The following is a 202,166-nucleotide window of genomic DNA, read 5'->3' as shown; positions in this document are numbered from 1 at the left end:
AGAAATAGGGTCGCATCCCCTGAGACGTTTCAAAGGCAAGCCAAAGTCACGAATGTATAACACACAATTCGGTGTTAAGTTGGGTGAGGTCCCTAAGTAATGAAGGACATCGAGGCTGGAATAATTGGCCAAGGAAAGCGGCGCGTGAGATGTTGGGAATGGAACCAGGTCTTCCGGAAGGGGTGGAATTTCTACAGGCAGCAGGGAAGACAAGAGTTGAGCCCTGAGCAGGGAGGATTCGAGGCACTATCCCCCAGCTGAGAATTAGCGGGGGACTGGTCCAAGTAAAGCTCTGAATGCCACATACAGGAATTTGGACTCTCCCTAACAATCAGAGAACTATTGAAAGTTCTAACAAAGGGAGGTAACAGATTGGAAGAGGTATGGTAAATAATAGATTGATCATTAATTTGGCACTTGGTTGAAAATAGATAAAGGAAGGTCATCAGGGATCTGTTGATGGGGGGAAAACCAGGGTGAGAAAGGAAGAAGTGGGAATTGAGAAGAAACGCATCTAAGAGACATTGCAATGAAAGAAGGAACAAAATCTGGTTGTAAGTTTGATATTGAGAAGGAGGAGAAAAGAAGTTAGATTTGGGTGCAAGATTTCGAGCCTTGAGCATGTTGCCTTGTGAGGGGAGCAGGAGTTGAGGAATGTGTTTGGTGCCAGAACCTGTTTCCTGTCAGCAGCTAAAACTAAGGACTCAGAGCCTAGTGTGGAATAATTCTGCCAGAAAACAGAAAATTCTATACAATATTTATGGGCTGTGAGTACTGCACCAGCAGAAAACATGAAGAAAAAGCAAATGAAACACACCTTCTAAGTAGAAACTCTTTGGCACACTCATGACATCTTTTTTTCTTTTAAATTCATTAGTCATCAGAGACATTTATCAAGCGCTTACTAGTGACATGTATTCTACAAGTAGTAATTCAATTCATGCTCACAATAACTCTAGGACCCATAACCCATTGCCATCGAGTCCATTCCAAGTCATAGTGACCCTAAAGGACAGGGTAGAACTGCCCCATAGGGTTTCCAAGGAGCACGTGGTAGATTCAAACTGCCAACATTTTAGTTGCGATTGTAGCTCTTAACCAGTACCCACCAGGGACAGAGGTTATTATCTTTCCCTATTTTACAAATGGCGCAGATAGAGACCCAGGGTGGTTTAATCACTTTGCTAAGGTCACACAGCTAGGAGCCTGCATGTGACCCAAGGTGATTCAGTCCCAGAGACCCCACTCTTTTTTTTTTTTTTTAATGGTATTTTATTGTGTTTTCAGTGAAGGTTTACACAGCAGTTTAGTTCTCCATTCAACAATTTCTACACAGATTTTTCAGTGAAATTGGATGAACATTCTCATTATTTCTGTTCTGGTTGTTTTGTTTCCATTAATCTAGTTTCTGTCCCCTTACATTCTTTGTCTTAAAGTAATTGTTGACTGTTTGGTCTCACATAGATGACTTTTTAAAAGAGCATAATACTTAAGGGTGATATTCATTATTTTGTGAGCCAGTCTGTAATTTAGCTAAGAGGTAACTTCAGGGGTTAGTTTCCGTTCAAGGTTTGAAGAATATCTCAGGGCAGTAGTCTCAGGTCTCCAGTCTCAATCAGTAGGTCTGGTTTTTTTTTTAGGAATTTGAGTTTCTGTTCCACATTTTTTCTTCCGTTCTATCAGGGTCCCTCTATTATGGCCCTGATTAGAATGGTCGGTATTTGTAGCCTGGCACCCTCTAGTTCTTCTGGCCAGAGGCCCCATTCTTACCCACTAGCTACATTAAGTGGCCTCTTTATTGCTACATTTTTTCTCTTGTTAAAGAGTAACTAATGCTATCTACAGTCTGTTGCTGAATCTGATGTCCCTTCCTTCAGTTCTTTCCTAGAATTGCAGAGTTCTGAGTCCCCCCACCCCTCCAAAAAGCTCTTCCTGACTCTGCCTCATGCTCTCCCTAGCCTCAACTCCTGCACCATCCATGGCTGGGCTTCTGGGCTTCAGCGCTGCCTTTCAGCTGCTGAGCGCTCCACATTCAGGCTCTGGGCTCCCCTGCCCCCGGTCCAGTGCTCTGTGGATTAGGGAGAACCTGAGCTCGACATGGCCTTTCTCTGCCTAGGCCTTAGACCCTCCTGATTCAGAATCCCCCATCCCTTCCTCTGTAACACATCAGAGCTGTCTCTGAAGCTATTCCTTAGGCTGGAATGCTCGCTCCTCTCAAAATCCTCTCCCTTTTTGGTACTCAGACAGCTTCTGAAACTCCTATTGGTCCGTGGAAATTTCCTCAGCTAATACAAAAGCGAGAGGGAGTGAGAACTGGTTGAGTGTAGTTCCTGGAGCCTGACAGCCCAGCTGAGGCCCGGACTCCGCTATTCACTAGTTAGCCATGTAAGCCTGGGTCGGTTTCTAAGCCTCAATATCTTCTTCATTTATATGGGATGCTCAGACCTACAATCAAAGGATTGTTGTGAGGATTAAATACGGTGATCCATGAAATGCCTCTAGCACAGAGACTGGCACAAAGTAAGTGCTCAGTTAAATTAAGCCCCTATGATTATCTAAATTTACAGTTTTCATGATTCTTATTATTTCAACACTTATTGGGAATCTACATGGGTCAGATACTGTATTTGGCACTTGAAATACCAAGACGATTAAGACACAATCCCTTTTGTGAGAAGCTTCATGGCCTACTGGGGGAGACAGACAGAAACAGCAATCGCCCAGTGCAGTGTTCGAACAGATGCACGAAGAGCAACAACACTTGTTGAATACCTACTTCTGCTAGATGCTTCACATAGCATCAAATTTCATACTAATAACAATTGCACAAGCTAATAGCCCATAGCAGATGTGGGGAAAATGAGGCATGCAGAGGTTAGATACCCAAACCAAAAAACCAAACCCTTTGCAGCGGAGTCAATTCCGACTCACTGCAACCCTGTAGGACAGACTAGCCCTGTAGGACAGAGAAGAACTGCCCTGTAGAGTTTCCAAGAAGTGGCTGGTGGATTTGAACTGCTGACTTCTTGTTAGCAGCCAAGGTCTTAGCCACTGCACCACCAGGGCTCCAGAGATTAGATAGTGTGCCCTGTTTCATGTAGTAAGTGAAAGAGCTAGCATTTGAATTCCAGTGGTCTGAGATGGCACTGGGTTTTTCTGGGGCCTGAAAGCAAAGCTTATATTCTTTTTACCACATCATCCTGCCTCTCTAGGGAAGGAGTGACTTCTCCCTCAATTCCATCCCCCCGCCAAGATGTATTTGCTTCTCTGTTTACGCATATTGTCCGTGATCTATTTATATATGTTTGTGTTCCCTTATTCCACCAGTAATGTCTTGCTCAAGTGAAGTCCCATATATACTGTAAACTATCTGTCATTAACTATTTATAGCTCTGCCCTCACTACACAGGCCTGGTGCTCCTGGAACGTGATATTGATGTTACAACTCCTACTAGGACAGTGTGGGCCAGGTCCCTGCTACTCCTTTAGGATTCACCTTTTCAAATGCATTTTGCTTGTACCCAAAATCTCCTTCATAGAATAATTGTACCCTGGTCATTTTTCTACATGCACATGATAATTTTCTAGAGCATTTTATTCTAGCTGTTTCACGTGTTTTTCCCAGATATAAGCTCTTCCGGGCAAGGACCACACATTCAAATTTTTTTTTTTCTAAAGTTCTCAGAGCCTAGCCCAATAAAAGTTAACAGTTTAAGAAAGTCAATAATGCTTTTAAGAATCATTTGATATCTGCAGTAGCAAAAACAACCCTGCCCATCATTATATAATAAAACCAAAATCAAACCTGTTGCTGTCGAGTAGATTCCGACTCATAGTGACCCTATGTATAATTTGCCAGTTTAAAAGGAAAAGTTCAACATTTCACTTTCAAGACCTGTGCTCTTTCCTAGTCTGTTGTCGTCTTCATGAGGCAGCAAGACAAAATCTAGGAAGCAGGTCTCTGGCTGCATCTGTGAGAAGCCAATGTAGCTTTTCTATTTGATTTTTTCAGACAAAAGTCCAGGCAACTGAGTGGAAAAAAAAAAAAAAAAAACATTAGTACGATTGGCTGTTTCACAGAGGAAGCGCCAATTATAACCTTGTGCTCCTGTGAGGTTTGTCACTGACCACATATAGCCACAGAAGAATTTTTTTATTATTATTTCTTTATTTACCAGATGTCATATAGAGTTAAACATGTTACAGTTTCAATTCCAGGAGAATTTAAGCAACTTAAACTCCTTTATTTATTTATTTATTTTAAACTCCTTTCTTATCCCAGATAAGGTTGATCATAAGTGCAACCACCATTCCTGTAAAGGACAAGAATTAGGCAGGATTGGGTACTCAATTTATTGTGCTTTCAAAGGGGATTTGAATACAAGGTACTTTGGGAAGCACAGTTCTGTCCATCTATGTGTTTGGTTTGGAAGATGGCAAGGTTTTCAAGATAAAGTTTAATCCCTCTGTTTCTACATCCTGTTTTCCACTGGACCTTTGTTGTTCATTATCATCAGGCCTCCAGGAGAAACTGCTGAGTTTCCACTTGTCTCTTGTTATGTTGTTATTTTAACCTTTTCTCTTGACATATGTAATTTCGGACTTATGTAAATTTTCAATAATATAAAATTTCCATATACCCTTTAACCCACATTCCCTAAATGTTAACATTTTACCACATTTGCTTTCTCTCTGTCTCTCCAATACATATACATACATACATACATACATACATATACAAGTACTTACATATATACATATATATGTATGTGTATATATGTATATATACACACACACACACTCATTGTCATCTGAACTATTTGGGGATAAGTTGTGAAGATACCTCTTTACCTCTAAATACTTTCAGTATATATTTCCTAAAAACAGGAACATTCCCTTACAAAGCCACAATACCATTACCAAAATCAGGAAATTAACATTGATATAATACTATTATCTAATTTAAAAATCTTATTAAGAATTCGCCAAGTGTCAAAATAATGTCCCTTGTCCCTTGATAGCAAAAGAAAATTCGAGATTACAAATTGCATTCAGTTGTCATGTCTCTTTAATCTTCTTTAATTTGCAAGAGTTCTTTGGTCATTCTTTGGAGTGGGGGGGGGGTTCTTTTTTTTTTTTTTTAATTGCACTTCAGATGAAGGTTTACAGAGCTAGTCTGTCATCAAACAATTAGTACATGTATGGTTTTATGACATTGGTTGCCAACCCCACAACATGTCAACACTCTCCCTTCTTGACCCTCAGTTCCCTGTTACCAGCTTTTCTGTCTTTTCCTGCCTTCTTGTCCTTGTCCCTGGGCTGGTGTGCCCCTTTAGTCTCATTTTATTTTATGGGCCTGCCTCATCTTTGGCTGAAGGGTGAACCTCAGGAGTGACTTCCTTACTGAGCTAAAAGGGTGTCCAGGAGCCATACTTTCAGGGTTCCTCCAGTCTCTGTCAGACCAGTAATCTGATCTTTATTTTTTTTTCTTGTGAGTTAGAATTTTGTTCTACATCTTTCTCCAGCTCTGTCCATTGTGATGCCTGTCAGAGCAGTCAGTGGTGGTAGCTGGGCACCATCTAGTTGTGCTGGACTCAGTCTGGTGGAGGCTGTAGTACTTGTGGTCCATTAGTCATTCGGACTAATCTTTCCCTTGTGTCTTTGGTTTTTCCGTTCTCCCTTGCTCCAGATGGGGTCAATCTTTAGTCATTCTTTGTCTTTCATGACCTTGACATTTTTGAAGAGTACAGACCAATAGTTTTGCAGACCGCCCCTCAATTTGGGTTTGTCTGATGGTTCTCTTATAATTAGATTGGAGTTTTGCATATATTTTGTCAGGAATCCCACAGAAGTGTGTTGTATCCTTCTTGGAGCATCATATCAGGAGGCACATGGTGTCAATTCGTCCTAACTGGTGATGTTAACTTTGATCACTTGGTACATTCACGTCTCCTAGATTTCTCCACTATAAAGTTACTGTGTTTTCTTTTATAATTAATGAATATGTAGTGGGGAGATAATTTGAGACTACGTAAATATTCTATTCTTCATTAAACTTTTACCCCTTACCTTTTATTTTGTTTCATATTATTTCTTTGTTCTTGTCTTTCTGTCCAAGTGATGGCTACACAGGTGTATACATCAGTCAAAACTCATCAAGCTACATCTAAGATTTGTGCATTTTTATCAAATCCAAATTATACCTTAATACAGAATTGGGAAGAAAAAAATGAACCATTGTATGCTGTACAGTGTTTTCTCTGTTATGTAAAAGTAATCTCATCCTATTTTCTTGCAGAGGTGGCAAAACGGGTGTGATGAAGACAGGGGCCTATCTACGGAAAAAAACACCTAAGGCAATTAGTATTAAATTGCTGAATGACTCTTACAGCTGGCTATGGAAAGTGGGATAGCCAATAACAAAATGCTCATTGGCGCCTTGCCTTGAGCAGCGCCCAGGGCATGCATGCAGCACCTGGGCCATGTGCCCTACCTGCTGTACCTTAGCTATACCTATTCTAGATAGTTCATATAAATGGGATCATATAATATTGTTCTTTGTGTCTGTCTTATTTCACTTAACATAATATTCTCGAGGTTCATCTACACTGTAGCATGTATCAGAACTTCATTTCTCTTTAGGCTGAATAATATTTCATTGTAGATATATACCACATTTTGTTTATCTAGTCTTCAGTTAATGGACATTTAGGTTGTTTCCACTTTTGACTATTGTGAATAGTGCCGCAGTGGACATTGATATACATGTGTCTGTTTGAGACACTGCTTTCAAGTCTCCTGGGTACTTACCTGGGGAAGTGGAATTGCTGGGTCATATAGAGGTTATAGAGGTTAAAGTGATTGACTACTAACCAAAAGCCCGGTGGTTCAAAGCCACCAGCAGTTCTGTAGGGGAAAGTTGTGACAGCCTGCTTCCATAGAGATTTACAGCCTTGGAAACCCTATGCGGTTGCTACAAGTCAGAATCAACTTGACAGCAGTGGGTTTGGTTTTTTGGTATGGTGATTCTATGTTTAGCTTTTTGAGGAACCTTCAAACTGTTTTCCAGAGCGGACTCACCATTCTACATCCCCACCAGCAATGTATGTGTTCCAATTTCTCCATACTCTCATCAACACCTTGTTGTTTGATAATAGCCACCCTAGTGAAAGGGAATTCTAGAACACTTAATTATAGTCATGAGGAACCTGTACGTAGGCCATTAGGTGGTCATTTGAACAGAACAAGGGGATACTGTGTGGTTTAAAATTAGTAAAGGTATGTCTCAGGGTGGTATCCTTTCAACATACTGATGCAATCTGTATGCTGAGCAAATAATCCGAGAAACTAGACTATATGAAGAAGAATGTGACATCAGGATTGGAGGAAGACTCATTAACAATCTGAGATATACAGATGACACAGCCTTGCTTCATGAAAGTGAAGAGGACTTGACACACTGATGAAGATCAAGGATCACAGCTGGACCCATAAGCAACATCATGATAAATGGAGAAAATGTTGAAGTTGTCAAGGATTTCATTAGTTTACTTGGATCCACAATCAATGCCCATGGAAGCAGCAGTCAAGAAATGAAATGACACCTTACGTTGGGCAAATCTGCTGCAAAAGACCTCTTTAAAGTGTTGAAAAGCAAAGATGTCACTTTGAGGACTAAGATACACCTGACTCAAGCCATGGTATTTTCAATCTCCTCATATGCATGCGAAAGCTGGGCAATGAGTAAAGAAGACCGAAGAATTGATGCGTTTGAACTATGGTGTTGGTGAAGAATATTGAATATACCATAGACTGCCAAAAGAATGAACAAGTCTGCCTTGGAACAAGTATAGCCAGAATGCTCCTTAGAAGCAAGGATGGCAAGACTTCGTGTCACATACTTTGAACATGTTATCGGCAGGGATCAGTCCCTGGAGAAGAACATCATGCTTTGTAAAGTAGAGGGTCAGTGAAAAAGAGGAAGACCCTCAAGGAGATGGATTGACTGCAGAGGGCTGTAACAATGAGCTCAGGCATAACAACGATTGTGAGATGGCACAGGACTGGGCAGTGTTTCCTTCTGTTGTACATAGGGTCCCTATGAGTTGGAACCAACTCATTGGCAACAACAACAGTGGGTATAAAGTGGTATCTCTTTGTAGTTTTGATTGGCATCTCCTTAATGGGGAATAAGTAGAAACCCTGGTGGCGTAGTGGTTAAGAGCTACGGCTGCTAACCAAAAGGTTTGCAGTTTGAGTCCACTAGGCGCTCCTTGGAAACCCTACAGGGCAGTTCTACTCTGTCCTTTAGGGTCGCTATGAGTTGGAATCCACTCGATGGCAACTGGTTTGGTTGGTTTTTTTTTTTTTTAATGGGTACTAAGTTTGGGTTTAAAGTTGAGCATCTTTTCATGTGCTTGATGGTCATTATTACCCCACAGTGTCAACTCCATTGATTACTCTTCCCAGAATCAACTATTATAGTGTTGGTCATTTCTAAAAGTTCTTTGTTTTGGCAAATTTCAAAGCTTGAGAATATTTGGTTAAGAATGGTAAAATGAGCTCCTATAAACCCTCCATTGAAATGCACTAGCTATTAACATTTGGCTACATTTGCTTTGTCTCTCTCAATTTCTCTAGTATTGTTATTATTTGCTTAAACCATTTGAGAGTAAGTGGCAGATATCATGCCTAAGTTTTTCAGCATACATCTCCTAACAACAAAGACATTCTCTGTATAACCACAGTATAATAATTGTAGCTGTTGTTAGGTGCTGTCGAGTTGGTTTCAACTCATAGTGGCTCTTTGTACAACAATGCAGCTTTTTCATGCATATGAGGTGATTGAAAATACCATGGCTTGGGTCAGTGTCACCTTAGTCCTCAAAGTGACATCTTTCCTTTTTTAACACTTCAAAAAGGTCTTTTGCAGCAGATTTGCCCAATGCAATGTGTCATTTCGTTTCCTGACTGCTGCTTCCATGGGTGTTGATTGTGAATCCAAGTAAACTAATGAAATCCTCAACAACTTCAATATTTTCTCTGTTTATCAAGATGTTGCTTATGGGTCCAGTTGTGAGGATTTTTGTTTTCTTTATGTTAAGGTGTAGTCCATACTGAAGGCTATAGTCTTTGATCTTCATCCGTAAGTGCTTCAAGTCAATTTCAGCAAGCAAGGTTGTGTCATCTGCATATCTCAGGTTGTTAATGAGTCTTCTCAAATCCTGATGTCACATTCTTCTTCATATAGTCCAGCTTCTCAGATTAATTGCTCAGCAGATTGAATGAGTATGGTGAAAGCATACATGAAACATGTCAATTGGTATTCCATCAGTTCTTCAGTGCATCTTGGACTTTTCCCCTCAATACCATCAGTTGTTGATCATACGCTACCTTCTGAAGTGGTTGAACGTAGATCAATTCTTTTTGGTACAGTGACTCTGTGTATTCCTACCATCTTCTTTTGATGCTTCCATCACTCAATATTTTGCCCAGAGAGTCCTTTAATATCACTACTCAAGGTTCAAGTTTTTTCTTCAGTTCTTTCAGCTTGATAAATGCTAGCTGTGTTCTTCCCTTTTGGTATTCTAACTCCAGGTCTTTGCACATTTCTTTATAATACTTAAATTTGTCTTCTTGAGCTACCCTTTGAAATTTTCTGTTCAGCTCTTGTACTTCATTATTTCTTCCATTTACTTTAGCTACTCAACATTCAAAAGCAAGTTTCGGAGTTTCTTTTGACATCAGTTTTGGTTGTACATACATGCATGTATTAAAATATATCTGTAAATTTATACACAATGTTTTGAACCCTCAAAGGCAAATAAAGATTGGATTTATAAAGATACTGATAATATAAGGCAGTAATAATGCAAACTAAAAAAAAAAAGGGAGATATTCAACTTATGTCAGAACCAACTTATGACGGAGTCATCAGAGTAGAACTCTGTAAGTTGGAGACTACCTGTGTGTTTTGTGTATGGAGTGTGTGTATGTGTGTGTAGAGTATTATATGTGTGTGTGGTGTATGTACTGTATTTGTGTGTATGGGTGTGTGTGTGTGTGTGTGTGTGTGTGTGTGTTTAGGGGTAGGGAGAGGAGCAGCTGTTGAAAGGAGATTGTCCTGGGCACCTCCTGGTCCCTGAACTCTCTCTCCCATATCCTGAGCCTAATGCCACCCTGCTCAGCCCAATTTAACCAGAAAGGATCTCATATCCTTCTCCAGGATTACTCTGCCTGATTCTCTCAGATCTTTGCCTGACTGGACCCAGGCATTGCACTAAGGTAGGAATACAGGCTGATTAGAGGGGTCTCAGCTTTCAGTGAGAGTGTAAAGCTCCATTAGAACATTCAGGTAATCTCTCAAATTTGAAATAAGGGGGGAAATAAAAGATTTCCTATTAGACATAGAAGGTTCTGGCTTTGAAAGAACCAAGTGGAGAAGGGATTGGTGTTTTAGGTGGTTGTTTTTCAGCATCTTTAATAGAGAAGGGAAGTTTAACAACTTCCTTGGAAATAAAAGACCCCTGCCCCCTCCACACACACACACACCCATCCATGTATATCGAGAGGAAGAGGATGCAGGCATTTCCTCTGTTTCAGGATCTCCCCAGTGCTGTATCCAGGCCTGCTATGACTTGGGTAGCTTGCATTCAGGCTTAAAAGGGTGGGTCATATGCTGCAAATATAAACAGAAATGAGCCTTGGGAATGTGGGCCCTCATTCATGCCTGATGATTGCAACAGCAACTGAGATCCTGTCCAGTATGCCACCTACATCCATTCTCCTCACCACTGCAGGACTGAGCTCACGGAAATGAAAGTCTGATCCTGTCAGCCCCACCCCACACCACCCTTCCGTGTCCCTTATCGTCTATTTTAGTAATTCCTAGAATTTTGCAATCCCTGGCCTGAGGAAATTTTAGGCAAAAATTGAGGAGATCAGCATTGGATTACCAACTTCTTTTATTGTCACCATCATTTGATAAAGTCAGGACATTTAAACACCAAAATACAGAGAAGACATCATGTCAGAATAAGACAGTTCTTTTCATTAGAAGTGGTTAACTCTATAAAAAATTCAATATATATATATACAAGATATATATATATATATATTGAATTGTTTATAGAGTTAACCACTTCTAATGAAAAGAACTCTCTTTTATGTATGTATATATACATATACGGAAACCCTGGTGGCTTAGTGTTTAAGTGCTACGGCCACTAACCAAAGCGCCTACAGTTCAAATCCGCCAGGCACTCCTTAGAAATTCTATGTGGCAGTGCTACTCTGTCCTATAGAGCCGCTATGAGTTGGAATCAACTCGATGGCAACGGGTTTATATACATATATATACACATACACACACACACATATTGTTGTTTTTAGGTGCCATCCAGTCAGTCCCAACTCATAGCAACCGTATGTACAAGAGAAGGAAACACTGCCCGATCCTGCACCATCCTCACAATCATTGTTATGCTTGAGCCCACTGTTGCAGCCAAGTGGTTAAGAGCTTGGTTGCCAACCAAAATGTCGCATGTTCAGATCCACCAGTCGCTCCTTGGAAACCCTATGGGACAGTTCTATTGTGTCCTATAGGGTTGCTATGAGTGTGAATGGACTCCACGGCAATGAGTTTGTTTCCTTTGGAGTACATATTTGTGGAATCCCTGAGCAGTGCAAATGGTTAAGCACTCAGCCATTAACTGAAAGGTTGGAGGTTCAAGTCCATTCCGAGGTGCCTTGGAAGAAAGGCCTGATGAACTACTGAAAAGTCAGCCATTGAAAACCCTACAAAGCACAGTTCTACTCTGACAGTCATGGAATTGCCATATGTCAGAATCGGCTCTATGGCAACTAGTAGGAGTCCCTTGGTGGCACAAGTGGTTAAACACTTGGTTACTAACTGGAAGGTTAGTGGTTCAAAGCCACCCAGAGGTGCCTCAGAAGAAAGGCTTGCTGGTCTGCTTCCAAAAGGTCATAGCCATGGAAACCCTATGGAGCACCATTCTACTCTGAAACACATGGAATGCCATGAGTTGGAATTGAATCAACGGCAACTGGTCTGTTTTTTGTACACATGTGGGTGTGGGTATAGTTATATAATATGTAATTATGTGTGTATGTAATTACATATAAAATACATAATTACATGTCTATATTAGAACTCAGCTGCTAACCAAAAGGTTGGCAGTTTGGGTAATAGGGAAACCAAGGTTGAGAAGGTAGAGAGTTGACATGCCGTGGGGTTGTTAACCAATGTCATAAAACAATATGTATACTAACTAATGAGAAACCAGTTTGTTCTGTAAACCTTCAACGAAAGTACAATTAAACAAAAAAAAAAAAAGGTCACCAGCCACTCCTTGTAAACCCTATGGGGCAGTTCTACTCTGTCCTATAGGGTTGCTACGAGTTGGAATCAACTTGATAGCAACGGGATGTATACGTACACATACATATTGTTGTTGTTAGGTGTCACGGAGTTGGTTCCGACACACAGAGACCCTATGTACAACAGAACAAAACAGTGCCTGGTCCTGCTCCATTCTTACAATCGTTGCTGTATTTGAGCTTATTATTGCAGCCACTGTGTCAATCCATTTTGTTGAGGGTCTTCCTCTTTTTCACTGACCCTCTACTTTCGTACTTTGAGTGCCTTCCAACTTGAGGGGCTCATCTTCTGGGACTGTTATCAGACGATGTTCTACTGCTATTTGTAAGGTTTTCCCTGGCCAGTTTTTTCAGAAGTAGATCACCAGGTCCTTCTTCCTTGTCTGTCTTAGTCTGGAAGCTCTACTAAAACCTGTCCACAATGGGTGACCCTGCTGGTATTTAAAACACCAGTGGTGTAGCTTCCGGCATCATATATATATAAGTGAAGTTTTAAAAAATGTTACCACAGACTAATGAAAGGTTTGTCACAGACCAAAACGGGCCCAAGGACTGTGCTTTAGAACCAGTGGCCCATTGATGGAATCCCAGCATAGTAATGGGGCACATGAGGCCCTCCCCAATGGGCCCTGCCTCCTCTCCAGTCCTCCTCCGCTTACTTCCTCTTCACGCTTTATGCTCTAGCCGTTCTGCACCACCCAGAGTTTCCTGAGCCCCCCATGTTGTTTCATGTCTCCTTGTCTTTGCCTGTCCCCTCTGCTTGGAATGCCCTTCTCCTTCCTGTGTCCTTTGTGATCTATTCTCTCAAAACCCTAATCAGTTGTTCTCTCCTCTCTCCAGCTTTCTTTGTCCTTCCCTTATCCCAAGAAGATAGACTTGATCACTCACTCCTTAGCATGGTATTACTTTTATTTTCCTGTCTTTGTATTCATAAGCTATCTTTCTCACTGGATTCTGAGTTCCTTATTTATCTCTAGCTCCTACCACAGAAATAAGCACATAATAGGTACTCATGAAAGGTTTACCAAACTGAACTGACTTTGAGCAGAAACTATCCTGTTCAAAGGAAAGTTTACTTAATAAGAATTCCTCAGACATGAACCAATGACGTAATGGTCTCCTTGCTGTTGATGTGGAATACCACACAGGGAGCAAAGTAATTGGTTCAGTGTTCAGAAAGGCCCTAGGAGAGAAATGATATAACTTGGGGGGGGGCATTTAATGTCTTTTTTTTTTTTTAATTTTTATTGTGCTTTAAGTGAAAGTTTACAAATCAAGTCATTCTCTCACACAAAAATTTGTATACACCTTGCTATATACTCCTAGTTGCTCTCCCCCTAATGAGACAGCATGCTCCTTCTCTCCACCCTCTATTTTCATGTCCATTTGGCTAGCTTCTGACCCACTGTGCCCTCTCATCTCCCCTCCAGACAGGAGCTGCCCACATAGTGTCAAGTGTCTACTTGAGCCAAGATGCTCACTCCTTACCAGTATCATTTTCTACCCCGTAGTCCAGTCCAATCCCTGTCTGAAGAGTTGGCTTTGGGAATGGTTCCTGCCTTGGGCTAACAGAAGGCCTGGGGTCCATGACCCCCGGCGTCCTTCTAGTCTCAGTCAGGCCATTAAGCCTGGTCTTTATACAAGAATTTGAGGTCTGCATCCCACTGCTCTCCTGCTCTCTCAGGGGTTCCCCGTTGTGTTTCCTGTCAGGGCAGTCATTGGTTGTCGCCATCTAGTTCTTCTGGTCTCAGGCTGATGTTGTCTCTGGTTTATGTGGCCCTTAAAACAATATAATTAAAAAATTATCACACACAAATGGAGTCTTCATTTGTCCAGATAACATTATTCCGCAGATAATTTTAAGGAGAAAACACAACTGATTATTATATTGTTAAAAAAAAAAAAAAGCAAATGAATAAAACAATGATGCTATTGTTGTTAGCTGCTATCAAGTCTTCCCCTGACTCATGATGACCCCATTGACAATGGATGGAAAGGCTGCCAGGTCCTGTACCATCCCTGTGATTGGCTGGAGATGAGACCATGGTGATCCAGAAGAATTTCCAGAAATAGATCACCAGGCCTTCCTTCCTAGTCTGTCTTAGTCTGGAAGCTCCAGCGTCATAGCAACATGAAAGCCACCACATGAGGCACATTAGCCAGGACTTGATCCCAGTCTCCTGCATGGAAGGTGAGAAGTCCACCACTGAATTACCAATGCGGTCAACATGCTGTTACTAGCATTATCTGCAAGGAAAAAAAAAATTGTGGGTGGATTTTTTCTAACTGAAATTTGTTCGAACATTATTTTTTCTGACAGTTTCCTAACAGCCTAACTGATGTGCAAAATGCACTTTTCACTCAAACACACGCATTGGTGCTTATTTGCAGTTTTGTGTCATGTGCACGCGTTCCCTCTTGCCGTGAAGCTCTGCAGATACATAAATGGCTAGAAACCCCTGAATCTCTAGTTTTGCTGACTCAGTAACTCGACTGACCTAACGCCCTTCATACCAGCTAGAAGCTCTGAAACTAAAACAAACATCGGCCCGCTCGTTTCAGTCCAAATATGGTGCTTCATTTTGACTTTGAACACACACCAACAGGGTTGTCACACAGCACAAGATGCTTTATGGGCTGTAGGCTCGGTCGAAGGGAAGACAAGGACTTATCTACTTCCAGGAAACAGAGTGCTAAATATTTACAAATGCCAAGGGAGACAATGTGCGGAGGCTCACTCAGCTGAGGAGCAGTTGCCTGAGAGGTTTTTTTTTTTCCCTTTTTCTGAGTTTACACTGAAGCTACACTGCAGCAAAACAAATGAAAAACGAGAAATGTGTTCAGTGGTCATTTGACCAACGCAGCCTCAGCTGACTCCTTTGACCCATTAGTGAAGCATTTTCAGTCCCATTCTTCTCTTCTCGGCATCAATTCCACATTGCAGGGCTGTGGTGCTAGACACCAGGGCTCACCAAAGCAGGGCTTTCCTGCGTGTGCTCTCTCTCTGAGGCTCTGAGGGAGTGACTAAGTCTGAGAAGCGGATTTTTTTTTTTTAATTGTGTTTTTTTAAGCTAAAGTTACCACTCCCCTGTTAACGTTTGTTTTTCACTAAAACACCTAGCCTTAAAGAAAAACTTTGTTTTCTTAAATTATAAAAATAATGAATGACAAAACATTCCAGCATTCAGAAATAGAGCAAGTAAAGAGTAAAGTTTCTCTTTCCCCTCCCTCCATGCCACACTTCAGAGGTAGTTTAGGATTTATCCCCCCAGAATTGTTTTCTGTATGTCAAGTGGTTAAGAATGGGAGAATAGTGTGGTAGTCTGCTTCCGTAAAGATTTACAGCCTTGGAAACCCTATAGGGCAGTTCTACTCTGTCCTATAGGGTCGCTGTGAGTGGGAATCTACCTGGCGGCAATAGGTTCGGGTTTTTTTTTTTTGGTTTGGTGGTTAAAAACACAGACCCTGGAGTTGGCCCAGTGCCCTTCCTAGCTGTGTGACTCTGAGCAAGTTACCTGACCTCCCTGTGCTTCAGTTTTCTCGTCTGTCGCCAGCATAAGTTGCTATCAAGTCATCTCTGACTCATTGCAACCCCATGTGTGTCAGAATAGTACTGGACTCCATAGGGTTTTCAGTAGCTGACTTTTTGGCAGGAGATACCAGGCCTGTCTTCTGAGGTGGCTCTGGGTGAACTTGAACTTCCAAACTTTGTGCAACCATTACCCATTTGCACCACTTGGCCTCCTTTCTCATCTGTAAAATGGGGATAATTATGGTACTTAGTTCACCAGGTTGTTATGAGGAGTAAATGAGTTATTACATGTAATGTGCTGAGAACATGCTTGGTACATAATAAACACTATATAAATGTGGTTATTATCATTATGGTAATACTATAGACACACACCATATTTATTACTTAGGCCATAGGATTAGCTGCAGTAACAGGCACCCCAAACAACAGCCGCTCAAACAAGATTAAGTTTATTTCTCTTTCTAGAAGTGGTTGGAGGAATGGTACAGGGTGGGTTGGTTACCTCTGTTCTGTGAGGTTTCATTCCCTAGCATGGTAACCTTGTCTGCATCAAAGCGTTACTTCTGGGTACCAGCCTGCAGGAAGGGGAGAGAGGAAGTGAATGACAACTGGCTTCCTCTTTAAGGATGTGACCCTGTTATCGCATTTATCACTAGTGGCCAGAATTTAGACCTTTTGCCAAACCTAGTTAAAAGGGAGCTGCCCACTTAAAGGTAAAAAACAAACAAACAAAAAAAAACAGTGGCCGTCAAATCAATTGCGACTCATACCATAGCAGAGTAGAACTGCCCTGTAGGGTTCCCAAGGAGCACCTGGTGGATTCAAACTGCTAACCTTTTGGTTAGCAGCCTCAGCTCTTAATCACTGCACCACCAGTGTTTCCTTAAACGTAGGTATGGGCTAATGTGGTCTTTAGCAGCCCACTTAAAAGGGGTGGGGTGGGGTCCAAGTTTCTATTATTAAATGAAAGAAAGAAAGGATACTGAGGGACAATTAGCGATCTCTGCCTCACGTTTTTTAAAAAAGGGATCATTTTATGCATATTGTTCTACAAATTGATTTTCATTTAGCAATGTATTGGATACATCTCCCTATGTCAGTATATACAGAGCCCTCTTACACTGTCTGTGCGTGGAATGGTGTCCCTTGATTTACTTAACCAATCCTTACTGATGGACCTTGAAGTTGTTTTCAATTTTCTCTACCACAACAAAACAGCAATGTACATACTTTCTTCTACATATGTTTTTTTGAAAAAAAAAAATTTTTTTTTTTTTTTTGCCAGGACTTCTATAACTGTTTTATAGAAATGGGTTGTTGGGGAAAGGGGTATGTGCATTTAAAATTTTGATAGTTACTGTGAAATTCCATTCTGAAAATATTGTATGAGTTTGTGCCTCCACACAGCATATTAGAGTCTTCGTGCCTTCTCATCCACAGATAAGAGACTACCTTTAGAGACTACCATTCCCATGTGAAGACCTTGGGGAGAGGGGCTGTGGCAATAATTCCCATCCCTGCCCACAAATGACATCCTTGATTTAGAGCTGGCCCAGACTGATGGTGAGGCAGGGAGGAAGAAAGAAAGAAAGGCAGAAACCTGACAGTTATTGAGAGCTCGGGTTATTATCCTTACCATATAAGTGTGGAAATGGAGGCACCAAACAGTTAAATGATTTTCCCAGTTCACGCGGCTGGTAAGTGACAGATTTGAATCCAAGTCTGTTTGGCTTCAAAGTTGCACAATGTATGGCTCTTTGGTTGTAGGTGACAGAAACTCATTCAAACTAGCTTGAGTCAAACAAATTGACCATGATGCAAGGGTGTCCGTGTAACTGGTCATTTGGAAAGGCCTAAAACTGGGGTCTGGGAAACCCTGGAGGCCTGGCTTCCCTGTCTTTTCTGCTTCTTTTTGGAAGCCTTTCTTGTTTTCTCTTTTCCTAAATCAGCTCTGGAAACCCTGGTGGCATACTGGTTAAGAGTTCAGCTGCTAACCAAAAGGCTGGCAGTTTGAATCCACCAGGCGCTCGTTGGAAACCCTATGGGGCAGTTCTTTGTCCTATAGGGTCACTATGAGTCAGAATTGACTCAACGGCAACCAGTTTGGTTTTTTTTGTTTTTTTGGGTTTTTTGGCGGGGGGAATCAGCTTTAGAGTTAAAATTTACATATAATGAAATTTATCAACTTTAAGTATGTAACCTGGTGAGTTTTAGCAAATGTACACAGTCTTGTAACCAACATCACAATCATAGTACAGAACACTTTCATCACTTCGAAAATACCCCTCGTCAATCCTCCCTACCCCCTGCCACCACCGCCAGCCCTGAGAACCACTGACCTGCTTTTCATCACCACAATTTTGTTTCTAGAATTTTATAAAAATGAAGTCATAGAGTATGTAGTCTTTTGTGTCTGGATTCTTTCACTTAGCACACTGCTTTTGGAATTCATTGGTGTCGTTGCGTATATCCGAAGTTCATTCTTTTCTCTTTTTTTATTGATGAATAGTATTTTATTGTACAGAAATGTCAAAGTTTGTTTATTCACTCACAACTTGATGGATATTTAGTTTGTTTCCAGTTTTCAGTTATTACAAATAAAGCTGCTGTGAACATTCGAGTAGAAGTTTTTGTGTGAACGTAGGTCTTAATTTCTCTTGGGCAAATACCTAGCAACAGGATTGCTGGGTTGTTTGCTATGTGCTATAAAGTATGATTAACTTTATAGGACGTTGCCAAACTATTTTCTAAAGTGGGCGTATCATTGTGCATTTCCATCAGCAGCGTAGGAGAGCTTCAGCTGTTCCACATCCTTGCCAACCCTGGATATTATCAGTTCTTTGAATTTTACCATTCTAGTGAGTATGCGGAGAGTTGGTGGTGCAGTGGAAGAGCGGAGGCAAGCTACAGCTGCTAACCAAAAGGTTGGCAGTTCGAATGCACCCAGCCAATCCTTGGAAACCCTGTGGGTCACTATGAGTTGGAACTGACTTGATGGCAATGGGTTTGGTTTTGGGTTTAGCGAGTGTGTAGGATCCCTGGTGGGGCAGTTGCTAAGCGCTCTGCTGCCAACTGAAAGGTTAGCCATTGGAACCCCCTAGCTGCTCCTTGGGAGAAAAGATCTGTCAATCTAATTCCATAAAGATTACAGCCTCAGAAACCCTATTGGGCAGTTCTACTCCATCCTTTAGGGTCGATGTGAGTTGGAATCGAGTCTTTTTTTTTTGCTTTAGTGAGTATGTAGCATTATCTCATTATAGTTTTAATTTGCATTTGCTTATTGATTATTGTAGTTGAGCATATTTTCTTCTATTCAATAACTATCTGAATATTTTCTTTGGTGAAGTGTCAATTCAAATTTTTCCTCCGCTCTTCTTTTTAAAAATCAGGTCATTTGTCATCTTATTGAGTTGTAAGAGTTCTCTATATATTCTGCATACAAGTCCTTTAACAGGTGTCTATTTTGCAAATATTTTCTACCAGCCGTGTTTTTTTTTTAAATCTTTTTAACAGTGTAATTTGAAGATCGAAAGTTTTCAATTTTGAAGAAGTTAAAATTTATCCATTTTTTCTTTTGTAGATAATGCTTTTGGCGTCATACCTAGGAAATCTTTGCCTAACCAAAGTCACAAAAATTTTCTTTTACGTTTTCTTCTAGAACATCGGTCAGCAAACTAAAGCCTGTGGTCCAGTTGCTTGTTTTTCTAAATAAAATTCTACTGGAATACAGTCATGCCTACTCATTTATGTATTGTCTGTGGATGTTTCTGTGCTACAGTGACAGAACTGAGTAGTTACAACGGGGACCACGTAGCACACAAAACTTAGTCTCTACCTGGCCCTTTAAGAAAAAGTTTAATGAATCCTGTTCCAGAAGTTTTAGAGTTTTAGCTCTTACATATACATCTAAAAACCAAAAAAAAAAAAACCAAACCCGTTGCCGTCGAGTCGATTCCGACTCATAATGACCCTATAGGACAGAGTAGAACTGCCCCAGAGTTTCCAAGGAGCCCCTGGTGGATTCGAACTGCCAATCTTTTGGTTAGCAGCACAGCTCTTAACTACTACATCACCAGGGTTTCCTGTACATCTAAGCCCCTTTTTATTTTTATTTTATTGTGCCTTAGATGAAGGTTTACAGAGCAAATTAGTCTCTCATTAAACAATTAATACCCATACTGTTTTGTGACATCGGTTGCCAACTCCGCAACGTGTCAACACTCTCCCCTTCTTGACCTTGGGTTCCCCGTTTCCATTTGTCCAGCTTTCCTGTCCCCTCCTACCCTCTAGTCCTTGCCCCTGGGCTAGTGCAAGGCCCATTTTAAGTCATTTTTTTTTTTTAATCAAGTGAAGTAAAGGCTGAGGTTATTTTTGCATATGAATGTTCACTTGTTTCAGCATCTTCTATTTTTTTTTAATAAGATTATCCTTTCCTCATTGAATTATCTTGTATCCACCAAAACTTAATCAACCGTATGTGTAGGTCTATTTCTCACCTCTTTATTCTGTTCCATTAACCTATATGTCTATTCTTGTGCCAATACCACATCCTCTTATCAATTGTAGATTTATAATAAATCTTGAAACAGGTAATGTAAGTCCTCCAACTTTGTTTTTTTTTTTTCTGAAATTGTTTTGGCTATCCCAAATCTTTGAATTCCAGTGATTTTTTGAAATCAGCTTGCCAATTTCTACAGAAAAGGCTACTGAGATTTTGTGTGGGACTGCTTTAAATCTATAGGTTAATTTAGAAAGAATTGACTACTTAACAATATTGAGTTTTCTGACCCATGGTATGAATATTTAATCTATATTTCTAAATTTGTCTGAACAATGTTTTATAGTTTTTAGTGTATAGATTTTACACATAATTTGCTAAATTTATCCCTGCATATTTCACATTTTTAATGTGAAAATTGTATTTTTTTAATTTTTAACTATTCTAGAATATACAATTGATTTTTGTATATTGACCTTTGTATCCTGTGACTTTGTTCAAACTCCCTAGTTCTGTTAACTTCTTTGTAGATTCCTTAGGATTTTCTATATGTACAACCATGGTGTATGTGAAAAAGGCAGTTTTTATTTCTTTGAATAACTTTTATTTCTTTTTCCCACCTGATACACTCACTAAAACTTCCAGTACAATGCTGAAGAAAACTGGTAAGACTAGACATCCTTGCCTTGGTCCCAACTGTAGGCAGAAGCATTCAGTTCTCCATTAGCGATAGTGATGTTAGCCATACATCTTTTGTTTGCATTGGACTACTAACCTAAAGGTTGGTGGTTTGAACTCATCCATCAGCTAGATGGAAGAAAGGCCTGAAGATATACTCCCAAAAAGATTATAGCCACAAAAATTCTGTGGAGTAGTTCTACTCTGTAACACATGAGGTCACCACGAGTTGGAATTGACTCAACAGCAATGGGTTTGCTTTTGGTTTTCACCTTTACACACGGAAGAAGTTCCTTCCTCTTCCTAATTTGCTGAAAGGTTTTATCTTTAATGAGTGTTAAATTTCATCAAATGCTTTCCCTGCATTTATTAAGATGGTTATATGATTTCTCCTTTTTAGATTGTACATATGGTGTTATGGATTGAATTGTGTCCCCCTAAAATGTGCGTCAAATTGATTAGGCCGTGATTCTAAGTATGGTATGGTTGTCCGCCATCTTGTGATCTGATGTGATTACCCGATGTGTTATAAATCCTGACCTCTATGATGTTAATGTTAACGAGGCAAGATTAGAGGTAGTTATGGAAATGAGGCAGGATTCAATCTATAGGATTAGGTTGTATTTTGAGTCAATCTCTTTTGAGATATAAAAGAGAGAATCAGAGGGGAGAGGGGCCTCATGCCACCAAGATGAAGAACCAGGAGGGGAACTCGTCCTTTGGACTCAGGGTCCCTGTGCTGAGAAGCTCCTAGACCAGGAGAAGACTGATGGCAAGGAACTTCCCCCAGAGCCAACAAAGACAGAAAGACTTCTCCTGGACCTGGTGCCCTGAATTCACACTTCTAGCCTCCTAAACTGTGAGAGAATAAATTTCTGTTTATTAAAGCCATCTATTTGCAGTATTTCTGTTATAGCAACACTAGTTAACAAAGAGAGTTACATTGTTTTTTAAAAAAATGTAATCTGACTTTATATTCCTCTGATAAACTTCACTTGCTCATGATGTATGATCTTTTTCACAAATTGCTAAATTCAATTTACTAAAACTTTGTTAAGGAGTTTTTGTGACTATATTCACAAGGGGTATTGGTTTGTCAGATCTTGTTGGTTATTTTTGTTTCATTATTGTAATGTCTTTGTCTGTTTTTGGCAGCAGGGTAATATTGGCGTCATAAAATGAGTTGTGGGAGACATTCTTCCTCTTCTATTTTCTGGAAGAGTTTGGGTAGAATTGTTATTAGTTCTTTTTTTAAATGTTTGATAAAATGCACCATTGAAGCCATCTGGTCCTGGAGCTTTCTTTGTGGAGGGTTTTGAACTACAAAGTCAATTTTAAATATATACATGACAACTCTTATTATTTATTTCCTCTCAAGTCTGTTTGTGTCTTTCAAGGAATTTGTCTGTTCATCTAAGTTGTCTAATGTATTGGCATAAAGATGTTCATAATATTCCCTTATTATTATTATTTTAATATCTGTAATGTCCACAGTGATGTCCCCTCTTTCTTCCTAATATTGGCACCTTACGTTTCCTCTCTCTCTCTTTTTTTTCCCTGATCAATTTGACTATAGGTTCCTCAATTTTATTGATCTTCTCAAGGAACAACTTTTTGATTTTATCAATTTTTTCTCTATTGTTTTTCTGTTTTCTATTTCATTGATTTCTGCTCTTTATTATTTTCTTCCTCTCTTTGTACTTTGGGTTTAGTGTACACTTCTGTCTTTATTCTAGTTTCTTAAGGGGGAAACTTAGAGAATTGATACAAGACTTTTTTTTATAAGTATTTATTGCTCTATTCACTTCAAGCACTGCTTTAGCTGCATTTCACAAAACTTGTTATGCTGTGTTCTCATTTTTCAATCAGTCCAAAATATTTTCTACTGTCCTTTGTGATTTCTTTTTGGCACATGGCTTATTTAGAAGTATGATGTTTAATTTCCAAATATTTGAGTTGTTTTAAAGCATGTTGTTTAATTCCCAAATACTTTCCAGATGTCTTTCTACTATTGATGTCTAGTTTAATTCTATTGTGGTCAGCAAACATCCTTTGTATGATTTTAATTCTTTTAAATTCATCGAGGCTTGATTTATGACCCAGAATATGGTCTGTTGCTTTGTGGGTGCCTAAAAAATATGTGTATTCTACTGTAGTTCAGTGGGATGTTCTATAAAAAGATGTTGATTAATAGTGTCGTTCAACTGTCCCATATCCTAACTGATTTTCAGCCTACTTATTCTTTCTACTCCTGAGAGAGGACTATGATTGTGAATTTCTTTATTGCTTTCTTCAGTTCTGTCAGTTTTTACTTTATATTTTGAAACTCTGTCATTAGCTGCATAATGTTTACAGTTTGCCTCATTCTTTCTTTCTGTAAAGAGATTCCACTTCTCCAGTCAAATGTAGGTAGAAGATGGGCCCCTTTATCTCCTGGCCTATGAACCACAGAAAGTTCAATGCCCTTTGGTTAGGGATTAGAAAGGTGGAGAAGCTATGATGAACTAGGTCTGGAGGAAGAGAGAGGGTAATAAACCTTAAAGAAAATCAATAACACTAAGAAAGAACAGGAAATGATGAAGCTTGAAGGCTGGGAGGCAGCCTCTGACCCAGGCTGTCCCCCAAGCTGACTACTGGCCTATTACAAATAGTCCTTTCATTCCTACATCATCCATTAATGCCCAAACCAAACTACAGGTCCGGACCAATTTTAATGGCTCCCCAGCCTGTCCTTGGTCTCTCTGACTCCCTTCCTGCTCACTGTCTTTCCTCAGACCCAGGAAACATGGCTTCTCTGGCCTTTCCTCCTGAGGGATGGTCTTGGACATAACCCACCTCACACTGACGGAGATGGAAAGAACAGCCACATGAAGTGAGTGCCAGGTTACAGCTGGAAGAGAGAACTTATGAGAGATGGGGACAGGCAGACCTGAAGGTAGAATTTTTGTGAAATTACAAGGGTAGGAGCTAGAGAAGGAGCTAATTATCAGTAAGAAGTGAAAGTAGGAATAAGGACAAGATAGGAGAGATATCAATTTAAAAAAATAAAAAAAGCCGTGCAAAGCTAAATGAGTGACATGAGATTATGCAGAACTGCAGCAAACCATAGCATCTAAGAGCATGGTCTGTGAGGCAGCTGGTCTGGGTTTAAATCTTGGCTCTATCACTTACTAGCTGTGCAATTTTGGGCAAGTTACTTAACCTCTCTGTGTCTCAGTTTCCTCGTTTGTCGAATTCACTAACAATAGCGCCTGCTCCACCTGGTGGTTGTAAGGATAATTATTGCATGTGAAGTGCTGAAAACAATGACTGGCCCATTAAGCACTAGAGGCCTGTTTGCTGTTATTCTTTTATCGTCATCATCATTATGTGCCTATAAATTAACTAAACTGGACTTCATTGGCATCTGAAGATTCCCTTGCACAATATTAAAATAACTGTTCAGTTTATATTCACAGTCTGTGCACGCTCTGCAGAATGGGGTTAAGAACCATCATAGGGATGGGGGGCCCAGGTTGCAGCACCGCAGTCTTGGATTTGGGGATGGAGACGGATCTATAGGGAGTGCCTTTTGCAGATTGCCCTAGGGTGCCCTTTCACCGTGGTGGGGGGCATAATTTGACCGGCCAAATGGAGCGGGTGCGGTACAGCTGGCACTAACCGGCTAAGGATGGAAGCAAAGACCGAGGGCTCCCATTCAGTGGTTCTCAGCCAGGCTCCTTCTAACATGCAGTTAAAAACATAACCATTCCAACTGCACAGATATAGCCTCTTGCCCGCTCTAGACATGTAGGCAGTGTAAAACCAGAGTTGCTTTAAAGTTAATAGGAAATGCATGTATCTGTGGCAAATGCTAAGGCTGCAAAGCAGCTGCACTGCATTCCAAGAGACCCCCAACACTTCCTTCCTTCCGGGCCAGAGGATTTAACTCGCTTCTGAAAGTGCTGCTGGTCAGGGGCGGAGCGTTCAGCCCGCGCGTGGAGGCTGCTCTGCGGGGAGGGAAGGCCTTGTGGAGGCATCTGGCCTGGCCAGCCCACCAGGCCACCACGTAAGGCGCCTGCAGACCGGCACCCCTCCCGCCCCCACCCACACACTCCCCGCCAGTGCTGAGCCTCCGGGCTTGCATGCAGCCTCTCTCCTATAAGCAAAGACAGAGCCTGGCAGAGAACTTGCAAGTGAAGATTATTTATTCCTAAGGAAGTGGGAGGGAAGAAAAGAGGCAATTCAAACAGAATCTCACCCTTTTGAAATGAGGTTTTTGGAGCTCCTGGAGTCTTACTGTGAGCTTCTTGAAGGCCTTTCCTTGTGGCTGCTCAGTAGACATCAAGGCGCATGGAGGGATGGGGTGAGGGGTAGAAAGGCAGAGGGGTTACGGGTGGTGGCGTGAGTGTGGTCTCTTCTTCCTCAGCAGCATCCTTTCCGGGTGACCACCCCCTCGGCCTGCGACAGTCCCAGCACCCTTGTTGGGCTTCCCTCCTTCCGGCCACCTTGCACGCTGGAGTCCTCCGAGCTCGCTCCTCTCCCTACTCCACGGTCCCTTTCCAAACGATTGCCTCTCCTCCCCTGGTTTACGCTGCCTTTCACGTGCTGTGCCTGGGGCCCTCTGCTGAATGCCCCATGGACCTGTCTGCTGGTTGTCCGTGGGCATCCAAAAATCGACATTTAAGAGCAACGGTTGGCAGTTCGAATCTACCAGCCGCTCCTTGGAAACCCTATGGGGCAGTTCTACTCTGTCCTATAGGGTTGCTATGAGTCCGAACCGACTCGACGGTAATGGGTCTCACCCTGCGGGCTCTTGCACCTGGAGTCCTCCTTGAGGTCCGACACCAGCTCTCTCCTAGTTGCGCTGTCTAGAGGCCTGAGTCTTCTTTGACTTCTGCCTTTTCTCTCTCCCTCATGTTTCATCAGTACTAATTCTTAATAGCTAAAATAATTGAGTGCCTCCTGTGTGCCAGATAGGACACTAATCCCTAACATCCTCACTTGATAAACCAATTGTACTGGGCAGGTAGGGCCAGTGGTGGGTCAGTGGTAGAGTTCTCACTTGGTTCAGGAGACCTGGGTTCGATTCCCAGCCAATGCACCTCATGTGCAGCCACCACTTGTCTGTATTGTAGACTTGCGTGTTACTATGATGCTGAACAGGTTTCTGCAGCACTTCCGGATTAAGAAGACTAGGAAGAAAGGCCTGCTGATCTACTTCTGAAAATTGTTGTTCTCGTTAGATGCCGTTGATTCGGCTCTGACTCATAGCTACCCTATGTATAACAGAACGAAACACTGCCCAGTCCTGCACCATCCTCACAATCGTTGCTATGTTTGAGCTCATTGTTGCTAAAAATTAGCAGATGAAAACCTGGTGGATCACAATGGTCTGGCCACCAAACCGATCACAAGCATGGCACAGGACCATGCAGCGTTTTGTTACATTGTGCATGGGTCACCATGAGTCAGGGGCTGACTCCATGGCAGCTAACAACTGTTATAGAAACATTTTATAGGTGAGGAAGATGCAGCACAGAGAGCTTGCTCAGGGTCACAGAGCTAATGAATAGATAGCTAGACTGAAACTCTGATCTGTTGGACTCTAGAGCTTGAGCTCTTTCCCACCACACCGTACTCCCTCTTCCGCAGGTCAGAGTGCACCTTGGTCACACATCTAGACATCTCTTGCCTCTGCCTCTTTTTCTCCATCTCCCAGGCCAGCCTTTTTAGTAGTCACATCATTTCTCACATAAACCTATTAATGTCTCCTTTCAACCTTCCCTCCTCCAAATATTTCCATATTGCTAGCAGAGTGAGTTCTAAAACCCTTCTGAACTTCTAACCATGGCAAAAAGAAAGCAAATCTCTTTGCCCAGATTTTCTGCATCATTTCCCTGTGTCTCTGTCCATTACACTATGGTCAAGGTCTTTCACTTCTTAGTGCCTTTGGCCATGTTGTTCCCTTGGTGGGACCGGCCTCTCTATCCATCTGTGAATTCCACTTGTCCCTTGAAACTATGCTTGAGTGGCTCCTTCTCTGTGAAGACTTCCCTGTTCTGATGTTGTTGCTAGTAGCTATGTAGTCAACCACAGTGACCTTGTGTTATATGGTAGAACTGCTCCATAGGGTTTTCTTAGCTGTACTCTTTACGAAAGTGGATCATCAGGCTTTTCTTCCTTGGACATTGGGTGGGTTCTTGCAAACCATTTTACCACTAAGGATCTTCCAGCTCTCCTAGGCAGAATTAACTCTTCTTTCCTGTAAAAACAGCATAGGGGCAGTGTCTGACCTCCTCTAACTTTATAAGGGAGAAGGAGGATCAAGATCAATGGTGAACCATGGTCTCAGGGGACATCTAGGTCAATTGGCATAACAAGAGTACTAAGAAAACGTTCTGCATTCCACTTCGGGGAGTGGCATCGGTGAGTGGCATCTGGGGTCTGAAAAGCTAGAAGGTGGCCATCTAAGATGCATCAATTGGTCTCAACCTACCTGGAGCAAAAGAGATGAGGAACACCAAAGACACAAGGAATATATGAGCCCAAGAGTCAGAAAGGGCCACATAAGCCAGAGACTCCACCAGCCTGAGATCGGAAGAACTAGATGGTTCCCGGCTACACCAATGACTGCCCTGACAGGCAACACAACAGGAAAACCCTGATGGAGCAGGAGAAAAGTGGGATGCAGACCTCAAATTCTAGTAAAAAGACCAGACTTAATGGTCTGACTGAGACTGGAGGGACCCCTGAGGTCACGGCCCCTGGACTCTCTGTTAGCCCAAAACTAAAACTATTCCCAAAGTCAACTCTTCAAAGATTAGACTGGACTATAAGCCGTGAAGTGATACTGGTGAGCAGTGTGTATCTTAGCTCAAGTAGACAAATGAGACTGTGGGCAGCTCCTGACTAGAGGCGAGATGAGAAAGCAGAGGGCAATATAAGCTGGTTGAATGGACACAGGAAATACAGGGTGGAGAGAAGGAGTGTGCTGTCACATTGTAGGGAGAGCAACTCGGGTCATATAACAATGTGTGTATAAGTTTGTGTTTGAGAAACTGACTGGAATTGTAAACTCTCACTTAAAGTACATACACACACAAAAACAAAGGTATGAGATATGTATAACTCACCTCTTCCTAAAAATTTTACTACATGTTGCTTTTATATAAGTTCTTGAGGTTATTTACATTTATTTTATCGGTATTGGTAGAAAGGTCCTTAGGTGGTACAAATGGTTTACGCTTGACTACTGGAAGCTGATGATTAATGATGCCAATTCATTCACATTTTTTGCAGTTTGAAATTCCAAAAGACTTTAGAAGTAGGCTTCTACCCACTCTTTCATACCACCTCCCAAGTCCCCTTGAGACACATGAAAACCAAGAAATTTCTACTCTGTGTCGAACTCTTTACAGAGAAGTTAGAAAAGCCAGTTGAAAGGCAAATAAAAATGCGTATGTATAACTTCATAACGTTCATTAGCCTTCACTAAAGGTTTCTGTCATTTAGTAACTGACTTGAGTTTCTTTAATAGAATTTTCACACTGTTTTGTAGTGTCCACGTGGGCCATTCTTTATTTAATCAACACAAACTTTGGCATGCTTTAGAGGATCAGTAGTAAATGCAGCTATGCTGGAATTTCTTTAGAAAAGGGATGACATTTTCCGTTACTCAGAAGGGTGTACAATTAATGAGAGCAAATGCCATTGGAATAAAATTATGATGAGGCTAAAAAAAAAAAATCAACAGCGAAAGGCTGATTCTTATGAGGCAGAGGTCAGACTGGTATGATCTCAGCTGATACGTTGATAACATTATATTAAATTGCATCATAGATGGTGATTACATCATGTTAAATTACATTATGGAACGTGATTGCATTAAATTACATGTAAAGTAATTACACTACATTATATTAGATCACATCCACAGATATGGGGATTAAGATTCCAACACATATTTTGAAGGGACACAATTTAATCCCTAAAAGATCCTACACCGCACCTCAGAGCGACTGAAAGCCTGGCCTGAGAGTGGAGGAGCTGGCTCTGTGATTAACTGAATGACTCACTGCCCTCTCTGAGCCTCAGTTTTCTCATTTGTGGCTCAAGTAGCAGCTGCCTCCGCTCACCTCCCAGGGTGGTTGTGAGGTGATAGCTATGAGAATCTTTGAAAAGCATTGAATGATCTACCAGTGGTATTTTAAATGGCCTGCAAGTACCAAGTAATATCTCTGTAAAAATTAGGCCCAGTCTTTATGGTGAGAGAAAAAATTATACATCAGTGTCCTACAAATGAGTTGCTAAAAATGAATTTGAATGAAATAAAACTCAAAAAAGGAAGAAAAAGAAGTACATCCTGAGGCAGTGGTTGATTTCCTCTTTGATTTGGAGATGAAGCTGCGGGCCTCGGTACCTGCAGACCAAGCTCCACAGGTGTAACTGGCCCAGTGCAAACGGGAAGGCGTTTGCCCAGGTGGCCGGGTGTCCTCAACTGTGGCCCCAGACTGCAGGCAGCCAGGAGGAGCTCCCCAGCGGATAGTGCTGCTAAGCGAGCAGCTGGCTGGTGCATGCAGTTACCTGATTTTAAGAAGTTGCTGGAAGTCCATCTCCACCTCCTCCTCACCTGCCTTTCCTCTTCCGAGAAGGGACTGTGTTGCTTTTGCAAATAGGATCGTTTCCCAGTTTCTCAGGCCTGATTTTTCAGGCCACTGGACTTCCACCCAGGAGGCATAGTGGTTAAGTGCTACACAGCTAACATAAAGGTTGGCAGTTCAAATCCAGGCTGTCCTTGGAAACCCTATGGGGCAGTTCTGCTCTGTCCTGTAGGGTCACTATGAGTCAGAATTGACTCAATGGCAATGAGTTTTTTATTTTTTTGGACTTCCACAGCCTTTGATTTTTGCCTGTTGCCCCTTCTCTACTCTTTGGCCATATTACTGGATATTAGTATTTGCAAGGGAGGGTGGGAGTCCTGGGGTAGTGCAAACGGTTAATGTGCTCAGCTGCTAACTGAAAGGTTGGAAGTTCAAGTCCATCCAGGTGCTTCTAGGAAGAAAGGTCTGGCGATCGACTTCCAAAAATCTGGAAGCCCTTGAAAACCTTATGAGCGCAATTCTATTCTGGTACACACGAGGTTGCCAGGAGTCGGAGTTGACATCAAATGGCGGTGGCAGTGGAAGGGAAGGTGGGTTGGAGGGGAGAAGGAAGTGGAACTAAAATTCAACCTTTTCCTTCTTGATAGCAGATTTGATAAAAATTTTAATAGGGAAGAATTAGTTTTTAATTAATGCTTTATTAAATGTATGTTTTCCATATTTCTTCTCGTAAGAGATTTTCAAAATCGACCGTGTACCAAAGAACAAAATACAAAATTTCTGTTTTTGTCAATTTTATCAAATTCATTCCCGTCATGCAAGAACAGTAACTTCCAGAAGGTGGCACCAAAGTCTGTCTTTTCTCCACCTTCCTGATGCTGCTTTACTACTCCACAGTCAAGGCATTTTGCCCTCAAAAAAATGTTTCTTTTTTGACATTTTTTTAAAATTGTACTTTAGATGACGGTTTACATAACAAACTAGCTTCTCATTAAACAGTGAGTACATATATTGTTTCATGACATTGGTTAACAGCCCCACAACAGGTCAGCACTCCCTTCTTGACCTTGGGTTCCCTATTACCAGGTTTCCTGTCCCCACCTGCCTTCTAGTCCTTGCCCCTGCGCTGGTGTGCCCCTTTAGTCTCACTTTGTTTTATGGGCGGAAGGGTGAACCTCAGGAGTAATTTCATTACTGAGCTAAAAATGCATCTGGGGGCCATACTCTTGGAATTTCTCCAGTCTCTTAAAATGATGTTTCTTGATCAGTACAAACACTGGTTAAGAGCCACAGCAAAAAATTTCCAGTAAGATGTTTGGGGGCGGGGGGGCGGGGGGGAACAACTCCCAAGGGTTGTGGTCCCGGTTAATATAACAAACAGCCAGGTTTCCAGGTTTCCAGATTGATTCTTACTGATTCTGCCCTAGTTCTGTTTTTTAAGATTAGCCCCGCCTCCCATCTGCCACCTCCATCCATCACACAGACTGGACTCCAGCGGAAACAACACCACAGACCTTTTGGGAATCAGTGAGGTGCTGGAAACCCTGAGGCCCCTGAAACCTCCCCTTGTCTGTTAGACCTGGGCCTCTGCCCCCAGGCAGGGAGCAGGACACAAAGGAGGAGAAGGAAAGGGAAATGGTGGAGGCATTGTATTATCTCTAAGCACTCCCCCAGGAGAGGGAACCAGAGAGAATGAGAACATAAATAACAAATCCAGGCTAGACATTTATGTCAAGCCAAAACGTCTGTTTATTAGTTACTACCAAAAGGTTGGCAGTTCGAATAGACCCAGGGGTACCAGGAAAAAAAGACCTGGACCTGATGATCTGCTTCCCTTAAGATCACAGCCAAGAACACTCTATGGAGCAGCTCTACTTTGTAATACATAGGGTCACCATGAGTTGGAATTGACTCCATGGCGATGGGTTTGGTTTTTGGTTTTCTATGTGCCTGACATTGTGGAAGATAGAAAATTCCTGTCCTTTGTGAACTAATAATCAGGTGGAAAGTGTATCCCACCTGGTGGTGTGCTGGGGTCAGCCAGTGCACTAATTGCATGCTCCTCTTCCCATCTTTGTGTTCAATGACGACACCTCAGTAGCTTCAAATTGTCCAGAGTAGTAGCATTTACACCAGAGAAATCGGCAAACAATGCAATCAGGGATCCACCTCCCCCGGCCCCCGAGCTGAATGTTAAGCATTTTCCAGCACAACATCGATTCCCTCCCAACACAGGACAAACTACTACTTAAATAAACATGAGCAGGACCCCTTTCACAGCTGGGAAGCAATGGGAAGTCTCCTGAGTTTGGATTCAAATTCAAGCTCTCCTATTTAGTGTCTATTTGAGGCTCAGTTTCCATCTCTCTTTAATGTGCCTGATGCTATCTATCTACCCTACTCAGTTAGTGTGGTCAAGTGAGACAGGTTTGTGTGAAAAACCAAACCCATTTCCATTGAGTCAGTTCTGACTGGTAGTGGCCCTATAGGACAGAGCAGAACTGCCTCATAGGGTTTCCAAGGAGCAGCTGGTAGATTGGAACTGCCGACCTTTTGGTTAGCAGCTGAGCTCTTAACCACTACACCACCATGGCTCCAGGGTTTGTGTGAAGTACTGCATAAATTGTAATGGATTTTTACCAAAGTAACAAAGGCAGCCTGTAAAATCTGGAAAATGATGATGCCTATCAAATCTCAGTTTTATGAGGAGTAAATAAGATAAAGGGGGCAGTGATGGTCCAGTGGTAGAGTTCTCTCCTTCCATTCAGGAGACCTGGGTTCGATTCCCAGCCAGTACACCTAATGTGCAGCCATCACTTGTCTGTCACTGGAGGCTTGCTTGTTGCTATGGTGCTGAACAAGTTTTAGCGGAGCTGCTAGACTAAGAGAGACTAGGAAGAAAGGCCTGGTGATCTACCTCCAATCAGTCAATAAAAACCCATTGCACATGGGTTCACCCATGCCAATTTGAGGGCAGCTAACAACCGCCACAAACAAGATGATGTATCTTTACTTTTTCATGCATCCAATAATATTTGTTGATGTTTTGTATATGCTAGGCAGTGTGCTAGTTGAACAGTCATAACAGAAAACCAAAAAACCGAACCCATTGCCATGGAGTCGATGGGAAAACTTTGTAGATTACAAAACTTTATGTGTAAAGTCCTATGTGCAAGTGCCGTATAGAAAAGGGCATTTTTCTGGCTACAACCCATGACTTCCCTGACAGGGAACACAACAGAGAACCCCTGAGGGAGCAGGAGAGCAGAGCGATGCAGACCCCAAATTCTCATTAAAAAAAACCAGGCCTAATGGTCTGACTGAGACTAGAAGGACCCCGGTGGTCATGGCCCCCAGACCTTCTGTTAGCCCAAGACAGGAACCATTTCCAACGCCAACTCTTCAGACAGGGATTGGACTGGACTATGAGATAGAAAATGATACTGGTGAGGAGTGAGCCTCTTGGATCAAGTAGACACATGAGACTATGTTGGCATCTTCTGCCTGGAGGGGAGATGAGAGGGCAGAGGGGGTCAGAAGCTGGTGGGATGGACAAGAAAAAAGAGAGTGGAGGGAAGGAGCGGGCTGTCTCATTAGGGGGAGAGCAATGGGGAGTATATAGCAAGGCGTATGTAAATTTTTGTATGAGAGACTGACTTGATTTGTAAACTTTCACTTAAAGCACAATAAAAAAAAAGAGCATTGTTATTTTTCTCAATTTCCTTCATATTTTCCAATCTGGACATACTTACATTTATACTAAAATCAGTACGATTAATATTATACTCTGATGCCTTCATTTAAACTGTGATACACGGCAGCCATCACCCAAAATGGTGTGGAAATAAAGCTATGACAAGAAAAATATCCTTGCAATATTTTATTAAACAAAAAAGTTTGCAAAACATCATCTATGTTTATTGATCTATGAATCTGGGAGAATATACATCAAAATATTCCCAGGGACCACCTCTGGGTGGTAAGATTATTGATGGTTTTAATTTTTTGTTTTTGCTCATATGTAATTAAACATTTTTTTCTAGAAAAATTACCTATGTAAATTTTGTGTTACAAATAAAGACATAAAAGATTTGCATTTAAATATTTATTTTATAGAATCATAAGTTTGCGTCTGAAAGAGGCCATAGAATCATCTGGTTTCATAGATGAGAACCGAGGCCCCAGGATAGAAGGAACTCAACCAGTCGGACTTCTTTCTTTAAATTTGCCATCATCTTTCCAAATGCGTTGGCAGAGCATTTGATTAGTACTCTAAACTGAATGCTCTGTGATTAGATTCTTGTCTCTAATGATCTTTCTGACTTTTTGATGTACCTACTTACTCTAGGGAAACCCTGGTGGTGTAGTGGTTAAGTGCTATGGCTGCTAACCAAAGGGTGGGCAGTTCAAATCCACCAGGCTCTCCTTGGAAACTCTGTGGGGCAGTTCTACTCTGTCCTATAGGGTTGATATGACTCGGAGTCGAGTCCACAGCACTGAGTTTCTGGGTTTACTTATTCTAGTATGCTAATTTTTCTTTGGCTTGTTTCTAATATTTTTCTTTTCCTTTTTTTGGTATTACTCTTTGAAAAGCTCTTGAGATAAGTGTTTTTATCCCAGTCAGTGGCCTCTTTAATTATATTCTTCTCACAATTGCCTTTTGGTCTCTACCAACTAATTTTCTCAGAAACTTCCAAGGGTGAATCAGCAGCCCTTAAAGCCCTTATTCATCATCCCTGGAATCAGAAATTAGTTGTTCCTTACCTCACGTAGGATGGAGCAGGAGTTTTTGTACACCTAGTGTTATTATTTAATACCAAAGGCTGGGATTCCAAACCACAGGGCTTTCACCGCTGGGCCTCAGTGTATCTGTCTGCCCTGTGGGTGTTTTCCCAACTCACAGGATAACTGTCTCCTTACTGATAACATCATTGGGAATCAGAAGCCCTCTCAGCCCCGAGCTGCACGGACACGTGACCACTTACATTGAACGTGAATGAATGGGCCTGAGGTCAGAGTAGGTGATAGAAGCCAAGCCTCCAAGCTGTTGCCATGGTGAGGAGCCTCGAGCAGCACCCATTCACTGAGCCCAGAGGGGCAGAGCAAACCTCAGAACAAGTGAATGTGACTCCTCTCTTGGACAAAGCCTCCTCGGTAACTGATACCCCACACCCAGGTACTCTGCTCTGGGTGCTGTGGGTGCAGCTTGATTGGCTCCTTATCTGTAACCCCAAGAATAGTGACAGTCACCAGGCTTCAAACACACACACACGTACAATGCATGAATCAGTGTAAATATCCAAGTTCTGAGAGTCTAATAGAAATATAATGCAAGCCGCAAAGGTGAGCCTCGGACATAATATAAAAATTTTTAGCAGCCTCATTTAAAAAAAAACTAAAAAGAAATGGGAAGGTAATTTTAATAATATATTTTATTTCATCCAATCTACCTTTAAAAAAAATTATTATTATTATTTTTACCTTTAATACTGTGGTTTTCACGTGTAATCAATTTTAAAAGTTCTTATGGAGATGTTTTGCATTCTTTGGTTTCCTAAGTCTTGGAAATCCAATGTGCATGTTACACTGAGGATACATCTCAGTCCGACTGAAGGCACTTTAGGTGCTCCCCGGCCAAGGTGGCTAGCGGCTACCGTACAGGACAGTGCAGGCCTAGGTGCAGCCACACAACTTGCCAAGGTTTATAGAATGGAGAAGAGAATAAAACCATGCCTGGAACTTCTCTGTGAACTTCAATCTGTTGGTTAAAGATGTCCATTACAAGGAATTGGATGAAGGGGATGAAAATTCACTATGTGCCTGGCATTATCAATATATGCCATTATTTTTGCATATGATTTAGTACTCTGTGGGTGGTACAAGTGGTTAATGTGATCTGTTGCCAAGCAAAAGTTTCAGATCCACCAGAGGTGCCTTGGAAGAAAGGCCTGGTGATTTACTTCTGAGAAATCAGCCATTGAAAATCCTATAGAGCACAGTCCTACTCTGACACACATGGGGTCACTATGAGTCAGAGTCAGGGCCAGATTACCCAATAAGCAAGCTACCATGGGCTCAATTGTGCCTTCCTACCAATCTGCAGTGCACAATTTTCACCTGTCTTTCACCACATCAAAGAAACCCATGGAAAATTGCTCACCACAAATTAGCAAGTAAGTACAATTAAGTCCGTATGTATCTTGCTCAATGCAAGTAGATGGGTACCACACTTGCTGGTTAATCCACCCCTGCAGAGTCAACTCAATGGCAACTGTTATGAGTACTCATGAGATTAGTGAGAGTATCCCCATTTTACAAATGAGGAAGATGAAACTCAGGTAGCATAGGTGGCTGGCCAAACACTTCTAGCTAGCAAGCGGAGCAGTCATGATTTGAACCCAGACCTGTCTGATGCCAGAGCCCAAAGGCTTCCCCTCCCTAATACCCTCAAGTTTCCCCCATTTTCCAACCTCACAGATGTCCTGGGTCTCTCCTGGAAGACAAGCAACAAAAGTCCAGGTGATAAGGTTGCTCAGGCTGATGTGAGAACCCAGAAAAAGGACAGGGTTCCCTGGAGTAGGTGCCTCCCACACTTGAGCCTGGAGACCGAGGAGTAGAGAGCTACTGAGGGGAGGTGTGACATGTGGGCCTTGGGGGACCTGCAAATAGTTCCATGTGGCTAGAATAGGGCCCAGGGCGAACTGTGGTAGATGCGTGGAAGCAAAGGGTTGACATGAAGGGACTTATTGTTTCAGTGGATACGCACCCTGCATGCGGAGTAGAGGGCACCTAAGTGACCCTGTCCGGGAATGATTCCATGTGCACTTTCCTTAATAAGTTTCAATTACTCAATTAACCAAACATGAGAACCCCAATACCTTAGGCCCTGGTCTGGTCAACAGAGCTGTAGCCAGAGCTCTGACAGGCTTAGGGGTCAGGCCTAAATGCAAGTTCTGGCTGTCTTATTTTCCAGCTGTGTGACCTTGGCCAAGTCTTGATTCCTGCATCTGTAATGTAGAGATCCACCACTCATGTGTCAGTTTGCCAAACTCTGGTGGCTTGTGTGTTACTATGACGTGGAAACTATGCTGCTGGTATTTCAAATACCAGCAGGGTCACCAATGGTGAACAGGTTTCAGCAGAGCTTCCAGATTAAGACGGACTAGGCCTGGTGATCTATTTCTAAAAATTAACCAAGGAAAACCCTACGGATCACAAAGAATATTGTCCAACTCACTTGCTTTAGACATGTCATCAAGAAGGATCAATCGTTGGAGAAGGGCGCCATGTTTGGTGAAGTACAGGGTCAGTGAGGGTGAGGGAAACCCTTGGTGAGATGGATTGGCACAGTAGCTGCAGTGATGGACTCAAACACACTGACGTTTGTGAGGATGATGCAGGACCAGGCAGTGTTTCGTTCTGTTGTATGTAAGGTTGCCATGAGTTGAAGTCAACTTGACAGCAGCTATCATCTCTCTCTATCTACCATCTATCAATCAATCAATCTGTCTGTCTATCTATCTATGCATCCGCCCATTCGTCCACCCGCCCACCCACCCGCCCACCTACCTACCTACCTACCTACCTATCATCTATTGTTCATAGGGATAATACAGGGATCAACCCGATAAGATTGCTGTGAGGATTACATGAAACAATGAATGCCAAGTGCTCAGCACAGTGTCTGGTCCATGCCCCATGGTGAATAAACTGTTCCCATAATGTTATTGCCACCAAGACAGCCTCATGGCAGTTTTCAGGATGCTGATAGATATTGGCACACAAGGCCTTCTATGTCACCTGCACTTCAGCATGTGGCCAGGCCCAGGATGACTGCTCTAACACTCAGTGATTCATTCCTAAACTATTTTAATGGTACGACCTGGCACTGTGCTAGGCTGGGGAGGGGAAGATGTTCCTCTCCTCACGGAGCTTACGGCCCAGTGGGGGAGACAGGTGCTAATTAAATAACACAATAATATATAAGGGTAGCATGACAAGAGCTTCAGAGGAGAGCTCCGTGCCCAGCACATAACAGGTCTAGTCAGAAAGAAAAGAGAATGACTTGCTTGGGAAGTGATGTTTGAGCTGAGACCTGAAGCTTGAGTCAAAGAGGAGAGGAAGTGTGTTCTGGGTGGGACAATGGGCTAGGAAAAGGCCCTGTGACAGAGGGCCTGGAAGAATGTCAGTGTGACTAGGGGGAAAAGGGGAGTAGGCAGGGGAGAACATTGGGTCCCAGAGTCCATCATGAGGTCTTTAGCCTTAAAAAGTGGGAGGTGAGTATTGTAGGCAGGGATGGCATGATGAGATATTTCTGTTTATTTTTATTTATTTATTGCTGGGTTAAAAACCATTCTGATTGCTGACCACCAGGGAGTGAGAACAGAAGCGGGAGAACCATCTGGAAGCTGTGGCTCCTGGGTCGGGAGGGGAGAGAGAAGAGACCATGAATAGTGCTGCATTGTTAGTGGTGAACATGGCGCGATGGGGGTGGGGAGGGACTTGAGAGGCATATGAGGGAGGAATGGATGGAAGTTGGGGATGGGTTGCCTGTAGGAGTGAGGAGACTGTTAGCTCTTAGTATTTTTTTTTTTAATTAATGTTTTATTGTGTTTAAGGTGAAAGTTTACACAGCCAATTAGATTCCCATTTAACAATTTCTGCACAAATTACTCAGCGATACTGGTTACATTTTTCACAATGTGTCATTCTCATTCATTCTGTTCTGGTTGTAGCATTTCTAGTACTCTAGTTTCTCTGCCCCCTCACCTTCTTACCTTTGCTCTAGAGTAAGTTTTGATCATTTGAACGCATATAGAGGATTTTTTAAATGAGCTCTTTACCCACAGGCGATATTATTTAATTTATGAGCCAACCAGTTATTTGGCTAAAAGGTGACCTCAGGGGATACTTTTGGTTTAAGATTTAAAAAGTCTCTCAGCATGATAGTCTTGAGACATCCTCTAGTCTCAATTGTTTCAATAAGTCTGGACTTCTTAAGAATTTGAATTGTTTCATGTTTTTCTCCCATTCTATTAGGATCCGCCTGTTGTGGCCTTCATCAGACTGGCTGGTAATGGTAGCCAGGCACCACCTAGTTCTTCTGGTCTCAGGGTAGATGAGGCTATGGTTCGTGTAGACTACTAGTCCTGTAGAACAGTTTCTTCTCTGAATCTTTGGGTTCCTTTTTTCTCTTTTGTTCCAGATGAGTAGAGATCAATAGTTGCACCTTAGATGGTTGCTCACAAGCTTTTAAGACCCCAAACACTACTCACCACAATGGGACATAGAATATACACTTTATGAATTATATTATGCCAATTAACTGAGTTCTCCCATGAGGCTGTGGTCCTAAGCCTTCAAGCTCAGACAACCAATCTCTCGAGGCATTTGGTTATGTCTAAAAAGTGTCCCCTTGTGGTTTATTGGAAGCCCTGGGGCATAGCAGTTAATAGTTCAGCTGCTAACCAATGTCGGCAATTTGAGTCCACCAGGTGCTCCTTGGAAATGCTATGAGGCAGTTCTGCTCTGTCCTATAGGGTCGCTGAGTCGGAATTGACTTGATGGCAGTGGTTTTGGGTATGTGGTTTATTATATATATGGATATACATGCATGTACACAATTACCTGTAGGTACATGTGCCTATAGATGCATCTATCTGTGCGCACGTATGTACCCACATATTCATACCAGTACACATATATGCCTATATATGTATTTGTGTAACCGCACACATAATTTTTGATTGTTGGTGGTGTCACAAAATTATATTTGTCGTATCCTTTACCAAAAACATCATTTTCTCTTGTGTACTTCTTATGACGTCATTTACCTTGATCAAGCTGTGTGCACTCCACCCACATTCAATACTGCTTTTCCCATTACCAAAAATAACAATTGTCTACTATCTCTATAGTGCATCCCCTATTCCTCCCCCACCCCCATCCCTGGTAACCACAATGATCATTTTATATATACATATATATTCTTGTCTTCTTATAAAAGTGCAGTCATACAATATTTGTCATTTTTTGGTTGACTTATTTCACTCAGCATAACGTCCTCCAGATTCATCTACATTATAAGATGTTTCAAGGACTCATCATTATTCTTTCTGGTTGTGTAGTATTCCACTGTGTGTATGTACAACATTTTGTCTACCCATTCATCTGTTAATAGGCATACAGATTGTTTCTATCTTTTTCTTAATATGAATAAATACTACAATGAACATAGGTGTGCATGTCTGTCTATGTCTCTTTTATTAGATCTCTAAGGTATATACCTAGGAGTGGGATTGCTGGATTTTCGTAATTGTTATAGCATTTTAGAATCCCACCAGCAGTGGATAAGGGTTCCAGCAACCCCACACCCTTGCCAGCATTTGTTGTTTTCTGGGTTTTTTTTTTTTTTTTTTAATCTATGCCATTGTTCCAGGGGTGAATGGTGAATGTAGTTTTGCTTTGCACCTCTCTGATCCTGAGCATCTTTTCATGTGTTTGTTGGCCACTTGAATATCTTTTTTGGTGAAATATCTGTTCATGTCCTTTGTCCATTTTTTAATTGGATTGTTTGTTTATTTGTTGCTGAGTTGATGAAGTTTTCTACATATTCTAGAGATTAAACCCTTATCAGATATGTCATCCCTGAAGATTTTTTCCCCGTCTGTAGGTTGTCTTTTTACTCTTTTGATAAAGTCTTTTGATGAGCGTAAGTATTATTTCTATATGAAGACTCACACAGGACAGGTCACAGTGCCCTGCTACAGTAGGCTTGCGTCATTCAAGTAATCTGAACTGCTGAATTTCATACACTCAGTTTTTTTTTTTACCCCATCACATTTAGATCAGAACAATATGTGCATTAAATGTTTCCACAAGGGTGAAACTTGGGCCAGTGGTACAGCCTACCACTAATGTGATCCACAGAAAATTATGTCCCAACTCTCTGTTCAGGTGTCTGCATTCCCCATTGGGCTGTATACTGCTCGAGGACGGAGATCATGTCATGTTAATATTAATATTTGTATGCCCAACATTCAGTGAAATGTTAGGCACATAGGAAAGCTTTCATAAACGTTTGCTGAAGGTTTGTTGAAGTGGATAATTTCAGGGTTGTGCTCATTTCATCCAAAAGGGATTATTTCCCTTGTCATTAAATGCAACATAACCAAAGAACCAGTTGCTAGCGAGTGGATTCCAGGTTTTGGTGACCCCATGTGTGTCAGAGTAGAACCGCGCTTCTTTTATTCAATGATGGGAGAGGGGAGCAGGCTTGTCAGAATATCGGAGATGAAACGGCATCACCTCCAGCCTCTCCCTCCCATTTAACAGATGAGGGCACTGAGCTACAGACAGGTGGGGGATTCTCCTGCTCCAGTTGTGCCCCTACCCCAGTGTCCATTTTCACATGGTCTGCCTTCTCTCCTTCTTTAATATCAGTTAACGTAGAGTCAAAATCTATTTTAAAATATTTTTGTACTTGTGGAATAAATCATCTTATCCTCTTCTCTGTTTAACAATTTGGCGAATTAAAATTTTATTTTCACTCCTCCATCCCCTGTTGAGCTTTCAGAATACACATTATTTATCTCTCTGCAGTTCGGCAATTGATACTGAGAAGCTCTAAAAGGTTGCTGCTCCCAGATGCAGTAATTCCACTTCCGGGAACCTGAGAACACACAGAGATCCGTTAAGATGCGCATCACACCCATATGACAATTTTTTTTTAAAAACAAGAAGTGTATTTTATTTTACTTCACTTTTTGAACAGTCTTATTAAGTCGTAATTGTCATGAAATAAACTTCACACTTTTAAAGTGTACAATCTGGTAAGTTTTTACATGTGCATATACTTGCCATCATGGCGGTATCACTTTGTAGCCTGTTCTTTCCCCCTTTACAAGGGAGCGTGACTATTTTCTCAAGTTATGAAATGTTACTTTAGAACATTATTTAAGTGGGTGTCCCATCATATGGTGTATAATTTCTAATACTGAAAAATGAAAGATGATTGAAACATGGAACATCAGGGCTGGTTGAGTGAACCGTGGTTTGTTCCTAACATGAGCATTGTGCAGCCAGGAGCCTTCGAAAATCGTCTTGTAGAATATTTATTGATTTGGGAAAATACTCAGGATAGATTTCTAAGTTAAAAAAAACATATACACATGTGTATTTAGAAAAAGAGTCCAGGTCAAAATGCTCACAGTGGTTAGCTGTAGGCGGTGGCATTATAAGTGACTTTTTCTCTGTTTCCGTGTTTTTCTCTTTGCTGCATGGAATTATCATAATTAATTAAAAATTTTTTTTTTCCTGAAAATCAGAGACAACCTAATCGTCCCAAATGGGAATTTTACATTCATATGATGAATGTAAAACACTGTTTTAGAATAATGTTTCAAAATATGACAAAATGTTCATGCTATAGTTAGTGGAAGGAACAGTTTACAAAATAATATAGCTTAATTTTTTCAGGGCATTGAAAAAAGCTATCAACAAATACACTGAAGTATGTTTTGACTCTGGGATTACAGGTGATTTATAGTTACTTCCTTATATTTTCTGTATTTTCCAGGTTTTCAACATGAATATGAATATTAATAAACCAAACCTACTGCCACCAAGTCAGATCTAACTCATCTTCGCCCCATGTGTGTCAGAGTAGAACTGTGCCCCATAGGCTTTTCAATGGCTGACCTTTCAGAAGCAGATCGTCAGGGCTTTCTTCTGAGGTGACTTTGAGGGGACTCAAACCTCCAATCTTTCAATTAGCAGCTGAGTGAGTTAATGGTTTGCACTACCCAGGGACTCCGTCAAATATAATAAGAGGAGTTATTAAAAATCAGGTTATAAAATTCTGCATTCAGTATGTTCAGATTGTAAGCCAACCGTTACTTTTCATTTTACTTTATAGTTTTCCAAAATTTTCTCAGTAGAAATTGTTTTTAATTATATTAAGTCCTACAATATAAAAATCTTAAGATCATGGAGTAATAATAATAGACTTTGTGATTATTTAATGTGAGGCACTTCCCTCAAAACACTGCGTACTTTCTCATTTGATCTTCAAAAGGACCCTATGGACAGGTGAAGACATTGGGCCCTTTCTGAGAAGATGCTGCCTTCCCCCTTCAAAGGCAGATGGTACAACCACCTTTCCGGTTCTCACTTCTTTACAGGATTTAGGGATGTGTGGGCTGAGAGGGGAGTCACTGCCTTCCCTCGGAGCTTTCTAAACTTTTCAGATGCCTGGCCATTCAGCCCTTCTCCTTTCCACATCTTTAGCTGAAGGTCAGCGCATGCTTCTCCAGCTAAGCCTTCCAAATAAATAAACAAAACGTGCACAGAATGCTGTGGTTTTCAATGAACTTTAAAAAAATTTTTTCAGAGGGGAAGACACACACCACATGAAGATTGCCAAGAAGCTGAGGAACAGAAGCTGAAAAGAGACAAGAACCTTCCCCGAGAGCCAACACAGGGAAAGAGAGCCTTTCGTTAGAGCTGGCACCCTGAATTTGGACTTCTAGCTTCCTAAACTGTGAGAAAATAAATTTCTGTTTGTTACCCTAAAAAAAAAAAAAAATTGTTGTGGTGAAATAGATGTAAAAGAACAGTTGCCATTTCAACCATTTTTATGGGTGCGATCCAGTGACATCAGTTACGTTTACCATGTTGTACAACCGTCACCACTATACATTTCTAACGAGTCAGTAGTCCCACAAGACATTTTATGACTGTCCTCAAGGTCAGGTGAGGAAACTGAGGCTGTCTCCCTCTTCCCTCACCTCTTTTCCTATTTTCTCCTCAATACTCAGCAGTCTGGCTTCTGCCCCATGAGCCCTGGAACTGGTTCTCTCAGGCTGGCAGCCACCTCCTGGATGCTGATTCCCATGGCTGCTTCCTGGTCTGCATCTTGCCTCCGGTCTGCAACATTTGACAATTTTCTTTTCCATCACTTTTTGTAATTTTCTCCTCTGGCAGTTTCCGTGACAGCCTGAGTTTCCTCCTACCTGTCAGGTCTTTTCTTCAGGCTTCTTTCCCTAGGTCAGGAATCCATCCCCACCCTCGGACTTTTGCAAGAACCATCTGACTGGTTTCCCCGCCTCTGGCCTCCCTAACTCAACCAGTGTGCCTTTCTACAGGGAAGTCTGATCCTGCCCCAAAGTCTACAAGTGTGGCCTGAACTCACAGGATAAAGTCTAAGCTCCTCTGTGAGAGAATACTCCTTGTGATGTGGCCCCCAGCAACCTCTAACATTATTCTAACCATCACCCCTTTACGGACCAACTGTATAGAACCATTCATAGTTTCAGTATTGGAAAACCAGGCTGTCTTGTGCCTCAGTATCTCTACACAGGCTATTTGTTCATCCAGCAGAGCAAATCCGATTCTGCTCTTCTGTGAAGCTGCCTGACTCCTCTAGAAAACATTCCCTGTGGTGTTTCTTTTCTAGAACTTACTTTATTATAACTACTTGTGTGCCTGTCTGTCAGTTAAGTTCCTTGAGGGCAGGGATCTTGTTTGTCCTCTTTATATTTCAGTGCCTTGTATAATACCTTATAGTTGGACAATAAATATGTGTTGAGTGACTCTAGGAAGGTGATCAACGTTTTCATTGAGATTTCAGTATCAGTAAGGAGTAGCTGGGAACAGAAAACAGATCTTGAGAAGTCCTGTCCCTATTCCCACTATGTCAGGCAGCGTCTGTGAAATGTAAACATGTACTATGGAGGGACCTCCCAGGGATGAGGAAATGGGTGCAGTCACTGCTTATGATCCATGTTGTGTTGTTAGGTGCTGACAAGTCAGTTCTGATTCACAGTGACCCTATATACAACAGAACAAAACACTGCCTAGTCCTGTGCCATCCTCATAATCATTGCTATGTTTCAACCCATTGTTGCAGCCACTGGGTCAATCCATCTCTTCGAGGGTCTTCCTCTTTTTCGATAACCAAGCATGATGTCCTTCTCCAGGGACTGGTCCCTCCTGAAAACATGTATGTGAGACAAAGTCTTGCCATCCTTGCTCCCAAGACAGACTTGTTAGTTTTTCTGAAAGTCTATGGTATAGTCAATATTCTTCTCTAATACTCATAACTCAAAGGCATCAATTCTTCTTTATCTTCCTTTTCATCATCCAGCGTTTGCGTGCACATGAGGTAATTGAATAAACCATGGCTTGGGTCAGACGTACCTTAGTTCTTGAAGTGAAATCTTTGCTTTTCAACACTTTAAAGAGGTCTTTTGCAGCAGATTTGCCCAATGCAACATGTCATTTGATTCCTCGACTGCTGCTTCCATGAGTGTTGATTATGGACCCAAGTAAAATGAAATCCTTGACAGTGTCAATCTTTTCTCCATTTATCATGATGTTGCTTATTAGTCCAGTTGTGAGATTTCTTTTGTTTTCTTTATGTTGAGGTATAATGCATACTGAACGCTATAGTTTTTTTAATCTTCATCAGTAAGTGCTTCAAGTCCTCTTCACTTTCAACAAGCAAAATTGTGTCCTTTGCATATCGCAGGTTGTTAATGAGTCTTCAATCCTGATGCCACATTCTTTTTCATATAATTCAGCTTCTGGGATTATTTGCACAGCATACAGATTGAATAAGTATGGTGAAAGGATACAACCCTGATACACACCTTTCCTGATTTTACACTACACAATACCCCCTCGTTCTGTTTGACTCCCTCTTGGTCTACATACAAGTTCCACATGAACACAGTTAAGTGTTCTGGAATTCCCATTCTTCATAATATTATCCATAATTTGTTATGACCCACACAGCTGAATGCCTTTACATGGTCAATAAAACGCAGGTAAACATCTTTCTGGTATTCTCTGCTTTCAGCCAAGATCCATCTGACATCAGCAATGATATCCCTCATTCCACATCCTCTTCTGAATCTGGCTTGACTTTCTGGCAGTTCCCGGTCCATGTACTGCTGCAAATGCTTTCGAACGATCTTCAGCAAGATTTTACTTGCATATGATCTTATTGATATTGTTCTATAATTTCCACATTCTGTTGGATCACCTTTGGAATGGGTATGGATATTGATTTCTTCCAGTCGGTTGGCCAGGAAGCTGTCTTCCGCATTTCTTGGCACAGACCCGTGAGCACCTCCAGGACTGTGTCTGTTTGTTGAAACATCTCAGTTGGTATTCTGTCAATTCCTGGAGCATTGTTTTTGGAAGATGGCTTTAGTGCAGCTTGGACTTCTTCCTTCAGTACCATCGGTTCCTGATCATATGCTACCTCTTGAAATGGTGGAACACTGACTCATTCTTTCTGGTATAATGACTGTGTGGATTCCTTCCATCTTCTTTTGATGCTTCCTGCGTCGTTTAATATTTTCCCCATAGAATCCTTCAGTATTGCAACTTGAGGCTTGAACTTTTTTTTCAGTTCTTTCAGCCTGAGAAATGCTGAGTGTATTCTTCCCTTTTGGTTTTCCATCTCCAGGTCTTTCCACATTTCATTATAATACCTTGCTTTGTCTTCTTGGGGCCGACTTTTGAAATCTGTTCAGCTCTCCTGCTTCATTACTTCTTCCATTTGCTTTAGCTACTCTACGTTCAAAAGCAAGTTTCAAAGTCTCTTCTGATAACCATTTTGGCCTTTTTTTTTCTTTCCTGTCTTTTTAATGACCTTTTGGTTTCTTCATGTATGATGTCCTTGATGTCATGCCACAATTCGTCTGGTCTTTGGTCATTACTGTTCAATGCATCAAATCTATTCTACAGATGGTCTCCAAATTCAAGTGGGATATACTCAAGGTCATATTTTGGCTCTCATGAACATATTCTAATTTTCTTCAGCTTCAGCTTGCATATGAGCAATTGATGTTCTGTTCTGTAGTCAGTCCCTGGCCTTGTTCTGACTGATGATATTGAGCTTGTCCATTGTCTCTTTCCACGGATGTAGTCTATTTGATTCCTCCATATTCCATCTGGTGAGGTCCACGTGTAGAGTCACCATTTATGTTGTTGAAAAAATGTACTTGCAATGAAGAAGCCCTTGGTCTTGCAGAATTCTATCATGTGATCTCTGGTATCGTTTCTATGACCAAGTCCATATTTTCCAACTACTGATCCTTCTTTGTTTCCAACTTTCGCATTCCAATCACCAGTAATCATCAAGGCATCTTGATTACAAGTGTGATCAATTTCAGACTGCAGAAGCTGGGTAGGTAGGTAGACAGGCAGGCAGGCAGATAGATAAGCAGATAGACAGATTAAAAAAAAAAAAAAGATATTCCCTTTTACAAAGTCTGGGAGTCCCTGGGTAGCGCAAATGGTAAAGCACTCTAAACAAACAAAAAAAACACCCCACTGCCATCGAGTCGATTCTGACTCGTAGAGATCCTACAGAAGAGTAGAACTGCCCCATAGGGTTTCCTAGGCTGTAATCTTTACTGGAGCAGATCACCAGGCCTCCAGGCCTCTCTTCCCATCCCCTCTCCCACCGAGCCGATGGTGCGTTTGAACCTCTAACCTTTTGATTAGCAGCCAAGTGCTTTAACCACTGTGCCACCAGGACTCCTAAAGCACTCTGCTACTAACTGAAAGGTTGCTAGTTCAAGTCTACCCAGAAGTGCCTAGGAAGAGAGACCTAGCGATCTGTTTCTGAAAAGTTTACAGCCATGAAAACCCTGCAGAGGGCAGTTCAATTCTGCAACACATGGGGTAGCCATGAGTCAGAATCCATTCAACTGCAAACAAACACTTGTTTGTTTTTACAGACTCTAGAGGGCTTCCTTAGTGGTTGTATGTGGTTTCCACAAAACCCACCTATCATTTAGTTAAGACTGTTAATTAGTGGCAGAAATTTGGACTGCAGTCTGTAGCGCCAAGCTGGTTATTAACCAGGAAGAAGCTGGTGAGGCTGAGCTGGGGGCTGTAGCAGATGCTGGAAAAGTGCCATGGCTGCCCCGAGAGAGGGGCCACCTCCCATGTCCTAGATTGCTGTGGGTCACAGGAGTTTCATTCTTCCAAGTTCTCCTATACCTTACTTCATTTAATATTCACAATCACATACCAAAATAAAAAAACCAAAAACATAAGCCTTCATTTCCAGGTTAGGAAACTGAGGGTGAGAGAGAAAAAATAGCACGCCCAATGTCACACTGGCCCAAGATGTATGGAGCCAGAATTCAAACCTCACTGACCCCAAGGACCACACTCTTTCCTCCCCATACACCACCTCCCCATCTGTCCACCTCAATTTTCTGCCCCATCAGGCCTCTCATTTCAAATCTTTGAAACAAATCACACCCTTTTCCAATTCTCATTCTTTCTCTTCTGATCCCATAACTCTCTGGATTACTTTCATCCCTCCAACTAGGTGGTAAACTTCCTGGGGCCAAGAAACATGTTTCCCACTTGAATTTCATCCCCAAATCTTCATGGGAGTTAACGGCCTCATCTTTCTCCTGAGAAACGGCTGATGGTTTTGAACCACTGACCTTTCAGTTAGCAGCCAAGCAATTAACCACTGTGCTACCCGGGCTCCACTCAGAGGGTCATGACTAATCCAGTCTGTAGAGAATAAAACCCTGACTTCCAGCACCTCCTGGTCAACTGCTCCTGTCTGAGTTCCAGCCTTCCTCTCACTACGCCCCAGGAGTGAGGGAGTGCTGCAAGGTAGGGGTCCCATTCCCAATGGGCCTCTGTACACGCCTGTAACCAGAATGGCCTCCCCTCCACTGTGAAGGCTGCTGTGATTCCCCAGGGAGAGTCTGATACTTCCCCTGCTATGTTTTTTTTTTAAGTTCCAGTCCACAGGTATGTGTACATGTGTCTGTCTGTCTGTCTGTCTGCCTCAGGCTCCAGGTGGCCAAGGCCTGTGTTGTAACCAACATCTCAGAACTCGTCTCAGTGTCTGACCCGGCTGCTGCGCTTGTCAGCTGATTGCGTGTGCACTTAGCCTGTGGTGGTCTGGCCCTGGTTCTTAGGGGTCCCACAGTGTTCACAGAGGTGGGCAGCCATAGTCTACCACTGACTCTTTCACAGCTTGAGACTACCGGTCAGGAGAGATCCAGACAAAGACCAGGCCCACACAAAGGCTCAGAATAAATTACCACAGCCAAGCAGTCACTTGTAGCAGCTATCATTGGAGCAGAGCAGAACTGACTGCCCTCCGGCCCCTTGGGGCTCGCTGCATATTGCAGGAAGCAGGCCCGACTGGGGGAGGGCAATTTGTAAAGTCATCCAGCTCCAGCGTATCCACGTGGCCACGCCGCCTAGGGCAGGGTCACCACTGTGCGCTCTTTACCACTGCAGCCTCTGGGCACTTTGTACAGTAGCTTCAGTTAGCTGTGTGCCGTAGGGTGACCTCTAACCTCTGTGAACCTCCTTTTACCATCTGTTAATCAGAGAGAACAGTGTCATAAATTCATTGGGACACAGGAAGAGATGAATAAAACACTGTGCACGAAATGTGTCATTTGTTGCTTGTTTGTCTGGTTTTCCTCAAGCCTATTTAATTCTAAAGGAGCCCTGGTGGTGCAGCATTTAAGCGCTAGGCTGTCAACTGAAAAGGTTGGTGATTTGAACCCACCCAGCAGCTCCATTGGAGAAAAGACCTGGCAATTTGTTCCTGTAAAAATTATGGCCTAGAAAACCCTATGGGCTGTTCTACCCTGCCATATAGGGTCTCCATGAGTCAGAATCTACTTGACAGCACATAACAACAACACTTGATTCTAATTCCTGGCTCCCCTCACCCCCTGCCTTCTCACGTTCTGACCTCCTTAGGGTTATCCCAAACTTGCTTGCTGGCCCTCCTCACAGCTCGCACGGCCTGTGGGACCTGACCCTTCTACTTTTCCACTTACTAAGCCTTTTTTTTCCCTTCCTTTTATACTTCTAGTTCCTACTTGTCCATTAGCCTCCCCTCAGTCTGCAATTCCTTCTTTCTAGGTCTCAATCCTGTGACCCTCAGGCTTGGCCTGGGGAATTACATAACCACCCAGTGACTGGTCGGCTCCAGGCTCATGCGGCTGAGTCACTTTACCACTATGGGGAAGAGATTAAAGAAGACAGACAATCAGTGCACACCTGTCACCACTCACATAAAGACAGCTCAAACTCTTCATTGCTAGTTGCCCCGGATTCCAGCACCAAAAAACAAGAGCAAAAAGTCAGCATGGCCATCATTGAATCGTCATTGTCATCATCAGCATTATCTTTGTCACCACCAACTAATGGAGTCTTAGTTCCAGAGGAGTCCCTGGGTGGTGCAAACGGTTAAGCACTGGACTGTAACCCAAAGGTTGGAGGTTCAAGTCCACCCAGAGACACCTGGGGCCTTCCAAAAAATCAGCCACTGAAAACCCTATGGCGCAGCTCTATTCTGACACACATGGCAGCTTTTTTTTTTTTTTTTAATGTTCCAGACACAGGGCTAAGCACTGAATATATTACTTTATCTAATTCTCATAGCTCTAGGAGGTCAGTTGCCTAGTCTGGACAGGAAGCTTGGTGGTTTTCAGCAAGGCTGTGTTTAAAGTAAATCAACGAAGCACAGCATCTGTCCATCCCAGAAAGAGCACAGAGGGACTATCTCTGACCTTGCACTTGATATGCCAGAGGCCTGCCTACTTCCCCAGGGCCCCAGCCTGCGGCAGAACACGTCCAGCTTAGCACATCCCCTCAGCTCCCTGAGAGGAGACAGTTCAGTCTCCCTGCCTTTAGCTGGGGTGGCTCACTCGAATTGCCACAGATGACTGCTTTAAAGTGTGGTTGCGTTGGGTTTCAGAGCATAGGCGTGGCAGCAACCTCACAACCCAGACGTGTGCAGGCTGCCATAGCCATGGTGTGGCTTTATGCCTTCAGTGTAGGCAAAGGTGCAACTGATCACCCACCCACCGACTCGCCACACTGCTCTCAAAGCTTATATAGCCACTTCTCCCCAACTTTCCTGAGTCTTGGGATTCCCCTGGGACTTCCCCTTCCCCCTTTGCTAACTCCTTTCAGTTACATTCCCTGTTCCCTGTCCAAGACAGAGATCAAACATTATTACTGCTGGAATTATCATCCTTGGTGCTGTTTTCACATCTTGAAAGCACAACTAGCAAGCACTTACATTGTTGGGCCAGGATTAAATTCCCTGTCTGTCTAGAACAGTCCATCAGGTCCCAAGGGATCTGTTCAAATTGGGGTCTGTGCGTAAATCTAGGAGTCTGTGGGTGGAGCAAACAGTTAGCACAGTCAACGACTAACTGAAAGGCTGCTGGTTTGAACCCACCCAAAGGTGCTTTGGGAGAAAGACCTGGAGATCTACTTCTGAAAAACCCGCTATTGAAAACCTACTGACACACATGGGGTCGCCATGAGTCAAAACTGACCCAATGGCAACTGGTTTGGTTTTTTGATGTGTAAATCCTGCCAGCCCAGGCCTCTAGCAAATGACCCTCAGGAGCCTAGAAACTTCCACCCGAAGTGGCCAAAGGTCACTTGGCTCGCCTTCCTTGCCTCTCCTCTCTCCCCCTTTCCCTGGTCTCAGATGAGAGGGCGGGAATGGTTTTTGTCCAGGAGGCATCTCACTGGCACCGTGGGCAGAGTTCATTCTTTCCTTCCCAAACACAAAGTGGCCAGTGTGACAGAAAATGCAAATGAGCCTCTGTGGGGAGGAGAACTTGCTCCTCTGTGGCCCCAAGTTCTGGCTTGCATTTTTTGTTGGGGGCTTTGTTTTTCTTTTCAGCAGGCTAGGCCTGAAATATGGAGCTAACTTAAAGCTTATCGTTTGTGGTTGTTGTTGGGTACTGCCAAGTCAGTTCTGACAAAACACTGCCCAGTCCTGCGCCACCCTACACCATTACACAGCACAACAAATCGGGTAACGGGGGTCATTATTCCCGAGGAGATCTCGGATGACTCACAGCACAGGGAAACTGGAGGAGCCTGAAAGCCTTGGATCATAAATGAAAGAAAATCTGATGAAGGTTTTCCCAAAATTGACAACAACCCTAAAAATTTCCATGACATAAAAAATGAGTTGTGAAGCTGAAAGAAATTCTCCTGAACTCCAATAATAAAAAGAAAATTTGATCAATCATGTCAGAGAAAAAAGAAATTATCTTTCTATTCTTGCTAAAATTATAGAAAATTATATCGCAGAGTCATCCTTATGTGAAGAAGAAGATCAAAGAGTATGCAGCCAAAAAATATAGGGAAAAGGGTCTTTAACTGGGCTTCTGGCAGTTAATAAGTAAAAGTATAGAGGTATTCTGCTGGATTTTGTCATGTTCGTAATATTGATCAGCTTCTGAAAATTTGTAATTTTAAATGAATTTCTTGTTCTAAACAAATATTTGTGTTAGTACTAATTTTGCATTTGTAATTTTGCTTTTTCTTTCCTTAAAGAGGGTCTCCAACATTAGATGAGCTTCAGGCCCACCAACACTGGACCTGCCTGGCTTCTTGACCCGCTTTCTCAGAACATGACCCTCACCTGGCTCCCTTCTGCCCTGCGCTGCAGCTGTTTGTTGGCAAGGCTTTCGGGCACAATTCACTGAAGCCTAGAGATTTCAACTCTAGGCCGAAATAGGTTTATCAGTGGCTAAGCTTGTTGTGTGCATGGGAGATCTGTGGTGCGCTTGTAATTGCTAATTTTCCCTGAGTTTTGTGGTCTCCCTCAGGTACATGAATCTTATACCACGAGAAATCAGACGTGGTCAGTTACAAGGCCCTTGGATGTCATGAAGTTCTCTGGATGGAGCTTCCAGCATGTGCTACTCCAAACGCTACCTTTCCTGGAGATGAAAATGGGAACCAATGAAGAAGAATGTTGAACAATAGTAAAACCAAAACCAAACCAGTTGCCGACTCATAGTGACCCCATGTGTGTCAGAGTAGAGCTGAGCTCCACAGGGTTTTCAGTGGCTGATTTTTCGGGAGTAGAGACTGCCAGGTCTTTCTTCCCAGGAGCCTCTGGGCGGACTTAAACTGCCAATCTTTCATTTAGTAGCCAAGTGCTTAGCCACGTATGCCACCCAGGTGGCCTTTGCCTTTGAACAATAGTAGGCAGCTAAAATTCCTTTCCAAGAACTCATGGTAAGAACTGAATTTCGTTTTCCCTGAAACGAGAGCAAACCATTCAAAAAAACATCTCTGGAACAAAGAGTGATGTCAGTCAGTCAGTTGCTTCTTGGGATTCATTTGTAGTAAAATTTTATTCTCTTTTGAGGCAAGTATGAAACATTCCATGCCCCTGACCCTTGTGGGTCCCAATTTATACAATAAGTTCCCCTTTCACCCTAAACCAAAAATCAAACCCGTTGCTGTCGAGTCAATTCCGATTCATAGTGACCCTATAGGACAGAGTAGAGCTGCACCATAGGGTTTCCGAGGGTGTAATCTTTATGGAAGCTGGCTGCTACATCTTTCTCCTGTGGAGCAGCTGGTGGGTTCAAATTGTCCACCTTTTGGTAAGGAGCCAAGTGCTTAACCATCGCACCACCATGGCTTCTCCTTTTTAACCTAGATTCACCTAATGCCAAAGTTTTAATGAGATGATTGAATCATTAAAGAGAACATCTGAGCCACCCTATGAGTGTGCACCATCTGCCCCCATCTCCTGGGTCTCCCAACACACGGGCAGGGGGTGTTCTTAGGTGGAGTTTGTGATGCAGAATACCATTGAGACTCCTGGTTGAATTACGTTGGACATATTTACCATTAGGGGAATGAAAACATTCTTTCCTCCCCAAACACATAGTGGCCACAGATGTATAGTGATGGTTGCACTGCTTGGTGAAGTTAGTAAATATCATTGAATTGTACACTTGAAGTGGGTGAACTTTACAAGTCAATAAAGTTGTTTTAAAAATCTGATATGTTTAATGGTCTTTAAATTTAGGGAATTACAAGCATGAGAGCAACAATTAGGTATGAAAACCACTCATAGTTCATAAAAAATAAGATCTATTGGTTCAAGTAGGACTTTTTAAAACAAAAGAACTTCTTGTCTTTACCCCAAATAATCTTAGCTGGCAAAATCCTTAACACTTATGTTATCTCACCTACTCCTCCTAATAAATTTGAAACCTTAGCATTCAAAATTTGAAATTACAATTAAAGCCAAAAAAAGAAAAAAAAAATACTCCAAGAAACCTTAACTTCATTGTGAATAGCTAAGAAAAAAACTATATAGCCAATTACTGAGTTGTTCACTCAGTAATGAACCGAACACCTAGTATGTACTCATCATGGAAATGAAGGAATCACCACGTTTTTCCATCAATGCAGGTTTGGTAAAGCAGGACACACCATTCATTACTTAAAGCAAAAGGAAAAGTGTTTTAGGGGTGGAAATTGAAGACTGAGAGCCACATGACACTAAACTTTCTGATGTTGAATGAAAAGATATACACAATGCAACACTTCTGTGGCTACTGGAACTGCTGAAGAAGTTTCATCTAGCAATCTGCCTCTATTAATACAAATAAGCATAGTCTGATAATGAGGTCCTCTCTTATTAGACAAAGATTTCCATTCTCCTCTTAGTTGGCTGATACTCCTAGTTAGTATGTTCTTTCTAGGGACCTCTACTAATGTTCTAGATTGAACAGGTTGTGGCTGGTTACGTCGTTCTTAACTATAAGACATTTCTGTGCTGGAATCAGCAATACCAATTAGTACACAGTGTTCTTTCCCAGGCAAATGCCAGCTTGGATTTATTTATTGGAATGAGAGACTCACCTTGGAAATTCTAGTCCTCTGAAGTGGAACATGAGATAGATATGGGCGTATGGGGGGAGTGGGCAAAGTCTGGAGGATGGGCACGCTGTGGGCAGTAGGCCTGGGGCAGTGTTATAGTTGGGGGGTCCTGGACACTGGGGCCTTTGGACAAGATAGGACGTTCAGAGCTGGGAGAGATGCCTGGGAGTAGCTGTATCTCAGGGACCGGTTAAGGGCACAACAGAAGCCTCTTCTTTGGCCTGCCTTCTTCTCACCCTTTAAATATTAAAAGGAAGCATATATTGGTAAAAGAATTCTGAGCAGAGCTGATAGATAATTTTAAAAAGATAATTGCATGCAAATATTATACCCATTTCCCAAAAAGTGAATTCTAAAATTTTAACTACATGCATAAAATAATCTGGGAAGATCTACACCAAGACGGGAGGATTACAGGGGTGGTGGCTACTTGTTACCATCTTGGCCTTCTAGCATCTGAACTCCCTTCTACATTTGGGGAATCCCTGCTTTATGAAGTGTAACTCTCCTCCCATCATAGAAGCTGAAGATGAAGAGGGCAATTCTTGTGCTTCCAGCCACTTTGCTGCTAGGATGTGAGCACATGACCTAGGCTGCCTATCAGAGGTCCCTGTCCCAGAGATTGAAGCTCATGACTCAGAGAAGCATGAGCCATATTTAAGCCATTCTAGTTTTTAGAGAGGGATTTACCCATCCAACAGCCATTTCTAATGCCTTTCCTTTGTCTGCCCCTACTATAAAGCCTGGTCATACCAAACATATGCTTTCCCAACTCTGTTTATATGCTATACACGGCCACATGACATACTTGTGGACAGGGAGACGTAAGTGGAGGTCTGACTTGGATTTCTGGGAAAATCTTTGCCTTCCTGTTACAGGAGCCACCTCTTCTGCCTTCTCTCAATTTCTACCTTTAACGCAAATGTGATGGCTGGGATCCGAGCAGCCATTTTGGAGCCGTAAAGAGACAGCTCTCAGAATTAGAGCCAAAATGCTAAGGGCAGTGGTTCAGAAAGATAGAAAGAGCCAGAGAACTTGGAGGTTTGTTGTTGTTGTTTTGGGCAGTTGAAGCCATGTTTTCAACCACTGACTTTTAGATATGTAAGAAAAATAAACATTTATTGTTAAACTATTGCGAGCCAGGTTTTCTGTTGCTTTCAACTACCTGCATTCCTAACTGATAGCAGCAGTTTCCAGTGTCTAGCACTGGTATTGTTTGTAGTGCAAACTACCACTTCAGAGCCAGTGGTGGTGGAAATAACATTGTTATAGAACCAGTTCTGTGGCATTATTTTGGGTGTCATTCCTCTTTCTTAGTCTTCAAGCTCCTCCACCTCTCCTGGAGATTTTATGAGCTACATAACATGCCTTTTAATAAATTATTTTCCTGGTTAAATTAACCAAAGTTTCTTTCTGTTGCTTGCATCTAAGAACCCTGGGAAATATAGATATTTGACACCAGGCTTGGTAGAAGGAAACATACCTTCAGAGAATGGGGGGAATTTGAAATTGATTACCTGTTCTAGTTGGATCTGAGGACAGTGGGAATTCAAATAGCATTAAGAGAGCTCTGGCTACAAATTATCACTTGTGGCCACCCACACTGAAGCTCAGGCTTTGAGAAACTGAGTGGTTGCTACCAGAAAATAAGACCAAGCGAAAACTTTCTGTGTTTGACTTAAACCATCTCAAGAGTCTTGTATGTGCATCTAATTCTTAGACCTGAATTTGAGTGTTACAAATGGTAAATTCCTATCATACTCCCACTTAACTGTCCAGTTGGTACAGAAGATGGATAACTCTTGGAGAATGACAATGTATTATCATAAGCTTAATAGGTTGTGACTTCAATACGTCAAATTCACATTGCTCCTGGCACCAACTATGTAGCCACAAATCAGGAAAATGATTTTTTCTCATTCCCAATATACATAGAACTCCAAAAACCATTTTGTTTCACCTAGCAAGGTCAGAGTATACCTTTTTATCTTGCTTCAGAGTTATGTCAACTCTGGCTTCATGCTACGATTTGGTGTGCAGAAACCCTAGTCATCTCACTGTTCTTCAGGACATCACAATGACTACTATATTAATGGCATCAAGTACTAGGACCCAAAGAGCAGGAATAGCAGTTATTCTAGATACGCTAGTAAGAAACACACAAATCATAGTGTGGAAAATCAATCCCAATGAAACTACAGGGACATGCAATCTTAAGGAAGATTTTTTAGTGATCCAGGAAAGGTTGAGATATTCTCTCCAAAGTGAAAGATGAATTGTCGCACCCAACATCTACTTCAGTATGAAAGAGAGGCACAATGCTTGGACGTGCTCTCTAGATTTTTGGAAACGTTTGCCACATCAGGGTGTACGTCTCTGACCCATTTACTGGGTGACTCAAAAGGCTGCTAATTTTGAGGGAGGGCCTAGAGGTAAAGGAGACTCTCCATTTGGCTCAGGCTGCAGTGCAATTTGTTCTGCCATTTATGCCCCAGCGGATCCAGTGCTGCTCAAAGTGTCATTGGCAAATTGGAGAGGCTTATGGTGCCTGTGATGAGCCCTGTTAGCCAAATTACAGCGACAATTATTTGGGTTTTGGAGAAAATACATGTTTTCTTTGTCAAGTTAACTATTTTCCTTTTCAGAAAAAGACTTGGCTTGCTACTGGGCCATGGACTGATTGCTTAATCAAGGAAGTGAGATTACCATGACGTCTGAGCTGCCCATCTGGAGACAAATGTTATTTATTTTGACCCATCAAGCCCCCAAATCAGGCTCACTTGTCATGTGGACAAATTGGTTTTCCCTGTGGATGTAAATAAATTTCTCTCCCTGGATTATTGAATGCTTATTCAATGGGCTCATGGACAAAGTGACTGTGGGGGCAGGGACTGAGCCTATCCCAGTTCTCAACAACCTGGACTTTCTCTCTCCAGGCTGACCTGGCTTCTTACCAGCAGCCCCAGCCAACTCTGAGTCTTCTGAAAGGTACTAAACTCAGGGATGCCAAAGAAAGCCACCTGGAAGCAGGCTATATACTTGGACCTCTTTCATCATGGAGGGAATCCATGATTTGTCCTTGCTGGAATAGATAATGCTTCTGAAATTGGGTTTACTTTTCTTGCCCACCGTGCCTATACCATTACCCTTTGAATTCCTGAATGCTCTTCACCATCATGGTATCCCACAAAAGATTGCTTCTGACCAAGGAGTTCACTTTACACCACAGAAGAACTGTGTGGGCTAATTTCCATGTATTCTGTTTCTCAGAAGCAGCTGGATCTATAGAAGACTGGAATGACCCATGGTAGACTTAGTTATAATGCTTTTTGAAGACCACACCTGGAAAGGTGGTAGGTAGCACTGTCCTACAGCATATGCTTGTGTAGAATATCCTCTAAACCCAAGGTCATATATGGTGCTGTTTCTCCAATAGCCAGGATACATGGGTACAGAAACCAAGGGAATTGTACCTCTCACTAGTACACCCAATAATCCATTTACAAACTTTTCTTTCTGTTCCCTGCAATCCTGGGCTCTACTAGTTTGGTGGTCTTAACGTCCAAAGCAAAAACTCTTCCACCAGTAAATTCAAGCATGGTTTCATTGAATTTGAGACCTTAATATTCCAGGTTCCTCATGCTACTGAGTGCAATTGCATTTATAGTGTTGACTGTGATGACATTGACAATCAGGCGAAATAGGGTTGCTGCCATATTGTGGGCACAAGGAAAGAATGGACAGAATCCAGCCAGAGTGGTGCTCCTTGGTTCTGGCAGGTCCAGTGGTCAAAATTAATAAACTCAGATACCTCAGAAAAGAAGTCTTGGTTTACCTCTGACTAGCTGAGATGTTTGATAAAGGTGAAAGGGAATATGTAATGTGCAGTGAGGAGAGGAATCATAAATTACTACAGCCTTGTGGCCCACTGCAGAAACGAGGATTCTGACTTCTACTTATATTTTCTTCCTTGCTGTTTCATGTGTACATCTGTATCTATTTGAACTACTTGTCCTCTTCTTTCAATTACTTTTCCTCTATTATTTTATATAGAAAAAATTAGTGACAGCTATTTTAATAATTTAGCTAATCAGATACAGAATATTGAGACGGAATTGTGATAGAATTAAAAGAGGAGTGGATATCACCCAGAGATCCTAGACTTGGAGCTGGACAGTGTAAATGATCATCTTTTAGTTTGAGCTCTCTGAGAGAAGGAATAAGTGAGATTTTCAGTTGTACAAGGGATGTTGTGTTATATTAAGTGGGAGCATACTCATTCCTTCCTTCCTTCACTTATTTATTTACCCAGATTTGTAAGAAGGGCAAGAAGCCCATTTGGTACAGGGTAGTCAAAGGGAGGAGTCCTTGGGTGGCACAAATGGTTAACACGCTCGTTTGCTAACTGAAAGGGTAGAGGTTCAAGCCCACCCAGAGGTGCCTTGGAAGAAAGGTCTAGCAATATACTTCTGAAAACCCAACCATTGGAAACCCTGTGGAGCACGGCTCTACTCTGACATATATGGAGTCTCCATGAGGCAGAGTCGAGTTGACGGCAACTGGTAGTCAAAGGGATGAACTGTTGTAGACATTTTGCATTCTTCTTGGCTGCTTTGAAGATGTGATTAAAAAGACTGATAATTCCCCTCCAAATCCATTCTCCCCTTCATTTTTAATAACACTTTTAGCTGTGTATATAGCTATATAGAATAAAGACTATCATTTCCAACTCTTTTGTACTAGGTTACTAAGGTCACTAAATATTGACTAACTTAGACTAAGATGAAAGTGACTGTGTTGTGTGGCATTTCTGAGGAGGCTCCATAAGCAGGAGGGGGCAAGTATCTTTTAAAAAACCATTGCCATCAAGCAGATTCTACTCATAGCAACCCTATAGGACAGAGTAGAACTGCCCCATAGGCTTTCCAAGGAGTGGCTGGTGGATTCAAACTGCCGACATTTTGGTTACAGCCTGAGCCCAGCAGGGCTCCGAGTATCTTTTCCTCTCCCCTTTTCCTCCTGTTGCCAGTCTGGAATGTGGATGTGATGATTAGAGAGCTAGCAGCCAACTTGGATCCTGAGGTTGTCTTCTGAATGGATGCCATGCATGATGGAGGAGAAATATCAGAGCCTGGGGCCCTAATGACAAAGTATACTCTTTCAGTGTAATAAAACATAGATAGATAGATAGATAGATAGATAGATAGATAGATAGATAGATAGATAGATAGATAGATAGATAGATAGATAGATAGATAGATAGATAGATAGATAGATGCCATCGAGTCAACCCCAACTTATCGTGACCTTACATACAGCACAATGAAACGTAATCTGGTCCCATGTCATTCTCATGATTGCTGGCATTTGTTCAAATCCATCTGTTATGAATTGAATTGTGTTCCCCCAAAATACATGTTGTAAATCCTAACCCCTATACCTGTGGTTGGAGCCCTGGTGGAGCGGTGGCTAAGAGCTTGGCTGCTAACCAAAAGGTCGGCAGCTCGAATCCACCAGCCACTCCTTGGAAACCCTATGATACAGTTCTACTATGTCCTATAGGGTTGCTATGAGTTGGAATTGACTCGATGGCAATGGGTTTTTGGGTATACCCATTTGGCAATGGGTTTTCTTTGTTATGGTAATGAGGCAGTATTAATGTAGGGTGCATCTTAAATCAATCTCTTTTGAGATATAAAAGAGTAGATTAAGCAAGCAAGCAAACACAAATGGAGGAAAAGATATATGCCACATGATTGCCAAGGAGTTTAGGAATAGAAGCTAAAAAGAGACAAGGATCTTTTCCCAGAGTGGACACAGAGAGAGAGACTTCCCCTAGAGTTCACCCTGAATTAGGAATCCTAAACTGTGAGAAAATACATTTCTGTTTGTTAAAGCCACCCACTTGTGGTAGTTCTGCTGTAACAGCACTAGATGACTAAGATACCATCATTGTGGCTATTGTGCCAATTCATCTCACTGAGGGTCTCCCTCACCCTCGCCGGCCCTCCACCTCACCAAACACGATGTCCTCCTCCAGTGATTGATCCCTCCTGATGACGTGTCCAAGGCAAGTGAGTTAGAAAATATTCTGTTGTGATCCACAAGGTTTTCATTGGCTAATTTTCAGAAGTAGGTCACCAGGCCTTTCTTCCTAGTCTGTCTTAGTCTGGAAGCTCCACTGAAACCTATCCACCATGGGTGACCCTACTGATATTTGAAATGCTAGTGGCATAGCTTCCAGCATCATAGCAACATGCAAGCCACCACAGTACGGCAAACCGACAGGCGCTGGTAACGGACCATAGACAGATATTTCTGAATGTGCCAGGCAAGCACAAGGGAAGCATTGGTAAACAAGTCACAGTTTCTATCTTAAGGAAACTTACGACTGTGTGAGAGTGACTGACAACTATGCTGTGGAAGCACACAGGGGGAGCACTTAACCTAATCCTGAGCTGATGGCTGTTCAAGTGGTTGGGGAAGACTTTCTGGAGGAAGTAACACCCTTACAGATGAATGGGATTTGGCCAGTGGTTGGAGGAAGGAGTGGAAAGACCTTTCTTTCACCTGGGGGTCAGGTATCTGAGTCTGTTCTGAGAATTGTCCATGTAAGAAAGAATGTCTCTGAAACGGGTGTACTGAGAGATGAAGTCAGGGAGGTAAGCTGGGGTAGGAGTTTGGACTTCATTCTCAGAACACTGAGAAGCAAGTGAAGGGAATAGCAGGGGAGTAGCATTTATTCAGATTTATTTTTCAGAAAGATCATTCCAGCTGCTTTATGAAGGATGGACTGAAGTGGACAAGATCAGAGGCAGGGAGAGAGACTAGTTCCATATACAAATTTTCTCTTTAAAACCCTTTGGTCACACATGGTCCATATAGGTACTATCTTAGTCATCCAGTGCTGCTATAACAGAAATACCACAAGTGTATGGCTTTAACAAACAGAGGTTTATTCTCTCAGGGTCTAGTAGGCTAGAAGTCCGAATTCAGGGCGTCAGCTCCAGGGGAAGACTTTCTCTGTCGGCTTTGGAGGAAAGTGTTTGTCATCGATCTTCTCCTGGATTAGGAGCTTCTCCATGCAGGAACCCCAGGTCCAAAGGATACACTCTGCTCCGGGTGCTGCCTTCTTGGTGGTATGAGGTCCCCCCTCTCTGCTGGCTTCTCTTTCCTGTTATCTCTTGAAAGATAAACCGTGGTGCAGGCGACATTCCAAGGAAACTCCCTTAAACGATGGTGCAGGCGACTTTCCAAGGAAACTCCCTTTACATTGAATCAGGTGTTAAAATTCCATCCTAATCCTCTTTAACATAAAATTACAATCACAAAACGGAAGACAACCATACAATACTGGGAATTGTGCCTAACCAAGTTGACACATGTTTTGGGGAGACACAATTCAATCCATGACAGGTACTACACACTTTTTCCACCTCTGGGGTTTATTGGGAAGCTACTCTTCCACAGACAGTCCATACTGCATGCAAGCAAAGACCTTTGTTAACAGTTTGAAATGGAAAAAATGGGCATGTGTTGCAAATTACTGTTTTTATATTGTATGAAGTGGTACTGAATCAATGTTTTTGGTATGAAAAATATGGATTTTGATAAAAAGCTTTTGGGACACACATGTCCCACTGGACTTTTTGGGGGGGGCGTGGAATTAGTGGGGCATATATGTCCCTCTGGACTCTGAGTGTAAGCCATAGTACCTTTCAAAAATGCAAACACTCAGTGATTCAGTATGCATTCCATTAATGAAAACACACGTTATCAACAAAAAATTCACAGCAGAAAATAACTGGGTCTTGAAAGGGTTTTAAATAGTGATAGGGACAGAGGAAAAGGGCTTGACACCAAAAGGTACGCTTGGCCCTGATGAAGCACCAAGAGCCTGTGTACACTAACCGCTAGAAAAGGACATCATGTTTGGTAAAAGAGCGTCAGTAAAAAACAGGGAAACCCTCAATGTGATGGATTGACAAGACAGCTGCAACAATGGGTTCAAACATACCAAAGCTCATGGTGGCGCAGGACCCAGCAACATTGCATTCTGTTACACATAAGGTCGCTGTCAGTTCCAGCCAACTCAAGGAGTAACTACCAAGAAACACTAAATATTTCTTAGGAAAAGCAGGGATCGACCCAGGCTCTGTGGGGTCCTGAAGCTTATACAATTTGTGGGGCCCTCTTTAAAAAAAGGACGCACAATTAAACACCCAGTTGAGTATTGATTTAGAACGAGAAAAGAAATCACAAATTACTGGGGCTTTGGAAATTCCGGTCTCTTTCTTCTGTTTATCTGAATTGCTTGCCTAGACATGCCTCCTGAAGGCGGCCTGGCTCCCACTCTGCCTAGAACACTGCCCAGAAGACAGCTCCCATCATCCCAGAGATTAACGCTAGCAAGGCGCCGTCGGTGTAAACTAGATCAACTTCACTGCCTCTGAGGAGCGGCCCGTTCAGCAATAGCAATTGAGGAGGCTCGTTGGGCCAGGGACAGACCATCTTAGGGGCTCTGGTGAATGGGAGGCTGTGTGCAGCGGTTCATCATACTTCGCTCTAACATCCTCTTGGTTTCATCGCTGACCTGCGGGCGGGTGGGCAGGGGACGAGCGGTGAGGCCAGCCAAAGGAGGAGGCAGCAGGCCCGCCGGGCGCCTTCTCTGAGCCTCTGGGAGAAACCAGCCCGGCTGAGACCCGAGATGGAGGCAGCAGCCCAGGACCTCCGTTTCCTCACTACGATTCTACAAACTTGACCTCAGAAACACAAATCGTGTCTTCTGCGTTTCTGGAAATAAACATCACCACGGCATGAAATTTTCAAAGAAAAACACTGGGCACTTCATAGCCACAGAGTGGTAACGTATTATTTTTAAAGTAAAAAAGAATTTGCAAAGTGCCTGTTTTTAAATAAAATAACTCCTGCAAAACAAGGAATCAGCAGCAGAAAGCGCGGAGCCCGGACCGCAGGTCCGCGAGAAGCTGGGGGCCGGGGGCCGGGGGCCGGGAAGCGCCGAGCAGGGGCGCGGGGAGGGGGGGCGTGGGCGGGGGCGCGTGGGGCGGGGGGCGCGTGGGCGGGGGGCGCGTGGGCGGGGCGCACGGCGCGGGGCGGTGTGTGGGGCGGTGGCGCGCCGAGCGGGCCCGTGGGGCGGGGGGCGCGTGGCGCGGGAGCGCGCCGAGCAGGGCTGCGGGGCGGGGGGCGCGCGGGGCAGTGCGGGGGGCCGGGCGGCGCGGGGCTGCCGGGCGCGCGGGGGCGGCGGGCGCGGCGCTGCCAATCGCAGACAAAGACCGTCCCAGTGAATCATGTGGTGCGGCGGGAGGAAGTGCGGCTTGTTTTCTTCACTCCAGTCTCCAGGCTCCCGGCGCAGCGCGATGCGCCGAGACCCCCGCGGGGCGGGCGGCGGAGGTGGCCGCGAGGCCCGATGAGGCCAGTGCGCCGCCGGCCGCGTCGCAGCGCCCCGCGCCCTGATGGCGGCCCCGCCGTGGGACCCCCTGCGCAATGACTCGCTGCCGCCCACGCTGACCCCGGCCGTACCCCCCTACGTGAAGCTCGGCCTTACCATCGTCTACACCGTGTTCTACTCCCTGCTTTTCTTGTTTATCTACGTGCAGCTCTGGCTGGTGCTGCGCTACCGCCACAAGCGGCTCAGCTACCAGAGCGTCTTCCTCTTCCTCTGCCTCTTCTGGGCCTCCCTGCGGACCGTCCTTTTCTCTTTCTACTTCAAAGACTTCGTGGCGGCCAATTCGCTCAGCCCCTTCGTCTTCTGGCTGCTCTACTGCTTCCCCGTGTGCCTCCAGTTCTTCACCCTGACGCTGATGAACTTATACTTCACGCAGGTGAGTCGCAGGAAGCAGCCTCGGTGGGCGGGAGGCACCTGGAGGGGGCTCACCTGGCAGGGCGACCAGCGCCCGACACAGTGGAGATGGCAGCCGCGGGGGTGGGCAAAGGCACTGGTTCTGGGGTTGGCTGAGCTCGGTCCTACCGCCAGGCCTTTCTCTCGGGTAACCCCATTCCCAAAAGAGGCGACCGGGAGGAAAGGTGAGGGCTGGAGGGCACCGCCAGTCACTGCCCTTAGTTCAGCTCAACCGATGTGCACTGGGCGCGACAGCACACAGGCGGGCAACATCAGCATCTTCTTGCACACACGTCAAAGTTGGGACCGAGGGAAGGTGCCCACGGGGGAAGCCTGAACTCTAAAATTCCTGTCCATCCCCCACCCCGTTCCAAAGCACCTAGTAATCCCAGCCTTGAAAGGGCACGTGCGCTTTAGCCTCCAGATTTGGGCCGCCTCTGGCTTTTTTGAGTGATGGAAGATTAGGACCTGCATGGTTTTGATGAGGTATTTTGAACCCCCGGTTTAGCAGCCCTACTGACCTGCGATTTGCTAAGTCAATCCACAGGATTGCTAAACAGCTGTCTGGGGTAACACCCAGCTTCTGGCTGCTGCAACAGGAGCCAGGCTCACTGTCTGAGCTCATCTGAGAGGCCCAGAGAAAAACCCATAAAAGTTTGCTGGGGCTCTTTTTATGAGGCATATTGATAATAAGCTAATAGAACATGCAAATAACTTGGCTGCTGTTTTTTAAATGATGGTTGACTTAATGAAAGTACAGTAATTGTAAAGCACTTTGCAAATACTGCCTGAAGAATTACACAAAGGTTTAATAGCTCAACCTTGTGATCATCATCATCATCTCTGATTCCACTAACTTTGCAAGCATGAAAATGTATATTTTCACTAGGACTCTGGCCGGGGGAAGTGTGCCATCTCTGTCTCTGGCTTCGGGTAATTTAAGAAGTATCTAATGGGCAGAGTCCAGGTGCAAACAGGGTTTCTCTAGTCCTTTTAAAAGCCAAAAACCAAACCCACTGCTGTCAAGTCGATTCTGACTCATAGTGACCCTGTAGGACAGAATAGAACTGCTTTTTTTTATGGTGTTTCCAAGGCTGTAAATCTTCAGAGAAGCAGACTGCCACGTCTTTCTCCCTCAGAGTAGCTAGTGGGTTTGAACCTCGGACCTTTCGATTAGCTGCCAAGTGCTTAAACACTGCGCCACCAGGGCTCCTTTTAACCGTGTCTCTGTTTCTCAAAAGAAAGTGTCATTGATTAAAAAAAAAAAAAGGGCGGGGGGGATTGCCTTGGTGTAGTGGGAGCCACTGACTAAAAACTTGGACGCAATGCTTTTGGGTAGAAAAAATAGCATATGTAATATTGTTACGTATTAAAATCTTACCAAAATGGGATGACCCTCAGAGGCTTCTTGTCAGTCCAGGTTTCAGCATATTTTCCAATCCACGAGTAATGCATAATGTCTGTCCAAATACTACTTTCAAACCCCCAAACCAGTTTTGGCAGTTAGCTACCCTGCACTCTGGCATTTTAATTAGAATGCAAGGGAAGGTTCTAGGAAGATGCAAGTTAGGTAAACATACTGCTTTAAGAACTTTGATGAGAGTCACTTCGCACATTGAGGCCTTTAATGTTGTCCCTCCTTGAGAATGAAAGGAAAGCACAGGAAGCGGCTATTGCCCTCTAATCACGTGCAGATACTGAACTTGAAGCTGGATTAGGGGGAGGGCTGCACATTTTCTGCACCATCTGCTGGCTGGTGAGTAAATGCTGAGCAAGGGAAAGAGTGACCGGGCAGACAGGGCCACTCAGCCCAGAGACCCAAAGCCACGGCCCTGCCTCCTTTGTATCCTCCAGGTTGGGGGCCCTACAGCAAAGGGTGTTTCTCCTGAGGGCACAAGAAGGCTGACAGGAGAAGGTGGCACTGAGGCACTGGTATCTTGGACCCAGGCGGAGCAAAGCCATTTCCCGGCTTCTTGACAAATAGTCTTATAGTGCTGGGGAGCTATGAAGGAGTGCTTCCTTTGACTCCTAGCTCTACACTGCTCCCTCCTTTGCCCACACACACTCATTGTCTTAGTCAGGGTGCCCAACCCGGGCTGCACATTGGAATCACCAAGGGAGCTTTACAGTTACGGATTCCTGGGCCCCTTCTTGGAGCAAGTAAACCAGGTTTGTAGGGGAAGTGGTAGCAGCTAGCAATTAAGAAGCATGCACTCTGTGCTAGCAGAGTTTTAAGCAGCTGGTCTTACTAGAATACTCTTTACGTCCAGTCTCTGAAGAAAGTACTGATTGTGTCCCCATTTTACAGAGGAGGAAACTGGGGCTCAGAGAGTTTAAATGACTTGTTCAAGGTCACACTGTCAGTGCATGGTGGAGCCAGGATTCACACCCACATCCGTGACATCTGAGCATGACAAATGGTACAGCATTTGAGGCCTCTTATTGTGGAAAAAAAAATCAAACAATGCATTGCATTGGGTAAAACTGCTGCAAAAAACCTCTTTAAAGTGTTAAAAAGCAAAGATGTCACTTTAAGGACTAAGGCGTGCCTGACCCAAGCCATGGTGTTTTATGCATATGCATGCAAAAGCTGGATAATGAATAAAGAAGACCTAATAAGAATCAATACCTTTGAATTATGGTGTTGGCGAAGAATGTTGGCTATGCCATGGACTGCCAGATGAATGAACAAATTTGTCATGGAAGAAATACAGGCAGAATGCACCTTAGAAACAAGGATGGCGAGATTTCATCTCACATATTTTGGACATGTTATCAGGAGGGACTAGTCCCTGGAGAGGGACATCATGCTTGGTAAAGTGGAAGGTCAGCGAAAAAGAGAAAGACTGTCAACGAGATGGATTGACACAGGGGCTGCAATAGTGGGCTCAAGCATAACAACAATTGTGAGGATGGTGCAGGACCGGGCAGTGTTTCCTTTTGTTGTACATAGCGTCTTTATGAGTTGGAACCAACTAGGCGTGTAATAACAAGGACAACCATGGAAAAATATACTCTAAAATGTAACACGTTGTTCTCCAAGAGTTTAAGTCAAGTTGAGAAGATACAAAATATACATATGGCACAGTTCTGTAATAATGCAAGGGATGTAAAGGAGTGCATATTTAAGTGTTAGCAAGAAGGGCCACATGGAAGAAAACAGCTGAGAGGGCTCAGAAGAGAGGTGAATTTGCAGGCTGGGAGGAGAGGTGAGGAGGAAAAAAGCACTGGACACAGAGGGAGGGAGCAGTGTGACTAACGTGTAGAAGTGGAAGGGGTTTGGGAGGTGGAGGGAGCTCTAGATGCAGGCTGTGTCCTCAGACTTTCTTCCTCATCTCCTTGAAGCCTGATGGCCCTGTGAAGAGAGAGTTGGTCTCTCCCTGTTGAGGTTCAGAGAGGTGGGGAGGTTTGCCCTTCCCAGGTGGGTGTGGCCTACCCTCGTGTGCTGACTTTGTGCAGTGCTGCCTGCCCTCAGTCACACATCTTAGGGTGTTATTGTTCTCTGCCATAGCATTGGCCCCGAGTTGGCCCTGACACATGGTGACCCAGTGCACAACAGAACAAATGCTGACACCCCCATAATTGGCCGTGGATTGGACCATTGTGATCTACAGGGTGTTCAGTGGCTGATTTTTGGAAGTAGATCGCCAGGCCTTTATTCCTAGTCTCTCTTAGTCTAAAAGAGCTCACTGAAACCTGTTCAGCATTATAGCAACATGAAAATCTCCAGTGACAGATGAGTGATGGCTGTGCGTGAGGTGCACTGGCCAGGAATCGAACCTGGGTCTCCTGCATGGAAGGTGAGAGTTCTACCACTGAACCATCAGTGCCCCCATTCTCTTAGGGTGTTGTGTGCCATGAAGTTGATTCTCACTCATAGTGACCCTGTGGGATAGAGAAGAACTGCCCCATAGGATTTCCCTGGTTGTCACCTTTCTGGAAGGAGATCACCAGGTCTTTTCTCCTGTGGAGCCACTGATGGGTTCAAACCACCAACCTTTCAGTTAGCTGCTGAGTGCTTAACCATTGCACCACCAGGGCTTCTTCATTTTAGGGTAACCTCTGCTAATTGGTTTACTTTTGCCCCAAATCGCTGTTTTAAAACCCTGCTGGGTTAAGTCTCTTTTCCCACCCCAGTGGCGCCTGGCTGCTAATCGAAAGGTCAGCGGTTTGAATCTACCAGTCACTACATGGGAGAAGGATGTGGCAGTCTGCTTGCGTGAAGATTATTAAAACTTTAATCTCACATCCAATTTAAATCAATTTAAGAGCCTCAGTGCCTGGCGTCAAGAGGGTCCAGCATCTCAACCTCTCCCCTTGTCTTCTGGCTCTGCCTCTTGCGGGCCTGGTAGTGGAGGGGCAGGACAACAGGGGCACTGGCTGTCTTCTGCAGCTCTCTGCTGTTTGCCTTGGGGCCTGACTCTGGCATTGCCTTAGTGGGTGACTCTGTGATGTGGCTGTTTCTACATGGGTGGTTCCGTGTCATTCTGCCTCCTCCTGCGGCTGCTGTCAGGTGGGGCAGTGGCATGACTTTGGTCCCCTCTCCTAGTCTCCAGGACCTTTGTCATGAAGCCATGAGAACTGCTGAGACCCCTTTTCACTCTCTCTGAGCCACACGGTGACAGGGTTGGGATACCCCCTACTTCTCTCAGCCATACCTCCCCAGTCCCTTGCACTCCCTGCTCCAGGGGCCCTCCCACCTGCAGAACTCCCAGGGGAGAGCTGCACCCCACTCCCAGTTCCTGGAACCCTTAGACCCCCAGGACACATGCCGGACACTCCAGCAATGCCCCTCCACGATCCATCGTGGTGTACGTCTACAGCAGAGGGGCCTGGGGTCTCCATCTCAGCAAGCGTCTGTCCAGGGTTTGGGAGGCCAGGCTCCCTTGTTTCAAAACCCTGTGAGCAATTCCTCTGGCGCTTCCTTGGCACTAGTCCAGGGGGAGGCTATCACCTCCTACCGTGAACACTGCTTCCCACCAGCAAGCCAGCAGCTCCTTCTCTCCCACCTCCCCTCTCCACCTTTTTCTACAGGCTGGGGAGGTGGCTAGTGGTAGGGCTGCTTCTGCGAAGAACCAGGCCGTATGTGTGCATGTGCGTTTGTCCCCAGATGTTTGTGGCTCTTTCTGGAACATGGGGTATTGAGTGTCTCTTGTTCCCAGCCATGGGCCCTAATGCCACATCTGGGGTATAGCTAAGCTCACAATCAGTCCCTGCTACACCAGTAAGAGGTAGGGCCAAGGCTGGATGCCGGGCTTTTGACTCCAGAGTCTATTTTTCTAAGCACCATGTCAGATTGGCTTTTTAATTGTGGCACAAACCGTTAATGTGCTCGACTGCTAACTGCAAGGTTGGAGGTTTGAGTCCATCCACAGGTGCCTTGGAAGAAAGGCCTGGTGATCTACTTCTGAAAAATCAGCCATTGAAAACCCGATGGAGCACAGCTGACACACATGGGGGTGCTATGAGTCGGGGTTGACTCAGCGGCACTGGTTTTACTGTTTTTTTTTACATCAGGGTTGGTCTCGCAGCCTGAAGCCTGGGGGTCTGTGGTATCGTGGTGCCCTCTGCCGCCAGATTTAGCATGGAAGTTCAGTAGCAAAGGCTAGATTCTAGAATGAAGGCAACCTCTGTGTCAGGGCAGCTACAGGGCAAGGCAGGTCTGCCTCAGAGCAGGGGGGCGGCGAGCTACTGTGTGGCAGCAGACTCGGCTGTACCAGGCAGCTGTGCCTCCCAGCCATTCTCGCCAGGAATTACATCCAGAACTCAGACTCTTGAGATCCCTGAGTTCTGGACGAAAGAACGGGTTTGGCCCCTCTTGAGCCCTATAAGAAGTTCCTACCATTACAGCAGAGATAGTTGGAGGAAAACAGTAGAGAAGTGGACCCTCACAGTGGGGGCAGAGGTGGTATGACATAACATGCAGACTCAGGAGTGGGGACCTGGCCATGCTTTGAAGGGCACTGGACACTGGTGTTTACCAAGGGGCTGCTGTGTTCTGTAGCTCCACTGGAATCCTACATGGGCTCCTCCCTCCATTCGTCTGCAGCAGAGACTGTGGTTCCTCATGTTGCCCTGTGAGGTGGTGTTGGAGGCTCATTGTGGATGCCGGGCCAGCAGAGGTGTGTGGTCAGGAGAAGGTACTGGGTATGGGGGAGGAGCAGGACTTTGTGGTCAGAGCTAGGTTTGAATCCTGGCTTTGTCCTTTACCATGATGTTACCCATGACCCATCTGACATCTCTGAGGCAACTTCATGACAGGAAAATGGAAATCATGGTATTTATCCCATGGTTGTAGTAAAGAGTAAAGAGGATACTGTGTGTTGAATTCCCTTCCGCCTCTTCTTCCCTTCATTAAGTAGGGCACACGGGGCAACTATGACATCTTATGTTGTCATAGTTGTTAGCCGCTGCCAAGTCAATCCCTGACTCATGGCAACCCGGTGTACAACAGAATGAAATGCTGCCCGGTTCTGCGCCATCCCCACGATTAGTTGTGGATCAGGCCATTGTGATCCATAGGGTTTTCACTGGCTGATTTTCAGAAGTCGATCACTAGGCCTTTCTTCATAGCCTGCTTTAGTCTGGAAGCTCCGCTGAAGTCTGTTCAGCATCATAGCAACCTGCAGGCCTCACCTGACAGAAGGATAGTGGCTGCACCTGAGGTGCGTTGGCTGGGAATGGAAACCAGGTTTCCTGTATGGCAGGTGAGAATCCTACCACTGAACCACCACTGCCTCATACACATCTCATACCAGCCCTGAAACCCAGGCTCATGCTTAGACCACCAGACCACAGTCCTGAGCCTTAGGCCCCAGTACTGAACTGGCTGTGCCCTTTGCCCACTCACCGTGTCATCAGAATAACTTCCACCGCCAAGTTGGAGCTTTTGTGGTTGTTAAAATGGGAGTGATTTGACATGCCTTTTTTTTTTTAAGGAGGTGGTGGGGAAGGGAAGTGTGGAAGGTCAACACCCACGGAAGCCGCAGTCAAGAAATCAAACAATGAGGTATTGCATTAGGTACATCTGCTGCAAAAGACCTCTTTAAAATGTTAAAAAGCAAAGATGTCCAGATTGGTAAAGAAGAGGTAAAACTATCCTTATTCGCAGATGACGTGGTCCTATCTATACAGAGCCCCCAAAGAATCCACAAGAAAACTACTGGAACTAATTGAAGTTTTCAGCAAAGTAGCATGATACAAGATTAACATACTAAATTCTGTTGGATTCCGCTACACCAACAAAGAGAACATCTAAAAGGAAATCAGGAAATCAATACCATTTACAATAGCCCGTAAAAGATAAAATACTTAGGAATAAATCTAACTAGGGAAGCAAAAGATCTATACAAAGAAAATTGCAAAACACTACTACAAGAAACCAAAAGAGACCTAAATAAATGGAAAAACATACCATGCGCGTGGATACGAAGACTCAACATTGTGAAAATGTCAATACTACCCAAAGTAATCTACAGATATAGTGTAATCTCGATCCAAATACCAATAGCATTCTTTAATGAGATGGGGAAATTAATCAATTTTATGTGAAAAGGGAAGAGGCCCCAGATAAGTAAAACATTATTGATTAAGAAGAACAAACTGGGAGGCCTCACACTACCTGATCTGAGAACCTGCTATACAGCCCCAATCGTCAGAGCAGCCTGGTACTGGCACACTGACAGGTACATAGACCAATGGAACAGAATTGAGAACCCAGATGTAAATCCATCCACTTGTCGTCAGCTGATATTTGACAAAGAACCAAAGTCCATTAAGTGGGGAAAAGACAGCCTTTTCAACAAATGGTGCTGGCAAAACTGGATGTCTATCTGTAAAATAATGAAACAGGACCCATACCTAGCACCATACACAAAAACTAACTCAAAATGGACCAAAGACCTAAGTATAAAACCTAAAACAACAAAGACCGTGGAAGAAAAAATAGGGACAACACTGGGGCCCTAATATACGGCATAAATACAATACAAACCGTAACTAAGAATGCACAAGCACCAGAAGGTAAACTTGATAACTGGGAGCTCCCAAAAATTAAACACTGAGACTCAGCAGAAGACTTCACCAAAAGAGGGAAAAGAGAACCTACAGACTGGAAAAAAATTTTTGGTAACGATGTATCTGGCAAGGGTCTAATCTCTAAAATCTACAAAATACTTCAGCACCTCAACTCCAAAAAGGCAAATAATCCAGTTAAAAATGGGCAAAGGATATGAACAGATACTTCATCAAAGAAGATAACTCAAGCTGGCTAATAGACACGTAAGGAAATGCTTGCAATCATTAGCCATTAGAGAAATGCAAATCAAAACTACAGTGAGATGCCATCCCACCCTGACAATACTGGCACTAGTCAAAAAAAAAAAATAGAAAATAACAAATGTGGGAGAGGTTGCAGGGAGATTGGAACTCTTATGCACTGCTGGTCGGAATGTAAAATGGTAAAATCACTATGGAAAATGTGGGAAACTGCTTCGTAGTTCAATCAAATATATGAAATCAAATGGGCAACTCCTGCCCAAAGGCAATACGAGAAAGCAGGAAGGGACAGGAAAATTGGATGACTGGACACAAGGAACCCAGGTAGAAAGGGGGAGAGTGCTGACATACTGCAGCGATTGCAGCCAATGTCAGAAAACAAATTTGTGTGTAAATTTTAGAGTGAGAAACTAATTCACACTGTAAACTTAAACCTAAAAAAAGCACAATAAAATTAAAAAAAAAAAAGATGTCATTTTCAGGACTAAGGTGCACGTGATCGAAGCCATGGTGTTTTCAGTCACCTCATATGCATTTGGAAGCTGGACAATGAGCAATGAATAAGGAAGACTGAAGAATTGATACCTTTGAATTATGGTGTTGTTGAAGAATATTGAATGTACCATGGACTGCCAGAAGAATGAACAAATTTGTCTTGGAAGAAATACAGCAAGAATGTTCTTAGAAGTGTGGATGGTACTTTGGACATGTTATCAGGAGGGATCAGTCCCTGGAGAACATCATGCTTGGTAGAGGGTCAGCGAAAAAGAGGAAGACTCTCAACGAGATGGATTGACACAGTTGCTGCAATGATGGGCTCAAGCATAGCAACGATTGTGAGGATGGCGCAAGACTGGGCAGTGTTTCATTCTGTTGTACAGAGGGTCTCTATGAGTCAGAACCGACTCGTTGGCACCTAACAACAACAAAAGGGAGAGTGCGGAAATCGCAATTCCTAACATTTGCAGCTTCTGAAATTGAGAACCATAGGGTCAGGGGAGACCCCAGGGCCCAGCCCCCCATTTGCAGACAAGCTTCTGAGGCCTGGAGGAGTTGAGTGACCTCTTTACCTCACATAGCAGGCGCATGGAGCCAGGATGCAGCCAGGGTCTCCTTATGGGTCTTGTGCTTGCTGAAGTCACCCCCGACTTGAGATGCATCGTGGCTTGTGTCCTGCCACATGTAACTAGGAGGAACTGAAAATTGAACCCAGCACCTTCTCTCCACCTCTGCCAGGAACAGGGAGGTGGGTGATTTTAGGGAGAAGTGGGTTTCACTATGGCTGTTGGCAGCCAGTTTAGCCAGTATGGTGTGCTGGGCCCTAATCTAGAAGTCAGGGACATGGTGGTGAAGAGGGAAGCTTCAAGGCCCTTGATGAAGAACAAATTTAGGAAACAGACCAGGTAAGCCTTTGACAGTCCCCAAGTATTTTATTTCAAAGCTAGGACTGCACAGGGGCTGGAAGATCATTTAGCCTCACCTTGGTGTATCACACATATGGCCTGTGGTCACTCAGGGGGCTCAGAGCTAGCCAGAGCTATGTGTATGTGCACCTGTAGGTGTGCGTTCACGTGTGGGTGTAACTGTGTGCACACCTGTGTGTACGCGCACCTGTGTGTGCACGAGCACGCGGGATCCAGGAAAAGTTCCCTTATTCAGGTTCGGTCTACCATCTACCACCAGCATCTCCCAGGAATTAGCGTCTTAGTTTTATTTCTAAAAATTGCTTCGGGGAAGAAGCTTTCTAATTTTACAGCCCTGTTTCCAAAGATCTCTCATCAAAGCAGTACAGCTTCATCCCACACCTTCCCCCTCCCCCTGGTTGCTGCCTCAGTGCCTAAAGGGGGAACCAAGTTTAGACAGTGACTTTAGCATTCTTAGGAACAATTAGACTCCCCACCAAACCAGGTGCTGTCAAGTCAGTTCTGACTCACGGCGACCCCATGTGTTTCAGTAGAACTGTGTTCCACGGGGTTTTCAATGGCTGATTTTTTAGAAATAGACAGGTCTTTCTTCCGGGATATCTCTAGGTATACTTGAACCTCCAACCTTTCAGTTAGCAGCCAAATTCAGGTAACTGCACCACCCAGGGACTCCAGACCCTCCACAGCACTTTCCAAAATACAACTGCATTGCCCACAAAGACTTGAACAACAGCAGAGGCTGGGCTGAGCTCTGCATGGCTCCATACCCCGTCAGGAAGCCCCCTCAGCCTCTGGCTCCACACACTGGAGCCCCTGAAGGTTTTTTAATTATGCTTTTGGTGAAGGTTTACACAGCGGTTTAGGTTCCCATTCGGCAATTTCTGTACAAATTGTTCAGTGAAATTGGTTACATTCTTCACAATGTATGAGCGTTCTCATTATTTCCATTCTGGTTGTTCTGTTTCCATGATTCTAGTTTCCCTAAGCCCTTACATTCTTATATTTGTTTTAAAGTAATTGTTGGCCATTTGGTCTCATATAAGTGCTTTTTTAAAGGAGCACAGTACTTATGGTTGATATTCATTATTTTTTAGCCAGTTTGTTACTTAGCTACAAGGTGACCTCAGGAAATTTCAGTTCAAGGTTTGAAGAATATCTCAGGGCAGTAGTTTCGGCAGTGGGGAGTCCTCCAGTCCCAACCAGTCCAGCAGGTCTGGTTTTTTGGTTTGTTTTTTTTTTAAATAGGAATTTGAGGTTCTATTCCAAATTTTTCTCTCATTCTATCAGAGTTCATCACTTGTGGCCCTGATTCCCCATAGGGTGTTGTGATGTCTTGTTTTGCCTTTCCATGGGTCAGACAAGCAAACACTGGCAGGCGAGGTGGGAGACAGTTGGGTTTGTGTAGTTGACTTGGTGGCTCCACAAACTAGTTCTGAGTTCCCAGGCACCAGCTTTGACTGTGTGTGGCAGGAGCTGCCCTTCCCCACCAGACGTGCTTAGATTGTCACAGTCTAACACTCAGGACTTTTAGTCTCTGGCTGACTGTGAGCTCTGAGTGCTAGGTAGTTTAGGACAGGGGAGGGGAAGAAAGGGCTGACCATTAAGAGAATCATGGGCTGCTTGTGAAAATAATACCACCTGGAGATTCTTGGGTATTTGAAAACAACAAAATCATGTGATCCCAAGGGGTGCTTTCGTAAACCAGTTCCTGTTCAGCCTGCATTTCCAGTGAGAGGAGAAGGGGTTTTCCTGGCCTGTCTCCATTCCAACACGTTGGGCGGTCAGTTTCCTCAGAAGGCAGAACTGGCCTCAGTGAAAATAACACCTGGGACTCAGGCATTCCCTGAAGTCTGTAGAGCTTTGTCCATATTTTACCTTTTATTTATCCTGTGACTAAAGTTTAGAGCCTTGCTAACTGATGAGGACAGATGAAGTCGAGCAGTTTTACTCCTCAAGCAGGTTGGTTTCTTCAGACTTGCTTGTAAAGGGTTGCAAGAAAGAAACGAGCAACGTAAGCACGTGTGAATATTTTAGGCCTTTTGACCCACATACAGACCTGTTGTGTATTCATTTTTCTTTTTTGGTAAACAATCCTTGTAGATGTAAAAACATTTTTTAGCTTTCAGTCCATACAAAACGAGGCTGTGGGCTAGACAGCTTGCAGGCTATAGTTTGCCAACCCCTTTTGTTGTTAGCTGCTGTCAAGTTGGTCCCTGACTGTGGTGGCCCCATGCACAACGGAACGAAATGCTGCCTGGTCCTCTGCCATCCCCATGACTGGTTGGGGATCGAACTGTTGTCATCCACAGGGTTTTCACTGGCTGATTTTTGGAAGTAGATCACCAGGCCTTTCTTCCTAGTCTGTCTTAGTCTGGAAGCTCCCCTGAAGCCAGTTGAGCATCATAGCAGCACTCAAGCCTCCACTGACAGACAGATCGTGGTTGTGCATGAGGCTTGTTGGCTGGGTCTCCTGCCTGGAAGGCAAGAATTCTAACATTGCCCCACTGCCAGTCCCTGGGGTAGGACAAACCAAGTGTCTGTCATCAGGATCCCACCCACCATCATTCAGCTGTTGGAGCTGGGGCAAGTCTCTCAGGCAAGCTGGAGACAGGCCGTGGCTTCTCCTTGAATGGTCTAGGGTGGACAAGATGTTTACAGTGTCCACGGCTTCACTTGGGACAGACCCTATCAGGCACCTGCTGTGTGCTGGGCCCTGAGGTGGCTGAATCAGAAGATGAGTAGGTTGTGATTTCTGCCCTTAAGGGAGGGACTGACATAAACAGAAACAAGAGTCCTGTGAGTCACACGCCACCTACAGCTCAGAGAAAGGAGCCACTGCCTGTCTGCTGGGACGGGGAGACACACTGAGGGGCTGTCTGACTGTTGAAGTTGTATGACATTATCAACTCATTCCCCGGTAGCCCACCACCTTCTCCTCTCCCCCCTCCATCCTCCTCCTCCTGTTCTTTAATTTTATTGTGGTAAAATATATTTAACAAAAAGCTTGTCATTTTAACCATTTTAAGTATACAATTCAGTGCCATTAATTACATTCAACATATTGTGCCACTGTCACCACTCTCCATTGCCACAAGTTTTGCTTCTCCCCAAACAGAAACTCAGCCCCCCTTCAGCAGTAACGCTCTTGCCCCCTTCTCGTTTAATGGCAGACCCTGCTTGCTAGGCTACACAGCCTGTAAAGCGCAGGGCCACAGTTCACACACACAAGGACGTCCGCTCCCACGGCTGCACCCTACCTCATACGTACCTGTCTCTGGAGTGACTTTGCTGTCTGCGATGGGAACCCGGCTTCCCAGACTGAAGAGCTGTCAAAAGTCATGTTGTCCCATAGAGGGCAAGAGAGGGGGTAGGTTGTATGCTGTCGTCAGGGATGGATTACGTAAAGGCAAGGTACGCACGGGGAAACCCAGGTGAAATTGTACACTACAGATAGTAAGTAGACACAGTTAAGCCCATGCACCTTGCTTACTGGCTAATCTGCCCCTGGCTGTTGTGCTGAGAGCTGGGCCTTGTCTGGTCGCACCCTGCCTTTCTACTAAGATGCTCGCATGTCTTCCACTTCACGGTCCTGGTCTCCCCAGCTTTTACAGAGTAACACAGAGCCATGCTCCTTTCTTCAACAATTGGTTCTGAGTGCCTGCTATGCCCTGTGCGGAGCCCTGGTGGTACAGTGGTTAGGAACTTGGCTGTTAACCAAAAGGTTGGCAGTTCGAATCCTCCAGCCGCTCCTTGGAAACCCTATGGGACAGTTCTCTGTCCCGTAGCGTTGCTATGAGCTGGAATTGGCTTGATGGCAACGGGCCTGGTTTGGTTTTATGCACCGAGTAGACTCTGGGTAAAGGTCAGTCAGACATGGTTTCTGCCTTCACGGAATTTACAATATCTCTGTCCTGCCATCGGTCAACTTCACTTAGTTAAAGTCATTTAAAAAATATATCACTTTAGTGGTGACACTAATTGTGAGGTGTCTTTACTGGAGGGCTGGGGGCTTCATTCATTATCTCTGGTTTTCTCTCTGGGATACGTTTTTTTAAAAATAGGAACTAGTGGCGTTTGTTACTGTTTAACCGGTTGCCACTGAGTGGACTCCGACTCCGGGTGCCTCCGTGTGTGTCAGAGGAGAAACTGAGCCCACGGGATCTTCAGTGACTGATTTTTTGGAAGTAGATCACCAGGGCTTCTGAGGTGCCTCTAGGTGAACCTGAACCTCCAACCTTTTGTTTAGCAGCCGAGCACGTTAACTGTTTATACCACCCAGGGACTCCTGCTACTATTTAAGTGTGGGTGAAATCCATTTGCAGTAAACCTTGTTAGAATTCAGTAAAAGTAATTCCAGACTGAAATATTCACATGACGAGGGGCCGGTACTCTGGTGGAAGGAAGAGCTCTGGGTTGACGCTGCTGCCTGTAGTTTGGGTCTTTGAGTTTCCCTTTCTCCATCACCCTGACCCCACTACAGAAGCCATGGCAATATTTGCACGTCACTGTCAGGTGAAGGTTCAAACATGGGTTAACATAAGGGCCGTCCTCTGGCTGGATCCTGGGGTGACAGTTGGCTCCCTGCCTGTCTTGGACCATGTGGGCCCTGTTCCAGGTTAATCTGCAGCCTCTGCCTGCCCGGGTTTGCTTCCAGCAGCTTCCTGGTGTCCAAACCAGCACTTGGATGGAAAGGTAGTGCTTAAAGAAGGATAGCATCTTAGTTTCCCAGTGCTCCAAAACAAAACAAAAAATCCAGTACCGTAAAGTCAGTTCTGACTCATGGAGACCCCACGTGACAGAGTAGAACTGCTCCCAGAGGGTTTTCTTGGCTGTAATCTTTATGCAGGCAGAACCACAGGCCTTTCTTTTGTGGCAGAGCCCTGGCGGCGTAGTGGTTAGAGCTCAGCTGCCAACCAAAAGGTCGGCAGTTAGAATCCACCAGCCATTCCTTGGAAACCCTAGGGGGCAGTTCTGCTCTCTCCAATAGGGTTGCTGTGTGTTGGAGTTGACTCGATGGCAATGGGTTTGGTTTGGTTTCTTTTGTGGTACCCTTGGGTCGGTTCGAACTGCCAACCTTTAGGGTATAGTTGAGTGCAGAACTGCTCGTGCCACCTATTGCTGCTGTAACACAAATGCCACAAATAGGTGGCTTTAAAGAACAGAGATTTATTTTCTCACAGTTCTGGAGGCCTTAAGTCCTAATTCAGGTTGCTGGCTGTAGGGGGGCTGTCACTCCGTCAGCCCTGGGGGAAGGTCCTTGTTTCTTTTAGTGCCTGTAGCCTGGTGTCTCCATCCCTGGCATTCCTCCGTTCCTGGACAGTCTTCACATGGCACCCGCCGTCCTCCATTTGTATTTGCTAGTCCTTGTCCATGCTGCTTCTTATAATTCAGAAGTGATGAGGCTTAAGACAGACCCTACACTGACATGGCCTCATTAACACAACAGAGAAAGCTCTGCGCCCAAATGGATTACACCCACAGGTACAAGGGTTAGGATTTAAGCACATATTTTAGGGAGACATGCAGTTCATAACAGATGGGTAGCTTCTAGTTGTACTCCTTGGGCCATGGAGAGCAAGTGTAGCCCACCTTCCCCATGATGATACCAAAAAAAAAAAAAAAAACCATTGCCATCGAGTCAATTCCGACTCCCTGTAAGGACAGAGTAGAACTGCCCCATAGGGTTTCCAAGGAGCAACTGGTAAATTTGAACTGCGGACTTTGTGGCTAGCAGCTGAGCTCTTAACCAGTGCGCCACCAGGGCTTCCCATAGTGATAGCCTCTCGGATATTTGAAGGCATGCGCAGTAAACTCCCCCAGGTAATCTCTTTGTAGGGTGAGACATTTTCCGGTTCCTGTCCTTGATCCTGTATGATGTGGGCCTGGCCCTAGCCTTCCTGGTCACAGTCTCTGCCGGGCTTATTGGGGGAGTTAGTGTCAATTCCAAGAGCAGATCTCAGGCTTCCCCCTCCCATAGGGAGCTTCTTTTGCTTGCCCTTGAGGAAGTGCCCACACCCATTCTCTCAGCAGCAGGACCCCAGGAGCACCAGCTAATATCAAAACGGCTTCCAGAGAAATCTAAAACCTCAGAACTCTCTTGACCTCTGAGGCAGAAAGTCATTTTATGGGAAAAGAGTTGAGGAATTTTCACTGCTAACTTACTTTGTGGTTTTTGCATACTTTACGTACAAGGGTAGTCCCTGGGTAGTGCAAACAGTTAAGTGCTCGGCTACTAACCAAAAATTGGAGATTTGAGTCCACTCAGAGGTGCCTTGGAAGAAAGGCTTGGCAATCTACTTCCAAAAGTGAACCATCGAAAACTCTGTGGAGCAGAGTTCTACTCTGATGTGGAGGACTTGAAGGTAGCTGTTTTGGCTTTACTACAAGGATGGGTTGAAGGGTGAGATGCCCCAGCAGAGCAAGGACACGGTCCCCCTCATGAGGTATCTGGGGCTGGCTGGCTAAAAACCCACAACTAAGGTTCCCACGGAAAACCTGGTGGCGTAGTGGTTAAGTGCTACGGCTGTTAACCAAAGCGTTGGCAGTTCGAATCCGCCAGGCGCTCCTTGGAAACTCTATGGGGCAGTTCTACTTTGTCCTATAGGGTCGCTATGAGTCGGAATCGACTTGACAGCACTGGGTTTCTGGGAAGGTTCCCACTGGAGAGAAATGTATCCTCTGTGCTTTTATTGTGTCATCTTCTTTAAGTATATTTGAAAGAATTATGGGCAGGGCCCTGACTGGTAAATTATGAACTGAAATGGTGACAGGAGCAGTTAAGAATCATAATAGTGATGATAGTGCTTTGTGTGGCCACAGCCCTTTTCATCCATGAGACTGAAAAGAGAGAATCCTGCCAGGGCAGCTGGTCTCAATTATTAGTTTCTACTTCTGTGCCTGAACTGGGGAGGCAGGGAGGCAGGGAGAGGGAGGTGCTCCCCAGCCAGCCTCCACCCAGGCAGCAGTGGGGCAGGCACACACGCAGTGGATGTCTGTAACCCAGGCTGCCCTGGGGTTGCTGGGCCCAGCCTCTACTTATTAGCCACGACAGGTGGGGCCTACAGAGAGGTAAAGCCACCTAAGAGCCTCACAGGCGTAGACGTGGGCTGTCCTTTTGGAAGGCACTTAATGCCATAGTATTTTAAAAGTAGAAGGCACTTGAGCGAGTATTTGCACCAACCCTTTTATCTTACACTGAGGTCTAGAAAGGTAAACAGAGTTAATCAGGGCAAGCAAAGCAGATTACTGGCAATCGGTCAGCCATGCCCCTGGTTCCAGCTGCTCAGGTGACCAGAGAAGGGTGACTGAAGGCTAGCGTTTGGGTTGGTAGAGGTTGAGAGTTGGGAATCTCTCATGGGAGGTGCTCTGTAGAGGGCCTCAGGCCCAGCACCCCTGCGGTAGTTCACCCTCCCCTCCTGGGTGCTCCTGGGGCCCTTTGCCTTCTTGGGTCTGCAGGGCCTTGAGCACTGCTGGCTGAGTGGCTCTTCAGGTTAGGGGGGAGGGTGAAAAGCTCTCTGAGCCCATGGAGGGATAGAGGAGAGAAGAGGAACCGAGTGCTGGAGAGAGCACTACAGAGCCCTTGGCAGGAAGGAGGAAGCAAAGAAGACTCATTTCATATCTGAAATCTCTGTCCTTTTTTCACTTACTAAATGAGGAGCAGGGGCACTGGTGGGACAGTGGTAGAATTTGCCTTCCGGTGGGGAGACCTGGGTCCGATTCCCTGCCAGTGGACTTCAGGCACGGCCACCACCTGTCTGTCAGTGGAAGCATTCCTGTTGCTGTGATGCTGGAAGCTCTGCCACTGGTATTTCAAGTAGCAGCAGGGTCACCCATGGCAGGTTTCAGCAGAGCTTTCACACTAAGACTAGGAAGAAAGGCCTGGTGTTCTACTTCCAAGAGTCAGCCAGTGAAAACCCTGTGGATCACAATGGTCTGAGCACGAATTGATCATGGGGTTGGCGTAGGACCAGGCAGCGTTTTGTTCCCTTGTGCATGGGGTTGTCAAGAGTCAGGTGTTGACTCGTGGCGGCTGACAACAACAAATGAGGAGGCTTTCTGAGGCCTGGGAGTAGGAACACTGTCAGTGCGAGACTGGGCTCCTGCCTTGAGGGCTCACAGCCTGGCGGTGGAGATGGGAAACTCAGGGATCTCCATGCCACACCAGCTAGACAGGACCCCAGTACAGCAGGCTCTCAGCAGGGCTTAAGAGGGATCCTGGAGTTTACGGACTCCAGAGATCACGCATGAAAGAAATTCACCCAAGTGCAGGGGGCTCCGTGTTTCCAGGGTCAGCATGAGGTCAGGAGGTAGAGCAGGATTCATTTCTTGGGCTGAGTACTCATCACTTGCAAAGGCAGGAGCTGACGTAGTGAAGACGCCGACCAGCAGCCCGATTACCTCCCTGGGGGCCTCTCCACCTGGCCAGCCTGGGACGCAGACTGAGGAGACCTGGAGGCGCTCCAGAATGCCACCGCGCAGAAGTCACATTCCCTTTTCCTTCAGGCGGCTCCACAGGTTTAAAAAAATGGGAGATCGCTGGATTGGTTTATATTTTGGACTCCTTTCAGCTCCGTAGTTGCCTACAGCACTGAATCAAGGAAATTAAGGGGAGGATGTAGCTTCATCTACACAAAATTCTTTTATATGTAACAATAACACTGGCTCCATTTAAAACATGTCCAGTAGAATGGAAGCCCCTAGCGAGTATCTTCTGTGAAAGTCTGTGCTGAATGCCAGCCCCCTGGCTGGGGGAGGTCCTGTGCTGGTTGGGACTGTGCTTGGCTACCTGTAACAGAGCCCAACTAAGACAGTGGCCTCACCAACGTGGACAGAGCCCGGGGCCGGTGCAGCGGCCCTGCCTTCCTCAAGGTGGTGCTCCCTTTTCTGCTACATGGCCACAGATAGGTGCTCCTGGGTCACCCCACATTCCAGGCAGGGGCAGAAGAAGGAAGGAGAAGGCAGAAAGGTAGTGATTTTCTGGAAGGCACAAACGTTCTCAGAAATCCCTAGCAGATTCCTGCTATGTCTCACTGGCCAGAATCACATGGCATATCAGAAGTCAGGGTTGACTCAATGGCATCTGGTGTTTTAGATAGGCCCAAGGGAAGAAAGGATATTGGTGGTCAGCAGGCAGTGTCTGCCAGGGCCACCCCATGTCAAAGAGCAAAGATTGTCTACCATGCAGTCTTATATGGTAAATATTTACACTTTGGATGTTAGTTGGTGGTCAGCTGGCAGTGTCTGCCAGGGCCACCCCATGTCAAAGAGCAAAGATTGTCTACCATGCAGTCTTGTAAATATTTACATTTTGGATATTAGTTGGCTGCTGTTGTTACGTGCCATCAACTCGGCTCCAACTCATAGCGACCCTATGCACAACAGGACGAAACACTGCCCGGCCCTGTGCCATCTTTATAATCGTTGTTATGCTTGAGCCCATTGTTGCAGCCACTGTGTCAGTCCACCTCGTTGAAGGTCTTCCTCTTTTCCGCTGACCCTGTACTTTGCCAAGCATGATGTCCTTCTCCAGAGACTGATCCCTCCTGACAGCATTTCCAAAGTATGTGAGATGCAGTCTCACCATCCTTGCTTCTAAGGAGCATTCTGGTTGTACTTCTTCCAAGACAGATTTGTTCATTCTTCTAGCAGTCCATGGTATGTTCAATATTCTTCGCCAACACCACAATTCAAAGGCATCAGTTCTTCTTTGATCTTCCTTGTTCATTGTCCAGCTTTCACATGCATATGATGCGATTGAAAATACGATGCCTTGGGTCAGGCGCACCTTGGTCTTCAGGGTGACATCTTTGCTCTCCAACACTACTTGAAAGTCTGTCTAATAACCACTTCCCCCTTAACTATCCCCATTCTGAGGAGATGGTCAAGAAAAAAATTGTTCTCCATATAAGCCCTTATTGATTTTCCTCCTTTGGAAGTGTGTTCATGATCCCAGGGACCACCCTTGGCCACAGGCTGTTTGACATCACCAGATACTTCTTTAAATTGATCAGCATTTCTCAGTCATTCAAAGTTGATTTTTTTTTTTTTGTAAATGTCTTTTGACTAAACTGTCCTAGTCATCTTTTGCTGTTTCTTGCTGTCAGAGACATTGTTATCTCAGTTCTTTACTAACCACTTCTATGTAAACAGAGAAATTAGCCTCTCTCACTGTTTCCTCTTACTCAGGAGAGAGCCCTTCAGGTCTCCTTGACCTGACAGGTGTGGGGGGAGGAGAGAGAGCGCGTCAGTCCTCACTGTCCCTCATACTACCCCTTCTTCAATTGTGGCAGCCCTTTTCCCTCGGGGAGCACCATGTGGAGACTGCAAACCCTTCTGTTCCCACTGCCATGGAACACAGGATTATGAGATGAGCTTGCAGGAGTTAATCTGGTCCTGATTTCCTGGACTTAATGCTATATTTGAAATTTGAAAGGAAAGACAATTCTAACTGCAAACAAGTATAGAGACCCTCTCCATCGCCCTTGATTCTTAGACCCACTTGCCATCAAGTCACCTCTGACTCATGGCAACCCCATGTGTGCTATAATAGAACTGTGCTTCGTGGTTTTTTTAGTGGCTCATTTTTTCAGAAGATTGCCAGGCCTTTCTTTTGAGGCTTCTGGATGGACTTCAGCCTCCAGCATTTTGCTAAGCACATTAAGCATTTGTACCACCCAGGGACTGCAGCTTTCTTAGACACTGGACCTCAAGGGCAGATTCCCCTTGGACCGTCTTTTACTCTTCTTCAAGGATGGCTGAAGAAAGAGTCCCACGTTTGGGCTCCAGGGGCTCTGATTGTCATGCCTCTGTAGGAGCCCCTGCTCTGAGCAGTGAGGTGCTCAGATGGAGAACCCAGACAGAAGTAGCTGACTGCTGACTGCTGCCACGGAGGCTGGGGCCTAGGGGTTTGCATAATTTCCCCAATATATCAGGAAGTGGGCAGCCAAAGGGACCATGAGAGCAAATACTAAATGTCAGTGGTTCCTAGCCCTTTTTAGTATGAAAGTTCCTTTTATGGTCAAGACAACATGCACCAGCACACTTTCTTTAGTAATTGTACATTTAGAGCCATGGTTTGGCAACATACATAAGAACCACCTCAGCAGCTGCAAACACTTACACAGCACGTACCAGGTGGCAGGCGTGTGTACACGTGCGTGACATTGTAAGAATGAGTGGTGGGATGCCTGACCTCCTGTGACTTCACAATGGGGAAGGAGAGAGAATCATCAGACCATGGCTGATTTCCTGGGAGGTCAGATATAGCTCTTCTTTCCATCCTTTTTACCAATTCTGACATCAGCCGTCCCTCACATAGTGCTCTCTTTTCTGCTGAGTTTGCTAATTCATTGCAATGGCCGCATAGACCTCATAGACCATACTCACAGCTATGGGGTTTATTACCGAAGTAACAGTACCATTCAGGATCATGAAGGACTCAGGATACTGTTCTTTGATCAGGGCAGGCTCTTCTCAGCCATGCCTACAGGCAGGCCTCTCTATGGCCCTTGGTCTCTTAGCCTCTTAGCCCAGCATCTGCCCTGCTCGGCAAGTGTTACAAAGCTCTTCAGCTCCACCAGTAAGTGCCCCGGGGCAACTTACTCCACCAGTAAGCCTTGGCCCAAAGGCACTCAGCTCTCTCGTTCAGGGGGTTGGCACACCCACGTAACCACCTTAGTCCTGGGCCAGGAAGCTCACTGCACTGTCCCACACCAGTCTCCTCATTCTGCTGCCACTGCTCTGCTGCTGCTTCTCACCGCCTTGTGCCGTTGCCAGTGTTACAGCTCCCTGTCTCCTGGTCTAGGACTTTCTCAGCACAGGGACTCCAGGTCCAAGGGACGCACTACAGTCCTGCCTCTTCTTTCTTGGTGGTAGTGAGGTCCCCACTTTGTACGTCTGGGGTGGCTCATTTTAAACCTAGCGGGATGGCAAAACGGACCAATTCTCTTATTAGGGTTCTGTATACCTTATTGCATGGTCCCATCCCCACAAGGGTGCCATGCACCTTATTTGCATTATTAGCAAGCTATCCAATCCCATTGGTGGGCCACAAAAGTCTTATTTGCATAGTCGTACCCAGTCATTTGGTGGGAGTTACAAGACCATGACATGAAAGGCCATATAAAAGTGACCCATAATGCTGCATACATGTATGAATTCATCTAATCTTCACAAAAAAACTTGTGAGGGAGGGAGTGTTATTATTCTCATTTTACAGATGGGTACCTACAGCACAGAGAGGTTAGGTAACTATTCCAAAGTCACATAGTTGATAATTAGTAGAGCCAGGATCCGAGCCCAGGTAAGCTACCTCCAGAGTACATACTCTTAACCCTTTTTAGATGTCCCTCTGCAGGAGATAGATAAACAATTGTGGTCTGTTTATACAATGGGACACTGTGCAGTAGGGAAAATGAATGAACTAGGGCTGTGTGTTTCAGCATGGATACATTCCAAACGTTACGATGGGAGGATAAACAAGTTACAGAAGGGTATGTATGACTAAACAATGCATATATATGTTATTATATATATTCTTATTTATGTTATTTACATTATACGTATTATATATTACATTATGTATATTGTAGTATATTACATGACATGATGTGTATTACATTGATAAAAAAAAAAACAAACCTGTTGCTGTTGAGTTGATTCTGACTCATAGTGACCCTGTGGGACAGAGTAGAACTGCCCCATCGGGTTTCCAAGGAGCAGCTGGTAGATTCAAACTGCTGACGCTTTGGTTGGCAGCCGAGGTCTTAACCACTGCACTACTAGGGTTGCTATATTATGCTACATTATATGTATTATATCATACTACATTACATTATATGTATTATATTAATATATCATATCATATCAATTGTATGTAGCACTGTTTGGAGTCCCTGGGTGGTATAAACAGTGTAACATGGGCTCCGCTGCTAACTGAAAGGTTGGCGGTTTGAACCCACTCAGAGGTGCCTTGAAAGAAAGGCATGGAAAGATCACAGCCATTGAAAACCCTGTGGAACACAGTTCTACTTTGACACACACGAGGTCATCATGAGTCAGAATCAACTCCATAGCAGCTTTTTTTGGGTTTTTTGGTAGTATTAACGTGTTGTGTGTACTTTTACATAGTAAAAATATAAACTTGACTGGGTATATACCAAACCAAAAAGACCAAACCCGTTGCCATCGAGTTGATTCTGACTCATAGGGACCCTATGGGGCAGAGTAGAACTGGGTGTAATAACACCAGCTCACCACGTTCACATTGTGGTTACCTCTGGGGAGCGGGGAGGGCCTGGAACCAGGAGGGCTGTGTGGAGGGAGAGCTTCAAATGTGTCACTTCTGTTTATTCAGAGCAAAACTAAAGTGGAGCAAACGTGGCAGAGTGTGTAGAGCTGCCTGAGCCGTGTCGTGGGTGCGTGAGCATTTGCTAGGTTATTTCTTTGTGTTTATGTGAAATATTTGATCATAAAAAGCTAAAAACCTACTATAAATGCAGAGCATTTTGAACTGAACTTGCATTTGGTTCCTCATACACCTCCGTATGTTTGAGCAGTGGTGTGAGTATGAGCATGCTGGTGTCTGTAGACTCCCTTTTGGGCTGGGCACACCTAGGGACAGCGTCACCTAGGGACAGCACACCTTGCAGCTCCGCAGGGATCCTCGGGCATCTGAAGTTGAGGGTCCAGCCTGGGCCTGGGGACCCGAAGCTGTGAAGGTGGGGAATTGTGAATTGTCTGCTCTGACTGTGTCCTTGGGGCCACATTTCAGGGAGTGGGGCACAGAAGTGGAGTCGGGACATGGGCCGTGTTTCATGGGAGACTTATAAACAGAATGGCCACATAGAGAGATTTTGAATACGGAAAAGTTTAGAAGCATAGTGTTGCCTTTAGTCACTGCAGACACTGCCTCTAGTGACGCAGAGGTCACTTCTGTTTAGCTTCTCTGAGTGAACAAGGGACACTGTCATACCCACGAAGAATGGCATGGGGTGTTTCTGCCGAAGCAGCCAGCTTGACATTAGGTAAAGAGCGATTCTAAAACAGCAGTGGCAACTTGAGCTAACAGAGAAAAAAAAAAAAAAAAAAAGGGCAGGAAGGAGTTCAAAGGGTGGGAACCAACGGGGTGACAGGTTAACAGACTGTAATTTATTAAGGGGGGAGGCAGAGTTCAGGAGCTGCTTCTGAAGCATTTCTGCTTCTATTGAGACAAGTACGTCATAGATCCTGGGGCCCTCCTGCGTCATTGTAAAGGGGGATGTGAGGGCTCGGGGGTCACTGAGAGGGCATGAGGCTCGCCCACACAGGGCAGAGGAGACCTTGGGCCACTTCAGGAGAGACAGCAGAGCTGGGAAACAAATGCCCTCCCATATGCCCACACCACCCTGGGGGACATCTTCCAGCTTCATCACCTGTTATTGTGTGCTGTCAAGTCCGTTCCAATGCATAGCCACCCTACGGGACAGAGTAGAACTGCCCCGTAGGGTTTTCTAGGGTGTAATCTTGATGGGAGCAGATCACCAGGTTTTTTTCTTCTGCAGGGCTGCTGGGTGAGTTTGAATCACCGCTGTTTTGGTTAGCAGCTAAGCACTTAACCATTGTGCCACTAGGGTTTCTTCATCTCATGCTGATCCTGAACTAAATCTTAAAAAAATAATTAGGGACACTAAGCTCACTCACAGAATAACCCCCAAACCCTGAATTAGACCTTCAGAAAACTCATCTAGCTTTCTTGATACTGGCATTACTTCTAGGTTAAAGAAAAAAAAAAAAAGATTGCCACCTAGTCGACCCTGATTCATGGCAACCCTATGTGTGTCAGAATAGAACTGTGCTTGTTTTTTGGGATGTGGATTTCCAGGCTTTTCTTCCGAGGGAACTCTGGGCGACTTGAAACTCCATCCTTTTGGTTAGCAGCCCAGTGCATGAACTGCGCCACTCACGGACTCCCTGACTTCCAGGTAGTCATTTTTAAAGCAGTAGAAAGGACCCTAAAGCCAAAAGGAACTTGCTATTGGGGAAAAATGCTTTATGTCTGTGAGATGATGAGATTTCAGACTTCCTGGTGAAAGCACTGCTTATCTCCACCGCCACCTTCTCCGTCCTTATACACAGAAAATGCACAAGCTGCTTCTCTCCTGTCTCCTGTCCCTTTTATGACTGTGGGGACTACGGTGAAAGTCTTGGATAGACATGCAGATCAACAGAATAGAAGTGAGGGTCCAGAAATACTTCTAGCTCTTACAGTGCTTTTACAGACCGGAGGCTCTGGATTAAAGTTGGACCTTCTTTCTATTCCTTGCTCATTTCCTGATCAAATTCCCTCAAAAAGCTAATGGAACCTCCCAAGCTTCCCCATCAGCCCGTCTCTGGGCAGGTGGCATTTCTTCCACTGCTGTCCCCATGACACCCCTTCTGCCTCCCTCCGTGCTGCCTCGGTTTCCCCATCTAGCCTTGGTGCTCCTCCTCCTTCACCTCCCTTTTGCAGTTCTCTGGCCTCAACTCCTTGTTCGCCCACAGACGTGCTTGGGTCTTCTAATCTTAAAAACAAGGTCCTAGCACCCTTGAATAATCTCCCTCTTTCATGTTACAACCTCACATTTTAAAAGATGTGCCCTAAAAGTGACTCATCTTCCCACTTCCCCCTGTCTTGCAGTCCACTGTTTGCCACTTCCTCCCCATGCAGGGCTATCGCCAAGGGACCCAGAGACTTCCTGCTGGCCAAAGCCAAGGGCAGCCCTGACACCCCTGACTTGCCCCCACCCCCACCGCGAGTACTTTCTTTGAGACCTCAACCATCCAGGTACGTGCTCCAAAACTATCCAACCACTGTTTCCCACCTGTGCTCTGACGATGGTCACAGAGAGAGTAGGGAAGGGATGGGAAGAGAGAATAAGGGACCACCCCTCCTCCACCTGGCTTCCACTAGACAGAAGTGGGGTGGGGTGGTTGGGAGAGCTTGTTTTTTTTGAAAACATGGTCTAGACATTTATGCCCTTTAATTTATGAGAGCAAAAGCTGTATTAAAGTAATATAATTTCCATTGATCTGTGTTCTCTATTTTATTTGGTAGGGGAAGCCCTGGTGGTGCAGTGTTAAACGCCCGCCTGCTAACCGAAAGCTTGGCAGTTTGAACCCACTAGCCTTCCACAGGAGAAAGAATGTAGCAGTCTGCTTCTGTAAAGATGACAGCCTTGGAAACCCTCTGGGGCAGTTCTACTCTGTCCTATAGGATCATGATGAGTTGGAATCGACTTGAGGGCAGTGGGTTTGGTTTTTGGGTTCTGAGTTAGATTTCATGAGGACGATTTTATTTAAGGTTGAAAATGGCTGCTCAGAAGTAGCCCGTTTCTCCTGTTTTGCTTCCCACAGCCAGTCAGTGCCTAGGACTCTTTTTTTCACTTCCATAGCCTTTAAACATACCCTTTTGTTTTCACTTCCTCTGCCAATGCCTACCAGTAACCACTTGCCATCAAGTCAGCTCTGACTCATGGTCACCCATGTGTGTCAGAGAAGAACTGTGCTCTGTAGGGTTTTCGATAGCTTACTTTAGATGATCGTTAGGCTTTTCTTCTGAGGCACCTCTGGGTGGACTCGAACCTCTACCCTTTTGGTTAGCAGCTGAATGTGTTAATCATTTCCACCGTCCAGGGACTCCTGGCAACACATAGTCCTGGCCTTTTGTTCCAGGTCCCCAACCCCTCTTTCTTAAAGCACAGATGGAATTTCTAGTTGTGTTTACTCTTTTCAAAAACCACTTCATGCCTCCCCTTCCTCAGCCTGCCTGGTGCTTATTTATGGACAGGTTTGTGAGTTTCTTGACGTCAGGGATCTGTTTTCCTCATTTCCCACAATCCTGAGTCCTTCCGAGTGTCTGCATAGTTGGAGCTTATTGCCAAGTGAACCTACCTGACCCCTGCACCTGAATGTCAGGGTACTTCGCGGTTATATCCGGCCCTATTTGTTGTCTAGGTGCGTAGTCTTCCTTTGTTGTTATTTTTGTAGGTCTAGTTTTGCACTGAGCAAGGAGTGCCCACGGTGTCAATGGCACTATAAAATATTAAAGGTAATAGATATTATATCAGTCTTTGCTTCCTCCCCTCCAGGAGCCAGGGTCTCCTCCTGCCTCCCCCTGCTCTCACTCTTGGTCCTGCCGAGGTCACTTGGAGCAAATGCAGACGGTGGAGATGGGTGGCAGGATAAGAGTGCTCAGCCTGGCCAGGGAGCAGAAATGACCCCGGAGGCTTAGCCATAGCTCAGGGCCTATCAATCTTTAATGACATCTCTCAGAACACCAGACAGGAGTGGGGGCGGGGTGAGTGGGAGAGCTTGGGGTGATTTTTTTTTTTTTTTTGAAAACTTGGTCTAGACATTTATGCCCTTTAATTTATGAGAGTAAAAGCTGTACTAAAATAATATAATAAATATATTTTTATATTGAAGTTGAAAATGTCAGGAGCTTCAATACAACTTTAAGGAACTTAAGGCTTAACTTTCAGGATTAAGGGAGCACGTTTCTAAGCACGGCGTGAATAGGCCCAGTTAAATTCAAGACATACAATTGCCACACTTTATAAAGAGTGGATAGAGCTTTAAAAAATCATGGTGCAGGCTTTTATTTTGACGTTGTCATCACGTTTGCTTTCAGCTTAAGAGAAGATCAAGATGATTTATTTCATATCAGACTGTGCCTTTTTTCTGGTGATTACTCTTTCTCCTCCAGGCAGGGATGTAGACGTAATGATGAAATGAGTTTGGGTTTTGTTAAGTTAGTCCCGCCTTTTATCGTGTAAGCCATTCTACCGAGTGGGATTCAAGTTCCCCTTTGGGGCCAGAACAGATCTCCCCAGGGCTCCCCCTCGTGCTCACTACATCTTTCCACTTGTGTCTGTGCTTGCTGGGGTAAAGGCTGAGCATCATTTTAACGTTGTTGCTTCTCATTTTTCATAATAATAACAATTAGTTGTTATAAATACGATGATGACTATTATTAAGGCTGCAGTGAACAGTCCATCCATGCTTATTCCCATGGGACAGTGTTTCCCAGACCACATTCCCTGGGACACTCATTAGGAAGACTTTAGGTGGCCAAATCCATCACTTCAAGTGCAGTGCACCACTGTCAATATGGTACTGTGGTGGCTTGTGTGTTGCTGTGATGCTAGAAGCTATGACACTGGTATTTCAAATACCAGCAGGCTCACCTGTGGCGGGCAGGTTACAGCAGAGCTTCCAGAATAAGACAGACTAGGAAGAAAGGCTTGGTGCACTACTTCCGTAAATTAGTCAATGAAAACCGTACGGATCACAACAGAATATTGTCTGATGGACTCAAACATGGCAAAGTGAAAATGGTGCAGGACTAAGCAGTGTCTTGCTCCGTTGTACATGGGGTCACTGTGAGTTGGGGCGACTCAGTGGCAGCTAACAACAACAGGAGTGAATTGATCGTTCTGTACTCTCTCATGTGGTCTGTTTGTAACCAGGAGCTCCATGTGCAAGGTGGGCAGCATGTGGCCAAGGGACGAGACCAGCTGACATGCCCACCACGTGGCTGAATCCATGCCTTGCAAATCAGCTACTTACGCTCTGACGTTTCTGGTTGCTTCTTCTCTTATAGTTCCAGATGTCAGTCTTACCTCTCCAATAGGACTATAAGCCCTTGAGGGCAGGATTGGTCCCGTATTTCTTCCACATTCCTGACAACACTTGCACAGAGCTATTACATAGGAATGGAGCAACCTAGTTGTGCCCAGGCGGGGTGGTTCTGCCGTTCACCTTGAGTGCACTGTGAATGGTGCCAGGGCAGTGCCATGCAAGCTGGGTGAGCTGAACTGAAATGACCTACTACAGAATAAGTGGTAGGTAAAATGTATGACAAAATATTAAAACAAAATTTGCATATTTTTCGACAAGTTCAAAACTTTTTCATATTGCAATTTCTTCCCCTTACTTTGACATCTGTGGTTATCAAGAGGAAGATTCCCAAGTACTACTTAATACAAGAGCATTTTTGTATATGGCATGAATCCATATTATATCAGCACTTTGGAATCATGTATCAATCTATCCCATTTTCCTATGAGAGGTGGTTTTGTAATTTTACCTCTGCTTGCCGGGTTGCAGAAGAAATACCAAAGGTGATGTGACTTGCTTAAAATTCCATGATCGGTCGTTGTCAGGTAGAGCTGATCTAGGACTCCATTAAATCAGGACCACTGTACCCACGCCAACTACGGTGCTGTTACCAGTCATTTTAATTTATTTATGCTGTAATCCCCCTCCTCTCACCCACTTCATAAGGATTTAGGACAGAGACAAAAGTCATGTAAGAAATCGAATAATTCTTTCATGGTTCATAAGACTTACTTGTGAAGCTCTAAGAGAGGTTAAAAAAAAAGTGCTTAGTATTTTAAACTCTGTAGAAACACCTGTATGTCCTCCAGATATGGAGTTAGAGTCCTGTGCAGCCAACAGAGCATTAGAAGTTTGAAAAAGGGGGCTGCCTGTGAATTCATGCCTTCCTCTGATCTCTGTTCTTAGCACCATAAGCTGATTCTTTGGTGCCATGTGATTTTTGTGACCACTTATTTATTTATTTATTTATTTTAAAGTGTGTATTAAATAAGTGACTACAAAGTGATTCAAGAATATTAGGTCAGGTCATTTCATTTTCTTTAGATCAGTATTTTTCAAGAAGTAGTCCTTGGGCTTGCCCTATTAGAATCATATGCGAGCTTATTAAAATGCAAATTCCTAGGCTCCATCCTCAGAAGGTGGGGCCCTGGATTTGCATTTTTAACAAGCTCCCAGGTGATTCTTGGGCACTGGTAAGTCTGAGAACTACTACTGAAAGTTGTCAGAAGAATGTCTTTTAAACGGTTCCCAAAGAAAAATGGCTTTTCCCATTGCATGTGTATTCTGGAAGCTGGCCCGTAGATTCACCATCTTGATTTCCTCCTCATGTGACGTTTTCATCTGCACGTGTTGCCAGGCATTTGAGACCTGCCAAAGGCTTTCTTGGGGTTACTTTCAAATATGTCTCAAGGAAACAAATCTCTCACTGCTTCCACTGCAGATGAGGGGCAACAATATCTACCCCATCTTGTGTCCCCACAGGTCACAGCTTGTCCCATAGCATATGGCCGCATGAGCTAGGTCCCCTCCCCTCCTCCCCGGCAGCCCACAGAGCCCCAGTGATCCATCATGGCATGTCACACTGAGCCCGCACTCGGCCCTGAATCTCCGTCCACACACTGTGGCAGTAGCAGCCACGGCCACTCTGTTGGGGTTGGGATTGAGTTAACACCTACTCTCTGTCTGCCTTCCTGACCTCAGAGTCTCCACCAGGCTGTCCAGCCCCACAGCGCGTGGGCATTTAGCAATTGTGCAGGCTTCTAGAGACCTTGAGGAATTCCAACACGCAACATCTCTCCTGTAGAACACACTCAAACTTGATATTTCTATAGCCCAAAGTACATTTGATATTTTAAGTGCGCTGCAAAGTTTGAGGCCTGGGTAGATGAGCACATGAACACTTAAGTTCAAACAACACTAATTTGGTGCCAGTGAGAATTCTATGAAAGTATGAGGGCAGGCCGTTCATCTCTAGGGGATGTAACAGCTCAAAAAAGGATCTTAAAATAAGAGAAGTCCGTGGTAGTAGTAGACCAGTAATACCTTTACTTTTGAAATTGTGTGTACAATGTAAAAAATATTTAGCCTGATATACCTTCTCACAAAATGTGGTCCTTTCAACTTCAGAAAACGGACCGGGTGCCCGTGTATAAAGGGAGAGGGGAATTCCAAGTGATGACATATGTCTGTTGGTGTCAGCATACTGTAGAGTCAACCTACAATGTTTTTCTGTCGTTGCAGGTGATTTTCAAAGCAAAGTCAAAATATTCCCCAGAATTACTCAAATACCGGTAAGTACCCTGGGCATTTGTCCCTGTGGTAGATGGTGAAAATGGTCACACATTACCCTGTTAGAGCACGTGACTTCTCCAGAGCTGGCCATTGCCTGGAACAGCCCTGCTGGGAAGTGTTTGACCACAGTGTCATATCCATTACACAGAAGAGTCAGCTCCTTTAATCATTACTTATTCCGTCTTGCAACATATTTGACTGTTGCCTTGTTCAGCCACAACAGCCCTGTACCTTCCAGAGCCAGGAGGAAGTAGGCTGGAGTAAAATAGATGTGGGTTACACATAAACCGCTCTGGGGCACTTAGGAAATAAAGAGCCCTTCACAGAATGGTGGGTGGTACCAACAGTTAACCCACTCAGCTGCTAACCGAAATGTTGGAAGTTTGACTCCACCCAGAGGTGCCTTAGAAGAAAGACCTGGTAATCTGCTTCTGAAAAACCAGCCATTGAAAACACTGTGGAGCACAGTTCTGCTCTGGCACGCGTGGTGTTGCTGTGAGTTTCAACAGACTTGGTGGCAACTGGTGATTCGCAGAAGGAAAAAGCATTCCCTGAAAACGTCAGTGTGTGACCACAGTGTTCCTCCCCTCCGCACCCTACCCTCTGGGTGTTCAGGCAGGTGGCAGGACCCCAGGCCACGGCCAGGAGGGCCTTGTTGTCCCCCCAGCCCTGCCCTCCCACCAGCTTGCCTGACCCAGCTTGTTTACACTTGCAGGCTGCTGTTAGGTTCTTTGTTTTCCTGCACACCATAGTCCACTGTACAGTTACAGGTTTCGCTACAGAGAGTTACCATACAGCTTCCTGTTGTTGTTAGTTGCCGGTGGGTCAGCTCTGATTCACGGTGACCCCATGTACAGCAAACTGGAAAAGTGCCTGGTCCTGCACTATCTTATGATCGTTGGCACGTGTGAGCCCGTTGTTTCAGCTGTCGTGTCAATCCATCTCACTGACGGTTTCCCCTGTTTTCGCTGACCCTCTACCAAACATGATGTCCTTTGCTAGCGGTTGGTCTTTCCTGATGTGTCCAAAGTAAGCAAGCTGAAGTCTTGCCATCCTTGCTTTTAAGAGGCATGTTGGGCTTATTCCTTCAAAGACTGATTTGTTAATTTTTCTGGTAATCCGTGGTATATTTAATAACTTGCTATGCAGATGTTTATTGAGTATCCAACCAGCAAATATATTTTTGACTGTTTAGTACTCAGGCACTGTGAAGCAAAAATGTAGTCTGTGGTCTTGAAAAGTACACACTGTACTTGAAAAGATGTCCTACAGAACACAAACTCGCAGAGTAGGGCAAAGCTGCACAGGAAGGCTTTCAACAGCATGAACAGTCCCTACTGTGGGCCCCTGTGGGCTGTGGGCATCGTGAGAACTTTGCGGAAGAGAGGCTCGTGCTGGGGTGTATAGGAGATTCTAGAAGGGGACCCCTTAAATTATATGTTAAATTGTATGTGAAGAGGTGGATACCCATGTTTTTCCTTTGGAGAGGGTCCATAGCCTCCCCTAAATTTTCGGAGATGTCTGTGACTCCCCAAAGGTGAAGCTTAGAGAATTGTCACATTTGGCAAGAGGGAGAAAGGGAGGAAATGCCTCCAGAAGGGGCACAGGGCAGCATGAGCCAAGGTCCTGGGGTCTCTGCTGCCACAGGCAACCATCTCTGCAGAGGCTACGTTCCAGTTACCTTCTTGGGTCAAAAATTACCTTATCATATGTAGAAATACATACATATTATATTTTATTTATATACACATAATCCTAAATTAATGTAAAAATTTTTTTTCTAAATTGAAAGGGTATATTTTAATCTCAATTTCATATCCAAGAAACTAAAGTTGAGACAGTTTCTTTGACGGTCAGAACTTGTGACAGTGTTTGGGTCAGGATACAAGTAATGCAGAGCCCCATGTTTGTTTTTCACCTGATCATGCTGTTTCCCTGCACTACTTTTTGGGGGACCAGGTCAGACCAGACCAATTGCCTTCGAGTCAATTCTGACCTAATGTGTCAGAGTAGAGCTATGCTTCGTAGGGTTTTTAATGGCTGTGACCTTTTGGAAGTAGTTTGCCAGGGCTTTCTTCCGAGGTACCTCTGGGTAGGTTCGAACCACCAACCTTTTGGTTAGCAGCTGAGCACTTACCATTGGCACCGGCACACCTGTTAAGCATTCAGCTGCTAACCAAAAGGTTGGCAGTTCTTATCTACCAGCCACTCCTTGGAAACCCTATGAGGCAGTTCTACTCTGTCTGTCCTATAAGGTCGCTGTGAGTTGGAATCGACTGGAGGGCAATGGGTTAGGGACTCTGTATGTTTTGGGAGGGAGTGTTAATTCCTGTTTCCTCCAGGGTATTATTCAACTGGAACTTCAGCATCCATCACATGCTGTTGGTCCCAAGGAGGACAATTTAAAGTTCAAGCAGATGATTTTCTCTCTCCCCCGCGATGACAAAATAGCTAGCCTTTCCTCTGCCTCAGTCCTTGTGTCCACCCCCTTGACAAGAACCACAGATCAGCTGTCGGGATTGGGAAGCTGGGAGCAAAGAATGAGTGAAGACTGGGTGGAGGAAGAGTATTCTGATTGGATCACGGAGCTCATTTTATCTTGGAACTGGTGGGTTGAGGCTGGGTGTTATGGATTGAGTTGTGTCTCCGCCTCACGCCCCCCGCCCCCCCGCAAAAATGTGTTGGAATCCTAACACCTATACTTGTGGATGTAATGTAATGAAATGTAATTACTTTCCATAATGCAATCTAACGTTAGGTTAATGAAGCCAGATTAGTGTGGGATGTGTCCTAAAACTAAACACTTCAGAGTTATAAAAGGAGCAGATTAGACACAGAAGCGAGCACACACAATGGAGGTGATTACATGATATCACAAAATGGAGGATAACTACATCATTACATAACTGCCAAACTGCATCATTATGTAACTGCCAAACCACTGAGAGTCATGGCCCAGCCAAGTGGACACACAACCTTAACGATCACAATGTGTATGACTGCTTCACGGGGAGGGAATTTACAGAGATGAAGGGAGGAGAAGGGGAGAAATATAGTTGGATCCCAGTGTTGGGAGTGAGATATTTGAGCCAGAGATGGTGGAGAGTGTCTTGAAACCTGAGGATGAAGTTTCAATGGGAGAAGCGCCAGATCTAATAATTTCGTTGCCAAGTGTAAAGAAATCCTAGGAGTTACTCATGTTCAGGCATACCCTTAATCTTGTCTGTTGAACTCCCCATCTCTCCTAAGCCAGATGGCATTAGGCATTTCAGGCAATGATTTATCCCTTGAGATGCTTTGATATGTTGTCTTTTAAATAGGCTGGCTTCCCTAATTTAATTACGATTCATTTGAAATGAAACATAAGCCATTAGTCTAGAACTGCTGCAGCATCCGACCCCAAGCTATTCCTATAGCAATTCTGTGTTTTGAACATAATTTATACTCAAGCCAACCAAGAACCACTTTATTTTTCACTTAAATTTCCTTTTTACCAGCACATTAGGTAGCCCTGAGTTTTGCTGGGGTTGATATTGTCTTTCCCAGTATATTTTTAAAATATATTTTTGGCTTAGGAAGTGTGATCACTGGGCATGGGATTGCTCGAGAGTATTTTGATTTTAAACATTTTCAACTATTTTCCCTCCACATTTTTTTAATGAAGTGAGAAGTATAATTAGCCAGGCCTTGCTTTTCTCTTTCTTTAAGAATTCTAAGATACTGGAAGAGAAATGTAAAAACAACCTTTATAATCCTAATACTATCCCCTCACGATAAACCACTTGCCATCGAGTCAACTCCGACTCATGGTGACCCCATGTATGTCAGAGTAGAACTGTGCTCCACAGGGTTTTCAGTGGCTGATTTTTCCAGAAGTAGATTGCCAGGCCTTTCTTCTGAGGTGCCTCTGGGTAGACTTGAACTGCCAACCTTTCAGTCAGTAGTTAAGCATGTTAACTGCACTGCTTAGGGACTCCTTCATAAAGGCTGGCAGCACCCAAATCCAGGTGCTTCCTGTCTGGATGCTGACTGGGGAGAGTGTCTATGTAAGGGGCTGCCTGAAGACTCAGGTGATCACTCTGGCTCTGCCATAGCCACGCTGACCCTCTGGTCTCACAAGTAGAAGTGGCCTCCCAGTCGCTGGGCCTCACTGGCTTTTTTCCCCTTTAGCGTTTCCTCTCATCATGCTAAAATGAGCTGTTGATCCCAACCCTATGGTTTGGGCCATAGTTTCTTCCCAGACCTGTCCCAGTTGCTTCTCAAAGGGTCTGTGTTGACTGCAGTCTTCCTCATCTGGCCCATGTCCCCTGGATCGTCTTCTAAAGTCAGCCATGCTCACACTTATCATTCCTTTGCTTATGACTTGGCATGCCCCCCAGTGTCTGCGGCCCATTCCCATTTCCAGTTTTGTCTCTTGGCCCTGTCTGCCTCCCTCCTTGTGCTCCAGGCCTGACAGACAGCGCACCAGCCCCAGAGACAGCATGCTCTGTTGTCCAATTATGACTTTTACCTGTTATACTCTTCTCTGCTCGTCTGGTGCGCTGCGTTCCTCCCTCTAATGCGGCATACATCTTTCCAACACCCGGAGATGCTGGAGGGCCTAGGCTCTGTCTTCTTCATCACTGAGTCTCTGTACCAGCCTGGTGAGGAAGCACAGGGCTGTGGAATGAAGTGCTTGCAGTTGTTTTCTCTCTGCCTTTAGAGATGTAGTTCCTTAATTTTAAGTTGTTACCCCACAAGAAAGGAGATCTTGTAGCTGCTGTGACATAGAGTGCTTGTAGGAGTTCACCACCACCTGTCTGTCAGTTTGTCATCCATGGGGGCTTGCGTGTTGCTGTGATGCTGGAAGCTATGCCACCGATATTTCAAATACCAGGAGGGTCACTTATGGTGGACAAGTTTTAGCAGAGCTTCCAGATAAAGACAGACAGGAAGAAGGGCCTGGCAATCTTATTTCCAAAAATTAGCCAATGAAAACCCATGGATCACAACCCATGTCTGATACAGTGCTGGAAGATGAGCCCCCTGGGTTGGAAGGCGCCACAGCCATGGACTCAGAACATAACAATGAGCATGAAGATAGTGCAGGACCAGGCAGTATTTCATTCTGTTACACGTAAGGTCACCATGAGTCAGCACCAACACCGCGGCAACGGACAGTAACAACAATAGGAATTAATGTCTACAAACAATAGCCCTTGTTTAGACAGTAATGCAATGTTTTCTGGATTCAGAATGTACATCTTAACCTGGGTTGATTCTTTCCTTCTTCCCTCCCTCCCCTCCCTCTTAAACAAATATTTATTGAGTCCCTACTAAGTACAACATGGATTCGGGGGGATAATGAAACAGACATAGTCCCTGTCTTCATGGCATTTACTGCCTAGGGAGAAGGAGGCATTGAGCAAGTAATCGTCCATGTATTTTACTCTAAACTGTGACAAATCTCTGAAGTTAAAGTACAGGGGCCAGGACAGAGATACCAGAGAAACCAGCTCAGTCTGGGGAGAGGGAGGGGAGGGCCAGGAAAGGCTTCTTTAAAGAGGTGATGTTTGAGCTGAAGGTTGAGCAGGAGCCAGGCACACAGTTTTTGGGGTTCTCAAAATTGTGTGAGGGACTTTGCCAGGGGGCGGTAATTTAGTCAGGGCACATTTAATTGCTAGACGTGAGATCCTGTTCAAATTAGCTTGAGTGAGTGGGGGTTTATTAGCGCACTGACATCTGAGGGCAGGAAATAAAACCGCAGCTGGGCACTCTCTTTCTCACCCTTCCTTTCCCTCCCTGGTCCCTGTCTGCCTCCCACCTTGTACTCCAGGCCCAGCAGGAGTTTTCTTTCTCTCTCTCTCTCCCGGGTTTCCAATGTCCCTTGTCTATGATGGTTGAAGACATTAACATCCCTTTCGAGCTTCAAAACCACTTTTAGTTGATGGTTTTCTGCTCTCAGACGTGAGATGCAAACATAGTCAACCCAAGTCTACTTTGGAGTCAGACCAGGCTGTTCCTTATTTGGATGCCTACTGAATGATGTCTTCCTGAAGTAAACAAAACATGGACAATTACAAAGGGACACCTGAGGCTGCTGACCTGAGAAAGTCTTTATGTAGACCTTACAAAGGTCCCTTTTCTGTAGCCCTGAGAAACTGCAGGTTAAACATGGCCAATCAACAGCCTGTTTGTATCCATTTAGCCCAGGCGAGTTGCTGCAGCCGCTTAGTCGTTTATCAGGTAAAACAGTGTTCCCAGGTAAAGTGAGTGCTAACTGGACTCCCCTTTCACTGGTGACTTTTTGGGGTTAAAACGCTTTATGAACATGCTCCCACTTAATCCCCACAAACGTAGGTATTATTTAGTCTTATTTTCAGATGAAGAAGCTGAGGCTTAAAGAGGTTACATTTTGCCCAGGTTCCCATGGTGCAGACTTGTCAGAGCGGACATTCAAGGCCAGATCTCTGCTCTTAGCTGCTCATTATGAACATTCATTGGGTGCTTCCTGTGGCCTCGTTTAATCCTCACAACCCCTCACACACCTGAAATTAAGGCACAGAGAGGTAAGCACCTTGCTGAGGTCACAGTTTATAGGCTGTTTGTAATACGAATCGTTTGTCTTGGAAGCCCAAGCTCTTAAGTGGTTGTTAACTGGGTTGTGTCTGCTTTCAGCAGTTAACCCAAAACTCACAATTTGCCTCTAATGTGCAGGAACAAGCAGGGAATGGTGATTGACATGCCTCTCATCCTTCCCAGACTGCCGCTCTACCTGGCGTCGCTCTTTGTCAGCCTCGTGTTCCTGCTGGTGAACTTGACCTGTGCGGTGCTAGTGAAGACGGGGACCTGGGAGAGGAAGGCCATTGTCTCAGTGCGTGTGGCCATCAATGACACACTCTTCGTGCTGTGTGCCGTCTCTCTCTCACTCTGTCTCTACAAAATTTCCAAGATGTCTTTAGCCAACATTTACCTGGAGTCTAAGGTAGGGTGGAAATGTCATCAAGCTCCCTTCATTAAAGTCGGTCCTAAATGTGCTTTTCTGGTTTGGAAAGAGGACACAAGAGCCGTCTTTCCCACCTGATGGCCTAGGAAGGATTGGCCATATTGTGGCTGTGAGCTACAACACAGGAATGTAGTTCCTTGAACTTGGGGTGCAAGAAGAGTTCCCATCCAGATGCTGTAAAGTGTACTGATGTGTGCAGAATTGCTGCAGAGGGTGAAATCTCTGCTTTATAGATGCAGCCATTTAACCTACATTTTAAAGGACTTGTGGAATTGGTTGTACCAATGATATTAAGAGCAAACATATATCTAATGTTTCTATGTTTTCAGGCACTTTTATAAGCACTTTACATGTATAAACTTACTTCATCTTTACAACCCTGTAGCAGTAGATGGTATTACTACATCCACTTTATAGATAAGGAAATTGAGGCACAAGGAGACCGAGTAGCTTGCCCCGGTTCATACAGCTAGTAGATGGCAGGGCCAGGATTGAGATGAGGCAGGCTGGCTCCAGGGCCTGTGGTCCCAGCCACCTCGTTGTGCTGCTACAGAGATTCAGACTCAGTCCGTGATTGGCTGTGCCCCAGAGAGCGTTCTCAGTGGTGGGAACCGCTCCTGGAGATCCAGACAGTATTCCTCCCATGTTGATTTTCATTTACAGACACGGAGCCACACGTGTTGGGGGGAAGCCCCTGGCCCGTTCTCTTTTTCCCTGCTATGCCTCACATCCTAGAATCTATCTCCTTCCCTTTCTCCAGCGTTGTAAAAAAGAGCAGATATGTTGTCTGGAACTGGGTACTGAAGTGTTCTTCATTGGCTGGATCCCCCAGCTGTTCCTTCATTGACAAATTCTGCACTTGAGCCCAGAAGCGTAGTGAGAGACTGGGGTGGGGGGGGGGGCTGTGGAAGTCGAGGAGCAGATGTCTAGGGTTCTAACTTGCTATGTGACCCTGGCCCAACAGTTGCTTGGACTCTCTGGCTTTGGTTTTCTCACTTGGGAAGTGGCTGAGTGGTGTCTCTGGCTCCTCTCTAAGCTGCGGTGACTGCGTGTCCCGTGGCATGTTCTTTTCCGCTGCCTTTGCCATGTGGCAGGAATAATGGGACAGCTTGATCTCCCGCAGTGTTGTGTCTTCAGTAGTGCTCAGTAGATTAAAGCCTTAATCAGAGCATCCTGTGATTTGGCTGAGCTCTTGCAGAATCCCTAAAGTTAGTGGGGCAGAGTAGTTTTTTCATTTATACATTTTGACAACTTTTAGACTTGATTTTACCTTACCTTTCTTCGTTATATTGTTTCCCATATGAGGGCTATTCAAGGCTTTAAAAAAAAAGAGAACTGTGGTTTTAACAGGAGGGGTTAAATTGTAGACTGTTAAGATACCATTTAGATCACCCATATGGCAAACAAGATAATTGGGCACTACTGGTAAAATAAAATAATATCTTAGATTTAGTTAATGACTTCCATATGTAAAACTCAAAAATCAGTTTTAGCTTTTGGTTACATTAACTGTCTGTTTCTAGGTAGTGGTCATTAACTGACTTTGGAAATTGATAGTTTCAGAAATTGGGGCATAAATCACTGATTTCCAAGTAATCCCAAGTCCTGAGTCACATCCAAATCAGTTGCTGTTGAGTGGATTCTGACTCAAGGCAACTCTGTGTGTCAGAGTAGAACTGTGCTTCGTAGGGCCTTCAATGGCTGATTTTTCAGAAGTAGATCACCAGGCCTTTATTCCAAGGCATCTCTGGGTGGACTCGAACCACCAGCCAATCTTTCAATTAGCAGCTGAGCGAGTTAAATGTTTGTACCACCCAGGGACTCCTGAGTCACATCAGTGCTCCTATATCCCCAGCCTAGAAGTCTCAGAACTTTGGGGAAGTGCCTGCTGCCCAGAGCCAGTCAGCTCAGCAGCACAGATGTCCCTCCCAGCTGCCATTCCCTCTGCTATACTGTAGTTGTTGCCCTGCAGCCAGAGGCCCCAGGCGCTTGGCTCGCTTGCTGTGCTTATAAGCTGAGGGTTCCACTCTGAAGCTGAGCGGTGATGGCTACAGATTTAAAAAAAAAAAAAAAAACCATCTTTTTTTTCAAAACCAAAGCCCCAAGTTTTGAAGTGTCTCTGTGAAGCTAATTTGAGCCTGCAGGAAGGGGTGTAGAATGAGGTGAGGTTTGGAGTGGAGTGAAGGCGGGGGCTCTGACAGAAGATCAGATAAGGCTGCAGTGACTCGGAGATCCCTGAGGGGTTACCGGCTCCAACGGAGCCTGAAATGAGGCTGCTGTCTTAGACCCTGAATGGGCGCATCCCTCATGGTCCTTCCGTTCCAGGGCTCCTCCGTGTGTCAAGTCACTGCCATTGGTGTGACCGTCATCCTGCTGTATACGTCTCGAGCCTGCTACAACCTGTTCATCTTATCATTTTCTCAGAACAAGAATGTCCATTCCTTTGACTACGACTGGTACAACGTATCAGACCAGGTTGGTGGGTTCACCAGTGAGGGTACTACCTGCACAGTGACCACTTGCTTTTCGACGTTCCATGTTGCAGAGGGATGCCAGCTCTATTTCTGCTGCTGAATAGCTGTGTGACCTGAGGTCACTCACTGACCTTTGTGATATCTGTGTCCTCGTCTGTAAAATGGGAATCACGTGTTGTCCAAAAAAACTAGGAGACACACACAAACCACACACACCCCCCCCACACACACCACGTGCACACACCATGCACACACACACCACACACACAGTAATACCACACACACACAACATATACCACGTGCATACATACGCCACACATATATAAGTGAATGCTTCTCCTTTCCACACCATTCCCACTCTCTGAAGCTCTTCTCAAGCAGTACTTAGATTTTTTTTTTTTTTTAAAGTGCTTGCATATAAAGATTTTATTAAGGGGTGAAATTTGCAAAGATAATCGATTTCGGAAATACATACCACTATGAAGTTCTGAGAATTTTTTTTTTTAATGGAGTATGCATGCTAACAGCATTTGAAGGAAATCTGGATAAAAGGTGACTGACGGTATTTGGATTTTAGTAAAAGCTCATTTCACCAGTAGCCTCAATATGATACTTTTGAAAAAAGGCATTCTATAAATTCCTAGGAAATTTCTTCCTTAAATGTGTGGTAGAATTTGCCAGCAAAGCCATCCAGGCCTGGAGTTTTCCTTGTTGGATAATCTATAAAAAATTAAGCATAAGGTACAAAAATAATTTCTATAATACTCTAAATATAAACAAAGTTACTTATAAAGAAGATGAACAAAGGTAGCAAAACAACATCTGGCACCCACGCTCACAAAGGCTCATGTACAAAGTGCTGGGGATATGAAAATGAGCAGACTTATTCCCTACCTTGTAGAAGCTTCCAAGAAAAGCTAGCCTGCAGTAAACTTCAAAGGGTAAAAGAATCAGATATGGGCTATGTGAAGGAAAGTTTAAAAATTGACATGTTTGTCCCTAGGATGAGGTTGAGGGGTAACAGTTACATGCCACTCTCAAGAATTTAGAAGGACACAACAAAACATTTTTGCTATTCATAGATTTTTGAAGGAAAGAAAATCAGCTTAAGTGAGAGGTTTCATTTGGACATAAGGGAGATATTTGGAGGTAAAGGGATAAAACATCAGACTGGGAGTTTCTTTGAATATTTTGAGGAGGATAATCATCTCTCCTCTGTGGTGTAAATAACCCTCCACCTGGGGTTGGACCATTACTATTACCTGATTGTAACAAGCATGTTTTAGGGGAGAAGGAATTACACTATATTAGAACTTTCCTCTGTTCGCACTAAATAGAATCAAATCAGATGTATTTTCTCTGCCCTCGGCCTACTGACTCTCCCTCTCTCCCCTCTCTTTTTAACAGGCAGATTTGAAGAATCAGCTGGGAGATGCCGGATATGTTGTATTTGGAGTGGTCCTGTTTGTGTGGGAACTTTTACCTACTACCTTAGTAGTTTATTTCTTCCGAGTTAGAAATCCTATAAAGGACCTTGTAAGTAAAGCCATTCATATTTATATTTGCAGAAAATATCTCCTAATTCTTATCATGAAATATAAAATTAGAATCTTTTTTAGCCTTTTAACAAAGAAGTCTCTCTTCTATCCTGTTATGATATTAAAATCCCCTTTGTCTATTTTATCAAGAAGTTTCTTTTGGCTTAATTCTCTTTGGTGTGAAATGTATTTTTCTGTTTAGCTTTATTTTACAAACGAAACAAAAATAAGTTGCATCTCAAGGCTGGGAAAAAGTGATGAACTTGACATAGGCTCACTAGTATTTGAACCAAGCAAATCACGGCTCAAGTAGTCAAAAAGTCAAGGCTCAAATCTTCAAGTGTGGGTGGTAAGGAAACCATAGATAAAGTCCACAAATAATTCACAGTTCTTATACCCATGTACAACTGGTTGTTTTTGGTTTCTACCATAAGTGCGTGGTGGTGAGGAACACAGTAACTGCTAGTAGAGTTGGTACCGCTGCTTTGATTTGTGCTAAGGCGCCAGCACAGTTTTATTCGCCACTGCGTTTGCACCGTTAGTAGGTAATTTGGGTTGGCAGATTTGGCTTGATGAAGCACTGATGTACACGAAATATCCTTGAGCAAGACCACCAGAGTTAATGCCATTGTTACATATGGAATTTGGTAATAATAGCTTTCAATTATACACTGCTTATATATAATAGGCAATGTCTAAGCATTGTACATTTTTTAATTATTTAATCTACACAGTAACACTCAGATCTAGAAACTTGTTAATACTTATTTTTAATGAGGAGACTAAAGCTCAAGGTTGCATGGCTAGCAAGAGACAGAGCCAGGACACAAACTAAGGCAGTCTGGCTCCAGAATCCATGGTTTTAATTACTCTGCTATATTGTGCTCTACTGGCATCATAAGGTTTGGAGAAGCAGCTAAATTCCTAATAGGAATCCCCTAATAATAATCCCTGGAAACCCTGGTGGCATAATGGTTAAGAGCTACAGGTGCTAACCAAAAGGTCACCAGTTCAAATCCACCAAGTACTCCTTGGAAACCCTACGGGGCAGTTCTTCTCTGTCCTGGCGGGTGGCTTTGAGTCAGAATCGACTTGACGGCAACAGGTAATAATTCCTATTACTATCTATAACTTTTGTAATTGGAGAAAGAACAGTCTAATACCGTTTTGGGGGAAAATTTATAATGTAGCTCATAGTCATTGACTTAGAAGTGCACATGTCCTTTACGATATTATCTACCATCTGTGTTCATAGTTCTGTTGGTACAAACAAGTCTCTGCACTTGGCTTCATTACAGCCAAACTTCAGAGACTGTATACTCAGTGTGGCTTTTCACCGTCCGCCTCGGAACCCACAGGGCGCTTGGCTTAGGCCCAGATCAGAGTCGCTGGGGTAGGTTCTAAGAATCTACGTTTTTAATAAGCAGCCCAAGGGATTCGAATTAACTGCAAGGTTTGAGAATCTCCCTCCAATTAATAAGCATTCTTGAACCTTTAAAATAGCCAATTTTAAGGCATCCCACTTTGTGTCAGTTCCCCTTTGTTTCTTATTTTGGCTAGATTATTTTCTAAAAGCAGGAACTCACATGTGGAGTCTCATACTCTGCTGGTTAACTTTTAAATAGACCACCAGTGATATATACAAGGATTTCAAACCAATGGTGGATTAAAAAATGTATATATAATTGGCTTATAAATATATATATTTGGCTTCTATATAATTTTATATAATACCGTTCTGTTCTTGTGTTTATTTGAAATCATTCCTGATAGAGGATTTTACTTTTTTGGTAGTTGCTGGCCAAGAAGCTTCTCTTGCTCCAGGGTAGGTATGATCCTGAAAGTAAGCAGTGACCTGTAGGATCTACTTGAGGCCAGTCACTGGCAATTTTCTGAGAGGTAGACTTAGCGCGGGGGCTCAAACGGGATGAATTGATTATAGAGGCAAGATATGAAAACTGGATGAGAAACTCTCACAAAATGATTTCATCGTTATTATCTCATTTTTAATATGTTGAATGTCCATATTATTACATAGCTGTATATCCAATTTGGGACTATCCTTATCCTTACCTTAGTGTGGCTAATTTAGGCACCGTCTGGCTTTTCTATAGGGGATTAAAACAATGATGATTCATTGTTGCATATTTAGCAAGCCAGACTCTGATAAAAGATTTTATCCATAATGATAAATGTAAGTCTCTTATAAACATAAAAATAATGGAAATGAACACTTGGGCTGAGCTCTTACAAATAGGTATCACCTCCATGCAGATGAGTCGATCATCTTAAGTCTCCTGCAAGAAAGAGATCTTACTTATCTTTGTCTAGTGTGAGGCAAAGTGTCTGGGAAGTGTGCTGAGCACGTAACTATCTTTCTAGACTAACCCTGGAATGGTTCCCAGCCATGGATTCAGTCCCAGATCTTACTTCTTTGACAACCCTCGAAGATATGACAGTGATGATGACCTTGCCTGGAACATTGCCCCTCAGGGACTTCAGGGAAGGTAAGACCCTAGCTCATGTTAGAGAGGCATGATTAGGCACCAGTAAAATGGGTTCAAACGAAAACAAAATTCCTACTAAAAAATCATGGAGGTGAAGGCTTGCAGTATTGGATCATTTTTCAGATGTGAAATATTCAGGAATGAGAAAAGACAGATGGACATCAAGTAAACAAAAGCACCATGTTGTTGTTGTTAGATGCTGTCGAGTTGGTTCCGACTCATACCGACCCTATGCACAACAGAACGAAACACTGCCTGGTCCTGTGCCATCGTTAGAATCGTTGTTATGCTTGAGCTTATTGGTGCAGCCACTGTGTCAATCCACCTTGTTGAGGGTCTTCCTCTTCTCCGCTGGCCCTGTACTCTGTGAAGCATGATGTCCTTCTCCAGGGACTGATCCCTCCTGACAACATGTCCAAAGTTTGTAAGACGCAGTCTCGCCATCCTTGCCTCTAAGGAGCATCCTGGCCGCACTTCTTCCAAGACAGATACGTTCGTTCTTTTGGCAGTCCATGGTATAGTCAATATTCTTCGCCAACACCACAATTCAAAGGCGTCAACTCTTCTTCAGTCTTCCTTATTCATTGTCCAGCTTTCACATGCATATAATGCGATTGAAAATGCCATGGCTTGGGTCAGGTGCACCTTAGCCTTCAGGGCGACATCTTTGCCCTTCAACACTTTGAAGAGGTCCTTTGCAGCAGATTTGCCCAATGCAGTGCGTCTTTTGATTTCTTGACTGCTGCTTCCATGGCTGTTGATTGTTTATCCAAGTAAAATGAAATCCTTGACAACTTTAATCTTTTCCCTGTTTATCATGATCCTGCTCATTGGTCCAGTTGTGAGGATTTTTGTTTTATGTTGAGGTGTAACCCATACTGAAGGCTGTGGTCTTTGATCCTCATTAGTGAGTGCTTCAAGTCCTCTTCACTTTTAGCAAGCAAGGTTGTGTCATCTGCATAAGACAGGTTGTTAATGTGATGCCCCGTTCTTCTTCATGTAGTCCAGCTTCTCATATTATTTGTTCAGCATACAGATTAAATAGGTATGGTGAAAGAATACAACCCTGACGCACACCTTTCCTGACTTTAAACCAATCAGTATCCCATGTTCTGTCCGAACAACTGCCTCTTGATCTATGTAAAGGTTCCTCATGAGCACAAGTAAGTGTTCTGGAATTCCCATTCTTCGAAGTGTTATCCATAGTTTGTTATGATCCACACAGGCGAATGCCTTTGCATAGTCAATAAAACACAGGTAAACATCCTTCTGGTGTTCTCTGCCTTCAGCCAGGATCCATATGACAGCAGCAATGATATCCCTGGTTCCACGTCCTGTTCTGAAACTGGACTGAATTTCTGGTAGTTCCCTGTCGATATACTGCTGCACCCATTTTTGAATGATCTTCAGCAAAATTTTGCTTGAGTGTGATATTAATGATATTGTTCTATAATTTCCACATTTGGTTGGATCACCTTTCTTGGGAATATGCATAAATATGGATCTCTTCCAGTCAGTTGGCTAGGAAGCTGTCTTCCATATTTCTTGGCATAGATGAGTGAGCACCTCCAGCATTGCACCTGTTTGCTGAAACATCTCAATTGATACTCCATCAATTCCTGGAGCCTTGTTTTTCGCCAATGCCTTCAGAGCAGCTTGGACTTCTTCCCTCAGTACCATCGGTTCCTGATCATATGCCACCTCCTGAAATGGTTGAATATCGACTAATTCTTTTTGGTACAATGACTCTCTGTATTCCTTCCACCTTCTTTTGATGTTTCCTGCGTTGTTTAACATTTTCCCCCATGGAATCCTTCACTATTGCAACTCGAGGCTTGAATTTTTTCTTCAGTTCGTTCAGCTTGAGAAACGCCGAGCATGTTCTTCCCTTTTGGTTTTCCATCTCCAGCTCTTTGCACATGTCATTATAATACTTTACTTTGTCTTCTCAAGAGACCCTTTGAAATCTTCTGTTCAGTTCTTTTACTTCATCAATTCTTCCTTTTGCTTTAGCTGCTCGACGCTCAAGAGCAAGTTTCAGAGTTTCCTCTGACATCCATCTTGGTCTTTTCTTTCTTTCCTGTCTTTCCAGTGACCTCTTGCGTTCTTCATGGATGATGTCCTTGATGTCATTCCACAACTCATCTGGTCTTGGGTCACTAGTGTTCAATGCATCAAATCTATTCTTGAGATGGTCTCTAAATTCAGGTGGGATATACTCAGTCATATTTTGGCTCTCATGGAGTTGCTCTGATTTTCTACAGTTTCAGCTTGAACTTGCACATGAGCAATTGATGGTCTGTTCCACTGTTGGCCCCTGGCCTTGTTCTGACTGATGATATTGAGCTTTTCCATCATCTCTTTCCACAGATTTAGTCAATTTGATTTCTGTGTTCCATCTGGCAAGGTTCATGTGTATAGTCGCCGTTTATGTTGGTGAAAGAAGGTATTTAGAATGAAGAAGTCGTTGGTCTTGCAAAATTCTATCATTCCATCTCTGGCATTTTTTCTATCACCAAGGCCATATTTTCAAACTACTGATTCATCTTCTTCATTTCCAACTTTCGCATTCCAATCGCCAGTAATTATCAATGCATCTTGACTGCATGTTCGATCAATTTCAGACTGTAGCAGCTGATAAAAATCTTCTATTTCTTCAACTTTGGCCTTAGTGGTTGGTGCGTAAATTTGAATAATAGTATTAACTGCTCTTCCTTGTAGGCGTATGGATATTATCCTATCACTGACAGTGTTGTACTTCAGGATAGATCTTGAAACGTTCTTTTTGACGATGAATGCAACACCATACCTCTTCGAGTTGTCATTCCCAGCATAGTAGACTATATGATTGTCTGATTCAAAATGGCCAATGAGTCCATTTCAGCTCACTAATGCCTAGGATATCCATGTTTATGCGTTCCATTTCATTTCCAATTTTCCTAGATTCATACTTCGTATATTCCAGGTTACTGTTATTAATGGATGTTTGCAGCTGTTTCTTCTCATTTTGAGTCGTGCCACATCAGCAAATGAAGGTCCCGAAAGCTTTACTCCATCCACGTCATTAAGGTCGACTCTACTTTGAGGAGGCAGCTCTTCCCCAGTCATCTTTTGAGTGCCTTCCAACCTGGGGGGCTCATCTTCCAGCACTATATCGGACAATGTTCTGCTGCTATTCATAAGGTTTTCACTGGCTAATGCTTTTCAGAAGTGGACTGCCGGGTCCTTCTTCCTAGTCTGTCAGTCTGGAAGCTCAGCTGAAACCTGTCCTCCATGGGTGACCCTGCTGGTATCTGAATACCAGTGGCATAGCTTCCAGCATCACAGCAACACACAAGCCCCCCACAGCATGACAAACTGACAGACATGTGGGGGAAAAGCACCATAGTTTATTACATATAGTAGTGATTCCTAAATGGTACTCCATGGAACACTATTTCTTTAATAGGCATGCCATGTAAAAGGAAATGATGGTTTAAACAAAATTCAACATTTTTTTTTTTTTTTTGCAAGACTTCTTAAAGCCTGTAATATGTACTCTGAATCTCCAAGAGGGAAATATAGTACTTGCCCATGGAATCATTCAGTGGAACATGATGTGGGAGATACTGGCACACTTCTTTAATCAAAAGTTCTAAAGCCAGAGATTAAATGGTACAGTATTCACTTATTAGGATAAACTGTAGTTAATAAGGACCAAAATTTCAAATTTGAATTATGTCATCAATTCGGACTTGAAAATTTCATTTAAGTTAAGGGTATTTACTTTGGTCTTAATTCTAACAAATATTTATTTCTTATATACAAACATATAGCACCTACTATGTGTCAGACCTCATGGCTTAGTGGTTAAGAGCTATGGCTGCTAACAAAAGGATGGCGGTTCAAATCCACCAGGCGCTTCTTGGAAGTTCTATGGGACAGTTCTAGTCTGTTCGATAGGGTTGCTATGAATCAGTACACTGTGCAGATATTTGGTATATATTTTAGTACTCCACCTCTTGGTCTCACGATGCTTATTTTATGCTTATACTTTTAAGTTTTTGTATTTTTGCATGTGTACTTATGCTTTTGCGTTTTTTTTTTTTATGCTTTGTTTTAGGTGAAAGTTTACACAGCAAATTAGATTCCCATTCAACAATCCATATACCAATTGTTCTGTGACATTGGTTACAATCCCCTCCAATGTGTCAACACTCTCACCATTTTCACCTTGCTTACCCCGTTTTCACCCATTAAGTTTCCCTGCCCCTCCTTGCTTTCTTACCTTGCTTTTAGGTAAATGTTGACTGTCTGGTCTCATATAGTTGATTGTTTAAAGGAGCACATTCCTCACAGGTGTAAGTTATTTTATAAGCCAATTTATTATTTGGCTGAAAGGTGACCTCCGGGAGTGGCTTCAGTTCCAGGTTAAAAGGGTATCTTAGGGTGATAGTCTTGGGGGTTCCTCCAGTCTCTTATCAGTCTTGTTAAGTCTGATCTTTTTTTGTTTGTTTTTATCAATTTGAGTTTTGTTCTATATTTTTCTCCCATTCTAACCAGGACCTTCTATTGTGTCCCTGGTCAGATGGTTGGTAGTGGTGCCAGGTACCATCTAGTTCTTCTAGTCTCAGGCTAGAAAATGCTGTGGTTTGTGTGGGCGATTAGTCCTGTGGGCTAATTTCTTCCTTGAGTCTTTGGTTTCCTTCACTCTCCTTTGCTCCAGACAGGAAGAGACCATGAGTTGTATCTTAGATGACCACTCACAAGCTTTTAAGACCCTAGATGCTACTCACCAAACTAAATGTAGAACATTATCTTTATGAACTAAGTTATGCCAATTGACCTAGTTGTCCCACGAGACTATGGTCGTGAGAACAGAAGTGTGAGGCCTTCTTTGTTCTTCTTCAATATTGCTTTAACTATGTAGGGCCTCTTTTCTTTCCATATGAAGTTGGAAATTAGCTTTTCCACTTTGTTAAAGAACGTTGTTGAAATTTGGATCTATTTGTAGATCACTTGGGTAGTAATTGAGATTTTTACAATGTTGTTTTCCAATCCATGAGCATCGAATGTTTTCCATTTATGTAGGTCTCCTTTGGTTTCTTGGAGTAGTGTTTTGTAGTTTTCCCTGTATATAGTTTTTTACATCCCCGGTTAGATTTATTCCTAGGTATTTTATCCTTTGGAGGGCTATTGTAAATGGTATGTTTTATTGATTTCCTTTCAGAATTCTCCTTGTTAGTGTAGAAGAACCCAACTGATTTTTGTACATGGATCTTATACCCTGCCACTTTGCCAAACCCTTCTATTAGTTCCAGTAACTTATTTGTGGAATCTCTGGGACTTTCTACATATAGGATCATGTCATCTGCAATTTGGATACCCTTTATTTCCCCTTCTTGCCTTACTGCTCTGACTAGGACTTCCAGTACAACACCGAATAAGAGTGGTGATAAGGGCATCCTTGTCTCGTTCCTATTCTCAAAGGGAATGGTTTCAATCTCTCTCCATTGAAAAGAGCGTTGGCTGTTGGCTTTGCATATATGCCCTTAATTATGTTGAGGAATTCCCTTCTATTCCTATTTTGTTGAGAGTTTATCAGGAAAGGGTGTTGGACTTTATCACGTCTTTTCTGCATCAATTGAGATGATCTTATGATTATTTTCCTTTGTTTTATTTATGTGGTAGATTGTGTTGATTACTGTTGAACCACCTTTGCATTTCTGATATGAATCCTGTCTGATCATGATGTGTTATTTTTTTGATAAATTGTTATATTCTGTTAGCTAGACTTTTGTTGAGAATGTTTTTGTCTATATTCACAAGGGATGTCGGTCTGTAACTTTCTTTTTTTGTGGTATCTTTGCTGGCTTCTCAGAATGACTTAGGGAGTATTCCTTCCTTGTCTATGTACTGGAATAGTTTGAGTAGAATTGGTGTTGGTTCTTCTCTGAATGTTAGAATTATCCAGGGAAGCCAGCCATCTGGGCGGGGGCTTTTTTTTTTTTTTTAATAGCATCTTCAATTTCTTTTGTTGTTATTTTCTTTTTACCTCTATTTGTGTTAGATTAGATAGGTAGTGTGTTTCTAGAAGTTTGTCCATTCTAGATTTTCAAATTTGTTGGAGTACAATTTTTCATAATATTCTGTTATGATTCTCTTTATCTCAGTTGGTTTTGTTGTAATGTTTCATTTATCTTGGTTATTTGCATCTTCTTATTTCTTTCCCTTGTCAATTTGCTTTATTATTATTTTTAACTGTACTTTAGATGGTTTACAGAGCAAATTAGCTTCTCATTAAACAATATACATATTGTTTTGTGATACTGGTTGCCAGTCTCACGATGTGTCAACATTTGCACCTTCTCGACCTTAGGTTCCCCATTACCAGCTTTCCTGTCCCCTTCTGCCTTCTTGTCCTTGCCTCTGGGCTGATGTGCCCGTTTAGTCTCATTTTGTTTTATGGGCCTTCCAATCTTTGTCTGAAAGGTGAACCTCAGGAGTGATTTCAGTACTGAGTTAAAAGGCTGCCTGGGGGCCATTACTCTCAAGGTTTTTCCAGTCTCTGTCAGACCAGTAAGTCTGGTCTTTTTTTTTTGTGATTTAGAATTTGTTCTACATTTATCTCCACCTCTGTCCGGGACCATCTGTTGTGATCCCTGTCAGAGCAGTTGGTGGTGATAGCTGGGCACCATTTAGTTGTGCTGAACTCAGTCTGGTGGAGGTTGTGGTAGTTGTGGTCCATTAGTCCTTTGGACTATTCTTTCCCATGAGTTTTGGTTTTCTTCATTCTCCCTTGCTCCAGGTGGAGTGGGACCAGTGGAGTATCTTAGATGGCTGCTCACAAGCTTTTAAGACCCCAGGCACTACTCACCAAAGTAGGATGTAGAACATTTTCTTTATAAACTGTTATGCCAATTGAGCTAGATGTCCACAGAGACCATGGTCCCCAGCCCTCAGCTCAGCCCAGTAATTGGGTCCCTCAGGGAGTCTGGATGTGTCTGTGAAGCTTCCATGACCTTGCCTTAGTCAAGCTGTGCTGACTTCCCCAGTATTGTGTACTGTCTTACCCTTCATCAAAGTTACCACTTATCTATTATCTAGTTAGTGTTTTTACCTCCCACCTCTCCCCTCCCTAGTAACCATCAAAGATTGTTTCTTTCTGTGTTCTTTTGTCAATTTGGCCAGTGGTTTGTCAATTTTATTGAGCCTCTCAAAGAGTCAACTTCCAGTTTTGTTGATTATATTGTTTCTCTATTTCATTTATTTCTACTCTGGTCTTTAGTATTTCCTTTCTTCTGGTGACTGTGGACTTCTTTTGCTGTTTCTATTTGTTCAAGTTGTTGGATTACTGACTTGGGGCCTTCTTTTTTTTTTTTTTATTAACTTTTATTGAGCTTCAAGTGAACGTTTACAAATCATGTCAGTCTGTCACATATAAGTTAATATACATCTTACTCCTTACTCCCACTTGCTCTCCCCCTAATGAGTCAGCCCTTCCAGTCTCTCCTTTCATGAAAACTCTGGCAGCCTCCAACTCTCTCTATCCTCCCATCCCCCCTCCAGACAGGAGATGCCAACACAGTCTCAAGTGTCCACCTGATATTATTAGCTCATTCTTCATCAGCATCTCTCTCCCACCCACTGTCCAGTCCCCTTCATGTCTGATGAATTCTCTTCGGGGATGGTTCCCGTCCTGTGCCAACAGGAGGTTTGGGGACCATGACCGCCGGGATTCCTCTAGTCTCAGTCAGACCATTAAGTATGGTCTTTTTATGAGAATTTGGGGTCTGCATCCCACTTATCTCCTGCTCCCTCAGGGGTTCTCTATTGTGCTCCCTGTCAGGGCAGTCATCGATTGTGGCCGGGCTAGTTCTTCTGTTCTCAGGATAATGTAGGTCTCTGGTTCATGTGGCCCTCTCTGTCTCTTGGGCTCTTAGTTGTCGTGTGACCTTGGTGTTCTTCATTCTCCTTTGCTCCAGGTGGGTTGAGACCAGTTGATGCATCTTAGATGGCCGCTTGTTAGCTTTTAAGACCCCAGATGCCACATTTCAAAGTGGGATGCAGAATGTTTTCATAATAGAATTATTTTGCCAATTGACTTAGAAGTCCCCTTAAACCATGGTTCCCAAACCCCCGCCCTTGCTCCGCTGACCTTTGAAGTATTCAGTTTATCCCGGAAGCTTCTTTGCTTTTGGTCCAGTCCACTTGAGCTGACCTTCCATGTATTGAGTATTGTCCTTCCCTTCACCTAAAGCAGTTCTTTTCAGCTAATTAATCAGTAAAAAAACCCTCTCCCTCCCTCCCCCCCTCGTAACCACAAAAGTATGTGTTCTTCTCAGTTTATACTATTTCTCAAGATCTTATAATAGTGGTCTTATACAATATTTGTCCTTTTGCCTCTGACTGATTTCGCTCAGCATAATGCCTTCCAGGTTCCTCCATGTTATGAAATGTTTGACAGCTTCTTCACTGTTCTTTATCGATGCGTAGTATTCCATTGTGTGAATATACCACAATTTATTTACCCATTCATCCGTTGATGGACACCTTGGTTGCTTCCAGCTTTTTGCTGTTGTAAACAGAGCTGCAGTAAACATGGGTGTGCATATATCTGTTTGTGTGAAGGCTCTTGTTTCTCTAGGGTATATTCCAAGGAGTGGGATTTCTGGGTTGTATGGTAGTTCTATTTCTAACTGTTTAAGATAACGCCAGATAGATTTCCAAAGTGGTTGTACCATTTTCCATTCCCACCAGCAGTATATAAGAGTTCCAGTCTCTCCGCAGCCTCTCCAACATTTATTATTTTGTGTTTTTTGGATTAATGCCAGCCTTGTTGGAGTGAGATGGAATCTCATCGTAGTTTTAATCTGCATTTCTCTAATGGCTAATGATCGAGAGCATTTTCTCATGTATCTGTTGGCTGCCTGAATATCTTCTTTAGTGAAGTGTGTGTTCATCTCCTTTGCCCACTTCTTGATTGGGTTGTTTGTCTTTTTGTGGTTGAGTTTTGACAGAATCATGTAGATTTTAGAGATCAGGCGCTGGTCGGAGATGTCATAGCTGAAAATTCTTTCCCAGTCTGTAGGTGGTCTTTTTACTCTTTTGGTGAAGTCTTTAGATGAGCATAGGTGTTTGATTTTTAGGAGCTCCCAGTTATCGGGTTTCTCTTCGTCATTTTTGGTAATGTTTTGTATTCTGTTTATGCCTTGTGTTAGGGCTCCTAGGGTTGTCCCTATTTTTTCTTCCATGATCTTTATCGTTTTAGTCTTTATGTTTAGGCCTTTGATCCACTTGGAGTTAGTTTTTGTGCATGGTGTGAGGTATGGGTCCTGTTTCATTTTTTTGCAAATGGATATCCAGTTATGCCAGCACCATTTGTTAAAAAGACTATCTTTTCCCCAATTAACTGACACTGGTCCTTTGTCAAATATCAGCTGCTCATACGTGGATGGATTTATATCTGGGTTCTCAATTCTGTTCCATTGGTCTATGTGCCTGTTGTACCAGTACCAGGCTGTTTTGACTACTGTGGCTGTATAATAGCTTCTGAAATCAGGTAGAGTGAGGCCTCCCACTTTCTTCTTCTTTTTCAGTAATGCTTTGCTTATCCGAGGCTTCTTTCCCTTCCATATGAAATTGGTGATTTGTTTCTCTATCACCTTAAAAAATGACATTGGAATTTGGATTGGAAGTGCATTGTATGTATAGATGGCTTTTGGTAGAATAGACATTTTTACTGTGTTAAGTCTTCCTATCCATGAGCAAGGTCTGTTTTTCCACTTAAGTAAGTCCTTTTGAATTTCTTGTAGTAGAGCTTTGTAGTTTTCTTTGTATAGGTCTTTTACATCCTTGGTAAGATTTATTCCTAAGTATTTTATCTTCTTGGGGGCTACTGTGAATGGTATTGATTTGGTTATTTCCTCTTCGATATTCTTTTTGTTGATGTAGAGGAATCCAAGTGATTTTTGTATGTTTATTTTATAACCTGAGACTCTGCCAAAGTCTTCTATTAGTTTCAGTAGTTTTCTGGAGGATTCCTTAGGGTTTTCTGTGTATAAGATCATGTCATCTGCAAATAGAGATAATTTTACTTCCTCCTTGCCAATCTGGATGCCCTTTATTTCTTTGTCTAGCCTAACTGCCCTGGCTAGGACTTCTAGCACAATGTTGAATAAGAGCGGTGATAAAGGGCATCCTTGTCTGGTTCCCGTTCTCAAGGGAAATGCTTTCAGGTTCTCTCCATTTAGAGTGATGTTGGCTGTTGGCTTTGCATAGATGCCCTTTATTATGGTGAGGAATTTTCCTTCAATTCCTATTTTGGTGAGAGTTTTTATCATAAATGGGTGTTGGACTTTGTCAAATGCCTTTTCTGCATCAATTGATAAGATCATGTGGTTTTTGTCTTTTGTTTTATTTATGTGGTGGATTACATTAATGGTTTTTCTGATATTAAACCAGCCTTGCATACCTGGTATAAATCCCACTTGATCGTGGTGAATTATTTTTTTGATATGTTGTTGAATTCTATTGGCTAGAATTTTGTTGAGGATTTTTGCATCTATGTTCATGAGGGATATAGGTCTATAATTTTCTTTTTTTGTAATGTCTTTACCTGGTTTTGGTATCAGGGAGATGGTGGCTTCATAGAATGAGTTGGGTAGTATTCCGTCATTTTCTATGCTTTGAAATACCTTCAGTAGTAGTGGTGTTAACTCTTCTCTGAAAGTTTGGTAGAACTCTGCAGTGAAGCCGTCCGGGCCAGGGCTTTTTTTTGTTGGGAGTTTTTTGATTACCGTTTCAATCTCTTTTTTTGTTATGGGTCTATTTAGTTGTTCTACTTCTGAATGTGTTAGTTTAGGTAGTTAGTGTTTTTCCAGGAATTCATCCATTTTTTCTAGGTTTGCAAATTTGTTAGAGTACAATTTTTCGTAATAATCTGATATGATTCTTTTAATTTCAGTTGGTTCTGTTGTGATGTGGTCCTTCTCGTTTCTTATTCGGGTTCTTTGTTTCCTTTCCTGTATTTCTTTAGTCAGTCTAGCCAATGGTTTATCAATTTTGTTAATTTTTTCAAAGAACCAGCTTTTGGCTTTGTTAATTCTTTCAATTGTTTTTCTGTTCTCTAATTCATTTAGTTCAGCTCTAATTTTTATTATTTGTTTTCTTCTGGTGCCTGATGGATTCTTTTGTTGCTCACTTTCTATTTGTTCAAGTTGTCGAGACAGTTCTCTGATTTTGGCTCTTCTTTTTGTATGTGTGCATTTATCGATATAAATTGGCCTCTGAGCACTGCTTTTGCTGTGTCCCAGAGGTTTTGATAGGAAGTATTTTCATTCTCGTTGCATTCTATGAATTTCCTTATTCCCTCCTTGATGTCTTCTATAACCCAGTCTTTTTTCAGGAGGGTATTGTTCATTTTCCAAGTATTCGATTTCTTTTCCCTAGTTTTTCTGTTATTGATTTCTAGTTTTATTGCCTTGCGGTCTGAGAAGATGCTTTGTAATATCTCGATGTTTTGGATTCTGCAAAGGTTTGTTTTATGATGTAATATGTGGTCTATTCTAAAGAATGTTCCATGTGCGCTAGAAAAAAAAGTATACTTTGCAGCAGTTGGGTGGAGAGTTCTTTATAAGTCGATGAGGTCAAGTTGGTTGATTGTTATAATTAGGTCTTCCGTGTCTCTACTGAGCTTCTTACTGGATGTCCGGTCCTTCTCCTAAAGTGGTGTGTTGAAGTCTCCTACTATAATTGTGGAGGTGTCTATCTCACTTTTCAGTTCTGTTAAAATTTGATTTATGTATCTTGCAGCCCTGTCACTGGGTGCATAAATATTTAATATGGTTATGTCTTCCTGATCAATTGTCCCTTTTATCATTATGTAGTGTCCTTCTTTATCCTTTGTGGTGGATTTAAGTCGGAAGTCTATTTTGTCAGAAATTAACATTGCTACTCCTCTTCTTTTTTGCTTATTGTTTGCTTGATATACTTTTTTCCATCCTTTGAGTTTTAGTTTGTTTGTGTCTCTAAGTCTAAGGTGTGTCTCTTGTAGGCAGCATATAGACGGATCGTGTTTCTTTATCCAGTCTGAGACTCTCTGTCTCTTTATTGGTGCATTTAGTCTATTTACATTCAGCGTAATTATAAATAAGTGTTTAGTGTTGTCATTTTGATGCCTTTTTATGTGTGTTGTTGACAATTTCATTTTTCCACTTACTTTTTTGTGCTGAGACGTTTTTCTTAGTAAATTGTGAGATCCTCATTTTCGTAGTGTTTGACTTTGTTTGTTGAGTCGTTCCGTTTTTCTTGGCTTTTATCTTGAGTTATGGAGTTGTTATACCTCTTTGTGGTTACCTTATTATTTACCCCTATTTTTCTAAGTAAAAACCTAACTTGTATTGTTCTATATCGCCTTGTATCACTCTCCATATGGCAGTTCAATGCCTCCTGTATTTAGTCCCTCTTTTTGATTATTGTGATCTTTTACATATTGACTTCAGTGATTCCCTGTTACGAGCATTTTTTTTTTTTTAATTAATCTTAGTTTGTTTTTGTGATTTCCCTATTTGAGTTGATATCAGGATGTTCTGTTTTGTGACCTTGTGTTGTGCTGGTATCTGATGTTATTGGTTCTCTGACCAAACAATATCCTTTAGTATTTCTTGTAGCTTTGGTTTGGTTTTTGCAAATTCTCTAAACTTGTGTTTATCTGTAAATATCTTAATTTCGCCTTCATATTTCAGAGAGAGCTTTGCTGGATATATGATCCTTGGCTGGCAGTTTTTCTCCTTCAGTGCTCTGTATATGTCGTCCCATTCCCTTCTTGCCTGCATGGTTTCTGCTGAGTAGTCTAAACTTATTCTTATTGATTCTCCCTTGAAGGAAACCTTTCTTTTCTCCCTGGCTGCTTTTAAAATTTTCTGTTTATCTTTGGTTTTGGCGAGTTTGATGATAATATGTCTTGGTGTTTTTCTTTTTGGATCAATCTTAAATGGGGTTCGATGAGCATCTTGGATAGATATCCTTTCATCTTTCATGATGTCAGGGAAGTTTTCTGTCAGGAGATCTTCAACTATTTTCTCTGTGTTTTCTGTCCTCCCTCCCTGTTCTGGGACTCCAATCACATGCAATTTATCCTTTTTGATAGAATCCCACATGATTCTTAGGGTTTCTTCATTTTTTTTAATTCTTTTATCTGATTTTTTTTCAGCTCTGTTGGTGTTGATTCCCTGGTCCTCCAGATGTCCCAGTCTGCATTCTAATTGCTCGAGTCTGCTCCTCTGACTTCCTATTGCGTTGTCTAATTCTGTAATTTTATTGTTAATCTTTTGGATTTCTACATGTTGTCTCTCTATGGATTCTTGCAACTTATTAATTTTTCCACTATGTTCTTGAATAATCTTTTTGAGTTCTTCAACAGTTTTATCAGTGTGTTCCTTAACTTTTTATGCAGTTTGCCTTATTTCGTTTCTGATGTCTTGAAGCATTCTGTAAATTAGTTTTTTATATTCTGTATCTGATAATTCCAGAATTCTATCTTCATTTGGGAAAGATTTTGATTCTTTTATTTGGGGGGTTGTAGAAGCTGTCATGGTCTGCTTCCTTATGTGGTTTGGTATGGACTGCTGTCTCCGAGCCATCACTGGGAAACTAGTTTTTCAAAAAAATCCGCTGACTGGGACGCTGGCTCCAGGCTCCGAAAACAATCGCTGCTTCCCCGCATTTGTTCGTTTTCCATCTCTAAATCTGTGTTTGTTGTTCAGGGTTCGTAGATTGTTACGTATGTGATCGATCCACTTGTTTTTCCGAGTCTTTGTTGCAAGAGGGATCCGAGGTAGCGTCTACCTAGTCCGCCATCTTGGCCCCGCCTCCATTGGGCCTTCTTTTTTTGATGTGTGCATTTATTGCTATAAATTTTCCTCTGAGCACTCCTTTTGCTGTGTCCTAGAGATTTTAGTATGTTGTGTCTTCATTCTCATTTGATTCTTAAGAATTTAATTTTTAATTTCTTCTATGATTTTTTTTTTTTGATCCAGTAGTTTTTAAGTAAGGTGTTACTCAGTTTTCATGTTTTTTTATTGTTGTTGTTTTGCACTTTCTGTTATTGATTTCTAGTTTTATAGCATTATGGTCAGAGAAGATGCTTTGTATTGTTTCAGTGTTTTTTAATTTATTGAGGCTTGCTCTGTGGCCTGAAATATGATCTACTCCGGAGAAAATGATCCATGTGTGTTGGAGACGAATGTGCTCTTTAGTGCCATTGGATGGCATGTCTGTATATGTCTATGAGGTTGAGTTGGTTTATTGTGTTATTTAATCTTCTGTATCTTTATTGAGTTTCTAATTGTTGTGTCCATTGTCAGAAGGGGTCTGTTAAAAGTCTCTTAATATTATTGTAGAACTATTTCTCTTTTCAATTTTGTTTGTTTTATGTCTTTTGGGGCTCTGTCATTGGGGTGTAAATATGCATTATTACATTTTCTTGGTGAATTGACCCTTTAATTATATAATGCCCTTCTTATCTTTCATAGTGAATTTTGACTTAAAGTCTGTTTTATTTGACATTATTATTGCTATCCCTGCTATCTTTTGGTTAGTTTGCTTGATATTTTTCCATTCTTTGATTTTTAACGTTATGTCTTTGTGTCTAAGGTGTGTCTCTTGTAGGCAACATGTTGATGGGTCTTTTTTTTAAAAATCCATTCTGCCACTCTCTGTCTCTTGACTGGTGCACTTAATCCATTTACATTCAGTGTAATTAATGATAGGTATAGATTCATTGCTGTCATTTTGTTATACCTTTTTTGTGGTGTTAATGGTTTCTTTGTTCCTGTTAATTTCCCGTGCTGAGTTCTTTTTGTATATGGATTTTCTTGTCATTGTTATTTTTGTGTTTACTGAGTCTTTTTTTCTTTTGTTTTGGTGAGTAGATCTATTTTCTTTGTGGTTACCCTGAAGTTTACCCTTACCCTCTTAAGTTGAAGACGGCTTGTTATATCTTGAAATCGCCTTGACTTCCTCTCCATATGGAAGTTGTGTAACTACACCTTTTATCCCCCCTTTTTCATGTGAGTTTCAACAGAAGAGTCCCTTCTTGAAAATCCAGTTGCAAAGTTGGCCCATAATATTTAAGCTTCTACTTTTCAGGAGATAACAGTTAAATAATAGAGTTAAAATCAGCATGTAGAGTGTGGTGAAGATAATAAATGAGCTACCACCCAGTCCCCCATCACCTGATTTGGAGGTAGGAAGGTACATAGAGGAAGGAAGCACCTGAGCGTGTGAGACTTAACTACAGCATCCACACATGGACCATAGCAGAGACCCAGGGCCCGAATGATAAGCTTCACTTCCTCAGCCACGGGCTGTAGTATTCAACCAGGAGGCTGGTAGCTATTGGAATTCCTTTCCCCTTTCCTCAGCCTCCTGTTGCTTCAGTCACATGTCAGTGTCCCATGACCATCATGACCTTCTTTGAGTCTGTGGATCTGGGACAGCAGGGGCAAAAAGGCCAATAAGGGGCTGACTTAGTGCTTGCTGAGCCCCTCTCTTCTTTCTGCTTGTCTTCCCAGGCCCCTCCCTCCATAGTGTTCCCATGAAGGTGAAGCTTAAGTGTTTCTCAAAAGTTATGGCTAATCTTATCCAATCCTTTGTGAATTTAAAGACTTAGCATTAACCTTTTAATATAAACTCATTTTTTTTCCTTTGGGACAAAATGATAAAAGGTATGCTTGCTATTTTACTCTTTATTTTTCTATCAGTACTAGTAGTAAAAGTCCTTAAGAAAACTTTTAAAAAGCTCTGAAAAGAAACACTTGTTTTAGGGAACAGAACTGACGAAAAGCAGGGAGAAGATTGTTTTCTCAGTGGATCAGATCAGTTGCTGACCTCTCAACTCTGACCCATGGTGGCTCCATGTGTGTCAGAGTACAACTGTGCTCCATAAGGTTTTCAATGCTGATATTTTGGAAGCAGACCACCAGGCCTTTCTTCTGAGGCTCCTTGGGGTAGACTTGAACCTCCAGCTTTTTAGTTAGCAGTTGAGTGCTTTAACCATTTGCACCAGTGACTCCCAGTGGATCAGGGAGGAGATCAGTTTTAATCAAAAAGAATTAAAGATGGTGGTTGGGAAAAAAGAAGAAAACAGAGCAGTCCCTGGGGCCAGCAGATGTAAAGAACACAGGAACCTGGAAGCTAGCCAAGAGGCAAGAGGTACTTCAGAAGTCAGCAGTTGTTCAGATCCTTTTCCTTAAAGCTGTTCTCTTATCCACTCACCCCCATTGCACTTCCTATTAGCCATATGTGCCCCTTAATCCCATACCCTGCTAGAGCAGTCCTAGCCCCTCATCTGCCAGAGCTGAGGGAGTCATCACTAGTTATGTGGGGAAGAGACCCCTTTTCCACTACATAGAAGAAAATCATAAACATGAAAGCAACTTATATTTTGAGTGCTAACTATGTATTAGATAACTGTTCTAAGCACTTCATAGGTATTAGCTCACTTAATCCCCAAAATAGCCCAACAACGTAGTTACTAATATTATCCCCATTTTACCAGGGCTTCCAGCTGGCTCCTTCCAGTTCGAACCCCTGTTGAGAATTTACATTTCCACCTCAGATATACTGAATCAGAATCTACAGTTTAACAAGATCCCCAGGTGATTCTTATTTATAACTTCCTGGGACCATGTTAGAAATGCAAATTATCAGCAGAGGTTCAAACAAGAATGAACTGGTTCAGAGCCCTGCATTTTACACATGAGGAAATTGAGGCACATAAATTATTTGTCCAAAGACACACAGGTAATGAGCTATACTCCAAGTTAGTATTTGCTAAAAACATTTATTAGACACAGTAATTGGTTAATGGCTCTATTAATACTATACTTCTGGGCTATGAGTCAGGATCAAGTTGATGGCAGTGGGTTTTGGGTTTGGACTATATAAATTCAATAGGCTTTTGTGGGCAGGAAGCCCTGGTGGCGTAGTGGTTAAGTGCTACAGCTGCTAACCAAGAGGTTGGCAGTTCAGATCTGCCAGGCGCTCCTTGGAAACTCTATGGGGCAGTTCTACTCTGTCCTATAGGGTTGCTATGAGTCGGAATCGACTCAACGGCAGTAGGTTTTGGTTTTGTGGGCAGGCTTCCTATCACTGTGCGTAACACTGTTTTGTGGGAAAATGGGTTTCAGTAAGCTACAAAACTTTAAGGAATTTGGGGATTGTCTAATTTATAGAAAATCCCAACTGTTTACCTCAAACAGACATGTTGTACATAGTAAGCATTTTTCAAGTCACTGAAATATTTCTTTTTCTTTTTAAGTTTTGCTCCGGACTATTATGATTGGGGACAACAAACTAACAGCTTCACGGCACAAGTAGGAACTTTGCCACAAGACTCAACTTTGGATCCTGACAAACCAAGCCATGAGTAGCATCAGTTCTCAGTATTATGGAAGATTTCTCAGTTGAAAAGCTTCAGAAAGACAAACTTAATGACAGTTGAACTCTTAAGGCACTTTTCGTAAAGAAATAGGACTTGATTTTTATTTGTTATAGGTTTCTAGTGGCTCCACAGGACTAAGCAATAATTTAGACTTATAAGACCTTATTTTAGTACTAAAAAGTGAGCCTGGCTATTTCAGTGGGCATAATTTAAACTTTTTTTTTTAACTGTACTTTTATAAAGATGGATTTTATATAACTTAAATAATAATGCTAAAGTATACTAGGGTTTTTTCCTGAGAATGTTATTGCAATATATGTTTTAGTTTGCACAAACTTTTATGCATAATTCACTTTAAAACAATACAATATACAGTCTAATAGTTTTTTTTAAGGCTTTTAGACTGCAGTGTTCCTCAAATCCTTACCTCTTCCGGTCATTCACATTCTGAGCTCTACATTGGTAGATTGCTAAAATATAACTGACATCTGTAGAGCTAATTGCAACTCCAGTACTGAATGTTAAAATGTAATGGAATATTGGTGGACCATAAGGTAACTGGAAACCCTGGGGGTGTAGTGGTTAAGTGCTACGGCTGCTAACCAAGAGGTTGTAGTTTGAATCCACCAGGCACTCCTTGGAAACTCTTATCAGGCAGTTCTACTCTGTCCTATAGGGTCGCTGTGAGTCAGAATCGACTCAACAGCAGTGGGCTTGGTTTTGGTTTATAAGGTAACTGGGAGTCCCTGGGTGGTGCAAATGGTTAAGTGCTAGATTGCTAGCCTAAAGGTTGGCAGTTTGAACCCACCCAGAGGTGCCTTGGAAGACAGGTTTGGCTGTCTGCTTTTGAAAGGTCACAACCCTGAAAACCCTATGGAGCTGTTCTACTCTGTACACATGCGGTTGCCACGAGTCAGAATTGATTCAACCTCAACAACAAGATAGATGGCTCCGTAGAGCTTTTTTAAGGCTCAGGTGATTGGTCCTCAAAGAATCTCTTACATTTTGCCAAAAGTTTGGTAGGTCCTTCCAGTAGGGCACTAATATATACAATTTAAGGATAAGTTGATAATGTATATAGAGCTGACTTACACTATTAAACCCCATAAAGAGCCCTGGTGGCACAGTGATTGAAGTGGTTGGCTGCTAAAAACCAAAAGGTCAGCAGTTTGAACCCACCAGCTGCTCTGCAGGAGAAAGATGTGGCAGTCTGCTTCCATAAAGATTTACATCCTTGAAAACCATATAGGGTCACTATGAGTTGGAATCTACTCAGTGGCAGTTGGTCTGCTATATTAATGGAGATTGCATAATTTTCAGCCCAATGAAATCCATTAACTCAGGACTACAGCTAGCTGAATTTTCATTACATTCAAGGTAAAAAGAGATTCCAAAAGGGAGACTAATAATAAATACCCCGGCCCTTGAGCAGAATGATTATGTGGAATCCTGTTTTTTCTCTAATTTTCAGCCATATTGAAAAGAGTGCCTTTTATCTTTAAATAACTTTAAAAGCAGAGTTATTTAAACTACATGTTTAAGATGGGCGTAGCATCACAGACAGCATCCTATAGGATAATGCCCGTCTTTTATCCATGTTAAAGGGCACATTCCAGACAATTGCTTTATAAGTTGTTTTTCATTTAAGTGAAAAACTTGTCATGAAATGCTATTTCCCCAACCAGAAGTGCTGTTCTAAAACCTCCACTACATATATTCTGCAGCCATAAAACAGCCTATAATGGGAGACAGTGGTACATGGCTTTGTCAGAGAGGTTAAATGCCCTGATTTTCTACAAAACAGATGTAAGGTACTAGAGGAGGGACTGTTACCAGAGAGAAAGTGCCATTTCGCTCTCCCTGAGAAATCTCAAATCTCAGGACAGAGAGGGGGCAAATGAAAAGGAACTTCCATTAAGAAGTCCTACCTACATGGTAAAACCTATTTCAAATGACTAATTTCCCATTTTGGTCTTCATGAGTAGTTTATCTCTTGCTGCCGCCTTCACAAAGATCAAGTCTATTTATATTATTTGGATGGTATTTAAAATTGGGATATCAAGTTTTAAATGGGCCATGATTGGGTTTTTCATTTGTATAGAATATGTTTACTCTGCATAATCCACATAACAACATTCTTGCCTTTCAATCTGTGGAAGAATTTGGGTCACATATTTAAAATAGTTAATGTGTCAGGGAAAATTCCACACTGATGCAAAATCTGCACTTATTATTCAGGTTGCCTTAAAATAATAAAATATTACAAGTTGTTATTCTAAAAAGCTTTAGGAACACCCTATTATGGCCATACTGTCTTTGTTACTAATACTTAAGAGAGTTTAGAAGCAGACTCAGCATGCGCTTAATATATGTAGTTAAAAAAAAAATCCTTTAAATCATGCCTGTAGAAAGTCCTGCAAATCCTCACTAGGTCAGCTAAAGACAGATATGTCCCTGGTGGTGTAGTGGTTAAGAGTTATGGCTGCTAACCAAAAATTCGGCAGTTCGAATCCACCAGGCACTCCTTGGAAACCCTATGGGGCAGTCCTACTCTGTCCTGTAGGGTCACTATGAGTCGGAATTGACTCGACAGCAACAGAGGGATAGATATATATTTTTGTTACTGGTTAAGTGCTCAGCTGCTAACTGAAAGGTCAGCAGTTCAAACCCACCAGCGGCTCCACAGGAGAAAGACGTGGCAGTCTGCTTGCATAAAGATTACAGTCTTGGAAGTCCTATGGAGCAGTTCCACCCTGTCCTATAAGGTCAATACGAGTCGGAATCAATTGGATAGCGACTGGTTTGGTTTGGTTTTTGATAAAAAATATCAATAAAATCATGCAATTATATTCATTCTATGATATACAAACACTGTTTATAATTATTACTGGCAGGAAAATTTGAAATAGCCAGCATTAACTGATGAATGCCACAATCCACTTTTATGATAAAGCTGCTAGTATTTATTTGAACAACATTTTTTGTTGGAGAGGATTTTAAAAATGTTGTAAGTGCCTATTTTTCTCTTTGCCCCACTTTAAAACAAGTGCTAAAACTAAGTGTTGTAGACTTATCCTAGAATATAAAAAAACTATGTATGTATCAAATTAACTTTCTCTCTTAATACATGATCTACCCTGTGAAATGTTGGAGTAACTGTGCGGGAAGAAAAATCAAAATTTCCTCTAGCTTCCTAATTGATATGTGCCAAGTACACTAGTGAAGCTAGTCCTGATGTAAACTATTAAATGCTGAGAGAGAGAATAGAATGGTGATTACTCGTTCTAAAATATCTCAGTAACCTCTAGTTCTTAAAGCATACAATTTGAAAGTGAAAATTGTATGGGGAATATCACTGAAAGTTTGGTACTATTATTTATCTAAGTCTAATGTCATGCCAAAAGGTTGCGTGTGTTTCTGTTTAACCCATGGAAATATGCATACTAGGTCTCTATCTCTGCAGTTAGTGTCTAGGACTTCCAACTGATTTGTGTACATATCTTTCACTGGGTCTTTTTCCTTTTTACAATCAACCTGTTTAATTGAGCCAATGATTAAAACATCTGGAGTGTGTTACACGCCGAATCGTAGACTGTAAGAAGTTTTTACTATTATACACATAAATCACATTATGCCAATTTCTCTTGAATGTATCAGGCACATTCTTAATACCTGCTGGTTGTCAGGGTTAGCTACTTAGATAAGGCACACTCACTAGTGCATCCCAGACTTTTTTTTTTTTCCACCAAAATCCATGAGAATTACTCATTGTTGGACTTCAACACTTAACCCCTAAAACAAGGGAAAAAATAAGCATTATTAAACTCTAGAGCTTAAGAAGTGTTTTGTTACAAAAGCTCTCATTTATATTACACAGTGGATATTACTAGAGTATTGTTTGTTTTTTGTTGTTAACAATAAAGGCAAACTTACATTAAAACTAAATGGATCTAAGTATTTGAAACTTTATCAAGATTTCCAACTAAAGATACGTGATTAACAAAATACCCTGCTTTCACATAAAATACAGACTAGTGTAAGTCTGATCAGACACTTCTAACATGGGTCCCCATTTTTGAGCCTATGTAAGTGAGAATTTTATTAGTTAAAAAAGTTTCTAACTGGGCATAATGCTACTTAACACATCTCATGGTCCAGGCGAGGAGCTGCTGGAAAAGGAGCAGGCTAAAATAGTAGCATTATATAATAAACCATTCTGTTAAAGCCAGAAACACTTCTTTATTAAAAATGGGAAAATGAGCGTAACGGAGTGGAATTCCATCGATGTTTACTGAGTGCCTATTATGTGCTAGGTGGACACCCAGCGAGGTAGATGTCACGTGCCTGTGGGTCCCAGCCTATCAACTCAGCGATGCATACATACACTTGACTATGGCTCTGAGCAGGGACATATGGAGAGCCCTTGCACCAAGGGGTCAGAATACCCTGAAGGGCGAACGGTACCAATGACATCCCTGTACCCCCAACCAGGATCTCTGTGTGTGATTCTTACACCTATTACCCAGCTCCTCTGGGCCTAAGCACTGATATTGCACTCATTATTAAGTCTAGAGTTCCAAGACTGGTTGCCAGCTAATCAAGTATGGGCTTGATGTTTTCAATCCAAGTCCAGAGATCCAGCCACCCCTAATAGTATCTACCTAGTTCCTCCAAATCTGGATTCCTTGACGTATGGCTGGGTCCTGGCCTGTCTTCCCAGAAACTGATTAATACCTTGGCAAAACAGTAATTAGTTACCCTTCCAAAGCTGGTCTGCCTTTTTGACCTTGGCAACCTTACCATTCTATTATGCTACACCCAGAATGGAGTTTTCTGCCTCTGAACTTGGGTCCGAACTAGAGATCAGACACATGCTCTCTTCAGTTAGATCTCTTCAGTTAGCCTATGTGATCCTCAAAAGCCCTTCCTTTTTATACTGACCCCTGTTGTTCTGATAAAGGATCCCTGATGGTGCAGTGGTTAAGTGCTTAGCTGCTAACCAAGAAGTTGGCGGTTCAAACTCATGAGCTGCTTCATGGGAGATAAACATGTGGCAGTCTGCTTCCATAAAGATTCACAGTCATGGAAACCCTATGGGGCAGCTCTCCTCTGTCCTATAGGGCTGCTATGAGTCGGAATTGACTGTACAACAACAAGTTTTGGTTTGATGGTTGCTGACTTTTCTGGATTCTCAACTTCGCATGTATCTTACTAACCCACAACAGTCCCACCAGTCTTTATGCAGTCCCAGGTCTTGGTGCTCCTTGAAGGCATTAACTGAAGTATAAAAAGGGTTGTTTAGGATAAACAAGAATTGCTTTACCAGGTCCATTAAATTTATATATCTTAATACTTTATCGCCTTGGTGAATTCACTAGCCCAGTCTGGCTTCAAGTCTGCATATTAAAAACCTCCATGAACTTCTCTGGAATTGATTTATGCTAATCTAATTTACAAAATAATACCAATTTATATAGCATACTGAGAAATACAAACTGTTGAAGAGACCAGAACACTCAAACCCATCTGAAAGTATATTCTATGAAGGAAAGCCACATTGAAAATTACAATATATCTGAATGTTGCTTGGTGAATGCTGCCTCTAATCTGATCAAGGGGTGCTGGGTGGATGATTTTACTTGATTAATGGCATCAATCTATGGCAGCCTGATGGCACTGTCAAGAAGACACTAGAATTCATTTATATTGAGAGTATCTTCTCTACTAGACAGGTTTCTGTTAGCTATTCCTCTTTGGTTCCCATATTCTTTCTTTGGGTACATTTTTCACTATAAACTATATATCATGTAATTAGGTTATATTCTAGAAAGTAAATTACATGATGGTAGGGATTTCTGTCTGTTTCGTTCACTGCTGTATTTCCAGCTCCTAGAACAATGAATGAATAGTCAAATCCTGTTCCTCTGGTAGATATATATTTTTTTCTTCTTTCTTTTTTTAGGTAACTTCTTACACTTGTACTTTTAGTTACTGTATATTTATTTTACAAGTTTAATATTCATTTGTTTAAGGGCACCTCCCTGTTGCTTTATGAATCTTTGAAAAATATCCAACTTTTGGAGAAAAGATTCATAATGGGCTAAAAAACAAAAAAAGGATTTTATATATAAATAGTCCCTAAATCACTTCTGGGGCCAAGTGTTAGAAGCACTGAAATTCCTTCTGCACAAGTACTGCATCCTGCCTCTTTGTCCTTCCCTGTTGGGCACTGACAAACACTACTGAAAAACACAGCAGGTAGTGAAAAGTAGACCACTATCAGGTGAAGTATCCAATTAAAAGAACAGTGCTTGATCAAATGGTTAAAAGTATAACACTGGAGAACACTGAGTTGGACAGAGCTTTAGCGTAATCCGTATGTTAAAGGATTTTTTTAAGCTCATATAGAAAAAAAATAACAGCTAGGAAAATAGTAAAAAATAAAAAGTCACGGGAGGAATGAGAGTCCCAGCACACCAGATGTGAAACATAAAGCAGCGTGGTAGTGGTACACAAATAGATCAATTAAACAGAGAACCCAGATAGCCAAATACATAAAGGAATTTCCATATGATAAATGCAGCCTCCCAAACTACTAGGGAAAAGATCAGCTGTTCCATAAGTGGTGTTGGAAAAACTGGGTAGTCATCTGGGAAAAAATTAGGTTGGATCTATAACTTACTCGCACACCTAAAGCACTGCTAGGTAAGATCAACAACGCAGTGGAGAAATGGGCAAAAGATATGAACACAAAAGGAATACAAATAGCTCTTAAACATATTAAATGGTGCTCAACCTTATGCATGTTAAGAAAGATAAAAACTAAAAATATATCAAGAGATAACTTTTCATAAGTCAGAATGGTAAAAATCTCAGAGTCTGATAACACCTGTGTTGGTGAGGTTGCGGGTAAGCAGACACCGAGATAAACTGCAGGTGGGTTTATGACCTGGTAACTATGGAAAGCAATATGGCAGTACCTTCCAAAATGACAAATGCATATGGTATTTGAGCAGCAATTCCATTTTGGGGAATTTATCCTACAGGCACTTACATACATGTGAAATGACAAGTGTACAGGGGGGACTGGCTAATGAAATGATGATACCTCCATACTATGGAATACTAAGCAGCCACTAAAAACATGAGAACACTATCTAGTAATACAGAAAGGTTACCAAGAAATATTAAGGGAAAAACAAAGTGACAGACTGTATTATGATGCCACTCTCTGGGTAAAAATGAGAGAAAAAATAAGACTTTACATTTGTATTTGCTTGTATATGCCTGAAAACTCTGAATAGTGGAAACATAAGAAACCAAGACAGAGGTTATTTGTGATGGTAGTAGATGGGGTGGGGACGGTACTGAGAAGATGGGACAAAGATGGAAGGAAGACATTATATAACTTTCTATATTTTTTGGTTTTTGAACCATGTGAATATATTACGTATTCAAAACATTAAATAAAAATAAGTATATTTAAAAAAGCCACATGACTCAGTTCGAATGAAAAGATATTAAAAGTTGAATGGTAATAGGCCAACTATGAAATTACACAAATACACCACATTCTGAATAGAGGCTCGAGTCAAATTCTAGCTCTACAACTTAGTATTTGTGACCGTGGACAAGTTACAGGTTTCTCTTATTCGCACTTTTCTTATTTATATATTGAAGTAATTTTACCTACTTACTAGTGCTGTTGTGAAGATTAAATAAGATTTTGTATGTAAAGCCCTTAATATAGTATCAGCAAATGCTTGCTACTATGACTATAAGAAGAAGCAATATCAGACTCCTTACAAATACATTTTCTCCCTTCTCACAAATTATAATCAAATCCTCATAAAAGGAACACTTAGGAGGAGAAAAAGCAGGAAAAGACTGCAGAAACATTTAATTCGCATTTTCTAGAATCTGTTGGGTACATTAGCAAATTATTTGGAATTTTGTTCAAAATCAAAGCTGCACCTGTAAATGTTACTTAGAGTACACATGAATTTGAATTTGTGTTTTGTTTTTACCAAATAATTTCCATAATACCACGCACCCAATCTGTGTATTTTGGTGAATAGCTATGGTTTCTGCAGGTACTTCAGTTTGTAAACTGCTGAGAGGCTTACTGTGAGCTGTTCCCAGATTTCCAGCTGAAGGCAATGCTGATGAAGATCAAAACAGCTGTCCTTTCTTATACACAATGGCACCTGACAAAGTTGGAAGATACGGCACAGCATTTCATATACATAAAGATGTTACAAGCACTGAGTAATTCACAATGTTTAAATGTCAAAATAAAATGTTCTCACTTATCAAATTCCAAAACTGAAATCTTAAAATTTGTCTGATCCTATTCATAATCTAAGAAGCAAAACAGAAGAAACATTGAAAGTTTACCAATTTTAATAGTTTTTCTACTTTACATAGATGCCACTTAAGAAAGAGTAAAGTCAAGCTGTTAAAGGAAAGAATATTTTCCTTTTCTTCATTTTCAGTACTTCATCAGCTGGTACAATCATTTCGGTCAGTTATTAAGTGCTGGCTGTTTAAATTTGTGATGAGATAAAGACAAAATGCCAAGAGGTTATTTACCAGCCAAAGATTTTCACAATGCAATCAGTACTCTATAAATCACTTCACAACAAAAAGTATGTGAATTGGAAAACAGTTTATATATCACAAGGATCATCAAATATCACCAGGCTCACAAAACAAAGATTCCTGGTTTATACAATCATTTAAAAAATACACACATACACAAAAATTAGTGTCCCTCCACCCCCAATTGAATTTATGGTAAAATAAATGAATTGCAGCTTAAGAATACTTCATTTATTTTCTTAGTAGTGGGATAACGTGCTAAAACTTTGAAGAGAACTCTTTACCCTAAGTAGACCTTTTGTTTTCCTAAAACTGACTCTAATATACATTTTTCCTATGCTTGAAACAAATCACAGTAAAGATAAAAAGCAACAAATGGAAATGACCAAGGAATTTCTCAAGTAAGTAGAGTTTAAATAAGTCTTTTCCTTTTACTGAAGGAATGGTGAAGTAACACTACCAAAAAGATCTTTAAACATACAGTCATAATAATAGACAGTGCAAAACTTTCACATTTTCTTAAACTCTGAACGCTACGTTATGAATAATTCTTATTAATTTACCAGCAAGATAATTTAGATATTCACTTTCTAGACAAATTTGCCTTAAAGACTCCTCCCCCACCATGCTATACTTGCATCCCTAAAGAAGAACAGTGGGGGAGGCTTCAATCAAGTCAGCCTTTTTTATTCAACTTAACACACCACCACCAACAACAAAAAGCTGAGTTTATGAAAATGAGAAATTAGATGAGAAAAACAATTCTAGTGATAACCTTACTTCCCCTCAGTCATCCCTCTTCAAAGGACAGCTAAATATTTTTAAAAGAAGGGTGGAAGAACTAAATACAACTTAAAATAACTTACTGCATTAAATCGCCAATAAACACATTTCAGACCGGCAGGATAAGGGTTTAAGAGCACTTGTTATTTACTTTGCAAAAGACTGAAGAGTCTAAAGTGAGACTATATTTTGTACCCGCATTACTTCTACACAGATGCAACCTTCCAAATTAATCACATTATATCTATGACACCTTTTAAGAGAATATTTTAAGTATTGTTTAATGATATCTAAGTCCCAGATTTAGGAAATGACAGTTTAGTACTTATGAGTCATCTGTTGGTACAAGCCACACAAAGTACCATTTATATACAATGAACTAAAACGAAACGAAAAGGTGGGAAGGGGGCTTATAAGGAGGCTTGAACTAATCGACCTGCTTAGTCGATTAGTTCTCTACCAAGGAAAATAAGGATGAGAGTTAACAGGATTGCATAGATTGTATTCTAAGATAAAATCCTTAAAAATGCTTACCTTCAATTTAAAATAGCAAAAAAAATTTTTTTTAAATAGCAACTTTTGTGTATATGTTTTCAATTGGTGTTACAAGTACATACAGTTCCACTCAGATTTTATTGAGAGGTAATCTGTTAAATAAATATTTATTCTATTTTATTTTTTTGTCTTAAAGAAAATGAGTTTCTAAATTTGGGGTGAGAACAAAGACAAAATCTAGAGAAACTGATAGATTCTAAGTAAAAGAATTTCTTGAGTCAGCCATACATGAACCCTGGCTGGATAGCACACGAAGAGTACTCACTCATTTTTACCAAGGCAGATACGTTAGCGCAAAAGAAAACAGCAACAACAACAGCAACTAAAAATCTTAAATAAAAACCAATGAAACTGAAGTTGAAGCCCTGGGGATTCTTAAGGAACATCTGTAAACTACCGATATACATTTAAAGGACCATTCGTCACACTGACAATTCCATATTATAGAAAGTGATGCAGACAGAGCTGGGAAGGGCTTTTTTTTTTATACATTAAAAAATTATTGATAAGTTTTTTTTATCACTGATACCAGCCCTAAGCAACATTTTGTTCCCCAGTTCTCTTTTTCCAAAGCAGACTGTTAACATTGTGATTAGGATGGAGACATAGTCATTTAATGTTTGACAACTGAAGTAAAGGATAATACAATGAGAACAAAACTAATTCTAAACAAATGCAATAGCAGAATATTCAATGGGTGGAAACAAGTGGAAGTAAACACAGAATTGGTATAACTTATATGTTTTAAAAGTATATACTTCATTTATAAATATCTCCAATTGATAATCTATTAAGGATCATAAATATTCAAGTGAGGACCTGAATTTTCCCTTTAAAGAGTTCAAAATTTTTGAAGTCTTAGGAGATTATCTCTAATCTGCTGAGGGTCCAAGATTAAAAGGCTTCTCGTGGTCCCTTTATGTCTCTAAAGAAACATGTAAAAGCCAGTATTACCTACTGTGCTGCAATAAAATTTTAAAATTCTGTAATTCTCTTATACTTGTGGAAAGCCTGTAAAAGAAAAAAAACCATATTAGTACAGCTACACATGTATCAAATTATTGATATTTTTACATAGGCTATAATTTGAAACCAAAATCTGAAATGAAAAGGTATAAACAACACATTTTTAAATGAGTATTGCTCCCTAGAGATTGATGAAACACAGAGGTATAGTTCTTTAGTCCTGGTTTAAAAGAGGCAAAGGAAGACAGTTCTTACTATTAACAGATTCTAGATTAATTATGGAAACAGTGATATAACAATAAAGCATCTTAAATCATTTACATTTGGTCTTCTTATAAATTCGTTTTACACATTCCTCTCCAAGTTACCACTCCTTTTTCCTTGCTCCCCAAACACATTAATTTGTTAGCTCCATGAGGGTAAAGATTCTGTTTGTCTGTTTCTGAATTCATGTGCCCAGAACCCATTGACTTTTATGGCATTCAATAAATTATTATTAAATAGATGAATGAAGTGTTTCTGAGCTCAGGCTCAGAAGTAAAACCTGAATGGAAAATCACACAAAATAATCTGTAAGTTCAATTACTGTTATGTAAAACCAGGGTCAATATGATAAAAATCTAATATTTCTCTTTCCTGGAATTTAGTGAGTATGATGTAATATGTAGTTTTAAGCTCCTTTCTTTACTCTAAATACTGGAAATAAGAACAGTTACTATTTATTGAGAATTTAGGATATGCCAGACAATGTTTTCAGCACATCACTTACATGACCTCATTAATTGTTAAAAATCCTAAAGGTAGATATAATTAACCCTGATTTTACATTTTAGGGAAACAGGACCTCAAATAAATCAAGTAATTTTACCAGGGTCATCTGGCTAGTAGGTGGGTTCTAACTAGGTTCATTTGATTCCAAAGCCCATATACTCTATTATGACATACGGTCTTTCAAAAAATTTATGCTTTCTATGGTCTCAATCATTTTTCTTCCAACCCTCACAAGTTGTGCAGGATTAACAGGAAATGTAATCTTACTTTAGTTCCCCAAATATTGAAGGCTGTAAACCATTCTTAGTTATTAGAAAAAGAACATATTTACTATTAAACAAATGTATAAAAATATATGCTATAATTCAAATATCTGTTAAAAAAAAAAAACTAACCAACCCAAAAAACAAACAAATACCACACTCCACCATAATATATATGAAGGTAGGGTAATGAGACTAAACCTGTAACTAAAGAAAAGAGATCTTAGTAAACAGCAGATGTGTTCAGAATGAAAAACAGCAAGCTCAAAGCCTGACTGTGACACAAAATAGGATCGGAGACCTCGAAAAGATTATCATAGAAAATAACTACAGGTACACCCCTTCCCCCCTGGGAATACTCTACCGGAAATGTGAGCACAAAATCAGCAGTATTATACAGAACCACTATAGCTTAGTCTCTGTGAAGATTCAGTCCCCAAAACCCATTGCCGTCGAGTCGATTCCAACTCATCGCGACCCTATAGGACAGAGTAGAACTGCCCCATAGAGTTTCCAAGGAGCACCTGGTAGATTTGAACTGCTGACCCTTTGGTTAGCAGCTGTAGCACTTAACCACCACACCACTAGGGTTTCCAGATGCAGTCCAGACCTCATAATTTATTACCCAATATATATTTTTCACATTACTATTATCTGAATAATAGATACAGCAAGGCCCAAAGCAAAACCTACATCCACCTACTGCTTTACTCTTTAGCAGGGCAGTAAAATATATTTTAACATCCAGCAGATACATTAATGTCATATCTATTTGTCTACTGGAAAATAAACCATGTGATCTGAATTGGTATCAAAATTGGCTTTTTATGAAGAAAAGGCACCTACAGAGTAAACAAAACAGACTGGCTAGCACTACTCAAGATAAAGAAGTCACATTTTCCAGAACTCAGTGGCCAAAGACAATGATCATCCCATGTCTCTGCCCACTAGCCTTACACCACAAGGCAATGCTGTGCTGGGCGGCCCTGAGGTAGAACTGCGTTAAATGCGCTGTCACACAGAGAAAGCTACCAAGGAATTCAATTAAGAAAAACTACCAAATAAACTCCTCAAAAAGGAACACAATAGTTTTGTGTTCCAGAAAACCAAACTCACTGCCGTCAAATCACATTCTGACTCATAGGGACCCTATAGGACAGTGTGGAACTGCCCCATAGGGTTTCCAAGGCTGTAAATCTTTATGGAAACAGACTGCTACATCTTTCTCCCGCAGAGCGGCTGACCTTTCGGTTAACCACTGCACAACCAGGGCTCCTTAATTTTGTGTTAGGGAGGCCAGAATCATTCACTATTTAAATGGACTGATGATCAGCTGGAAGACAGAATGAAGTTAATAGATCCCATTAACAATTACAGGGAAAACTATGATATTCTTTAAGGAAATACTTAATAAAAAATGTACAGAAAGAATAAATGTCTCCTCAGCTTAAGAAATAAGGAAAGAGCAGTTGAAGGGTTGAATCTCTTTTTCTTTTATCATCTTCTCAACCCAGCTTTCCTTACTTCCACTGTTGGACTAGAACACATTATAGCTAGCTAAAGTGAATATTAATAGGGAAGTATTTTACCCACAGAACTGAGGAGGCAAGTTGAGGAACACTGGTGACTGGAAATAATTAATTTTTCCTATGGCCCCCAGAGAAACTGACTTGTCAGCATTAATGACACTCTAAAGTCAAATGAGTAAACCAAAACCAAACCTGTTGCCGTTGAGTCTATAGGACAGAGTAGAACTGCCCCATACGTAGGGTTTCCAAGTCTGTAAATCTTTATGGGAACAGACTGCCACATCTTTTCCCTGGAGCAGCTGGTGGGTTCCAACCACTGGCCCTTTGGTTAGCAGCCAAGCACTTAACCACTGTGCCACCAGGGCTCCATGAAATAAGCACAGGTATGATAATATATGATAATTCTTTTAAACAAAACAAAATTCCCACATTAGGAGAGAAGGTGATCTTTGCAGTTTGTTGAGCCAAAAGGAGAATCAAAACTCTTCCCTGTGAAAACGGTTCTTACCTTCCAAAGGCATTCATAAGAGCAACTATTTCCTGTCGAGTGAGCTGGAAACCTTTAGATGGGCTGTTCTCTGGAAGCTTTTGGATTTCTTTTTCAGAGAATAATATTTTCAGAGCCGTTCCTAAACCCTGAGTCTAAAGAAAACAGCAATAAACTTACAATTAAATTTATTTACTAATAACTACGAGAAAGGCTTTAAAGAATATTAAGTACTGTGATGACAGGAAATTCATATATACTGAGCTATTCACCAAAATGTTAAACTATGTAAAATATCCTGTAAAAAGACAAAGTTTAAAAGCTTGTTATCGTCACATAGATTTCTACTCATGGTGACCCCACTGTGCAAAGCAGAAGTGTTCCATAGGGTTTTCAATGGCTGTGACCCTTTGGAAGCCGACTGCCAGGACTATCTTTCAAGGTACCTCTGGGTGCATTCAAACCACAAACTTTTCAGCTAATACTCGAGCACTTAACTGGACACATCACCTAGGGACTCTTTTGCAAGCTTTAACAGTTCAAATTAGTTTTAAAAACAAAAAGTATGGATTTCCCAGTAAGAAATAAGTCATTATGGTTTCTACCTCCTCACAGATTACGCATATGATACATTTATCTATGCTGTGAAGGAAACTTGAATGGTTTAAAGCTTGTCTTTGTTTTTCAACCTTTAAGAAAAGGTTAGAACTTCAAAAAAAAAAAAAAAAATTTTTTTTTTTTATATGTAATCTTAAAAGCACTTCCCACTGCCCCCAGCAATTCAAACCTCAGATGTGAACATTTAATAATTTCTCAGCTATAAGCCCAAGGGAAAAAGAACGATCTGTTTTCAGTGTTGCTGGTGTCAGCTGCCATTCTGTCAGCCTCCAACTCATAGAGACCTCACGCATAACGGAACAAAACGCTGCCCAGTCCTGCACCATCCCCATGATTGGTTGGGATCAGACTGCTGTCATTCATAAGGTTCTCAACTGGCTAATTTTAGGAAGTAGGTCGCCACACCTTTCTTCCTATACCATGGACTGCCAGAAGAACGAACAAGTCTGTCCTGGAAGAAGTACAGTGAGAGTGCTCCTTGGAAGCAAGGACGGTGAGACATCATCTCTCATACTTTGCACATGTTATCAGGAGGGACCAGCCCCTGGGGAAGGGCATCATGCTTGGTAAGGTAGCATGTCTGCGAAAAAGAGGAAGACCCTCAACGAGAGGGACTGACACAGTGGGTGCAAACAATGGGCGCAAACATAGCAAACATACCAAAAATTGTGAGGATGGTGCAGGACCAGGCAGTGTTTCGTTCTGTTGTACACTGAGCTGCTATGAGTGGGAACTGACTCAACGGCACCTAACAACAACAGATCACTGAGCCTTTCTTCCTAGTTCATCATAGTCCGGAAGCTCCGATGAAATCTGTTTAGCAACACATAAGCCTCCACTGACGGATGGGTGGTGGCCATGCATGAGGTGCCGTGGCTGGGAATGGAACCCAGGTCTCCTGTATGGAAGGCGAGAATTCTGCTACTGAACCACCAACGGCCTTGTTTTTAGTGTAACCTCCATTAAAATAATTCTCTCTTCATTTTCTGTGACTTCTCATTTTTGTAAGAAAATAAGAGATGAGATATCAAACAATCCTTTTTACACCAAACATAAGGTTAATGGACCTGCCTGGGAGAGCTTTCCTATTTTGTGACTAGGAGGTCTTCTCTTGATCACTGAAAGAATGTCAATCACCAACATTTAAGTCTTTTTACATAGTTATATTTTACCTTTTCCCAACTGTATTTTACAACCATATATATATATTAAGTTGTGCTTAAGATGAAGGTTTACAGAGCAAATTAGTTTTTCATTAAAGAATTAATACACATATTGTTTCGGGACACTGGCTGCCAACTCCATGACATGTCAACACTCTCCCTTCTCAACCGTGGGTTCCCCAATACCAGCTTTCCTGCCCCCTCCTGCCTTCTCTTCCTTGGCCCTGGGCTGGTGTGCCCCGTTGGAATCATTTTGTTTTACAGGCCTGTCTAATCTTTGGCTGTGGGGTGAACCACAGAAGTGACTTCACTACTGAGTTGAAAGAGTGTTCAGGGGACATATTCTCAGGGTTTCTCTAGTCTCTGTCAGACCAGTAAGTCTGGTCTTTTTCTGTGTGTGTGAGTTAGAATTTTATTCTACATTTTTCGCCAGCTCTGTCTGGGGCCCTCTACGTGATCCCTGTCAGAGCAGTCGGTGGTGGCAGCCAGACACCATATACTTATGTTGGACTCATTCTGGTGGAGGCCACGGTGGTTGTGGTCCATTAGTCCTTTGGATTAATCTTTTCCTTGTGTCTTTGGTTCCAACCATATTTTATATAAGTATATACTTACATATAAATATATAATATACTAATACATTTTATTTGTAACCACCAACTTCAGAAACGAATCTGAGATTGTACCAAGATAAAATGATACAAAGAAACTTCCAAAACCATTAACTTTGGGTAATATAAAAAATATCATTACACATACACATATAACACACAGACCTAAATAATACTGATTTTTTCATCAATAAAATGGAAAAACCACACCTTGGATTTGCCTGTTTCTAACTCTAATTCAATGAGCAATGAAGACTTTTTAATAAAAACTACTGAACTTCTCAACGAAAAAGGTTAAGGTTACTAATAATTTCAAAACAAAGTACACACACCTGTAATTTCCCCCATAATCTGCATTTGTCACATCCAACACAGTCCATTATACGTGAGATATTCTTGAAATGCAGCCGGAATTCCTCCTAACATGCAGAAAATATTTTCATTCTAATTAGACTTTTAAAATTAAATTAAGCTTGGCTTAACTATAAGAAAGAAAATATTTTAAATTTATTCATTAATGGGTTGTATTTTTCTATAGTGAATAAGAAAAATATTTAAATATTTGAATTTGTATAGCATAACACGGCAGATAAAACAATGGACATTAATGCAAATTTATAAAATTCACTCCACATATTAATTCAACAAATGAATTTTTATTGAGGAACTGCTCTACATGTACAATTCACCAAGATATGCACTATGGGGCACACAGAAGTAAATACGACATGGTCTTTACTTTTAAGGGGAAACCTTGGTGATGTAGTGGTTAAGTGCTACGTCTGCTAACGAGATGGCTGGCAGTTCAAATCTAACAGGTGCTCCTTGGACACACTATGGCGCAGTTCTACTCTGTCCTTTAGGGTCGCTATGAGTCGGAATCGACTCGACGGCAGTGGTTTTTTTTTTTTTTACTTTTAAGGAACTTAATAGCATAGTGGCTAAGTGCTACGGCTGCTAACCAAAAGGTCAGCAGTTCGAATCCACCAGGCGCTCCTTGGGAACTCAATGAGGCAGTTCTATTCTATCCTATAGGGTCGCTATGAGTTGGAATTGACTCGACGGCAACAGGTTTGGTTTTGGTTTAACTGTTACTTCTATTTGATATCTGCATACAACCAATGGTAAATATATTTTGTTTGTTTGATGTTTTGCTTTGCGTAGGCCTAAATCAGAAAGCGAGTTCCAGAAAAACTACCAGTTTTTATATCTATTCTCAGTACCCCATCATGCATGTAAAATGTGCTCAGTCAACACTGATGACCATAGGGCTGTACCAGCTGTCTGATCTTATAGTTGCAAACAGTCACTGATGCAGGTTCTACAGGGGTGCTTACTGGATCCTGTATTTTGCTGTGATGTTTCCCTGCACTGGCGGGAGGCAGGGGGAAGGGGCTGTGTGTGTGCAGCTCTTCTGCCTGTATCTGTGCATGGATTCCCATGACTTTTAGGTGAGTTTCACCTCATCTGAGGCTCACATGGGTTTAAAAAGTTTCCTCATCTTTTTCACAGGATGGAAAATAAAAATTATTTTATTGCACTAAGGTAAATATTTTACTGCATGAAGCTGAAGGTAAGCACCATGAAAAATCTGGCCACCAAAAGCATTTCCCAGATACCCAAAGGGTTGAGAGGAATCAATACCTCGGCCAAAATAAAGAATGTAAGTAGAACACACAATTTCCATTGCTCTCTGCTCTCGTAATTCATTTTCTCTGGAGCAGATGGAAAAATGGACTTCGGTTCTCCTTTATACACCCTTAAATAACAGCAAACAATACTTGCGGCCTTGTGCGGTTGAAAGCTAGTTCTGAGACCCTGGGCCTTTCTCAGTTTCACTTTCCTCATCTATAGAAACATACACAATTATAGTTGTTCTATCTATTACACAAGGGAGTTGTGAAGATCAAAATAATATTTATGTAAAATATATATATATATTTTTGTAAGTACTTATAAAATAGAAGGCACCATAAAAATGAATTAACATTATATTAAATACCAAATAGCAGTTATGTCTCTATGACAACTGTAAGGCAAAACCACCCCCAAAATGAAATAAGCTGTACTGTTAGCTGCCATTGAGTCAATTCCTACTCATGGTGACTCCATGTGTGCAGAGTAGAGCTGCTCCATAGGGTTTTCAAGGCTGTGACCTTTTGAAAGCAGATCACCAGGGCTGTCTTCTAAGGTGCGTCTGGGTGAGTTCAAACTGCCAACCTTTTGGCTAGTATTCGAGCACTTAAGGACTTTGCACCACCCAGGAACTCCTTAATTTACTATAAGCAAATGAAAAAAAATTAAAGAACCCTAACATGAAATTTGGCAATGTTCCTAAAATATACTATTTTTCTGGTACCACAGGTTAACAGGTAATTTTTGCCTTTTATGTTAGTCCATGGAGCCCTGGTGGCACAGTAGTTAAGACCTTGGCTGCTAACCAAAAGGTGAGCAGTTCAAATCCACCAGCTGCTCCTTGGAAACCCTGTGGGGCAGTTCTATCCTGTTCTATAGGGTCACTACGAGTCAGAATAGACTCTATGGTAACGAGTTTTTTGTGGGTTTATGTTAGCCACTGTGATTTTAAAGAAAACTAAAATTCTAAAGCATTTCCTCTCAAAATAATCTGTTATCTTTTAGAAAGACATTTATGAAGGTGTCACACTCACTGGACAAAGTCATGACTGAGGTTTTGCTAAGCAGTTGGTCACACTAGCTAGGACAATGGAACTGAGAAGGAATTATGGATAGGGCTTTGTGTATTATTTACGGTAAAATCCAATCAGACCGACTTCAACAAGCTGGAGAACTGGGAAGGAAAATATTTTAGACAAATAGGATTAAAACAAAACTAGTAAGCTTCCCCTGTCTTGTCCCCAGTCAAGAACTACTTACCTTTAGTGACTTGGCTCCCTTTTTGTCACCTGCAAACATGGACTTCTCATCAAAGTGCATGGGAAAGGACCTGATGAAATGACAATAAGTTACAGATGACAATTCAAGTACTAAGCTCTGATAGAGTGCTGACCTTGCTTACCAGATCATCTGTAGTAAACAATTTCACATTTTTTCACCACACTAAGGACTCTGTTTCTACGTATGGCTGGCATCTGTCTCTCTTCCAACCTCATAGCACCTTCCTACAGAATCAAAGTCTCTTTTCACATTTACAATCCCTGACAGGGGCGGATGACCCAATAAGAAAGATAAACACAGACTTATTTGTGCTGACATACTAATCTGTAGTAACGTAATGAAAAATTACATGTTAAAAATTGGTAGGAAGAACATTAAAAGTAGCATTAAATTTTGATACTACAAAAAAAATTTTTTGATGCCACATAAAGTTTTAAATTTATATTTATATTTACAAAAATAGCTTATTCTAGGTAAACATACAGAGACCAAAAATTTTTATTAGTGGTTACCAGGAACGGGAGGGAGGGAGAAAGGGAGAGTCATTGTTTAAGAAGCAATGAGTTCATGTTTACGGAAATTTGGCAATGGATATTGGTGATGGCTGCACAACATGATTAATGTAATTCATGTCACTAAATTGTATACATGAAGTTGGCAAATATTATGTTATATATATTTTTATGACAGTTAAAAAACATCCTATTCTACAGCAAAGTTTTATAGATGCTTTTCAGTCGGCATTTAAAAAATATTTTAAAATGTTCTGTTGATCATTTTTCTTCTCAGCCCTAATTCTCCTTTTTCAAACGTTTAGGGTCAGTTTTTGTTGTATGTCAAGAGCTACCTCATTCAAATACATACTGGAAAATTTCAGATCACTAATAATCAATTCTTACTTTGTATCTTGAAAGATATTCAGTAGAAGGGTTTTTGTGTCAGCATCTTCTTCTACATTTCCAGTGTAAAGATCAACAATTGAGCGTTCAAAATACGGGGCCACCTTTGATAAAGCTCGAAGCTCAATCAAGTATAAGAAGTACAGATTCTTTAACCTTCTTGGACCTTCCCCCTTGGTTTCCACAGGGTCAAAACGGCGTTTAAATTCTTTGATATTTGGTCCCCAACTAGGTTTACCCCAGGTTTCTAAAGAGAAAGAGAAACATATTACATTAAGTAAATAAGATTTTTTTTTCTCTACGAAGAATATGTATTTCCCCCAGTAATTTTCACACAAATGTAAGACAAAATTTCTATTTCGAAGTCTGATTACCTTCCAAAAGATAATTTGCACACAGATGCAAGTTGATACTAGCATGAAGTCCTGATATAAGCTTATAGAAGACTCTCTTCTCCAGACACAAACCTGTTTGGAAAAATATTGAAAGAGAAATCACCCCATTTAAACAACAGAAATAGTGAATCAAAAAGATTTAGTACACAGGCTTTATTTTTGAAGTTAAAAATCAATAACATTAAAAACAAACAAAAATAACATAAAACATTAAATTAAGATTCTCTCACCAGAAAGTAAATGATGATTTTGGCTTCAGAATGAAGTTAGCTGAGTAGGATAAGAACTTAATGCAGACTAAGACAGAAGGATCTGGGCTACTGAAGTCCAAACACCATGTATGACAGCTGATAAGCTCCCATGTCACCCAGAAGGCAACAGCACAGATTTTTTTATGGTTAAAGCTATGAACATACTAAAACAAATGTAACTTTTCCTTTCCCTATTTGTGTTCTTTCTCCGATCCTACTTGACAGATTCTACTATCTCTACTTTTTGTAAGAGACTAAATTCAGATTCCTTCTTGCAAATTATTTATTGTGTCTTACTAATACTCTGTTTTAAAATTCCCTAATTCTATTTAGGTTTATGTTCCACTGTTAAGGAGCCAAAACTTGGAAAACAGACATTCTGAAATTTCAACTAATACCAAAATGTTAAGTTTATTATTTACTACATGATTAGGAGCGTGTCACATGGAATTGAGGAATATGAAGAAAAATTTTACAGAGCTTTTCTAATCCACAGGCTTTGCTCAAAACTTATGACAGAGATCAAGTTAATACCACTATCCTATACTAATCCCTGGTGGTGTAGTGGTTAAGTGCTATGGCTGCTAACCAAGAGGTCGGCAATTCAAATCCACCAGGCACTCCTTGGGAACTCTATGGGGTATAGGGTCGCTTTGAGTCAGAATCGACTCTATGGCAGTGGGTTTATACTACCCTTGCCTCCATTTAAAAAGGTCTTCGCTTATTAGAGAAGTAGTACATATTTTAAATAAAAATTTTTAAAAATAAAGAAAAATTTGGAAAAGTAAATTTTAAGAATTATTGGATACAGATCAATTAATGTTTTTCCTCCCTCATCACTCTACAGTTTTATTTTTACCTTCTCCCTAAGGGGGAAAACGGGCTTTCATATTAGAAAGGAAGAAATAATCTCATTTACATGCTGAGGGAATTTTAAAAGTTCAAGAATTTAAAAATTCCTTTTGTAGACCAGACTTACTGGTCTGACAGAGTCTGGAGAAACCCCGAGAGTATGGCTGCTGGACTCCCCGTTAGCTCAGTAATGAAGTCACTCCTGAGGTTCACCCTTCAGCCAAAGATTAGAAAGGCCCATAAAACAAAACAAGACTAAATGGGCACATCAGCCCTGGGGCAAGGACTAGAAGGCAGGAGGGGACAGGAAAGCTGGTAGGGAACTCAAGGTCAAGAAGGGGGAGAGTGTTGATATATTGTGGGGTTGGTAACCAATGTCACAAAATGATATGTGTATTGTTTAATGAGAAGCTAGTGTGTTCTGTAAACCTTCATCTAAAGTATAACTAAAAAAAAAAACCTCCTTTTGCATCTTTTCAAGATCTTTTAGATCTTCAATTTAAGTCCTACCACAGAAGGCTCTGAAGCAAGCAGCTTCTAATAGGGCAAAAGAATTCTTTTGCAATCTCGATTGAGAATATTTGCTATCATATTCTAATTGTCATGAAAGAGAACAAAAGATAGAAATTAAATTTTATTTTGTGGCTTCCTCCTAAAATTACATGGCCAATTTTTAATATTTATGATAATATGGCATAAAAACAATATGAATAAGGTTAATAAAACATTAAGTACTAACTTCTTCCCTAATAAAACTTTTAATCAAATCTGCTATCAAGTAGTAAAAAAATCAGATTTGAAGTTTACTCTCTGTTCCTTCCAATCTACCTCTCCAAGCAGTGCTTATGGCCAGCAAAATGGCTAAAGACTACAGAAGGGACAACAGACAAAGCCAAGTTCATGGAAATTCCCACACCTTTGGAAACCCTGGTGGCGTAGTGGTTAAGTGCTACAGCTGCTAACCAAAAGGTCAGCAGTTCAAATCCACCAGGCGCTCCTTGGAAACTCTATGGGACAGTTCTACTCTGACCTATAGGGTCGCTATGAGTCGGAATTGACTTGACGGCAATGGGTTTGGTTTTTTGGTTTTTAAACATCAGAGCCTGAAAACCTGGGAGGTAATTCTAATTTGCAAAACCCACAAAGTCCCTTAACTGAAATAGAGATGAGTGGTACTTGAGGAAGAAGGAATAGAAGTATACTTCCAGAAACTGCAAAAAGTAGCTAACTTCAAGCAAAACGGTAACAATAAAAAGTGTGCCAACTGAGTGTACCAACAAGGCACATACCACACTTCGCCGTAAATTGCTGGAGAGCTTCTCCCCACCCGCAGTCTGCTCCCAGCACTTGTTTTCTCTGATTACTTTTTACCAGTTGTTGTTGAGTCAATTTTGACTCCTGGTGACCCCGTGTGTTTCACAGCGGAAGTGCACCCCACAAGGTTTTAAATGGGTGATTTTTTAGAAGTAAATCACCAGGACTTTCTTTTAAGGTACCTCTGAGTGGACTCAAACCTCCAGCCTTTGGGTTAGCAACCGAGTGCGTTAACCATGTGCACCACCGGGGGATTTCATGGAATTGCCATTAGTCAGACTCAACTTGAAAGGAACTTATGTCTGGAAGAAGTCTTCATAGGCATAGTCTGAAGTAGTATCTGCAAAATCTGATCTACAAAGGTGAAATCCACCAACTTCTATTTATAACAATACAGTGCAAATTCAACTACCCAGTTAGAAAGTTTAGAAAGTTCTTTTTCTTCTGAATTTCATTAAATTCCACCTATATATATAATTCTGCTCTCATAAAAGGGCTAGATTTACTCTAATAGTATTATTTGGCATTTGATTAATGATTTTCGGAGGAATTCTTACAGGTAACATCTACACTCACAGTGTAGGCAAGTAGGATGGCTACTGCGACTCTCATGTCCCAGAGGAGCAAAGGGAAACTCAGAAAAGGCTGAATGAGTTGCCTCTAAATAAGAGTGCTCTCTGGAACCACAATATTCAGGGACTCCCGAGAATAAGATACAAGGAACATGGTTGATATAGTATATCCCAGAATCCAATATTGACCCTAAACTTCATTCTCATCCTCTATTATCAGTAATCAGAGACTCTGACTACCTCTTTTAACCTGCTACTTTTTACAATTTGTATCTTTAGAGTAAACCTAATTAAACCAAGTTAAAGATCTTCTTCCACGTAGGGCATTTATCAATGTAACTCCTAACAGTGTTTGTACATCAAAAATGTTCACCTTAACAATGGCCAATGTATGCACATAGCTCATTAAAAACAAAGAGAAATCATGCTCATAAAATAACATGATAGACTAACAAACATAAAATAGGATTAACTATTTAACATTGAAATCTGTAGTTATGGCTATGAGATATCAATTTTCCTATATCATTCAACTCTCTTGTCTTTCATCAATATATTTTAATTTTTCGTTTCAGGAACTAATGGCAATTTGCTAAAGTAAATTTTTATAAAGTAATAGCTATCCAGTTATTAGCAAAAGTTGTAAAAATCCTAGGGTATTTCAGCTTTCCGTTGATAACATTTGATATTTTCAACACTGGAAAATACGAGAATACAAAAGTATAGTCATATGTCACTTAATGTTCACGATACATTCTGTGAAACAGGACGTTACGTGATTTGGATGTTGTAGGAACATCTGGGTCTATGGGGCTCCAGGTACGTTGGTAGGGGACTGGTATGTGGTGTATGGCCTGTGCAGCTCCCACTACAGACACCTTGGGTGAGCATTCAGCCAGCCTGGTGCACAGCCCTGCAGCCCCCTGAAGGTCATGGCAGAGAAGCTCTGGGCACAAGCATGCCAACCTCAGGCTCTTGGGAGCAGGATCGGGTGACCACTCCTCCCAATGGCAGGGGCACCTGTTCCTGTAGGTAGGTGTGGCAGGGCAGGCTCGGGGCTGAGTCTGGCTGTGGGCATTCCCTGTAGGGCGCATCTTGGACTGCAGACTATGTGCGGTCGAACATTGCCCTAAAGGACTTTATGTGGCATGTGACTGTATAATACATTGGGATCTAAGATAGCTTTATCCTTTAGTTAACCAAGTTTAGATTATATTAACATGTGCAAACGTGTTTAAAACCTTCTGAATTCAAATTTACGTTCCCTCAATTTTACATCTAAAAAAAGGACTTCCTTCCAAAATGAATGTCTCTACTTTAAAAATAGATTTGCATACTGGTTACCAGAAAAGTAGTTTGGATGAGTACTGCATACAGAATGAAAACAAGACTGGGAGCAGTTGTGAACACTTGAGGACAGTACCTGGCCTGTATACTTTTATAACACTGGTTTTTAGCTAGTCAGTATCCTCAAAATTTTCTAATAATTTTAGCCCAAAATATAACAACCTTTAAAGCAAATGTTATTTTCTTCCAAACACTAAGTTATTGTCTAGATAATGAAATCCTAGAACTTAAAAAATATATATTAAATAAATCAGTTTTTTTTTTCAAGAAGCCAATACATCTAAAATGCAAACATTAAGTTTACCTTCTAGCCATGTGTAGAATGATTCTCCTAAAAATCAGAGAAAGAATTGAATTAAAATATTTAAAATGGTCATCTATAAACTAGAATAAATATTTCCTATTATGACATATTAAGGAGTATCTGTAGAAGTTTCCACTGATTTGTGTAACGTGGAAAAATAGGCATAGGGTTTTAGAAAACAGAACCCACAAGTAATTTAAGTAATACTGGGAGAACATTTTTTTTTAATAATTTTTATTGTGTTTTAAGTGAAAGTTTATAAATCAAGTCAGTCCCTCACACAAAAACTTATATACACCTTGCTACATACTCCCAATTACTCTCCCCCTAATGAGACAGCCTGCTCTCTCCCTCTGCTCTCTCTTTTCGTGTCCATTTCGCCAGCTTCCAACACCCTCCACCCTCTCATCTCCCCTTCAGGCAGGAGAAGCCAACATAGTCTCAGTGTCCACCTGATCCCAGAAGCTCACTCCTCACCAGCATCCCTCTCCAGAGAACATTCTTATTATATTTTGACTATTAAAATATTTGAGAAAATGCTATATTCAGTCAAAATATTAAGTAAATCTTATCCATTAGAAGGCTTAAATATGTAAATGCATGGGGGGATAACAGTTCAATAATCTTAAATTTGCTTTTGATGGTAATAACCACAGCACTTTTTTAAAATTCCCCAGATAGTGAATTATAATGCAAAACTTCAATCATTAATTATCCCATGTTTTCTGAGCCAGTACAGCTAGGTTAAAAAAAAAAAAAAAAAGTAGGTACCCTCAATTATCTAAGACTGGCGTAGAGGTTAAGTGCTACGGCTGCTAACCAAGAGGTCGGCAATTCAAATCCGCCAGGCGCTCCTTGGAAACTCTATGGGGCAGTTCTACTCTGTCCTATAGGGTCGCTATGAGTCAGAATTGACTCGACGGCAGTGGGTTTGTTTTTTTTTTTACTGAGTTTCAAAGGATGATAAGAAATCCCTTAATTTGCAAGACAATCTTCAGAAAAGTTGAATAAAATAAGGAGGGGTTTGATTTATCTGTACATGAATCTTAAAAGAACTATTCCTGGCCCGATACTGTTCTTCTGAGTTAAAAAAAAAAAAGATGGCAGTCAATAAAAACCAATACCCTTAATGGATTTCCTAATTTACCTATCCTTATCTTATTAATACTTGTTTTAACTAAGAAAAACTCCACACAGAGATGAGCTTAGCAAGGAGTCTAGGGGATAAATTAGATAGTGGGGAACTTCTTTTCCTCCTGAGAGTCTTTACACTTTGCAAAACAACATAAACATCTTCCTGTTGATTCATTCATTCAACATACACTAAGGATCATTCATCATTATAAAACTTGTTTACTCAAAAAACCTCAACTGTCAACAGGGTAAGTCTAACTCCCAAGGTCCTTAATAATTTTACCTCTACCCATCTTTCTAATTTTAACTATTCCTAAATAGCTGAAGACCCCTAGGTGGCGCAGTTTGTTCTCAGCTACCAACCTAAAAGTTGGCGGTTGAAACTCACCCAGAACTGCTACAAAAGAAATGCCTGGTGATCTACTTTCATAAAGATTACAACAAAGAAAACCCTATGAAGCAGTTCTACTCTGCAACAGACATGGTTGCCATGAGTAGGAATGGACTCAAGAAAAAAAAAAAAAAGAGCAGTGGATATTTTTTGTTTTATTATATAAAAGTCTTTCCTACTGCTAGATGGATCTACTTACTTGCTGTACTCTCAAACATACTTGACTTTTCCTTTCTCAACTCCTAGGTTTCCTCGAACTAGCATGTACTATCCAATTTTAAGCTGCCCATTATTCAAAATTCATCTTAAATGCCACCTCCTCTATTAAGCTGTCCTATCACGTTCCATACTTTTTTCTGTCCTTCACAAATCCCATCAGAGTGCCCTTGAACACAGGTAAGTAAATACCCGTTTGAAATAATTATTTTGTCTGTTTTGGGAGCACCCTATGATCCCTATTCACTCAGTAACCAATCATTGATAAGTTGTTGATAAATTTTCTAATTTCTTTGAAAATAGAAAAAAAAAAAGGATTATCTACATATATTGAAACATAAAGATCTTTATATTTAATCTTTGTTAGAAAAAATAACAGGCTGCAGTACATAATAACCTCATTTATGTAAAACACAGTGTGCACATAGAATACAGATACATACAACAAATACATTTATAACAGGTTATAAATTTCAGTCAGTAAGAAAACAAAGAGGTTACAAAGCAAATTATCTGATAAAACTGTCTTCATCAATTTCTCTCCATTTCCTCAGAATGTATCAAGTAGATTATAAAAACCAGAAAATAGGGAACCTGGAATGCAAACCTGTACTAAAGACTTAGGAAAAAGGGAGTTTACATTCTTTTTTAACATAGGATAATTTTATATTACATATTAAAATAAGTTCTTGTTTTTAAATTGTCACCATTCATTGGTAGCTATTCTCTGAAAAAAATAGGAAAAATATTTTCCTTTCAATTAAGGAGAGGAAAAATCAAATTTTGATCATTAAAAACACTTCCTGTACACTTGAAGCAAACACAAATACAAGAGTTTTAACTCACCATCATCTTCTCCTGAAAGAGAGAATAATAGAAAGGATTTTACAAAATGTCTTACACAGTTCAGATTCCAATTCTATTTAATATGTATTAAAATTTACTGTTAGCCTATTAATTTTTACCATGAACCTTGGTCAGTGTATAGTCATGTTGAAAATGAGACTTCATAATAAGAATACAGGCCAAAGAGTACCAGATTTTACATGTTTTATACAATAAATAATAAAATATCCAAAAACTAAAAACAGCCATGAAGACTACTAATTTCAATAGTTAACTCACAAATACATATACAAAGCCACTATTTTAAGCATTATTACAATCACACAATCCTCTCTGAACACTACTGTCCTAAGCTGGAATACGTTTTCCTTTTTAAATTACTGCTCTTCAGTACATATATATTAATAAGAGTGTTTTCCAAACTCTAATTGGTGAAACCCTCACTGCAGAGCTTCCAGACTTCCTGGAGGTGAGGAAGAAGCCAAGGAGCTGGGCTCGGAGGCTCCACAGCAGCTCTGCTTTTTATCAGCTTTATATGTGGGTTTCTAAGGTTTTGTTTTTAGAAAAAAACTGTTGAAAAAAACAGTTCTAGAAGCCTAACCTGTATGGCTCAAGAATAGTATGGAAGAAACACAGTTGAGATGACTGAAGAGATGTTAATTGACAACTAACAGTGTGTCATTTAATTACTTCATGGAATATTCATTCTTTCTCTTTTACCTAGTCTTTTGTTTCCCTTTCATTCTTCTTTTCTCCTCTTCCCTCCCACTACCATATTTTTACACAAATAATGCAGGCCTTCTGCATTTGTTTGCCAACTGTGCCCTCCCCAGAGGAGGTATTTTTGTAAGAGTACTACGCTAATTTTTTTTTTTTTTACAGCAAAATGTTAAAAAAAAACTAGCATAGTGGCACTTATGGTATACCTTGCAGGGGGAAGGTGTGGCTGGCAAACAAACGTAGAAGGCACACATTTAAAAAAAAAAACCGACTGCAGTCGAGAAGGCACACATTATTTGTGTAAAAATATGGTAACTTTTCTATGTAGTGCCTTCCTTCCTGTCTTCATCTTTCCAGCAGTCTCATGTCTCTGAAAGTCTATTTGCTAGGATTTGTTGGTTTTATTGAGTGAACAATTATATCTTCTGCTTTAAAAGTAAGTGATCATAGAAAAGGTCTGGAAGAATGGCTTCCAAACCCATACTATGGAACATGAAGTGTGTGGAGGCAGAGTGGGGATGCTGGGGGGAGGGGAAAGGGGAACTTTCCCTTTTTACATTATGTAACTTTTGTATTACTTAAAATTTTATAAAATTTTGTATAATTAAAACATTTAAACTAAAAATAGAAAAAGGTGATATTCTGAGATATAAATATCTTTATATGTGATATTTTATTAGAGAAAAGAGCAGGCTGCGGAACAACATAACCCCACTTATGTAAAACACAGTGTGTACATGGAATATAGAGACACATACATAAACATGTCCCCTATAGTTTCATGTAAATGTCTGGAGCAGTATGTAGCAAACTGCTAACAATAGACTTTTTACTTCATAAAATTTCACTGTTTGATTTTTTGTAACAAAAATTTATTATTTTGAAAACAAAGAGACCTTAATAAGATTAAACTGAACATTTAACTTTGTTCCCTTTTTTCTACTTATTTGTTACATTCCATTTCTTCCCCCTGTGAATCAGTGGCTCAGTATAAGAAATAAAAGATTTTCTAACCTTGATTTATATGAGGAAGAAAACCAGCTTCAAAAAAAAGACTCATTGGAAGCATTTATATTAATTAAAAGTAGTGATGAAAAGAGATGTGTGCGAAAACAAAAACTACGAGGCCGTTTATCCCCATGTTCTCTGTGATCTGGGACAGTCTAAATGTTCAACAATAGGCTCCTGTTTACAGAAATTATGATACATGTACATGATGGCCATAAAGAGCATGCTGGGAAGAATACCTGATGACCTGGAAAATGGACACAATATGCATGGTAGGAAGTAAACAACAAAAGCTTGTGTTTCCATTTTTTATAAGAAAAAAATCTTTGTATTTTTTTATACACACACACACCTCATCTCGGACAGGATGATGTGATTTCTGACAAGCAAAAATATTATAAAATTAATACAATTAACTTCTTTAAAAAGTCGTTATGAGGTAAATGTAGCAAAAGAGGCTAAAGCTACAAAGCCATGCACATCTTTTCCATGCCCCAATTCCCTTCTCCAAGCAGTTTCTGCACGAATTTGAAGAATATTTGCCACATTGTAATACAGTGAGCATCTAGGACTAGTCCATCCATCCAGACTTTCCAAGTGCATCTTGGAAAGGCCTAAAGATACAAACCTAGTCCAGAAAATTCAATTTCTTAAATCAATCCTGGTCTAAAGAAAACACTGAAATGGCAGGTCACTTTTAGGGTTCCTCACTGAGAACAGACTGAGGATGTGTCCAGAAGTTTTATACTGAATAACCTCCAACTGTTTATAGCAATGCTGTGCAACAGCAATACAGTGTGAGCCACAGATATAATTTAAAGAGTTCTGATAGCCACATTAAAAAAAAAAAAATACACATTCAATCCATGTACATACAATAAAAGTATAACACAACAATTTCTAAATGATACAAGGGTTAATTAAAGTAAAATGTAGTCCTATCAAAACAATAAAGTTGCTTAATGGAAAAAAAAATCTACACTGCTTCTGTTTTTTAATTTAAATTGACTAAGATTAAAAAAAATTTAAGATAGTTTCATACTAACTGTATTTCAAGTGCTTGTTAGCCCCATGTGGCAACTGGCTACCTTACTGGGCAGCACAGTCTAGAGTACTGCTGTAGGCAACCTATCTTGTCTAAACCTTCTCTATAACCTTACAACTGGCTGATATCCTATTTTAAAAGGGCTCCTAAGTGATTCGTATGCCAAAGTTTGAGAAACACTGCTATTAGCCATTGGTTCTCAAATCTGGCTGTATACTGGTGTTATCTGGGGAGTTTGAAAAATAATGACACCTGGGTCCTATCCCTAAGGATTCTCACTTAATTGGTATGGGGTAGGGCCTGTACATCCAGATTTTTAAGAGTTCCCCAGGAACCTCTGATACATTTGGATTACTCACATATTCTAATTTATTTTACAGAAAGCTCCTAGTTTAGGGTCTGGCACATAGATGGCACTCAGGACAGTAATTAGGCACACAGAATGACAGGAATTATATAAAACGTATATAATCTTGAGACGAAATCTTGAGATTTAACTATGACTATCTTACACTTTTGATAATTCAAATTAAGCAAAACATAAAATAGTCGTTATTGTTTCAATATCAAGTTTAGTTACAAAGGCATTTTGTAAACAACCCCTAAAAGCATGAAAATATAAGGAAAACCCACCTCGGCTGGGTGCCAAGGGATTTAAAGGACGATAAACAGATCGGGGCCTGAAACAAAGCACAGAACTCGAATATAAAATAGTTTGACTTTTATATGTAATTTTTACCAACAGAAAAAAATACTCTCCAGCCTCCCCTTCCCTTACTTACTCCTCCTCCTTCCCCTACCCCCTTCAGTTACTTGAAACAGTTTTCTTCATAGATGCTGTTCCACACTCTCCATGCAGAAGACCCTTTATAACCAGTGTAACGCTCTGGGTTCAGCAACAGGTCTACATATTGAGCAGCTGGAGACCTCTCATCTGCCAAGAAACAATTCATAAAAACCATCCGTATTTCACCATTTATCTAAAATTCAGCGTTGCAAAGCAAACATGACTACCAGAAGGTCAGAGAAATGCTATGCTTTTTAAGTAATCTCCAGCTAAAATGGTAGAGTAGTTAGCACATTTGTGAATCTGCTTCACCCAGGATTTTTAACAACTTGGACAAATTACTTACGAGACAGGAAAAATAACCCCTCCTTTTCCTTTGGATACATGGTGCTTGTCTAAGTAATATAACATTCCTCACCTCATTAGAGGCATTAATCATTTTCCATGTTTCAGCCACCTAGGACTGAAAAGATCTAACAGAATCATAACCTTTTTTAATATTTTATATGATTTCTTCTCTAAGTATATAGCTATCTGAAGACATGCTTAGAAGCATTTATTTTGTTAACATATACTATATTATAGAGATTTCCCTACCACTCTCTATTTGGAATTATAAATTTAAGAATAAATGGCTCAATAGCTTTGTGATTCAAACTGATTCTTCACAGAGCTTCATATGCTCTACTAAAAAAAAAATGTTGTCAATTTATGTTTACCAATATTAACATACTAAAGAGCTCCCCCCCCCCAAACAATACATAGTAGGCACAACTTTCAAAAACTTGTTAAAATATTGCAAATTAAATAATAATTTTCCATGCTGAAACCCAAATGAGGATTTATTAGATCTCTATTATTTGGACAGCATTGTAACAAAGATCTTTGACAGACACAAAAGTCAAACAAAAATGGTCTAATTGTTAAGGCTCACATGTTGAGGCTTAATTATTGAGGGAAACACATGCTTTCATAACTAAAGAAAAACCGCAATAACAATGCTACACACAGGTATGATCGTAATGTATACAAGCTCAAGTACCACATACATTAACTCCTTTATTTATATGCTTACTGTCTTTTGGTGTCACGGGAGTAAATCAATAGTACATAGGCACCTGGCTTAAAACAGGGGCCAAATATGGTCATTAAACATCTTCGTCCCTTTATTACCTGATAATATATTTTCCTGCAGGCAACTATATTCATTGGACATTCAACGAGCATAGATAGGAAATGTCCATAATCATAAGGGGAAAATACAGTGCTAATCCATGCCTTCCAAGAGTTACCTGGTACTTTCATGATATAGGAAGAGTACAAAGAAATTATAAATTATCATTATGGACATTGAAAACATGATTTTATCAGTCTATAGAAAGAATAAGAAAACCCAGTGCCGTTGAGTCGATTCCGACTCACAGCAACTCTATAGGACAGAGTAGAACTGCCCCATAGAGTTTCCAAGGAGCGCCTGGCGGATTCGAACTGCCAACCCTTTGGTTAGCAGCAGTAACACTTAACCACTGCACCACCAGGGTTTCCTTATTGAAAGAATACTTGCTATATTTCCAGCCCTAGAATTATAAAGAGACTCTACAAGTTAAACAGAAAATGGCTAATTTAAAGATGGAGAGATAGAAACTGTCCAACTTAAGAACAAAGGCTGACTTGAGACTTAAAAACAACAATTTAAGCTTTAAAATCTTAATTTAAAAATACAAATCATAAAGTTAATAAAAGTATGGCTTTTACTAAAAACCAATAAAAGGTTTTACATTTCATTATTTAATTTCTAAGTTATATATTTTTAATTTATTTGATCTGTCCTTGAATAAACTCATTTGCAGTAATTGTATTATATAAACTCTACAATTATTATTAGATACAACATAAAGATATATTCACTAACTCACATATATATAGAGAGAGCGAGAAGAATGAAGAATTTATGCATGTGCCTGTGTGTACATGTAAGCCTACATGTATGTACGATCATCTATGAATGTGCATACTGGATTAGTATCAACCCCTCGTCCCAACAAAACCAACTAACCAACACAATTAAAAAAAAAACTTACTTCAAATACTAAAGTACAATCATTTAAAATACATTTTAAGGGAGCTTAAAAATCATTGTATCAGTTTTTTATAACTACTTTCTTAAGTGAAACTTACATTCTCAATGTTTATTTCCTTAATTGAATCAAAAGTTGTTTCTAAAAATGCTTAAAATCTTTTAATACCTTTTTTTAATTTTCAAATTATGATAAGAGTGTTTTTTTTTTTTTTTTTTAACTTATATAAGAGGTTGACAAACTACAGCCCAGGGGCCAAATCTGGCACGCCCCTATTTTTTAACAGAAGTTTTAATGGAACACTGCCATGTTCATTCGTGTAGTGTGCTGCTTTCATGCTACAACGGCAGAGTTGAGTAGTCATGTGGTCCAGAAAGCCTAAAAGATTTACTATCTGTCCATTTACAGGAAGTTTGGCGACCCCGACCTATATAAAGAATAGTTTCATGGAATTCAGAGTGAAGAGTGTGAGAGAAAGCAAATACAGGTTGAGCTGTCGTCATAAACACAACAGTGGTGGCACCCATCCTTGCCCATGTGCCACCTATGACACTGAGTTTAATTCCTAAACTATAATTTCTCTCCATTTGTACAGCCACATCATTCATTCAAGATAATTTTCTTTGGATCCTACTATGTCCTCCCCGCAAAATGTTTTCTCTTCTTCTTCCCTCTACAACAATGCTCCAAAGCCGTTCTATCTATTTGACCATGTTAACCATTATCTAAGGATTCAAACGATTTCCACTGGATCAAAATCCCTGATTCTGCAAATTCATCAAATTGAACTGTTTTTTCTTCCTCCTGCTCAAGTATACCATTTTCCCGATTGAGCTTTCTTTTCACTTTCCTAATTTAATATCAATGTTACAAGGGGCCACACTGCATCCTCTCGGTGGATGGATACTCCTCCCTGCCTTCTAACCCATATAGCTCTTAAAACATAACGGTAGCACAGGCCAATTCAGTGTGCAGGCTTTCTGCTTATGGTCATAGGTAAAAACGTTATGTCATGACTCAGTGTTGAGCCTACAGTCCTCCATCGCCAACTTTAGCCCAAATGCTACCAACTCACTGTGAAAACATGATTTAGTAAGTCAAAGGCCAGAGAATCTATAGTTTATAAAGCTTCCAAGTAATTTTGATACACCAGATTTAAAAACTGCTGTTTTAAACAATATTTTTAATTTATTAATGAACATGTTTTAAGGGGAAAAATAAAAGTAAGAATCTATCACGCAATTTAGGTTATTTATTAACTAATTACTTCATTCAGCAAATATTTATTAAGCATCTACCATGTCTAGGCACTGTTATAAGCACTAGAGATACAGAAGTGAATCAAAAAGTCAAAGTTCCTGCCCTCAAAAAGCTAACAATTTAGTTGAAGACAGATGACAAACAGATAAACTAAATTATATGCCATACACTGTCACGTAATTGTTAGTACTCTAGGGAAAAAACCCCAGCAGCGCAAAGGGAGAAACAGTGACAGCGGTTACTATTTTATACAGGGAGGTTCAGTGCAGGCTTCTCTTATGAATAGGTGATATTTGAGCAGAATCTGAGGGAGGGCAGAAACAAGCTATGCATAAAGACAATAACAAAAAACAAAGTAGGGAAGGGACAGTAGCTTAACTGAAAGGATATTAAATGTTAAATTATTTAGGAACCTATTGTTTTGACCTATAGGGGTCATCTTCCTTTCAGACAAAGACAATACCAACCACCAAAGAGCAGGAAGCAGGGCAGTGTGGATATATTCCCTAATAACCTGGGGTGAATAGTCTTTAGATTTTTTTTTTTTAATCCACTGAATTTAGATAACAGAAATAATTAAACATTGACTCTAAAACTATCCTGGCAGTGAAAAAACAATTGTAGGTATAAGTCATTGGGACATATATGAATTTTACTACTCATAAAAGCAGCAGTAATCCAATTAGTTACATGGTTATATAATAATTGCATAAAATATTAAAATTACTAATTATTCTAGTTATGTAATCATAAAAGTCTTAAAGGATCATTTTATATAAATTCTCATGGATATGTCACTTTTACAATTTAAGAAGCTAATGTTAAAAAAGGAGTTAACATTATTTATGTAAATGACAAATATTCTAGCACTTCAATTTATTTATAGCAAGTGATTCCTTACAAATGAGTAATATTTTGCATTAGATTTCTATGTACTAAAAGAGTAATATATATTGACAGAAATAATTTTTTAAATCTGAAAACTGGTTAAGTGTGCACTACTAAAAGTTTTTTATTTTAATAAAAGAACAGGTAAAATGAGAAGCTGGAAAGAAGTAACTATGAGTGTTAAGCACCAAATATAATTAGAATGACATCCAAACATCAAATCAAAGAGTAAGCTGTGTTGTGAACGCTTAACTTAGGTACAGCGGTTTGCTTTGCTAAAACCTTTGCCAGTGCTAAATATCATAATGGGGGTAATTTTATTAACTGCCCGTTATTACATCTAGATACCCAAGAATTTAAAACATTTCCTTGCTGAAATCATATAAACCATGGTAATAACATGCCCAATTCCCACAGTCTTCTTCATTCACCGTAAGTAGGTACTCACTGTAACTGATTCCATTATAGTTTGGATTAACAGCACAACTCTACATTTGGATCTTTTTTAAATCATTAAAAAAACAGTATGATCATTCTAGATGCTTTATTAGTTCAAAAGAACTTCCGTTGTCTGCTTCCAACTATGTCTGCTTGAACTCCAAATTGCTTTTCACCACCAAAATATAACCACACCAAGGTAAAAGCTGAAGGGAGGTCAAATGACTGATTTAAGCCTATTCAGCACAACTATTTGGGAACATTCTCCTTTAGATCAAAATTTTGAGTCACAGCAATTATCTTCTATTAAGAGTAATAGTTACTCTGCTGTATACCCTTACAGGAGATTCTTGGAAAGCAGGCAGTGGGGAATTTAAATCAGCCCTCTCCAGTGCTGGAAGGCATCTTTCGGTTAATTTGTTAAGACCTTCAGCAAGTTCCAGTGTAAACATTTTTATAAAATGTTCACAGACCTGTAACTAAGTGGCTTGAATCGAAAGTCCACAGGAAATGGTGTGTCATAGTGGAAAAGAATATAGGTTTTGGATTCAATCAGATCTAGGACTGAATCTTGGCTCTTCCTCTTCCTACTGTGTGCTCTTGCAAGTTATTTAGTCATTTTGAGACTCAGTTTCCTCATAATACACATCTAATTAAGGTGGCAGTAAAGTTCAGAAATAACGTATTTAAGACACTTAGTGCAGGCCTGGAACGTAGACTCTCAATAAATGCCATTATGGACAGAAGACCCACACAGCAAAATCCAGTTTATTAAAGCTATAAAAGATTATATTTCCACTGATTTAAATGTCTTATAAAAGTGTTAAAGTTCAAGCAATTTAATTACAATAGTTTATTTTATTACCATCAAGTTCACAAAAGTGATCCTGTGAATCATCGTATCTTGCCCAGTCAATGAAAGCTTCTTTGCTTTGATTACTATGGGAGGACAAATAAAAAAGAAAAATGATCAAATTTGGAGTTGAAAAATTTAACATCGTATTCTAGTATAATTTAAAAAGATAATCTGAGGGCAATTATTAATTAGATGGTGTCACAAATTCAAATATCAGTGGTTACATGAAACGATGAAAACAAGTTATATGAAAAACATTAAAATTTCACAACAGATTTGTATTTCCTAACTACATTAAAATTATTACTAGCCTTAGTTATTAATAAGTACTTTGATTAGAAAATTATGTACAAATATATATAACATGTAAACACAAAAATCAAACTGGCCTTTTGAATTGACTTAGAAATTGTAGTAAATATTTTTATTTTTCCCTGAGGTGGGACCTAAATTTATTTTCAGAATTCTTTTGATATAAATTGCTTCTATACTTATAGGACCCAAAATGTCAGGAACTGCACTCCTATAATGTCCCATTCAATGTGGTATTTACTGGTAACATCAAAGTCACTTTTATCATTATATAACATGTATTTTATATACTGACGTTTTGCATTTAACAAAATCTACGTTCAAAAGTTCTAACTTGGAGAACTGGTAAGGAACAACTACATTCATTCAAATAAACCTGACCTACGTTCACTACCCCCTATAGTCTGACTTTCTCAGTCTTGACTATATGTTGGCAGCATCCAGCAGAGAAGTATCATCTTCTACCCTTCTTTATTCACTACACAAAAGGAAATAAATGAGGTGAAAAATAAAGTTGTTTAGGGAATTCCTAAATGTGGCACTGCCACAGTCAAGAACTGATTTTGTATTTGAGAAACTGTGACTTTTCTTCAAGTTTATAAGGCTGACTGTACTGTATGAACCATATCAACACATTTTTCCAATTCAACTTACTATGGGATTTTTTTTTTTCAACTTATGGGAATATATAATTGACCTAATAATAAATGTTAATGGAAAATGTTTATCATAGTTGGCTCAGGTGAAATATATGACGTCATTAAACAAGCATGCCTAAGTTCTACTTACAGTTAAAATAAATAGTTATGTTTAACCAGTTAAGTCTTATGTTGAAAACAGTGAAAAACAAGTCAGTTGTGACACAAAATCCTATTTGGTTAACAATATGACTGACTTCTAGGAACCTTTCTCTTTGAGCATCTTTATTTGATGAGGCTTTGTTGATTATTTTATTCAACCCTTGCCTAAAGCCATGCTAGCTGAAAAGATACCTATTGCTAATACAGCTGTCCCAATTTAGTTTATAAATGAGTCAGAAGAGATCTCAGAGGTCATCTAGTCCAGTTTTTTCTAAAAATCAGTTTGAGGATGGATACCAAGCTACTTGCACAGAATTTCTTGGGCTTAACATAATACTTCCTATCAAGATAGTGCTGTGAGCTAAAGTTGTAATCTTAAACTGTGAACACATTATCCAAGAGGGTGCATGAATACTTTCCAAGGGTACACAGGTATAAAAAATTTTAATGGAATCAATTTTCAGATCCTAAATTTTTCTTTGTACTGTTTGCTATTATCACATAGGTCTCCTTGTCTACTTCTTGCACAAAGCCCTTTTCTCACTTAACATAAGAAAAGCACACCTTTCTCTCAACCAATTATGAACTGCTCTGGATTTGTACAAACCTCCAGGGCATAAACAAAGCAATAATTCCAGAATTGCTTTGGAGAAGCCTCCTTTAATCAAGGCGCCATAAACCCACTTTCCTTTCACCCTTTCCCTCTCTTACATATAATTCTTCAGTTAGAGGTGAAGCATGACTTTGTTATCGTTAAGTGCCGTCGAGCCAGTCCTGATTCATACTAAACCTATGTACAACAGAATGAAACACTGCCCAGTCCTGCGCCATCCTCACAATCTTGCCATGTTTGAGCCCACTGCTGCAGTCACTGTGTAAATCCATCTCATTGAGGGTCTTCCCTTTTTTTGCTCTACTACCAAGCATGCTGTCCTTCTCCAGGGACTGGTCCTTCCTGATAACATGTCCAAAGTATGTAAGACAAAGTCTCATTATCCTCACTTCTAAGGAGCAAGCATCTTGGCTGTCCTCCCAAGGCAGATGTGTTAATTCTTCTGGAAGTCCATGGAATATTCAAGATTCTTTGCCAACACCATAATTCAAAGGCATCAATTCTTCTTCAGTCTTCCTTATGTTCAAATTTCAAAAGCACATGAGGCGACTGAAAATACCATGGCTGGAGTCAGGTGCAAGTCCTCAAAGTCACATCTTTGCTTTTTAACATTTTAAAGAGGTCTTCTGCAGATCTGCCGAATGTAATACATCATTTGATTTCTTGACTATTGTTTCCATGGGTGTTGATTGTGGATTCAAGTAAATGAAATCTTTGACAACTTACATCTCTTCTCCAATTATCATGATGTTGATTACTGGTCCAGGTGTGAGAATTTTTGTTTTATGCTGAGGTGTAATCCATACTGAACGCTGTACTCTTTGATCTCTATCAATAAAGTGCTTCAAGTCCTCTTCACTTTCAGCAAGCAAGGTTGTGTCATCTGCGTATCACAGGTTGTTAGTAAGTCTTCCTCCAATCCTGATGTCGCATTCTTCTTCACATAATTCAGCTTCTCTGATTATTTGCTCGGCATACCAATTGAATAAGTGTGGTGAAAGGATACAACCATGATGCACGCCTTTCCTGATTTTAACCATGCAGTATTCCCTCATTCTGTTTGAACAACTGCCTCTATGTACAGTTTCTGCATGTATACAATTAAGCATTCTGGAATTCCCATTCTTCACAATGTTATCCATAATTTGTTACAATACACATAGTTGAGTGCCTTTGCACAGTCAATATAACACAGTTAAACAACTTTCTGGTATTCTCTGCTTTCTGCCAAGCTCCATCTGACATCAGCAATGATACTGCTCATTCCATGTCCTCTTTTGAGTCCAGCTTCAATTTTTGGCAGTTCCCTGTTGATGTGCTGCTGCAACCGGTTTTGAATTATCTTCAGCAATATTTTACCTGCATGTGATATTATTGATATTGTTCGATAATTTCTGCATACCATTAGATCACTTTTCTTTGGAATGGGCACGTATATGGATCTCTTCCAGTAGGTTGACCGCTAAACCATCTTCCAAATTTCTCGGCATAGATGAGCACTTTCAGAATTGAATTCATTTGTTGAAACATCTCAAGAAGTAATCCATCAGTTCCTGGAGCCTAGATTTTCTCAAGTGCCTTCAGTGCAGCTTGGACTTCTTCCTTCGCTACCTCCTGAAATGGCTGAACGTCAACCAATTCTTTTTGGTACAGTGACTCCGTGTATTCCTTCCATCTGCTTTTTTTTTTTTTTTTAAATAATTTTTATTGTGATTTAAGTGAAAGTTTACAAATCAAGTCAGTATCTCACACAAAAACCCATATACCCTTGCTACACACTCCCAATTATTCTCCGCCTAATGAGACAGCCCGCTCTCTCCCACCACTCTCTCTTTTCATGTCCAATTCGTCAGTTTCTAACCCCCTCCACCCTCTCATCTCCCCTCCAGGCAGGAGATGCCAACATAGTCTCAACTGTCCACCTGATCCAAGAAGCTCATCCTTCCATCTGCTTTTGATGCTTCCTGAGTCATTCAATATTTTGCCCATATGAGCCTTCAAAATTGCAATTTGAAGCTTGAATTTTTTCTTCTGTTCTTTCAGCTTCAGAAAAGCTGAGCATGTTCTTCCTTTTTAGTCTTCTAACTCCAAGTCTTTGCACATTTCATTATAATAATTTACTTTGTTTTCTTAAGCCACCCTTTAAAATCAAAATCTTCTGTTCAGCTGTTTTACTTCATCATTTCTTCTATTCGCTTTAGCGACTCTACGATCAAGTTTCAGAGTCTCAACATCCATTTTGGTCTTTTCTTCCTTTCCTATCTTTTTAACGATCTTTCGCTTTCTTCATGTATGATGCCCTTGATGTCATCCCATAACTCACCTGGTCTTCTGTCATTAGTGTTAAATGTGTCAAATCTATTTCTGAGATGGTCTCTAAATTCAGGTGGAATATACTAAAGGTTGCACTTTGGCTCTCAAGGACATGTTTCAATTTTCTTCATCTTCAACTTGCGCTTGTATATGAGTAATTTACAATCCTTTCTGCAGTTGGCCCCTGGCCTTGTTCTGACTGATGATATCGAGCTTCTCCATTATCTCTTTAAGCTGATATAGTCAATTTGATTCCTGTGTATGCCATTCAGTGAGGTCTACGTGTATAGTCACCGTTTACGTTGGTGAAAAAAGGTATTTGCAAAAAGTAAGTTATTGGTCTTGCAAAATTCTATCTTGCAATGTCTGGCATCATTTCTGTCACTAAGGCCATATTTTCCAAATATTGATCCTTCTTCGTTTTCAACTTTGGCATTCTAATCACCAGTAATCATCAATGCATCTTGATTGCATGTTTGATCAACTTCAGTTTGGAGAAGTTGGTAAAAATCTTTTATTTCAAAATAGAAATCTTTAATTCCTTAAGCATGGCTTTAGAAATAGGTTATTTTTATTCTTGTTAGAATGTTCTGAAATTAGATATATTTTATAATCTAGACAGAGGAAGTGATGGCAACTTTAATGACCTCATCTCTTAACTAGTGTAAAAGAATATATTTCTCTTCATAAAGAAACTGGTGAGAATAAAGCAAAGAGAGTGTAGGTTAAAAAAAATTGAATATAAATACAACTTTTCTTCACATATTTAAGTGTGAAAAATTCTTTTCAACTATTCTCAATACTTGGTTCTCAAAAATTACAGCTAATAGACCAATTGGAAAATCACTTAAACATACATATATAAAATCCTCAAGGAGAGAAGTAGCTAGGCAAAATGGCCTAGGAACTTCATTTTTTAACTTCCCACTTGTACATGATACAACAGACCGCCAGAAAGAAACGGCTGGGTTCAAAAAAACAAAATAAACATCTCCATGGAAAAGAGACTGAAACGCAAAATACTGAATGAGGCTGAAGCCACAGATGTGGTGGGGCCCTAAGTCCAGAATTCAGCAATGGTGATTGACAATGTGGTTCCTGCAGGGCAACAGGCAAAAAGTGCTCTGAGTAAAACAGAGATGTGAGTCAGTTTCTCTCTTAAAGCCAGGAAAAGTGGGCTTGAAAAAAACAAATGTTCTGGGCCACTTACTGGAGCTATAGGCATAGCAAGCTGTATGCTTAAGAAGGTGGGAAGACTCAAAGACAAAGACTCAGCCTGGGACCAAAAAGTGAAGCAGCTGCCTGTTGGCTCGGTGACTAAATGACTAATGTTCAATATCTAAAATATGTATGCAAAGTCCTCCTATTACTAATGGGCAGGGCACCCAAAGTGACCTGGGTCTGCACTGTACACTGGATACAGATCGAAACAACTCCAAGGACAGTAAGCACAGAAGAAAGAGGGAATGAAAGAAACAAAAATGAAAATCACTGACTTTATGAGACTACAAATCAAAACTCAAAAACTTGAAATCTAATGCTAAAAAGATGGCCACCAAAAATAAACATTAATTCCTTCCAGAGAAATTAGTTTTTAGAAGAGTCTCCCAAAATTTAAAATGAGTATATATGCAGGATAGTTGAAGAGATAAATGAAGGAAAAACATCCATTAAAAAGAGCAAGAAATTATGGAAACAGAACTATGTAGAAAAATAAGCAAAAAAGTCACATAATACCCACTCCTCACTTATCCACATGGTTAGGTTCCAAAGACCGGGCCATTATGCAAAAATCAACATTATGCCAAATACTCATGATTTACTGCTCCTGCCTCCACTCCTCCCTAGCCTAGCCCTTCTACCTGGGCAGCCTTGGCCACTCTGTACCTGCAGTGGTCACGGACTCGCCTTTGCTTTGCCTGCCAGAAACTGAATCCATGCTGTGGTCTGCTATCTGGGCGTCCTCAGCCACCTGGCATCCCAGCTGGGCTTTGCGGTACACTCAGTATGAGAAGCAGGGCAGGTGGGCTGGGTGGTATGCGTCGGCCTCCACCAGGGGGCAGCTCTGCAGATGTGAGTGCCACCCACCGCCCACGCCCACTCACAGCACCCCTGAACAGTGCCTGCCAAGAGGTGAGGAGGTGAGCACAGGGCAGAGGGTGAGGCGTGTCGGGAGAGAGCTGAGAGGAGGGAGAGGCAATACAAGCCGGCAGGAGCTGAAGCATGGGATGCCATGTGGGTTCCAGACTAGGGTTAAATACCCTGGGGGCAGTGCCGTCCCTCCCTCTGTACACTCTCGACAAGCTGTGCATGGTGAGGGTGTTCCGGTCAGTGGGGTCTTTAATGTGCAAAATAGTCAGATAGATTTTTTACTATTGTCAAAAATACAAAACGTCAGATAACAAGGCAGTTGATAAGTGAGGAGTAAGTATATAAAAAAGAACCAATTAGAATTCTTGGAATTGAAAAAGAATAAATGATATATTTTAACATTTTAATATGGAAAAAAACCTGACAGATGCAGTAGAAGGTGAAGATACTCTCGGTGAAAGTATTCACTGAGAACCTTAAGAGGGAGAGAGATTAAAAGTATGACAGTACAATTAAGATATGGGTCAAAAAAGAAAGGTAAATTCAAATAAGAAAGAAAGACTCCAACATAGGTCAAACAGGAATTTCAGAAAAAATAGAGAATTGTGGACAAGTAGTTTCTACAGAGAAATTAAAAAACCAAAAAAATCCATTGCCATCAAGTCGATTCCAACTCACGGTGACCCTACAGGACAGAGCAGAACTGTCCCATAAACTTTCCAAAGTATCATCTTTATGGAAGCAGACTGCCACATCTTTCTCCCAAAGAGTAGCTGGTGGATTAGAGCCACTGACCTTTCGGTTAGCAGCTGAGTGCTTAACCACTGCGCAGTAGGGCTCCTCAAAGAGAAACTAGAGAATTTTTCAGAGTAGGATGACAACTGGCACTCTAAAATTAAAAGTACACTCCAAGGAACCAAGCGGGATAAATTAAAATAAATCAACCCCTAGAAACACTTTTTTTCTTTTGTCAGGGGTATTAGTTTAAAAGAAATCTTAGGAGACTGGAGAGAGAGCTTACAAAAGAATGACAATCAAACTGACAGTAGAGTTCTAGCCAGCAACCACTGATGCCAGAAGGCAATGGAGAAATAACCTTCAAAATGTTGAGGAAAAATAAAAATCAGCCTGGAATTTTACACCCAGCTAAATAAACTACCTTCCAAGGTTAATGAAAAAATAAATACATTTACAGGCATACAGTGACTATCATAGGCAGGATAATAGCCCCCCAAAGATTTCCATGTTAGATTACATAGCAAAAGGGAATTAAGATTGCAGAGGGAATTAAGCTTGTAATAGTTGACCTAAAAACAGGTACATTATCCTGGATTCTGAATAATCTGGATATTATCTCAGAGGTGAGCCCAATATAATCACAAGGATTCTTAGAAGAGGAAGGCAGAAAAGGAGATGAAGAGTGATGCAATGTGAGAAGAACTCAACCTTTGATTGCTGGCTCTGAAGACAGAGGAAGGGGTCTGTAAATGAAAAAATGTGGGCAGCTTCTAGAAGCTGGAAAAGGTGAGGAAATGGATTTTGCTGCAGAGCCTCCAGAAGGAACACAGCCTTGCTGACACCTTGATTTTAGCCCTGTCAGACCCATGTTGGACTTCTGGCCTAAAAGAACTATCAGATAATATGTTTCTGTTGTTTTAAGCCAACATGTTTGTGGTAATTCATGACAATAGCAATAGAAAATGAATATAATGACAGAAAATTTACCACTCAGAAATTGTTACAGAAAGATTATTATAAGATATACTATGGTAAGAAAAGTGAACTTAGTTTGAAGGTGTGGGATGTTAAAAAAAAAAAGGGGGGGGGGCATCAAATCAAAACCAAACCAGATACCATCAAGTCAATTCTGACTCATGACGACTCCATGTGTATCAGAGTAGAAATGTGCTCTGTGGGATTTTCAGGGTCTGATTTTTCAGAAGTAGATCACTCAGTCTTTTCTTCTAAGGTGCCTCTTCGTGGACTTGCACCACTAACCTTTCAGTCAGCAGCCAAGCTCTTAACCGTTTGCACCACCCAGGGACTCCACAGAAACTGATAAAACGTCAGTAACTTTTACTACCTATTGACTATAAAAACCAATTTTTTAAGACAGTACTAAAATACTAGATTCGATCAACAAGCTGGGTAAAGGGTAGGGTGAGAGATGTTTAATGGGTATTTAAGGATGCTGAGATCTTTGTCATGTTTGACAGAAGAGTAGTAACGCCAAAAGCTTGTAGATTTCACTAGAACATTTTATAATCGGAATTCATATTTAAGGTGTAATGTGGAACAGAATGTAATGTATAAGAACAGAAAGAAAACCCATAGTTTCCAAACCAAAAGGTGTGAAGTAGAAGGGCAGTGGGGAGAAGGAAGTGAGAAGTGGGAAAATATCAGAAATTTTATTAATCTATCAGAAGGATGAAATAAAGAAGCATGGAGTCTCTACTTCTGGAGTACACTCTCCCTGGTGATCTCATTTAGGTTTATGATTTTTAAATATCATCTGTTCGTTGAATGACTCCCCCATTTTATCTCCAGCCCACACTTCTCCCCTGAACTTCAGACTAATACAGTAAAACATGTGGAAACCAGAACCTGTATAAGGTGGGAACCTGTATAAGGTGAGAAGAAAAACTCAAACATTTTCCACTAAAATGAACAACTGAAAAGTGGTAAGACCGCACCCTATCAAAGGCAGAAAACTTGCAAGACTCGGAAAAACAAGGCTATTTCAGCGAGTTCTGGTTCTCAGTTTTTACTGTATATCCAACTGCCTATTCAATATCTCCAATTATATCTCATAAATCAAACCCAAACCCATTGCCACTGAGTCGATTCTGACTCATAGTAACCCTACAGGACAGAGTAGAACTGCCCCATAGGGTTTCCAAGGCAGTAATCTTTACGGAAACAGACTGCCATATCTTTTTCCCACAGAACAGCTGGCACGTTCAAACCGCGGACCTTCTGGTTACCTGCCAAGCACTTAACCACTGTGCCACAAGGGCTCCTTTGGATCTCACAGAAGCTCAAATTTAACAAGTTCAAAATTAAACTCTAAGTTTCCATCAAACTTGCCACTCCTGCAGTTGTCCTCAGTTCAGTAAATGGTAACTCTATTTTTCTAGTTCTTCAGGCCTAAACTTGGTAGTCATCCATAGCCCCTCTTTTTTTTCACACCCTACATCTAATCTCGCAGCAAATCCTGTCAGTTCAGTCTTCAAAATATCCAGAACCTGACCACTTCTCATCACTTCAACTACTGCCACCCTGGTCTAAACCACCATCATGTCTTATCTGGATTACTACAGTAATCACATAACCAGGCTTCCATGACATACCCTATACTCCTCTACTCAAAATCCTCCAATAACTTTTCATCCCATTCGGTTTAAAAGCAATCCTCATTATAATTGCTTTCAAGGTTCTACAAGATTTCTACCTCACCCCCTCCCCTAGCATTTTCTACTACTTTGATCTTAATCACTGTACTCCAGCCACAATGGCCTTCTTATAGTTCCACAAATAGTCTAGGCATGCCCCTGTCTCAGGGCATTTTCATTAACAGTTACGTGTGCCTGGAATACTGCCCTAAATAGTCATATGACTCAAGCTTTCATCTTCTTCAGCTTTCTGCTCAAATGTCCTATTATCACTTAGGCCTTCCCTCACCACTCTCTTTAAAACACTGTCAGCCCCCTCACTCCTAGCCCTTTCTCTATCCCTCTTCCCTGCTTAATTTTTCTCCCTAGCACTCATCATCATTTTACTTATTTCTCATGTACTTTACTTGTTTACTATGCACAACAGAACGAAACAATGCCTGGTCCTGCCCCATCCTCACAATTGTTGCTATGCTTAAGCCCATTGTTGTCAATCCATCTTGTTGAGGGTCTTCCTCTTCTTCGCCGAACCTCTACTTTACCAAGCATGATGTCTTTCTCAGGGACTGGTCCCTCCTGATAACACGTCCAAAGTATGTGAGACGTAGTCTCGCCATTCTTGCTTCCAAGGAGCATTCTGGTTGTACTTCTTCCAAGGCAGATGTGTTTGTTATTTTGGCAGTCCATAGTATATTCAATATTCCTCGCCAACACCACAAAGGCATCAATTCTTCTTTGGTTTTCCTTATTTACTGTCCAGTTTTTGCATGCATACGAGGCGAATGAAAACACCATGGCTTGGGTCAGGGTGAACCTCAGTCCTCAAGGCAACATCTTTGCTTTTTAACACTTTAAAGAGATCTCTTACAGCCTATCTGCCCAGTGCAATGTGTCTTTTGATTTTCTGACTGCTGTTTCCATGGGCGTTAATTGTGGATTCAAGTAAAAAGAAATCCTTGACAACCTTAATATTGTCTCCATTTATTTTGATATTGCTTATTGGTCCAGTTGTGAGAATTTTTGTTTTCTTTATATCGAGGTGTAATCCACCTCATCAGTAAGTGCTTCAAGTCCTCTTCACTTTCAGCAAGCAGGTTGTGTCATCTGCATAACGCAGGTTGTTAACGAGTCTTCCTCCAATCCTGATGCCCTGTTCTTTATACAGTCCAGTTTCTCGATTATTTGCTCAGCATACAGACTGAATAGGTATGGTGAAAGGATGACAACCCTGATGCACGGCTTTCCTGACTTTAAACCATGCAGTATCCCCTTGTTCTGTTGGAACGACTGCCTCTTGATCCATGGTACAGTTTCCTAGTACCTTAGAATAGTGCTTGCCATATTATAGGCATTCTAACATTTCTAAATACATAAGAAACTCAAGTGTCCGATAAATAGATGCAAAAAAGTTCAACCTCACTAGTAAGCAACAAAATAGAAATTAAACAATTACACACAAAAAAAAACAACTTAACAAATTAAACTTTTTCACATCCATCAAAAATTATCAACTTTTGGCAAGAATTTAGAAAACAAAACAAACTCGCAGTGCTGGAGGCAATACACATATACATTCACACAAGTACTTTGGCAAGCCTTTAGGCAGTATCTAGAGCAAGCACAGGAGCCCTGATGGCGAAGCAGTTAAGACTCAGGCTGCTAACCAAAAGGCTGGCAGTTTGAATTCACCAGCTAGTCCTTGGAAACCCTATGGGACAGTTCTACCCTGTCCAGAATTGACTCGACGGCACACAACAACAACAACCAAGCACTTGCAAATGGACAATCTTAAAATCCAGCAATTTTTCTTCTAATGTATACCAAAAAAAAAATTATTCAAGGGTGCTCAAGGAAGCAAGGTTTACAGAAGTGAGAAACTGAAAACAATCTACATATCCATTGGTAAGGGAACAGAATAAGACAAATTTCTATGTTTCAACAAGAATAGATCTGGAAAGCAAAACGTGCACTGAAAAAAGGAAAACTGCAGAATGTTAAGTACGGTTATTTTATCATTTATACAAGAGTATACAAAATAAAAGTATGTACTATTTATAAATATACATATGTGGTATAAGAAAAAAACACATGGACTGGATATATATCAAATTCATGACAACAGTTGCCTCTGGGGAAGAAGGGATGAAAATAAAAATTGAAAACAGGACACAGGAGACTTCAAATTTATCTGCAGTGTTTCTAATTTCCTAAAGACATGGTGAACAACATTATCATCCGAGTGGCGGATATGTGGGTACTTACTATTCATTGTACTTTTCTACGTTAAAATTCTTCTTCAATAAATAATACATAAGACTGCTAATTTTATTATAATTCTTCAGCAATTATAATACACAAAAACAATTCTAAACAAACAGGGAAATTAAAAAGAATTTTTGTATTATTCTGTACCCCCAACTACAGATATATTCAGTCATTTTACATTGCATAATCTGAGATCACTTATAAATTATTTATGCTGAGCCTCAAAATCAGGTTTCTGTCTAGTACTAATGAGGAAAAGCGAATAGAAAAAAGCTCTATGAAATGTAATGGTTACATTAATAGTCAACTTTTATCACTCAAAATGTAACACAGAGATTGAATTATAATTTATAAAAGACACAGAGGTTCAAGCCCCTTTTCCCACAATATTCAGAAAAAATGAGCCAAAAAGCCTTGCTAGCTGAAAAATCTTCTAAATTTCTATTTTTTAATAGATTTACTACTGATGATACATTCTAGAAATATAAGGGCAAATCAGCCAAGAGGGAGCAAAGCTATTATGGGGCTTTGGATAAAAAGTAACTTTTTTCTCCTTTAAAAAATGTATTAGTTGAAAATTTAATGATTTGTAAAAGGTTTATCAAAATTGTAAGAAAAATAAATTTCTTAAAAATTACAAGAAAATAGAAGAATTCTGATATGAATAAACGAAATAAGAGAATATTTTCTTACTACTGTGAGATTAAAACCTACCTTAATGTGCTGTTAATTGCTCCCAGTTTATTAGCTTGCTCACAATCTTCTAATTCCTTGGTATCATTTGCCATTTTCAAGTACTGCAAGGAAGTTCATAAGTAAGTTTAAAATAATTATTATTATCTTTATTTCAGGATCCACTGGCAGAATAATCTGTCAATGATGATATATACACTAAATGCAGACACTTCCTGTTATCAAAATCCCTTATATATATAAGAAATGCAAACTAAAATGAGGCACAAGTTTTCATCTACTAAATAAGCAAAGACATTAAAAATATAACAATTAGTATTGGTGTGCCGGTGATGTTGTAAACTGAGAAAATCCTCTTGGGAAAGCAATTTGACAATACATAGCCAAGGTTTTAAAAATGCATAAACCCTTGAACCAGCAATCCCACAACTGAGACCATATGCCAAAGCAACAATTAAAAAACAAAAAGAGGTACAACCACTTTAGTAAGTTATTTGGTATTGTCTCGTAATGCTGACATAGGCATACCTACCCTATGACCTAGCAATTCTACTTCTAGATAGATATCTAGAGAAACTGCTACATGTGTGCACAAGGGCACAAAGGACAAAGATGCTAGTGCAGCACTGTTTGTAATGGCAAATATTGGAAACAAAGGTTCACCAAAAGAGGAATGGCTAACTTGTGACGTGGTCATATAACTGAATGCTACAGAGCTGTTAAGATGTGTGAACAAGATCTGTATATGTCAACAGAGATAAAAATTCCAAAACCATAACGTTGAGTAAAAATACAAACTAAAAAAATTTAACCTGAAGCAATAAAAAAAATACAGTATCATTTTTTAAATGTTTAGATTTTACACAAAACAACCTATATATTACTGTGGATACCATGTGTAATAAAGGTACAAAACCACGTAAGGATCAACATCGACTTCACAAAAGTAGTTAGCTCTGGGGAGGGAGGAAGTAGAACGGAATTGGGAAGAGGTTCAGAGGGGGTTTCAACTGTCTTCACACTGTTTATTTACTGTGGATCTGAAATAAAAATACACAGAAGAGCACAAACAAAAAGGGCACATGGGGAGACAGAAAGAAGAAAACGGAGAGACAATGCATGAGAAGGAGGTAGAGGGAGACAGTACGATGATCTTTACTACATACAATAGTGAAAAACTACAAGTAAACTGTCATCTAAAAATACATTACTGGCAAAGTAAATCATGATATATTCATAATAGGAAAGGGTAGTCTTGAATAAAGGAATATTTTTAATACTATTTGAAAGAACTCTGTTCATAATATCTTTATAATTAGTTATTACCTATAAAATATAATCCTGAAAATAACAGGTTGACTAGTCGAAACAGAAGACTAAAAATACCTGGGTGATGAAACACCTGTTCATCTGACACTATAATTACACTTCATAGCTTTTCTAGAGGTTCCCAAAACAGAACTGAAGTAATTTTAAAAGAAGCTATATAATTTAATTGTAAAGGAGCAAAAATGTACAACCTCTCTGCTTGCTGCAAGAAATTAGGGATTTGGGATTCTGAGGCAAAACGTCTCAATTCCCGGCCAACCATATTATGGTTTTTTTACTGCAACCGTTGTCAAGGAGTAAATGGTAAGCTTTACTATATAAAGCAAAAATATTCAAGGAAGAAAAGTGACTCACCTTATTAGAACTCCCAGCTTTAATTCCGACAGGAATTTTACTCTTAAAAGAAAAACAACACAAAAGTTTTTTTCTTTTTTTAGATTTCTTCACAAATTTGTAATGCCACTGCCTAACGCACTAAAAAAAACCTCTTTTTTCACGCACAGAGTATTTTATTCCATGAGGAACAAATTAACATTCAGATTCTGTTTTACACTACCTCTTGAAGTAAAAGGTAAAGAATTATCCCAACTTACAGACTTGTAAATCACAGTATAGAAAAGTCAGAGAGTCAAAATCAGGTCTAGTAACTCCCAATGAAGTATTTTTTTTTTTTTTCCAAATAGTTTGTATCACTTTCAGATTTAAAAAAAATGACTATTTTCATAAACCTTCTTACCACCAGAAAGGAAGCTTTTACAAATTCAAAATTTTTAAATATATATATATATACACACACACATACACACAGGCATACTTATGGACCCCTAGTTGCACAGCAGTTAAGCGCTCAGCTGCTAATAGAAAGGTTAGTGGTTTGAACCCACCACTCGCTCTGTGTGAGAAAGATGTGGCAGTCTGCTTCCATAAAGATTACAATGGGTCACTGTAGGTAGGAATCAGCTTGGCAGCACTGGGTTTGGATTTGGGTTTATACTTAATTTTAATTTTTGCTCTAAGATGACATTTAAAGTTTTGGCAATTTTGGATTCACATTAGAAGGGAAGAGTCAGTTTTTTTGCCCATACAATTAACCTCTGAAAACTCTAGGGTTTATTAATGAAGAAGTACACATAAGTCCAACTTTCTTTTCCACAGAGCCAATAATTCATTTTAGGCTTCAAAAATCAAATATATGAATTATTATTAGTGGCTTATCATATGTAATTTTAAACAAAAAAAAATCATACCTAGAGCAGACAAGCCCTGGTTGGTCCTCTGATCAACCCAGGGAAGTGACTTCTAATATTTGAATTTATGGGCTATAAAAGTAATAGCAAATTACCTATTAAAAACTTTCTACATTTCATAGAAATTTTTTAACCAAATATTCAGAATAAATATTTTCCTGTCAGGCTGAAGAATATAAATAATAATAACAGGGATTTTTTTCCTAATAAAAAGGTCATATAGAAAAAAATGTTACTTCCTGCCAAAATTTTATCATTTCAATGTTTTCTACCACCTCTAATAGAGGGCAGAAGGGAAAAAATTATAAAACATATGTTAAATCTAGACAGTCACAATCAAAACACTCTCAACTAACAATGTGGAGTAAACCCGGAACCCAGAGTAAGTACTACTCGAAAGTACACTCTGACTACTGTTAATAGTACAGGATAATGCGCCAAAATGAAAATCCTTACCAGCTTTTTAAAAGTGTGATACTAAATGCAATAATTTGACTTAAATCTTAGATACAGGCCATTTAGGAATATTGGGGTACCACCGGTGAACATCATAATATAAAAAACATCACAAAAAAAGAATTATGAAAAAGTAATGATAAAATGACAGCTCTAATCTATGTTCTATCATAAACAACTCATACATTACAAAGCCATAGAATAAGGTGTAAGAGAGTCTCTTGTTCTTGAACCTGAATCCTTTAGAATCCTTATATCCCCTGAAGCTGAGGAGAAAGATTGAGCTAATAACTAAAATGAAGTATGGAATATACCTGGTTGTTGCCTCTAATACAAATAATATGAGGCAGTTTGTAAAGTGACTCTGATGTTTAAACCAGACTTCAACTCACAGAATGCAAATTCTAACTCCGTATCCTCAAAAGTTCGATTACAATATAAAATGTCTAATGATTTTTCCCTCAAAGAAAGACAAGTACAAAAATCCTCACATTACTTAACGAATCAACATGAAGGGACAGAAAGAAAAGGGAATAGGATTGAGAAGGAAGTAACACAGGTCTTTAAATGTATGAAAATTATTTAAGTTGGGTGTAGAGCTATTTGGGGGTCATATTAACCTTTATACTTTTTTGTATACCATTAAAAAAATCCAACAAATAAACACCTTTATTAATTCTTATTAGAAACTTAAGACTAAGGAAGGATAACTCACTGCAGAAATGCATACTGTGCATCAAAGCCAAATAATGAACTCTTAACAACTCAACAATAAAAGATAACTCAACTTAAAAAATGGGCAAAGTATCCAAATAGACATTTCTCCAAAGAAGATACACAAATCACAACAAGCACATGAAAAGATACTCAACAGTATTGGCCATCAGAGAAATGCATAACAAAACTAAAATGATATACCACCCACTAGGATGGCTAAAATAAAAAGACAAGTGCTGGCAAAGACGAATCAACTTAGGATGGCATTGTCAGAACGGAATCCCATCGTTAAGTCAGGGACTACCTGCATTGGGCAACTATTAAATAAATCATTGATTCAGACAAGAATCATCCAAGGATGTTAAACCTACTAAGTAAAAGGTACAATGAAAAACAGGATATATTTTCATAGTCTCAAAGAATTTTCCCACTTTATAGTGAAGAAATTTGGCAGATAGCACCTTAATCAAGTGATCAAAATTAATATCACCAGTAATGACATCATGTGGCTCCTGAGCCAGGACACTTGAAGAAGGACATAACATCACTATATGGCATGCCTGCCAAAAATGATGACAATCTGAATCTAATAATTAGAAATCATCAGAAACACCTTAAAAGAGGGATAATCTACAGAACAAATGGCTGTATTCACAAAAAAGGAAGATAACAAAAGACAAAGAAATACTGAGAACTGTTCCATATTAAAAGACACTAAAGAGACTTGACAATCAAATGCAATGTATGATCCTAGATTGGATTCTGGGCTAGAAACCTTTTTCTTTTGCTATAAAGGACATCATTAAGTCAACTGGCAATACCTGAATAAGGTCTATAAATTAGATATGAACCAGCCGCCAACGAGTCAATTCCAACTCACGATGACCATTAGTCTTATATTAATGTTAATTTCCTAATGTTGTTAATTATGCTGTGGTTATGTAAGAGAATAATCTTGCTTTTAAGATTATTATACACTGAAGTATTCATGGGTAAAAGATAATCATGTCTGTAAATTACACTCAAATGGTTCAGAAAATAATAAGCATATATAAATAGCCCTGGTGCCAAGGTGGTCAAAGCCATCAACTGCTAATGGAAAGGTCAGCAGTTCGAAATCATCAGTGGCTCCACAGGAGAAAGATGTGGCAGATTTACAGGCTTGGAAACCCTGTGGGGTCGCTATGAGGCAGCATCGACTAGACGGCAGCAGGTTTGGTTTTTGGGTTACAGATAAATAGAATAACAAAGCAAACGAGGTAAACATTAACATTTAGGGAATCTGGATGAAAGTATACAGGAATATGGGAATTCTCCATACTATTCTTATAACTTTTTCTAAGTCTGAAATTATTTCAAAATGAAAAGTTACAAAAAATACAGGCACACCTCGGAGATATTTTGGGTTCCGTTCCAGACCACCACAATAAAGCAAATATCTCAATAAAGCAAGTCAAACAAATTTTTTTGTGTTTACACTATATTGTAGTCTATTAAGCGTGATAGCATTATGTCTAAAAAACAATGTACATACCTTAATTAAAAAATACTTTATTGCTAAAAAATGCTAACCATCATCTGAACCTTCAGCAAGTCATAATCTTTTTGCTGGTGGGGTGTCTTGCCTTGATGTTGACGGCTGCTGACTGATCAGGGTGGTGGTTGCTGAAGGTTGAGATGGCTGTGGTCATTTCTTAAAAGATGACGATGAAGTCTGGTGCATCAATTTCACAAAAGATTTCTCTGTAGCATACAATGCTTGTTTGATAGCATTTTACCTATAGCAGAACTTCTTCCAAAATTAGAGTCAATTCTCTCAATCCCTGCCACTCCTTTATCACTAAGTTTATGTAATATTCTAAACCTTTTTTGTCATTTCAACAAAGTTCACAGCATCTTCACCAGGAATAGATTCCATCTCAAGGAACCACTTTCTTCGCTCATCCATAAGATGCAACTCTTCGTCTGTTAAAGTTTTATCAGGAGATTGCAGCAATTCAGTCACATCTTCAGGCTCCACTTCTAGTTCTATTTCTCTCTCTATTTCCACCACATCTGCAGTTACTTCCTCTACTGAAGTCCTGAACCCCTCAAAGTCATCCAAGAGGGCTGGAATCAACTTCTTCCACACTCCTGTTAATGTTGATATTTTGACCTCCTCCCATGAATCACAAATGTTCTTAATGTTATCTAGAATGGTGAATCCTTTCCAGGTTTTCAATTTACTTTGCCCAGATCCATTAAAGGAAGCACTAGCTATGGCAGCTATAGCCTTATGAAACATATTTCCTAAATAATAATACCTGAAAGTCGAAATTACTCCTCGATTCATGGGCTGCAGAATGGATGTTGTTAGCAGGCATGAAAACAACATTAATCTCCTCGCACATCTCCCATCAGAGCTCCTGGGTGATCAGGTACCTTGGCAATGAGCAGTAATATTTGGAAAGGAATCTTTTTTTCTGAGTAGTAGGGCTCAACAGTGGGCTTAAATACTCCAGAAACCCTGTTGTCAACAGATGTGCTGCCGTCCAGGCTTTGCTGTTTCGTTTATAGAGTATACGCAGAGTAGATTTAGCATAGTTATTTTATTAACGGCCCCAGGATTTTCAGAATGGTAAATGAGCACTGGCTTCAACTAAAAGTCACCACTGTAGGAGCCCCTCCCAAAGAGTCGGACTGTCCCGTGAAGTTCTGAAGCCAGGCACTGACCTCTGCCCAGCTACGGGAGTCCTAGACGGCATCTCTTCCCGTACAGGGCTCTTCTGTCCACACTGGAAACCTGTCTTCAGCATGGCCACCTTGATCCATTATCTTCGCCAGATCTTCTGGAGAACTTGCCGTAGCTTCTACGTCAGCCCCTGCTGCTTCACCTTGCACTTTTATGGTACGGAGACGGCTTCTTTCCTTAAAATCTCATGAACCAACCTCTGCTAGCTTCACACTTTTCTGCTGCAGCTTCTTCACCTCTCTCAGCCTTCAAAGAATTGAAGACAGAGCAGTGCTCTGGATTAGGCTTTGCTTAAGGGAATGTTGTGGCTGGTTTCTCTTCTATTCAGACCGCGAAAACTCTCTCCATATCAGCAATGAGGCTGTTTCGATTTCTTATCTTTTGTGTGTTCACTGGAGTAGCACTTTAAATTTCCTTCAAGAACTTTCTCTCTGCATTCACAATTTGGCTAACTGTTTGGCGCAAGAGGCCTAGCTTTCAGCCTACCTCAGCTGTCGACATGGCACCCTCACTAAGCTTAGCCATTTCTAGCTTTTGATTTAAAGTGACAGACTTGTGCCTCTTCCCTTCGTTTGAACACTTAGAGGCCATTGCAGGGTTATTGACTGGCCTAATTTCAATTCTGTTGTATCTCAGTGAATAATAGGGAGACCCAAGGAGAGGGAGACAGACAGGGGAATGGCCGGTTGGTGGAGCAGTCAGAACACACACGTTTACTGATAAAGTTCACAGTCTCACATGGGCATAGTTCACGGTGCCCCAAAACAATTACAACAGTAACTTTAAAGTGCACTGATCACCATAATGGATGCAATAATATTGACAAGGTATGAGATATTGCGAGAGTTATCAAAATGTGACACAGAGACATGAAGTGAGCACGTTGTTAGAAAAATGGTGCTTATAGACTTGCTTGACAATACGGTTGCCACAAACCTTCGATTTGTAAAAAATGCAATTATCTACAAAGTGCAATAAAGCAAAGTGCGATAATAACGAGGTATGCATGTACATATTTTTGCAAATTTATCAAGAATTAAAAAAAAAGAAATTTTTTCTTTTTTTTTATTCTTGAGGGAAAATAAAAATAAGAACAATTTTTCTTTTTTTTCCCCACTTTTTCCCTTTAAGAAAGATATTGATCCAGATGGTCTTTTCCTATTTTTAAGGACAATCACACTAGGAGTAACTGACTAGGTAAGAAAGGTAAAAAGTGAAATGAAATCATAGCTTACAACTAATTACTGTTGAAGGAGAAGAATTTAATTAGTTATGCCAGATGTAAAAAGTCTAAAATGCAGCATTCCTTGGCAATAAGCATAGCGCCCTCCCTTTTTTTAATTTAACAACATCAAGTGAAGACCTAACTCCAAGCCTGAAATATGTTTGAACTTCAGAGTTCAATATCATTTTCTTTGCCAATGAACATGCTGAAGATTCAGTAAGAGCTGGCCAATTGTACATTCAATCCTGGAATTGGTCTGATTTTCCATCGGACTACATTTCTACATCGAATTACCAATATACCAGATATGAGTGTCTTCAAACCCATTTTGGTGGCAAGAATAGAATAAATCTTCAATAATCTGGTTAAAAAGGAGAGCTGAGAGCATATGAATTTGTTGACAAGTCTGAAACCCATCAATATTAGCCAAAAATATAGAGTTCATGCATACCTAAAGTCCAAGAGAAAGCAATTTTCACATAGAACTGAACACTTTCCCTGTTTATCTTATTTTTATTTATTTTACCTCTGGACAGGGTTCCACATGACAGTCTTTTATTGAACAATGGCCATCTTCAGCCCAGAAAGGGCATGGTCGCTTTAGATTAACCTTAAGAGAGAGAATGAACAAATTAATGTTAGTAAACATGTATTATAGTTATGGAATGCTCTCTAAAGCTCCACTGCACGAGGCAATAGTAATTTGGTGGTGATTAAGAAGGAAAAGCTCCCTGTCCTTGTTGTACCTATATAGTTCAGAATTTTAAAAGATCGCAGTTTTGGGGACATCCAAATTTCTTCAAAAAAGGAATACAAGTTCAAGTACACTGATGATATGAAGAACACTAAAATGCACTTTAGGGCTACTTTAATATGTATCAGTTTCTTAATGTTACTTATCAGGGTTTTCTTAAGCATCCACTCATTCAATATGTACTGAACATCTACTATATGTCAGGCACTGTGCTAGACTCTAGAGGAAAAAGAGGCAGAAAAAGCACTTCCCACCCCTGGAACTTAAGCCTACTGAAGGGAACAGAAATATTTTAATCGTGTGTTTCTTTATTAAAAGTTGTGGCAAGTGCTACAAAGGAAAATCCAGGGATTTGTGACAGAAAATAATGGAATGGTGGGATGGAGACCTCTGAGGAGGTAATATTTACGCTGAAAAAGGATGGATGAAAGTTGGAGGAAGTCATTTGCCTAGATAAGATGATATCAAGTAACTGGACAGTTCTGGAAATTGGAAAACACCAACTTAGTTGATGCTTAGTGGGCAAGAGGGAGGGTGCAAGGGAATGAGAGAAAAGGTAGGTAAGGGATAGATCATGTAGGATACTTTAACCATGTTGTAAAAACTCCAGATTTTCATATTCTAAACATAACGGGCAACAGGTAATTCAATAAGACCTGCAAATGGAATACCCAAGCCAAAAATTAAGGTTTTATTCTTGTTTCTTCCTTTTCTTCATCTCCTTCAAACAATTCATTACCTACTTCTTCTCACCACCTCCACTGTCATCACTTATCTCTCACCTGGACTACCGCAATAGTCGCCCTGCTTCTAATATCATCTATCCTCCACACAACCAGAGTTATCTCTTTCAAACAAAAACTGGATTGCATCAATCCCTGTTCAAAACATTCCTGTGGCTTCCCATCACTCTTAGAGTTGAGTCCAAGCTCCTTAGCAAGCTCCCCAACCTTCATAATCTGGCCTCTTTCCCACATTTCTGACCTCCTCTCCTACCACTCTCCTTCAGCCATACTGGTTTTTTTTTTTTTTTTCCTGAGAACACATCAAGCTTCTTTCTGTGTCAGTATCTTTACACTGGCTATTCTCCTTGCGCCTGTGCTACTGTTCCTCAAAATCTCCTCATGGCTTACTCCTTCACGCAACTCAGATCTCTGCTTAAATATCACCTCAACAGAGAAATCTTCCCTGGCCATACTCTCTAAAGTAGTGCTCAATATGCACCTACACGCATTGCTTTATATTATTTTATAGCAGTTATCATTACCTGAAATTATATTATTTGTTTGCTTATTTACATCCCCCACTGTAAGGATCACGATTTTGCCTTATTCATTATTTTATTCCCAGTACCTAGACCAGCACCCAGGATACATAACAGGCACCTCAATAAATACCTGTGTTAAACAAAGTAAACAATACCTAATTACAGAGGAGCAGGTACAAAAGGGACACAGACTGGCGAAGATAAGTAGAGAGACTGATAACACAGCAGAAAGGGTGGTCAACTCTGGCTATAAGAGATCAGGGAAGGCCTCCTTCAGGTAACATGTAAAATGGGTATGACTAGGAGTTTCCTAGAGAAAGAGATTTCTAGACATAGGGGTCAGGACGTCTAAAAACAAAGAAGCTTGAAAGAGCAACTCCATTATTACAGTTCCTCGGGCCAAAATCTTGGCATTGTCCTTGATTCCTCTTTCTCATCGAGACCACACAATACCTCTGAAAATCCCATTAGTTCTATCTTCAGAATATATTCAGAATTCAGCACTCCTCAGCACTTCCAGTGTTACCACTGTAGTCCAAGCCACCATCTTTTCTCTCCTGGATTATTGCAATTGCCTTTTAACGGTCTCCCTGCCCACCCTGGTGGTGTAGTGGTTAAGAGCCACAGCCGCTAGCCAAAAGGTCAGCAGTTCAAATCCATCAGATACTCCTTGGAAACTACATGAGGCAGTTCTACTCTGTCCTATAGGGTCACTGTGAGTCGGAATCAACTCCATGGCAGCAGGTTTGGTTTGGTTTTGCCCAGCCATTACACCCATACAGTTTCTCTTCAACATAACCACCAGAGTGATCCTTTTAAAACCCTCCAACCCAGCCAGCACAACTCATACAAGGCAAGGTTATATAAGCTCCACAGACACATCCAAACTCCCTGAGGGACCATATTACTGGGCCGAGGGCTGTGGATACCATGGCCTCGGGGAACATCTAGCTCAACTGGCATAGCGTAGTTTATAAAAAAAAAATGTTCTACATTGTACTTTGGTGAGTGGCCACCTAAGATATTCCACTGGTCTCACCAGTCGGGAGCAAGGGGGAATAAAGAAAACTAAAGACACAAGGGAAATATCAGTCCAAAGGACTGATGGACCACAACTACCATGGCCACTACCAGACTGAGCCCAGTACAACTAGATGGTGCCCAGCTACCACCACCTACTGCTCTGACAGGGATCACAATAGCACGTCTCGGACAGAGGTGGAGAAAAACACAGAACAAAATTCTAACTCACACACACACAAAAAAAAGACCAGACTTACTGGCCTGACAGAGACTGAAGAAACCCCAAGAGTATGGCCCCCGGACATCCTTTTAATTAAGTAATGAAGTCACTCCTGAGGTTCACCCTACAGCCAAAGGTTAGACATGCCCATAAAACAAAATGAGACTAAAGGGACACACCAGCCCAGGGACAAGGACTAGAAGGCAGGAGGGGACAGGAAAGCTGGTAGTAGGGAATCCAAGGTTGAGAAGGGGAGAGTGTGGACATGTCATGGGGTTGGTAACCAATGTCACAAAACAAGATGTGTACTAAGTGTTTAATGAGAAGCTAGTTTGTTCTGCAGACCTTCATCTAAAGTATAAATAAATAAATAAAACCCTCCAACCCATCTCACTTGAATTAAAGATCAAAGTCCCTGAAATGGCCCATAATGCTTTACATGGTCTGCTCCCCCTAGTCTCCTCCCCTTATTCAAAGGCTCCTTGTTGTTCCTCGAATACATGAGACACACAATGGTCTCAGAGCCTTTGCTGTTGCTGTTCCTTCAGCCAAGAATGCTGTTTCCCCAGATATCCATGTGGCTTCCTTTCTCACCCTCTTGAGGTCTTTCTCAAATGCCACATTCTCAGTATTTCCCTGCTCATGTTATCTTAAATTAGATTTCCCATCTCCCAACACTCCCTATTATTCTTTTCTTCTCAATTTTTCTCATTAACACTTAGCACTATCTAATACACCGTACACTTTACTTATTTATCTTGCTCGTTGTTTATGCCTGTCCCTACCCACTGGAGTGTAAGTTCCACAAGGAAAATAATTTCTAGCCCACCTATGTGAGAGGACGTAAAATGTGAAGATCTTTATATCGCATGGTAACAACCACCACGGAAGAGGCAGCAAACAACCAGGATGATAAAATTACCTGGCCAGTTGACCTCAGTCAGGCTTTGTCACCAATAATTCCAGTGCTCGCAAAATAGGTGCATGAAAGGAGTAGGTAGCAAGGATGGAGGTTATACATTGGACCAACAGCAAAGACTACCACTTACCAAGGCTGATCTAGCTACTGCTGTTACAGAAGTGTTCAGCCTACTAACAACCAAGATAAATGATATGTTCCCAAAATGGTACCAGCTCTTTAAGAGACTAATTAGTCATGTGGTGACAACTTAAATATATTAGCTGTCTTCTTGGAAGGCACAATGATTCATTTCGATTGGAAGAGATACATATTCTGAGTACAGATTTGCCCAAGGGCCTCAACAAACACTACTGAAGGAATTCAAAAGAATATTTTTTCCATCAGCATCGAACCCAGTGATCTACTACTTTATAACAAAAGAGGCATGGAAGTAGGCACATGACCATGAGATCCACTGGATTTATCACATGCCACATCACTGCAAAGCTGTGGGCCTAAAAGAATGACTAAACAGTTTGTTGAAGGCACAGCTGATGAGCCAGCTCAACTGTGAGGATCGAACTCATCTTCAAGGATACAATTTACACTTTTAATCAACAACCTTTGATTATGTGCCATGTCCCCAAGAGGAAGAATACATGGGTCTAGGAACCATGGGGCAGAAGCAGGAGTGGCTCTACCCACCATCCCTCGAGTAACCAACCTGAGTAATCTGTGCCTCCCATCACTGCAAATTCAGGTTCTGTGGCTTTAGAGGTCTTAGTTCCCAAAAGGGGAATTCTTTCACCAGGAGACATAATAAAAGTCTCATTTATAATCATAAACTATAGCTGCTACCTGGACTTGGACTTCTTATGTCAAGGGGCCAGCAACAAGAATAGAAATCACTGTTTTGGCAGAGGTATCTGAACCTGATCTACAAGAGGAGGTAGGGCTGCTGATGCACAATGGGGGCAGGGAGGAAACTGTTTGGTACCCAGGTAATTCACTTGACCATTTTCTAAGATAAATGGACAAGTGTAACCCATCCTGGCCTGAGAAAGGCATATTGACCAGAGGCTCACATCCCCCACAGATCTCAAGGGCCTGGATTTTGCCACCAGGTAAGCCACCAAAACCAGCAAAGATGCTAGTTGAGGGTAAGGTGAATCTAGAATGGATAGTAGAGGAGGGAAATGATGAGTATTCGTTGTGACGCTAAGACCAGATGAAACAATAGGGTCTGTACCTTGCCTCACTAACCTTCCTCTTCTAAGTGTCCCCCAGGAAGAGAGGCCCATTAGAATCCTTGAGAAATTACTCCCAAAACTTATATGACAAAGAAGGTCCAAGCAGTGCATGGTGGTTTTAAAATATGTCCACAGTTCTTTGGTACTCCTCCCACAAAAGGTGGAGCCTAATTCCCCTCTCCTACATGTGAACTATACTTACTGACTTACTTCCATTTAGTAGAATGTGGTGGAATGACGATATTTGACTTCCAGATTAGGACATAAGAGTCATTGTGGCTTCACCTTGCTCTCTCTCTCTCTGATCACTCACTCTGGAGGAAGTCAGCTGCCTTGTTGTGAAGACACTCAAGCAGCTCTGTGGAGAGGTCCACATAGCGAGGAACTGATGCCTCCCACCATCAGCCATGTGAGTGAGCCGTCTTGAAAGCTGATCCTCTAGCCCTAGTCAAGCCTTCAAGTGACTGCAGCTCCAGCCAACACCTTGACTTTAAGGCGAGGAATTCCCCAAACATAGGAAGGGGGTTCAGATTCATGCACAAAAAAGACTGAGAGATTTTCATTACTAGACTTAACACACGCAGATGATAAAAGATATACATATTGTGGGAAGAGTCAAAATTGGCTTTGAAAAGGGTCATAAAAATCACATCTATAGACAGCTACGTAGACATCTTTGGTACCAGCTGAATCAAAAATTACAACCTTTTAACAGTGATTGAAATATCGCATTTTAATAAAGGTTGCACAGCCAATTATTTTAAATGCTATCAGTAAGCTGTATGCCTGTAAAAAGTTGAATTGGCAAAAGATATATTTACAACAGCGACCAAAAAAAAAAAAGAGTAGCTGCTGAGGCTGCTTACGTAAAACCAAAAACCTCAGGAGATTCGGTTTCTTAGTTTGGAGACTTAGGGTCATGGTTTCAAGGGACAACCCAGTTAATTGGCCTAATGACAGGTTTAGCACTTCTATTTCACCTCCTAGTTTGTCGTACAGTGCCTGGGGTCTTAAAAGCTTGCAAGCGGCCATCCAATGCACAACAACTGGTCTCTATTTGCCTTGAGCAACAGAGGAAGGAGCACTAGGAACAGAAGGAGGATATGGAATGTGTTGGTAGCTGCCTCCATGAACAACTGCCTCCTTTGCCATGAGACTCTAAGAACTAGATGGTGCCTGGCTACCATTACTGAACATTTTTTTTTAAATAATTTTTATTGTGCTTTAAGTGAAAGTTTACAAATCAAGTCAGTCTCTCACACAAAAACCCATATACACCTTGCTACACACTCCAATTACTCTCCCCCAATGAGACAGCCTGCTCTCTCCCTCCATTCATTACTGAACATTTTGATCAAAGATTCTGAAGGAGAATCTTGACCAAAAGGGGGAAAATCTATAACATAATTTCAAATCTCATGGACGACATACTTTCTGGAGCCATGGAGGCTGAATGAACCTCTGAAACTACTGCCCTGAGATAATCTTTAAACCTTAAACCATAAATATTTCCTCAAGTCTTCTTAAAACCAAACAATAGTTTAGCTTAACCAGTAAAAAAAAATCTGCCTTGAGTATATGCTCTTTTAAGAACTATTTATATGGGGATCAAACTGACAACAGCAATTTGAAAGATTAGATGTTAGGGGGCAATAAATTTATGTTAATGGGGAGGAACACCTCAGAAAAGGAGGGTGAGGATGGTTGCACAATTCAAAGAATGTAATCAATGTCACTAAATGTTACATGTAGAAACTATTGAATTGTATGTTTTGCTGTGTATATTCTAAACAACAACAAAATAAATAAATATTCAGTCAAAGCCACAACAACAACCAAAATTATAACCTTACCTTGTAATAACGGAAATAGTCTCGCTCTTGCAATTTTTTCATTTTGGGGAAGATTTTATAGGTGTTGAAGTTATCAATGCTGTCAATATCACACAAACAATCATCCAGGACTCCAGTGACCTAGAAAAAAATACATATATAATTTAAAAAAATGCAAATCAGTGATGTCTCAACCTTAACAAATAGGTATTAATATGTAAAAAAGACAATTCATTCATCCAAATTAGCCAGTGTTTTCTGATCAAAATATGTAATGGTAAAGCAGTCACTTACTATTTTTTTTTGAAAAAGGGTTAGATACACCCATTCTGAAGAACATTCTTGTCTAGTAGTGAAAAAGAAAGATATTAAATTTTCCCTCCTCGGCCTAAACATATATAAAATCCAGGTAGCTGTTGGAATGTTAAGGCAATCTCTTCCCATATTAACCTAGAAGTCACAGACTAGAATAATAATGTATAGTAATCCTTATCTTCCTTTTAGGCTGCAATTTACTGAATGTCTATGTGACAGGCACCGTGCTAAGAACTTTAGATATATTATCTCATTTACTCTTTGAAAGTAATTTATGAAATAGTTATTATTATTCTCATTTTACATATGAGAAAATTAGACTTATCAAGGTTAAAACATTGGGAGAAACTGGGTAAAGGGTACATGGAATTTCTCAGTATTCTTTTTTACAACTGCATGTGAACCTACAACTAATTAAAATAAAAAAATTCAATTTAAAATTTAAAAAATGGGACTTAAGACTATTAAAGGTTATTCATGTGGTCCATAGGAAAAACAGAAGTAAACAATAAGCAGAAAATTGAACCAGTCCCTACTAGCTGTTTCCTTTTCATTCTTTCTCCTTGGGCATATAAATGTGCCCCCAAATTCCCTACAATATAGAGTCAGAACTATATTATCTTGAGATAAAGAACAAGGAATCCTCACCAAGAATTTTGGCTTTGTTAATCCAACTTACTAGGATCCAGTAACTTAACTCCATCAACTTTTATTCCATTACTCTAGCTTACTACTTCCAAAACTTCAAGCTCTAGCCCCCTAAGTAACATTACAAAAAAATGCAAACCAAAACACTTTCTAGCTTTTCAAAAAATATTATCCAGTGATTGTCTTTCTAATAAATGTTCCTTAAATCACTGTCTTTTAGTTTGTAAACCACTGTATTTCATTTCTTTAAAACAGTTTGATTGTGGTAGGTACTGTGGTTTTCACCATACTGATTCTGACCGTATGCTGAGTAATAATCTAAAAAGCTGGATTATATGAAGAATGTGGCATGAGGACTGGTGGAACACTCATTAACAACATGTGGTGTGCAGATGACACAACCCTGCTTGATGAAAGTGATGAGGACTTGAAGCACTTACTGATCAAAGCACTTACTGATCAAAGACCACAGCCTTTGGTATGGATTACACCTCAACATAAAGAAAACAAAAATCCTCACAACTGGACCAACAAGCAACATCAAGATAAAAGGAGAAAGAACTGATGTTGTCAAGGATTTCATTTTACTTGAATCCAAAATCAACACCCACGGAAGCAGCAGTCAGGAAATTACAAGACGCATTACATTGGGCAAATCTGCTGCAAAAGACCTCTTTAAAGTGGTAAAAAAGCAAAGATGTCACTTTCAGGACTAAGGTGCTCGTGACCGAAGCCATGGTGTTTTTCAATGGCCAGTGAGATTGGAAGAAAACCACAGAAGTTAGTATCCTGGAAGCCAAAGGAAGAAATTATTTCAAGGAAGAAGAGTAATGAGCTATGAAAAAATTCTGCCAATCAGTAAAGCTGAGGTTTAAGAACTAACCATTGTCACAAAACAATATGTGTATAAATTTTTGAATGAGAAATTAACCTGAGCTGTAAACTTTCACTTAGAGCACAATTAAAAAAAAAACAGAACCAACCATTCGCTTTAGCAACATGGAAGACATTAGTGACCGTGACAAGAACTGTCTGATTGGAATCAGCTGGAGAGAGAAAAGAGGAATACAGTAGGAAAGATAAAATAAAGATTATTCTTTTGCAGAATTTTTCTACAGAGGGAAAAGAAAAATAGAGCAGAAGCTAGAGATATGTGGGTCAAGAGAGAACTTTAATATAGTAGAATAGCACCTGTTATGACAGTAATGATCCATTAAAAAAGGAAAATTTGATGATCCAGGAGAGAAAGAAAAGACTGCTAGAGCCATCTTGAGTGAGAAAGAAGGAATTAGATCTACTAGTAGACAAGTGGAAGGACTGGCCTTTGATAAGAGCATACACAGCTCATCTACAAATATAGACAGGAAGTCAGAATATGTGGGTACAGAGACTAGTAGGTGGATAGACATAGATTCCTCTGTGGAAGTTCTCTTCAAATTGCTTAATTTTTTTAGTAAAGTACAAAACCGAGAGTGAGGATAGGAAAGGAGGGGCTAGACAATTAAGCAGGAAGAAAAAATGCATGAAATGATTGTTTTATTCAATAACCATTTTTTCATCTGGGTATTTTGTTGTTCTTAGGTGCCGCAGAGTCAGTTCTAGCTCATAGTGGCCCTTTGTACAAAAGAATGAAACACTGCCTGGTCCTGTGCCACCCTCACAATCATTGTTATGCTTGAGGCTACTGTTGCAGCCACTGTGTCAATCCATCTCATCGAGGGTCTTTTCTTTTTCACTGATCCTCTACCAAGCACGATGTTCTTCAGGGACTCATCCCTCCTGATGAAGTCTTGCCATCCTTGCTTCTAAGGAGATTCTGGCTGTACTTCTTCCAAGACAGATTTGGCAGCCCATAGTATATTTTAATATTCTTCATCGACACCATAATTCAAAGGCATCAATTCTTTGGCCTTCTTTATTCGATGTCCAGCTTTCACATGTGTATAAGGCAACTGAAAACACCATGGCCTGGGTCAGGCGCAGTTTAGCCCTCAAAGTGACATTTTTGCTTTTTTTTTTAAAGATGTCTTTTGCAGCAGATTTGCCCAATGCAATACATAATTTGATTTCTTTGCTGCTGTTTCTATGGGCGTTGATTGTGTATTGAAGCAAAATAATGAAATCCTTGACAATTTCAATCTTTTCTTTGTTTATCATGATGTTGCTTATTGGTCCAGTTTTGAGGATTTTTGTTTTATGTTGAGGTGCAATCCATACTGAAGGCTGTAGTCTTTGATCTTCATCAGTAAGTGCTTCAAGCCCTCTACACTTTCAGCAAGCAAGGTTGTGTCATCTGCGTATTGCACGTTGTTAATAAGTCTTCTTCCAATCCTGATGACGAGTTCTTCTTCATATAGTACAGCTTCCCAGATTATTTGCTCAGCACACAGGCTGAATAACAATAACCAAAAAAAAAAAAACCAAACCCACTGCCATCAAGTCGATTCCAACTCACAGTGACCCCATAGGACAGAGTAGAACTGCCCCATAGGGTTTCCAAGGAACAGCTGGTGGATTCGAACTACTCACCTTTTGGTTGGCAGCCAAGGTTTTAACCACTGTGCCGCCAGGGTTCCTAAAGATTGAATAAGAGTGGTGAAAGGATACAACCCTGACACACACCTTTCCTGATTTTAAACCACGCAGTATCCCCTTGTTCTGTTAGGATGACTCTTTGTCTACGTACAGGTTCTGCATGAGCACAATCAAGTGTTCTGGAATTCCCATTCTTCACAACGTTATCCATAATTTGTGATAATCCACACAGTCGAAAGCCTTTGCGTAGCCAATACAACACAGGTAAACATCTTTCTGGTATGCTCTTTCAGTTGTGATCCATCTGACAACAGCAATGATACTCCTCATTCCACGTCCTCTTCTGAATCCAGCTTGAACTTCCGGTAGTTCCGTATCAACGTGCTGCTGCAACTGCTTCTGAATGATCTTCAGCATAATTGGGTGTGATATTCATGATGTTATTCGGTAATTTCCACATTCTGTTGGATTATTTTCTCATTACTTGAACTGCTACATTTCATTATTTTTAAATCTGTCTGGTCATCTTTAAAATCTCTGATTCTCTTTTCATACTTTCAAGTGTCTCTTTTTTAAAATTTAAACAAATTAAACAAAGTTTGAAAAGGGTACAAAAGACTTCAAAGAATGATTTTTTAAATAATTTCTATTGTGCTTTAAGTTTACTAATCAAGTCAGTCTCTCACATATAAACTTATATACACCTTACTACATTCTCCCAATTACTCTTCGCCTAATGAGACAGCCCGCTCCCTCCTTCCAGTCTCTCTTTTCATGACCATTTTGCCAGCTTCTAATACCCTCCCATCTCCCCTCCAGACAGGAAATGCCAACATAGTCTCAAGTGTCCACCTGATGCAAGTAGCCCACTCCTCATCAGCATCTCTCTCCAACCCATTGTCCAGTCCAATCCATGTCTGACGAGTTGGCTTCGGGAATGGTGCCTGTCCTGGGGCTACAGAAGATTTGGGGACCATGACTGCCGGGGTCCTTCTAGTCTCAGTCAGACCATTAAGTCTGGTCTTTTCATGAGAATTTGGAGTCTGCATCCCACTGTTCTCCTACTCCGTCTGTGGTTCCCTGTTGTGTTCCTCGTCAGGGCAGTCATTGGTTGTGGCCAGGCACCACCTAGTTCTCCTGTTCTCAGGATGATGTAGACTCTAGTTCATGTAGCCCTTTCTATCTCTTGGGCTTGTAATTACCTTATGTCCTTGGTGTTCTTCATTCTCCTTTGATCCATGTGGGTTGAGACTCATTGATGCATCTTAGATGGCCACTTGCTAGAGTTCAAGACCTCAGACGCCACACTTCAAAGTGGAATGCAGAATGTTTTCTTAATAGATTTTATTATGCCAATTGACTTAGATGTCCCCTGAAACCATGGTCCCCAAACCCCTGCCCCTGCTTTGCTGACCTTCGAAGCATTCAGCTTATTCAGGAAGCTTCTTTGCTTTTGGTTTAGTCCAGTTGTGCTGACCTCCCCTGTATTGAGTGTTGTCCTTCCCTTCACCTAAAGTAGTTCTTAATACTATCTAATTAGTAAATACCCCTCTCCCTCTCTTCCCTCTCTCGTAACCACAAAAGAATGTTAAGAATAATGATTTTTTTAATTATCTGGTAATTTCAGAATCTAAGGTCATTAAACTCTATGCAGCAGTTCTACTCTGTCCTATAGGGTCGCTATGAGTCGGAATCTACTGAACAGGAGTGGGCAGTGGGTTAAGGTCATTACAAGTCTGGTTGTTGTTTATGTTGTATGGGGTCTTGTTTCCTTATGTGTTTGTGATTTTTGACTTTTGGCTGCTTATTCTTCTTCGCACTTTATTTTTGAGAATTCTTTAAGACCTGGGTTGAACTAAATTCCTCCAAAGTGGATCAATATTTGCTTTCACCATTAGCCTGTGGCCTATCGACCTGAGACTGCTAAAAGTTAGATATTTCACTTGAAGTTTTTCCTATCACAGGTAGCATAAATTCCGCCTGTAAATCTGCATAAGGGGTAGTTCACCGTACGAATTTTCAAGGTAGGTTCCCCTCCTCCCCTTCAACCAGCAAGTTTCTTTACCTTCTCCTTATTCACAGTTGGGTTCAGTTTTCACTTACTCTTACATTGACGAGGCAGCACTCAAGTCCCTGCTTTATGGTGGGTTCTCCTATTAGTTTCCTCTCCGTGGGCAAGCTTTACTTTTTTGTCCACTCCTTAAGCAGAAATTCAAGGTCTCCAGGGTTTGGGAGAAACCCTCAGAGTAATGGACTAGTACAGCTCTGTTTGAATCCAAACTTCTGGCTTTCTATTTGTTTGGGAGCTCTGTGTATTCCCTGATGTTATGCCACCTCAGAAATGCATTTTAAAAGATTTAAAAATATATCCAACTGAAACTACTTCTTTACAGAAAGATTAACTTGTTATACTGCTTGTACTCACTATACCTTCAGTTCCTAGTGCTTTGCCATACTACAAAGCATTTCATTTACAAGTAGTTCCTGACTTATCAGGTATTCGAGTCATGCTGAATCACAACCTCTTTTTTTTTTTTGGTACATCTTATTGTTAGTAATATGTACACTACATACAATGTTGCAGCACATAATTTGCTGATATTATTATCCTCAAATGTTCATCGAAATGTTCCAAGATCAGACTTATAAAGATACTCATAATAAAAGGCAATCATAAAGAAAACAAAAAAAAAGCATTCCATTTACACCAGAACCGACTTATGACAGAGTTGTTGGACTGGGACTCCATCGTAAGTCGGGGCTACCTGTGTAAGAAAATGGGTCATTAGTTAGGTACATCTGTGTATATACGTGTGCATGTACAGGCGTATCTATGGGCACATATATATACATGTACGTGTGTGCTGCATATATATTCATATGTACATAATAAAGCACATAATGGCACAGTTCCAGATACTTCTTAGACATAACCCAGCGCACCTCTTAGACATAACCAAAAACCAACCTGGGATTGGTTTACTGGATTTGGAGGCTTAAGACCATAGTCTTGTAGGACAACTCAATTTGTATAATATAGTTCATAAAGTTTATGTTCTACATCCTAGCTTAGTGAGTAGCATCCGGGGTCTTAAAAGCTTGCAAGTGGCCATCTAAGATACAACTATTGGTCTCTACACATTTGGAGCAAAAGAAAAAGAAGGAAACCAAAGACTCAAAGATGAAACTATTCCACAGGACTAACAGTCTACATGAACCATGGTCTCATCTACCCTGAGTCCGGAAGAACTAGATGGTGGTGCCCAGCTACTACCACCTATTGTTCTGACCAGGGCCTCAGTAAATAGATCCTGATAGAACCGAAGAAAAATGTAGAACAGAACTCAAATTCTTAAAAAGTCCAACTCACTGTACCAGTTCAGACTACCAGCCCCAAGACAGTTAACCTGAGATACCCTTTAAACTTTGAACTGAAACTACTCCTGGAGATCACATTTCAGCTAAACAACAGATTGGCCCATAAAATAAACAATATCCGTGAGTACTGTGCAGCTTTAAAAAATTATATATATGAGGTCAAATGGTTAACGTTTACTCTAAAGCAAAGATGAGAAGGTAAAAGGAGACAGGCAAACTAGATTTATGTAAACGAAACCACCAGAATGGAAATAATGAGAATATTGACACACAGTGAAAAAATGTAACCAGTGTCACTAAACAATTTGTATAGAAATTGTTAAATGTGAACCTAATGTGCTGTGTCAACTTTCATCAAAAACACAGTAAGTTTTAGATATATGTATAATCCAATGCCGTCTAGTTGATTCCAACTCATAGTGACCCTTAGGCCAGAGTAGAACTGCCCCACAGAGTTTCACACACACATATACATATGTATGTATATATACGTATGAAAAAATATGTATATACACATACATATATATATAGGGTCATGAGAGAGACAAAAGTATATCGTTTTATGTGCTCAAAAGTAATTTTCTCCTTTTATTACAAGATACTGTCAAAATACATATCCTCTTTAATAAATGATTTCTTGTTACTGTACGCTGCTGAGATAATTCCAACTCATAGTGGCCCTACAGGACAGAGTACAATTGCTGCACAAGGTTTCCTAGGTTGTAATCTTCATGGGAGCAGATCACCAAGTCTTTTCTCCTGCAGAATCACTGGTGGGTTCGAACCGCAGACTTTTCAGTTAGCAGCCAAGCTTAACCACTGCGCCACCAGAGCTCCTTGATTTCTTGTTAATAGGGGAATTTTTCAAATAACCTAATTCTACCCTTTATAGTTTACTGTTTTTCTACCAATTTAGTACATGGAAGAGAAGTGAAAGAATTGGCTTAATTCCACTTTCCAATTTTCCTGAGTCTCCCTCTGCTTTATTTCTCATACTACAGAGATGCAAGTATACTGAACTGTGCTATGTAAGACTAGAAAGGGGCCTCCAGTTTAATCCTAGGGCTCCAGTTTAATCCTGCTCTCTTGATATTAGTCATTTAAGCTCTTTAAACTTCATTTACCTCATTGGCTCCACTTCTGATAGATGTTATCAAGTAAAATGAAATAAAGTATATTTAAGCATGTTACAGACATGTACATAATCCAAAATATGATCAAACATTATATTAGAAAGTACCACTGGAAATAAAAACCAAACGGGTTCACTTTTGAGGACTGTCTGGCACCACGTAACTTTAGATATACACAAATCCTAAACTGTTGAACTACATATATCTATTTTGATATAACAAAATTAAAAATACACATGCAACTTTAGATATACACCAATCTTAAACTGTTGAACTATATATATCCATTTTGATATAACAAAATTAAAAGTACACATGCAGTTATAAAGCATTAATATACATAATTAGTGGTAGGCGAAGAAACTTAAAAGAAAATTTCTAGATAGGTGACACGGTATAAAAATATGAAAAAGAGAAAAACCAATACCTAAATGTAACTTTAATGCAAAAACAAACACCCAGCTTTAACTAGAAAATTTTACTTTTCATAAATCTAGCTGATATGCCCCGGAAACCCTGGTGGCGCAGTGGTTACAAGCTATGGCTGCTAACCAAAAGGTTGGCAGTTCGAATCTACCAGGCGTCCCTTGGAAACTCTATGGGGGCAGTTCTACTCTGTCCTATAGGGTTGTTATCAGCAGGTATGCCCAGAGTTCCACTATCTATTTAAGTGTTTCTCTAACTTTGATCCAAAAGGTAGTCCCAAGGATAACTACATGATAGTTACTTTCAAGGCTTATTTAAAACGTTGACTCCTGTATCACAGCCCAGATCCACTTAGGCAGAACGTCTGGAAGTAGGGCTAGAAATGAGGCATTCTTACCATGCTCCCCAAAAGCACAATCGAATTTTGTCCCTTTTATTGTTGTATTGTGTAAATGTATATAACAAAACACATGCCAATTCAACATTTTTTACATGTATAATTCAGCAACACTGATGAAATTCATTATGTTATACAACTATCACCGTTATTCATTCTAAATTGTTACTTTTATTTTTATGAAATCACTCATTAAAAACAGTACTGAAACATGAACACAAACTGAATAATCAGGTTGTCTGGGATTCAGTGCAGAACACCATAAAACCATGAAAAAAGTGTCTGAATAAAGTCAGAAAAACATGTTTACATGGCTACACTCATAGCGACCCTCAATTTTTCATAGCAATTAGCATTAATTGCTTCAAATGACATCTCCCCTCATTATCTGGCCCCGAGACACTTTTTAGTTTTTTCCTTAGCAGTTTTGCCATTTTGCAGCAGGTGCAGACAAGACACAGCAGCACCTGGCAGTCTATTCAAAACCTAATGAATAAAATACAAACACCTCTCTTCAGCAGTGCCTCTGAAAGGCAAAGGCTCTGGCCAGTTAACCCTCAGATTGCCAGCACACTGAGGACACTTGTGTAGTGTTCACAAAGACAACTCTCATACCCGAATTTACTCTCCTCCAGCCACCACCTCAGTCCTCACAGAGCCAGAGCCTCCCTCCAGGAGTCAGAGGAGCCCCGAGGCCAGGGACAGAACCCCCGTGTCCTACTCACCTGGTGATGCCACTTAGCAGATATAGGACAGGGTGGATAAAGAACAAGCAGGCTTGAGCCAGGGAAGGTGTTTGAGCAAGGTGGTCAAAGACGAGGGACTCTCTAGTTGAAAAGTTCCAGAAAGTTGAGTCTTCTCCCCTCTCTCAAGCCACCCCGCTTCTGCTGACCCCGGGGGTCTATCACCTCCTCTCAGCCTCTGCTCCCTGCCTCCTCAGCTCCTGAAGCCTAGGGCCTCACCGTTTCTATCTGTGCTCTCTTCGCAAAAGACAGCCAGTGTTTTCACTCCCGTCCCATCTGCCGCCACACTCCTAGCCGCTTTTAAAAAAATCAGAAAAATATCAATGAAAACACCTCAGGGGACCGTCGCCGTCTTCCTCTTTTTATTGCCACTGCCCCAGAGTGTTGCCATCCTTGTTCACCGCAAGCGGTTCGCAGACGTTTCCTGGGCTCTGCTCTCTTGTCGTTTTCCGCTCGTCTTTTCCGCTCACTAGAAATTACCTCGAGGTCCGGCCCCGGCACCCGGCGCGCCACCACACTGGCCGCTTGGCAGCTGCGCGGCCGTTCGGCCGGGGTCTCCCCATCCCCACTCCCCGCCATCACCTGCGCTTACCTGAGCCTCGACGACGGCGGGGAGGAAGCTCAGGGCGACCAGCAGCTGCACGGCGCCCACCGCCGCCCCCTGCCCTGATCCGGCCGAGCGGACCCCCCGGCTCATGCTGACCTCTCCCCCCGCCGCGGCCGGCCGAGCCCCTGGGGGCGGGGGAACGGCGCGCGGCCCGAGCGACGACCGAAGAAGGGGACGGTTCCCGGATACCGAGCGACTCCAGGGTCAGAGGTCCGGACGCCTGTCCGACGACGGGAGACGCTCGCCCAGGCGCCGGGCAGCTTAAGTGAGGCTGGGAGAGCTGAGCGCCCCCACTTCATGCCCGGCGGCCCCGCCCCCAGCGTTCTCCGCTCGTGGCCACGCCCCTGCCGAAGCGCGAGGCCTTCTGGGGGTTGTGGTCCTGGTGGCACGCGGGAGCGCCTCGGCCGGAAGGCGGAGCCCGCGGGCGAGCAAACCCGGGAACTACAACTGCCGCGGCAGCCCCGCCTCCCCCCGAGCCTCGAGCTCCACGGAGGCCAATGAGCCGGGACCAAGCGGGCCTTCAAAACAAGAGGAGGTGCCTGCGGGCGGAGCGGAGGTTTTCCTCTCCGGGCCCGCCCCGCGGTCGCCGCGGCTCCGCTCCCCGGCCGCGACCTGAGCAATCTAAGCTGGGGGTCTCCCTCCTTGGGTCCCTACAGCGATGGCCACGCATGTCATCCCCTGACACCGTACAGCCGAGCCTCCAGGATTCGCCTAGTACTATAAGTTAGGCACTAATAGTGTGGAATCTTTCAGTCTGAAACGCTTACTTTCATTTACTTTCTGTAGCCTCACGTCTACTGCTGGTGCCACCTGTGACTTCTAGAGGAGACTCCAGCTTGTCTTTTATTTTATAGATCCCTGAGTGAATTTCATCTCTGCTTCACCCTACCCCCACTCCGGTGTTCACACGTGCAATTATAATGTACATTTTTAAAGAATTAGGACAAACCCAAAATTTTATTACAAAATATTTTGTAGTTTTTGAATGGGATAAACACAGAAAAATTTGGAGTGACACAGACTGGGTTCAGATCCCAACTCCAACACATATTAGTTATGTGACCGTAGACACGTCACTTCACCTCTCTGAGCCTCTGTTTGTTCATCCATAAAGTGAATATAATAATGCCTCAAGTATTGTTCTAGAATTACATAAGATAATATCCATAAAGGCCTTAGTATAGTGCCCAGCATACACGGAGTGCTCAATAAATGGGCAGTTCTACTCTGTCCTATAGTGTTGTTATGAGTCAGATTCGACTTGATGGCAAGGAGTTTATTAGTTTTATCAATAATACCTTTGATTTCCACAAAATTAGCAATACATTAACTTATGTTTGTATAGTGTATATTGATTTCCTATTGCTCCTGCAACAAAAGTGGCTTAAAACAGAACAAATGTACTATCTTACAGTTCTAGAGGTCAGAAGTCCAAAATGGGTCAACATAGCTGTGTTCCTTCTGGAGACAGTTGCCTTGCCTTTTCCATTTCTAGAGGCTCCCTGCATTCTTTAACTCATGGCCCAGCATCAAATTGTGGCATCTCCGTTACTCCCTCTGCTTCCATTGTCACATTGCCTTCACTTTCTGACCCTAACTTCACTGCCTCCCTCTTAGAAGGACACTCCCAGATAATCGAGGATAATCTGCCCATCTCAAGATCCTTAATTTAACCACATCTTTGAAGTCCCTTTTGCCATCTAAAGTAACATAGTCACAGATTCCAGGCATTAGGAGGTAGATATTTTTGGAGGGCCATTAATCAGTCTACCACATAGTGCTTAGTATCTTTGAAAGTGCTTTCATGTATATCAGTCCTTGGGATTGCACTGCGATGGATTGCTTTTA

General features: G+C 41.3%; 2 protein-coding genes and 1 non-coding gene across 4 annotated transcripts; 1 reads left to right on the top strand and 2 right to left on the bottom strand.

The window, feature by feature from the left end:
• Window positions 1-63,793: 63,793 nt before the first annotated feature.
• GPR137B (G protein-coupled receptor 137B) lies at window positions 63,794-129,063 on the top strand. The gene is given in 8 exon segments (XM_049868686.1): window positions 63,794-63,896; window positions 63,898-64,266; window positions 94,862-94,911; window positions 101,654-101,876; window positions 104,223-104,372; window positions 105,779-105,907; window positions 108,292-108,416; window positions 125,719-129,063. Coding segments are annotated over 8 exon segments (1,203 nt in total). The 5' UTR covers window positions 63,794-63,851; the 3' UTR covers window positions 125,831-129,063.
• Window positions 68,043-68,113, bottom strand: TRNAG-UCC (transfer RNA glycine (anticodon UCC)). Its single transcript has one exon. It is a non-coding gene; the product is annotated as a tRNA-Gly (tRNA).
• On the bottom strand, window positions 105,013-200,637 carry ERO1B (endoplasmic reticulum oxidoreductase 1 beta). 2 transcript variants are annotated; one of them, XM_049868684.1, is made up of 17 exons: window positions 200,304-200,637; window positions 190,158-190,277; window positions 183,416-183,499; window positions 176,868-176,909; window positions 175,206-175,288; window positions 162,715-162,788; window positions 157,212-157,332; window positions 157,032-157,078; window positions 153,626-153,637; window positions 151,039-151,065; window positions 146,378-146,470; window positions 146,004-146,250; window positions 145,084-145,153; window positions 142,521-142,607; window positions 139,818-139,951; window positions 136,735-136,791; window positions 105,013-105,091 (listed from the first exon to the last, which is right to left on the bottom strand). In XM_049868684.1, exons 1-17 carry the CDS (start codon window positions 200,406-200,408, stop codon window positions 105,028-105,030), a joined length of 1,467 nt encoding a protein of 488 aa, XP_049724641.1. In that variant the 5' UTR covers window positions 200,409-200,637; the 3' UTR covers window positions 105,013-105,027. The 2 variants fall into 2 exon arrangements, with proteins under 2 accessions (XP_049724641.1, XP_049724642.1); XM_049868685.1 differs by lacking the exon at window positions 105,013-105,091 and adding an exon at window positions 133,725-134,383.
• Between the last annotated feature and the right edge of the window lie 1,529 nt (window positions 200,638-202,166).

This window comes from Elephas maximus, chromosome 24 (genome assembly GCF_024166365.1).
Source record: "Elephas maximus indicus isolate mEleMax1 chromosome 24, mEleMax1 primary haplotype, whole genome shotgun sequence".
Lineage (NCBI taxonomy): Eukaryota > Metazoa > Chordata > Mammalia > Proboscidea > Elephantidae > Elephas > Elephas maximus.
The sequence above is the reverse complement of the archived record's forward strand: the minus strand, read 5'-3'. Positions and strand labels throughout refer to the sequence as shown.

Bases quoted from the DNA above. Each gene is read 5' to 3' on its own strand.
- ERO1B (XM_049868684.1), bottom strand. From the start codon at position 200,408: ATGAGCCGGGGGGTCCGCTCGGCCGGATCAGGGCAGGGGGCGGCGGTG. The intron at 183,500-190,157 runs GTAAGGTTATAA...CTCTCTCTTAAG, and splicing joins ACTATTTCCGTTATTACAAG to GTTAATCTAAAGCGACCATG. The intron at 175,289-176,867 runs GTGAGTCACTTT...ACTTCCTTGCAG, and splicing joins AAGCTGGGAGTTCTAATAAG to TACTTGAAAATGGCAAATGA.